At 42.9% G+C, this 251,593-nt stretch overlaps 3 protein-coding genes and 2 long non-coding RNA genes across 7 annotated transcripts; 1 reads left to right on the plus strand and 4 right to left on the minus strand.

Annotated features, from left to right (window-relative positions):
- The first annotated feature begins 61,375 nt into the window (after positions 1-61,375).
- Positions 61,376-63,137, plus strand: LOC125438236. Its single transcript, XR_007245316.1, has 3 exons — positions 61,376-61,540; positions 61,650-61,708; positions 62,521-63,137. It is a non-coding gene; the product is annotated as an uncharacterized LOC125438236 (long non-coding RNA).
- A 56,165-nt stretch (positions 63,138-119,302) lies between these two features.
- On the minus strand, positions 119,303-124,217 carry VENTX (VENT homeobox). Its single transcript, XM_048506648.1, has 3 exons — positions 123,910-124,217; positions 122,808-123,043; positions 119,303-120,195 (listed from the first exon to the last, which is right to left on the minus strand). Exons 1-3 carry the CDS (start codon positions 124,172-124,174, stop codon positions 119,872-119,874), a joined length of 825 nt encoding a protein of 274 aa, XP_048362605.1. The 5' UTR covers positions 124,175-124,217; the 3' UTR covers positions 119,303-119,871.
- Positions 124,218-141,216: 16,999 nt separating this feature from the next.
- On the minus strand, positions 141,217-144,311 carry LOC125438165. The gene is made up of 2 exons (XR_007245301.1): positions 143,804-144,311; positions 141,217-141,784 (listed from the first exon to the last, which is right to left on the minus strand). It is a non-coding gene; the product is annotated as an uncharacterized LOC125438165 (long non-coding RNA).
- A 764-nt stretch (positions 144,312-145,075) lies between these two features.
- Positions 145,076-185,392, minus strand: LOC125437401 (kinase non-catalytic C-lobe domain-containing protein 1-like). 3 transcript variants are annotated; one of them, XM_048504869.1, is made up of 19 exons: positions 185,236-185,392; positions 181,316-182,217; positions 180,647-180,791; positions 177,716-177,801; positions 175,179-175,528; positions 170,574-170,664; positions 170,375-170,472; positions 168,129-168,337; positions 165,966-166,079; positions 165,410-165,554; positions 165,002-165,175; positions 161,183-161,395; positions 160,428-160,510; positions 158,069-158,219; positions 147,785-147,907; positions 147,588-147,647; positions 146,276-146,433; positions 145,791-146,114; positions 145,076-145,266 (listed from the first exon to the last, which is right to left on the minus strand). In XM_048504869.1, the coding sequence occupies exons 1-18, from the start codon at positions 185,301-185,303 to the stop codon at positions 145,883-145,885; spliced, it is 3,402 nt and encodes a 1,133-aa protein (XP_048360826.1). In that variant the 5' UTR covers positions 185,304-185,392; the 3' UTR covers positions 145,076-145,266; positions 145,791-145,882. The 3 variants fall into 3 exon arrangements, with proteins under 3 accessions (XP_048360826.1, XP_048360827.1, XP_048360828.1); XM_048504870.1 differs by lacking the exon at positions 147,785-147,907; XM_048504871.1 differs by lacking the exons at positions 145,076-145,266; positions 145,791-146,114; positions 146,276-146,433; positions 147,588-147,647; positions 147,785-147,907 and adding an exon at positions 151,494-151,530.
- A 7,309-nt stretch (positions 185,393-192,701) lies between these two features.
- LOC125437402 (kinase non-catalytic C-lobe domain-containing protein 1-like) lies at positions 192,702-231,307 on the minus strand. Its single transcript, XM_048504872.1, has 5 exons — positions 230,969-231,307; positions 227,121-227,319; positions 221,027-221,085; positions 198,076-198,222; positions 192,702-193,657 (listed from the first exon to the last, which is right to left on the minus strand). The coding sequence occupies exons 1-5, from the start codon at positions 231,047-231,049 to the stop codon at positions 193,550-193,552; spliced, it is 594 nt and encodes a 197-aa protein (XP_048360829.1). The 5' UTR covers positions 231,050-231,307; the 3' UTR covers positions 192,702-193,549.
- Positions 231,308-251,593: the final 20,286 nt, after the last annotated feature.

The raw sequence follows: 251,593 nt of genomic DNA on the forward strand, positions 1-251,593 counted from the left end.
TCAGACACAACTGAAGGGGAAACTTTACCTTTAATCATTATATCTCTTCATCTTCATTTGCCAGTTCTCAGTGTTGCCTTCAGTGATCAAAACCTACCTAAGACACCAGCTTTACCATTGTTGAATATTCTATGAACTTGTTCATTCATTTCAAGAGATTTGAGTCTTAAGATGCTGTAAAATTGAGCGATAAGAAATGTGAGCAAGTTTCACAATTATTATGACTGATTTTAATTTTATGGAGAAAATTTTTCAACATGCAATAGAAATACAGATTCATAATTACCATTGACCAAAGAGCCACATTACTACTATATACCCAGTGTGCCATCCAACCACACAAACACACACAGAGAGACATATAATTAGATGTAGCAATGCTAAATATATGTATAGCTTTGACCTTGTTAAAATTAGCAGTTTACGTATGAGCTTAGGGATTGTCTCTTTCCATCACTGTTACCCAGTAGTCAGTCTTTGTGTATTTATTTTATTTTATTTATTTATTATTTAAATTTATAGACCGCCCAATCCCCAAGGGGCTCTGGAATTTGTCAAAGAGCCACAGAAAGATTTGGAGAAATTCCTACAGCTTCATCATGTGAATGATATTTTTCTTCCAGATTGTTTCTGGGCTCAATTCAAGATGCTGCCATTGACCTTTAATGCCTTATATGGCTTGATGGCAGCATACGTTAAGGACAGCCTTCTCTCATTCAAACCTACCCAACCACCCCATTCAGAGACTTTGCTGGGGTTGCCCCCGCCATCTGAAGCTAGACAGGTCACAACCCAAGAAATTCGGTCATAGCTTCAAAACTCTAGAACTTCTTCCCTATGGAGATTAATTGATTTCCCTCTATTACATCTTTTGCCAGCAGGCAAAGATTTTTTTTTTGATTCATCTGGCATGCCCTCAATAGTGGTTACTGGCTCTCTTGCTAGTTTGTTTTAATTAAACTTCTTTAAATAATTTTAACTTGAATGTGTTTTTTTTAAAACTTCTTTCTTGGGTTGTGACCTGTCTAGCTTGTGGACTCTGATTAGGTGAAAAGGTGGCATAAAATGTTTTCAATAAATAAATAAATACATTTTCCTTAAAGCCTGGAGTCCAGCCTGGAGTCCATGGCCCTTTCCCCACTTACCGTTTGCGGCGCACTACTCTCAGCATGAGTGATTTCTGCCGCGGGGTTAGCGCGAGCCATCAGAAGGTGCCGTTTCTCCAGCACCAGAAATGACGCTGGACTCCGCGCTGAGGGGACGTGAGAGCGGCAGAGTCGGGGAGGCTGCGTTGTTGCCGCCTGGACTCGTGGGGAGCACCGCTGGACCCCGCGCTATTTGGGGAGAGTAGCGCGCAGCAAACGGTAAGTGGGGAAAGCGCCAACGTTTGGGAAGAAGGTGCTGTTTGAAAAAAAGCAAAGTTGCCTCAGGTAATAATAAAAGAGATAAGGATCCAAAGCTAGTGTGCCAGGTGATCATACACATTTGCAGGTAGGGCTTCAAGGGTATTAATGGGGAAATCAGCAAATTTGTTATAAATTTAGAGGGAGGTCAGCAAAGGTAGATGAGTTTCAACATGTTTGCTTGTTTATTTATTTATTTATTTATTTGTGCACTTTTCTCCCACCCATCACACAGATGTTTGAATCACTAACATTCCCAGTGATTAGGGCTAATGTGTTTGTGGTGTCACAAAGAGATGTAAATAGTGACACTCCACCCACTATTTGCTTTAACAGGAAAAATTAATTCAAGGAAACAAGTCCTGCACACATGATATCACGTATAAAATCAACCCACAGAGGGAGAGCTGATGCAAGCATGTTGGCTTCATTCCCAGTTTACATACGATCACTGCTTTATAAGCACAGGGTCATACTCATAGGAAGGGTACAGCATAAGCCCCTCCCATGGTCAAGATTCCTTTTCCCATGTTCTGATTCTGGCAATCCAACCATGAATAAGGGGGAAATTGAACTGTGCTTCTGACATCTTAAAAGATCATGATTTTTTGTGTGACTAGAGCAGAACATGTATTTTCTCACTTGGGGGTATGAAAACCCATACCTTGAAGGATCGGGGTTTCTGATCATACATTCTGAAGCTGGAAAATATATGCTTTTCCATTTCTACACAATATAGGGATCACACTATCAAGATGTGTGCGTGATGCAATTTGTCATGCATGGTCAGATTGCCACAGATTGCCAAATTGTAACATCTGAAAATGGGTGATAAATGTTAGAAAAAGCAGCATTCCTAGTCACAAGGACAGAGTCTATATGAGCACCCTTTCTGCATGTGTAAATTTTGTGGAGTTCAATGTAGGGATTAAGAGCAGTGGTGGGATTCAGCAGGTTTGCACCTCTTTGGCAGACCCGGTTGTTAAAATGGTGCTTGTAAACAACCAGTTGCTAAATTATTTGAATCCCACCACTGATTAAGAGCTTCTGCTTGCCTCCTCCCAACAATCCTGTGAAGTTATTTAGGCTCCAAGAATGCCCAAGGTACTCAAGGGAGTTTTATAGCTGCACACAGATTTCAAATCTGAGTCTTTTCTCCCTCTTTCTCTGCCCCCACCCCTCCACTCTACGTGTTACAACTGGCCAATGAGAAATATTACTTTGATACTTTTCATTAATTTATCATTCTGGGATGCTAGCTTAGCCATTGGTCTTCAGATCAGGGATAAAAGTTCATTCAATCTTTGTGGAGGACTTTATATTAAGCTTAGAACAATTTAATCAGTACAATCTACAGAAAAGAAATTTATCAACCATTCAGTGGAGGTCTAATCCCAAGTATATGTGTGTTTTTATCTTTTTTGAGAAAGAATTAATCAAAAATGTAGATTTCAGTCACACAGATTTTGTTTTCATTACGTTTGTTACAAATTTTATGTTAATAAAACCTTTTTAAAACTTTTAATTAGTCAAAAGAAGTAAGTATGTGTGCATTTTTAAAGGCTCGCCGAGGCATTTCTTTTCTTGAATACTGAAATTTAGAGGATATAAACTTCCCCTCAAATGCTATCCATCAGCCTCTCCCTGTACAGAGGGATTCATTCATTCATACAATTTCATTTCATTTTTTATTAAAATCTTAATAAATCTTCTCTTGCCAACCTCTCTAACTGAAGCTCATTAACATATCAGAAGATAATTTATAAGCCATGTCACATATATTGTTCCTCTTATATCAATTTGCCATTCTTCTGCTCTTGTTCCTTTTTTAGAATATTAGGAATTATTTCAAATATGTATTAATGATCTTCTTTGAGTAAAAATTTTAACCATTGCAATTCTATCCTTAGAATAAACTTTGGAGGAGCAGTCCTGTTTCTTCCTGAAGACAGACAAAATGGCTTGGCTAGAGCAGAAGGGGTCTTTTGCCAGCCCTTGAACCACTGAAGTGGTACCAGCAAGTGACCTAGACCTAGCTGGTCAATCAGCTATCTTAGGACTGTGAAGGGTTCTCAGCCATGACAGAATTAAGTAGGGCCATTCAGAGAATCATCCCAAGCCAAGACTCCCTTATACATTCATTCAAATCTTAGGGTTTAGGAAGATGGAACTCATTTCTTTTAAACATTTCTGGGCCACGTTTTGTCCTGACCTGGATGGCCCAATCTAGTCCAATGTTTTCAGATTTCAGAAGCTAAACTAGATCAGCCCAGAGAAGTCCAAAGTCATTATGGAGGGGCAAGCAGTGATAAACCACCTCTGAACGTCTCTTGCTTTGAAAACCCTATGAAGTTGTATTGTTCAGCTGCGACTTAATGACACTTTCCACCACCATGCCACCTTTCCATGCAAATAGGTTCCCAGGTTTAGGATTGCCCTGTTAGCATCACTCTCAAGCGCCTGTTGTATAGAGTTGCTGTAGCATGCAGACACTAGGGAGCCTTCAACATAACCATACACACGTTGAGTAGACTCCTTATGGTTCTATGTGAAAACCATTTAAATTGTGCGCCCACTACATTTGAACTGTCCAGTTTTGTGCTACAATGATTTCTCTTAGGCCCCTTCTGCACAAGTAGAATAATGCATTTTCAATCCACTTTCAGAGCACTTTGAAGTTGGATTTAACTGTGCGGAATAGCAATTGTGAAAGTGGATTGTGACAATTGTGAAAGTGGATTGAATGTGCATTATTCTGCATGTGCAGAAAGGACATTACATGCTTTTCCTGGTGTGTTACATAATACATACGAAGTGTTAATGCTATTTACTGAGGTAGATTTATCACATTTGCAATTTGGGTCAATGTGCACAATACATTCTACTTCTTTGAATATTGGGGAGAGGCCAGAAGCTACACAGAGCACTGAGTGGCCATCTCTGGACCACTGAAAACTTTATCCAGCAATTCCTCAACATTTATTCCTTATTTAAGCAGACACTGTCCATAATAATAGCTTCACAATTGTAAAGACTGGAAACTTACTTTTAAAAAATAAAATTAAAACTAAAATTATAAGGAAGCTGAACTTCAGCAGCTAGAACTACATCCTGTGTTAGCTTTCCCTCCAGTTCAGTATGCATTCAGACAGTCCTGAACCTTGGCTAGTTCAATACAGGGACTATAAGCAATCGAAATACAGTGAGACATCAGCTTTGGTAAGATCGTGTATATATATATATATATATGATGAACTGAAGATTGAAGAAATACTCAAAAGATTGAAGAAAGATTGAAGAGTATACTCAAAAAGTCAGTCTTTTCTTCAATCTTCAGTTCATCATAGAGTTATGGCAGAGTGACTTCCTCAGCTTCTTTGCCACTCTGCTAGGTTCCCTCTTTGACACTCTAGTTTTGCATTGAGGCACGGAGTCAAAAAGGGAAAACTAATCATCTCTTCTTAAGTGCTCAACAATCACCTCAGTCAAACTCCAGTTTTCCTCTTACACTCAAACAGACTAGACTTGTGTACCTTAGCTGTTCTTATGTTAATGCCACTGTATTTGTCCCCCATTTTCTTTCCCCTTTTCTGGATGCTTTCACTGTTTTCTCTATCTGTCTTCAGCAGCTGTTAGAAGCTCTTTGGAATCATATATGCTTGACAAAATTGCTCATAAAGACAGCAATGTGAGTGACAGCAGCTTCGCTGTGGGCTCCTGGCCACACAAGTGAGACGGCACACTCCCGTCATTCTATATGCCATTTCAACAAAAGCCAGTCTGCTCTAGCATTAACTCAGATACTCACCGAGTGCTCAGCTTTCCTCCAAGTTTTTTGCAAGTCTGCCTCTGTGAACATTTCAAATGACAAAGCAGCCAGGCCTTGCTCTCTGTTATAAAAGCGGTGCATCAAAAGAAAACAAGGTCTACAGGTGCAAAAGGATGACATTCGTCATAGAAAACACTTGCCCCTTTCGCAGATGTACTGTGAATCTCTACAGATGAGAACAGCAAGCAGGGGGTGAATCAACATCTCACTGTAGCCTTTACTGGAGCAGTTACGCCAATGATAAATAAGTCAACAGAATGACTGAATCTACTCAGCAGACAACAGCTAAGAGTGAACAGGAGAAAATAAATGGGCTTTTAAAAATATTTATTAAATGTTATTATTCCACATCATTATTATTCCACATCCCTCAGGGATGGGGCGGTATACAAATCTAAACAATAAAAATAAATAAATAAATAAATAAATAAATAAATAAATAAATAAATAAATAAATAAATAAATTTTCTGTTGCACTGTGGTATGGCACAGATGGCTGCCAATCAGTGGTGGGATTCAGCAGGTTCACACCACTTCGGCAGAACCGGTTGTTAAAATGGTGCTTGTAAACAAATAGTTAAATTATTTGAATCCCACCACTGCTGCCAATCATCAATGGATATTCAAAAAATGTTATATACATGCATGTGTGAAGTCTGGTAAGTTGATATTTGTTTTACTTGCTTAAAGTAAATCTCTTAAATTTTTTTATATCACTATCCATATCACTATTGTGATGGTTCAGTATTATTATTCTTTTTTTAAGCTGGCTGTTGATGCCCTGGAAATGCCCACAAGGAGTGGCAGGGGAGAGGGATACCGGAAGGAGAAGAAGTCTCAAAGCCAGGGGAAACATCAAGGTTTTTCTGCTCTCAGAAACCATGGGGCTTCTGGGATCTGCAGCGCTGTCAGTCTGAGCGCATCTGAAATCAAAACTCTTGCCCAGAGGAAACATACCTTCATTGCAGGACAGAGCACCAGAGTATAATGGGCTGAAGTCTGACTTTTAAAATCAGAAGGGGAACATACAACTTCCCGTACCTTGTCACCCCTGGAACTGTCTCAGAATCCAGATTACCTTTGGGGTAGGGATAAAAGAATTTGAGTAACAAACCACAGAAAGGTAGCCAAGGCCGGTTTTGCATGGCAAAATTGCTCCTCTGTTGGCACGGGGAATACCCCATTGCAATCGGGGGTTCTGCACAGCTCCTGGCACTGCAGCATTTTTTCCCAGGGGTGTATCTGCCATGGGGACATGGGGAGTCAAATGTTCGCAGGCGCCCCTCCCATTTGGTCACGTGGAGGGGGCGCAAAAATTTCAGGTTCATTTATGTGTTTTTTGTATTTTTAAAATGTTTTTCCGTTATTGGCCTGCAGGGGGCACAGTTTTTAGCCTAGTAGCACCAAAAATTCAGGGAATTTTTGGGAAACTCTGCTGACGATACCACCCAGGTTTGGTGAGGTTTGGTTCAGGGGTCCAAAGTTATGGACTCACAAAAGGGGAGTTAATGGGAGTTAATAGGAGATGAGGGCTATACCTTTGAGGGTCCATAGAAATGAGGGACAACCTTGGACAGAAAAGTGGCATGCCCACCCCACCAAACAAGAAAATCCCTGCCCTCCCCCCCATGCATTGAGTTTGCAGGGGGTGGGAAACGGCAATTCCCTCGCACCCGTGAGGATTTTGCAGGGCGGAAGCCTACGATTCTCTTGCACCAGCAAGGATTTTAGACTGGGGGGGGGGCGCAAGGGCACTGATTCTCAGCGCCTTATATGGCTTGGTGTCAGCATATGGCTGCCTGGATTAAAAATTTTTAAAAGTACTGAAAGCGAGTGGGGGGAATGAGATGAGATTCAGCCAATACGAACACAGGAAACAGAGGCTGCCCACGCATGTGTGGAAGAGACTGCGGAAGAGCTTGCAGTGCTTATGGGAAAGCCCTGGGCTCATGGGGAACCAGATGGGGCTTCCCACACTGGCCCTGACTCGAGTGAAGGAAAGAGCCGGGCAGCTGTGCGGTGCTACAAGCAGGGTGAGAAGCCCCACAGCAGGTATGCTCCCTGGATATGCCATGGGGCATTTCGAAAGTGAAAAAACAGCCCAAAAGAGAAGGAGACTTCAGTTTGCCTCCTTGTGTGCCTCTTATGAAATTGAAATTTACCAGCCCCATTCACCTCCATTATGTGACTAGGGCAAACACAGGATTAAACAAACATTGCAGCCACCATCATCTACTGATAAATTATCCAGGAATTCAAATTCATTCAAGCTATACAATATCATCCCCCTCTTAAGTTAAATAGTGGTATTTAGGACACAGTGAACCTAGAATGACTGCATAAGTTCTTCAACTGTGTTTTGAAAAAAAAGAGACTTCTCTGAAGTAGAACGTGTAGGTTTGGTCACCAGTCCCATGCAGAGATCTCAAAGAACTGTTCCTCTGCTTTCTTTGATGCCAGACATCAAAATAGACTTCACCCAGGTATTAGACTTTGCTTTCAAGATTTAAGTGAAACCAAGAGTCTTTTTAAACAGGAATTTAGTCCTGATTGAGTCATAAATTAAGAGGTGGCCAGGCAAGTGGGAAGTTACATTTTCTGGCCTAGATATGTATCCCTCTAGTCCCATATGTGCTATGATTATTCAGTGGTGTTATAAAACATGGCACATTTTCAGGAATGTTATGTTCATCAGTATCCCTTCACAAGCTCCTGGCTGGCATTAAAACAGATTTTGGCATTCACTCTGGCCCAGCTTTAGAACCATATCACACAGATATAACAGCAGTTACTTCCTTGTAGGAAACTGGTTGTACTTCTTGTCATGGCAAGGAACATCTGCATGTCTCAGTAACCTTGTATACACAATGGCAGGAAGTAGTCACAAAGGGAAAGCTCTCACAAAGGGAAAGCTCTTACCCTCTCCCCCACACACACATCATATAAAAATGCATTTTTATTAATCAGACATGAAAAATAACATGCAGGTTCAGGCAACATTCTGTTTTATGTAGGAATTTTGTCTTGTGTTAAATGACCTTAGGACTTGCTTGGAGCAGTATGTAATGTCAAAAGTAATCTACATTGTTTGTGCTTAATATTTTTTTCCAAATCCCTTCAATTTCAATTTATAAATGGAAAAGCTGACAAAAACAACTGAATAATAACATGCATTTGATAGTTTTCCTTTTTCACAAAGAGAATTCTACTGCCATCAACAATCTATTTCAATCAAGAGAGCCAGCATGGTGTAGTGGTTAAGGGTGGTGGGCTCTCATCTGGAGAACTGGCTTTGATTCCCCACCCTCCCCATGAGCAGTGGACTCATATCTGGTGAACTGGTGAACACACTAATCCTGTTGGGTGACCTGGGGCTAGTCCTAGTTCTCTCAGAACTCTCTCAGCCCCACCTACCTCACAAGGTGTCTGTTGTGGGTAAAGAATGGGAAGGAATTTGTAAGCCCCTTTGAGACTCCTTATAGGAGAGAAATGTGAGGTATAAATCCAAACACTTATTTTTCATCTCTAACATTCACCACAAGCAGTGAATTGTCTAAGTGGACATATTCTGTATACTATAATTTTAACAATAGCAAGTGTGGAGCTGATGCACTGAAATTTCTATAGTGGCACTGGAGCAGGAGGATGCGAGTTCAAATTTCTGCTTACCTGTGAATTTATCAGAATTATTAACATATAAAAGACAGGAATTAATTCTCAGCTAAACCTGGCAGCTTCAGTTGTCATGCTGTAGCTGTGAACATGAAATTATGACTATTCCCAAAGCACTTGTAATTTTCAGTGGAAGACATGTCATGGTGCATTGTAAATAATTAGTGATATAATATGGGAATAACTCTGTACTCATTCTACATTGGTGTCCACTTAGGTCCATAAAGCACTATCAGATTAGCAACTATATCAGACTATCCCCTTTGGACCATTCAGAGTGGTTAGGTTGATAGGGGCAGATTCCGCACGGGCCAAAAACAGCAGTGTGAAAAACAGCAGTATAAAATGGTTTAAAATGGTGTAAAAGGGTTTACACTGTTTTCACACCGTTTTCACACCACTGTTTTTGGCCCATGCGGAATCTGCCAGGGTCTGTACTGGAGCAAACACGATGACCAACCATCATATGGTACTTCAATCTTATAGAACCAAGGAAGATCTTAACATTGTACTGTATTCTCTCTGGAGTACATCTCAGTGCATAGCTTTCTCTGCCATTGTATACCAGAGGCACGCAAAAAACCTGAAGCTCATTTTTTCTCTTTTTCAGGAGAATCCTATCTTTGTTCACATCATTTTCTCACACAAAGAAAAAAACTTGCCGTGTATTCTTCTATCATCTCTTCTGAGTTAAAATTCCCATTAAGCTGTCTTGGGTAAAGTTTTGAGACTGACAGCAGAGTTCTGCCGAGAGCTGTTGAAGAAGCCCCTTAAGACTAGGAAGTGGCAAGCTTCCTGAAATAGTCATGTCCAATATGCTTTCCATCCAAGTCAAGGCTTTGCAAATCCCCTTCAGCTGTGTTTGGTAGCACCAGGATGACATCAAGTGGTCAGTCAAACCAATTACTCTACTTCATAACAACCTGGGTTTTTTTTTGCCTAAAAACTTTTTCTCCAAGAAGATTACAAAAAATAACTCATTGACATGAAGCTTTTTCTCAGTTTCCTTTCACATACAAGAATTAAAACATTAAAAGGAAATTCATTCAACTCAAGAACCTCAACTGCTTCCATTTGCTGTAAGGGTATCCAGCAGGCATAAGAAGTCATCCTAAAGCTGCATTATTATGCCCTTCTGAGTTTGCTAAAATTCACCATAAGTTGTTTCAGGTTCATTAGTTGCCTGATCAAGGAAATGTACATGAACCAATGGCAGTGAAGGAGGAGGAGGATTTTTACTTTTCTCAACAGTAAGAAATCTCAAAGCAGCTAACAAACTCATTTTCTTCCTCTTTCCATAAGACTCCTTGTAAGATAGGTGGGGCTGACAGAGTTTGAAGATGACTGCGACTAGTTCAAGATCACCCAACAGGCTTCATGTGGAGGAATGGGGAATGAAGCCCAGTTCTCCAGATTAGAGTCCATCTGCTCTTAATTACTATACCATCCAGTAGAGAAAACAGCATCTCCCCAGAGTTGTTTCAGGTTGAGAAAACAGCAAAAGATGAAAGACTGGAGTCTTCACGTGCTGCAGCCTAGATCCAGATGGGGCTTGTATAGACCTGGGAAGCATTCTGCACAAGTCACCAAAAATGTTTGCAAAATGTTTTCAGTACCCCTTGTTTGTCTGTCCTCACTCTCTCAAAACACTTCCTGACCACCATTTGGTGATTCTTCCATTTTAAAAAAATCTTCATTAATTTAACGCTTCAGTGCTTCATTCTGAGATTATCTGTATATCAGGTATTTGATGCTTCGTAGATTTTATTTCCCCAAACTTAAAAAAAACCAGAACTGATTAAATAAATAGGAGAGAGAGAGAAAGAGAGATTAAAGCGAGCTCAAAAAATGGCACTAAGGGGAAGTTTGGGAACTACAGAGGGGCATGAGAAATGAGATACGCACAGCAAGTCAAAACATTTTGAAACCATTTCAGCAAAATAATCACTATTCTCAAGGAGGCATTTAAAACATTTTGAGGCTGGTAATGAAATGTTTTGGGGTGAAAACTATTTAGAACTCCTAGAAAGAAACATTTTATTCCCTCCCTCAAAATGTTTTAAAGTGTCTGTGTGGAAATAACCTAACTGATGTCAGAAATCCTTTTGGATCAGGAATCCTTCCTGTATTTTCAGTGGGTTAAGATGCACTCTGTTTTCTGCTTTGCTATTCCTCCTGTCTCAAATCCATCAGGCTCCAGCCCTGAAGCTTTTTCATTTTTTCTAGTGAACACAGGGCCCCACACAAGGCCCCACTTCTACTGAGCTGTCAGGCGGGCAGGATGCTGCCGCTCTGGCACTGATCTGCCCTCTCCACAGAGCTTTCCCACAGTACAGGAGTGGGGGAAGCAAAAAACCCACCTCACCTCCAAATCCCCCATAGATCAGATTAAAGACATGCCATGAAAATCATGGCGTATCTCTGATGGGAGTTCCGTTGCATACAGTGGTTGGGCAGACTCTGGAGGTCAACTAAGGTCAGCCCTGCCCCACCAGAATGCCCCTGGAATGCCTTCACCACACTGAAACAGTTGACCATGTCATGGGAGCATTGGCACAGATCTGGGTGCTGCAGCCAAGCATCCCAGGTCTCAGCCCGGTGCCAGCGGGTTTGCCTCAGAGAGGTCAGATCCACCAGCATAAACCTGCCTCTAAACTTTCCCTCTGGATTGGGCTGCCCATCTTCTGGGCAACACCTCTTCCAGACTCTTCCACTAGAATCTCAAGGTCTAATGAATCCTCATCATGAAGGACGGCCAGATATCTTCATAATGAAGAACTGCTAGTCCAGGTACCATTTCATACTTCTAATCATCACTACCATACCAATGGAAAAGGGCAATTTGACTCTTTTTCTGCTCCTTTTAGTTGTGTCAGTGCTACAACTAGGCAGTACCATTGCTGAAGTCCTCATCATCTGCTGGAGAGGGAGACAGTGCTTGAACCTGTTCTGACCCAGTCTTGATGATCTTTTGCAAGGAAAGGCTCCCATTTTGTTACAAATATGTAGGATCAAATGGCTCACATCAGTGCAGCTCTAGAGCTCCAAAGCCAATGCATGAAAACAATTCAACAATAATTTGTTTTATTTGTACAATTCAACAAATGATAACCATTTGTTAGTTTCCAGAAATATCTAACAGGCCACTGTGAGAAATATAAAGGATACTGAAATAGATCAATTTTGGTGGTTTGTTTTGACCCAGCAAACCATAATTCCCAATCGAAATTCATAGGAACTAGTGATAAATGTCAGAAAGTGATACAGGAATGATTTAGCATTTTTGATATTATGACCCAAGTCTTGGTATATGTTGCCTTCTGTCAGTAACCCAAGAAGATAGGGAAGATACTTACCGGAAGCACTGTAAATTTACTCACAAACACAGAAAACTTTGACACAGAAGGCTTGCTCTTTACACATTTATAAACCATTCATGGTAAATTTCATTGTGTATTGATAAACAGAAGAAATGTAGATGAAATCTGATCATTTACTGAGAATGCTCCATTATTAAATTCACCAACTTTATAGTGAAACACGTGCATAACAAATGCAGGAATGGTACACAATGAACCATGAAATAAGCTTTCTGATCATTTATTTCGTGCTACCACATTACACGTTTATACAATTACTGATTCAATACCTCTTTACAATACCTCTTTAAATTACTGATTCACTATCATTTGTATGATAGATAATGTAACACTGGCATATGCTATCCTGTTTTTATGGCAATCTTGCTTATTATTTCACTTCCTCGTATTTCACAAGCTTGTATCCTGCAGCCATGCTTTGCTAATATTTAGCATTTAAAGGCAACACATCCATTCCATTGAAATAATTAAGACCTACTTGCAAGTGTTTCTGGGAGTATAACACAGGTGGCATGCACTACATTTTACCTGAAAGTTATGCAGCCCAATTCAGGAGTGGGGGGAGAAGGGCAAATCAGCTTTTGGAGCTGGCTCAGGGCTTTGCTGGCATGTTTGTCAATCCTGCTGGCATAAGTGGCACTTATGCGGGTGGGAGGTCAAACAGGGAGTGCAGTGGCGCTCTGCAGCAGACAACCTGGAATCAAGCTCCAGTCCCACAGCTATGTCAGCCTAAACCTGACTGCCAGTTGGGGGTGGGCTAGGGATGTTCCCAGGGCAGAGCCAATCCTAGTCAGCCCAGGAATGCCCCAGCATAGGAGTCAGACCTATGCCACTCAAAAGGATGGAGTAAGTCTGTTTAGCCCTTTTTCTGGCAGCCAGGGACTTTCTTCTTTTTGCTGCCTCACCACACCACATGGATCCGCTCTGGAGGCGGGGTGGCAGCATGGCAGCGGCGCATCCCTGGCAGCAGCAGTTCTCTGGATTGGGCTGTACATTAACTTGGTGAAAGTTAACCAGCCCAGAAATGTTTCATGAAGTCTACTCATAAGCTCTTCCCTAGTAGCTGATTCTATCCTGGGCAATTGTCAGACAACATCTTCTGTAGATAAGCAGTAGACAAAAACAAAACAAAACAAAACCTGTCTATGTCTGTCAAGCATTTCACCCAGAAATCTTGTCATTTTTTTTCAGATCAGTTTTAGGAAAGCATGTTTACGTCTTCTGCAAGACTCACAAACAGCATGTACATGATAATTCCAAGAGATATTTTGAAAAGCCTTTTGGGCTTAAGCCTGACATTCTTCTCAAAATGTTGAGGAAATGACTTAGCCTTCAAAGACTGATAATCAGCCCAGTTCCTTGAGGGATCTTTCTAACAAGACAGTCACCTTGGTTTATTTGAGCTCTGAGGTTTCTCAAATGACTTTGATTCGAAATGACAACTCCTACTCAAGCAATGGATCTAGCATAAATCAACTTCTGTGCAATAGGCATAAAATTATACTTTGTTTGAAACTGCATGGTCTCCAAAATGCATGTACTCTAAAAGCATGATCCAGCCACTTCTAAGTTCCTTTGAACTGAATTAGGAATGGAAACATTCTAGCATACTTCAGAATCAGACAGTAATGATGGTTCAGTACTACCACCAAGTTTTAAGCAGTGTCAAACCCATTCCACCAAAAGTTTGATGAAGCTTACAATTAGCTTGCTCCAACATCAGCCATTGCCTCCTATTAGATTTCCTAGTAATGTGTGGAAAGGAGTGTGAGAAGGGTAAGAACTGGTGGCACAGAAGGTCAGCAATGATGGCGTTTTGGCAGGAGGTCTTCAGATAAGATTGATGCTTCCAAGCTTTTGCAAAGGTCTCCTGAAGACTGGGCTGATTGTGGCAGCATAGCTTTCCAGGTTATATATCATCATAGATTAGGGTATATCCTGGCTGCTTCACTGCTCATACAAAGCCACCCAAAGGTTTCCTCCTGCTCTCTTTCTCCTCTGCCCTCCATGCTGCTCTCTCTTCCCACACATCTCTTCTCACAGCTCATCTTTTTCACAGAAGCCCATGGCTTATCCTCTACCCATGCCAGCTCTAAGACAGCATTTTCTTGAATTCAACCCACACTATTTTGTTTTCCTATCCCCCCCCCCTTTTCTTTGATGTCATCTACTGTCAAAATTTATATTGAAAGCTCCCTGGAGTAGAAACTTGTCTTGCTGTTTATGATACTCAGTAATACACCATGTACATTGCTGCCACAAAATACATAAATAACAGTACAGCAGACTATAAGAAACGTTTTTGACTGTGTATGTAATTAAGGCCACTAGTTCATGTGGTAAAATTTCTCAGTAACGTTTCTGCTCAAGTCCACCAATGTCTACTGTTCCCCTTCCCAAAGTGACCATTTATAATTCTTCAACAGGGAGTTTCTCAGATAGATAACTTTTCCTTCTTTTTCCTGCCCCTGTGTGTGATTTTGTCACAGCTGACTTAGGGTAAACCCGTGGTGTTTTCAAGGCAAGAGAACCTGAGAGGTGATTTGCCATCACTGGCCTCTCAGTGTTCTCAGAGAATTGTAACTGGCCCAAGGTCACCCAGCAGACTTCATGGGGAGGAGTGGGAAATTGAACCCAGTTTTTCAATTTGGAGTCTGCTATTCTTAACCTCTTCACCATGCTGGCTCCCTTTTCCTGCCTACTTAAGGGAATTTTTTTGTAAAATTGTACATTTTTGTAAAAGTATGGAGAGCGGTCAAAGAAAAAGACAATATGAACCTCATGGTGAGCCAAAGGTCGATTCCCCAAGGTCAATTAATCTCATGATACTCATGCGAAATATCAAGGTTTCAGCAAGAACTCCCCACTGCTGAACTGCCAAACACAGATTCATTCCGGTTCTAGCCGTCCCTCTTCCATTATCACGTGTTTTTAAAGAACTTGCATGGAAGTGCACCTTTAAAAAAAAACTTGCACCAAAGCCGGATTGGTGGGGAAGATCAGGGGACAGAATCTAGGTTTATTTTCCTGCCATAGGGAGTGACGTGGAGCCTTCCAGCCCATCAGAACGCAGTGGGCTGTGCGCGATGCCCACGTAGCCCTTTTTATTTGTTTTGCGCTGGTGGTGGCTACGTTGAAATGTGGCTCCATGCAACGTGATTTCTGTGCCAACTGTAAACTAAAATTAGACTTTCGTGCCAGCGCAGCTGTGTGCATAAAGAGTGCCGAAAATGTCGAAGTCGGGCAGTGAAAAATGGCTACCGTTCTATCTATGCATGTGCATGGTGACATAGCCGAATAAAAAAATTTTTTAAAAAAATTCCCGCCCTAATAGCACAACAGCCAATCAGGACGAGGAAGAACAGAGCCACTGAGCAGATTGCGCATTTGATCGGGCGATTGTGGGGAGTGTTGCATTGCTTGAAACTGCAATAGACATCGAGGTCTTCACAAGATACACACTGCAGTAGGGAGAGAGAAACCACGATGAAAAGGTGCTGTTTCTTTTGAAACTTGGTTGTATCCACCTTTAATTTCTCAGTGGGGAAATCACCAAGATCTGTTGGTGGCAGAGGTAAGACTAAGAATGAATTGTTCTCAGTTCTCAAGGTTCTCTTTCCCAAGAACCTAATTCATAGCAGTCTGTAAAGTCTTTCTAATCCAGAAACAATTGAAGGAAGAAAAATAATCTTACCCAATGCCATTTAGCTTATTTTTGTGATTGTTTGTAGGTTTTATGTATTGTATTGAAACCAACTTAAAGGCTAATTATTCTTTGGTCTTGCTTTTGTTGCATATATTTGCATTTCCCCTTTTTTGTATCATATAATCCACCTTAAATGTTGTATTTGCCCTTTCTATTGGTGTAATTATCCTAAATAAATTTACTCAGGGTGGGGATTATGGAGACAGGCAATCTTCTTGCAGTTACAAGTAGATGGATGCCATGAGATACATTATAATATAAGCAAATGTGTGTGGGGCGGGGGAGTAGCAGGAAATTTAGAGAAATTAAAATATTGGGAGACATAATCACAGAATAAAATGAAATCACTTAATTTTATCCAAGCATCTCATTCAGTGCAAAGGGAGAGCAGTTAATTGCCATTATCACACAATGCAGTCACTGAGCAAATTTCATCACAGCTTACATTACTGATGAATTCATCTTCACACAGGTCTTGTTTAATTACAAATGAATTAGTAACTAAGAAAAAAAATTCTTTCAATGTCAGGATTTATGTCATGCTAAGTTCACATGCATTCCAAAATGAAAGTTAATTGGTCGAAAGTGAGAAAATAATGAAATTTTGTCTGACTGGAACTCTTAATTTCTGAGTGAAAAGATTTGTCTTGTAGCTGCACTATCATGATTAAAATATGTGAAAGTATAATTCAGAGGCCAGAAGCATTCATTGGGACTTCCCTGTTCTCTTCTAGAAAGGCCAACAGCCTTCATACATACGGGTACTCTGTTGTCAAACAAAAAAAGATAAAAAACCTGCTTACATGGAAGAAGAAGAAGAAGAAGAAGAAGAAGAGGAGGAGGAGGAGGAGGAGGAGGAGGAGGAGTTTGGAATTATATCTCCCCTTTCTCTCCTATAGGAGACTCAAATGGGCTTACAATCTCCTTGCCCTTCCCCCCTCACAACAAACACCCTGTGAGGTGGGTGGGGCTGAGAGAGTTCCAAAAAGCTGTGACTAGCCCAAGGTCACCCAGCTGGCGTGTGTGGGAGTGCACAGGCTAATCTGAATTCCCCAGATAAGCCTCCACAACTCAAGCGGCAGAGCTGGGAATCAAACCCGGTTCCTCCAGATCAGAGTGCACCTGCTCTTAACCTCCTACGCCATGCTGCTCCCCTGTAGGTATGTTAGAACTACAGAATTGTGGCCAATATGGAACTTGAGAGATCTATGTAAAGTTGCAATAATGCTGTGAATTATCACCAGACACTCTTTTAGAAGCTAGAATTCAAATTAAAATCCAAACCTACAATTTTTTGCTAGCAAATGAGAGGACAGGAGGACCTATCCTAGGCCAGTGGTGTAAGTAACTAGGAGTTTGATCTGTGAACCATAAGTAAGAATATTTTAATGTATTGTTGAAGGCTTTCAAGGCTGGATTCAGCTGGTTGTTTTGGGTTTTCCGGGCGGTGTGGCCATGGTCTGGTAGATCTTGTTACACACTGGACACAGTATGTAACAGACTTCCCTCTGTGATACACCTCTGAAGATGCCAGCCACAGATGCAGGCGAAACGTTAGGAACAAGATTATCGTGACTAATCAGCTCCACACAAACACAGGATGACTATAGACAGTAATTCAATCAAAGGGAACAAAGGCCAGGGTACTTCTATTCAGATGCCCTCACCTATTTATCTTGCTATCTTCATTGTTACTCACATGCTAATGGGTGGATCCCACTCAACACATGTAAATTTAACTTGCTAAGTGCTCCCTTTACCTGTTACAGACAATAGTTTTTCCCCCACCCTGGATACTCCAACAGGTGTATATACTCCACTTGCTTTCCTAATATCAGATCCTCTGAAGATGCCAGCCACAGATGCAGGCGAAACATCAGGCAAGAATGCTGCCAGAACACGGCCATACAGCTTGGAAACCACACAGCACCCCATCACTGGGATAATCTATGGAGAATTACTTTCAACATACTAAACCACTGTTAAATGTTACTATGACTGGATAAAGGACAATCTTGTAGACATAACACAGAGCAGGTAGAGCCAGTGCTATCAATATGCCACATAAAAAAAGAGTCTTCTGCTGCAGCTACAAAGCTGGGCAGGAAAAACAATACTGGATGAGAGTCAAGGCAAAAATGACCAGACATAGGTAAGGAACAATGATTGTCCATAAACTTTTGGGCTCATTCCAACTTCTTGTCTCTTTGCTAGGGAATAAGATTTATTAAGGTGAGAGAACACATTGCCCTTTGATTGGGCATATTAAGAAAAGCATTTTTCTTCCTCCCTCTCTCCCGCCATGCCAATGTAATTTATAGAGCAGCAGGGCCAAAAATGACCTTGAATCCAATCTATGCTTAATCCTTTAATTAGGTTCTTCAGGTGTTCCTTTTCATAAGGCACAACTGTTTTTCCATCTCTGCTTCGTCTCTCCCCCTCTTTTTAAAGTCAAACAAAAATTGGAGTTGCTGAGCATACACTTCAACTTGTGTGCTTCCCTTTTTAATAAGGAGCTAATCAAGTTGCCGAACAAAAATCTGTGAAATGTTACTTCTTCCTGTTTTGGCTCAACAGGGCGGGTGCTAGGTGCTTCTCTTTTGATGGAATAAATGCTGGGGAGGGGGTGTGAACTAAGGAGGGAGGAAGATATCTTGTCAGCTTACAGCCATCTTGTCTAAATTTGGCAGAATGCCTCTCATTCCCTCTTCCCTTGACTATAAAACTGCAGTCTCTAAGATTTGCTCTGCTGCACTTTCATTTTTCTTAAGGTCATTTTATTGGCATCAAAGCAATTTCATTGGCAGAATCAAACTCCCCACCACCAGCGCCAATAAAATTCCAGGTTTGACTCAAGAGACATACGTCAGAAGTGCAACATGAAGCTCTAAAGATTGAATTAGTTTTCCAGCGGTACTTGCAGAACTTCAGATAGTGGGCCATTAGTCTGAGGTGTATTTAAGGCAATAATTGGAATGAACACAACCACTGAATGCGCCTTGACTAAGCCAAATTAATGCAAGTCTATGGGGATGATTTTTTTAAAAAAATTATTCAAGCAATTCCAGTAAAAGGGTTCCTCAGCTGGCAGGCGAACTGAGAGAGCAAATACATAGTTGCTCTTCTTCCTGTTTCCTTTCTAGAACATGTCATCAGGCAGCATCAATGCAACAAACCCTGCTGTGATTGTTTGAACATCATTTTAAATAGGGTCCGTAAGCAGGCAAATATTTGAAGCATGGTAAACTCTGTTAACAGTAGGCTATAGATATTTCACACATCTGTGGATTTTGATGTTCACCATAGAATTCCACATCCTCCTGAGGATGTTTTTTAATAGGAATAAAAAGGACTGGTAAGCTATTCATCCTGATTGTCAAAGAAGTACACTTGGGGGAAAAAATCCGCTTGCCTCTAGAACATACGGCCATAGGCCTAAATTTGAAAACATAAGAAAAAGAAGAGTTTGGATTTATATTCCCCCCTTTCTCTTCTGTAAGGAGACTCAAAGGGGATTGCAATCTCCTTCCTCCCCACAACAAACACCCTGTGAGGTGGGTGGGGTTGAGAGAGCTCTGAAGAACTGTGACTAACCCAAGGTCATCCAGCTGGCATGTGTTGGAGTGCACAAGCTAATCTGGTTCACCAGATAAGCCTCCACAGCTCAAGTGGCATAGCGGGGAATCAAACCCGGTTCTCCAGATTAGAGTCCACCTGCTCTTAACCACTACACCATGATGGCTCTCAAGAAGGCCAGTGTCAAATTGGGAAGAGAGGGCTGATCAGGAGGACTTGAATCTCAGTGAGAAAAGGTGATGTGAAATGATATAAACAAAAATTCTTTTCACGCAAATCACTTAAAACATTTATAAAACATTTTCAATCCCCCTTTTTACCAAAATGTTTGTTCACACCCACACACACCCCTCGAAATGATTCATGACTGCCTTGAGGGTTCCCCCCCCTTTTTGACTGATTTGTTGAACTGATTCTTCAGTTCTTGTTTCTTGCTGCAATTCTCTATAGCTCATATAATCAGTGCTTAGAAGATTTTACCTCCCCCTCCAATAAAAAACACACAGAAATTATTAAAATAAGCCAGCAAGGGGACTGTAGTGAGCTCAGCATCGTGATTAAATGACACTGAGGAGGAAATTCAGGAACGACACAGACTTGGAAGACATTGTAAATATTCACACAGCAAGTGAAAATGTTTTAAAAACATTTCAGGCTGAAGAACCTTTTAAAAGGGGATTCATTTAAAATGTGGTTAGGCTGGAAATAGAATGTTTTGGAACATGAGCGGTGGAAAGCAATGCAGAACTCCATGGAGGAAATGTTTTATATCCTGCCTCAAAACATTTTAAAAGGTTTGTGCAAAAAGGGCCAAAATGAGGAATTGAGGCATCAATGGCTTTCAGAGCTCTTTGTCTTCTCCGGTGGTTAGGAGAAACTGAATACATTATGGTAAGCCCATAAAACCTTTCAAAACTGCACTCATTTATGTCATGCACCTATACTCCAAATCTGTTGTTATTCCCAATGGTTTTTTTTTTTAAAAAATAGAGACCAATAAAAGAATTCGCTTACCTCCCCACCCACTCAAGTAGCAATAGTAGCAACTTGAGGGTGAGGGCAATTTAGATGAAGGCAATGTGGTGCAAGGGAACTTGAACCCAGCCTATTCTCTAACATCTATTCCCAAGAATAGGGAACTGTAGAGGAAGAATGTTCAGTCATGGAAACTCCTTCCTGTAGTTTGCAGTGTATTGTTTATAATATGTTGAGAGCTGCCCTGAGCCAATGAGGGAAAGGCTGGCATACAAGTTAAATAAAAATAAATAAATAAATTAGAAGTGTAAGGAGGGATCATGGGCTGGCTCTGTTTGGCATGCAGAAGGTCCCGAGTTCAATCCCTGGCATCTCCAGTTAAAAGGATTGCAGGTTGCAGGTGATGTGAAAGACCTCTGCCCAAACCCTGGAGAACTGGCACCAGTCTGAGTAGACAAGGGTTTGATTCATGTGCTTATGTGTACAACAAAAGAACAGGTTTCCCTCCTCAGTGATTGCTAAGCCAATAATTTAAACCACCATGGGATGAGAATAGAACTGATTTAAAAAGTAGCCTTGAAGCTTCCAAGTTAAGTTAGGCTCAAGAAGATGAAGAACTTAAAATTTTGAAGTGAAGAGATCATTAACGGCAGTAAATTGAAATGTGACCCTGAGTCATTAACTTGCTGGTTATATTTGCTTAGCTTTTGGCCCACTGATAAGCAGCAGGGTGGTGCAGCTGAGACCTGGTGCTGACCTCTTTCTTTGCCTTTCCAAATGTTACTAGTTCAGCCAGACCATTTTTTCCCCAAAAAATTCTGAGATTTCCTCCTGAGGGCTTAAGAAGGTGACGTTATGTTCCTCTTATATTATTTACTTTAAGATCAGTGACTGCAACACAGTTGTTTAAAATCATATATGTGCTCCCTGTTTTATATCCTGCTGATTAACATGGTATGTCCACATTATCTGTGCTGTGCTGATTAACTGTGCTGATTAACATGGTATGTCCACATTATCACTGTCCTCCATGGGTCCACAAGATAGTGGAGCAGGATGCTCTGTCTGTGTGGTTTGCACCTGCAAGTGGATGACTCACTACCTCAGGGTCTCCCACCTTGGAGAATCTGTAGGCACTTTTGGACTATGATAAGAAGTGGTGAGCACTATCATAACATAGCTGCCAAGGTGGGGCAGGGAGACAGTCAACCACGACATGTCTGCCATGAGAGCACAAAATGTTGAAAGGCTCTAACAGAGTGATCCTAGGGAGAGTTACTCCAGTCTATGCCCTGGAATAACTCCCCTTAGGACTGCACTGTAAAGTATCCCCCTATAACAAAGGCAGCTGTTTCTAAATGGGGGCTTCTTGCTGACACAAAAATGGACACTTCATGGACTTCTCTGAAGCTCCAGTGAGAATTGACTCTTTGCTTTGGGGAAGAGATGCTTTTAGGAAGAAAGAAATGAGTGCCGGAAATCACACTAGTGGACAGATGGCATCCATAAATACCAAATTATATCCCTGTTCCACATGAAGAGAGCCACTGTAAGGTCAATTGAAAGCAGTCTCCATAATGGTGATCTCACTGTGTGTATGCTGGCCCTTAGATATGCTAGGGTTAAAACTGGCTAATTTGTGCAATTTTTAATATCCATTGTCACAACCATTAGGAAGTATGTTAAGGTGCATCATTTTCTGTTAGGATATTCATGTGAATCACAATGGAAGGATTACCTAGCAGCTATTTATCATGATGAGTATTAGCAGATGGAGGAGGAACACACTGCCTCCGAGTGTGGGGGAGCCTCCTTCTTTGGAGGTTTTTAAACCGAGGCTGGATGGCCATCTGTTGGAAGTGTTGGATTGTGTATTCCACACAGCAGGGGTTGGACATGATGGCCCTTGTGGTCTCTTCCACCACTATGATTCTTTGATAAATGGGATGATAAGAAAAATAAGACAGTCTGCCCATTGAGGATACAGTGTTCACATGCATTATGCAAGGGTGAGATAAAGAAATTACAATCCTAGTACGAAAAGATTCTTGTTGAAAATTCAATATACCTATGCAACTGATCAATGAGATATCAAGACTGTGTTTATATATATTTACAAATTATTATTTTTTATACTCCGCCTTTCCTTTGTAACTCAAGGTGGCTTATCATTCCAAGATCCAAAACATAAATAACACACAATAAAACTCAATTTACCCCCACTACCCTTATCGCCGAGAAAAAGATTGCAGCTTAAACCATAAAAAGCCCACTCTAATGAAATGGCTGCTTTTTATGACTGATGCAGATAGCAGACATATCAAGTAAATTGCAGCTGTGGTTCTTTTGCAATCTCATCTGTTGGCCCTAGGCCCCTTCCACACATGCAGAATAATGCACTTGCAATCCACTTTCACAATTGTTTGCAAGTGGATTTTGATATTTCGCACAGTAAAATCCAGCTGCAAAGTGCATTGAAAGTGCATTATTCTGCATGTCCGGAAGGTGCCCTAGTTCTTACTGAACAATAAACTCCTTACAAATCTAGCAAAACAGGCACTGGCAAATCTACCAAAGCTTGGGCCGCAATAACAAAGCAGTCCTGAACACACTCTTCTACACCCACTGGCTACAATTAACAGAAAGGTTTGCTTACAGTTGGACCTCAGATATGTTAGTCATCAGAAAGCCACAACATTATTTGCTTTTTTTTACTAGCAGTGAATGCTATGCTGCCTTACAGAGTAACACATTTATGGTGCAATTCAAATAAAGCTACACCTGTCAGCTGAAATCAATGGACTTAGAAGGGTACAACTCTGTTTAGGACTGCCCTGCTTTGCGAGATTTATTGAGAGGATCAGGAATACCTATTGCTACAAAAGGATTGCTGTATATCCAAAACATTCTATAGACATTCATATACATCTTTACACAACAGCCTGCCACTGCAATCCTGAGCAGAGTTATTCCAATCTAAGATTTCAACTCTGTTTAGAATTGCACTGTATGGCATTCAATTAAGTGAATAGGCGATTTCACTTGCCGGTTTTTCAGAATTGTAACTAAGTGCATTTTATCAGTCATTCTTCAAGTCAAGGCTAAACACTACCAGTGTAGGAGGAATCCATGCCCTGAGAATGTAGGGCAAACGCAGCCCCAAAATCCTTGTCTCAGACTTCTTAGATAACAGTACAAAGACAGTAAACTATTCTGCCTTTGGGTGCAGGCTCCAGATTCCATTTTACCAAGCTAACACTGCCATCTAGCGTTACTAATAATGTACAAGAAATATTTACAGGTTTGTAAATAATGTGAATCAATATGTTTGTGAAAAGTAATAGGAAAAGACTGTTCCTGTTAAAAGATCTTACAATTAATTGCATGCTTTGCTTTCAGTAACATTAATCTAACATTTGCAACAGATACAGTAGACCACATTTTGAGGGAGGGACACCTTAACTTCTTAATGTAATGTGTGCTAGACATTTTTGAGATGTGGGGGCATTCCAGCATGATACCCCATATTTAGTCTGCAGTGGTACAGTCCAAAGAGCATTGTGTAGCATAATGTTTCCAAAAGAGTAGATCATCAAAGAGCCAATTCTTTTGTTATTGGAACAGAGTAGTTTCTGCCTCCCCTAAGGCTCCATTCCCTACTGTTCTGCTGATATAAGTATGTGGAATCCCAGAAGCACAAGAATTATATTACAAGAACCACAGTAGTAAGGCTATGCGAATAAATGTGAAAATGTGTTTTCATGTTAATCTTTTACAATTCATTGAAATCCCACTTCAAACCTGAGGAACTTGTTCATCCACTGGGCATATTCAACCAGGCCAGTTGTGGGGATGGGAAGAAACAAGAAATGTTGAGTGAGGGGGGCATAAATGGGGGAGAGTAAGCTTCCCTTTTTGTCCTAGATAGTCTTGGAATGGCTAACAGCTCTGCTCCCTCAGCTAACTGTCTCAGATGCAGGAGACGTACATGCCCGCATATACTCCCACAATTACTAATAATTGGAAATAATGTAAATCATAGTGTTACAGGGAAGCCTTGATCACAGTCCTGCCACCTTCTGAAGAAGTTGCTCGAGTCTTCTCTGTAGCTGGCCAGATCAATTGTACTTCATGCAGCAACCTGATGCCTATTTTGTTGTTGTTCTTTTACAGAATTATCAGCTTTTGTTGCAGGCAAGCTTGAGAAACTTTGGACTCAAATGTGAGACAGAACTTCTAAAGTACGTTCAAAATGCCCCGTGAAATGTTCATACTTTTCATTTACCAAATGTAGAACTCAATCACAGTTTAAACTGTATTGAAGTCAGCATTTACATAGTGTAACTCAAGGCAGGAGAGCAAGCTTTAAGGACTTCAAAGTACATGGGTAATTAGAGCAGCCTCTTCCCTCCATAATGAAAAGAGAGGGAACATGTAAAACCTTTGTAAAGCTGGAAAATGTTCTGCGGTACTACCAGGCATAATGAATAATGTTCTTGTGTCAAACTGTCTTGATAATTTTTTTGTGAAGCATAAGTGTATTGATTGTCAGGAAATAATTTCATTTGTGACCTTACCCCCTGTGGTTATCACCTTTCAAGCCATCCACTTGGGCCTTATATTTGATTAATTTCCAGTGTCAACAGGAGAACTTTAGGAAAGTTTTCTGTTATCAGAGTTAATTAATAACAAAAGAGGACCCAAATGCCAAGTTCTGAAAACCACAATCTAATTAAATTCCTCATTACAGCAAATAATGAATCACTGCAGAAACCTATTATTTCAGGACTATTCTATTAGTTGTAAGCAATTGTTTCATAGAATATAACAATCACACCTTCATTCTAATTACCATTTTCATGCAGCTCAGCTCTAAGTCATTTGTACACCACATCCCAAAGCATAAAAACGTTACCATGGCTCAAGGTTTGTTTAGTTAAATGTGTTTATAGTTACAAATGGCAACTGTTGTGTGCAACTACGCATAAGTGTCTTGCTATTTAGTAAAAGCTGACAAACATGCAAAGTTTTGTGATACACATTTGGCCACAGTACTGGACTCTTTATAGTCCCTTGCTTGCAGAGGTACAAGCAGGGACTAATGCTGTATCTAAAGCACTGGCGTTCCTGCCTAGGGACAGGGGGTACCCTATGTCCCCGGGTGCCCCCCATTTGGTCACGTGGGGGGACGCCAACATTTCAGGGTCGTTTGTGTTTTTTTGAAATTTTAAGTGTTTTTTCACGTTCTGGCCTGCAGGGGGCGCATTTTTAAGGCTAGCGGCACCAAACTTTCAGGGTACCATCCAGAGACTGTCCTGATGATACCACCCAAATTTGGTGTTGTTTGGTTCAGGGGCAGCAAAGTTATGGACCCCCAAATGGAATGCCCCCATCCCCATTGTTTTCAATGGGAACTAACCTGAGATGGGGGCTGCCCATTTGAGGGACCATAACTTTGGTCCCCCTGAACATAACTTCACCAAACTTGGGTGGCATCATAAGAATAGTTAACAGATGATACCCTGAAAATTTGGTGTCACTAGCTTTAAAAATACACCCCTTCCAGGCACCCCAAGAAATTTGCCCAAGATTCTTCATTTTGCAGTGACTTTGCTCCATTGTAGCCAGTGGGGAATTTCTGAGTGTGTAGGCAGGCTGCACATTTTTGAAGATAGAGGCACCAGACTTTCAAGGTGGCTCCAGGAGGGCCTCCTGGTAATAGCATCAAGGTTTGGAGCCCTTTGCTTCTGGGGGTTCAATTTTATGGGCCCCCAAAAGACTTATTTTGTTTCCCCACTCCTGCACATGAAAGCCTGTGGGCTGAGTTCTCTCAGAACTCTCTCAACTCCCCCACCCACTCCAGAAGCAAAGCTCACCAAGCTTGGATGCTATTACTCAAGGCCTCTTGGAGCCACCTTGAAAGTCTGGTGCCTCTATCTTCGAAAATGTGCAGCCAGCGCTTACACACTCAGACATTCCCCAGAATCTGCCAGGCTCTTCAGCAAGTTCTGTGGTGGGAAAAATTACTTTTCCCACCATAGACTTCAATGGGGCTTTCTGTTATGCCCAGATGGCTCTGTGGTAGAGGTTTCAACAGGAGGCGCTGTGGTAGGGATCTTGCTCTGGGTGGGGGCATTTCCTGTAGCTGCTGGTGTGAGTCTCCTGAAAGGAACCAGCCAAATTTGCTAAAATATGTGTGGAAGAGGAAAATGCTGTGGGCACAGAGTTAAAGGTGAATCTGATGCCCACAGCATTCAGCCAGCACAGGCAAACTTTAGAAAAGTTGGCTGGTTCCTTTCAGGAGACTCACACCAGCAGCCCTGAAGGAAATAAGTGTACTAAGGTGTATTGAGGTGTACTGGGGCAGGTGTATTAAGGTGTATTACGGTGTATTACGGTGTATTAAGGCAGGGGTATTAAGGTGTATTAAGGTGTACTAAGGCAGGTGTATTAAGGTGTATTAAGGTGTACTAAGGCAGGTATATTAAGGTGTATTAAGGTGTACTAAGGCAGGTGAAGGAATTTTAAGGTGTACTAAGGCAGGTGTATTAAGGTGTACTAAGGTGTACTAGGGCAGGTGTATTAAGGTGTATTAAGATGTACAAAGGTATACTAAGACAGGTGTATTAAAGTGTATTAAGGCAGGTGTATTAAGGTATATTAAAGCAGGTGTATTAAGGTGTACACCAGGTGTATTAAGGTGCATTTAAGGTGCATTTAAGGTGTATTAAGGCAGGTGTATTAAGGTGTATTAAGGCAGGTGTATTAAGGTGTATTAAGGCGTATTAAGGCAGGTGTATTAAGGTGTATTAAGGTGTATTAAGGCCGGTGTATTAAGGTGTATTAAGGCAGGTGTATTAAGGTGTATTAAGGCAGGTGTATTAAGGTCTATAAAAGTGTATTAAGGTAGGTGTATTAAGGTGTATTAAGGTGCACTAAGGCAGGTGTATCAAGGTGTATTAAGGTGTATTAAGGCAGGTGTATTAAGGTGTATTAAGGCAGGTGTATTACGGTGTATTAAGGCAGGTGTATTAAGGTGTATTCAGGTGTATTCAAGCAGGTATATTAAGGTATATTAAGGTGTACTAAGTCAGGTGTATTAAGGTGTATTAAGGTGTATTAAGGTGCACTAAGCCAGGTGGATTAAGGTGTATTAAGGCAGGTGTATTAAGGTGTATTTAGGCAGGTGTATTAAGGTGTATTAAGGCAGGTGTATTAAGGTGTACTAAGGTAGGTGTATTCAGGTGTATTCAGGTGTATTAAGGCAGGTGTATTAAGGTATATTAAGGTGTACTAAGTCAGGTGTATTAAGGTGTATTAAGGTGTATTAAGGCAGGTGTATTAAGGTGTATTAAGGTGTATTGAGACAGGTGTATTAAGTCATGTGTATTAAGGTGTATAAAGGTGTATTAAGGAGGGTGTATTAAGGTGTATTAAGGTGTATTAAGGCAGGTGTATTAAGGCAGGTGTATTAAGGTGTATTAAGGTGTACTAGGTCAGGTGTATCAAGGTGTAATAAGGTGTATTAAGGCAGGTGTATTAAGATGTACTAAGGTGACCTAAGTCAGGTGTATTAAGGTGTATTAAGGTGCACTAAGGCAGGTGTATTAAGGTGTATTAAGGCAGGTGTATCAAGGTGTATTAATGTGTACTAAGTCAGGTGTATCAAGGTGTAATAAGGTGTATTAAGGCAGGTGTATTAAGGTGTATTAAGGCAGGTGTATTAAGCTGTATTAAGGTGTACTAAGTCAGGTGTATTAAGGTGTACTAAGGTGTATTAAGAGGCACTAAGGCAGGTGTATTAAGGTGTATTAAGGCAGGTGTATTAAGGTGTATTAAGGCAGGTGTATTAAAGTGTATTAAGGTGTACTAAGTCAGGTGTATTAAGGTGTATTAAGGTGTATTAAGGTGTATTAAGGCAGGTGTATTAAGGTGTATTAAGGTGTATTAAGGTGTATTAAGGCAGGTGTATTAAGGTGTATTAAGGCAGGTGTATTAAGGTGTATTAAGGCAGGTGTATTAAGGCAGGTGTATTAAAGTGTATTAAGGTGTACTAAGGTGCACTAAGGCAGGTGGATTAAGGTGTATTAAGGTGTATTAAGGCAGGTGTATTAAGGTGTATTAAGGTGTATTAAGGCAGGTGTATTAAGGTGTATTAAGGCAGGTGTATTAAGGTGTATTAAGGCAGGTGTATTAAGGTGTATTAAGGTGTATTAAAGAAGGTGTATTAAGGTGTATTAAGGTGTATTAAGGGAGGTGTATTAAGGTGTATTAAGGTGTATTAAGGCAGGTGTATTAAGGTGTATTAAGGTGTATTAAGGTGTATTAAGGTGTATTAAGGTGTATTAAGGCAGGTGTATTAAGGTGTATTAAGGTGTATTAAGGCAGGTGTATTAAGGTGTATTAAGGCAGGTGTATTAAGGTGTATTAAGGTAGGTGTATTAAGGTGTATTAAGGTGTATTAAGGTGTATTAAGGTAGGTGTATTAAGGTGTATTAAGGCAGGTGTATTAAGGTGTATTAAGGTGTATTAAGGCAGGTGTATTAAGGTGTATTAAGGTGTATTAAGGTGTATTAAGGCAGGTGTATTAAGGTGTATTAAGGTGTATTAAGGAAGGTGTATTAAGGTGTATTAAGGTGTATTAAGGCAGGTGTATTAAGGCAGGTGTATTAAGGTGTATTAAGGTGTATTAAGGCAGGTGTATTAAGGTGTATTAAGGTGTATTAAGGCAGGTGTATTAAGGTGTATTAAGGTGAACTAAGGCAGGTGTATTAAGGTGTATTAAGGTGTATTAAGGCAGGTGTATTAAGGTGTATTAAGGCAGGTGTATTAAGGTGTATTAAGGTGTACTAAGGAAGGTGTATTAAGGTGTATTAAGGTGTATTAAGGCAGGTGTATTAAGGTGTATTAAGGTGTATTAAGGCAGGTGTATTAAGGTGTATTAAGGTGTATTAAGGCAGGTGTATTAAGGTGTATTAAGGAAGGTGTATTAAGGTGTATTAAGGTGTATTAAGGCAGGTGTATTAAGGTGTATTAAGGCAGGTGTATTAAGGTGTATTAAGGTGTACTAAGGCAGGTGTATTAAGGTGTATTAAGGTGTATTAAGGTGTACTAAGGCAGGTGTATTAAGGTGTATTAAGGTGTATTAAGGAAGGTGTATTAAGGCAGGTGTATTAAGGTGTATTAAGGCAGGTGTATTAAGGTGTATTAAGGCAGGTGTATTAAGGCAGGTGTATTAAGGTGTATTAAGGTGCACTAAGGCAGGTGTATTAAGGTGTATTAAGGTGTATTAAGGCAGGTGTATTAAGGTGTATTAAGGTGTATTAAGGTGTATTAAGGTGTATTAAGGCAGGTGTATTAAGGTGTATTAAGGCAGGTGTATTAAGGTGTATTAAGGTGTATTAAGGCAGGTGTATTAAGGTGTATTAAGGTGTATTAAGGCAGGTGTATTAAGGTGTATTAAGGTGTATTAAGGCAGGTGTATTAAGGTGTATTAAGGCAGGTGTATTAAGGTGTATTAAGGCAGGTGTATTAAGGTGTATTAAGGCAGGTGTATTAAGGTGTATTAAGGTGTATTAAGGTAGGTGTATTAAGGTGTATTAAGGCAGGTGTATTAAGGTGTATTAAGGTGTATTAAGGCAGGTGTATTAAGGTGTATTAAGGCAGGTGTATTAAGGTGTATTAAGGTGTATTAAGGCAGGTGTATTAAGGTGTATTAAGGCAGGTGTATTAAGGTGTATTAAGGTGAACTAAGGCAGGTGTATTAAGGTGTATTAAGGTGTATTAAGGAAGGTGTATTAAGGTGTATTAAGGTGTATTAAGGTGTATTAAGGCAGGTGTATTAAGGTGTATTAAGGTGTATTAAGGCAGGTGTATTAAGGTGTATTAAGGTGTATTAAGGCAGGTGTATTAAGGCAGGTGTATTAAGGAAGGTGTATTAAGGTGTATTAAGGTGTATTAAGGTGTATTAAGGCAGGTGTATTAAGGTGTATTAAGGTGTATTAAGGCAGGTGTATTAAGGTGTATTAAGGTGTACTAAGGCAGGTGTATTAAGGCAGGTGTATTAAGGTGTATTAAGGTGTATTAAGGTGTATTAAGGTGTACTAAGGCAGGTGTATTAAGGTGTATTAAGGTGTATTAAGGCAGGTGTATTAAGGTGTATTAAGGTGTATTAAGGCAGGTGTATTAAGGTGTATTAAGGTGTATTAAGGCAGGTGTATTAAGGTGTATTAAGGTGTATTAAGGAAGGTGTATTAAGGTGTATTAAGGCAGGTGTATTAAGGTGTATTAAGGCAGGTGTATTAAGGTGTATTAAGGTGTATTAAGGCAGGTGTATTAAGGTGTATTAAGGTGTATTAAGGTGTATTAAGGTGTATTAAGGCAGGTGTATTAAGGTGTATTAAGGTGTATTAAGGTGTATTAAGGCAGGTGTATTAAGGCAGGTGTATTAAGGTGTATTAAGGCAGGTGTATTAAGTTGTATTAAGTGATATTAAAGAAGTTGTATTAAGGTGTATTAGGGTGTATTAACATGTATTAAGGCAGGTGTATTAAGGTGTATTAAGGTGTATTAAGGCAGGTGTATTAAGGTGTATTAAGGTGTATTATGGAAGGTGTATTAAGGTGTATTAAGGTGTATTAAGGCAGGTGTATTAAGGTGTATTAAGGTGTACTAAGGCAGGTGTATTAAGGTGTATTAAGGTGTATTAAGGTGTATTAAGGTGTATTAAGGCAGGTGTATTAAGGTGTATTAAGGTGTATTAAGGTGTATTAAGGCAGGTGTATTAAGGTGTATTAAGGTGTATTAAGGTGTATTAAGGTGTATTAAGGCAGGTGTATTAAGGTGTATTAAGGTGTATTAAGGCAGGTGTATTAAGGTGTATTAAGGCAGGTGTATTAAGGTGTATTAAGGTGTATTAAGGTGTATTAAGGTGTATTAAGGCAGGTGTATTAAGGTGTATTAAGGTGTATTAAGGCAGGTGTATTAAGGTGTATTAAGGTGTATTAAGGCAGGTGTATTAAGGTGTATTAAGGCAGGTGTATTAAGGTGTATTAAGGCAGGTGTATTAAGGTGTATTAAGGTGTATTAAGGCAGGTGTATTAAGGTGTATTAAGGTGTATTAAGGTGTATTAAGGCAGGTGTATTAAGGTGTATTAAGGTGTATTAAGGCAGGTGTATTAAGGTGTATTAAGGTGTATTAAGGTGTATTAAGGCAGGTGTATTAAGGTGTATTAAGGCAGGTGTATTAAGGTGTATTAAGGTGCACTAAGGCAGGTGTATTAAGGTGTATTAAGGCAGGTGTATTAAGGTGTATTAAGGTGTATTAAGGTGCTCAAAAATAGGTGTATTAAGGTGTATTAAGGTGCCTTAAGGGATGTGAATTAAGGTGTATTAACGTATACTAAGGCAGGTGTATTAAGGTGTAATAAGGTGTATTAAGGTGTATTAAGGTAGGCGTATTAAGGTGTATTAAGGTGTATTAAGGAAGGTGTATTAAGGTGTATTAAGGTGTATTAAGGCAGGTGTATTAAGGTGTATTAAGGCAGGTGTATTAAGGTGTATTAAGGCAGGTGTATTAAGGTGTATTAAGGTGTATTAAGGTGTATTAAGGTGTATTAAGGTGTACTAAGGCAGGTGTATTAAGGCAGGTGTATTAAGGTGTATTAAGGTGTATTAAGGAAGGTGTATTAAGGTGTATTAAGGTGTATTAAGGCAGGTGTATTAAGGTGTATTAAGGAAGGTGTATTAAGGTGTATTAAGGTGTATTAAGGCAGGTGTATTAAGGTGTATTAAGGTGTATTAAGGTGTATTAAGGCAGGTGTATTAAGGTGTATTAAGGTGTATTAAGGTGTACTAAGGCAGGTGTATTAAGGTGTATTAACGCAGGTGTATTAACGCAGGTGTATTAACGCAGGTGTATTAAGGTGTATTAAGGCAGGTGTATTAAGGTGTACTAAGGTGTATTAAGGCAGGTGTATTAAGGTGTATTAAGGCAGGTGTATTAAGGTGTATTAAGGCAGGTGTATTAAGGTGTATTAAGGCAGGTGTATTAAGGTGTATTAAGGCAGGTGTATTAAGGTGTATTAAGGCAGGTGTATTAAGGTGTATTAAGGCAGGTGTATTAAGGTGTATTAAGGCAGGTGTATTAAGGTGTATTAAGGTGTACTAAGGCAGGTGTATTAAGGTGTATTAAGGTGTATTAAGGCAGGTGTATTAAGGCAGGTGTATTAAGGTGTATTAAGGTGTATTAAGGTGTATTAAGGTGTATTAAGGTGTATTAAGGCAGGTGTATTAAGGTGTATTAAGGTGTACTAAGGAAGGTGTATTAAGGTGTATTAAGGCAGGTGTATTAAGGTGTATTAAGGCAGGTGTATTAAGGTGTATTAAGGTGTATTAAGGTGTATTAAGGTGTATTAAGGCAGGTGTATTAAGGTGTATTAAGGTGTATTAAGGTGTATTAAGGTGTACTAAGGCAGGTGTATTAAGGTGTATTAAGGTGTATTAAGGTGTATTAAGGCAGGTGTATTAAGGTGTATTAAGGTGTATTAAGGCAGGTGTATTAAGGTGTATTAAGGCAGGTGTATTAAGGTGTATTAAGGACGGTGTATTAAGGTGTATTAAGGTGCTCAAAGGTAGGTGTATTAAGGTGTATTAAGGTGTATTAAGGGAGGTGTATTAAGGTGTATTAAGGCAGGTGTATTAAGGTGTATTAAGGTGTATTAAGGTGTATTAAGGCAGGTGTATTAAGGTGTATTAAGGAAGGTGTATTAAGGTGTATTAAGGTACACTAAGGTGTATTAAGGTGCACTAAGGCAGGTGTATTAAGGTGTATTAAGGCAGGTGTATTAAGGTGTATTAAGGTGTATTAAGGCAGGTGTATTAAGGTGTATTAAGGTGTATTAAGGCAGGTGTATTAAGGTGTATTAAGGTGTATTAAGGCAGGTGTATTAAGGTGTATTAAGGTGTATTAAGGAAGGTGTATTAAGGTGTATTAGGGTGTATTAAGATGTATTAAGGCGTATTAAGGCAGGTGTATTGTGTATTAAGGTGTATTAAGGCAGGTGAATTAAGTAGTATTAAGGTGTATTACGGCAGGTGTATTAAGGTGTATTAAGGTGTATTAAGGCAGGTGTATTAAGGTGTATTAAGGTGCACTAAGGCAGGTGTATTAAGGTGTATTAAGGCAGGTGTATTAAGGTGTATTAAGGTGTACTAAGTCAGGTGTATTAAGGTGTATTAAGGCAGGTGTATTAAGGTGTATTAAGGTGTATTAAGGCAGGTGTATTAAGGTGTACTAAGGCAGGTGTATTAAGGTGTATTAAGGCAGGTGTATTAAGGTGTATTAAGGAAGGTGTATTAAGGTGTATTAAGGTGTATTAAGGCAGGTGTATTAAGGTGTATTAAGGTGTATTAAGGCAGGTGTATTAAGGTGTATTAAGGTGTATTAAGGCAGGTGTATTAAGGTGTATTAAGGTGTATTAAGGTGTATTAAGGCAGGTGTATTAAGGTGTATTAAGGTGTATTAAGGCAGGTGTATTAAGGTGTATTAAGGTGTACTAAGGCAGGTGTATTAAGGTGTATTAAGGTGCACTAAGGCAGGTGTATTAAGGTGTATTAAGGCAGGTGTATTAAGGTGTATTAAGGTGTATTAAGGCAGGTGTATTAAGGTGTATTAAGGTGTATTAAGGCAGGTGTATTAAGGTGTATTAAGGTGTATTAAGGCAGGTGTATTAAGGTGTATTAAGGTGTACTAAGGCAGGTGTATTAAGGTGTATTAAGGTGTATTAAGGTGTATTAAGGCAGGTGTATTAAGGTGTATTAAGGAAGGTGTATTAAGGTGTATTAAGGCAGGTGTATTAAGGTGTATTAAGGTGTACTAAGGCAGGTGTATTAAGGTGTATTAAGGTGTATTAAGGTGTATTAAGGCAGGTGTATTAAGGTGTATTAAGGTGTATTAAGGTGTATTAAGGTGTATTAAGGTGTATTAAAGCAGGTGTATTAAGGTGTATTAAGGCAGGTGTATTAAGGCAGGTGTATTAAGGTGTATTAAGGTGTATTAAGGTGTACTAAGGCAGGTGTATTAAGGTGTATTAAGGTGTATTAAGGTGTATTAAGGTGTATTAAGGTGTATTAAGGCAGGTGTATTAAGGTGTATTAAGGCAGGTGTATTAAGGTGTATTAAGGTGTATTAAAGCAGGTGTATTAAGGTGTACTAAGGCAGGTGTATTAAGGTGTATTAAGGTGTATTAAGGCAGGTGTATTAAGGTGTATTAAGGTGTACTAAGGCAGGTGTATTAAGGTGTATTAAGGAAGGTGTATTAAGGCAGGTGTATTAAGGTGTACTAAGGCAGGTGTATTAATGTGTATTAAGGTGCACTAAAGCAGGTGTACTAAGGTGTACTAAGGTGTACTAGGGCAGGTGTATTAAGGTGTATTTAGATGTAATAAGGCTGGTGCATTAAGGTGTATTAAGGTGTACTAAGGCAGGTGTATTAAGGTCTATTAAGGTGTACTAAGGCAGGTGTATTAAGGTGTACTAAGGAAGGTGTGTTAAGGTGTATTAAGGTGTACTAAGGCAGGTGTATTAAGGTGTATTAAGGTGTACTAAGGCAGGTGTATTAAGGTGTATTAAGGTGTACTAAGGCAGGTGTATTAAGGTGTATTAAGGCAGGTGTATTAAGGTGTATTAAGGTGTACTAAGGCAGGTGTATTAAGGTGTATTAAGGTGTATTAAGGCAGGTGTATTAAGGTGTATTAAGGTGTATTAAGGCAGGTGTATTAAGGTGTATTAAGGTGTATTAAGGTGTATTAAGGTGTATTAAGGCAGGTGTATTAAGGTGTATTAAGGTGTACTAAGGCAGGTGTATTAAGGTGTATTAAGGTGTATTAAGGCAGGTGTATTAAGGTGTATTAAGGTGTATTAAGGCAGGTGTATTAAGGTGTATTAAGGCAGGTGTATTAAGGCAGGTGTATTAAGGTGTATTAAGGTGTATTAAGGCAGGTGTATTAAGGTGTATTAAGGTGTATTAAGGCAGGTGTATTAAGGTGTATTAAGGTGTATTAAGGCAGGTGTATTAAGGTGTATTAAGGTGTACTAAGGTGTATTAAGGTGTATTAAGGTGTACTAAGGCAGGTGTATTAAGGTGTATTAAGGTGTATTAAAGCAGGTGTATTAAGGTGTATTAAGGTGTACTAAGGCAGGTGTATTAAGGTGTATTAAGGTGTATTAAGGCAGGTGTATTAAGGTGTATTAAGGTGTATTAAGGAAGGTGTATTAAGGTGTATTAAGGCAGGTGTATTAAGGAAGGTGTATTAAGGTGTATTAAGGTGTATTAAGGGAGGTGTATTAAGGTGTCTTAGGGTGTATTAACATGTATTAAGGCAGGTGTATTAAGGTGTATTAAGGTGTATTAAAGCGGGTGTATTAAGGTGTATTAAGGCAGGTGTATTAAGGTGTATTAAGGTGTATTAAGGTGTATTAAGGCAGGTGTATTAAGGTGTATTAAGGTGTACTAAGGAAGGTGTATTAAGGTGTATTAAGGTGTATTAAGGCAGGTGTATTAAGGTGTATTAAGGTGTACTAAGGCAGGTGTATTAAGGTGTATTAAGGTGTATTAAGGCAGGTGTATTAAGGTGTATTAAGGTGTATTAAGGCAGGTGTATTAAGGTGTATTAAGGTGTACTAAGGCAGGTGTATTAAGGTGTATTAAGGCAGGTGTATTAAGGTGTATTAAGGTGTATTATGGAAGGTGTATTAAGGTGTATTAAGGTGTATTATAGGAGGTGTATTAAGGTGTATTAAGGTGTTTTATAGGAGGTGTATTAAGGTGTATTAAGGAAGGTGTATTAAGGTGTATTAAGGTGTACTAAGGCAGGTGTACAAAGGTGCACATAGGTGTACTAAGGCAGGTGTATTAAGGTGTATTAAGGTGTACTAAGGCAGGTGTATTAAGGTGTATTAAGGCAGGTGTATTAAGGTGTATTAAGGTGTATTAAGGTAGGTGTATTAAGGTGTATTAAGGGAGGTGTATTAAGGTGTATTAAGGCAGGTGTATTAAGGCAGGTGTATTAAGGTGTATTAAGGTGTATTAAGGGAGGTGTATTAAGGTGTATTAAGGTGTATTAAGGTGTATTAAGGTGTATTAAGGTGTATTAAAGGAGGTGTATTAAGGTGTATTAAGGCAGGTGTATTAAGGTGTATTAAGGTGTATTAAAGGCAGGTGTATTAAGGTGTATTAAGCTGTATTAAGGCAGATGTATTAAGGTGTATTAAGGTGCACTTAGGCAGGTGTATTAAGGTGTACTAAGGTGTACTAAGGGAGGTGTATTAAGGTGTATTAAGGTGTACTAAGGCAGGTGTATTAAAATGTATTAAGGTGTATTAAGGCAGGTGTATTAAGCTGTACTAAGGTGTACTAAGTCAGTTGTATTAAGGTGTATTAAGGTGTACTAAGGCAGGTGTATTAAGGTGTATTAAGGTGTATTAAGGTGTGTACTAAGGTGTATTAAGGCAGGTGTATTAAGGTGTATTAAGGTGTACTAAGGCAGGTGTATTAAGGTGTATTAAGGTGTACTAAGGCAGGTGTATTAAGGTGTATTAAGGTGTACTAAGGCAGGTGTATTAAGGTGTATTAAGGTGTATTAAGGCAGGTGTATTAAGGTGTATTAAGGTGTATTAAGGCAGGTGTATTAAGGTGTATTAAGGTGTATTATGGAAGGTGTATTAAGGTGTATTAAGGCAGGTGTATTAAGGTGTATTAAGGTGTATTAAGGTGTACTAAGGCAGGTGTATTAAGGTGTATTAAGGTGTACTAAGGCAGGTGTATTAAGGTGTATTAAGGTGTATTAAGGCAGGTGTACTAAGGTGTACTAAGGTGCACTAAGGCAGGTGTATTAAGGTGTATTAAGGTGTACTAAGGCAGGTGTATTAAGGTGTACTAAGGTGTACTAAGGCAGGTGTATTAAGGTGTATTAAGGTGTATTAAGGCAGGTGTATTAAGGTGTATTAAGGTGTACTAAGGCAGGTGTATTAAGGTGTATTAAGGTGTATTAAGGCAGGTGTATTAAGGTGTACTAAGGTGTACTAAGGCAGGTGTATTAAGGTGTTTTAAGGTGTAATAAGGCAGGTGTGGTAAGGTGTACTAAGGTGTACTAAGGCAGGTGTATTAAGGTGTATTAAGGTGTATTAAGGGAGGTGTATTAAGGTGTATTAAGGTGTACTAAGGGAGGTGTATTAAGGTGTATTAAGGTGTACTAAGGCAGGTGTATTAAGGTGTATTAAGGCAGGTGTATTAAGGTGTATTAAGGTGTATTAAGGTGTATTAAGGCAGGTGTATTAAGGTGTATTAAGGCAGGTGTATTAAGGTGTATTAAGGTGTATTAAGGTGTATTAAGGCAGGTGTATTAAGGCAGGTGTATTAAGGCAGGTGTATTAAGGTGTATTAAGGCAGGTGTATTAAGGTGTATTAAGGTGTATTAAGGCAGGTGTATTAAGGTGTATTAAGGTGTATTAAGGAAGGTGTATTAAGGTGTATTAAGGTGTACTAAGGCAGGTGTATTAAGGTGTATTAAGGAAGGTGTATTAAGGTGTATTAAGGTGTATTAAGGTGTACTAAGGCAGGTGTATTAAGGTGTATTAAGGTGTATTAAGGCAGGTGTATTAAGGTGTATTAAGGTGTACTAAGGCAGGTGTATTAAGGTGTATTAAGGCAGGTGTATTAAGGTGTATTAAGGTGTACTAAGGCAGGTGTATTAAGGTGTACTAAGGTGTATTAAGGTGTATTAAGGTGTACTAAGGTGTATTAAGGCAGGTGTATTAAGGTGTATTAAGGTGTACTAAGGTGTATTAAGGTGTATTAAGGTGTATTAAGGCAGGTGTATTAAGGTGTATTCTTTGCTAAGGAGATGGGTGCCACCCTTTTGAGGGTCCCTAACTTTTGACCCCCTGAACCAAACTGCATCAAACCTGGGGGGTGCTATCATGACAGTCTCCAGATGATACCCTGAAAATCTGGTGCTGATACGTCCAAAAATGCCCTCCCTGCAAGAACATCCCGAAATTTGCCCAAGAATCTTTGTTCTGCATTGAGTTTTTTGCTTTGCTGTCAATGGGGGTTGCCGGCTGGGGGGGCCACATTTCTGAAGGTACAGTCTCAAAACTTTCAGGGTCTCATCAGGAGAACTCCCTAGTGATACCTGCCAGGTTTGGTGCAGTTTGATTCAGGGGGGCCAAAGTTATGGACCCTCAAAACTGTAGCCCCCATCTCCTATTAGCTCCCATTGGAAACAATGGGGGATAGGGGCACCCACTTTGGGAGTCCATAACTTTGGACTCCCTGAACCAAACCTCACCAAACTTGGGGGGTAGCATAAGGACAGTCTCCTGATGATTCGCTGAAATTTTGGTGCCTGAAAAATGCGCCCTCTGCAGGCCGGAATGTGAAAAAACACTTTAATATTTTTTAAAAATGACCCTGAAATGTTGGCGCCCCTCACGTCACCAAATGGGGGGCGCCCGGGGACATAGGTGCCACTAGCTTTAAAAATGCGCTCCCTGCAGGCCAAAAAACCCACCAAAAATACCCCCCCAAACCCAAATACCTTGCCTTCGCATTTGTTCATATTTGGGCAGGACATAATCGGACAATTTTTGTCCGAATGTGCCCAAATTTGCCCAGATTCCAGCCAAATCTGCTATTTGTTTCATCTGAATCTCCAACCCTCAAAAGTGATGCTGTTTCAGGGTGGGGGAGAATCCACCCCCAAACAGCATCACTTTCAATTTTGTTTTAACTGGGGACCCCAGATTCTCCCTTTAAGGTAGATTTAAAAGAAAAATCTGAGCTCCCTAGTTTAAACACCATTGAAAGTGATGCTGTTTGGGGGTGGATTCCACTGGAGGTGTTTTGTGAGAGACGATGCTGACATTTGTTTGGTAAATGTTTTGCTGGGGGTGATTTGTGAGAGCTTTACATGCTTAATACCCACTTGCACTGGCTTGGAGTTGTTTCTCAGGCTAACAACCTACCTCATAGGGTTGTTGTTATTAGGAAATTAGGAAAAGAGTTGGTGGGGAGAGAGCCATGTATGTTTTGATGGGAGTGGGAGGTGTTTTGTGAGCGGGTACAAAAATCATTGTTTGGTCATGGTGGGGGAGGGTGGCCACCCATACGCCAGGTGGGGGGGGCACCAAACTCAGGTTTTGTCCCTGGGCGCCAGTTTACCTAGGTACGCCCCTGATCTAAAGGGCAATCAAGGGCAAGAATGAGCGATAGGTATTGGAGATGCGCCTTTCCAAAATTTCTCACAGTGCAAATGGGGATGCCAATCTTTAGGCGGAGCCTGGAGATCTTGGAGAGTGACAACTGGACCACAATGGACCACTGATCTGATCCAGCAGGGTATTTCTTATGTCCTGATGATCATAGTGTGGGCCCTGGTGAGGTTACATTGAGTAACACTACTCATGATAGGACTTCCACACACCACTCAGAATTGTACCATTCGGTGTCTGGCAATGTGGCCTTGAAAAAAGGGACTGTTCACTGTATATGAATAATGTAACATGAAAATGAACAGTGTTAGAAATGTAATGGCTGATACTGTACTCATCCAAGTAGCAGGAGTGATTCCACTGCCAGAGTGAAGGGAACCAAACATAGGCTCAGACCATTAACCTGTGTGTCAAAAAGATTAAGGAAGCTGATTAGGGTGTGCACCATTTTTTCTGGTGTTTTTCGGATGTGGGTTTATAGGACATGAAAATTTTCAGAAAAGTCAAAAAAACCAAACACCCTCCCTTCTCTAGAGGTTATTGCAATCCGTATGAAGACTATAACAACCTAGCAAAAATGCATTGCAGCAATTGGCCCAATAGGAAAGCCCTAGCCGGATCTCCTATTCATCCCTTCAAGATGCCTCTCCCTCCTGTGGCTATGCAAAGCAGCCACAGAGCAGGCAAATGTAATGGGAGATGGCTCCTTCCTGAGCAATCCATCAATAGGGGGGCACCTTTGCCAGCCCAGCAGAACCTACCAGGAGACCCAGCAGAGCACCAGCTAAAGTGTAGTTTAAAGGTGTGGTTAAAGTTTAAAGCCCAATTGCCAGCCTCGTGAATGAGTTTAGAATATTTTTTAGATTAAAAACAATCCCTGTGCCCTTACATAGGCCATGGAAAAGCCCCACAAAAAGGACAACTTTCAATATATTTTTTTGGCTTTATCCAGATAGCTGGTCTTTCAGTTCAGCATATCCAAATGCACACCCCTAAAGCTAATTGAGCAAGAAATTACACAGTACAGAACACAATACAGAGTGTGGGGGGAATCTTGATATCATTCAGTGAATTAATTGCTTATTAAATATATTAAGATGTCAGATATTGGAAAGGTCTTTTTTCTAGATGGACAGAGTGTATCAAAGGCAATGAGAATATAATTCTTCTCTACATGGCCCACAGGGACTACCTGCCCATATAAAGTGAACATCTCCAGGGCCTTCTATGTACGGAACATCATCTTGTTTCTATGTGAGATCAGAGGATTTTGCAATTGCACAAGCCAGCTGCTTTTAATACATTTGTATCTGGTCTTCTGCTGCTTAACTCACAAATTAGAAATGAATTTGAAAGTCACTGACTTTTTATAGGGCAAAAATGTCCATCTGTGTCATCTCCTGCTTTTCAACTAGTTCAATCAGATATTTCCATTGCCTTCAGACAACTGACCTATTTTTAGTACAGAATTTGAGTTACTTTTACAGAATTTTTTAGAAAGCAAAATTAAGTAGCTTCCGTTGAGCTGCCACCTGGTTTTGATTGTCTGAAATGCAATAGATTGCTCCCCTGAACTTATATACACACAAACACACTGTCCTTTGAAAAATAGTTCCTGGGATGGCTTACAACTCAACATTTTAAAAAACCCAATAAAATAATATAAACAAATCAGAAATAAAATAAAGCAGCCAAACGTTACCGTAGCCTACTAGCATCAACAAATAAAACACAGAAGCAGCAAAACTGAAGAAAACTTTCAGGAGAGCAGCACTAACATAAGAAAAATATGTTTGTGTGCTCATACATATAGAATACATAAATATGCAGTGCCAACAATTAAAAATCTGATGGAGGAGTACAACCAAACCATAACAGAGTGGAATTAAAAAAAATAAAACTATAAGGGGGATGAAAGAGAAAAAGAAAAAAATCAGCAATGAGCAAATGATTGGTTGCTACTGCCGATCAGATTTATTTTTCTGCTACTTTTTACAATTGATCAGTGATTATTGTGAATTGCATTTTTATTTTTTGCATTGCTTTCTTCAGTTTCTTTGCTTAAAGCTATTTTGAAGGTCCTATATAGATAGAAAAATGAAATAGGAAGAAGAAGAAGAAGAAGAAGAAGAAGAAGAAGAAGAAGAAGAAGAAGAAGAAGAAGAAGAAGAGTTGGATTGATAAGCTCCCTTTCTCTTTTACAGGAGACTCAAAGGGGTTTACAAACTCCTTTCCCTTCTCCCCTCACAACAAACACCCTGTGAGGTAGGTGGGGCTGAGAGAGCTCCAAAGAACTGTGACTAGCCCAAGGTCACCCAGCTGGCATGTGTTGGAGTGCACAGGCGAATCTGAATTCCCCAGATAAGCCTCCACAGCTCAGACGGCAGAGCAGGGAATCAAACCCGGTTCCTCCAGATCAGAGTACACCTGCTCTTAACCACTATGCCACCTAAGGAAGGGACATGGCGGGGAGGGGTGTCTTATCAGCTGTACAGCAACTCAGCGGTGTATTTCTCTCCTTCCTGCCTGCCTGTAGGTAGAAGGGCTGGGCATGGGTGGAACCACAAGTCAAAAAGTAAAAGTGGGGATGGGGATAATAAGAACCAGCCTAGTGAAGCTCACTCAGGGCCTATCTTTTTTTGTCTGTTGATTATTTAAATCATATTGTCTAATTTGGTCTCGAACTTTGCACATGCCACTTTGGGTCTCTTGGGGAAAAAAGTGATATAGATAAGTACTGCACTCATAGGCACTGAGGAGAACCCACAACTCATGTTGCGATAGTGTTATGTCTGACACAGAGTGTGGACCCAGACCCAATCTGTGCGCTCAAAAAAGTATAAGGAGGCTGTGATCACAGAGCTTTTACACACTGTGATTGCAACTGTGATTTGAACAGAACTTTTCAAATGGATCAAAAAACAAAGGCTAAGCATTTTCTATGAAGGGAGGGCCAGAAGGCCAGAGTATGGGCTCTGTTCTCATCTGTATCTTTCTAGCTATGTTTTAAGTCTCAGATTTCATCCCCCCACCCCTTTGTGTTACTTAGAAAGTAACAGGCGATGGGTCTCATAATCTTTTCTGATGTGTGTGTCAGCTTAATCACCAAGGTTAAGCATTTTAACAAGCCAGCATTCATGGCAAGGTCTTGTACACTATCTGAAGTGAATGTCACATTTCCAACCTGGGGAACAGTTCCTGCTGTAGAAAACTGTCAAAAGTGTTTCATAAAAATCTAAGACGTTCAGTGATGGGTACTGTTTGCTCATTCAAGTCAGGAGACCAAAGGGAGGCTCTGGTCCACCTAGCCCACATTAAGAATTTATATGCATAAATAGACGGTTGGTTGAATAATTCTAAATTGCATTTTTTTATGTCAGGGGGGAAAAAATCTTTATTCTCATCCCGCCATCCTTTTTGCTTTGACATAAAAAAAAGAAGTGAAATCACCCTTTAAAAAAAGAAGTGAAATCAACTATAGAAGCTGCTTGTTATCTAGCCCAGTCAATTTCACCATCTGTCCATCTCTGCCCCCCCCCCCCCCCGCTCCACATGGGCGGGCAGGCAGTAGATTAGGATGTTTTCCATCCTAAAACATAATTCCTTAGGGGATGGAATGAGTCAACAACTTCCCATCAATCAACATGCAGGACTCACTTCCAGCCATGACAGTGAGTCCTGCATGGAGATTGGTGGGAAGTGCATACCCCACCCCACCCCCACCGAAAAAAACCCAGGACAAGCAGGGCAATGGCAGCCAGCCACTCTCTTCACCTCAGCACCAGCACCAGCCCTCCAAACCTCACCCCATCCCAAAACCCAAACCGGGCCTGGAGGGGCATCAGTGAAAAGCCAACCTCTCTGCTGGGCCTGGCAAAAGCCTCCCCAAACTCTCTGCCCACTCTCTCACACCCCCAATATGAACTTAGCTTTACAGGTGGGCAAAGTGAATGGTGAATTGGGGGGATAGGCTGGAAGATGTGGGGGGGCGGCGCTGAAAAAGGTGGGCAAGCAGGAAAAGTGGCAAGCCTGCCACCAGCCTGCGCATTCCCTTTACCCTCCCTGCTAAGCCTGGCAGAGGGGGTAAAGAACCCAATCCTCTATGTGGGGCTCAGTGCAGGGCTTGGGAAATAAGGAGAGAAGGAAAACAGCCTGATCCTCCATGTGGGGCTCACCTAACTGAGGGTCTTTCCCCACTCTCGTTGACAGGGGCGAATCTGGGCAAACTGGAGCCCGGGGACAAAATCTGAGTTTGGTGCCCCCCCACCCCCACCCCAGGTATGGACGACCACCCTCCCCCACAATGACCAAACAATGATTTTTTGCACCAGCTCACAAAACACCTCCCACCACCAGCAAAACATACATGGCTTTCTCCCCACCAACTCTCTTTCCTAATTGTGTCCTCCCACACCCCAACCCTATGAGGTGGTTGTTACCCCTGAGAAACAGCTCCCAAGCCAGTGCAAGAGTGGGAATTAACTTTTTTAAGCATGTAAAATCTCTACAAGTCACCCCCCCCCATCTGGAAGGTTTTACCAAGCCAAACATCAGCATCATCTCCCACAAATCCCTCACCTCCTACCCCCCAAGCAAAACAGGTGGCCATGGCTCTCTCCCCCACCACTTTCCTTCCATTGTGTCCCTGCCACACCAACCCTGTGGGAGGTAGGCTGCTAGCCTGAGAAACAGCTCCAAGAAGCCAGTGCAAGGGGAATTAACTTTTAAGCATGTAAAATCTCTCACAAGTCACCCCCCCCATCTGAAGGTTTACTTCAAATGGCAAACGTCAGCATCTCATCTCTCACAAATCACCTCCCTACCCCCAGCAAAACAGGCACTTGGAAACTCTCTCCACCACCACTTTCCCCTAATTGTGTCCCTCACACCAACCCCTGTGAGGTAGGCTGCTAGCCTGGCAGAAACAGCTCCAAACCAGTTGCAAGAGGGGAATTAACTTTTTAAGCATGTAAAATCTCTCACAAGTCACCCCCCCCCCCCATCCTGAAGGGTTACTACCAACGCAAGCGTCAGCATCATCTCTCAGATTCTGCTGCTGCTTCTGGGCTCCCCTGTTCCAGCTTCTGCCTTTTCCTGTGCCTGCCGGGGCCCGGCTGCTGGGGAGAAGGCTTCTGAGAAATGCCACACACACTTGAATTTACAGGCGAATAAGGCATGCTGGGTTAGAGGGAAGGGAGGCGGAGCTCCCCAGTCCTGCTCCTGGGAGCCCAGTGGGACTTCTCCCCCACCCCCTGGACACTCCAGGCCACCGTACAGAGTGGGCGGGGCTACGACAGGCACTGGGAGCAGTCGGCTGCTTCAGTGCCTGCTTTCTAGGGCTTGCTCAATCCCTTGCTCTGTAGGAGGATGTTTTGGCGCCCCCATGTGACCTCAATCGATGCGCCCGGGGACAAGGGGTACCCCATGTCCCTAGGCAGGAACGCCAGTGCTCGTTGATCCCCCCTATGCCGTGCGCTGCTTTCAGTGCGCGGCATCCGTGGCGCGCGACCGGGCGTTCCCACAAACCCCCGCTCTGCGCAGGGTCATCAAAAGGCGGCCTTAAGAAGAGCGCCAGGGATGCTGTGCGCTGAGGGGGCGCGGCAGTGGCAGCATCGGGGCAGCTGCGCTGTCGCTGCCCCTGACGTGGGGAGTGCCGGGGGACCCCGCGCTACTCTCCTCAAGTAGCGCGGGGCTTAAGGTAAGTGGAGAAAGGCCCTGAGTCCTGCATAGAGGATTGTGACCCCTTCCCTCTTTCCTTCACCATGCAGGGCTCTGGAGACAAGGAGGGAAGGGAGAAAGCCTGATCCTGCCTCGCTGCTGGCCCACCACCAACAGCTAGAGTCCACTGTTTTGCTTTGCACAACGCTATTCAATAACCTGTCTCATCCCCAGATCAACACCTTTTCCTGCATCAACTGTGCCATGCCTCAGAAGACAACTCAGCGTCTTTCATTCTGCTCTCAGATTCAGGTTCAGCATCTTAAGTGTACTTTGCAAAACATGTGCACACTTGCAGGGCAGGTGCAAGAAGGGGGAGAGATAAAAGTGAGGCACAGAATACAAAACAAACTTGACCAAGCACATAAGCAAGTCTGAGATACACCTGTCCTTAAGCACTCCTTCTCCTCCCATATTTGAGCCTGGATAGATACACATTTGTAATGATACGTCAAGGCATTTTCTCCCATTGGAAATTAGGCTGCTGCATCGGTCAGTCCTTTCTTCCTGTTCTTGCATAGCACAATAAGCAGTTGATCTAAACATGGGACTCTGGCCTGATGGATTACAAGGAAATCCATGTGCAGAGGGGCAGAATGGCAGCATGGCGGTGGAAAGTGCTATCAAGTCAGAGCTGACTTTATGGCAATCCCTGGTAGGGTGTTTGAGGCAAGAAATATTTGGAGGTCATTTGCCTTTGCCTGCCTCCACGTGGGCTGAGAGAGTTCTGAGAGAACTGTGACCGGCCCACGGTCACCTAACAGGCTTCATGTGGAGAAATGGGGAATCTAACCTGGTTCTCCAGATAAAAGCTCACCGCTATTAACCACTACACCACACTGACTCTCCTGTATGGCAGCATCCTGGTTTTAATCAAGATCTGCTGCGCGTTTTCTGGAGTGTTTTTGGATTGGAAGGAAGGTAGTATTAGCAGAAAGCAGAAGGAATCTTTTTCAGGATGCCCATAAGAGGCTTCTATTATCCCTGCTTGTCAAGCTTGATGTTTGCAATGCTGGTCATGAAATCCGATATTAACACAGCAGTGTAGAGCAAAGTCACACCTTTCTAAGTCCATTGATTTTCATGGACTTAGGAGCATGTGACTCTCCTTTGCCCTGTACTGTGACTGAATTCTCAAGGAAACTTGGCTCCACAGTCCAAGCTGGGCCATTACTTTTTTGTCATGTCTCTCCTCAAAATGTTGCTGCTGCTGCAGTTCCAGAAGCTGCTGAGAAAACGATACAGCTAGCCTGCAAACGCTGATAGTGCCAGGCACAACAATCGTATATTGACAAGCTGAGAAAAATACACACAGGCCTGCTGTTGGTTTATCTGTTCAGACTCTGCTACACTCTGGAAGTGTTAGAAAGGGGAGAGATTTATTTACAGTGGGGAAAAGTTCCCAGCAGCACAGATGATACTGGATCAAAACCAAAACCTTTCTTGCTGCTGCTGAGTTTGGGGCCAATCCAGAAACAATAAAGCAATATGTGATATAAGCCAATTTCAGTACTGACCTTGAACGATTGATGTGACACCTTTGGATGTGTCCTTGAACCAAAAGGATGATATTCTCACACTGGGTCTGTGCAAAACGTGGTCACTAGAATCACAGGGGAAAGACCAGATCTTTACCTCATGTCAGCATCAGTGTCCCTTGAGTTAGCTATTTTTGTTCTATACCTTAGTATTCATTTTGTACAGTTCTCTTGAGGATGTGGGTTTTTAATGTTAGCTCTTACACCCAGCCTAGGGAACATCCAAGTGGTTGAAAACTATTCCAAAGTATTATTCAGAAAGACAGGATTGGCAAGATGAAGTAGAAACTGTCATATGGGCATAGGCATAGCCATGGAGTAATGGATACAATTGTTTTCCGAGTCCACCTCCTGCTAAAAAGCAATTTAATGCTCATCACCTAATGATATCCTGGTTTCATTATCTGGTTGATCCTCTCCTTCACAAGCTTGTATGTTTTGATAATTATTTTAAATTCTTTTGTTGCTTGCAGGTTGCCTTAAAGCAGTGGTTCTCAACCTTCCTAATGCTGTGACCCTTTAATACAGTTCCTCATGTTGTGGTGACCCCCAACCCTAAAATGTATCCATTTTATAGATGAAGAACACTGATGCACGGAGTCTTAGGCGACCCTTGTGAAAGGGTCATTCGACCCCCAAAGGGGTCCCAACCCACAGGTTGAGAACCACTGCCTTAAAGGTTTCTTCTATGATCCCACCTTCTTCCATTTTACAACCAATTCACAGAGTGATCTGGGGTTGCCAACTCCAGATTGGGAAATACCTGGAGAATTTGAGGGCAGAGCCTGAAGAGAGCAGGGTTTGGGGAGGGCAGGACTTTCATGGGATATAATGCCATGGAATCCACCTTCCAAAGTAGCCATTTTCTTCAGGTGAACTGATCTCTGGTGATCAGTTGTAATAGCAGGAGATCTCACTCAGTATATTAAGTTTCGTCTCACGACAACCTTATAAGAGGTAGCAAAAATCATTTTAATAACAGATTTCAAGCCAGAGCACATAACTCTCTCATGTAAATCTGTGGTGCTCAAACTGCTGGCTGAAATGTGTCCCAGGAACAGCATTTCAGGAGGCAATTTGGGCTGAGGAGAAGGGGAGAAGTAAGAATGTCATCCTTTCTGGGTCAATATCTTTCCACTCATGGAAATGCTGCATTGGATCCAAGCCCAGCCTTATTCCCTTTTTTGTCCTGACACAAAAATAAAATGGCCATTTTAGCATGGCCCTGAAATCAATAGAAAATTAATCTTTTCTGAAACATAAATTTACCATGGAATGAATTTTCTCACTATAAACATTTGTATAAATTGGGTCATTTTCATTGGCACGGTATATATCATGTTTTTATAGCTCCATTCACTGCATATTGCTTCAACAACTATTTGTTGCTTCTGTCTTTCCACTTCAAGCATCCCAAGCACTTTGTGTACATTTTATTTATTAATTTAACACATTTCTTTGCCGCCTTTCCAAAATAAAGGTGCTTGAGGTGGCTTGTGACACAAACAAAATCATATAAAATCATAGCATGATAAATTAAAACATAGCCAGCTGCATAAATTTAGTAATTCAACTAAATGTCTGGGCAAACATAAATATCCTGACCTGGCACCTAAAAATCAAAATTCTAGGCAGCAGATGATCCTCCAAATGAAGATCAATCCATAGATATGTATTGTTGAAAGCTTCCATGGCTGGAATCACTAGGATGTTGTGGGTTTTCCAGGTTGTATGGTCATGTTTGAGTAGCATTTTCTCCTGACGTTTTGCCTGCATCTGTGGCTGGCGTCTTCAGAGGATCTGAAGATGCCAGCCACAGGCAAATGGAGAAAAATACTATTAGAACACAACCATTACATTTCGAGAAGCCATAACATCTAAATCTATGGATAGGGGCCACCACTAAAAAAGTCTGGTTCTTGATTTCTACCTTCCTCTCTTCCCATGGACACAAAGAGTAGGGCTGAAGGTGAATGTCTTAACTGGTCATGTGCCTACACAAGAAGACAGTCCTTCAAAATATCCCAGCACTTAATCATTTAGGACTTTAAAGATAAGAATCAGCTGTTTCACTTCCCCTCAAAAACAAACAGCCATGATCCCTATATCCATCTTCTCACAATAAAGTCCCCACAACAATCTGAGGTTTCTAAACAATCTTTAGATCCAGCATCATGGACAGTACACTACAGCAATCTAATCTTACTTGGAGATTATCAGAGCATGGATTACTGTGGCCACTTCTTATTTCTTAAGCAACAGGTGCTATCAGCAAACCAGCCAAAAGTGGTGAAAGGCACAATGCACTACCAAGGAAACTTGAGCTTTAAATCATAAGCTCAAGTTGAATAGTAGCCCCAAGCTATAAACCTGTACCTTTGGTGGTGTAGAGTGCTGTCATGATGACCCTGCAGGGTTTTCAAGACAGGAGACAATGATGTTTTGCCATCATGGTCTGATTCTGGATAGCAATGCTGGACTTGCTTGGTGGTTCATCATCCAAGCAGGGCTGACCCTGCTGAGTTTCTGAAATCCGACAAGAACAGGCTAGGGCACTAAATTCATAGCACCTGGACTTGTAGGGGTGGTACAACCCCCTTCAGAAAAGGCAGCCTTCCTTGTTCTATGGCTGGTTTTTCTGGACTGAATTTCAGCTTACAAACTTCACCCATACCATCATCTACCTTATGTGCCAGTTTAGAACTTCTACAGGCCTCCACCCCTACCTGATTTAGCTGTTAACAAGTTGCATGTCATCAGCATATTGCTGGCACCTTCCTCTAGACACCCAGACAATCTTTTCCAGTAGTTCCTTGTAGATATTAAACAGAATAGGGAGGGGATGGTTGCCATCTGCACAATGGAGAGCCAAGTTAAAGCACTGTGACTCAGTGTTAGAGCACTGGCTTTGCTTCAGAAGGACCTAGGTTCAATCCCTGGTGTCTCCAATTAGAGAGATCAGATGGCAGTGGGTAATATGAAAGACCTCCTCCTGAGACTCTGAAGAGCTACTGCAAATCAGAACGGACAGTACTGATCTAAATGAACCAATGGGTTGACTCAATATAAGACAGCTTCATGTATTCATGTAAAATTTGGAAAAAGGGCTTTGTAGCATATATTTATATTATGAACAAAGGTAAATTAAAATTAATTTTGGTTGGAGGATTTCATAACTCCCCCATGAGATCACTGGAGATATTCCAGCTTGTCACAGAGCCAAGATTGGGACCCAATGGCCTATGGCGAGATCACTTGAACGAGGGCCTTCCTGGTTCAAAACTCATTCTCTTATAAGCTCTGCTCCATTTGCCATGCACTCTTCCACGCTGAAATTCTACCCACCTTTAGAACCTGCTTGTTGGGCAATTAGTTCGGAAAAAAAACACTGCAAGGGAAACAAGTGACCTCCATCAGTTAAGGAGCCCTTGGCTTTGCTGTATCCATAACATAATTCTTCAGCTGTGTCACAGTGTTTCACTCAGTCTCCACTTCCCAAGGTTAGTTTTCCTGTTACTCCTACATAGACAGGGAGAAGATAATTCTGTCTCCTGTTGTTTTTCTTTCAGCCTGTTTAATATTTGTGGCCTGCGCTGATGCTCTGTGAACTTTTCCCCAAGGTCCCTGGTTTAGATTTCTGTGCAAAAACTGCAGTTGCTCTTAAGAATTTCACTTAAAGCAAAGCCCATAATAAGGGGTGGGGGAGTGGGGGGTGAGAGAGAGTATATTAATCTTTGGTTTCCTGTAAGTTTGGGAGGCAAAAACATTTATTATTTTATTTGCACTGTTACTAGATGCATACTTCCAGAAGAACAGATTTTTTTTTAATAAGGCAAAACTTATTGGCTTTCTTTACTATCATTAATTCTTATTGTTGTTGGCATCATAGGCAAGGGGGTTTCATTGTACTGTTTTTACTTAATAGATTCCTTTGAGCAGGTGTTGGGAGAAGTGTCATATACATGCTTCAAACAAATAAATTAAAACACAGTACAAACATATACTTTTACAGCTCATAATCAAATCTCCCATGATTTGACAAGGAAGTGAATAAATTAAGGTTCATAAGGAAGGGTTTTTTTTAATGATCCTGTATTTAGATAAGGGTTTAAGAAGATCCCCACTGGATTAGTCCAAGGGCCCATCTTGTCTTGCCAGCAGGCAGCCATATTCTACCAGGAAGCACACAAAGGGACATGAAGGCAACAGTCCTCCCCAACTGTTTATTCCCAACATTAGGTTTTCACAGATTAGAATGCCTCTGACCTTGGAAGTTCCATTTAGACATCCAAATGATTAGCTGCTGATTTCTCAGTTCTAATCTCTTCTCATGATAATAAACAAATTGATGGAAGGGGGGGGGGGGTTGGCCAAAAAAATCAGTTAACAAATTACAGATGCAATAGTTAACTGCATTTTTAAATTCCAGCATAGCACCTAATTAGTTTATGACTTTCAGATTGCTAAAGCCAACCGGCCTTGGAACAGCATCCCAGTTAAAACAACCACAGAAAAGAGAATGCAAGAATGAATACGCAGTTATGCTTCAACTATTATTCCTCAAAGTGAAAAATGGGCCCATCTTCCTCACTGCTCTGAATGGTTCCAACATTTGTGCTGCTGTTAACAATAACTGTAGATAAGGACATGGGGACTGTTTTCAGAGAAAGGCAAAATTCAAGAAGTGATCACTATTTACTGCAGGAGACCTTAAGAACAGAGGGGGTTGTTTATGTCGGCTGCACAAGGGATGGTAAAAAGCACATCCTTCAAGGGATATTTGCTTACGGATTGCCCTGTTGCTGCTCAGATGCTCCTGGGATAGAGTTGGATGTTCAGCCAGAAAGCAGTCCCAGGTGGGTTGGAGTGCCAGGAAAGGTGGGACTACTGGGGCACATATAAGCTTCGTTTGCACTCAGAGCCTCTGTGTGATGGGGCAAAGAGCTGGAATGTTCTCCTATACCAGCTATTTGGGCCTGACTACACATTACACTGTTTGTGAGCCAAATGCCTCAGAGGGTTCTGAGCTGAAACTTAACTCCAAAATTTAGGGGAAGTCAAGGTTTAATGGGAAGAGGAGACTTAAGGCCCTTGCTTTCACATCCTGCACGTGAGCTCCCAAAGGCACCTGGTGGGCCACTGCGAGTAGCAGAGTGCTGGACTAGATGGACTCTGGTCTGATCCAGCAGGCTAGTTCTTATGTTCTTATGTTCTTAAGCCCAACCTGAAATGGCCCTGTGGAGCTTCCATTTGTGGGAAAACTTTCATGTACCGATGGGCTACATGTCAGTTTCCAGGTTTGTTTCCCCACTCCTCTACATGAAGCCTTCTGGGTGATTGGGGGCTGGTCACAATTCCCTCAGACCCACTTACCTTACAAGATGTCTGTTGTGGGGAGAGGAAGGGAAGGAGTTTGCTTTGAGACTCCTTATAGTTGAATAAAACAGGTTATAAATCCAAGCTGCTACTCCTCTTCTTCTTTCCCGTTCCCAAGGAAACAAATAACAGTTCCCTAGCTAGAGCTATTTCAGAGGAAGGCTTAAGTTCCATTGGGCCCCTATGTTTCTGGGAAATTCAGCACAAAACATTTAATGCATGTCTAGATCAACAGGACCCAGGGCAGAGACATACAACAGTATAATGCTAGTTAAACTCTCTGACTTTTGCAATTTCCAGGCCAAGATTAGCCAGGAGTGCTTTCTAGAGCCCATCAACATCAAATTACAAGAGGGAATATGAGAGAAGTTCAAAAAGACCAGCAAGCAGAAACTGTGGCCCCTTCCACACATGCAAAATAATGCGTTTTCAAACCACTTTCACAACTGTTTGCAAGTGGATTTTGCTATTCCACATAGCTTCAAAGAGCACTGAAAGCAGTTTGAAAGTGCATTATTCTGCATGTGCGGAATAAGCCTGTATGTGAATGGGATACAAGAACAGAAATCCAGTGGAAAGGTAGCAAACCACAAAGGGTGGGTGGTAGCCCTGAGGCTAGGTTTGAAAAAAGTTCTGCAGATATCAATCTCATTGGTGCCATAGAGAGAAGGACCTCTGGGCCCAAATACATTTCAAATCAAGACCTGAGATTCTGGCATTACCTGAGGGACCCAGTGCTACCATATGGGTCTTTAAAATCGTCTTCAGAGCCTTTTGAGTAATCAAGAGCCAGCTATTCGATAAATACTCCTCCCCCCCCCCCAAAAAAAGCCTGTTCACAGCCCATATAACACCTTTTATTAGAACCAGCCAAATGACACAAAACGGTGTGTGTGCTTTTGAGTTTTCTGGAACTTTTGCAGGTTAAATATTACCAAAAGAAAAGAAAATGTTTTTAAAAGTGTTTTGGGAAAGGAAAACTTTCCCAGGAGATGTAGTAGTAGTGTCTAGTCAAGCCTGCATTGTGCATTAGATGTAGAGCATCTTCCAAAGTGGCCGGTTACAAACTACAACCAGAGAATGGCCCTTATAGCATGGTTTCCCCATAGATGTTTCCCCTACAGCTTCATTATTGAATTTTAGTCTCCAAGTCACTAGTATTTTATTTCTCTAAGCTTTCAAAGAATGGAGTCTTTTGTTGCTGCCTAATGTGTTATTGACTGTTTTATTTATGATGGTTCGATTACTGGATTGTAACTGTGGTCTTTTCATTTAAAACAGTTTAAATAAACCATTCCAGTGCTGAGAACTTTTGCAGAAGGCTTAGAAATGAAAAAGAGCTCAGAAAAAAAAATAGTGGGATGATGTGGGTGGAAGGAAAGAATGGCCTGTCTAAGGGCAGCTATCGCAGGGAATGTTAAATTATGGCTCAGCCTAGCATCAAGGTCTTTAAAATGGTGCAGAATGCAGATGGGGCAAAAGATGTATTTATACTAGGGCAAGGGCTATGTGGTGTACTGTACAGTAACAGAACACTTCTGCGAGAGAGACCAGATGTAAAGTTCCTGTATCTTTCACTGTGATCTAAAATAGTGATTTTCTAACTTTTAAGGGCCAGGATCCTCCTTTAATCCCAAGGAGGCAGCATGGAACCCACTGAGCTCCAAGCACATGACAGGAAGTCATGTGACAGTGCAGTCCTGTGATCAGAGGATGAAACAGCAGAATTATGACATCATTCACGGTGGAGATTCTGTACTGTGTTTTCACAGCATTAAAGGAGTGGTCTTGGAATACACAAGCCCTCTACACATTCCCACAACATGAACAGAGAGGGCATTCTGGCCTCACACTCTGCCTGTATCCAGTAACCAGCTCATGAGCACAGGCCTATGTGCAGTTCCTCCATGTCTAGTTGCAGTGCTCACAAGCCAGCAGCTTCATGGTGTTGGGGGGGCATGGGCACCATTCTTGTCCTTCTGTGTGTATTGAGCAAAGGAATTACATAATCATGATCAGAACTCACTAGCTGGGAGTGAATGGCCAGGCCTGCCTAGCCCATGGTAATTAAGATAAAGGTGAATTTGCACAGAGCATTGGAGAACCAATCAGTAGGCACCCAAGTGGCCTTCTGGGATGGTCCAGCATGGCCACCCCTGCCCCAACCAGTTGGTTCTCCAATGCTCTGTGCAGATTCATCTTTGTTGAGTGGCCCCTGGAAGCTGCCCAGGCTTTAAAGGTATCTTACTGACTTCTGAATATCCTTATTGTTTTGCTGATCCTTTCCATGCACAGAGGCAGGAGGAAGAATTGTACCCCTTGTTCTATGCACTTTCCTGCTCGTAACAACAACAACAACAAAAGGGCAGCTCTCTGGTGCCTTCTGAGCCAGTGGCAGGACTTTGTAATTCACCTACAGGTCCTGAACAAATGGTCGAACACCACTGGCTGAGAAGATGAAGGTTCAGGGGGTGTAGCTTTCAGCAGTCCTGCAGAACTGTGCTAAAGGAATCCTGTTCTTTTTTTACCTCTGATGAGAGCCTTGGTTTAGGATCAGTTCCAGTGGGTAATCTTGCTATTAGAAGCTCCCTGTCATTATGGAGAAATGTAAAAAGGGTTCTCAAAGGAGAGGTTGCCTTTAATTTTCCCATTGTGGACTTTTTCCTGTTTTTCTAGCACAGATGGACTTCTCAGCTTGACCCTGAGAAATCCAAACAGGGAGGGCATGGGCTGAATTTTGCATTTTTCTAGCAGTTACATATTAATTCAGATTTACAATATCTTGCCTGTCTTTGTAGACAATCTGCATATTTTGAGCCTCACCAACAATTTTTTTCACCCAGTTTATGTATTCAGCTACATAGAATGCTTCCAGTGAGCTAACTGGAAGCCACGGTGGGAAAATAGTGCTTTGCATTTCATGCTTATCAGAACAGCTGCAAACTGGTAAACTCCTTACGCTTCACATTGTACACAGAAACGATAAGAGAGGTCTTATTAAAACACACAAAGACAGATTTTTTTAACACTAGGCTTCCGCTCATTTTGAATAACCCTATTCCCACCCCCCCACCCCAAAGATCTCATCTCATTCACAGCCTCAATTTCTGTATGCTCTGGAAGGTTTAAACAATATACCTGAGATAAGGCCTTTGTGTTCTGCGTTAATAAACCTGGATCAGACATACCCCGGCCTGATGATTCTCTAATATGAAGTAGAAAAAAGTCCCTCTCCCTGTAATGTATCACTAAAACCCTCTGCTGATCTTTAATTTGCTTGATTGCAATGGCAGTGATATTAGAGAATTACCCAAGCCTAAAATGCCACTATTTGAGAGGAAAGCAGGTTCACATCTTTAATAGCTATGTCACAGGCAGAAAGCAACAGGTAACCCTCCCCATTTGTTTGAAATGTACTTTTTAATTGCACAGTGGTGTCTGCATGCTGGGAAACGTGCCAACTGTTGATTTCTACGCTTGATACAGCTACCAAAACCATTAAAAGATGGAAAGTGAAATATATTTGTAGGTGCTGGATATGTATTATATATGTTGGATTTAATCTGCATATATTGGATCCTGACTGAATTCTCCATCAGCATAATGACAGTTTCCTGCCTCCTCCCTCCCATTGGTCTTGATGCAGGGCCGCTCCTAGGTAATAGGAGACTGTAGGAAATTACTTGAGGGGGTATCTGCAATGAGAAATGGGCATCAGGAAAAATTGTCAATTTAATTTGGATCCAACTCTGTGAGAGGATCTAATGTGCTGGTAAAGCAACAGCCAGCATGTGACCCATCTCACTGCCTCCAATGATCTTCTTGCTTTATTTTGGCACCTAAGGCCTTAGTTGCACCCACAGAAATATATTCTATTTTTTCCCCAAGACTCCAATTCAACTTCCAAGAAGACACCAATGGCATCAAAAAATTACAATTCAAAACACTGAATAATTTTAAAAACCATAATATTTCATTTGCAAATTTAACTCATAGAATCATAGATTTGGGAGAGATGACAAGGACCATCAAGCCCAATCCCCTCCCATGCAGAGGGAGTAAGAAGCAAAGCACTCCTGACAGATGGCCATCCAGCTTCTGTTTAAAAACTTCCAATGAAGAAGACTCCACCACACTCCAAGGCAGTGTATTCCACTGACAAACAGCCCTTACTGTCAGGAATTTCTTTGTAATGTTTAAGTGGAATCTCTTTTCCTGTACCTTGAGTCCATTACTCCTTGTCCTGGTCTCTGGATCAGCAGAAAACAAGCTTGCTCCATCTTCAACATGACATCTCTTCAAATATGTAAAAATGGCTATCATGTCACCCCTTAACCTTCTCTTCTCTAGACTAAACATACCCAGCTCCCTAAGTCTCTCCTCGTACGGCATGGATTCCAGATTTTTTACCATTTTGGCCACCCTCCTCTGGACCTGTTCCAGCTTATCAATATCCTTCTTGAACTGTAGTGCCCTGAACTGGACACAGTATTCCAAGTGAGGTCTGACCAATGCAGAATAGAGAGGCATCATTGCATCTCTTGACCTAGACACTATACTGCTATTGATGCAGCCCAGAATTGAATTGGCTTTCTTGGATGCTGCATCACATTGCTGACTCATGTTCAGTTTGTGGCCTACTAAGACTCCCAGAACCCTTTGACATTTACTGTTGTCAAACCAAGTGTCACCCATCCTATATCTGTGCTTTTCATTTTTTTCCTACCTAAGAGTAGCATCTTACATTAATCTCTGTTGAAATTCCTTTTGTTAGTTTTGGCCCAACTCTCTAGTCAGGTCATTTTGAATTCTGACCTTGGGGTATGAGTTAGCCCTCCTAATTTGGTATCAGCTGCAAAATTTGACTAGCATGCCCTCTATTCCATCATCCAAGTCAGTGATAAACATTTTGAATAGCACTTGGCTCAAGACACAACCCTGTGGCACCCCACTAGTTGCTTCTCTCCAGGATGAAAATGAGCCATTGGGGAGCACCCTTTGAGTTAGGTCAGTCAACCATTTACGAACACATCTAACAGTAGCATTGTCTAGCCCACATTTTACCAGCTTGCTTGAAGGATGTCAGGAAGTTCTATTGTGTAGCTTCAAATTCACAGAATGTTCCCTGGTCCTTCTACTTCAATGAGTCACATTCCTCCAACTGCCTACCTCCTGTGTTTGAGAGCTGCCATCCTCCTCAGAGAGATCTCTGGTGTGTTCCCCACCCAGTACTGTCTGCTCCACTCTGTTCAGGAAATCCTCATTCTTCTCAACAGACTGAAGAGTAGATACTTGTGCCTCCAGCTGCTGAACCTTCTCTTCCAAAAGAGTAACCAACTTGCACTTGCTGCAGGTATAGCTACCACATACTCTGGCCAAAAAAGAAACATACCACAGCTTTTGCAGGTGACAGCAGCAACTCCCTGACCGTCCATATTTAGCAGTCTTAAATAGTACAGAAACAGATCTATGGGCCTCCCTTTCAAAAAGTCACCTACTACACCCCCACACACACACACACACAAATGAGTGTTAGCCTTGCCTGTATAGCTAAACCCTGTTCACTGAGATTAAGGGACTGAGGCCTCTGCCCCCAATCATGTAACTCACCTTCTACTCTCTCCCAGAAGATTGTTCTTAGTGTTAAAAACTGTGTGCACCAATAAGCTAAAAACGATAAAAATCACAATAAAATATCATAAATAAGTTTTAACAATTGAAACAAAGCAATAAAAATCACATAAAAATTAAATCCAACCCTCACTCCCACACCCCAACCAGCAGCTGTAGATGGGGTTTCTAGGGAGGCTAGCCAACTGCTTGGGCAAAGAGAAAGGTCTTTGTCATGTGCCTGAACCCATAAAGGGTTAGGTGCATGGCGAATCTCTGAGGGAAGATGTATTGCCTGGGGGCAATAACAGAGAAAGCCCTCCCATGTGCCCCTGCCCCCCAGCACATATGGGACTACCAGATTCCATGCATATTTACTTTGGCCCTTGCTAGCTTCAGACTGCTGAAACCAGAGGCCCAGATTTCTGTCCCAAAGGCCAGACCTGATAGCACCACTGTATCACCTGCTTCCCCCAGTCACAACTTCTTTTCACATGAAAGGTTGTCTTCTTGTTTTACCTACTGGGGCTTAGAGAAGGTTGATCTCTCTTGGGCAATTGTACAGTTGCTCTTCAGAGAAATAAAAGATCTCAGATCCATCCTCATCATTGATCTCTCTCTCATCAGCTGGTTTGTCTTTCTGTTCCCCCGCACCTAATTGTTACTTGCTTGCTTCACACACACACATACACGCACACCTGCAAAGCTTTCCAGCATTGCCTTCTTAGGTGTGGGCATTGACCTTCAAGGCCTTACACAGCCTGGGACCCTCGTACCTTTGGGACTGCATTACCCCATATGTCCCTACTCGGCCTCTGCGCTCGGCAGAGGCCAATTTGCTAGTGGTTCCTGGCCCCTCAATGATGCGGCTGGCCTCCACTCAGGCCAGGGCCTTCTCAGCCTTGGCCCCTGCCTGGTGGAACACTCTCCCTCCAGCTGTCCGGGCCCGGCGGGATCTTGGTGAATTTCGCAGGGCCTGTAAGACTGAGTTGTTCCACCGGGCTTTTGGAGTGTCCAGCCGCTGATTGAAGTGCCCCTTCTATTCCAAGTCGGAGGAATTTTCCTTTGCCATCTAGGGGACCCACTTCTCTGCTCTGTTTCCCCCCTCTCTGGGAGGGTTTTAATTGGGGTTTATTGCTGACGCCATCTTTGTTAATTACCGCTGTGTTTTAATTTAATTTAATTTAAATGGGGTTTTGTTTGTATATGCTGTGTGAGGAAATTATGTTGTGCACCGCCCAGAGCCCTCCGGGGGTAAGGCGGTATACAAAACCCATAAACAAACAAACAAACTGCACCTCCAATCAGAGCTGGTCACGTGGGGGGTGGTGGAAAATCACCCCCACACCCCTCCCCTTGGCTCCACCAGGCTGCTCCTTCAGTGGGCCTTCAGCTGGCCAAGGGACAGCCTGCAGCAGACTCCTGCCAGCTAACTTACATGGGCTGTGAAGGGGAGCGCAGAGGGCACAGGGGTGGGGGAGCATGGGGACGGTGGGGGTGCCTGGAACAAGTATTGCCCCGGGTGCCATTCCCCCCCCCCCCCAATGTCTCTGTCTCTGATGCCTAGGAAAGAACAGCATTACAAACAAACATTGTGTCAAAGTACTTACAAAGAATCATATCAAATTCTGTCCAAGTCAGTGATCACTGTAGACACCACTTTGGAAAGACAGACCCATCAGCCCAATTTTCTTTATAGCCAAGATATATGTGTAAGACTGATGACTGGAAAACATCCTTGTCAAGCTCTCCAACTTTCCCAGGTTCCTCTTAGCCTCTTGAACACTTACTTACCAGCCAGGCACCAGACTAATAGCTGTGACTTGATGAAAATCACACATACATAAATAACAAAAGCGATTAAGAACCAGATGGTCCCATTGCCAGGCAACCACAGCAGCATTATCATGCTTCAAACATTGGCTTCTGTCAACTCAACAGCAGCTGCCCCATGACAGCCAGTGTTGTGCCATGGTGAGAGTTTCAGACTAGGATTTAGGAGACCCAGGTTCAAATCCGCACTGTAATATGGAAGGTTACTAGATGGCGTTGGGATAGACACGCTCTCAGTCTAGCCAACTTCACAAAGTTGCTGTGAAAGTAATATGGGAGATAATGATGTAAGCTTCCTTGCACCCCCATTGTGGAGAAAGGCAGAGTATAAATGCAGTAAATGAATATAGCTGATGATGGGAGGCAGGTAAAAGGTAGGTTGGTGAGTGGGGAAAAGAGAAGCAAGCAAGCAAAGGGTAGGCAATATTGGGGCTGTCAGGAAGAGGAAAGGAAGAAATAGTGCAGGGAGGGAATATAGGAGAAAGTAAAGTGCTCTCTACTAGTCCTTGAGGGTACTTCAATGTCGAAGTGGGCTTTGGCTGTGTGGCCAGCACCACACCACTGGTCCAGAGTTTTCCTGGCTGCCAGGAGGAGAAAAGGAAGAAAAGCTGAAGATTTGGACAGAGGTGGAGGTGCAAATAGAAGTAAATTGCGTGTTGGATAAGAAGGAGGGAAGGAAAGCAGGAAATGGTGAGTGGCTATGAGGGCTTTCAGGAAAGGGAGAGGAAATAGTGGAGAAGGGGGAAATGAGATCTCTCCTGCCAGCCCCTGTAGGTCCCTCGCTTGTTACTCATAAAGTCTGTCCCTCATATTAATGCTGAAAGCACTGCTACAGTAGCAACTTGAAAAGTTGACAACCCTATTTGCACAACTATTTTCACCACCACCACCATCACTACCCTCAGTCTAATGCTACTACACAAACACTGAATAAAACAATATTTGGAATCTGACTAAATTAATCATGGGATTTAAGCAGGAAGCCTTAGTAACATATTAGGTACATTTGTGGAGCGGGGGCGGGGGGGAGGCATACTAAATAAAAATGTAGTGAAACATGCCTTGCCAGACAAACAGTGTAAAATTTGTTTTGCCAGCACTAAAGAATAAATATGAAGGATGATCATTCTCAGCCTTGGCCCATAGTAAGGGATCTGACTCGTGTGGACATAAGCCGGGAGGAGCCTTGGGGGAGACCTTGACAGCAACTTCCACAACGAAAGGCTCCAATAGACATTTAAACAGGAGAAAAACGAAAAGCAGTTCCCCCTCCCAACTCACTGTTCTGTCTTCGGCTTACATTTTCCAAACTGCTGACGTAGGTGAAAGCAAAACAGGGTGATAACTGTGCATCTCGGGCCACCCCCCTTTCTCATTACTCCTATCAGATCCTTGGTCATCTGCTCTCTTTCATGTAACTCCCCCCTTCTTCCCATCTTACCAAAGTGATACTTTCCAAGTTCCCAACACTTTTGCTTTTGTGAGACCCAAAATCTGCAGGTGCAGCCGAGGCCTTGGCAAGGAGCAGGCTGATTATCAAGTTCAGAAAACAGCTACACTGTCTTGTTAATTCTTCTTCAAGGTCTTGAGCACAGCATAAATTCCAATGGAAAGGAACTTGGAGCTTTAAGGATCACAGGCAGCGAATCAGGTAAGACTTACTTTGTGTTCGGAACTGAGGGCCTTCCTGGGAGATATCACTGTTTGAGTATGAGATGGGGGCTCCCATATGCTGCTGATGCTCTGCTTTTTGTTAAAAGAGTCCCTGGCTTCTGGATTGAACCACTCTCCATGTTTCCAATTACAACTCACCAGTAAGGTAAATGATCAAAAGTGGATTTTTAATAAAAGATTCTTTTCTCTTGTAAGTTGATCTAGCTGTCATGTACTTAAAGTTTGTCAGCATGTTCAGAAAGCTGTTGTTCTGCTTACTAATGCTTCTAATTCTAGATGATTTAGATGTTGCTGGAAAATGCTAAAGTTTCCTTCAGTGAGCAGCTTCAGGTAAAATGCAGCTTCAGGTAAAAACGTAAAATGTGTGTTTTTGCAGTTTTTCCCTCTTCTAGGATGCCCGGCACTCTGTTGCAAAGTGTGGGATTTCTGCTGATTCTGCTCGTTGTTCCTTTTTCCTATGCATATACTTCTTTGAGAATTTGATCTAAAGAGGCATACGGCATGGGAAAATGGGGCGATTGAGGTGTTCCACCCACCGCCGCCTTCTTCTGCAGCAAAGCTATGAATGGAAAACTGTTTCTTCCCAGCCCTGTATGAGAAGCCTGAAGAATACTTAACTCATTTGGCAATAGCCCATAGATGCAGTCTCTTAAACATGGATAAACTGCTTCAGTTATAAATAGAGCTCGCTCAGAATTGCTGTCCTTTCAATAAAGGGAAACTGTTTTAAGAACTGCACAGCAGGCAGTATTCAACAGGTAGTGCTCTTGCTACACAGTTTCTCTGCGGAGATACTAGACTAGAGGGTGAGGGGAAAAGGCTTTGATACTAGAAGTGCTTTTTAATTCTTACCTCATATTAACCACCTGTGAATGCCACTGACCTAATATAAAGCAGAGATGTTTGGGAAACATGAAATTGCTGAATATTAACATTTCCTCTTTGTTTCATTCACAGGTTCTTTGTTTAAAAAATGAGAATCTCAAAAAGAAAAAAAATCCTTTCCATTCATTGCTTTTGCATTTACCTGATTGTATGTTCTGAAAGGAAGGATGGCTTTTAAGGCCACTAATGCAGCATAATTATGCTAAAAGCAGTAGACTATAATTATAATGTGATCTCTGAAGAAAGGGACTAGTGGTGGAGGGGTGGGGATGGCTGAGGCTAATAAAGGGAACTTGCTAAAGCATTTAAGCTACAATCCAACAATATTACATTCCTGTAAACCTATTGAATCAATGAGCTTAAACCTATCTCTGTGTTGAACTTTGGCTTTGAGCTGTATGTTTCATCAGCAAGCAACAGTCCAATCCTATGCGTGTTTATTTAAAGAGAGCACTAAGGTCAGTAGGATTTACTCCTAATTAAGCATGCATAAGACTCCTAGTCAATCTAGCCTTTTTTGCATTTTGTATCATGATTTCTTGAATGGAAGCTTCGGTTGAAACAATTTCAAAAGCTGCCAGCTCAAATGCTGTGATGTGAAAACTAAACCTTGTTATTTGTTCTGTCGGCTCCAAGACCTTCATTTTATTTGTAATCATATTTTCCTCTTGATTTTAAGAATAATAAAAGAAAATTGCATAGACTTCTGTATCTTAATTCATTTTAAGAACTGAGGAGTAAAACAGGGGAGCGGTACATGAGATGCTTGCTTGAAACAACACTTTTATTTAACTTGATTAAAAATGACTGCAGGGTGTTTAGTGGAATAAGTTGGTTTCTTAGCGCTCCCATGTCATTTTAATTTACATCAAATTCCAGGGGCACTAAAAAGCATACACACACCCAATGTTCCAGAGAGAATAAAGTTCCAAATCCATCAGCTAAAAGAAACCATTCCCTATCACGCGTACGGTTTTACAATGATGTAATTATATACTGAAACACAGTGGTGCTTGGGGCTAACTGTACCCTATTCAACACAATTATATTTTAACAGCTTCTTAAAATTCAGGGTTTCTCTGTATTGATATATGAGCCTTACATCAATAGAAATTAATGCATTCCATTGAAATAAGTAGTGCTTAAGTGTGCTGCTCTTACTGGGGATCTTATAGGACAGTTATGGGCACACAAATCAGTTATGGGCACTAAAAACCAAGGCTAATCAATGGAGCTTGTGTGTGTAAACCCTTAAACAGCTGGTATGTTGTGTGTGTGTGTTTGTGGTCAGAGATAGTGTGCCTTTAATATCTGTACAACTAGTAAAGCTTTTTTCCCCTAAGAAAATGGAAATGCACTAATAAAGAGAAAGTTGACCCGTTGGACTGCCTCTAGAGCAAATACTAGAGACTCAGTATCTCTGTATGCAAAATGAAAACACTTAATGGTATAAGAAAGGGGAAGCAGTGTGTTTTTATATACACATTTTATGTAAAATGCACACAATTTTTCTCCAGGGGCTGGACTGGGGTCACTGAACATAGATGATAAAGGCCAAGTCTTGGTGGGTTTAAACAGCATCCATATTTCCTTTTAAAAAATCAGTGTTATCATTTTAAAGGGAAGGAATTAAGTAATTATCTAATATTTATAATACCACAAAGACTGAGTTACCAGAGAAATATATATTCCTTACATAGATGACCTGGTTAATTTCATTAAGTGGCTACTTCTTGGGTAGAGTCACAGATTCCAAACATTTGATTGATTCACATGTATCTGCTGAAGCATACATAGGTTGAAATAAGATGAAATGGGTACAGATCCTCTAACAGCTTAGAGAGCAAATGGAATTCTATCTATTACCCAGTCTATAATTTGGCATCTTAGTAATGATTTGTGTATTTTAATAATGCAGGTAGGATCATGGGCCAAGTTTATCAGTACTCATTGCTGTGATGTATAAAGGGTAACCAAGACTCTAACTCAGCAGATAATACACTGCTTTCCTTCATCTAGTCCAGAACTGAAATAACAAAACAGTTCCTGCTTAGCAGGCCTTAGAAAAAGAGGGGTGTCATACTTTTCAGGAATATTCTGAAATAACGTGAGGAATAATTTATTAACCAATTATTAATAAATTATTCCCCAAGTTATCATGTTGGAGAGTGTTATTATTGTATCCAAAATGCAATAAAAATATACTGCAAGTAATAAAATATACCAGTGACCTCCTGTCAAAGGCCCCCAAATATTGGACTCATCAGTGGATTAATGAAAAACCATTGTGGCTAGGCCAGAAGCCCTGGCTGTCAATAAAGTCCTTGCAGAAAGTTTAAAAGAAGCCTCCCCTTCCTCTTAGGGGTTGAATCCAATTAAAGACACAGTTCCCTGATGGGGTGCATTGAGCTAAAGTAGACTGCAATGCTAGGAACATTCAAGTGGCAGTAAGCCTCACTGAATATTTTATTAGTCAGGTTGGGTGCTGCCAGGAATGTATTGCGAGAACTCTTTGGGAGGTACACATGAAGCTGCCTTATATTGCATCAGACTCCTGATCCTCTACTGTCTACTTAGAGTGGAAGCTCTCCACAATCTCGTTCACATCACCTACTGCTTCGTTTTTTAAAAAACTGGAGATGCTATAGATTGAACCTTGGAACTTCTACATGCAGAGGAGATGCTCCCCCACTGAACCACAGCCTTTTCCTGACAACTGCAAAGATAAGTATGCTTTCAAAGCAAAAAGATGGGGCTAGTACGGTTAACTGAGAGGGGGGAAAACATAATGATTATTCCATCCCTTTATTACAGTTATTACAGTTTGTCAAAGGACAGAGGCACAAGTACTTGTTTAAAAGGAACATGTTCTTCCATTCAGAGTATGGAAACTAGAGGTGAGGGCAGGACAAGGTGTTTATGTGTCTTTAAGAGATACATAGAAAAGAGGATTTTGGCACTAAAGATTCATCTACCAGAACCCCACTTTAGCTAGCCCAGATACAGGACCCTGGGCTCTCTCACATTTGTTCATCTCTGTAAACAGCACTATAGAGCACATACAGAGAGCCTTCTGTTTCAACAAATATAGCTTTCTCCTACACCCTCTCTCTCACACACTTCAAGAGCTTAGCCGGGTGATGAGGACTAAGTGTAACTTTCAGGCAGACATTAGCTTTTTTTACTGTTCATTTTAAAAACACATGATCATTACAACTACATGGTTGGTGTAACAGTTCAGGGCCTGAGGATCAGCTTTGGCAGAGCTATGCAGGGATGGGTCTGATCAAACCAAGGTAGAGTTGCCAAAAACCTGGGAGAAAGTGTCTTGTCCCTTTAACTGCGGCTTCATGTGTGGAAATGGGAGGGTGAAGCTTCTAAACACACAGAGGTAAATAACATCCCATTAAGCCTCTATTAAAAACACAGGACATTTCTTCTCCAGGATCTTGGCAACCCTACATTCTATAAGAAGAGACAACCTAGTTATCAATGAAATAATACATTTTAATGTGGACCATGTGTATACTTTTTACTGTTCTCTTTTATATCACAACAATAGCTCCCAGGGTGGAAATTGACACTGAGAGCCAGCATGTGTAGCTGTTAGAGTTTTGAAGGTGGATCTCAGAGATCTGTTTCCAAGGCCCTAATCCTACATGAACTTTGCTGGGCCTCTCAGATTGTCTCAATTTAACCTGCCTCTAACGGGGTAGTTGTGCTGGTGAAATCTTTGGAAGAAGGTCAAGATAAAATGTACTAAACAAATGCACAGGATTTTATGTATATTTACTTGGCACAAAACCTCATTGAACTAACGATTTACTTTTGCATAAGCATGCACAGAGTTGGGCTTCAAGATGAAACGGGGCATTCCAATAATCTGAAATCTCACATCAGTATTCTATCCTTTGTTCAGTCATACTGACTGTTGTACAACGGAAGGCTTCCTCAAATGATAGTGAAGAGCCGGGGAAAGAGATTGTAAGCTGAGGTGGAAGTGTAAACTCGTAACTCATTCTCTCTCCCCGGAAGTACATTATTATGGTGGCAGGCTTAACCCGATGCCACTGGAAATAAGTTCTATGGGAAATCCATAGTACAATCAGTTCTAAGTAATCTGGTTTAGGATTGCACTTGCAGCCAATTAAGATGCAAGTGACTGCACCTTTTCTTTTCTTTCTTCATTTTAAGAGCTCTGGAGAAGGCAGAGTCTGAAAAGGTGTGCCCCTCACTCACTCAAGTTACCACCATCTATGCATTTTTGCTCATAGGCATTGTGCAGCAGTTCAGATATGCAGCCAGGGTTCTCCATTTATCCTGTTAGATTGGATGCCTTCTGTACATGCAAAGAGGGCTGTGCATAACCCTGTTTCTTCCACAGAATTGGAACAAGGAAGCCCTTGCATGCAGCCACTGCATGTGTGAACCATATGATACAAACATAAGAGCCTTACTGGATCAGATGAGGGGTCCATCTAGTTCAGTATCCTGTCCAAGCAGAGGGCAACCAGTTGCCCTCAAGAAACAACAAACAGAGCATAGAGGCCAAGGCCTTCCTCTGATTCTGCCTGTAACAATGGTATTCAGAGGTTTATTCCTGGGCACAGGGGATTCCTTCAGTTAGTGCAAATAGTAGCCATTGATGGATCTAGCTAGCCTCCATGAGTCTGTCTAATCAACCCCCTTCCAAACCATCCAACCATCACTGGCAGCAATTGCTCAATGTTTACTCATTAAGTAAAGAAGATAGATTGGACTTTGTAGCGAAGCAGCAATGAAACAGTGCTTCTTTTTAGATGCCCACAGTGGTGTAGTAGTTAGCTTGTTGAAGCAAGATCCAAGAGATCCAGGTTGAAATTTCCACTCTTCCATGGAAGCTTGCTGAGTGGTCTTGGGTCAGTCACAGATTAACTTACCCCACAGGGTTGTTATGAGGTTAAAATGGAGGACAGGGAAACAATTTTAAGCCACTTCAGGCCCTTAGTGTGCAGAATGGCAATCCAGTTCCAGGTAATCTTTCTTGAAATACAATCTGCAGACCCAAGCATTTGCTTGTAAGCCACTCTAGTCTCACTCCAGCCAACAGGCCTCTTGGGCCATGACCCTGTACATCCTGCATACTCAAATAGTTTGTGGCTATAAGTTATATATGGCTAATTATGCAAAGTTTTCTCCCCCAAAAATGTTTTTATAGCATTCTGAAGATATTATATTTGGCCTGTATGGAATCTAACACAGAGTTTGGGGAGAAGAGAATATTAAGCAGGGATGTATTTCCCTACAAATCTGCCATTTTCTCCACAGGAACTGATTTCTGATAGTCTAGAGAACAGTTCTAATTCCAGGAGAACTCCAGGCCCTGCCAGGAAGATGGAAACCTTAGCAGTGATTAAGAAGCTGAGCTTTGTTCCTTGAGGTCATTGGTTTAAATCTCATCTCTCTCACAAGCTCACTATGTGCTCTGGAATAAGCCACTAAACTGGCCTAGGATTTGGCAGAGCCAAATTGAAATTCCCATTTTTCCTTGGAAGGTTGCTAAGTGACTTTGGGCCATTTACCCACTCAGCCTAACCTATTTTACGGGGTTGTAGTTAGGGTTTATTGGTTCCCCTGGCCACTGGAGGGGGTGTGGGCAGCATTGCCCGCACCAGGTTGGGAAACTTCTGGAGATTTGGTGTTGGAGCCTGAGGAGGACAGAGATTTCAGTGGAGTACAGTGCCATATAGACCACCCTCCATAGCACCTATTTTGTCCCAGGAATTTGATCCCTGTAGACCAGAGATGAGCTGAAATTCCAGGAGATCCCTAGTTGGCCTCCCTAGTTGCTGTGGGGATAAAATGGAGGTGAGAGAAAGGCAGCGTACGAATGAGCACAGAGATAAATGTTCACCCATCTGTTCTGCAATCCTGCTTCTCTTTTCTCATTCTGCTCTTAGTATATGTACTGTGAAAGCCAGCACATTGCAGGGCATGGTCTTAGAAGGGTATAACTTCGCTTAAAATTGTGCTGCCAGTGTGGAATAGTGTTGGATTAGAAACTGGAAGACCCAGTTAAAGCCCCCACCTCAGGCATGAAGCTCAATAGCAGTGTAATCCTGAGGTGGAGTGGGGGGACTGCTTAGGAGAGGCTGTGTCCAGTGTCAGGAGAAATGCCACTTGCACAAGGACACGTGCTGGTGCTGGGGAGCCACGTGATAGCACAGTGCCTGGCTGCTAGTACCTCCATGACAGGAGCACTCCTCCAGCACAGGAGCCCACCAGTGGAGCCGGTTTTAGTTGGCTCCTTGAGCACTTTTAGCCCAGGAACACCTCCATTTGCCTGTGTGAACTTACACCGGCAAAATTGGCAGTGCAGCTCATTGAGATGCATTTGCCATTTTCATGGAGGAAAGAGCACCATCACTTTTGGCTTCCTGGCCATGGCACAGCTAGCCACTTAGGAGGTGCCATGGCTGTGCTGTTCCTGGCTGTAGTGCAACAACTCCCCTCCACTTCGAATTGCATTGCCTGACACTTTCTGACAGTTACAGTCTTGAACCCAACCTACCTCATAGGGTTCTTCTGAGGACAAATGACTGGGGAAAGACTCAACATGCTAACTAAACTCTTTGAAAGGGGGGAGGTACAAATGTGGTAAAAATGGTTTAAGATTTCTGGGTATTCTTGTTTCGGAATTTGAACAATGCCAGTTTCATCCCAATCTAAGACTGAAGGCCTTAAGCCTATCAGTGGGCCTCCCCACCTTACTGCCCTGCTCAAGGTCTTGGGATAATCACCATGGCAACTCTCCTTTTCATTTTCAGTACTAGAGACATAGCAAGAAGAACATAATCTCTTTGTATAAAGGAATGTTACTTACAACAAAGTTAGATCCTTCTTTTTTTCCTCCCCTGCTACATTACACAATAGCTCCCTCCCACCACATTCGAAGTGGCACTGAAATAAAGATTTCACAGTTAATGAATGCATTTTCAAATGTTCAATAGGAGTGTTCATTTTATAACATCATATCACTATTATGTAGTTTGGCTTATTATTTGTATTCATTACTTTTTTGGTGGGGGTATCAAGTCACTAATGACTTATGACAAGCAAGTAGGGTTTTGAAAGCAAGAGGCAAACAGAGGTGATTTGCCATTGCCTGGCTCTGAACACAAACACCCTGAATTTCTTTGGTGATCTCCCATTCAAATACTAACCAGAGTCAACCCTATTTAGCTGCTGAGATTTGATAAAAATGTGCAGAGTGCCTTTAATTTGCCACAAATGATGCAATCCTATGCATGTTTAGTTAGGAGTATGTTCTGCTGTATTTAATGAGATTCCCTTTGAAGTAAGTGTGTGCAGGATTGAGGCCTGAAGAAAGTTTGGGCTGCTTTAGGCAAAGAAATTTATGGGAGGAGGGGAGAGGCTCCAGATTTTCCCTATTCAACAATCAAAAGTATTACTTTCGATAAGTCTTTCGCTTTAATATCTCAGAACTGGGGCAGGGGGAGCTATTTTTCCCCTCACACTAAGAGAGAAAATGTTCCTCCATCTGAAGGAGTCTCTGGTCAATTTTTTCTTCCCCTTCCTGGGAAAGAATAAAATTCACATTCTTGAGTAATGATTCTTATAAATCTATTGTTCAAAAAGGTACTCAGAGAGATATATGAGTAACTGACCAATGAACGAATAACTTAGTGTATCAGATAGATAGATAGATAGATAGATAGATAGATAGATAGATAGATAGATAGATAGATAGATAGATAGATAGATAGATAGATAGATAGATAGGTAGGTAGGTAGGTAGGTAGGTAGGTAGGTAGGTAGGTAGGTAGGTAGGTATTAGAACTATGGTTACCTGGCAACAACTGGCATCCCTGAGAGGAAAGCCCCCACCCCCATGTGCGGGCATCACACTTACATGCTTACTTCATTTCTGGTAAAAACCAAAAGTCACATGACGGACTTTCTATCATTTTGCATAAACTCTATGGTTTCTATCATATCATTTCCAGGTTTTACTGGGAGTTTTGCAAAATGCTACATCATCCATGTCATTTCTGATTTCCACATGAAGTGACTTAAATGCATGCAAAAACCATAGAGTATCAAAAGAATGCTAGAGCATCCAGTGCACAATGGCAGCACTTTTGGTTAGGTGTCTAGAGAAAAATGCCATGATGTGCCAGGACACTGCCACATTTCCCTTACATTTCCCCACCACCACTCATTGGAATGAGAGTGGGTAATAGAAGTGGGTGGGACTCTCCCACTCTCAACAGGGAAATGGCAGTCCTACTGGGAAGGGACTTGCTTGCCTGCAGTGCTGAGTTAAACAAGGTGAGAGCTGACTTAGCTGCCAGCCTGCTACTCCCTGTGAGGACAATGCAGAGGTAGGCAAGAGGGGTCTGTGGACAGCCTGAGTGGGTAGGAACTGCCCCATTAGCCCTAATGGACCAACCTCCCACATATTATGTGTAAATTGTGCAATAGTCCATGTGTGCATTCATCATTACTTTCCATAGTACGCTCTGTATGCAGGGCATATGCACTTCCCTACTAGAAAATGCAAAATCCATATAAGAAAATGGACATGCGTGGAATACCTCAATTTTTCAGACCTGCCTAAGAAATATTCTGCAAATCGGCTTTTTATGTAACATCAGAAATAGATTTAATGAAAAGGTTGAAGATGAGAACGTACTGGGAGGTGGGGAGGAGAAACTGAGAAAGTAGGTGATGAGTTCCAAACGTTTCAGCCCTTTCCAGTTAATGAAAAGAAAATGCCAACCCTTCTGTATCAGTAGTGCAGTGTGCACCCTAACATGTATTTCAGTTGACCTGCAGAGGGCAGTGCAGGCTGAGTTCTGTGCAAATTATGGCTCACACAAAAGCTACGTTTTCAAATTATAACAAGTATCCTTGTTTGTTAACAAAATAGAAGAAAATAGGGAAAAACAGAGTATTTTAAAAGAAAAATAAGGCAACAACAAATCATTAATAACAATGATATTTATGTATTGCTTTGAGAAATGAACAAACTTTTCAACAGCCCTATCGAATCAACTTATATTGAGCACACTCAAGGGTTACCATTTCCTGGGCAATAATTCTTACATTTATTTATTTGTTTGCTTCTTGTATACCCGCTGTCTTTCTGCCCAGCAGAGACTCAAAGTGGCTTACATCATTCTACTATCCTCCATTTTCTCCTCACAAGAATCCTGTGAAATTGGTTAGTCTAATTTGGCAATGGTCACCCAGCAAACCTCCATGGCAAAGTTGGGCTTCACACTGGGGCCCCCACATCCTTGTCTAGCACTCTGACTATCTCCCCATAACATCAACTAGCAAAGGGAATTTCTAGCTCCTCATTAGACCATTTCTGTTCAACTGAGGACTTTCCTAAAGGAAGGAAGGATGTCATTGGAAGACCATTTTACATTCAGGGAAAGCTAGGTTTGCTATTTCCAAAAAGGATTTTTTTATAACAACCTACAGATGTTATATTTATGCAGTGCAGAATCCACCTTAGAGCCATTCTTGACATGAAATCTATCTGGGACAACTGTTCTCCCTATATTACTTTATCATCTCATACTGGGGTACCCAATGTGGTACCTGTGGGTTCCACCGCACTTGCCAGCACTTTTCATGGCACCCACTAAGTATTGTAAAGAGTGGGTGGGGCCAGGTGAGGCTTTATTTATTTATTTTATTCAATTTGTATGCTGCCCTTTCCCTCATGGGCTCAAGGTGGCTTCGATCATACAGTAAATACAATAAAAGCATGAACTAAAAACCAGATTAAAACAGAAGATGTCATACAGAACAAACAACATTAGATGCACTAATTTTCTATGCTAAATAATACAGAGTACAGAACAGGAAGGAAAGAGGGGTGGGAAAGGAGAGAGGCCTTTGAGGTGTATAAGGTTTCTGAATGGCCAATTGAGATTTGTTTGTTCAGATTTTTTAAAATATTCCTTTGGCGGCAGCTGCCACCACAGCACAAGGATCTTCACTGTGTGACTGCAAGTAGGCTGGGGAAACCATTTTATAGCTAGCTTCACCTCCTGCAGCAACCATTTTATGGCAACTATGTTGTGGTTGGGCCCACTACAGTATGTCAGAATGCCACAGATGTCCACAGGCTCGAAAAGGTTGGGAACTCCTGATTTCTAGTATAATAGTTCTCCATTTCCTATTTATTATTACAATGATCTTTTGGTGTAGGTGAGTTTCACGAGAGAGTGAAAATTTGAAGCTGGGTCTCCCATGCACTAATCAGAGACTAATCACTACACCTAACTGGTTCTCAGATGTGGTTACACTCTTCCTTTTGGTTCTGGGATCCATCTCTACCCTTGGATGCTGGACAGCCCAGTGCAGCCGTGTCTCCTCCTATCAGGTTCCGTGGCGGCACGGGTAAGGAGGAAACCATGAAATCTTCCTGCCTCCAGGAAACCCCATAAGGGAAAGGAACTTGAACCACAGAAAATGTGGCACAAGCCCAGGGCCAGCTGCATAGTCGTCCACGGGCTGAAAGCCCAGTGGACCCCATCTTCAGTCAGCTCCACCCCTGGGCCAGCCCTTGGAATGCCCCCGTCCTCATCAGCATGCAATTCTGTGCCAGATGGACACCACAACCACCCACACTTAGGTTCCCTTTGTGCTGCTGGGGTGGGAGCCCCTGTCGGTGCCAGCCCACACCATATCCAGTGTGGGATTCTCCCCACCCCCACCACACACACACCCTGGATTGGGATCTAAGTGGCAACAACAGCCAGGACTGGGAGAAAAAGGAGGATCAAAGAACTGGAGGGCATTCAAAGCAGGATGCCCCCAATTCATATGGCATTCCCAGCATCACAAAGAGGGGGAGAGCTGCAGCTGTTTTGGGTAGCATCCTCCTGGCAAGCCAAACATGTGTCACTGGCCTTTACCAAGAAGTGAATTCCACTGAAATCCATGGCTTTTATCCACAAGTAAATGGGGTTTTTTTTTATCAAGATATATAGATTGATGAATTGGTAAAATAATCAGGTGATATCATTATTAGTAACTGAAGATGAATTCTGTGGTTTTTTACATGGCGTATCCTCTACTGACAAAAACAAATAGAAATAATTGAGAAGCCAGCAGTGTTGGCCAAACCCTTTTAGGATCTCTTAGTTATGTATATATAACTAAGCCCCTATATATAGGTGCTTTCGTAGCTGACAAGTTCACCAAATAACCACTATTGTAGCTGACAAGTTCATGGAATAATCACGCTGATCTGCCCCAATCATATGTGTTTCTTTCAAAATCACTTAGTCAAGTACAACAAAAATCATTAAAGACTAATTCAATTAAGAAATACTAATTAAAATGACTATCAGAGTCCACAAACAATGTATGACAATAAAGCTTTCGGTCTACTCCTTCAATCAATGAATGTCCAGACTTTTCTGTTATGTGGAAAGGCACTCTCTTGAGAACTGAAAGAAAAAGAGATAGCTGACACAATCAAGCACTTTTCTGTAAGATATGCAAGATGTAAAGACTGCAAGGATAAAAGTCTATTTTGTATTCAAAGTCGGCAATCAATAGTATTCTCAATAACAATCACAAACTGGGGATGATCAAAGCTGGAAATGATAAAGCGCTTAACTTATTCCTTAATGATTCTAATTCTTTTTCTAAATGCTCCTTTTTTTTTTTGCCCTGCTGCATGTTTATGTTGGCTGAGAGATCACCAGGGGTAATCATGTTATTCTTTCTTTAGCAGTAAAAAAGAGCAAGAATCCAGTAGCCGTGGGTCCATCTATCACAGCATCCTGTTTCCAAAAGCAGCTGAATATCTGCCCCTGGGAAGCTCATCAGGAAAATATTCCCCATTCAAAGCTATACTGCCTCAGAACATGCAGGGTTCATTTAGCAGTCGGAGTTAATAGGAAAAGCATCCCTGTGTTTGTGACAGCATTAAGGTTGAGATTTCCTTCTTAGCCCCACAAGATTTCCAGATCCCTTTGCCATCAATATTAAAGAATTATTTTTTAAAAAAAAATGTTGATTTTTTAAAATATATGTATACATTACTGCCAGGTGTTGGCAATCTTAAGTGGAAACAGGAGGAACATAAGAACATAAGAACATAAGAAAGAGCCTGCTGGATCAGACCAGAGTCTATCTAGTCCAGCACTCTGCTACTTGCAGTGGCCCACCAGGTGCCTTTGGGAGCTCACATGCAGGATGTGAAAGCAATGGCCTTCTGTGGCTGTTGCTCCCGAGCACCTGGTCTGCTAAGTCATTTGCAATCTCAGATCAAAGAGGATCAAGATTGGTAGCCATAGATTGACTTCTCCATAAATCTGTCCAAGCCCTTTTTAAAGCTATCTAGGTTAGTGGCCATCACCACCTCCTGTGGCAGCATATTCCAAACACCAATCACACGTTGCATGAAGAAGTGTTTCCTTTTATTAGTCCTTATTCTCCTCCCCCCCCCCCCCACATCATTTTCAATATATGTCTCCTGGTTCTAGTATTGTGAGAAAGAGAGAAAAATTTCTCTCTATCAACATTTTCTACCCCATGCATAATTTAATAGACTTTAATCATATCCCCCCCTCAGATGTCTCCTCTCCAAACTAAAGAGTCCCAAAAGCTGCAGCCTCTCCTCTTAAGGAGAGCACATGTGATACAAGAGTAAGAGTGCAAGACTATGATCTGGGAGCCCCAGGTATGCTTGCTGAGTGACCCACCTCACAGGGTTGTTGTTATGAAGATAAAATGGAAGGGATGAAAACTGTGTTCTTTGGAATACCACTAGGGTATTCCCAAAATCATGTCTGTGACCATGAGAGTCAGAAAACAAAATCCACTTTTAAAAAAGTTTGTGTGATTTAGTAAAATTCGAGCTAAACCTCCTAAAGCTATTTTTGCTTGTATGCATGTTTTGTTTATTGGAATTTATGCACAATATATGGACATCTCAGGGCAGCTTACAACATTAAAAACAAGAATGAAAACATCACCATATAAAACAATAATAAAAATCATGGGACTACCCACCCACATACCCTCCCCCGGCCATTCCAACTGGACAGCCTTTGGAAGGGGCATCATCAAGAGGAACCAAGGTCTAAGTGAATAGGAAGATCTTTGCCAGATGCCAAAGCCCATAAAGGAATGGCGCCTGGCGTATTTCCAGGTGGATGCTGTTCCATAGTTTTAATGTATTATTTTTTTATTTTTAAAAAAACCCTCCATTTCATGCTAGTAAAATAAGGAGGCGGCCCGCGACTTACCGCGGCCACCATTTGCCGCCAGGGGAGGGGGCGGTGGCATCATGCACCCCTGCCTCTTCTGGCTGGGAGGGGGCGGGCCCGTCGCTCAGTGATGAGGCCAGCAGGGCCTCGTCTGTTGATTGGCTGGGGGTGACGTCAGGTCGCAGAGCCCTGACGTCAGCCGCCCAGACAGCCCCTTCCCCATTTAAAGAGGGGCCGCACGTGGTCCGTCAAGGGCCACGTGTGGCCCCTCTTTCGCCCCGCCGCCGAGAGCGCCCCCCCCCCTCAGCAAACGGGGGATTTTTCAGAATGTGGCCCTCTGCCCGTCTGGAATTCCCCCTTTCATTGCTGCCCTCCTTTTAACTCAAGGGTGAGTTCATTTTCCTCAAACAGCGGGTTTTGAGGAAAGCTGCTTTGGGTCAGCCTGCCTGGCTTCCCAGCTATCAGATCAGACCCCCATGCTGCGCCACGCTCTTCTGTCTTCCTGCCAATAAACGCTATGGCTATGGCCAATTTTATTACCACAAATAAAGTGTCTGTGTTTATTTCAATAAGTTGTGTGTTTGTTGCAATGACGTTCATCCCTCCCTCTGGAGGCAAAACAGAACACCTAAACATTAACTTTTATTCCAGCACATACAATGATGAGTCAGAGCTCACTTCATCAGATTATGCTGGAACGATTGTTGTTAGGTTTGAAAGGTGCCACTCGGCTTCTGTTTCAATCTGTTGCAACACACCCTCTCTAGAATTCCTTCACACTGCAATAAATCTCATGAACGGCAAGCTGAAGATGACTAAACCAGCAGCCAGACAGATCAAGCCCAACAGCTTCTTCAGATCTGGTGGGGCTTTGGAGTCCCCATCAGCTGGCAACTGTGCAAGCTGCAAATAAGGGATAGATCCTCTTGATAAACCAAGTCTTAAACCAAATCTACATTGCAATATTGTAAGGACTGGAACAACAAGACTGCATTTTCTTGTTTTCTCTTTGGGTGTCTTTTTAAAACTGTGATTAGACTAATTGTGTTTGGATGCTGTGAATTGCAACAGAGTAACAATTACTTCTGTAATTGTGATTTTCAGATTATAAAGCCATAAATAGTACTGCCTATTGTTGACAAGTTATCTCATCAGGGTAGTTCTGATTACTAAATGTTCATTTTCCCACTGCCCCAACACGGAGTACACTTTTTTGAAAAAGAAGGTTGCTTCTCTGCTCACTGTCTTGGTTTCAACTTCAAGTAAAATATTTGAACTGACTCAGACGGAATGGGAACTTGTTTTTGCAATGTGACAGTGATTCAAAATGAAATTTCCCTTTTAAGAAAACATGTCAAATGGAAGATAAGAAACAATCCCATGAAATCTGCTGATTTAAGTCTATTAGCGACAGAATTCATCTTCAGTTGCTAATAACCTGATTCCTTATTTTACCAGTTCATCAATCTATATATCTTGATACAACCCCCCTCCCCCCATTTACTCATGGATAAAAGCCATGGATTTCAGTGGAATTCACTTCTTGGTAAAGGCCAGTGACACATGTTTGGCTTGCCAGGAGGATGCTACCCAAAACAGCTGCAGCTCTCCCCCTCTTTGTGATGCTGGGAATGCCATATGAATTGGGGGCATCCTGCTTTGAATGCCCTCCAGTTCTTTGATCCTCCTTTTTCTCCCAGTCCTTTGCCAAAGGCACAGGAGTCTTTTCTGACACCGGCTAGACCCTGTACATTTTTGCAATCTCCGTTGGGAAGAAACAGTTTCAGGATGTGAGCCATCCCTTACAACTGTGATAGAAACAGAAAAGACTAACCAATTATTGCCCCCATTTACAATTACAATGCAAAATTCAAGGATCATGCTCCTGAAGACATGTCCCCCAGTCTGCAGAAAATGCAGATGAGGATTCGGAGTAAAAGTGGGAGGGTCACTGTATGGGGGTGGGGGCTCCAATCCAGCCTGATATTTTTTGTTGTAATATTTGTTTTACATTTGGACCTGCAGAAATCTGCAGATGGCAATGTTTCCCTTCATGCCACGAAAACCTTCCACTTGCTGTACAGCAAGATGTCCTTAAAAGCACAGCTGCAAGGGACTAGCTGAAAAGTTGGCAACCCAAGGAAATGGACTGATCCAGGCTGCCATTTGTTCCATGTGGCCTGAAGCAAATTGCTAAGGGTAAAGCCTAAATGTTTACTGTTTATTGTCAGACAGTGCTAACAAGATGACACTCTATTTGCATAAAACAGACTTCACTTGGGACAGGGCATAAGTCACAGTCTGACCACATTCAGCAGGTTTAAATTCCACTGATTTTAGTGGAAGAAAATATAAGCACAAATTCAAGACCTTCAGATTGGACAGTGGACCTGTCAAATTACTGCCTCTCCTGCAGAAAGCACAGGAGATCTGGGGCAGAAAGGATATATCAACTCTAATCAGAACAACACATACAATGACAGTGTGCATTGTTAATTATGTTTAAGTTTTTTCCCTGACAATACTGTGGAATAATTTGACCAGCAAGATGTTGATGATAAGACCCTAAATATTGGGAGGGGGTCATGGGGATCTGCTACAGCAGAAACAAAAAGGAACCTTGAAGCACCGTAACATTTTATTTTTTCCTCCATAAAACATACAAACATAAAGAGACCCAACCCATTACATATCATATGTTGACTTCCAGCTATCTCAACTTTGATTAAAAGTTAACTCTAGATTCATGCGTATAATTAAAACATTAGTTTAAGTTATTTCTCAAATGCATTCTAGTGTTTACAATCTACTGTTTTCTTTAGATTTCAAGCCCTGCCACTACTTCTCCATTTGAATAGATTTTCAAAAGATATTCCGTAAAAGGTTTCCAGTTTTCTAAAACATTGTCCAAACTGTTGTCTCTAAGTAGCTTTGCCATTTATGAATATTCTGTAACTTTCAGAATCCAGTCCTCTTTTGTTGATATCATCTCTCAATTTTTGTGCATATAAAGTCCTTGCTGCAGTTGTCATGTACATATAGTTCTATATTACTTAGGAAAGTCCTCTCCCATGAGTCCCAACAAAAAGACCTCAGTTTTTTTTAATTTTTTTATCTGGAGCGCCTTAACTCTTTACAGATTTACAGTGCAATCCTAAACAAAGTGGTGTGTGTGTGTGCTGTCAAGTCACATCATATGGCGACTTCATAGCGTTTTCAAGGCAAGTTTGGAGGTAGTTTGCCTCTGTGTAGTCTGAGATAGTTCTGAGATCTGTATTCACACACCCCTAAATCCACAGGCTTAGAACGGTATAACTCTTGGGACTGCACTGTTAGCGTGGCATAACATTTGGTGGACTGAACTGATATCCACTCTTGTAAAGGAATCTTAGGTCAACAGATATACACACTACATAGACAGGTGATGCATACCTACAGTATATATCTGGTGGCTCATTTTATGCCCAGGAAAAGCTATGCCACAATTTGAAGTGTCTTTTTGACGATGAAGATCCAAGGGCTCAGCACCACAGATTTCTCCCCACAAAAGTATTTTACAAGAAGGAAAGAAACCTGGTAGGATCACAGTTGTCTTAACACAAGGGCATGCTGGGAAGTTGCCTGGGTTTCCCACAAGCATAGGGGCCCCATAGTAAACTGTGGTGACTTGCTGTCAATAAACAAATGAATACTATACCAAACTATAAATATTTGTCATTGGAAAATGCATATTGAGCATGTGCTTTATTAAAGATAAGGATCGATATTATTTTTATGATAATAAGTGGGCATTGGCATTTGCCTCTGAATTAGTATCATGGTCAGAGGCATTTGCCTCTGAATTAGTATCTGCAACCACACATGGTGTATACTTATGTATCTCATCCACTGCTTTGCCTGGGGGCCTATAAAGCTGTTAAGAGGCCCTGGATAGACTACAGTAGGTTGCACCCCATCCCTCTCAGTCCTCATTAGAATACAGCCTGGCTAGGGGGTGGTTGTGTTTTCAGGACTCCTGGGTTGGGAGAGATCCTTCAGATGCCCTTCAGTTCAAAAGTGACACTCTTAAACCATACTTGCAGTCTACTACAACTTATGTCAGAACACAGCAGAACTTGTCTCCCACAGGATCAGGGACCGTCCAGCTGAAGTCCAAAGCTTAAGGCTTACATCTCTCCTAGAGCTGACGATCATACCCCTCTGGTTGGCTCTGGGCTGCCTAAAAACCCCTTCAGACCTGGAGCCCGTGGCAGGGTCAGCTGCTTCTGTCGAGGAAGTCCCACGCTCCCCCTGCCCAAGAAAGGGGTGCTCTGCTGTCTCTGAGTCATCCTTTTCCCAAGCTTTGCCCGGCATTGGGACAGCGTCGCGCGTACCTTTGATCAGCTTTGTGAAAGCCTCGACGGCTCCTTGCTTTGAAATGCACCAGAACTTGGAGGAGGTGTTGCAACCGCGGGATGGGGGGCGCTAGAAAGCGGCGCGTCCCGTCAACACTTCAAAGACCGATGAAGTCAGATCGGTTAATCGGGCTTTGCACTCGCCTGATCCCTGTGGCTGCGAGTCCGATAAACGGGAAGCTGGCCGTGGACGGGCACGGAGTCGCCAGTTTGGAGACTGACGCGTTTTCAGTGCTGGGCCTCATCCCGGACAAGCTCATCTGCGCCCCCGCCCCCGCAATAATATAAAATTGCGCCCCCTAGATTCATTGTAAGTCTATGAAAAGGGTAAAATGCATAAACAGGAGTAATAATATCACAACTTTTATTTTAGTTGGAAGATACTTTTCCTGCACCTCTTAAGCTTTGTGTATCCCAGACAACTGGTTCTGGCAGACGTGCTCTGTCACTGCTGCAGACTACTTCAGCGGTGGGGTTTCTCTTTGGAGCGCGATATGTTCGCGGCCACTGAGCGTGTGCAGAGCGCATTGCATGACTTCAGAGCGGCGCACGTGCCTACCATCCGAGGGAGTCCCGCAAGCTGCCCCGTTTCGGGTGCAACTTGCAAGCCAACGGATCCGACGGGGCTGTCTCGGAAGTCTGCCTTTCTCCCTCGTTTCCTCTTCTGCAGTTCCGTAACCCCTACTAAGTAACCGATTCAAATCTCCGAGACAAAAGCGCTCCTCTTGATAGGGTTTATGATCACCGCGGCGCCACCCCAGCGCTCGGCGACCTTGAGAAGCGCTCAGGTGCGCGCTCAGACAAGGCCCGGAAGCTGGACTCACCTGAAAGGCCGATTAGCTCTGATGGGGGCGTCGCTTGGTTGGCAGGCCTTCTTTAATGCGCCTTATCGAAATCCCGTGGCCAGTATAGTTGCATTCCCAGGCTGGGGGAGCACAAGGTACTAAGAAAGCCCCTTAAACGCGCACTTAAGACCTGCAGTGTAGGTGAGGGTCTTCTTGAGAGCAGGTGAAAGAAATGGCCCGGCTTTTCTCGGGAGAGTGGTTGGCTGGCAGCAGCCGCGGGGCTGTAGGTGGGCCAGCCGATCACTGCAACCCGGCCCCGCTCCGGCAGCGAGACTCATCCCACGAGGAAAGGCAGATCCGTAGCAGCTCGAGGATGGGGAGCCCGGAGGCGCCAGGTGAGTTGTTCGAAGGACACTTCGTCTTCAAACGTTGGGTGACAGAGGGGAAGGTGGCGTACCTGGGTCGGTGCTGAGGCTTTAAATTTCCAGAAGCTGGCAAGCCAGCAAGCCGACTGAGGGTAGATAGACTTGTGAGGAGCTATCCTCGGGATTTGGAGGATAAAACAGGTAACTTTTACTGTACGTGTTCAGGGGACCGACAAGGGAAAGCTGTTTGAACTACAGGTTTACAACCGGCAGTTTCAGAAGTTACATCCAAAAAATATCCCTCTCTCTCTCTCTCTCCCCCCCCCCTCCTCTTCCTTCGCCTGTCTCTGCCTGGGGACCTAGTCTGCGACCCAGCTTAGTTTCCGAGATCGAGCTAGCCTGTGCCGTGCACTCAAACTTTGCTTTGAAACAAACAGAAAAACCTAACTTCCTTCGTACCTCATCTAAGTCTTTGTGTCCTTGGAGTTATAAGGAAAGTTATAACTTTGAGTCCTTGGAATTACAAAGAAATATTAATACCTTAGTCAGCAGAACACTCCTGCCAAACCAACGCAATAAAGTGAAAGAGTTTGGCCCAAACAAACACTTTACGGAAATATTTATTCCGCAGCAAAAGACGGGGGCTTGACCAGTGAGACCCAGCTGGTTGGGTGACCTTGTGCCAGTCGCTCTCTCTCGGCCTAACTGGGTTGTTGTGAGAATACAATGGAGGGGAAAGAGGAAACTTCTTTTAGTCCCCGGGAGGTGAAAGTCATATTAATGAGGGAAATATATTGGGAAGGCAGCGTTCTCAGCGATCCAACGCTCCAAGGTGCAGCATTCTTGCTGGGGAGTTTCTCCACAAACCAAATAAGGCCCACAGAGGTTCTCATCTCTGCGTCGCCCAGGCTTTGGGTTCTGAGCTGATGAGCTTGACTTTTTCAGGGGTCTCTGCCGCAGAGCAATCGAGCAGGAGCAGCTCCGAATTTAGTGTCCAGGAGCAAGAGGGCTGGGAGGCCCGCAGCCACGGCTCCGACACCAGCGCGCCCCACTCGGTCCGCGGCCGCACCAAGTTCTCGCCTCGGCAGCTGCAAGAGCTCGAGAAGAGTTTCCAGGGACAGCAATACTTGGGCGCCAGCGAAAAGCGGCGGCTGTCCAAGGTGCTGAAACTGTCCCCGCTGCAGGTAAGAAGGGAGCCAACTCATTGGTCTGCCTGGGATGGGGAAAAGATGTCGAGTAAACACGCAGTTTCACAGCGTTTGCAAAGCTAGGCATACCTTCCTGATCCTCATTCTCACCCTACTTTTGGAAGTACCCTTTGCCCTAGAAGCAAAGTGGCTGTTAAACATCACTGATATATGAGGCTCCATTAATGAATTACGGATGATTTGGAGTTAAAGATACAGGGGCCCTGTCAGAAAAAAAGGCAGCAACACTATCATACAGGATAGGTGGATGGATTTGTTCCATGCAGGTGTTCAGAGGAGGTGTTTCCTATTGGCTTGCTGTCTTGAGCCTCTTAATTTCCAATACAACGGTAATCACATCTTAAGAGCTAATACATTCAAAGCAATTGATAGAAGGGGGTTTGGGGACCCCAATCCAGAGGAAGTTTATCTCCCCCTGCTATGATCCACCTGTAAATCTTCCCCAAAGTAAAATACAAAAAGAGGCAGATTTGGGGCGGAGGGCAGGGGTTGGTCGAGGCCGTTATGGAAAGAAGCACTGGAAAACTCATTCAATCTGCTTCAATGAAATTGTCCTCTGCAAGATGCTAAGCTCAGGCTGAACACATTTGACTGGCTCTGTGAGATGCAAAAATCACTGGAAAAATACTCTATATTCACAGCTAAAATAACTTGGCTGCAGAAGTGTTCTGGAGGATGGGTGGTCTGCCTCCTGTTAAAAACAAAAGCCATTTAATGCAAAAGTGTGCAAACATTCAAGTTCTTCAGAGCTCTTCCTCTTAATGTGGAAGGGTGGGAACAAGAAAGATCTTCCAGGCCATGATACTATGGCGCCGTATTCAATACGCCATGTAAAGTGTGTTGTTGGTTTTAAGAGGTCAGACTATTGCCTGAATATTTCTTTTTTCATTTGAGACTTCCTATCCTCTTTTTCATACAAATTCTTGCCTGATAAAGCATTTCACCGAACTCTTAACATTTAAGTGGCCTTAGCAACATTCATAATGGCTTTTGTTTCCAATACTTTTTTGCTCATTTATTCTGGCTTCCGGTGACATTTTCCTGACCCCACTGCCTCATCTCAAGGGCCCCAAAGTTAGTCTCAGTGGCCCAAATATTCCTCAGCTAGCCTTCTTTCCCCTCCCCTCCTCTCCACCTTGGAAAAAGCACAAACTGTGGCTGTGTTCCTCACTAGGCACCCTACGTTTATCTCATGTCCAGAAGCTTCTTGCAAGCCTGTGCAGTAAAGAAATGCATCTTTAATACATACAGATAAAAACATGGTTCCAGAACCGTCGGATGAAGTTCAAACGCCAAGCTCAAGAGGCCAGGGTTCGAGCAGTCTTTTCAGGATTATATCATCGTTATCCAGGAATGTGTGCACCCAGCAGTCTACCTGGTTTGGAGTATAATGCTGCTTGCCCTCCCAGTGGCATAATCCCCCTGCACCCAACTTTTCCATACCCAGCCTGGTTGACACATTCATACTCGTCTCTGCCAGCCTTTGTTCCCAATACACCCTTCCAGTTCTCTGCAGCTGCTCCTTACCAGCCAACAAATCAAGGTCCTTTCTTAACCCCAGCTTATGAAAGACTGAGATTCCATTCACATCTTCTATCCTCTTAAAGACATCTGGAAATGAATGCAGCCTGATGTGCCTGATTGACTTATTGGCCTACTTCTAATGATTTCAGACTGTTCCATTAAATGCTTTCTTTGTGTCTTAAGAGCCAATTTAGAACTATCAGGAAGGGTTTGGGTAGCCTTTCGAATCTGAATCTTAACTGTTAAGACAGTACAGTTGGTAGCACCACCCTTAATTGCAGCTTGGATAGAACAGTATGAATGTAAAGGAATGTGGCCTAGCCTTATAGGATATTGCACTAAACCGCTTCTATTTTTAACCCCAACAAAGAACTTGTTTCTTCTTCTGATTAAATTGATCCATTTTTCTAATGGGGAAAATGCTGCAGCTGATCCCATTATATGGCAGGCATCCACAATTTCAGTTTGGTGCCTAAAAGGTCTTATCTTACATCAAACAAAACTGTCTTGTATATAAATCTGATGTTACTATGGAGTCTTTCTCTTCTTCACTCAATGTATCATAAAACAGCTGAAACCAATAATGTTTGTAATAGAAACCGTATTGCTTTGTTTTAATTTTTATTTGATATTTTCACAGCTGTATAATATATTTATAATTAAATAAGTATTTTAACCAACAAATCTGTAATCCCTGAATAACTGATTTCCAAGTTAGCTCAGTCTGTCAGACACTGCACCCATTTTTCCAGTGTTCTGCAAAAGCAATTCTGGTCACTGTAATTATGCTCAATATTATACTATGCAGAATTCTAGGAAACACAGTCACAGAACTGTAACAAAGTTTCAGCAGAAAAGGAATTTGTAAGGCATAATTCAAAGCACATACTACACATTTCCTCTTAGAGCCAGTATGGTATAGTGGTTAAGGTGTCCGACTAAGATCTGGGAAACAGATTTGAAACTCCAATTGTCCCAATTAAAATTACTGGGTGACCTTTGGACCACACTCTCAGGCCTGTCCCTGGCTAGTACTTGGATGGGAGACCTCAAAGAAAAACCAATGGCAGGCAATGGCAACCATCTCCAAAAGTCTCTTGCCTTGAAAACTCTATGGGAACAAGTCAGCTGTGACTTGATTGCCCAAAAAAGGCCTATATGTTGTTGCTGACTGTCTTAAAATAATGGATATATCTATTTTACGATAAAATAATTATTTAACTTAACAACAACTTGCCTGATAAAAATGTAAAATATATATTTCTCAAGAGCTGTAGTAGAGGTTTGCCAGTAACAGGTAATGTATATGCCCCAGATCATCATTAAAGCTCTCTCTTGTTTTAGAGTTATGAGAAAAATTGATTCACTTTACTTCAGGTGAACTCATCATAGGTAAAGATTTCAATAGGATGAAGTGCAATGCCCTAGATCATGAATCTCCAAACTGGTACCGATCAGCATCATGGCATCTGCTAACACTTTTCCTAGTGCCCGCCAAGTGTTTTTAGAAAGTCGGTGGGCCCAAGGGTTTTTGTCCAGCAGGCTCTGATTGGCAGTAATAACCTCCATCACAGCACAAGGATAGTTACAACATGACAAAACACAAGATATGCTTCTGCTAAACAGAATTTCAGTCTGAGATGTCCATGACATCATTCCCCAACATTCTGCCATTGGTTTTACCTACAGTGGCAACCATTTTGAACCCACCGGCCTGAGTAAGAATTTCACAAGAACCCAAGAAAGCTCCACCTGAAGTTGGATCCTATTGCTCTAAAAAAATCTTTCAACTTAGGTTATAAAATATTGACATCAGCATTAACACCTAGAGAGTCAGCGTGGTATAGTGGTTAGCAGCAGGCAGATTCTAACCTGGAGAACCGGGTTTGATTCCCCACTCCTTCACCTAAGTGGCAGAGGCTTATCTGGTGAACCAGATGTGTTTCCAGACTCCTACTGGGTGACCTTGGGCTAGTCACAGTTCTTTGGAATTCTTTCAGCCGTACCTATCTCACAAGGTGTCTGTTGTGGGAAGAGGAAAGGAAAGGAGCTTGTAAGCCACCTTGAGCCTCCTTACAGGTAAGAAAGGGAGGGTGTAAATCCAAACTCTTCTCCTCCTTCTTAAGATCATTAGTAATGACATTCCCTCTGAATATGCAAAACATGAAATGATTAAAACAGCCACTTTATTTACTAGATTGTCCAGAAGCTTCTGGCTTTGGGGATAATTTTTAAAAATGAGCATAGATTACTTTCATTAATGCATTACTCAAATTAATTATCAGTGGGGTTATATCTTCATTAGTCCAAAAAAGTAGGGGTGTAAAACTAATTTAATATTGCTTTAGAATCACTGGCTTGATTAGGAAAGGATCCACAAAATACCAGGGGCATAAATATTGGTATAAGCACGATTATAAGATAAACTTATTAGTGGATGATACTGGCCTGCTTTTTTCTGAAGTTGGAAAAAAGCAGAGTCTTGTTAGAAACAACAATGAAAGCCTGCGGGTACCATCATGCCCGCCAACACTTTCCCTGCTGCCTGCCAGGTTCAAGTGGGGCATTTGCCCAGTAAGGCTTCTGACTGGCTGTGCCAATTTCTAAAAATGCTGCTTTGGCACCATCTGTCACCACAGTCCAATAATCTTCATGGTGTGACTGAAGGGAAGCTGTGGCTGCCTCTGCCTCCTGTGGTAGGCCTTTTGTGACTTGTGCTCACCATGCTGTATCTGAATTCCAAAAGTACCCACAGGCTCAAAAAGGCTGGAGACCCCTGGCGTAAATTAAAGTCACAGGGTTTTAGCTTAACTTAGATAAAATGGAGGTGCAGTTGTCCCTTCTACATTGCTGGGGTTAGGGCAGGGATGGAGTGAGGGGGAAGTGTGCCCTGTGTGTGCACGCCCCCTGCACCCCTCCAAGCCCCCGTCTACCCCAGGAATGCCTCTGCAGGGGTGCATGGCCAGTGCATCAAACCCCCCTCAGCGCTACACCTCTGGGTTAGGGTGCGGTGCCCCCCATGATCTGGAGAACTGCAAAGGCAGCTGCCTCTGGATGGAAGCCAGGAGTGGGGCTGCAGGTTTTCCTGGTGGCCTGCGTGTGGCAGTGGTTATTCAGCTGCTCTGAGTCTGCTCCAGAAGCTGCAGCTCCTTGATAGCAGCAGACATGAGGGGCTTTTCATCGGCAGTCCCCCTTATAGTACTGGAGCCACTTTGGGGGGTGCTTGTGTTGGGTGGTGGGGTTTGGAACCAACCAGCAATAAGCTGAGAAAGTCACAATGTGGAACGGATAGCTGTAATGTTCTTCAACATTTCCCTGCAGGATCGCTGATGCCAACACTGAATCATCAAAATGAAGCAGAGTAGTAAAGCGGTCACTTACCGGAGTTATGTAAGGAATATACAAATCATTATAGCTGGAACTACACTGAAATCTTCCAACTTAAATAATTTAAGCACATCTTAGGCTTTAATTTAAGGGAAGGAGACATTCTCTTCTTTATAATGCAAACCTATCACTGTTAGTTACAAGGCAGTGAAAACAAAGAGGAGCCTTGGGGCAGCTTAAGGATGAACAGACTTTCATCTGTCAGTGGCAGCAGCAGTTCTGCTTCTAGGAGTGAATTTCATCAACCTAGGAAAGCTGAGGTGATCGTGACTTGTCCTTGCATTTGGCTAAACAATGAACATGATTAGCATTTGCGCCATAACATGGAAATAACTTGCAGCTCCTTGAAGAATTCAAATATGAATTGTCACGTTTACAGGATACCATAGCTGCAGTTGCAATTTCTAATTCTGATTTGGAACTGCAGATTGCTGGAGCTTCCTTTTTGTTACCTAATAAGTAGATGATCTAAGGGAATTGGTAATGCTTTGCTTACAGAATTGGATAACAATCTATAATCAGCTGGGTGCCATATTATATCTCTTTCCCTATTCACAAGATTTTTTGGCTCAATTAATTTTATTGACTGCTGCTTTTATTGTTCAGAGTTTAATTTATATTGGCTTGGATGCTGTTTATAATCAGGAACTTCTTTGAAGATGCCTCTCCACCCTCAGTCTTTGTGTGCCTGAGCTGCTAGTAGGATAGGGGGAGAGAGAAAAAGGAGACAAGGAATCTGAACAGGTATTTTAATATAGTCAGCTTTATATTTTATTGTAATGTTATATTTCTACATTATGATATAAGCTGCCAAGGTCTGGAACATGAAGAGTTCAATAAACACTACGAACAATGTTTGCCTGAATTATATTTCCCAATTGCCCACTTTCATCAGTTTGCTCGAAAAACTGAAAGCATTCATTTCTTGAGCATGTGCAATAACCGTGAGAGGGCCAGCATGGTGTAATGGTTAAGAGCGGCAGACTCTGATCTGAAGAACTGGATTTGATTCCCCACTTCTTCACATGAAGTCTGCAGGGTAGCTGCACACGAGTCAGTTTTCTCAGAACTTGGCCCACATAGAGGCAGGTAATGGCAAACCATCTGCAAAGGTCTCTTGCCTTGAAAACCCCAGGGGTCGCCATAAGTCAGCTGTGACTTGATGGCACTTTCCACCATACAACAGGCAAAATGGAAGGGAAATATGTTTTTAATGGAATACTGTATAAAAAGAATAATCTAACCTCAATGTTTCATAACTCACCAACATCAATGCAAATGAACAGCAGAATGTGTTTCCCTTATCTAGAAAACTGGTTTGATACACTCTCCTTAATAAATAAAAACACAGGGAGCTCTATTCTGAAATTCAGAATCAACGCATTACTTGCATATCAAGCACTATTTTATATCACAAAGGATATTTTGACCACATGAGATGTTTACAGCAGCTGCAATTAACCTTGAAAGCAAGAGTCACTCCATGCTTTTGTTTACCCCATGTTGGAGACTCAAATAACTGTGAGGTCCTAAATGTTTGGCCAAACTTGAACAAAATTAGTTTGATCAGTGCCCCCCCTCCCCTGGCATCTCAGGATCCAAGAACTAGGATCCAAGAACTCCTGAACTAGGGCCCCTTCCGCACACACAAAATAATGCATTTTCAAACCACTTTCACAACTGTTTGCAAGTGGATTTTGCTATTCCGCACAGCTTCAAAGAGCACTGAAAGCAGTTTGAAAGTGCATTATTTTGCATGTGTGGAGTGAGCCTAGGGTTCCAAATTACCTACTTTTTCTGTGTGGGATAGTCTTGAAGCAACACAGATTCTTAATTGAGTGCTTTAGATAAAGCACTGGCGTAATGCCCATTGGGTAAGGTGGGCAGCTGCCCAGGGCATCACCTTGTGGGGGGCATCAAAATGCTGGGTTCGTTTTTGGGTATTTTAGTGGTTTTCCATTTTTGGCCTGTAGGGGGGCGCAGTGTTTAGGCTAGCTCCGCTAGCAGCACCAAAATTTCAGCGTATCATCAGGAGACTGTCCTTATGCTACCAACCAAGTTTGGTGAGGTTTGGTTCAGGGAGTCCAAAGTTATGGACTCCCAAAGGGGTGCCCCTATCCCCCATTGTTTCCAATGGGAGCTAATAGGAGATGGGGGCTACAGTTTTGAGGGTCCATAACTTTGGCCCCCCTGAACTAAACTGCACCAAACTTGGGGGGGATTATCAGGGCAGTCTCCTGATGAGACCCTGAAAGTTTTGAGACTGTGCCTTCAAAAATGTGCCCCCCCAGCCTGCAACCCCCATTGACAGCAATGCAGAAAACTCAATGCAGAACAAAGATTCTTGGGCAAATTTCGGGATGTTCTTGCAGGGAGGGCATTCTTGGACATATCAGCACCAGAATTTCAGGGTATCATCTGGAGACTGTCATGATGGCACCCCCAAGGTTTGGTGCAGTTTGATTCAGGGGGTCCAAAGTTATGGACCCTCAAAAGGGTAGTCCCCATCTCCTTAGCAAAGAATGTGGGATGGGGCACCCCCTTTGAGGGTCCATAACTTTGGACCCCCTAAACCAAACTGCACCAAACTTTGGGGGTACCATAAGGAAAGTTTCCAGATGATAACCTGAAATTTTGGTGCCAATACATCCAAAAATTCACCCCCTGCAGGAACATCCCAGAAATTTGCCCAAGAATCTTTGTTTTGCATTGAGTTTTCTGTATTGCTGTCCATGGGGGTTGCAGGCTGGGGGGAGGGACATTTCTGAAGGCACAGTCTCAAAACTTTCAGAGTCTCATCAGGAGACTGCCCTGATGATACCCCCCAGGTTTGGTGCCGTTTGGTTCAGGGGGGCCAAAATTATGGACCCTCAAAACTGTAGCCCCCATCTCCTATTAGCTCCCATTGGAAACAATGGGGAATGGGGCACCCCCTTTAGGAGTCCATAACTTTGGACTCCTTGAACCAAACCTCACCAAACCTGGAGAGTAGCATAAGGACAGTCTCCTGATGATATTCTGAAATTTTGGTGCTGATATGTCTAAAAACTTCACCCCCTGTAGGCACCAATGTCCTGGTGCAAAAAAATTTGGTCGTGGTGGAGGGGGGGTGCATCCAACTCAGGTTTTGCCCAGGGCTACAGTTTGCCCAGGGCTGCCTCATTATGCCCCTGGGAGAACGCCTCCTAAAGAACCAGGTTTGCAGCTTAAGAGTACTTTCATATCCAGTCTGGGCTTTAATGTCAAGGAGGTTATTGGTGCTTCCAAAGTGCATTTCACTTAACATTAGCTATCCCTATGCCAGTAAGATTGGTTACTGCAATACCTTGATGTCTGAGCTACTCTTGAAAGCCTCTCCAACTACAAGTGACACAAACAACACAGTATTACCCCCCCCCCAAAAAAAAATCTCAAAAGACCAAAATGTGAACCTGCCTTATACCGAGTAAGACCATTGATATAAAACACACTCTCTCCAGGAGTTTAAGTTGAAGGCCTCCACATCATCTGCTACCTGGCCTTTTTCACCAGCGTTTGAACGTGGAACCGTCTGCCTGCAAAAGAGATATTCCATCACTATACCACAATTAGAACCCTGGCTTTGAGTATGATGCAGAGCACGATTTAAACTACTAGCTTTGACCTTTAAGACATTCAGTGACTTTGGAACAGAATACCTAAAGGACTATCTCCTCATGAAACAGTCTGACTGTGAGATCTTCTTGAAAGCCCTTTTCCATTCAACTCTTCAAATGAAGATTAGGCAGAGTCTTCTGTAGCAGCACTGTATCTCAAACATTCGTCCTGAGACAATTCTTCTACCACCTCTGCCTGGCATAAATTTGCATTTTTAAATTTTATTTTTCAAAACTAAGGATTAATCAACAAAGGAAGATTTTGAAAAGAGCCATAAATTTGTTTTGTAACATTTTTTAAATGGCAAACTGCTTCAGACAGTTATTTGGAAGAGTAGAATACTGCTAATGATGGGACACTTTGGCCTGGGATCCCAATCAACTCTTGTCAATTGACCAGTCATATATTTTCCTCCTCGTCGTTATATCACCTATTACTGCTAAGAACTTAAGACTCAAGAGTCCTCCTTTAGCACAGGCATGCTTCAACTTCTTTTCTCCAGTGACATTCTGCCATGTCCCCCTTAGCAGCAGATCATGGAGTGGGACTGAAGAGGAAGGCAGGCTCAAAAAGAAGCATGAAATGTCTCAAGGGTTGGGTTACTAGCGAGAAGAGCTGTTTGTAGTGCAACACAAATGCCGGCACATTGCCCTACTTTATATAGCTCTATCCTTTGCCAGTATTTCTTTAGGATGTTTCGTGGCCTCCTCAGATGTTGTACAAAATCTGGAGCCAGTTCCCCTGGCATTCCCCTTAGCATAAAATAATTGCTGAGCATCAAAAACCAGCCAAGTTTGGCACTGACTATCACTCTAGACAGGCGCAGTGAGGCCCATACCTGAGTTTCCAAGCTCCTGCTAGGTCAGTGGTTCCCAAAATTCTTCAGTCCAATGCCTTAATTCCAAACACTCATCTTCTGTGCCCCCTACCCTACTCTGCAGAAAGGATTCAAGATAGCTGTTCAAATTTTATTACTATCTTCCTTCCTGGGTCATGGATAGTTAACAACTAATTGTACATTTGTTAAAAATCCAATTAAAACTTGTGAGTTTAATTTACTCACAAGATCGATAAAGTTGATCTAGTAATAGCCGCTTCTCAAAGTCATAGGCCCCTTTTAAGCAGTCTTTATAATGGATTTTAGCAGCCAGTTACTACTAACAGATTTTTTTGGTTAATTCAGACAGCAATTTTGGCTTCCTGCTAGTAACTGGTTTTTTTTAACCTTATATATGAAACCATTGGTGGCCTGTTCACAGGAAGGTACTGAGCCAGTTCCTTTGAAAACTGTTCATTCCTTTTTCAGAACTTCTCTGTGCTTCTGAGTTGCTGTAGTGTGGAGTTTAAAATATTCAAGGCATTTCCAAATGTGCTGCTCCATCCCCCACCCACCCACCCCTGTGGCTCTGACGACTGATTGGTTCCTCACTAGGGCGTTTCAGGTACCTGGCTAGTGCTTGCTGAAGTGAGATCATAACTCTGGCTCTTTTACCTGCAGTATGACTGATGTCATAATTTCATAATTCAATAGGTCCGAGGTCTAGAAAGGCTGAGGACTACTCTAGCCCAAAGCTTAAAGTGTGTTGAAGTAAGATTAGCATCTGTCTTATCTACTGGATACATAAGCCTGAAAAAAGTAGCATATTTAAAAGTTTTATTACTTTTTAAAAGCAATGACATTACTGTCCACATGAACAGACTCTAGAATAAAACAGTCTTTGAACAGAGCCCTGCAGTTTCTTACACAGCAGAAGAAGGATATGGCATGTAGTTAACTTCATACTGTGCAACTGGATGCACTGAAAGCTGGGTTGGATAGGGGTATGGTAGACAAGGAGCACAGAGTGGGCAGGGAGGATTTAGTGAAGACTGGTACAATGGGCAGGGGGAGCTGCATTGCAAACCAAGGTCTAGTGTAAAAGGTTGTGCCATTTGTTGAGGATACACGGAGAAGTCCTGGGAAACGTTGGGTGGAAATCCAGGATTGTATGACGAAAAGGGAACTGAATGCTGGAAACTTTGCCTGAGCTCTTTGAGCTCCCTCTTAAACTTCTTCCTGCGGTTCTGGAACCAGATTTTGACCTGACAAAAGAAGTAAAGCAATCAGATACCAGAGAAGAAATGTGAATATGCTCAGAAAAAACAGTTTTGTATAGTGGTTAGGGTGACTGACCACATTGCAAAAGACTAGGGTAGAACTCTGAGCCAGCCACACAGCCTTGTCCTCACCTTCTTCACAGCCTTGTTGTGAAGATACAGTGATGAAAGAATGGTCACATATACCTCCCTGAGGACACTGGATGAAGGATGGGATGAAAAGCCTTATAAATGTTTCCAGGGCAGAAGGAGAAGAGAAGAAACCCCATGTACACCGAGGCTGGTTCTGCATGGGCCCAAAACAGTGGTATGAAAACGGTGTGAAAATGGTGTAAATGGGTTTAAAACAGTGTAAAAGGATTTATACCGTTTTCACACCACTGTTTTGGGCCCATGCGGAATCAGCCCAAGGAAAAGTTAGGCTACATTTAGATTTTTTTTTTTTACCAGCATGGTGTAGTACTTGGACTAAATTCTGGCAGACGCAAGCTTAAATCCATATTCTACCTTGGACACTTACGGGACAATGCTAGGCCAGTCACGCAGTCAGTTTAACCTACCTTACATGGTGAGAAAAACAGGAGAAGGGAATAATGTTGTGAGCCACTTTTGGTCCCTGTTGGTGAGAAACAAGGGGTACAAAAGAAACAAATGTTGTGTACATTCTTTCTATGGGAGAGGATTAGTTCAAGTGTTTTATTCACATGAACAACCCAGCAAGAACTGATCTGTGCAAACTGCAGGCCATACTATAAATTGTAAAATTCCCAGCATGTATTTAACACAGCTCTGCTGATGGTAGCAAAAAATCAACCAAAACACAGAACATAAGCAAGATTCCTCAATCCTTCATACATAACTCTGTCATGCACAAACTCTCCAAGTTAGCAAAGAGTGGTTCTTATTTATGTTCTTTTGACATTCTATAGCACGGAGACCCAGCAGTGGTGTATTGGCTGAGATCTAGATTCAGATCCCAAATGGACGTGGCAGGGCTTATGACTGCATTTTGAGCTCAACTGTGGAAAAGCAGGATTCAAATCTAATTATGTCAAACTCAGATCCATAAATCTGTGGAAGAGCATTCCCTGATGAACAACCAGCACCATATCTGGCTATGTATAAACTCCAAAAGGTGGTGTTTTAACATTGTATTAAAAGGTAAAGTGATAAAGAAATGGCTTTGAAACCTCAAGACAGCCCCTTAAGCTACACATGACCATGAGAGGATATTCTGAAAGCAATGGTGTTGTACTACCTGCCAAACTCTCAGGAACAGTTATCTTATTATGCAATTCTACTATTTCCTTGGAAGCAAGTCCCACTGTTTATGGAGGGACTTGCTTCTGGGTTACCTTGCACCCAAAGTGCACTAGTTATGCTGCGATTCTGTAAGGATGCACTGTAGTGACCCAAAACAATAAACTAATGTGTTGCTTGCTGCTGGACAAAATTCACTCTTATTTAGTATTAAAACATTTATATCCTCCCTTTCCCTGTGATTCAAGGCAGCTTAGAATAACAGGTAAAAATATTTTCAGTTGAAACAAAAAATAGAAATAGCCAATGTCAGATCTCAACACAACCCCAAACAAAATGTGCCTCCTGTTTAAGACCCCTCAAGACCCCTGGCAAACAGACAGGCCTAATAGCACCTGCTGAAGATCTCCAAGAAGGGTCCTCCATTCCAGTCCACAGAGCTGGCACCATGATGCAAAAGGTCCAGGCTCTGGTTGACGCCAGACAAGTCTACCCTAAGTGATTAAATAGCCAACAAATGGCTGCCTGGTGACCATAGCTAACACAGTGACCTATCTGAAGAACCATCTCCTTCCCTACAGGGTCCAAGGTCATGAAGTGCTTTAAAGGTCATATTCAGCACTTTGAACTGAACTCAGAAGCAAATTGGCAGCCAAAGATGCTGTTGCAAAGTGGGCAGCATATGGTCCCAGCTGCTAACCCCTGACAGTAGTCTAGCTGCTGCATTTTGGACCAGCTGGAGTTTCTGGGTTGTCTTCAAGGTGAAGGAAAAGAGATTCCACCTAAACATCAGGAAAAACTTCCTGACAGTAAGGGCTGTTCAACAATGAAATGCACTACCTCAGAGTGTGGTGGAGTCCCCTTCTTTGGAGGTTTTTAAAGAGAGGCTGGATGGCCATCTGACAGGAGTGCTTTGATTGAGTGTTCCTGCATTGCAGAGGGTTGATTTGATGACCCTTGGCATCTTTTCACGGTGTTTTCAAAATTTAGCCCAAAATTTAGAAAGGATGTCAGATTGTTTCAGAATTCTTAATGCTTGTAAAATATGATAGATTTTTCAAGCTGTTTCAGAGAATATATTCAAGTCAGCAACCTGAGGTTCATGTGGTAACTATGGCGCCTTGTTAACTACATGGAAAGAATTCCTTACTCATTTTCGCCTTCAGACTTTTTCAACTCTTAAAGTTACCTCAGTGTTTGAAGGAATGAGCAATCTCTCTCATACACCGTGTAATTTCCCCTTTCTGCCAGAAGAATTGGTCTCTCTAACACAATCTGTTTCCCTGTCAGTTCTCTCAGTTCTTCCCACTTTGTCCAGAAGACCGATTAGCTCCCTTCCAAGAACCTGGGCTCAAAAATCTTCTCTAGTCCTAGAAGTACATTCCCTGCCTAGCTAAAGTTGGGGATTCTCTCTCTCCCAATAGCCTCTTCCTGCCAAAACTGCAGGTCTCTCCCAGACACCGAAACACACCTGCTCTCTCTGGATCTCAGAGCTTAACTTCTCCCAAGTCCTGTCTGAAGCTCTGTTTCTAAAATTCTGCCCCCTCCCAGCCTGTCATTCATGCTCTCAGGCTCTGTGAGAGTTTAAGGCTTTATATTCTGGCATTTCTGTCTCTGCCTGCTGCTAGATCTGTCACAAGGGGAAATGTGGGTAGGTGGGAAGGAAGCTCTAATAAGCCACTGAGGGGTACAGAGAGTGTGGTGAGCCTCTGCCCCCCTATTTCCATAGGTTTCTTGCATACTTTAAAGAGCATGGGTGAAAGAATAGAACCCTGTGCCACTGCATAAGATAAATTCCATCCAGCTGATTGTGCACCTAAAATAGATACTTACTGTATTTGGTTAGACAGGAAAGAATGAAAGGCTATTCCCTTAATATCAACTCCATGTTCAAGATGAAGCTAAGAATGGAGCAATCAACTATGTCAAAGGCTACAGAGAGGCCTGACAATATCAGCAGGGAAGACTGTCCCTGTCTAGTTCTAAATGAAGACTGTCCACCAGGGCATGACCAGGATCAGCGTGTGTCTTTCATGCCAGATGACAGCTATTTAAACTACAACTTTACTGTATTATCTATTTTTACAGTAGAATTATCTCTACTTTTGCGAAATAGAGAGCCTAAGATTTTACTAACAGATTACCCAACAAGTTTTTGAAGACTGTATTAGAGAAATCAGGCATGGTAGATACACTTAGTCTTGCAGCTGGTTCTGCTTGCTAAATGGATGTAAATAAACCATGTATTTAAGACAATTGCCAGTCCTCCATCTGGATAACACAGTACTCCGCTTGAAGCCCTTTTTCCAAAAATCCTGACTAGGCAGTTCACAGAAGCAATTTTAACTGCAGGCCGTAAAGAGAGTGAGTGTGTGTGTTTTTGCTGCAAAGTTTCTTTGGGCACATCTGCACATGCAGTTCTATGATTTCAATTACAGCTACTTCAGTCTTACTCAACACTGCTCTTTAAGATTACTCAGAAATGAAGAATTTGTGGTCTGCAGTTAATCACTGAACTATGCCATCCCAACTAGCCCCAGAAACAACCAGCACCCCAGTCCCTTAATGTTCTATTGATGTAGAGATGTTTAGATTTCACTTTTCTCTCCAATAATGACCCAAGGTATTTCTCAATGTCATTTTCACCCTTCATCATTTTATCTTCACAAAAGCCACTCTCCATGATGAAGTTTAGGCTGAGATACAGTGTAAGGGAGTGACCCATGGAGCTTCCATGAATTTGAACTTGGGTCTCCCAGAGCCATGCCAACATTCTAGCACCCTACACTGCATTGCACCTAAGCTTACTGAGTTGGTTCCTGGTCAACATGTTTAGCAATGTATTCCATGGGCTGCACAACTCCTTCCCTCTGAGGCAAATTTCACTAAGTGTACTGGGACTCACTCTGTAGCAGCGATGCTTAAGATTAAAAAGAAACTGAAGCCATGATTGGAAATTGTTCTACAACAAAGGTTGTAAGTAGGTTGTAAGGAGCTGCAGACCTCTCAACTTTGTGCCTAGAGGCATCATGGTACCTATTAATACCTTTTATGGCACCAGATAGGCTGGGTGGGACCAGATAGGCTTTTGCCCAGCAGGTTTCTGACTGGCCACTGGAGATCTAATTGGCTATGCAGATTGTCACATTTCACAGATTTGCACACATAGCAGCAGTTGCCACCAAAGAATGGCAATGTGCAACTGAAACAACCATTTTGTATCTGGCTCCACCTCCTGCAGCGGCCATTTTAGGGTCACAATGATAATTCCAAAGGTTATCTACAGTTTTCTGTATAGCACCTGGACCACTGAGGTAAGGAGATCACCCCTTAACAAACATATCCATGACTAACAAAACCTAAATATTGGAACCAGATGCACTTCCACCAATTTAATGCTCTGTTATGAAGCAGCAGATTTGGGGGCAGGGGTCCACCTCTCCTACTTACAACCACAATCATTACTGTAACCTCCTCTAGAACCTCCCTCTCAACTCCAAGAGGTGAGGACCTCAAAGGTCCACTGAGCATTCCAAACATGCCTGGCTGTATTCAGAGATGTCTGGGAAATGAGGAGGAAGGAGAACAGTTGCTCTACCCCTTTGATGTCCACACCCAAAAGCAGAGCCTCCAGTTGGCACCTCCTTCCAAGAGGTGGAGCAACACCACTAAAGTGTTCAGAAAAGGCCACCTGAAATCTTCAAAGCCAGTTCTCTTGAACCAATGGCTCAACTGCCAACGCTGATACTTGAGAAAAGCAACTTGAAGGATATTAGAGCAAGAAATGGGACCTACACACAAAGCTAGCCAGCTTCAGCGTTAAGGAGGCAGGCATTCAACTTCTCACACTCACCTGTGTAATAGACAGGTCCAACAAAATAGCCAGCTGACGAACTTCTGTAACAGTCACATAGTATTGCTTTTGGAAGATATTCTCCAACGTCTTCTGTTGCTCCGAGCTGAAAGAAGCGCCTGCTTTCTTTTTCGGTTGCTGCCGAGGGCCAGTTTTTACTGGCGGAGGAGGAAAAGAATCTCCAGAAGGGGCGCTCGTGCTTTCCTGCTCACGCCATTCATTCACACCGGTCCAGTTGCTTTCAGTAGCTGCACACACCCAAACGGAAAGGCACAGTGGTAACTCCTACTACTACTACCAACCCACACTGGCAGGCTCGGTTTACTGACAAGCCCAGACAGAAGAAGCCAATGGAATATCCTACAGCTCATACACCGGCCTACTCTTATACACCCAGCTTTAAACTACCACCCTCCCTTTCGAATTACCATCACACTTACCACACACTGGGCGTGGGGGTGGGAGAGGGTGGAAAGAAAGAGAAAACTGTAACATTCTAAAACATTGTGAACTCCCAACTACAAACCAGGCATAGTCAAATTAACTTACTTGAATAGGCATATTAGCAAGAAGGGCTTTCACCCCTTTCAGGCGAAATTTCAGCCGACACGGTCATTCCCCCGCCCTCCACCCCCTCTTTTCTGTGAAGATATCCCTTGAATAATTTAAGTTGACGGGCGGATGTAGTTAAGGCAAGGAGCTTCTGGTTAGTTGTTCACCTGTTCGAATACTTCGTGCTGTTAGGTTTAATACACCTGTCTTCGACACTGCGGTGGTCCTGCCGTGCAACTCGACACCCTCCCCTCCAGGGGTTGCATCCCCAGCGCAGATTTACCTAATGGCTGCAGACGTTCGACGGGGCCTTCCCTGGTCCCAGAACTTGCCTCGCCTCCTTTCCCACTCCCACTTGCAGGGGCGCCACTCTCCTCTGCTGGGGGGGCCTCATTGGGAGTCGGCGGCTGGGGCTCCGGCGAGACAGGGCTCCCGTCCAGCCAAGTGGAAGAGCCAGGAGAAGGAAGCGTGCAACAGACAGGCGACGTCGCCGACGCCGCCTCCCTCTCCTCTTGCAGGGCGCCTTCCAGCCATTCGAGGAAATTGAAAGCCGGGAACATCTCCGACCGGATCTTTGTCCTGCTCTCATGCGGGTTATTTATAGAAGGAGCAGTCTCCCTATGAAATGCATCACAGGTGTTTCCCCTCATGTTAAGGGCTCGCCTTCACAGGAGAGCTGGCGTGGTGTAGTGGTTAAGAGCAGGTGGATTCTAATCTGGAGAACCAGGTGATTCCCCACTCCTCCACCTGAGTGATAGGGGCTTATCTGGTAAACCAGGTGTGTTTCCACACTCCTACATCCCTGCTGGGTGACCTTGGGCTAGTCACAGCTCTTCAGAACTCTCTCAGCCCCACCACCTACCTCACAAGGTGTCTGTTGTGGGGAGAGGAAGGGAAAGGAGCTTGTAAGCCACCTTGAGTCTCCATAGGGGAGAGAAAGGTGGGGTATAAAGCCAAACTCGTCGTCTTCTTCTAGAACAGGGGTAGGGAACCTGCGGCTCTCCAGATGTTCAGGAACTACAATTCCCATCAGCCCCTACCAGCATGGCCAATTGGCCATGCTGACAGAGGCTGATGGGAATTGTAGTTCCTGAACATCTGGAGAGCCGCAGGTTCCCTACCCCTGTTCTAGAAAAATAACTTGCATGATCAACTTGTGACCTGAGCGCAAAAGCTGACATCAAAGACCTCCATGGTAGTAATTCTGCATTCTCTGCCACCCCCGGGTTGTGTGCGGGGAGGCAATGGGTCAGCTATCCTGCAAGTCTTTCAAGAAGGATGGGGAGTCACTCCTCACCTGTGATTATGACCTTGGAGGAGCCTTTTTTTTTTACTAGGAGGGCCCTGAATTCCTTCGGGTGTAGTTGGACAAGTGGATCTCGATGTTGCGGAGGGGCGGTGGTGGTAGGTAATGGTCTTAGGTCAGGAATAGCAATGACCTGCTGACTTATATAAGCAGTGCACCATGCAGCAAGGGGGGGGGAGTGGAATTCACATCTACACTTGAATTTGGGAAGCTCGCTTACCATGAAGCATGAATAACTGTGTTGCTGTACATTTTTCTCAACAAACCAATATTCGACAATCATTCACAGCAATAAATCAGATAACAATGTAGTATTTTTTTTAAAAAAATTCCTCTGCAATACCTTTCCAGCTCTTGGTAACTAGGTTAGGATGATGACCAGCATCTATGTAGATATAAAAAGGCGGCTTTGGTAAAGAGAGAAATATTATTTGCAGGAGTACTATTCTGGCCAATCTCAAAAAAGCTTCCATAGTGGAAATAAATATTGAGCATTGGCAAAGCCATCCTTTTCTTCAGTTTGATGAGTTTATTCCTGAGGAGATACTGGGGCTTCTTTTATGCATCCAGTGGATGAGGCACTTCCCAAACAATGCTGTGCTGATCTGCAACTCCACAAGGTGCCACAAAAGATTATTGTTGTTGTTTTCCCATGATGAAGAACTCTTACGTTTGTGGACAACAATAGATGGAATGTTGTCAAACTTTTGATCTCCCTTTTACAAGATTTGTTTTTACAGTGGTTGGAAGGAATGACCATAAATCCCTACTTTTATGAGAGTGGTATGTAATTATTGAGCAATAAAATTAGGAAGCAATCCTATGCATGCCTACACTGGAGTAAGCCCCACTGGAGCAGTCTCCCTATTCAAGTAAACATGCATAAGGGCTTCAAGTAAACATGCATAAGATTGCACTGTAATCTGTTATACAACCAGGCTGGTTGAAAAATGGTAATCTTGCCTTGCTCCCAGGTCCTCAGGGTGTTCTCTTGGAAGTTTTTGTGTTTCTAAACTCACAACAAATCTGCAAGGTAGTTGGATCTGGATCAGTGGCATGGAATGAGCTTTACAGCTAAGCAGGGGAAACAAATCTGAAGTTTAAGGCCAACACTTCCTCCGAGACATATTTATGGGGGGGAAGTAAGGATTTCGGTGTTCTTAAAACTAATTTGCATACCATTTACTTTTGTCCTGTTTTGTATGCCAATAAAGGCTTGTTGTTGTTGTTGTTAGTTTGCATACCAGAAGGTGTAGAAGTACAGCTTGTATAGAAATAATGGTGGGGACATAAATCCTCTGTGGGTCATGAACAGATGAAACATTAAGCAAAATAAGCAGGTGCTTAGGGCTTCAAGTAAAGAGGGCCCCATAGAGGTTTTTTTCTCCTTATCTCTGCTAAGAATTGAAGCAGATTTGTTATGTCTGATAAATTCTGAGGATATGATCAAAGACTTTGCCATTAAAAATGCAGGGGAAAACTTTTTGTAGTATAAATAAAATTATGAGTAAGCAACAGTAGACATTATTTTGCATCTTTGATTCACGTAAGTTAAAATGCGATGTATCTTCAAGGCACAAAAGCAAAGGAAGAATAGACATGTTTCATAAAATTAATGATGTTGATTCATTAGAATATGTATATATTGCAGTTTACTATTGTTTTCATTTTCAGTTACAAATACAGTATAGGGGGGGGGGGGACCATAATCTTTTCAGTGTTTAGGGCCTCTAAAGATCTTAATCCCCAGCCGTGATCATGAAAATGGAAATGTCCAAGGAGTAACCAAGTTCCAAATGTGAAGTATGGTGTGTAGGGAATAAATACATTTTGCTAGGTCCAAAGGCAGAATCCTGGAAGCAAGCTAGAGTTGCCAGCTCTAGGTTGGGAAGTACCTGAAGATTTGAGGGTGGGGCCTGAGGAGAGGAAGGTCTTCAGTTAGGTATAATACCATAGAGTCCATTTTTCCAAAGAACCGGTTTTCTGCAGGTGAACTGATGCCTGTCATCTGGACATAGCGTTGCCAACCCTCAGGTGGCTGTTAGAGATCTCCTGCTATGACAACTGAATTCCATGTGACAAGGATCAGTTCAGCTGGAGAAAATGGCCACTTTGGAAGGTGGATTCTAAGGCATTATACCCTAGTGAAGTCCCGTCCTTACCTAAACCCCACCCTCACAAAATTCCCCCCCCCCAATATCTCCAGGTAATTTCCCAATCTGAAGTTGGCAACCCCACCTGGATATCAGTTCTAAAAGCAGGCAATCTCCAGCCACCCCCTGGCAAATGGCAACCCTACTGCAAGCACATCTGTTTCCCCACTTTCTCGATTGGGGTCCCGCTTATATTAAATTGAATAATATGGGACCTCTTAATTAATGTGAGAACTAGTGAGAGCTCCTTCTGATATATTTTAAATTTAAAGAATATATATTGTTGTTTTTGTTAGCGAGTAGACCAATCGCACAGCGGAGTGCTGGTTACCAAGAGTAGGAGAAGCAGCCTTAGGACTTAGCTGCAACACCAGGAGAAACACCACAAGAAGCAGTTACTCTTCAGTGAAGTGCTCAGGTAATGATAACAGCAGTACAATTTGTCTGAGACTTGGGCAGCCCAAACCATATTAAAGGTGTGTTTTCCCCCTGACTCCCACCCTAGCGGAGGGAGAGGTGGCATGCAAGGGAGGGGAGGGAGTAAGGGGTGGCATGCAAGGGAGGGGAGGCAAGGGGACCAGGCATCTGGACCTGGCCCATCCATCCTAGCAGGGGGAGGGGTGGCATTTAAGGGAGGGGAGGGAGGCATGCAAGGGAGGGGAGGGGACCCAGCATCTGTATATAGATTACCCACCCTAGCAGAGGGAGAGGGAGGGGAGGGGAGGGGAGGGGATGCAAGGGAGTGTAGTTTATATACAGTGAAGTGTAGTTTATATACAGTGCAGCTAATCACAAGAAGATATATACAAGGTCATGGAACAAACTGACAGCATGCTCAGAAGAGAGAGAACAGTTGCAGCTGTTCACACATATATACAGAAGCTGACCAATCAGCTTAAAGGTCACACACAAATTAGTAGCAACTGGCCAGAACCGATTTGACCCAGCTTACTGCATCAAGTAGCTGTCAGTGAACTGTCAGTTAGATCAGACAGATCTAGCAAGACACACAATATATTTACAGAGACACTTTGATACTCTGACACCCCTTCCATATTGTGGGTAATACAGTTAAACAAAAAGTAGTAAACCGTTCACATACAAATCAAGCACTATTTTACTGATTTATCGAAGGCTTTCATGGCTGGATTCAACTGGTTGTTGTAGGTTTTCTGGGCTGTGTGGTTGTGGTCTGGTAGATCTGCCAGACCACGGCCACATAGCCTGGAAAATCCACAACAACCAGTATTTTATTGATTGTTGTAAACTGCCATGGGCCTTAAAGGGAAAAGTGGTGAATAATAAAATAATAATTAGCCTGCTGTAGTCCATTTATCTAATCATTTCAGAAATAGAAATAGCTATGTATTGTTACAAAGGGTGTGCAAATGAATTCAAAGTCAGACAAGACTAATAGTGTTTTTAAATGAACAAATCTGTTGATCTCTCTCTCTCCCCTCCTTCCTTCTCTGCTGAGTCATTTCCTGTAGCTGTTCCCTCACTATCTTCCCCTGTGTCTGTGATTTTTCCCTTTCATCTACTTTCCTGACTCATACAATTCAGCATATAGATACTTGCATGGAGTAACCGGGGTGGAACAGATATTTGCTTTACACATTATTTTCAACTATGTTAAATTGACTATAGCCCTTGCGGCATTCTGGATAGTTTAAACAGAATACCAAGGGATCAATTTGCACTTACAGTACAAGAGGTTCACCTCCCAGCATATAATCTCAGTTTATTCACTGCAGTAATTCTGCTTTAGAGTCAGTGGTTAGGCGCAAGTCAGACTTTTTATCATAGCCTACAAAGTCTAATCTACTTGCAGGAATTCTGTTGAAAGGACTCATGTGATCATTATCTGCATCCTGAAACCAGTTCTTATTTGAGTCAGATGGGATTGCTTTTCTCTTTGGTTTCAAGATAGAAAATCTTTATTTTTTTTTATCCATGGAACTTGATCCATTCAGCACTTGTAACAAACTGTTACAATATGTTCTCCCTTTGTGAATTAGCATTTGTAGGTCCGGGACAGACTCTATTTGCAGCACTGCCCTGAAGAGGTGGCACAATTGGTTACAACTGTCCTGCAGTCAGAATCACCTTTAAACCATTCCCATCTACATTCTATTTACAGAGAATGGCTTCTCCTTTGTGATGCAAGGGTGTGAAGACAGTAGTAATCACTGGAGTTATAAAACAAAGTAGACTTGTAATCACTACACCATCATCAGTGGGGTGCGAAGGGCCTTCATTTGTCTGAAGCGAAAGCAAGTGAATAAAATAAAGGATAGTGCAAGGCTATATTTAGTGTAAGATGTTAAGCATGGGAGTAGTATTCAAATTTCTCCCATCAAAGGATTTGCAATGAATCAACAGCAGAGAGAAAATGATGTTGCAAAGTCAAAATCATTGTTGATTGTGTCTTTACAGTAGGCCCCTGATACTTAGTGATTTGGGAGTCTGTGTGGGTTTTTTAGTACCACACTTTAACACAGAACATACCCCATATTTCATACCCTGTGGCTTAGAGGGGTTTGTGGCTGTGTCAGATGCTTCCAACTGTGCAATATCAACAGCTAGAGGCTGGATAAGCTATGAGTCAGGGATGGAACTAAGGGGCTTATCATCTTCTACCCACCTCTTCTCTGTATCCTACATAGGAATTTAATACTGCAGTACATTAGGATGTTATGGCAAAACAAATATGGAATACTTCCAAATGTAGCATTCCTCTTGCAAATGGCATTGTCTGATTGTTTTCTGGCTTTTCAACTCCAAGTTAGCAGAGAGATGAGATTGTCAGAACTGACTAGCAGAAATTTTGGATGAACCAAACAATATTCTTAGGTACTATTGGCTGGAATGGTGCCCAGCTTCATCACTCCACCCTCCAGCCAGGTTATCCACCAAGCTATCGATCTGCCTGAAGCCATGGGAAAGAAGGAGAAAAGCAGTCAATGGCTGATTAAAAATACATTTCAAAAGGGCTCAAATCAACAGTCTGATGAATGGAGCCTGGGGGAAACCCAGGAATCTTCTATCACCTGAAAGACTGATGTTTTATTTCAACATAAGCTTTCATGGACTGAAACACATTTCTTAACATTCAGTGAATCAGAAGAAGTGGGCTGCAATCCATAAAAGCTTGTGCTAGAAAATGCTTTTATGTGGGTTTATACTACTTTGAACTGATCTCTGGAGAAGGGCATATACATTTTATAAATTAATACAAGGACTCCTGTCTATAAATTAAAAGGAGACTATAAATTAACAAGAGACTCCTGTATTATAAATTAATACAAGGACTCCGGTATATATAAATAAATAAACAAACAAACAAATACATAAATAAATAAATACGTTTGCTATAGCAGACCAATCCCTTTGGAATTACCAAGGCACCAAAATAACTGCTGATCCATTTTCCGCTGTACCTCCTAGCAGTGAGCAATACAAGCTTCAGCATGTCAGGATGCTGTCACGATAGCTACATGAAATCTCTGTGTACAAAGCTAATATACCCTCTGAAAAAGGCATTATGGATTCACAAGCAAATCATAATGGTAGGGACTTATGTTGGCTTTTGTTGGCAACAGAATGCTGCATCAAGTAGCTCTTTAAGCTTTTTTCAGCAAAGTAACTTAAGCTTCATACACTACTTATGGCACAGAAGAATAGTGTCAACTCGAAGTTACATGAACACATGAAACTGCTATATACCAAGTCAGATCTAGGGTTTATCAAAGAGGCTACCCAGCTTCACAGGACCTGTAAGACAGAGATGTTCCACCGGGTTTTTGGTTGAGGCCACCCATTGGGCAGCCTCCCCAATTTCCAGCTGGCACATCTATTGTGTGACCCTTCCATCACTTCCCCCCCAACCAAAATTTTACAGTAAAAGTAAACTGGGGTTGAGAAGTAGTGCAGATTATTCGGTTTGGTGTCCTGGGACTCTTATTGAACTAGGCATCTTGAGGTACATATGTAATTTTTAAAATGAAGTTATTTGTTATTGGAATTTTAATGTTTTATGTTTTAATTATTGGAAGCCACCATGTGCCCAGCTCCAGTCAAGATGGGTGGGGGTAGAAATATTATAAATAAATACTGTATATTTTCTGTGGCAGTGGCTCTCCCAGGTCTTGGGAGGAGGTTTTCCACATCACCCACTATCAGATGATTTTGCCTGGAGATGTGTCAGGGATTGAAACTGCAGTCTTTTGTATGCAAAGCAGATAGTACACCCCTGAGGCACAACTGCCCTCCCTCTACTCATTTACTTGTTGAATCACGTTTGCTTATTAACTCACAGAAAAGAAGGATTGGATTTTGTTTATGTATACATGTATTTATTTATTTATTTAATTTGATGGACCGCCCACCACCAGAGGGCTCTGGGCAGTGTTTTGAACACTACTCTCAGAAATTACTGGTAAAGCAGAATAGGCAAACATTTGACAGGTAAATCTAGCCTATGATTGCTTTGCTATACGTGGAAAGAGGAAGCATATCTCTCTCTGTCTCTCTTCCCTCCCTACCCGCAAGGCCGAGGATAACAGGAGGGGGCTATTTTACCTTCCAATCAGCTGCAAACAGTGGCTGTAAAACAGAAGGCTTGGCGCCAGGAGTCTGACATGATCCCCACCCATTGATGGGGGGGGGGGTTGCTGATCAAAGTGGGGCAACTCCCACCTCATCCCTTCTAGACTATCATTGTCCTTCAGCTTTACTTGGGAGACAATAACTCCCCCTTCCTTCCCAAATCTTCATTTAAGATCACACATCATTATCTGCTCAAAGGAGCAGCTTCCCTTTTAAGTACCAAACACAAGCAAATTGATGACTGTTTGTAACACTCCCTGCCCTCTTTGGAAATGCTAACAAGTTTATTTAGCCAGGCCTTTGATGTCCTGATCCTGGCTATTAGATAGTCAATTAGGCATCAATGAGATTAACTGGATAAGAAAAGACTTTTGTTTGAAGCACCCATGAGCACTAACCTGTCCAGCGCCTGGCTTTGTTCCAGGTAAAGGCAGGGAGGGTTCACTTTCTGGCATACTAAAGAAATTGAGCAACTCACACAAAAGAAGGAGATGATGAGCCCTTGAGCCCCTTCCCCTGTGCCTTTCGAATGCACTCACTTCTTTATAAGTCAGGGTTCTTTTTTTAAAAAAGCCAGCCTGATGCTATTTAGAAAATTCAATCACTGCTGGGCCATTGGTTTCAAATAATTCAAAACTGGATTTATCAGAGCAAATCTCATTCCTTGCTTGTAAAGGCTGAGGATCAAAAGGCTCAGATGGAGCACATCCAACTGAGCAAGGGGGGAGGGAGCAGTAAAGGAGATGTGTCAAATCTCACATTATCAACTGCTGTCCTTTTTGACGCACAGAGGGGAAAAAAGACCAGTTGAAGAATCATACGGAGAAGCAGGATTTTTAGCACACTTCTCTCTGTGATACACTTCTGAAGATGCCAGCCACCGATGCAGGCGAAACGTTAGGAACAAGATCTACCAGACTATGGCCACACAGGCTGGAAGGCCCACAACAATCAGTTGAGTCTGGCCATGAAAGCCTTCAACAATACAATAGACATGTGTATTGCCAACTATTTTGCAGTAGCTGGATGCATGGGGTGGCTTTGGGGCTCTGAACTCATTTTGAGGAAAGGGACAGATCTCAGCCATCCTTCCTTCTCGGGAGGTCATCTCTGCACAGTCTGTTGTTAATTTACAATGAGTGTAAAAAAAGGACCTGTCTTTTTATGTATGTGTGGGTGTATGTTAAGTGCTGTCAAATCACTTTCCAACTTATGGTGACCCTATGAATTAGTGTCTTCCAGGACATTCTGTCCTTAACAGCTTTACTCAGGTTTTGCAAACTGAGGTCCATGGCTCCCTTTATAGAGTCAATTCATCTCACGTCAGGTCTTCTTCTTTTCCTGCTGCCTTCAACCTTTCTTAGCATTATTGTCTTTTCCAGTGACGATTGTCTTCTCATTATATGACCAAAGTGCAACAGCCTTAGTTTTGTCATTCTGGGTTCTAGGTACAGGCTGGATGTAACACACTTCTCTTTGTCATACACCTCTGCAGGTGCCAACCACAGAGGCGGGCGAAATGTTAGGAACGAGATCTACCAGACCACGGCCACACAACCTGGAAAGCCCACAACAACAAGTTGAGACTGGCCGTGAAAGCCTTCAACAATAAATTTGATCTTGGTTTGTCAGTGACACAGCCTTACACTTAAGAATCTTTTATAGCTCCTTCATGGCTGCCCTTCTGAATCTCAATCGCCTTCTGATTTCTTGGTTGCAGTCTTCCTTTTGGTTGATGAAATAGAAAGCCAAGAAATAGAAAGTCTTCAGCAATTTCAAATTCCTCATTCTCCAGCAACTACTTTTATCGTCTTGATGTTTGGCTGTAGTACTGCTTGGCACTTCCTCCTTTAACTTCCAGCAGTAGCCATTCACTATTTTCTACCAGCAGTGTAGCATCATTGGCATATCTCAAACTGTTAATGTTCATCTCCCAACATCTAAACCTAATCCTGCTTTCCTTATGATAAGTTCTTCATATGGATTGAAAAGATGAAGAGAGAAAATGCATCCTTGTAGTGGAAACACCCAAATAATGTTTGATGGGAATCACTGTAGGATAGCCCAGTCCTCTGCATTATCTACGGCAAACGATAATCCCCCTCTTGAAAGGCTTCTGTGCTTTTAACAAGCAGCAATCCAAAAGCAAAGGTTTTGCTGGGCTGCCCATCACAGTGAGAGAGAGAATGTCATCAGCTAAGCATTTGCTTGCACAGTCACTCTACAAATCCTAGTTATTGTCCATCCTTAACAGATGTCTGTCCAGCCTTTCCTTTATATGTCTATAAAGGAGAAATTCCACAAAAATTCTGCCTTTAGGCCAACAACAGAAGAGACATTTGAAGGAGATTGATGGGGGGGAGGGGTACTAAAAGTGATCCCTTGGTCAAGCAAAATTAATTGCTTTCAGTCATACAATTGCCAGCAGCCTAGAGACAAAATGTTCTGGCCCTTTAATGAAGGCAAAATGTGTGGAAATGAACAGCTGAAGCTTTTCATGGCATGGAGGAAAATAATTTCACTTGGTTCAGAACAGTCCATTAAGCCTGTTTTACAGGGACAGGACTCCCCCCCCCTTCTCCCCAATACTTGGAAGTCCTAGCTAGGGCAACAGATTGTTGGGATTTGACCTGAGTTTCAATCACAACATCCAGATCTTTTTAAATAGCATAATCAAGTGAAATTCAGCAAGTGAAACTTCCTTTATCCTTGCATCAACATGCTGGGGAAAAGGATCAACCACCATATCAAAGGCATAAGGGCTTTTTAAAAGAAGCTATTTTGTTTGGAGAATGAAAGGAATTCTTGGGGTTTTTTTCCCAACAAAGTGTTCTTCTTCCCATCTGAACCCCTTGTCTTTATTATGCCAAATAAGTGTTTCGTCTTTAACTTATGGCTCTAGTAAAACAGTACTTTTCCAACCTAGTCTTTCAGCTTTTCCTTTAAATGTCATATTTTGGGTGGGAATGTTGAAAACAGCTGGAAGAAACAGCTGGTTTTGGCCTTTCAGGTGCTTCCAATTACAAAAGGCCTGTGTATGGAAAACATTCTCTGAAACCAAAAGGTTTGGCTCTCCCCTTCCTCACTTCCCTCTCCTCCAGAGGAGGGTCTCCCAGTTAATTGACAGTTAATTGTGCATCAAAGAGAGAGATAATAGGCAGCAATTAGACCTAACGCCAGCAGAGTAAGACCACCTTCTGTTTAACATACTGCATGGAATTGCTTTCGCTGGCTGGCTGGCTGGCAGCTCCCTTACCTGGCCCCATGCTGTTGCAGACAGCAGGAGGTAGAATGGGCTCACCAGAACCCTGCTGGATTCCCTGGCCAAACTGTGTGACAGCCACTCAGGAAAAGACAGCCCAGATTACTTTGCTAATTCAATCACATTTCCCAGAGTTTGTTAGTCAAATTACAATTGGGTGGGGATTTTTAACTTAACCAAGGTCAAGATAGTGGACTTCTGCAATCCAAAGCTGGGGAGCCAGGCTGCTGGTTATGCAAGGATGAGGAGGGAAATGCATTCTGCCCATGCGCAGAGGCTCTTGTGATTTTGTAATTCTGATCATGATTAGGCTGTATGAGACATATACTTGGAGATGATCTGTCTTGGAAAGGTATGCAAGCTCAACCACATGATTCTCACTCCCTCTCTTAAAGACAAAATCAAGCTATTTAAAATTCATCTGGCATTGCTAAAGAACTCTCCACTTAGGATCCCGGAGTTCCTCTAAATATACTCTTACCAAAAAAGTATAACCTGAGTGCTGCACCCACAAGTTACAATCCTAAACACATTCTCTCTCAAGCAGAAGAGAGGCCTCCTCAGATGGCACAAGGTCACTGCTGCCAGCTATTAAGGGAGCCTGGTTTTCTGTCTGTCGTCTGCATGGTGTATCTGTAGAAGAAGAAAGATATTTGGGACTCCTGCAGTCCCATCCTGCTCTAGTCAAGCATGCACAACTAATTACAAGCAACAAATTGGGGATCCTAGAGAGGGGACACTCATTAACATGACCCATCAGTTCAATTGGGCCTGGCTAAATATTGCAATTTGGAAGGATGTCCCAGATGCAATTCAGATGAGAACTTTCCTATCTCATTCTGTGACATGGTAAAATGCCCTTGATGTTAATGTAGTAGCAAGTAAAAGGACCAGGCTGTTCATTTTGATGCCGCCCAGGAAAATAGCCAAAATATTTTCCTGAGTCAAGTTACCTGACTACACTGGCTCCAGGTCAAGAATCAGAGACCAGTGTAGCCCAGAAGCTCCTATGACCCACAAATGTGATTTTATTGATGTTGCCAAATAGGTTTTGTCCCCTGATCTGCTCTGTTAAATATGTATGATGCTTCTTGTACTAGGTCTAGTATGCCCTGCTTAAGTTTAGCTTTGGTTAAGTTAAGTAAAATGTCATTTTAGGTAAACTGTATTGGAAAAATGTAATGGCTTACAATGGTGAATATTAGAGGCACAAGGAAGTTGGCTCTGGAATTCAGTTCGAGCCAACACCCAGCCGACTTCCCAGCTGAAAGGAAGACCCTCTTTGGTTTTGCAAATCAAGTCTGATGACAGCGCCCAGAGGTCCCAGCCGTTGGAGATCGTGTCGGGATCGTCATTGGACTGTTTAAACTCTCTTTTGTTACTGGACTGAGGCGTGGGAGCCTCAGGTCATAACTCAAGGAAACAGCCATCTGATAAAGCAGATAACTGGGTGTGGTAGCAAGCCCACCCAGATTCTCTGAATGGACCTTCTCCGCTCTCCTTTCAGCACCATTGCGAAGTCTCGCGGGAAGACACTTGACAGCGGGATTTCGTGATCTCATTTACAAAAGTTGAAATTATATCTGTCTTTTGTATTGATGTTCCTTTATTGGTGTTCGGTAGGGGACCTGCCCCCTACCTGCCCCCTTTACCTGCTCCTTTGCCCCCTTTGATGTTGGTGGAATGAGCTCCCAACTGAGATTAGGGCCCTGCAGGACATTGGTGAGTTTCACAGGCCCTGTAAGCCCGAGCTCTTCCACCAGGCTTTTATATCTTGCCAGCCAGCCTGATTAGAACATCATAACCCCCCATGGGTGTCTTTTATGGGGTTTGAACACCATCGGCTTATTTATTGCTTTACTGTTGTAAGTTTTAATTGGTATTGTCGAAGGCTTTCACGGCCGGAATCACTTGGGTGTTGTGTGGTTTCCGATCCTCTGAAGATGCCAGCCACAGATGCAGGCGAAACGTCAGGAGAGAATGCTGCTAGAACACGGCCATACAGCCCGGAAACCACACAGCACCCAAATTTTAATTGGTATGACTGTTTGTATACATTGTTTTATTATATTGTTTTTATCTGGTTATATTGATGTTCGCCGCCCTAAGCCCTGTTGGGAAGGGTGGGATATAAATTTTTAAAAATAAAGAATCATGGATAGTATGAATAAGATAAAGATTAAAAAATATGTGGAACTGGAAAGAAAGGTAATACTTAAATGGTATAGAACCCCAATACAGCTAGCCTATATGATTAAGGGATTGAGCCCAAGATGTTGGCATTGTGATGAACAGGGAGCATACTACATCCATATGTGGATAGAATGTAAAGAGGTAAAAAAGTTTTGGGAATTTTTTTTGAAGTATATAGAACACTTAGTAAAAGTGAAAATTGATATAAATAATGATCTATTAATGGTAGGAATAATAGAAGATAAAAGGGTAAATAGAACTCTGGGACTAATGTATAGAATTATGATGCAGTGATAGCATTGGGCTGGAAAGATGATAAGAAATTGACAATCCCAAAATGGTTGGAATATGTATGGGAACAAATACAGTTAGAAATTTTTGAGATGATGGCAAAATATATGCTATGGCAAGAGAAATTAAGAGATATTATGAAGTTATGGACAATGTTTGAGACCTGGATGAGAGAAGCCGGATTTAATGAAGAAATCTGGAAGAAGAGAATGGAACTTCTGCTGCTTGCTTGAACAACAGGGAAAAAGAAGGGGGGAGAGGGAGGGAAAAAGGGGGAAAATGTGTAGTTAGAAAAATGTATTGTATGTAATGGTTATATCAACATTCTATACAATAAAAAAGTTTTAAAAAATAAATTTTAAAAAATAAAATAAATATTGACATTCATCTCTAGTTTAGTATCACGGTCACCTCTGGAACCACACATGCATGTATGTGTGCATATCTAATGTATTGCATAACATAAAAACTGATACATTAACATCACTTCAACTTACTTGACAATTAACAGCAGTGATATTGGTTCAGATGTTGATTAACCTTTGCAGTACAGCATGTTTTTTTTAATGTTTAAACACTGATTTTGTTGGAAGTACCAATAAATATATGTCTAATTTTGTCGACCATTGACATTTTTATTCTTGCAAGTGGTTGTATAGGTAGGGGCCCCGGTGTGCTGCTTTGCCCAGGGTGCTTATAATACTGCTAAGACAGCCCTGGATTTTATGTTGCCTCCTACCCATGAGCACTTTCTGCACAGGGCATGCATCATGCCTCTTATTTCATTCCGACCACTCTAATGTTTTTGACATTTTCACACTGCAGCCTGAAGGCCGTGGGTGCTGTTGTCCCCTATTTGGAGCTCAACTTATTATCTCCTGTTTGCAGTGCAGTTTGGATTTTGCCATAGAAGACTGCAATGGCTGAATGTTATTTTTAGTGCAAAGTATCAGCAGAATAATTTGTCAAACTAGGATCCTGTTTTTGCTGGATTGGTCTGGAAATGTTCACACTTAGGCAGGAATATAATCTATGTAGTGGAGCCAGTCTTTCAACAGGCAGGTTTATCAACACAGTTGACAGGAAATCTCATCAAATAATAGTTGCCAGAGGGATTGCCCTGAGTGATTGTTAATACCTTTTTAACATAGCACTAGAGGCTGGCGTCAGGGTTTAGGATGTGACTTCTCCTTGGCCAACAGGTTTTCTCCAGTCTGCCATGATCAAAGTCTCTAAGGATTAGCCCAATCAACGACACAACTGAGACATTGAATATGGCTTTGCATTCTGTGCTTCACATAGGTTGTCACTTGGATTTATTCACATCTGCCAGAAAGTTCCACAGAAAAATCAATGAGGTTTACAACTAATATGTTCCCCTCCTTTCTGCTCCCTTCTACTAGCAGGTGAAAAAGGAGAAAAGGCAAAAGCAGAGAAAGAAAGAAAATACATCTAGAATAATACACAGATGGCTGTGAAGTTGAAATTATTGTCATGTTACGACTGGAATCCAATACTGGGGAATGAACCCTACTGAATAGAATTAACTTCTGAATAAACATGTATAAGATCTGGCAGCGCATCAGATTTATCCAGGCCATCACTTCTGTCAGAAATATTTTCTGTCACTGGAGGCCCAACAGAAAGGTTCTTCAATCCACCAAGGTCCATTTTCAGTTTAAATTCTGTGCAGTCAGAAAGGACTCTTTTTTTTTAAACAGCACAGATTATACTGAGTAATATCTTTCAAGAAACAGGACAGGACTGTGCTTTTCAGAAGGGCTTTTGGGCCTGAGTTTTTCTTTGTGTCTAGAACTAAGACTGCGATTATTGTTTATTGTACTTTTAATTTCTAGCCACCTTAACAGCCCAGTCTAGCCAGATCTCATCAGGGCTCAGAAGCTAAGGAGGGTTAGTACTTGAATGGGAGACTATCAAGGGAGACTATGCATAGCAAGGCAACGTCAAACCACCTCCGCTCATCTCTTGCTTTGAAAATCCAATGAGGTGAAATTTCATGGGGTTGCCAAGAGTCAGCTGTGGCTTGATGGTACACTTTACTTTATACTTAGATCTGGTTACTATGTGCATGGTGCTCTGACTGTGCTCATTTTCAGTAGCATATGTACATAAACAGTTTAATGCATGCAGAGTTATTATTTGCAAGTGTGCTGATTTTTAGTGGCCTTAAACAAAGGTGAGTCAGGGTCTAAATCTTACTATAAATATATTATAAATCTTGATATGAATTAGATTGACTGAAGCCACCATGGAAAACCCTCCCACTAAACTCTTTTAAAGCCTTAAGTGGTGTTAGTTGAGCACAATAGACACTATCTCAGTTGTAGATACTAAGAAAAATAAACACACATATGCATGATTGTTAGTTCACTAACTCCTATTGGTTTATTTCACTAACTCCTACTGGTTCCATGGTTTTAAGGTACCATCCCATTAAGCCCAGGAAAGAGTTCTGACATAAAAGCTTTGTTGGCACTTAGGTCCCTTCTGCACATGCAGAATAATCCACTTTCAGTCCACTTTCACAATTGTTTGCAAGTGGATTTTGCTATTCCACACAGTAAAATCCAGCTGCAAAGCGCACTGAAAGTGGATTGAAAGTGCATTATTCTGCATGTGCAGAAAGAGTTGCCCATGATTCACAACCTGAAGCCTTGAGGCTGCAATCTTAAGCAGAGTTACCCCTCCCCCTTCTAAGACCACTGACTTTGATTGACTTAGGAGAGGACAATTCTATTTAAGATTATGCCATAACTGAGCCAAGCCTGTGCCTCCAGGATGCAGTGAACTATATATATGTTTTTGTTTTGTCTCCCCTCCCCCCTCAACCATTTGCTTGATGTGAGTTGCTAGCAGGAAGGAGGAATTGGTGGAAACTGCCAAGTTGGTCTGGGTACAGCCCACTATAAGCTAGTCATACTATGTTATCAGCAAGGAGAAACTAAGATTTATTGCCATACAATGTGCAAAAAAATCTAAAATAGAGTAGCTCTGCACATGTATAGATTCATATTCCTGCCATGTGCCAGAATAAGTAAATGATTTTCCTTCCCAGGTTTTTTAAAGAGAAATTGCTTGAGCTCTCTATTTTACAGTTCTTTGAGGGATATTCCAGAGGTTTCCTGAACAACAGCACAAGCAGTATGATAAGCCCCAGATCTAGAAACATTCACATTTTCAGACTTTTGATCCTACTTCATTCTCTGCAAAATGGGTTGCCTTTATATCTGATACCATCTCTTTTGGCCAGGATCCCCTGGAGACATCTTAATCCTTCAGTATAATGGCAAGATAAGCTTTATAACCTCACAAACTCCTCTCTTTTTTCTCTTTCTCTCAGTGACCAATTCCCATCAAGCCAGGTAGGACAAGAAACAGCATAGGCTGTGTTTATTGTACGTATACATAGTGAAGCAAACATCAGGAGGACACCAACTTGTGCTGTGTATGTGTCACAGAAGTATGGGAAAAGAGCAGATGCTGGGAAAAGTCACATTCCATAGTCCTCTCCTTAATCTAAGTTTAGTAGGGAGGAGGGTGAAGTAAAAGAGGTCAAAGGCTACAGAACAACTGCCCTTCCAGCTGTGATTCCCCAGGACATATTCAATTCAATTCAATTCATTAGACTTAATAGGCTGCTCCTCCCCTTCCAGACTTAGGGCAGTTAAACATCATACTAGTAAAATACATATAAATAACAGAGCTTTAAAAGACTATAAACATTCCAATCAGTCATCTCCTGATCCAAGAAGCAGTTTGTCAGTTCTATGTGTGTCCACTGACATAATAACACACTGTAAGCAGAAAATTGCGGGGGGCGGGGGCGGGGGCGGGGGCGGGGGGGGAGGCAAAGGAAATGGGAAAAGGAAACAAGAGAGGAGAAGAAAAGGAAGAAAAAGGTAGAGAAAATAAGAGGGAGGGGAGGAGAGGGGAGGCCAAATGGTAGTATGGCTGCCTCACCTTTTACCTGAGTCTTGTTCCTCACTAGGGTTTTACTCTTTTTACCCCCTGTTTGTTATGATCTTTATATCCTACATTTCCTCCAAGAAGTTCAGGGAGGCACCTTGGGCATCCTGATGAACATCATGGCAGCCAGCCTAAGCATGTCTGCTCTAAAGTAAGCCTCATTTTATTCAGTGGAGCTTACTCTCAGGAAAGTGTTCTTAGGATTGCAGCGTAACTGGCTCTACTCCCAAGGGCCTGACTGTTTCAAAGGGTGAGCCTGGAGGCCTCCTCACAATTAAAGCTGTCATTTCAAATGTTCTTATCTGGAGCCAATTGACCGGGTAGACCTGCCCATGCAGTTAAAGACAAGGCCTCCCCCTTAACGGGTTCCCAGCAGCTATTTTTAGAACAAAAGGTGAAACCTGGAGCCCTTCCATTCCTTATCATTCTGAGAAGGCGGCCTTGTTTGTCTATCAAAACAAACAAGGCTTTGACATCTTAAAGATTAACACAATACCATTTTGGTGGGCTAGAGCCCACTTTGTATATACCTGTAATCCACAAAAATATTATGCTTTAATAAACTTGCTAGTCCTCAAGATGTCAGTAGGGTTGCACAGGCAGCTAGTTCAGTCTTGTCAGATCTCAGAAGCTAAGCAGAGTCAGCTCTGGTTAGTATTTCGACAGGAGACCATCAAGGAATATCAGGGTCATTACACAAAAGTGGACAATGGCAGCCCACCTCTAAAGATCCCTTGCCTTAAAAACTTTTAAGGGGTTGCCATAAGTGGGCTGTGACTCAAGGACAAAAAAATGGAGAAAGAACCTGGAGGGAAAAAAATGTTGTGCCCTCTGAGGCTTGATATGTGAAATGGAGGGGCAGATGAGGCTTTTTATGGTATGGAGGTTAATAAAATGGCCTGGTAAATAAAATCCCACTAAGCCTCATTAAAGGGACAGGATGCATCCTCTCCAGGCCACTGGCTCCTTTATGTTCCCAAAGACTCATTTTGTGTGTGTCTGGAATGTCTGAGCTACTCCTGTGTTTTCTTGAGTGGGTAGGCAGCTGTTGCTATTATCCCTTCTTGTCCCAGGCTAAAGCAGCTGCTGAGATTTATTACAGATGTGACTGGTATTTCAGAACTCTCAGTGTCTTCTGATTGGATATGCACTAGTCTTTTTCTCCATTACAAATCAACAGAGTTCAAGACAATGGTGGCATTGGCTGACCTTTTTGGAAATCTCTAGATTACAAAAAGGAATGACACCAGTCCCCATTTCTCTGAGTTTGTTAAAAAAAACAGTGGCACGCAGAAGGTGAACAAAACAGGTTTTTGGACAAAGGCTGGACTTGTAATGGCCTCAGTAAAAACATAGTCAATTGTTGAATTTAGTTATATGAAGTTACTTCAGTGGGAAAATCTTTCAAAGGCTTGAGACTTGGTCCCTTGCTTTTCCATCCAAAGCAGAGGGCCATGACAGCTCTATGGGACAGGGTCCTACATAAAGCCAGACAACGTTTGTTCAATCCACTGTGCCAGAAAAAGCACCCAGTTACTATTTGGGATTGTCACCTTAAGCACAAAAACTGTGTGCCTTTAACAGCAGCCTGATATCCAGAAATTCAGCAGGGGCAGCTTTTCCCACCACTTATTGCCATACCAAGAAACCATCACAGTTTTTATTTCTAGATGTGTGTTGATGACTGGAGACTGGTGCTAGGGTAAAAGGTGTCCCCTCTGCACCTTTTGAACTATGCAGAGGTTGCATTTTTAAGGTTTACCCTCTTCATGTTTTAAGCGGGGCCCCTGCTCAATAAGAGAACATCTGATCTAGGTGCAGAAGGTCTGGGGTCCGATTGCTGGCATACACAGTCAAAAGGATGAGGTAGCATCCTCTGCCAGAACACCTCTAGCTGAGCCCATAGAGAGCTGCTGCTAGTCAAAACTGACAATATGGACTTTGATGGAGCAATGGTCTGATGCCAAAGGAGGGAGCCTCATGTGGTTCAAGGGTAGCTATAAAAATACAAGATACAAATGCCCAAACTGATACTTGCATGTGCATGCATCACACTGATCCACTAGAGAGCTGAGATGGATTTTGTGACAAACTAGGTTTGCCACTGCATGATGAAATAGCCTTCATTGTGGCCAGTACCTATATGCAATATTTGCCAGAGGTCCCTAGCAAGGCTCCTGGAAGGAAAGCAGGATATAAATGTAAACAAAAAAAATATTGCTCGATCTGATAAATGCCTAACAGAAAGGTCACTTGGAAAAGCATGAATCACTCAAGCAAATATATACAGATTAGCATCGTTTTATTTTGTGCATACTGCAAAAATGTAACAAAATGGGAACACATTCATAGTCTTTTCTCTCTGAATGTCTTTGGAAAATGTCTCAAAGATGCAAAGAGATATTTTTCTTTAAAGTGCTAACATCCAGTGTCTGACATGAATTCGATTGTGGGTTGGCAAAACACAGTAGCTAACAGCACCAGAAAGGTTCTGGCTCCAATCTACCTTCCAGTATAAGCTCATTTGGTGACCTGAAACAAGCGAATATCTTTCACTTGTATAGCTTTCCCATCTGCAATATGGGAATGCTAATATGGACCTGCCCTGATCTGAATGGCTAGCCTGATTCCATCAGATCTCAGAAGCTAAGCAGAGTCAACCCTGGTTAGTTCTTGGACAGGAGACCATCAAGGAATGCCAGGGTAGTTGTATGGAGGAAGGCAGTGGCAAACCACCTGTTAAGTCTTGAACTGCCTATTAGTCTTGCCTTGAAAACCCATAGAGTTACTATAGATTGTCTGTGGCTTGATGGCACTTTACACACACAGGACAGTTTTTTCAAAGAAATAAAGAGTGTCCAACTTGTCTAGAGTTCTATTATTCCATTACTTTTAGAACAGAAGGCACATGTGTCCTAAATCAAGAATAAGCTATTGCAAAATCCTTCATAGATACGGTCTGGTGACCAATTTTGGATAAATTATTCTTTTACAAAATTGCATGGATTCCTAGAAGATAAGAGGAACAAATTGGAACTAGTTTGTGTTCTCCAGGGCCAATCCCACACTTACAGTACAACTAAAGACCCAAGAAGGTCTTGCCAAATGAATTAGCTTTATCTGAACACTGCATAGCTATATGGATATTACCTTGCCTCTCACCTATGTGCAAGTGTCGCTGTGCAAAATATCTCCCTAGCATATAGGGCTTAAAATTTCAGCAGACATCCATTCGGCAATTACAGCTCTGGATAACAAAGGGCCAGCCTTAGTGCAAATTCTTCTGTGAGTCATCACAGTGCCTTCAGGTTGACTGATCTAGAGAGTCGTGAAGAACGTTCTAGGATCTGGGTATCCCACAAAGTAGGGCACAGACATTGACCAGAGGGCACCTGACTGTCCCCCAGTGGTGCTTGTGGGATCCAGGGTAGAAGATGGCACTGGAGAGAAAGGGAGACCAGAAGGAAAAGCGTCTCTTCTGGTAAAAGTCTGCTGGTGAGGTGAGTAAACATAAGACAGAGGCCCACTGTGAGGTCCAAAATGGAGGGAGCTGTAGTAGGGTGCTGCATGGAAAGGGTCTGGTCTCATCTCCTGTAGCTGCCGTTTTAGCTTCATTCGCCGATTCTGGAACCAGGTTTTGATCTGTGGAAGGGACAGATGAAAGATGGATAAAACAAAATCCTTAATCAGTCAATGGAATGTTCTGCTGATTTTCAACCAAGCCACAACTTTTGCTATGGTATAATTTAGGAGTTTCCCAAAAAACCTTAGCATACTGACTTCTCATTTCATCATAAGAAATGATCAGAGGCCACACTTTCCACAACTGTAAAAAAATAATAATAATGAACATCCAACCAGAAAATGGAATAGATACTATCTGTGCTGCAAACTATTGAAAAAGTAGGGCTGTCTAAAGAAGAGAGGATCGATTACATTCCATTTTTCCATGTTTCAAGCAATTTGATTATTATTTCCTTGAAGCACTGGATCTGTACTGTTAAATATGACTATACAGTTAAATATTACCAACAGGTCTACATGATAAATTTAATAACTGAAGGTATGCTTTCTTCTGCTTAAATGGTGGTTTTCCTATTACTACTGCTGATATAGATATTATGAGCTATAAAAGTAATCCTCTTAAAATTTTAAGTCTTGCAATTTAATCTTGATTTTTTTAAAAAAAAAAACCTGTCTTTAAACCTGGCTGAGAATTTTCTCTCTTGCTATTTTTTCTCTCTTCCCCTTACAATTGTGTCTCTGAATAGAGAAATTACTATATTTTCATGAGTCTTCAAGGATTTTCATTTATCTTCATTAATAGTCTGCCTTTCTCACTGGGGCTCAAGGCTAATTACAAGTGTGATAGAATTATTCAGCCAATCAGTAAACTGATTACCAAACATGATAACATTTGAATGATAACGATATTTGAATCTGACAACAAAGATTCTTGGTGAAACAAAAGGTATGTTGTGAGTCAGCAAAACATGATAACATTTGAATGTAATGACAAAGATATAGCAAAAATACGCCCAACCCCATAATGCTGAGATTGAAGAATTGGAAGAAAAACACATTATCCCTAACAGAGGTCACCTTCCCAGATGATGTATTGCAGTGATGGCGAACCTTTTCAAGACCGAGTGCCCAAATTGCAACCCAAGATCCACTTATTCGTCGCAAAGTGCCAACACGGCAATTTAACCTGAATACTGAGGTTTTAGTTTAGAAAAAAACGGTTGGCTCTGAGGCGTGCGTTACTCGGGAGTAAGCTTGGTGGTAGTCTGTGGCTTTGCTTTGAAGCAACCCTGCAACTCTTCCAATGGGTGAATCACGGCCCTAGGGGGGTTTACTCAGAAACAAGCCCCATTGCCAGCAACCGAGCTTACTCCCAGGTAAAGGATCGCGCTTTAGTTCTTTGCATGAAAATCAGTGGGGTTTAACAGCGCTTAACAGGGTTACCTACACTGCTTCCCCAAACCAGGGTTAGGTCTGAGGTTTACGCCACAATCGAGCTCCAACGGCCCAGCAGTAGCAGGCCAGCTCTAAGATGTGTGTGGCCAGGGCGGGGGGGGGTGACTTTGCACGTGCCCACAGAGAGGGCTCTGAGTGACACCTCTGGCACCCGTGCCATAGGTTCGCCACCACTGATGTATTGCATGACAGCTCACTGTTCTACCACCATGCCAGAATGCACTCCTAAATGTATTTCACAGGTATATGCATCAGACTCCCAGCATATACCTTAGCTCTACTGTAATGCTGGGAGCTAGTGTAGTGGTTACACAGCATTAAAGTAGGACTAAGGAGAACTGGCTCAAATATTCCTTCAGTCATGAAGCTTATTGGGTGACCTGGGCAAGGCATTACTATTTAGCCTAACTAACTTCAACCAACTTGTTCTGAAGATAAGAGAAAGGGGAGACCCGCAACAACCACCCTGAATACAACAGAAGAAATAAACAGTTGAAAATATAGTAGATATTTTCATGAAATCCTCTCTTTTGCCCTATTTGCAGAAATCATACTAAATTGTACTTTGGTTACATTGTGAGAAGACAAGAGCCACTGAAAAAGACAATCATGTTAGTAGAAACAGAGAAGGTAGCAGGAAAAGAGGAAGACTCAACATGAGGCAAATTGATCCTGTCAAAGTGTAAAGGAAGCCACAGCCTTCAGTTAGCAAAACTGGAGCAAGGCTGTTGATGGGACATTTTGGAGAATATTGATTCATAGGGTTGCTATGAGTAGAAAGTGAATTGTTTAATCTTAACACAGAGAGATAGAGAATGATAAAGAGAATCATTTACTGATCTATTTACACTGATTTACAAGCAAAACTAGGAGCCACGTGGTGTAGTGGTTAAGTGCTTGCACTGCCACTCACATGGTCAGGAGTTCGAGCCCCCTTGAGTCAGATATTCTGGCAGCTGGCTCATGGTCAACTCAGCCATCCATCCATTCCTTCGTAGGTAAATGAGTACCTAGCTTGTAGTTAGGGGGTAAAGAATAGCCGGGGAAAGCAATGGCAAACTACCCCACAAAAACGGCTTGCCTATGAAACCACTGCTTGCAGTGGTACCCCAGGGTCGGAAACTTTACCTTTACAGGCAAAACAAGGAGTTCAGTACATTGTATTTGGATCATTCTGTCTATCGTGTTGGGGTCTAGGGAACCGGTGCTTCGCTCCAAAAACCCATCCATTCCCCTTCCTGTCCAGGAGAATATCCAGCTTTTAGTCAATTTACCTGCACTTCCGTCAGCTGCATCTTACTGGCCAGTTTGCGCCGCTCTGCGGCCCCCAAGTACTTGTGGCGCTTAAAGAAGCTCTCCAGGGTGCTGATCTGCTCCAGGCTGAAAGCGGTGCGCAGGCGGCGGCTGCTGGGGTTTCTCTCCCCGGCGTCTTCTGGCCCCTGGCCCTCGACGACGCTGCCCTCGCCGTCGGAGCTGCACTCCGCAGAGCTCCACTCCCGTTTGGGACCGGCTAGAGAAACAAAAGGGAGATCAATGAAGGGCACAGTTGTCCCCAACAGCAGAGGGACGCCCTCTCTTCCTCGCTCCAGAGCTTATTACACACAGAGAGAAACGTTTAGCCCGAAACGTTTAGCCCGGCACACTTCGTGGGGTCCAAACGAGCCCAACGCAACCATACAGCCCGACCCTATTCCTGTCTGTTCAGAAGTAAGCCCCCAAGGAGAATCCCGTTGCACAGCAAAGAGAGAATTCCAACCTAGCCTTTCACAGTCATAGGACAGGATGGGCTTTTGGCCAGTTGTTAATGAAGTCGCACGCCCTATGCATGCTTTGGGACCAAGCCCTAGGCAGGGTTGGACTACACATTCCAGGCAGCATCTAGATTGCCAACAGATAGCAAGGCGAATAGATTACCAATAGATAGCAAGGCATAAAAAGTAACTCGTGTGTGCAGAAAAAGAAATGAAAGTGCCCTCCTTTTTCTATGCATTGCCATTGAGCGTCTCTTGCCGCCATCCGTTTCTTTGTAGCTTTCTGTTTCCCATTATGGCCTTCGTTTTTCATTCGGCGTTCAGGACTCAGGACTTCCAGCCATGCCAGAAATTGATTAGGTTTCTAGAACTAGTCAATAAATAACTACTACTACTACTACCACCACCACCACCGCCACCGAAGAGCTGACCCTACTCCCCCTTTGAAAGTCCCTACTGTTCACAAGCCCTATCCTTTATTGTCCTCGTTAGACCCTTACTTTCAAGACACCGGACTTCAAAACCTGACTCTCATAGCACGAGTTTGTTTTAAAAAAGAGCCCAGTCCAAACCGCAAGAATTAAACGGATTCTGGAAAGACTCGAGGAAAGTGAACTATCAGTACCTGGTGAGGAGGAACACTCCAAGTTCTTCTGGAGCGAAAGCTGTTCCGAAGGCGCCCCTCGGTCTCTGGAAGGGACTTGGTTCCCACTCTGGATTAGGGGGGTCACCGCGGGCTGGGAGTTAGACCCGGGCTTGCCCTGCTGGGTTTGGAAGTCCTTGGGGAAGGCGGAAGAGCAGCCTTGCTGGGCTTCTGACCCACTCCGGGCCTGTTGGGTGGCTTGGCTGCTCTGAGACAGCCACTCCACGGAGAAGGGAGCCTTGGTCATGGCGGGTTGCTCTTCCCCAGATCTCGCTGGACGCAAAGACAAGCTGAGCCTCGGCCTCTGGAGGCGCCCGCGGAAGGCAGAGTCTCTTTTAAGGAAAGTCCCCAGCGAACCACCGCGGGTGTAAACAAACTTCAAAGGCCAGATAAGTACCGTCTAATTGTCATCAGGCCTTCCCGACAAAAGAGGCTGTTCACACGTTTTCCAAAGCCCTGCTAGGGACTGGCTCCACAATGTCTGCCGACAGATCAGTTAGCTCTGTTGTAAGCGATTTACAGTACTTGTTACATCCTCATCCTCCTCCCCCCCGCCCCCTCCCCCTCCCCGCCCATGTAGATGTCGCTTATTGCTCCGACTTTATGGAAGAGGCTTCAAAAGGCAACTGGGATTTAAATGTCCCGGCCCTGAAGAGATTTGACAATGGCCATTTTGTTCCAATACATTTCAAGGTATTGGGGTGGTGGGGGTGGTGGGGGTGGTGGTGGGGGGGGGGGGTGTCTGATACCTGTTCATCTTGTTTCTTTTGCAGACAAGGGAGCAGCCGTTTGTACAGTTCAGGTCCATGGGTGCATTCCCTTCCAGAGCTGCCAAGGCCATAAACTAGTTTGTGGGAACAACAAAACATGATGTTCCCTGGGAAAACCGGAAACCATTTTTCAGCTCTTGCTGATATGCTAGATGGAATGTTTGGTTTTTTTTAAAAAAAAAAACGTCATTCACCCGAAACCCAGACTTTGCTAATGCCACAAAAAGTACACCCACCATACTAGTAGGAAGGAAATCGTGCTGCTGTTTTAGATTTTGGAGACTGAGAACTTAATTATTTTTCCTCTTCGCTAACCAAACCATTTCCCAGCTGGTGATGGCAATAATAGCCACTGAGCTGACAGCAGGGTTCTCTGTAGCGTGTGTGTGTGTGTGTGTGTGTGTGTGTGTGTGTGTGTGTGTGTGTGTGTGTGTGTGTGGCTCTTGCAAAACTTTTCAGCATTATTTCCCTTCTAGGATCAACTGATTTTTTCTTTTGATTTTAAGATGTTCTGCCCAAGACTTTGAACACCTTAACTGACTGTGCTGTAGATGAGAATCAAATTTCTATAACAAGGCAGGGTGTCCCTGCCCCCTTCACCTATCCAGCTGAGGAGGTCGGCTGTGACTCAAGAAAGCTCCTATGGAAATAAATGTTATTAATCTTTGAGATGCCATATGAATTTTGCTTTATTTGGAGGGAGGGGGCTGAGTAACAGGAAAATCTCACGTTTGTGACTCTGAGCAGAAAGTAGTATTCATTCAAGCCTCCCTGAGGCTTGAATACTGAGGTTGAATACTGATTATTGTTCATCAAGAGGTTACCCACCATCAGATATTGATGGGGTGTGGTGGTGGTGGGGGGAGATCACCCAGTAAACTGGTTGTCTGGACAGATTACCCAGCCACTCTTGAGTATGTTCTCTCCATTTGGTCATCTGTATTACCCTAAAAGAGGATTTTAATTGCACTGTGAAGCACAGTTAGGCATACTTTCCATTGGTTTCAGTGGATTTAAGTACACCTAATGTGTTAGATTGGGGTTTTCAGGTTCAGATATGTAGCAAAATGGTCATCTGTGTCCACTCTTCCTAACTGTCTAGGCAAACAGATCTTACCAAAGCTTGCACTTTTAACAGAACAATCAGGGACTAATATACCGGTAATAAAAGTCAGCATTTACACTGCAGTTAGCATAAGCACAAGCATCTGATTGTCATTGTGCACGCACAACGAAATTTACAGCAGCATTCCTCGATGCACACAATTTCAGACTCATACATCATCCTCACTTTCCCCTTCCTCCACCCATCCCTACACAGCCCCAAACACATCAACACGAAGCTGCGGAGTTTAGCATAGCCACAGTTAACATTTCAGTATTGCAGTAGACTTTGCGACAATCATTGAGGGCATTGTGTCTGATGGTGGGTTGACTATTGTAGCCTACATTTTTGCTTTACTAGAAGTTCCATTTCCATAATGCATTTTAAATTTGCACAGTAGCATAATTTGTTTCTTTAGAACATTTGCATAGTACCTCTCCAGAAAGCACTGTTGAGGCAGCTCATGAATGAGGACATGATCATCACAAAGGCATTAACAACTGACTATATTAAAAACTCTGAATAGTTAAGAGCTAATGGGGTGTAGTGGTTAAAGTGTTTAGATCTGGGAAATCCAGGTTTGAATCCCCACTCTGCCATGGAAGCTTGCTGGCTGGCTTCGAACCAGTCACATACTCTCAGCCTAACTTACCTACCAGGTACATAGGTAAGGGGGGGGGGGTTCCACGGGTTCAAACCCTTCCCATTACATGTCCAGCTTGCTTGAAACAATGCATGGAATGGAATAGCTGGATAGTTGCTCAATCACTGAGCCCACCCCATAAAAAACCTATACCTACAGCACTGCTACCTACCTCACAGGGTTGTTGTGAGGTTAAAATAGACGACAGCAGAATGATATAAGCTGCTTTGCGTCTACTTTGGGAAGAAAGGCAGGATTTGAAATGCATAAACAAAATTACTGTATAACTAATCTGTGCTGAGTAATCCTAAGTATGCATTATTGCTTAAGGTCACAATAAGTGTCTTCCAGGATCAAAGCAAGGTCCATCCAGTGCAGCATTCTTTGCAGGAATCCTAGCAACTGATAGGCATGGGATAGGGGAGAGATTGAGGAAGAGCCTGAAAGCTGGCAGCAGCCAAATAACGTCTTGCTGAGTTTGTTCTCTCTGCAGAAAGGTATGTATAAATGTGGGATGTGCCAAGAGGCATGAGCCAAAAGTATTTTTGTCTGAGTACCAGGCCTAGAGCTGGCCAGGAAATCAACCAGCGGAGACAGGAGCCCTGCTTGATCACTGGGAACATCTCCTCCCTTTCTTGTTTATTCTTCCCTGTGTTCTGTTAGCCATGATGGCCCAGAGACTATACCCTGTTCAGGATAAAGATGACAGGAGATTTGTGAATTAATCCACTATTTCCTGGACCACCTTTATTCTAGAATGCTCTGCTTGGGTCTTAGTGCCTACCCAGTTCTATCCCCAAGGACTGGAGTCTGTGAAGTTAGAAAGGTACGACTCTGTTTAGAGTTGAGGCTAGATGTTCCCACACTGGCCCATTAACTAAACATCCCCTCATGAGTATCCCAACAGAGAAGGAAAGTGACAAACATGCTGCTTGTATTTAAGCAATACATAAAATAACATATTCCAAATGAATTCAGTTTGCACATCCCTAACAATCAAATGACTTAACCTGGATGGTCCAGGTTAGCCTAGTCTCAACAGATCTTGGAAGCTAAGCAGGGTCAAGCCATGAATACTGACACTAAGGAAGTCCAGGGTCGCTGCACATGGGGAGGCAATGGCAAATTGCCTCTCTTGTCTTGAAAACTCTATGGGGCCACCATAAGTTAGTTGCGAGTTGATGATACTTTCTACCACCATCAATCAAATGGGGTTACATTTCTGTGAATTTGGCAATTTGCATAGGAAGGAAAACCTCTGGATCTCACTGGTCCTGCCACACAGTGCTACAAAAGTGAAATAAGCAGTTCAGGTTGAAAATTTATTTTCTGTTCAAGTAGGAAAAGTTTAAATTTCCTGATGTGATTTGAATACGTCCACCATATTCATTGTGGTCGCTATGATGTTGGTTGGTAGAGTGGAAAACATGGGCAATTCTACTGAATGGTTGATTTACACTGAAATCCTAAGCAGAGTTTCACCATTCTGCACTCACTGTCTTCCGTGTCTCTACCTTCAGTGTCTCTGCCTGGGGCTGCATTGGCAGCAAGGTAGGAGTAATGATCACACATGACTTTGGGGTTTCTTATGAAACTGAGGTGGTATGGGACTCGAGCAAAACAAAATGCCAGAGGAATAACTGATTTTCAAAAATGCTTCTGCTCAAAAGTATTTCTTGCTTTTAGTTGATGATTAGTTGGAAACCCTATTACCAAATCAGTGGAGTGTCCTGGTTTATGAGGAAGACCAGATTGGACACTTCTTTTCTAAGAAGGCGCAATTCCTTCAGTGTTGCCCCTTCACTTTTCCCTACCACTGAAAGCATTTATGAGGGATTATGCATAGATGGGTGTAGCAGACCCATTGGAATTCCTGCATTCAATGAGCATGTTGCTAACATAATTAGACCAGCCCCTGTTTTTTTTGAAGGCTTGTAATGATTCCATTTGCCCCCAGATAAAAGGGTCCCTTGTCCTAATTTGTATTTTCTTTTGTGGACCTGAGTCTAACACTTTTCCTTTCCTGCAATAAAGGAAGACTAGACAGTGCTTCTTAGGGATCTGCCTGATTTCCATAGCTCTGATAGAGCTGGAATTTTCACCCCCAGGTTAGAGCAATAAGAGAAACTGGTTAGATATATTTGGCCTAAAGGAGATGAGTTTTGCTCAGGTCTGACAACTATCACCTGGGAGAATTGCAGGTTTTCCCTCAGGCAGGACTAACTGGTGATAACTCATTTGAGTCATCTAGAGCTATCAACAGTTTTCCGCAGTAACCATATCCCCCTCCCCCCCACGTCTTGCAATCAACGTGCAGGAGAAGATTGGTCCCTGCCCCCAAAGAGCTTGCAACTGACAATTTAGCATAACGTTAATAGCAAAAGAAAGAGGTATGTTATGATCCATAGAGCCAGACTGGAAAATGAGTAGTTTCCCTCACCAATAAGTGCACCAGTGTGCCATTTATACTGCTCTTACTTTAAGAAGAGCTTATGCATACTTCTGCAAAGGAACAGAGAAGGAACAAAAAGGGAAGCAAGTGAGAGATGAGCAACAGGGCAAAGAGAGTCACAAAAATGTGCTCTGGCCAATGTCACTGATGAATGTGTGCTGGAGAATACGATGCCACCTAATGGAGGAAGTGCAACATTGCAAGTGGATTTGCTGGTTTTTAGTGTTCAGCCCAGACTGAGAGAGGTCAGGCATGTATGTATAAAACCAGTCACCAAACTAATAGTAGTATTTTTGCTTGATAGTGAGGGTGCAGACAGAGGGAATGCTTGAGTGTCAACACTAGCTTAATGGAATTGGGAGAAGGAAAAATCGCGCCCCAGGAGGCGCCGTTGCAAGGGGGGAGGGACGATTGGAGGCTTCTGTCTCCCGCCGGCCGAACGAGGCGGTCACGTGGCCGGGTGCCGGCACGTGACGAGGGCCTCGAGCAGCCTTAAAAAGGCTGCGTCGGCGGGGGCTGGGCCTCTTTCAAGGCCGGATCAATTGAAGGGAGACTGCTGTAGAGCTTCCTTTTTGCGGCCTTGAGGAGAGGAGTATCGGCCTTGCCGAGACTCCTGGGAGCGTCATTGCTGGTTTGTCTTAGGGCAGTTTACCCCCACCCCTCTCCACTCTCACCCGGACGGAATGCCATCAGGCGGCCAGAGCCGGGTTAGCGTTATGCTGCTGCCGCCTTTGGCGGGCGGTTGCTGTCGGCCGCCGGCCGGGTTTGTTCCCCGGGGCCCGGCAGGGCGCTGATTACCCGCCCTCCCTCCGCTTTTGCAAAAAACACCGTCAGCGGCTGGCTGAACCAGCAGACTCCTCGGCCCGGTCGCTTGCTCACTAGGGAAAGCATAAAGGAGGGATTTCCGGCCGCGTCTGGCTGTTTCAGCAGACTTCGGCCGGCTGTTTAGCGGGCGTTTTTTCTTCAAGTATACGCGGTGGCGGTCGGGTGGCAACGAGGCGTTCCCTTCAGGGCGGACATCGCCCATTCGGCTGGCTGCCCTCTGCCACGTCCATTAGGTGCGGTGGGCGATCGGCGGGCCATTCGCTTGCTCCTGGAGTGGCCAGGGTGGGGCGATCAGAGGCAAGTGGACTTGGCCGAACATAAGGGAGGCCTGGTTGTTGGGCTTGATTAGTGGGCCTTGCAGGGCGGCCTAATTCGCTGCAAGAGAAGTGAAAGGCGGCCATTTTGTCCTGCAATTTTTCGCTTGCATTCCTCTCTGCCCCCGGGCGGCGGCCATTTTTAAGTAGCTTCACAAAACGGCTGCCATTTAGAAGCAGCGGCCATTTTAGCAAAGGAGTGGGGGGTGACTTGGAAGCTGGCACAAAATACCATCTGAGGAGCAGAGCAGGTGGTGATTTTAGAGACCACGTTAACTCCGCAATAACTCTGTAGTTGTGTATATACTCTGCAGGAACACTGCGTTTGTATAGATAAATAACTAAGTAATAGAGAATACAGTTAGTGGAGCGATGGCATCAAAGCCAAAAAATACAAAAAAGAAAGCAGGGAAGGGTGGTCAGACAGTGCCTCCCAGGGTTCCGGTTCAGGAACAGGTGGGGCCCACTCCTGCCCTCCTTCAGGAGTCCGAGACAGAGGTGGCACACCCTCTTGCTCCAACAGGTGCAATTGCCTCCTCCTCCAGCACTGGGGTGCCTGGAACACCTGCAGCACCCGCGGTAATTAGGCCAGAGCCCGTCAGGTTGGGCCAAGGATCTAGCATTGAAGTGCTCAGGCAGCCGGGGCTGGGAACTTCAGGACCGCCTCGCTCTCCCTCTATTCGGGGTGGAGTGAATAGTCCCTCAGTGCTCATGCCTCCTCATGGACAGGGTGGAATGCCCATATCCGGGAACTCGGGTTTTGTGCCATATACTTATCCATATTCTCCATATATGGGCATGAGTGTTAACCCCGCTATGGGATGGCCAGGCCAATTCAACCCCACCCCCAGTTTTGGGCAGTGGCCAGGAGGTTTCATAGGGAATCAGCCGCCTTGCTTTTGGCCTCCTCAAGTTCAAAGTGCTTGTGGTAGTCAGCTTAGGGGGACACAGGTCCAGCAGAACTTGGGTTCCCCTGGCAGCACTTTTGGGGGGACTCAGCTACATCAGGGCTTGGGTTACCAAGCAGCATCAGGGGCCTGGCCTCCTTCGGCAACTGCCGTACCAACGGTTCCGGGACCAGAGTTGGCAACGGGGAGTAGTACTCTGCCCCAGCCAACGGGCGGTGTTGAAGCTGCAGCAGGCTCTTCAGGCCAGACTGCTGGGGCCAGAGCCAGAACCAGACGGAGGGGGAAAAAAGGCCTCTCACCATACTAGATCTTCTCGTCGGTCCCCTAGCTCATCCTCGTCTGGTGAGTCCACAGATGAGGATTCCGCCCAAGCAGCAGGAGACTACTGGGAAAGAGGGGAAAAGGTGCCAGCTCTTCCCCTCTGGATTACCCAAAGGAGAAAAGGGGAGCTTGCAGCAGAGGACAGTTCCGGGAATTTGGGGGCCTCAGCTTTCTGCTCGGCATGGGACCCTGGGGACCCCCCAGGCTCCCATTTGCCGAGAAAGTTGAGAGAACGTGCCCTAGACGGGTACTATGTGGATATCTTCACGGTTTTGCGGCCGGAAGAGGATCCAGAGGAGACGGGTTCCCGTTCGGCCAAGAGACGAAGAGAACGCCCAGAAAGAGCAGAGCTGCCTTCGCCGCTAACTGGCTGAAGGGGTTCGCGGAATATATGGCTCTGATAGGAGCTGCTTACCCATTAAGGGCTTGGCATCTGTCCGCTCACTGGGCCAATGTTTTGAGGGCACGATCCCTATCAGGGGATGCGGCTGCTATCAAATACGATGAGGCATTCCGTAAGAGTGCCTCACATCGTCCGGGCCGCAGGTGGGATCTAATACACGATCAGACGTGGATGACAAATGTAATCAAAACTGCATCATCTGGTGCTTCTGCGTCAACCGGGGCTGATGGACCGAGAAAGAAAGGGGTTGGTCAGCGGGATCCCCCCTGCCTAGCTTGCTGGGCATTTAACCAAGGCTCCTGCAAGAAGGATAAATGCAGGTTCGAGCACAACTGCTCCCGGTGTTTTGGGGCCCACACCAGGGTACAATGCCCGCAAACTGGCTCGGCCTCCCCTTTCGACGCGTGGCCGGAACCCTGGCTCCAGCAACTTTAAGAAGGACGGTGGCGGCCAGGGAGGATCCTTCCCCGCCCAGAAGGCCTGAAGTCCCGGAGGTTCTGCAGAGTCTCGCCCCTTCCCCGGTGCGTGTGCAACCTTTATGCCACTGGCTGGACAGGTATCCGCGTCAAGAAGACGCATTGTATTTAAAGGAGGGATTTCAATTTGGTTTTCACATCCCATTTTTGGGGAGCAGGGTGGCAACTTCAGCTCCCAACTTAAAATCGGCCAGGGAATTGCCAGCAGTAGTGGCTGCCAAAATTTTAAAAGAATGCCAGGCAGGTAGAATTGTAGGCCCCTTCGCAGAGCCTCCATTACCTAACCTTAGGGTTTCTCCCATTGGGGTGGTACCCAAGAAGGCCCCCGGGGAGTATAGGATGATACAACATTTGTCCTACCCTGCAGGGGGGTCGGTGAATGACTTCATCGACCCGGGCATCTGTTCTGTCCGATATGCCACTTTGGATGAGGCAGTGAGCATCATCCAGGAGGTGGGAACAGCCTCGTTGTTAGCCAAATGTGACATACAATCAGCTTTTTGGCTGCTGCCCATACACCCCAGGGATTTTGAACTTTTGGGCTTTCAATTTGGTGGACATTGGTATGTCGACAAATGCATGCCTATGGGATGCTCCATAGCTTGCGCTGCATTTGAAAAATTTAGTACCTTTTTGGAATGGGTGATCAAGGATCGCATGCCATCAGCAAAAGTCACTCTCACTACCTTGATGATTTTTTATTTGTAGGTGCAGCTGGCACTGACGAGTGTGCGGCGATGTTGGCAGCTTTTCAGGACTTGGCATCGGAGCTGGGGTCCCTAAGTGCTGACAAGACTGGAAGGCCCGATGTCTTGCTTAACCTATTTAGGATTCAGTTAGACACAATAGCAGGAACATCTTCCCTGCCCCTGACAAGCTGACAACATTACGCGACACTGATTGGTAGAAATTCTGCAAAAGAAGTGCAGGTTGAAGGAAATTCAGTCCCTGTTTGGGCACCTTAATTTTGCTTGCAGGGTGGTTTCCCCTGGAAGGGCCTTTTGTTCCCGCCTTGCCAGGGCCATGGCGGGCTACACGGTTCCCCATCATCACATCAGGGTTACTTCCTGGTCTTCTTCGCCGTCTCCAGGGGGGGCTCTGCTACGCTTTCTGGAACAATATAACGGAGTTTCCCTTTGGCAAAGTTCCTTGGGAGCTGCAGGATAGTTTTCAAGGTTCACACCGGATGCAGCTGGTTCCATAGGTTTCCTTTGGTATTTATTTCAGGGGCCAGTGGTGTGCAGGGGAGTGGCCAGCGACTTGGTCTCAGACCGGAATTTTACGGGACATGACTTTTCTGGAGCTGTTCCCCCTGGTGGCTGCGGTGCACATCTGGAAGGATGTGTTTCGAGACCATGCAGTCAAATTCTGGTGTGACAACCAAGCTGTAGTTAGGGTGGTGAATCGGCAGTCCAGCCGGTCAGAGCGAGTGATGAGGCTGGTAAGGGAATTTGTGGTGGTATGCCTGACTAATAACATTTCATTTAAAGCTGTTTTCCTGCCAGGTGTATCTAACAATATAGCTGACGCTTTATCTCGTCATCAGGTCAGCCGCTTTCGCTCCCTAGCTCCCGAAGCCAGCCAGTTTCCGGAGAGGTGTCCCGATCATCTGTGGCATCTTGGAGGCAGTCAATAGCCGAAGGTGTCTTGCAGTCACTGGCTCCAGCTACCCGTCAAGGCTGCATGAAGGCCCTGATGCCTTTGCTTTCACAGGCTTCCATCGCCGGTTCCTGTTCGACAAGGGTTTGCTAAGGATCTGGTGCTCCGGTATCTGGTTGATTTGAGGGACCCTCGAATGGCTGCCAGGACTATTAGGGTCCATTTGGCGGCCATTTCCTTTTTCAGCCAGGCCCTGGGGATCACTGACCACTCCCGCTTCTTTGAAGCTAGAAGAGCAGTGGCCGGGTGGCAGTGCGCTTCCCCCAGACCGCAAGACAGTAGGCGTCCCATCACCAAGGAGCTCCTGGGAGCTTTACTTAGTGCCACGGACTCTGCCTATGAGTCTACACTGTTTCAAGCCTTGTTTACTTTGGCTTTCTATGGGGCCTTTCGGTGTAGTGAGCTAGTGGCCCCATCCACCACATCATTGGCTCCTAAGGCTTTGCAAAGGGCCGATGTGTCTATAACCGATGGGAACTTACTTATATGGTTGGCCGGGTCCAAAATGGACCAGCGGCGTCGAGGAACGAGAGTGACATTGACCCCCTCCCCACCAGGGGCACCCTGTCCGGTGGCTCGCGATGGTCGTGATTTAGAAGTCCATCCTGAAGGGCAGGGTCCCCTGTTTATCCACAACAATGGAACATCAGTGTCCAGATTTCAATTTATGGCTGTATTGCAGCTGTGCTTGCAATTTCTAGGACTCCCTGCAGAGCAGTTTGGTTCCCACTCCTTTCGGATTGGGGCAGCTACCACGGCCTCTCAAGAAGGACACTCTGCAACGGAAATTCAGGCTTTAGGCCGCTGGAGATCTTTAGCCTATCGGGTTTATGTCCGCCTCACCTTCGTCATTGTAACTCTGTTCTTTTATAGTTCTGGTGGTCTGCCGCTACCTAGTTTGGATGGTTGGCCACGAGTATTGTTTACTGGGCTGGCTTACCGGCTAGAAGTCGGGCTGGGGACAACACCTTGGACTGGACACCTCCCTGGACATTCACTGGCTGGCAAGGCGAGGCATGCTGTGGTCTTCTCTGCTCTTGGAGTTGCGGAACTCGGTCCTGCAGTTTGGGTTCCCAGACGCAATCGTTCTTCAGCTGGGGGAAAATGACATTCCAGCTTTCAAGGGAGTAGCATTGCAGAACGCCATGAGGGAGGACTTAAAGTTGCTTCGTGGCAAGATGCCAAAGACCAAGCTGCTCTGGTTGTGCTTGCTAGAGCGGAGGACTTGGAGGAACGCCGTGGCTCTGGCCAGAGTTAACAAAGTTAGGTCCAAGGTTTGTCGGTCCGCAGCCCAGCTGGTACTGAGCATGGGGGGGGGGATGTTATTCCCCATGTTGATTTGTCTCATGCTCTGCCAGCATTGTTTTTAAATTTGACGGAGTCCACTTATCGGATTGGGGCCAGGACATCTGGTTGCATGATGTCCGCCATGCTCTGCAGCAGGGCTTTAGCTCCGCATCGAGCTGGCTGAAATCCGTTCTGCTCTGTTGCAGTGACTTTGCTGCACGCACTGAGCTGTGTGACTCTGGGCTGCTGAAGCTGGGGCGGAGCTGTTGGTTGGACAGCCTCGGGTATGTGGTAGGGCATAGAGCACATCCTATTTGGGGAAGGCAGAAGGTGGCATGCCGGACCTTCCCACCTGGGGGGCCTCCATATGGGGGCCGTGGTGGCGATAGAGCTCTCGAAAAGCCAAGCCTGGCGGCTGCGCTGAGAGCTCGCTGCCCGGCAGGGAGGGGTGTCACAAATTGGGTTTTCGTCCATGTGGCACCTAGTAACTTCCTGTTCTGTTCCCTCGGGGGATGTACCGGACAGGGGTTCTGTCCGAAGGGCCTAAGGGGTCAGCTTGGGCTGCCCTATAACCAGGTTCAGCGGTTTGCTACCTGGGGGTCAGGATGTGCTCTGGTATGCTCGCCCAGCTTCAAGGTTTCTGGTTTGTGTGTTAAATAAATTTTGGGCTGCGGCCGATTCTATTCCAACAAGTTGTGTTAGTGTTCTTTTGACGGAATGAGTCTCCACACATCCCCATGCAAATCGCGCCCCAGGCTTCAGCCTGGAGGCGCCGGCTGCGCGGGAGGGACGACGGTGGAGGCTTCTGCCCCCCCGCCGCTGAACAGGCGGGTCACGTGGCTGGTGCCGCACGGACGTATTCCCCAGCAGCCTTAAAAGGCCGCGCTCGGGCGTGTGGGCCTCTTTCAAGGCCGGATCAATTGAAGGCCCTCCCTTCCCGTCCCAATTTTGAAGGGTTTTTTGAGGGGTTGTTTATTGTATGTTTGTCGCAGTTCACTGGACGGTAGGGCATAAGAGCACATCCTATTTGGGGAAGGCAGAAGCTTGCATGCCGGACCTTCCCACCTCGGGGGCTTCCATATGAGGTCCGTGGTGGCGATAGAGCTCTCGAAAAGCCAAGCCTGGGGGCTGCGATGAGAGCTCGCTGCCCGGCAGGGAGGGGTGTCACAAATTGGGTTTTCATCCATGTGGCACCTAGTAACTTCCTGTTCCGTTCCCTCGGGGGATGTACCGGACAGGGGTTCTGTCCGAAGGGCCTAAGGGGTCAGCTTGGGCTGCCCTATAACCAGGTTCAGCGGTTTGCTACCTGGGGGTCAGGATGTGCTCTGGTATGCTCGCCCAGCTTCAAGGTTTCTGGTTTATGTGTTAAATAAATTTTGGGCTGCGGCCGATTCTATTCCAACAAGTTGTGTTAGTGTTCTTTTGACGGAATGAGTCTCCACACATCCCCATGCAAACTCTTCTAACACTAAAAGGGAGAGCAATACAATGTTGCACTGAGAAAACCTTGGGAGTATAGGAAAAGGTGTTTGTTTTTGTGAATAGCTGCACCTCAATAGAAAATCTAGTCACTGTCACATGGAATCTCTGGAGCATGCTGGAAAAGGTAGCCCAGCAATAAGGAGCAAACAGGTTTGAGGTGGGGAAAGGGAAGGCTGCACTTTTGCTAGGAATGCAGCACCTTCCACAAACAAAGCATTTGAAATGTTCATGTTTCTCATCACCAGCACATAGTGAAAGACTTTGTACTCTCATTCCCCCAGTGATGGTCAGGATATGATGGACACAATTTTCTGTAATCTGAGATAGAATAGATAAGTAGAAGAGTGGCACTTTCTATGGCCTGCAGAAGACAAAGCGAATACTAGTATAGCAGGCATTTATTATCAATGATTACAGCTCTTATACCTAACAGATTTTCACCACCTCAGATTGGGACATTTGAAAATATTATATACATTTTAGCAACATGAATACCTAGCATAAGATGTGAGCCAAAATTCAGGACCATTTCAGGTATACTGAAGGCCCACTGATTTAAATTGATTTTTAGGGTACAGATCTCGGCTCCAGATCCTGGCCTTTTCCTTCAACATAGACATAAGATAATGGAACCCCCCCCCCCCACTAGATACACCCAGTTCACCATCTACTTCAGCACCCTGTGGCCAGCCACATGGTCATAGAGGGCATGCTGTTCCCCCAGTAGCTGGTATTTGGAGATGCACTGTTTATATACACAAAGACCACTGAGCTATCATTATTAATATACACTTTCAGACCTATTTTCCGTAATGTTATCCAATACCTTTCAAACACCATTGAAACTAATAACCAGCCTTATTTCCAGTGGCTGTGAGTTCCACGTACAATTTAAGAATGGTTAATTATGCAGATTTCTTTCTGTGTTCCGAATCTACTGCACACATCTATTGGAGGTCTCAGCATTTCTCATAATGTATTGTCGAAGGCTTTCATGGCTGGAATCACTGGAGTGTTGCGGGATTTCTGGGCTGTATGGCTGTGTTCCAGTAGCATTTTCTCCAGATGTTTCACCTGCTGAAGATGACAGCCACAGATGCAGGCAAAACATCAGGAAAAAATGCTACTGGAACACAGCCATACAGCCCAGAAACCCCACAACACTCCAATTCTCATAATATTTTGAGAAACTTTTCTCTACTCCATAACTTAGAACTCAGCGGCTTCCAATTCAGAAGCCAATTCAGAGCTAGCTCATCCATTAGGAAAACCTGATTGCCTAAAACTCAGAGGATGGGAGTGGGGGCATCAGGGGAACCAAAGGTGCTTGCCAGTAGCAGCCCTGTTTGCCCAGCCTACCTTTTCCTGCTCCACTCTCACAAGGAGGAGCAGGAGGAACACAGGCAACTTCCTGCTCCATCGCTGCTGGGCTCTGTGCCCGCTCAGCTTGCAAGATGTTGCACCTTGAACCTGTATATGCCAGGCTGTGGCAGCTTGCCTGGCTTGCCTTCCCTTGACCCACCCCCACTTTTGGAGCGCCATGCATTGATGGCCAATTGTGTATGAGTGTTAAGTGCCATGATTCATCATCGACAAACAGAATTTCATTCAGCGAGCTTTCATGGCAGAATGGAGATCTGAAACTCAGTCTCTCATGCCCTTGTCCAACTAGCATGTGCACGTGTGCATCAGAGATGCAACACCATGGATGAAGCATTCATAATAGCTCCCATCACCTCAGAAAACCTTGCTTTTCAGCATAGCCATTTCAGCTGCTCAGGAGGAGCCCAGGGTATTTTATAGATGGTGTATAGTAAGTTCTTTCCCATCCTCTTGCCATATGCTGCACAGCACAACCTTGGCTCGTGAAATGAGCCAGAGTTTCCCCAGGATATCATTTACCAAGATTGAGTTGTAATTCCATTATGTTATAATACCAACGGTGTGTGTGTAACAAAACATGGTATATCGGAACTCAACACAGGATATCTATCAATTTTCATTTTGAACAGACGCGTTTTCAAAGATTCAAGAACTTGCAACTAATGGCTTCAGGCTAATAAGGAGCTGTTCTAAACCACATCATAGCCATAAGCAACAGAGCCCATATGAGACGATACTGGGTTGGACAAACTAGACTATAAATAGAAGATACTGAGATCTTGTAATGTAGGGAGGGATATCATCTTCTCTAGCAATTGACTTTATCCTCTCTTGTTACAAAGACACGTTCAGAAGACTCACTGCCCAAATCTGAAAAAAAGGATTTGTGTCCTGAGAATTCAATAACATTGCATTTCTAAAACCATGTGTGTGATAACATTATGGGGTGTGCTTTAGCGCAGAGTTTAGAAGGCCACACAGCTCACGCTGAAGCACATCTCTCATACTTTTTCTTTGTTTGCATCTTCCTAGATAAGATTGTGCTCTTGCCTATTATTTTGAAGTGACAGCCACAACCATAGTCCATTGCTTCATACTCAATTGAAGCCCAGACTTCCATCCCCTGTAGTCACACATTAAAATTGTGGTGGACAATTCATCCACTGAAAAATTTGATCCCATCCCTAGCAATAGCTCAATTCACATTTTTGTTAAAATATTGTGATTCCTAACACCTCTCCTTTCTCTAACACCTCTCCTTTCTCTAGCAATAAACAAAAACTAGATAGGTGACTTTTGAGGGTGTAACTAATCTCCATATATCAGGCCATGAAGGAATTTCCCTCCAAGACAGAGTAATAAGGGATGACTACATAGATTAGCTTTGGCCAGGGGCTACCTTGGAATTCACTTAGAGTGAAACTCTTCCCACACCCACCTGACAAGACTGGCTGACTCCCTCCCGTCTTATCCCATCTGAACAGATCACAGGTCACTTGAGGCCACTATACTCTATGGAACCAACCTTCTATATTAGATTTACCCTTTAGCTGAGGCACACTGTGGCCCAGAATGTGGCAAGGGTTGCTTGACTTGTGGCTTTGAGTTGCTTCAGAGAGGCCCCTTCTGCACACGCAAAATAATGCGTTTTCAAACCACTTTCACAACTGTTTGCAAGTGGATTTTGCCATTCTGCACAGCTTCAAAGAGCACTGAAAGCAGTTTGAAAGTGAATTATTCTGTATGTGCGGAATGAGCCAGAGTTGGCCCTCCAAGACAGTGTTGTGTAGTTGCCTATGTATCAGATTAGGAACCGGGAGACCCAGATTCGAATGTCTATTCTGCCATGAATTCTCACTGGGTGACTTTGGGGCAGCCACATGTTCTCAGCCTAGCCTACCTATTATTGTGTGGATAAAGGGGAAAGACAGAAGAATGATGCTGTAAGGTGCTTTGGGTTCTCCCTTGTGGGGAAAAGCAGAGTACAAACAAAATTAAATTAAAGGCTTTTTGGCCCCTGTGGCCTGTACAATTCTAAGTTGTAGATTTCAATACACTGACCCAAAAAGGCAAGCATAGCACCACTGTCACTGTAGCCATTGATTAACTAACTTTTAAAATGTTACTTTAATACATTTTCATAACTAACTTTGTTGGGATGACGTATTACCCTACCATGTCAAGAACAAGAATTGTATCACTGGATGAATCAATACATAGTTGCCTGCTGAACTACAGGCTGTGGTTTTGAAAATGTGCCTGAGCAACACATTGGGAAAGGGCTTCTTGGGTGGGGTAGACTTCCCCCACTTTCTTGAAACACTGAACAACATGTGCTTCAGTGTACTAGAGGGGTTCACAGCCAATCTGTTTTGTACTAATACAAACCGATGGCTTGAAAAAGCCCTCAAGAATATATTTGCTCTATTTTAAAAGTTCCAGTGTTTTAAAAGCAGAATTTAAGCCAGCTGATTTTTTCTGTCTTCCTGATTTAGTCTAATAATGGGACATCTGGCTACATTATTTTGCATGCTGCTATATATCTTTGCTATTGCTTCAGAACTGCTGAGGTTCTCCAGTGCCACCTTTTGGAAGAATGTGTGACTCTATTCCCCACAGTCCTCTTTTATTTCTCTACTCCTCACCACCCACAGCAAGCCAATAATGTTTTAGACTCCCATCAGCCTTACAGTCTCAGTGTTTTTTGTTTTCCTATGGTCTAGTGTCACCTTTTCTTCCATTGCAGATACTTAACTTTCATCCATTTATGCCATACTATGCATTAATTAGTCAGATATCTTAGTGGAAAGACTGCTTTTCTCACTGAATTAAGTACTGGCAAATAAATTAGTTCTTCTTTAAAAAGTGGGGCTTACAGGCTTGGATCCAGCAATACACAAATAGAAACATAAACAGACTTAATGGAGATTTTGTATAAGACCTAGAACTCCCCCCCCCCCATATATTGTAGTGCCAAGAAATTAGTTCTACAACATCTTTGCTAGCAGAAACACAAGCAAGAATACAGTAAGAATGGCTTTGCACGAGCAGCTAATGTGCTCTTTTGTACATGGGTGTCTGCTTGTGCAAGAGCCCTACCTAGCACAAATGGAAATTTTGCACTGGATCCAACCCCATAGTATTTAGACATGCAGCCCCGGAGCCCCCATCTCATTTTAAACGTCAAAACTCAATAACCTGCCTAAAGTAACCAATTCAGCTCACAGCAATGTGAAACATAAAAAAGAGTGAATCCGTGGGTGCAAGCAAGCTGCCAAGAGCAGCGTTTAATAGTTACCAAAGGGATGAATGTTACAACAGTCATAACAGTTATGCCATTTGAGAGCCAGTGGGGTAACCAGTGTATATGGAATATTTGCACATGAACAATATTGCACAAGGCCTGGCACAGTATTTTTTTTACCATGGATTCTCCCACGGTAGAATCTAGGTCAAGCAATTCTCTTTCTCTCTCTACCTCATTCATCATTCCTGTATATTGTAACAACAATAGAAATCAAACATAAATCCTCTTTTGGTTTGCAAAAATGATGATACATTCTGTTACATTTTATCCTCCAAAAACTTAATCTGGCGAAGACGGTATTCTTTGCTCTTTCCAACAACCCCATGATATAGGTTAGTGTGATTACGGTTGGACCAAGGTAATTCAATAAGCTTTGTGACTGAGCAGGGATGCTCCGGTCCATTAAGGCTTCTTTCTCTCTGTGTGTGTAATCTCTTTGGGGATAAGTGAGCAGCAGAGTAAAATGGTATTGCATTCATGGTCAGAAGAACCCGACATCCAGTGGCAGCAGCTGAAGTTTTACTGGGGACAATAAACGAAAGCAAAGATTACCAGCGATACAGTGCTTCAGTCTAAACATTTTATTGTTTATCAGCATTGTAAAGCTATGGTTCAGTGACAGAGCACATGATTTGCATGCAGAAGGTGCCAGGTTTAATCTCTGTATTTCCCAAGAAAGGAATATCTGATAACAGGTGTTGTGGACACCTGCCTAAGATCCCAGAGAGCCAATGCCAGTCAGGGTAGTCAGTTGAACCAATAGGCTGAAAAACAAGGTCATCCTTCTGAATGAACATTTGAGGAGCAAAGGGTTTGGGAATGGAGAGTTTCCAGAAGGCATGGATTAATTGTAATTTGCAGGTTGGGAAGCCTGAGTTCCAGAAGGAAACCATGCTTCACGCTTTTGATGCGGTTCAGCCAACTTGGTTAAGATCCTTGGGTTTATACTGGACCCAGCATTACTCCTGGAGAAGAAAAGTAATGCAGCAGCAAAGAATGCTTTCTTTCAGTTTAGTTTAGCCAGAAAGCCAGCCTCTAACCTTGATTTGGCTAATCTGGACACCTGAATCCATGCCAAGGTAACACTGAACTCTATATACATTTCCTATCGTAGGAAAATCCAGTTAGTGCAGAATGCTACAGCTTATTGTTATAAGGAACCTAGCAGTTCATACACATATTACACCCATTCTGCAATTACTTTATTGGACTACTAGGCTCAATTTATGGTACTGGCCATCACATACAAAGGGTTTCATGGCCTTGGATCTTCATATTAATTTGCAGGACTAGTTGTCTTCCTGTGCACCACCAAGACAACTTTATTCACCAAAACAGGGTCTCCTATAAGTGCATGATCATGGGCATGATCAACAGTTGCCAGAATATGGGCATGCTCTGAAATCACCCTTACTCTATAGAATGACTTGCCTGAGAAAGTCAAGTAGACTTCCATACAATGCTTTGCACAAAGCAGAACTTTAAAATAAAAGAACAGGACTATACAAGAGTGATCCAGGAAGACATTTCAAGACAGAGATCTAGACTGTGACTGTGCTACTAATATATTTAGATTTTTGAAATCCTAGTCCAATTACATCAATCAGTCAGTCAGTCAGTCTGGATAGTAGGAGAAAGACAAAGAGCAACCTAACAGTTTCTTCAAGTATCCTTTGAAAGTGTAGAAATCTGGGAACAGGAAGGTGATGAGCAAAGCTAGTCCATCAGCTGCAGAGTCCCTGTTTGATAACTAAGCAGAGGTTCTAGTAGTTTGTGGAGATCAGATGTAGTGTACAGCATAACCGCATGAACTGTGAACTGAGGAGTTCCACATTCAAATTTAACCTGTCATAAACTCAATTAGGTTAAGTATTCTTATCATTAACAATTCTTAGTCATATATTATCTCTGAAATAACTGAGTGGTGAAAGCATTCATGTTATGGTGCCTATGATATCACAAGCTCTAGGCTGTACCACCGCAGTAGATGCTTCCTTTCTTTTCATCTGGATTACTGCAGGCATTGGAGAACTGCTAACCCCTTACTAACATATAGGGATTGCTGGCACTCAGCACCAGGTTCTAGGTAAAGAAAAACAAAACAAAAATTATGCCAGTACAACTGGCCCCAATTTTTAATCATAGTAACATTGTGTAATGTTATGTGAGAGTGGACTGCAGCTACATCCATGCCTGGACAGTGGAACTGGCATTATACAGCAGGGCTGATGGAGAGAAATATGCACTGTAAGGTTTTTTAGGTGTTTGAAAATGGAGAAAGGGAGCCGACACATATCTTTCTTTTCTTCTCTTGGACCATTAACCTTGGTCACTGATGAAGTGAACAGATTCTGTGCAACTGCTAGAGTCCTGTATAGTTCTGTATAAATTTAATGGATTAGGTTTCATTATTTTAATATAATTTATGTAATGACTTTTAATGTAACATTTCTGGTAACTTATTTACTTTTGTGATGATCTTTGACCATGATAAATAATTCAATTCAATTCTTGATATTAGCAACATGGCGTTTCCAATACCTGCTTATACTGTCTGTAGGAACCACTGTGTTCGCAGGTTCTGTTGGAGGATTTAAGAAATACATCGTGTTTGCTGAAACATACTGCTGAAAGAAAACAACTATGAAAGAAATGCAGACTAATGTTATAGTTAAAACTGAGAATACTTCAGACCCCTTGCTGTGAAATGGGTACTGTGTCCACAAAAACAATATGCTTTTCAAACAGATGTGCTGATGTGTATGGTGAGTACTTATCCAATTAGACAGCCAAAGGTGGTGTTGGTACATGCACATAAGTTAAGTTACTTTAATCCCTTATGGAGTTTCCATAAAATGGGTGGCTGAAACTGACTTTTTCTTTTGCATATGAAATTATGAATACTTCTGCAGTTGCCACCTCTGCCACATCCTGAAGAGATCCATGCAGTGGTGGGATCCAAAAATTTTAGTAACAGGTCCCCATGGTGGGGGGATTCAAACTGTGGCGTAGCGCCAATGGGGCTGGGTGGGGCATGACCTGGGCTTGGCCTGGCATTCCGGGGGCGGGGCATTCCTGGGCGGGGCTGTGGCAAGGATGCAGCCGCTGCGCCGGTCCTTGGGCAGGAAACGAATGCACGCAGGCGCAGGCTGCCACGCACACCGGTGCACCTCCTGCTAGACTGCTTCAAGTTCTGCGTGCTACTGCTGAGAGGAGGGGCGTAACTAAGGCAAAAATCACGTGGCAAAAACACCAATTAGTAAACCCCTCTCGGCACACACAAATAATTAGTAACCTACTCTCGGGAACCTGTGAGAACCTGCTGGATCCCACTTCTGGATCCATGGATGGAGTAATGGTGATACAGATTGCACATGCAAGTAACAAGAGCATGCCATTGTTGCCTAGGCAATATATTATAATTGATTTGCCTCTATCCATGATACAGTTTCCAAGCAGCAGTGCGGGAATGCACATCCAGGAAAAGAAATAGGCCAGTCAATTACAAGTCTTAATAAAAATGGTCTTTTAAAAAAAGCATTTGCAGATGTTGCTCATAATTGGTGATTCAATTATTATTCGAGCCATGGGGAATTTGCTCATCATTATTTAGTAATATCTTTCTGCTTCACTGGCAGAAACAGTGCCAAATGCACTATAAAAAGCGGTACATATATATAGAATCAAAAAGGGAAATCTCAACCAAAAAAACTATATATCTTTTGACAAGCGACCACTGTTATTGATTTAAAAGTACAGTTCCTCTTCTCCCATTATCTCTCTTCTCCAAGACAAAACAAGCATGCAGAAAAATGTGTAGGGTTACATTTATTTATATCTTTGATAAAGTCATCAAAGGGCAACTTGTTAGTATATAAAGCACTAAAACAACACATTAAAAACTTGCCCCTTTTGCTTAAAGCTTTAGGTTTTGTTTGTTTTTTTTTTTAAAAAACAGAGCTTATAAATCTGTCAATGTCATTTTCAAAATGGTGACAATTCTTGTCATGCCCCCACAGAGCCTTTGTTTATTTCCCCTTTAGTTTCCCCACAGTTAGTATGGGTTTAGCTATGTTTTGTACAGTATTCAGTGGGAGGGAACCGAATTTAGTTCTGTCCCTTTAAGAAGCCCTAGGGCTGGTGTTCTACGGCAGTTATTACCCAGCAACCTGTCTGATTTGGCAGTTAGGGGCCAACGGAAGCTGGGTGACAGCAGCAGTTAGGTGCCAACGGAAGCTGGGTGACAGCAACAAGTTAGACAGTCAAAGATGTTATAGATTCACAGTATTTAAGTTAAACAGTTATAGATGTTATAGTCTCACAGTATTTACAATAAATTCCAGATTTCAGAAAGTTTCTGCAACAAAGTAACCTTTATTTAGTTAGACCCGGGAGGAGTCAGGGTCTGTCAACATTGTTACAATTAAAGCTTTAAGTATTGAACTGTTAACTGAGTCAGTGAGTCTTACATTCTGCTTTGGCCGGGCGCAGGCACCTAAATAACCACCTGGGGAGCAGAACAATTCTTACAGAAAACTTCAAATGTGCCAATCTAATAACTGACCCTAGAACTGGAGCTACATTAATAAAAAAGGATAAGAAAAAAATTAACATATGCAACTACTGAAACATTGCCTTCATTCTATATAACATGTCCTGAATTTTTTGGGACTGTTTTTCAGGTGACATTTGGTAAAAGTTGGCATGGTTGTCAGCTGCTAAGACAGAAATGTCAGCATCATTAAAAAAAGCTATTCTTTGTCTTAGGCACGTCTGCAGTTGGAGATCTGGAGGGAAAGTGTAGGGATTCTCTTGAAATGCATGGATCTGGCTCACGACTTTTGCAATGTTTCTTTGAAGAGAAAAGAGATAAAAGAGGTGAATTAGCTTTGGAGCTGACACACAAAAGAACAAAACTATTCAAGTTACAAGCAATCCTGAATATTAGACAGGTTTATATAACATGCATTTACACTTATAAATGTTGCTTAAAATCAAAACAGCTCTTCTTACCTAAGTTTACTCCACTTGTAAGAACCATTTCTCATGGTAAATCCTCCAGTTTCAAGTTGCTGGACGTGCATGGCCAGAACATGGGCAGATGGGATTGTTGGTGATGTCTTAAATCTTTCTCCCTCCATTAAACATAGGCTGTCACTTTTTAAAAATACCTGGGACAGTTAGGATAGACACACATGCACAATCATTAGAATGTGGAACAAAAGATCTGTCTGATGCTGGAAAATTCTTTGCTTTGAAATCTGATAAAGAACAAACTTAGTAAATACTGCTGTTTGTAAGAGAAAGAATATATTTAGCAAGGGGGAAAATGACTATGAGTCATCTGGTGACATAATCCATACTAGTATACAGTAAAGAACTTAGGTGGAAATCTAGAACACACAACTATTTTAATATGGCACAGGTGCAAAGCCATCAAGAGTTGCCACTTTTAGCTGTGGTGCTTTATCTGGGTACTTACCCTTCCCTTCAAGAATGGAGACTCCCATAATCTTCTTCCAAAATGTGTTTGAAACATATGGAACTATGATTGATACAACTTTTGGCACATCCAAAAAAATTAAGTGAGCTGCTACCATTACCCGCAGTTCCTTTGGAAAACCAACATAGGGCATAGAAGTTGTGGCCTTCCTCTGGGCACAGGTATTCAGAGTTTACTGCCTCTGAATGTGGAAGTTTTCTTTAGTCACTATGGCTAGTAGCCACTGATTGATCTCTCCTCCATGAATGTGTCTAACCCCCTTTTAAAGTTGCCTATGCAGTGGTGTAGGACCCACGGGATGGGGGGAGGCACGATGCTCCAGGCAGAGCCATGGAGGAGGCATGGCTGAGCCATGGAGGGGGCATGGCGGGGATGTTCCAGGGCGGGGCAGGCAATGCTGCAGCAGGGGCGCAAGGGGCGCACGTGCCCCAGGGGCAGTTTCCCCTCACTCTGCCCCATACCTATGTCTGTGGTCTATATCCTCTCACTTACTTTGGTTTAGGAAGCTTCCCCCAGAATTTTTGGGGATGTAGGTTTAGGAAGCTGCATCTAATTTAAGCCCCCCTCACTGCTTTCCTTTCCTTTGAAGAAGAACATCATGCAAAACAAGAATTCTGTCACGGTATCCGCAGCCTCCTTGAGGCTTTGTGAACAGGGAGAATGGCAGCATTCAAGGGGCAGAGGTTCCTTGCTGCTCTTGACTTTATCATCCTCTAGTGCCAACCCTGACAGTAGGTATGCCACTATCATTTTGTTAAATCCACTGGATTATCAGTCAAAAAAGGTATCAAACTGGAATTTGCATTAGAGTTTTTACTATACCTCAACTGCCTTGAGTTCTTCCATTATTTCTGATACTTTAGATGGTAAACATTTCCAAGCCTTAAAAAGAAGTAAAATAAGTCACATTATTACACTCTGAAGATTAGTATTTGAGCTAAAATACATCATTTTGCCTATTCAAAATATTACAGCTATATTCCTAATGTGAACAGCAAAATAAGGAACGAGTTACTCACTGGCAATTGCCTCACAATGAGATTTTCCAGGCCTCTTAGAATTTGAATTGCCGTAGCAAAATTTCTTTGCTCATAGCAACATTTTGCAATGAACAGGAATTTTGATAGCAAGCTCACCTGCACCTGGGAAACAAATTATAATAAATATTTTACTAAGATATCATTGCTCAGTGCCAGCATGTGTAAAGCATGTCCTTTTACCAAATTCAATGCCAATATGTTCCTAGTAAATTTTTATTTTGTGGTTGAGGATTCTGATATAAGAGTACCCGGGAACAACCTGGTCATTTCAATGAACTGCAACATATTATCGAACAGTGACCAAATTTAGAAATAGATTTTTAAAGTGTTAGACTAGATCTGCCACTACAGTGAACAGACTTTCTTTTATGTGCCAAGACAGGAATAATATTTTTATGGCACTGTTATCCTGTGAAACCCTCCATCGTCATCAAGCTTGGTGCTCAACTGCAACAAAAATTGCAGCTTTCTGAATGCCTGTTTGCTAGTTGCCAATTAACAATTATGAGCATTTCTTGTAAACAGGGAAGCTATTAAAGGAACAACTAACTATCTTCCTGATTTGCAAACTGAGCTGCAGAACAATTGGAGCCATAACACGATCAGACTTGTTCTCTTATTGAAGTTTATGATGTTATAAAAATTCTATGACAGAGAATTTTCTCTGCCTGAAAGTCTCTGAAGGAATACATGGGGTAGAAAGGCAGGGCATGCCAAACCTGAGTCTCTGGGAAGATCATCTAATGAACTGTTAAAGCAGTCCAGCCACAGAACTCAGAGGCGTAGCTCCAAGGGGAAGAGGGTGGGCAACGCACCGGGTGTGCGCCCCTGTGGGGGTGCTGCGAGGGCATTCCAGGGCGGGACATGGGCATTTTGGGGTGGGACGAAGCAGAGGATGCACCAGTGCACTGGGTGCTTCTCCCCTTGCTACGCCTCTGACAGAACTCCTAAGCTGACAATCTGTTTAGTAATGGGCAGGGGTCTGCAACCTGCAGTTCTGGAGCCACATGCGGCTCTTTCAGCCTTATACTGCGGCTCCGCGTGGCCTGGAGGTCGGAGGGTAGTGTGGACATGTCCCTCCAGCCCTCCAGAGCAGTGCTGGAGGGAAAGGTGAGTGGAGGGGCTGAACTGGAGGCGGCTCCATGTGGAACTGCCTCTCTGGCTCAGAAGGTTCTTCAGAGCTGTGGAAAACGGGTCCAAATGGCTCTTTGAGTGGTAAAGGTTGCCGACCCCTGGTAATGGGCAACCTGAAACATTTGTGGTTCTTCAATGGGCAAACTGAAGACTGCTTACACTGCAGCAGTGGCAACGCAACCGAGATGTACCTACTCTATTGGATCAGGCAACCAATACTTTCATTCAATTTCAAAGACATGCAAAAACAATCCACCTGCAAATACCTGACCTATTCATTTTTATGATTAGCCTTACTATCTTAGACATGAAAGGGAAAAAATGTCCTTAACAAAGACTGATAAAACAAAAGATGAGTGAGAATAACTATATGATATCAGCAAGAGAGAAATGGTTACTCTCAGAAGAAATTAGCGGCATTCTGGAAGTTAAGAGGCTGCTAGGACACACGCATATGTGTGTCAAAAACGGGGTTCTGTGGAGGGCAACTTGGCAATACAAACTTTTCTCTGTCTGATTTAAAATATGCTGATCATTTATATTTGGATGGGATCACCTGCATCAGCACAGGCACATTCTTAGCAAGTACAGCAAAAATGCCATGAATTAGTAATATATGTAAATTATGATAGTTATGTTACTTGATTGGCTCAAAAATGTCATAGGACCTCTTTTTTTTTCAGAAAAGAAGCTGAACAGAAAGCCTTACTACAATTCTAGAGTAACATTAGCAGGAAGAAATGTTAGGTCTATCATATTTTTATCTTGCCATTTCTCCAAGGCTGCACAGAGTACTTTTTCTCTTCTGTTTTATCCTCATAACAACTCTAAGGGGGTTAGGTTTGGTTATGTGCAGGTGACTGCGTCACCGATTATTCAGTGAACTTCACAGAAGAGAAGAGAGTCAGATAAACCTTGCAGATATGAGAGGAAGTGTGGTGTAAAAACCTCATCCTAAAGGTACATCTCCTATAGAAACAATGCAAAATGAAATAAAAATAGTGTGCTTTTAGTTTGAAAATGGTTACATCCCTTTTAAGCTGTTCAATGATTTCTTTTTATTCTCCGGCTGGTGATTTTTCTAATGTTGGGTTTTAATTTATAGCTTTTAATATTATGTTTTATTATGTTATTTTGTAAGCTGCCTTAGGCAGCTTCTTCAGGAGAAGTGGCATAAGAATCCCCTAAATACAGTGGTAGGATTCAAATAATTTAACAACCAGTTCCAGTGGTGGGATTCAAATAATTTAACAACTGGTTGTTAACAAGCACAATTTTAACAACCGGTTCTGCTGAAGTGGTGCGATCCTGCTGAATCCCACCACTAAATAAGACTATATCATCTGCATTTAATGCTAGTGTCACGCCAAACCTGAGTCTCTGGGAAGATCATCTAATGAACTGTTAAAGCAGTCCAGCCACAAAACTCAGAGGTGTAGCTCCAAGGGGAAGGGGGTGGGCAACGCACCGGGTGTGTGCCCCTGTGGGGGTGTTTTGAAATACATTTCTTCTGAACATCTCTTTGGGCACCTTTACTATATCTAACATTTTGGGGAGTTTTATTTAACATAGTTACATTATGAGAATAACAGACAAACAAACTGCAAGAGTCATGTGGGTGTCAGCATCAGTTAACAATCAGCTAACGCTCTTGCCTTACAACTCTGCCAGACATGTAAAAGTATATTATCCAAACTATGCGGAGTTACTCCAGTCTAAACTCATTGAAAAGAATGGCCTTTGACTGGAGTAACTCTCTTTAGGACTGCACTGTTAATCTCACCTTTGAGCAGATACAAAATTACCTCAGCCCATTGAAAAAAATATTGCCATTTCAAATTCTCTCAAACAAGCTATGAAGAATTGATGTTATAATCTGTCAATTGTTTTTTTCTACATCAAGAAAGATATGAGCAGATGGGCTTTGAGAAATTCCAGGAAAATGAAAACTTTATATACATATAGGTTACAGCCAGAAATAAAGCCCGTTAGATCTGAACATATGTAGAGTAGAGCCAATAATAATTATAGCTCAAGAGAGTTATAGGTTGATATGAGCCCACCTCAGTGCGGTCTTTGCCTTTTTGATATAATCATTTTCCTGGTAGTCCAGGCTTATGGAAAGTTCTTAATGCTATACATGCAATTTATAGCACAACTGAGTGGAAAAAATAAATTAGCTGAACATTTCTTGTAATATTCCAGGGTCAAACTGTCAAGCCTAGGAGCCTTGTTAATTTTATAGTATTTAATTGCTGCAAGAACTTTCTGGGGTTCTATGGTTCTTGCCAAACTCAGTTTACCTTCTTTTATTAATGTGGCTATTCCAGTGGGATAATGTGGGATATTCCAGTGGGATAATGAATACTATGAACAGAAAGATGGGGTAGCCCTGGGTAGCCCTCTTAGCCCTGTAATAGCGAATTTTTATATGGAACATTTTGAGGAACAAGCCCTGGAAACAGCACCAAAAAAGCCTACCATATGGTTCCGTTATGTGGATGACACATTCACCATTTGGAGCCACGGAGAAGAAGAACTAAATAAGTTCCTGGACCATATCAACAAGATCCACCCAAACATCCAATTTACTATGGAAAAAGAAAATGAAGGAAAACTGCCATTTTTAGATGTTTTAGTCATCCGCAAACCAAACCAGCAATTGGGCCACACAGTATACAGAAAACCTACGCACATGGATAGATATCTACACAAAAACTCCAATCATCATCCAGGGCAAAAAAGGAGCACCATAAAAACTTTGGTAGATCGCGCAAACAGAATCTGTGAACCCCACCTCCTTCAAGATGAATTGAATCACCTAAACAGGGCTCTACAGGCTAATGGTTACTCTAATACAGACATCAGAAGGGCTGCAAGACCAAGAACAAGCCACATGAACAAAGATAAAGAGCCATCTAGAGGGAAAGTGTTCTTACCATACATCAAGGGAACCACTGACCGCATAGGAAAACTGATGAAGAAGCATAACCTACAAACAATCTACAGACCCACTAAGAAAATTCAACAGATGCTACATTCAGCAAAGGATAAGAGGGATCCTCTAGCTACTGCAGGAGTCTACCGCACACCATGCAGCTGTGGACAAGTCTACATAGGAACCACCAAACGCAGCGCACAGACACGTATCAAAGAACACGAAAGGCACTGCACAGCACCCAATACTTCCCTCTGTGATACACCTCTGAAGATGCCAGCCACAGATGCACGCAAAACGTTAGGAACAAGATCCACCAGACCACAGCCACACAGCCCGGAAAACTCACCACAACCAGTTGAATCCGGCCGTTAAAGCCTTCGACAATACAAGTTAATTTCTCCTTTATTAGATAATTTCCACTACATGGGCTTCTCCCCACCAACTTTCCTAATTTTGTGCTCACACCAACCCTATGAGGTAGGTTAGCCTGAGAAACAGCTCCAAGTGGGTATTAAACATGTAAATCTCTCACAAATCACCTCCAGCAATTTTCTGCACCAGATCATTTGAAATATTTTCTAAATTACCTGAAAATAGACTGTCACTTTCTCTTGAGGGATCCATACTACCTTTCCCCACACCTATACCATGCAGAATCTACCATGTTGCCATTTTCTCCTGGTGAACTGATCTCTGTGCTTGAAAATCAGTTGTAATTCCAGGAGATCTCCAGCTACCACCTGGAGGTTGGCACAATATATGACTTGTACTCCTCAGTTATCTATGAACTTACTTTAAGAGACACAGTATTGTACAGTGTGCTGTTTGATTAATGCAGTTTTAAAGTGCTAAATCTCTTCCCCACTCCACCCCCCTCCCCTTGGCTCCATCCCATTCCCAGCCCTTTTGCCAGTTTTCAAGACCACCCCCCTCCCTCATAAGGCAGAAACCTCTACAAAACTGCAAGTAGAAGGTCATATTTTCTTTTAAAACCTACCTCTACAATTTTCAGGCTTTAAGGCATGAAGCCACGATCGCCCCCATTACCTCAGCCATTTTTGTTAAGGGCGGAAGCTATTTAGGGTTTTACTTGGCTATTACTGTAGCCATTTTTGTTAAGGCCAAAAGCTATCGGCTGCAGAAAAAAGACTTAAGTTAGGGATCATCTGCCGATTCCAATCATGCTGTGAAACAAAGGTAAGTATGTGGGGGTGGGGTGGATGCCATGGGGTGGGGTGTGTGCCATGGGAGCTGGGGGTAGTGGGGGCACTGGGTGGCAATTTTGCATCCCCCACTTGACGAGATTTGTTGCACCCAGGGACAGAGATTACCCCCTTGTCCCTAGTGGAGTTAATCATTAACAACCGGTTCTCCGAACTGAGAAAATTGTAACAAACAGTTCCACCGAACCGTCCCGAACCATCTGCATCCCACCTCTGCCTAAATAAATAATAAACAGTGCAAATAAGGAGGCCATATTGACTTGCTGGGATCACATCTTGATAACTTATTGACTTATGTCCATAAACATTCAGTTAAGATGAATAACTAAATCCAGGGACTATGTGTATATGTCTCAGAAATAACGGCACTAGAATCAACTAGGCTGTAATTGCGACGGGGGGCAGGGCACATGGTGAGCTCTGGAGCAGTGAGCATGTGTGACCTGGGCCGGCTGGGCAGCCGAGCCACACCCCGCCTGATCATGCGATGCACACAAGTTTAAGGGGTGGAGCACACTCCCTATATATTAGGCAGTGCGTGGTTGCTCCGGCCTTCTTCGATGCCTGGAGCAAAATGACCCACCCACCCTTCCTATTTTTTAAGAAGGGAAGGGTTTGCTGCTCTATTTGTCACAGCCTTGGCGGTTTGGGCAGAGGAGCACATCCTGATGGGGAGGCCGAGCTTGTGCGTCAGACCTCCCTGCGATTAGGGGCCTCCATAAGAAGCTTGGGGTGGGGTGAACTCATGGCGCATACCGCGGAGGCCTCTGCAATTTGAGCCCAACACCCCAGCAGTTAGGGGGCCACAAAGGGCGGGCGCTCCGGTGGCCCAGTACCTCTCTGTCCTCCCCAATAGGGACTGGGGTTGTTGCTAGGGTCAGCCAGGGGTGCTGACTGGCTGCTAAACGGATGACTCCTCTTGCTTGCCCAGCTTCTGCCTTAATAATAAAAAGGGATGCGGCTCATTTTCATTCCAAGATGTGTCCTGTGGTTATTCACCAGATGAAACCTCTGCACATCAGGGTGCAATACTAATTCCAAATAATTTGTTGCCTTGGCTCCTCCACATCTCGCTCACATCTCGAGTGCTAAATTGTTGTAAACGATGCCAATGGACATAGAGTTGCCAAGTCCTTCCTGGCTACTGGTGGAGGCTGAGGGAATAAGGCTGCTTGATTCAGGTTGGGAAAGTCCTGGAAATTTGGGGATGGAGACTGATGAGGACAGGGACATCAGTGGGGTGCAATGCCATAAAGACCATGCTCCAAAGCATCTATTTTCCTCCAGGGAACTGATATTTGTAATCTGGAAATAAGCTGTAAGAGGATCCCCAGGTCCCACCTGGTTTGTAATCAAACTATGAAAACCTCTACTTTCCTTGATGTTAAATTAGTAAAATTAAGTTGTACATGTGTGGTGCTGCCCTTTATCAAGGCCATGTTGCCAGAGTTCAGCTGTGACCTTTCTTGCAGCAGAGGCCTCAGAGTGGAAAGGGGAGGAAGACGCATCACCTGATTCTTCCTCTTTTCATCCTCCACTCTCATGCATGACTGAGTGGGAATACTCCATTCGTCCATGGCCTGATGCAATTCCCTCTGAAATAGGCCACTCTTCCAATCCCCTCCCCTCCATCCTTTTGCATGACTGGGAAATGTCTCACCTGCAGCTACCTCATGAGCTGCTCCCTCACTGAGGACAGGCTTGAGAACATGACAGGCTCCATCTGACTACTCAACCCAGAGTCTGCAGCCCTGTTGGTTCAGCTGCCAGCTGTGCACAGCTTGCCTGAGCCAATGAGAGTTGTGCCTGCAAGACCGGGATGGGTCCCATTGCCAGGCAGTGTGATAATAGAGACAAAAGGTGCAGAACACAGTCATGCTACGCTGCAGTCTCCCAATGAACCAGAAATGGATTGCAACATACAAGCAGTTCATACAGTCTCAATCTGTTAATCTGCTCCTAGATAGTATTTCGATCATGGCTAGAAAGCCATGCCAACTTTATACTTTGCCAACACTTGCGAAACATGCAATCACAATAAGGAATACCTAATGAAAGATAGAATCATGCTTTGAAGGAATCAAGAAATTTAAGAGATGGAATCATGCAACCGTGAAATGGTGGTTATCTTGGATCCAGCAGACTTGACCAAATGAGTATGAAATAACATTTTATAAACCTTAGCATTCATTGGATATGGCTCTTTGCATCTTAGATGTGGAAAAGCTCTTTGCTGGCAAAAACATACATGTACAGGAAGATTAAATATGAATTCTAATATCTAGTTCAAAAGGTTGCAAGAGTACACTTGCAGATTTGGCTTATAGACAAAAATGTATGTTTTGCCTGGCTTAAAATCCCCTTATGCAAACATCTATATGAATATGATCTCCCTGAAACAGAAGATAAATTAGTTCTATCATCAGCCCTGTTGCAAGGCAAACTTTTATGTATCCCTCGGTCCCAATGTTTCCGTTTCTGCCAACTGCATGCGGTTGAAACAGTTGAACACGTAGACTTCTCTGTTCATTTTAAAAGGATATTTATTCCTTAGACATTACTCCAATTTTATCATAAATTTTACATCCATTCTTCTTGCAGATTGCCTTAATGAAACTACCTTAAAGGTGGCCAAATATTGTGTTTTGGCACAGTAAACACTTCAATTTTATATTAAGCACTTTATATTATTGAAATTAGTAGGCACTAGAGATGATGTATTTTTATGGCTTTCAGATGTTTTATTTGAGTTCTGCTTGTGTCCTTCCAGTGGTGCTAGCTGATCTTTGATCATAGTAAACAAACTGAATTGAAGATAAATTAACGAAGGATCAAAATGACAGGTTTGAAATAACTGTTTAGAATTTGGTTGCCAAATTCCAGGTATGGCCTGGGGATCTTCTGGAATTATAACTGATCTCCAGGCTGCAGTGATCAGTTCTCCTGGAAAAAAATAGCTGCTTGGAAGGTGGAGTTTATGAAATTAGACACCCTGCCAAGGTCCTTCCCTATACTGTAGAAGCAGGACTGAAGATATGAGAAGCGGTTTGCCTAAAATCACCAAGGAAGAAGTGGTGACTTTCTGGAACACAGCTATTTTTCTTTCACATTATGCCCCTCAGTTGGCGTTGTTGTCTTTAAGTATCTACTATGATCTGGCATGTCCCTTTGCAAGCTGTAGTGGCTGAAGTCTAATCAGAAGAAAGGCATGAAATTAAAGCCAGCTGCTAAGAAGCTAAAGCCACAAAGCACAACTTTTGCTATGCACAGAAACAGTAACCCTGCAAGGGAATTCAAACATTGGATAAAAATGGGGAAAAAAGCATACATACTGAAACAATTATATATTAAAACAAATACTGTTAAACAAATTAAATTTAACAGAACCTTCTGGAACTTAATGAAGAGGAGTATTTTGTTTGCAACAATCCTTCGGCATTTAATGTCTCCTGAACAGCTTGGAAGGCCTGCTTTCCCCTCGAGAGCTAATTTGTTTTTAATGCTCAACAGCCTCAAGATTTTCTCCCCAAATTAAATGATTGTGGTTTAAGCTTCCTGCGATAGCTACTGGGGTGGAGAACTTAACTGGCAGCCACTCAAACATTCTAGCTGCTCAAAATACATCAACTAAAAGATGTTTGGGGATGATGGTGTGAGGTTTTGAAAGATAATGCCACCTGGTGACGTACCTTCTCTTTGTAAACTTCATGGCAGCATGAACATCAGAAGTAACATCCCAAACAGACATCAAATATTGTTACAAATCCGTTCAGTTCTTTAAAGGGGTGACAAAATTGAATGTGGTGCTCTATAGGAAAAGTCAACTATCTTACAGTCTAGACTTTAGAAATCAGACCTTTGTTGAGAAACAAACTTGCTTTAGGTATTTCAGTATAAGATAATTGCTTTGTTCTTCCTCCCCTGATTAGCAGATACACTGTAAAACTTCACAGTATACAGCTTTTTATATTAAAAAAAACCCCAGTTATTGATACTACATAGCCAATTATGCAGGGGGCCCCCGTGACGTGCTGGCAACTGAACCCTAGTATGGCAAATTTCCTCGTACCAACATATAAGGAGGTTGCTGAGCACAGGGAGCAGAAGTGACACATGGCAAACTTCCTTGTACCAAAATAAAAGGAATTGCTATGCACCTACTGCTCTTGCTCTTGGCATTCTCCGCGGAAAGCAAGAGTACTTCAGGTTCATGTCTGATACTGCAGCGAGGCAGAGAGGAGGTAAGCTCCCCATCCATAATTGGCCTATGAAAGATAAATACTTCGGACAAAACCATATTTCTAATCTAGATTATAGAATTTATTTGAATTGTCTGATTTAACAGCTTCAGATTAGAATTTACTCAATGAATATTCTTTCAGTCATCTTAGCACGTAGGGAAGATGTGAAACAGGGAATTTGTCATTATTTTATAAGTGACATGATGATTGAATTAAAAATGAGTAAACATTTTCTTCCTGTTAGTAGCAGAAAAAATACCTGTTTTACTCTGCAGCAATGACATTAATTTTTTTATACACAAATTACATTGCACAGTTTAAGGACTTTTTGTATGAATACTCAGTTAACAGTCATCCATGCTAAAACACAGGTTGTAGGTTTAGATCTAATTCCCCATACCATAAAGGGCAGGTTAATCCTCTGAACAAGAAAAAAAGTTAATTTATTTTGGGGATCCTCCCCATGCTCTGGAAGCTGGACAAATCAAATGTAAATTGCTAAATTTAAACCAGAATGAGTTGCTTCAGAGGACGCTCCAATTCTCAAAGCTCTAGAGAGACATGCAGATAATAATATCTTGGAGATGTTACAGAATAAAAACTACATCTCAAAGACTTACATGGGTTGAGATTTGGGCTTTGCAAGATGCAGTGGTTAAGAAATTGATAAGAAAAAATAAATATTAAAAACAATGAGCCACAACAGAAAAAAAAGACTGCAAACCTTAGAACTGTAACAGGTCACAATTTCAGCAGCAACCCACGTACTGACATTATCTGCATACTTTAAAAGCTTCAAAAGGAAATCGTCCTGGGCACAGTTTTTCACGAAAAGGTTATAGGCCTGAGTGGGTGACATCTCAGACGGCACAGATCTGTAGAAGACAAGCATCTACAAAATTTAAATGTTAGTTTATAAACATGCAAACAGAGATGCACCTTATTGAAAGGAAATCACAGGATTTTCTAATCAATGACTGACGGAAAATGACACCAGACATGTTTAACTTCCAAAGAGAGTCTCTGTTGGTACCCCTGGAAAGAGGATGCCTAGAGCTACTGATTTCAGGAAGGCAAAAAGCCCATGCATTTTTTGCAAAATCATGCAGATCCTGCAATCAGAGTTATCATCTTGAGTCTCAATGAGAAAGGTGGAGTATAGAATAATGAAATCTTTATGAAAGTCAAAAGGGACTGCTAGACGAAGGTGAATATGGAGAAGAACAGCATTCTCCAGTGCCTTCCATAGCCCATTAATTGGATACAACTCAACATGGCCCCAACGAGATAGACAGCTTGAGAACAGGTAACTCAAAAAGAAGGAGGTGCTAGCATATTAAACCAAATCCATCAGCACTGTCATATAAATAAATGAGCACCAGAGGTTTGAGAGTGTCATCAAGCTTTTGACCTTCCAAACATTTGATAAATGCCCTCGCTTATCTCATTAACAACCAAATGTTTAGACAGGCAAGCATGTGACCATCCAAGAGTTTGGGAGGCCAAGATAAAAACTAAGCATTTCAAAATCAGCTCCTGCCTCTCTACATCCTGACATTTCTTCCCTCTAACATATTCAATTTTTTCTTCAGCTCTTCCTTTCTCTCTTCTTTGCCAACATGTCACAGCCAACTTATGGCAACTGTAGGGTTTTCACAGTAAGAGACGTTCAGAGGTGGGTTGCCATTGTGTGCCTTTGTGTAACAACCTGGCAGTCCTTGGCAGTCTCCCATCTAAATACTAACCTGGGCTGACCCTGCTTAGCTCACAAGATCTGGCAAGATTGAACTAGTTCCTTTCTCTACCTGCATCTAAAATGGCAGGAAAATTACTTAGATATTGTTCCATTTCTTCTTCATCTTTCCTTCTGACACACATCATATGATTCATTTCTTCATCTACTGTACATTGGGATAAATATACCAAATTTCTGCTCCTTATTTACATCTGAATGGGTGATTTTTGAAATTTACCATGATTTTCCCCATAAGCTCAACCATTTATTTTATTTTATGATGTTTATACCCCACTGATTCCCAGCCAAGGTCAGGCTCAAGGTGGCTTACAATAGAATTAAAACTTTTTACATTTTTAATTTAATTTAATTTTAAAAAATTAAAACCATGCCTCTTTCCTCTCCATTGTATACTACTAAATGAAGGCAAAACTTTACATTCCCTCTGTTCCTGCCAGTCTTGGTAGGTTGTCATAGCAGCTAAATAAAATGGCATTCTATCTGATTGTGTGGCAAAATATGTATTTATTTATTCAAGCTACAACTGGCTTAGGAGGTTATGATTAACAGGGCAATCTTATCTAAAGTCAATTCAGTTTAAGCCTATTGATTTCAATGTTATCTAACATTGCACTGTAAATGAACTACCTTTTATTCTACTCAGACATTGTCAATTAACTCACAAAGGGCAATTAGACAGTGGTTTTGCTGATACTCATAAATCTGTGACACACCAGGCTTTTGGTTTGTGCTGAACACCCTAAATAAAAAATGTGGAAAATGAACAAAAATAACGAGAGAGGACATGAAGGGCCTTTTTATGGGAACATTCTTCCCGTGCAGACGACGTCATGTTTCCGGCATGAACTGGTGGAAATACAAGAGGGCTACACATGGTAAAAATCCTGAATTGTGAATGTTACACTGTGAATGTTGTGTACAAATCCATCCACTTAAGGACTGCAACACTTAAGAAGTTTCTAAAACTCACCACTTGACCCAAATAAAAAGGATAAGTTGAAGGATCAGAACTTTTCATTCCCAACAATACTAATGTAAACCTCTGAATAATACCTGTTCAACGAAATATTCTGTATTACAGAGCAGTGGCACTACAGCTGTCAACATTATTTTAAAATATTTTAAAGAACAATATTTTGGGCACACTCAAATTCAAATATATGCATTTATTTTTAGGTCAGTTGCTAAATTTCCTTCAATGTCAATGTTTTCTTCAATTTTCTTCAAAGCTCTATTTTTTTCTACACATTTTATATTTTGTTCATTGCATAGCAAAAATTTGTATTGTCTCAGGATATCACTAGGCTAGTCAAAGCAGCTGACTTACTTTTGTTGAGGTATATTGTTGTCTTTGACTCCAAGCAGTCTTGAATTTAGAAAATGCACTGGATGGCACTTATGGAACATTTCCTAAAACAGACAAAAAATGGCATACACCAATAGTGTTGAACCTTCTAGAGCAGGGGTGGGAAATTATTTTTTCCATGGGGCCGCATAAGAAACAGAAAATATTGTGGAGGGCCAGGCCAAAAGGCAGGGGGGCGAGGCGCTTTTGAAAGCCCCGCAGAAGCCGGCAGCCAAGGCAACCGGCTTCTGCGGGGCTTTCAAAGGCACCTCGCTCCCCAGCATGGCCGGGGGGCCATTCAGGGTCATCCGGCGGGCCGGATGTGGCCCGCAGGCCGTATAATGCCCAGGTCTGTTCTAAAATTTGCTATGCCTTTAGATAATCATGCATATCATCTGCTCAGAGGGAAGTCTCATCATGTTCAATGGTTCTTACTCCCAGGTAAGTGTGCATAGGATTGCACCCTTCCTCTGCTCTTTTAAACCTCTTTTAGCCCAGCAACCTGCACATTCCCGCCACATTAACACATTTACATCCCATTGTATGATACAAGTTTTGAAGAAGGACACTGAAGTTCAATGAAAAAGTTATGTGGGAAAAGGCACATACTTAGATAGACTGGATGATGGCTTTAGTGCATGGCAACAGCTAGATTGCATTGTGCAAAGAACGTGGCAATACAAAGGATACATGATTTTATATCAATTGTTTTCCATTAATAAAGAACCCATTTTTACCTGTTCTAAAAGAGTTAGCTGGCAGCAAAGTTGTTGTGCTGAGTATTCTTTTAAGAAATGCAAGTCCCTGTCAGTTCTAGTATAGAAACCTGAGAATTTTTCAGATACATTTCCATAGCATGGCTTTGGCAAACTTGAAAAAATGTTATGTTGGCTGGTCCCCTGATAAGGTACAACACTCTTGTTTCCTGGTGAGAGTTTCCAGTCAAAGGTCTGTAGAAGAAAATAAAAGTCATTTGCAACTTTATTCAATGAAAACTGAATTCCATCTTACATGAGCTAAGCTGACATGGACTTAATCTAGTAGGTTCAATTTACTCACAGTGCTGTAAAATACTCTAATATATGCAATAATATTAAAATATATAACATTGAATGAAGACATATCAGTTATTCTGTTACAAGCATCAACTGAGAGCTACTTTCTGGGTTTTCCAGGGTGGAGTTCTTCTACAAGACTCATTGCATGATCCTTTCTTTTAACTAGTCATGCTGAGCATTGAATTTTTGGCATACAAAATAAATGCTCTATCACTAATACCTGGCTCCTTTCTTATGTTTGGGCAGCCCAATCCAGATGCAGAGGGAGCCAAAAAATGACTAATGTTATGTGTTTTCATGGTATAAGACAGAAGGTTGTTCTGAGGGCATTCCTGGACTGAAAGTCCAATGGAGCTTGACTACTATCAGCTTCATCCTCGGGAATGCCCCTATCCTGTCCCCAGCCATGCCAGCTGTGGGGACAGAAGCCTCTTCTGGGTTGGACACGAAGGGATGGAATGTTGCAACGACTTACTTCTTATCAATTGGCACCATTGTGATCATTGGAGGGAAGTGTGTCCCCTACATTCCAACCAGTCTCCTGCCTGCCTTTCCCCCAACTCAGGAGCAAGCCAGGCCTGCTAACACCCTCCCCATTGCCCCACAACCCTCCCCCCACCCCAAACAAAAAGCAAAGCTTATCTGGCAAGGACAAGGAGCAGTGGTTTTGGGAAAGTCCAACTTGGGCTGGGGAGAAGGCTAGTGTGGGGGCACACTCCTGGGGAAAAAGGGGGAGTCCCTGCCCTCCCTCCCTCCTGTCTAGAGCTCATTTTATTTCATTTTAAAATGGGCTTTACTGCTAGAATATATATAATCCCATTAACAATATCTAAAGCACAATTAACAGCAGAATAAATGAACTGAATAACAAGTAGACCAATGTAATAGTTAACAATGAAACTGACCATTAACAATTAGCAGATTACTAACAGCAGCTAGCATCACAACAGAATCAACTACACGATAATATAATTATCCAGCAAAATCAATTGAGCTGCCAAATTTTACAAAACCCTCAAAATACTGAGGTTAATAAAATCTTAAGAGCCAAAGCACTAAAAGGGTTTTTTTGGCTTCAGCTACAAACTCAGTAAAAAATCTGCTGTCACCAGGATAAAAAGATTTTTTTAAAATGAGAATATTGCACTCTCAAACTAGGCAACATCTCACACTAATCAACTAATAAGCATTCTCAGTGGGTACCCTCTTCATAAAACAAAAGGTGCTTGAATGTATAAATTCATCCATGTGGCACAAGCAAGTAGTCTGAATAAATGCAAATGCCAAACTTCATGGCTATGCCCAATTGCACCCTCCTTTTGCTGGTAACCCTATTCAGCAGCACTTCCAGCGAAACCTCCTGATTTTAACTGCCTGCTCATTGGGATAGTCTGTAGTGCTCACAGTTGGTTTCCCGGCACCAGATACACACATTCAGCTAACCTGGTAAAGGATCCAGCACTTCTGAGAGAGAGGAAACCTCAGATCATTATTTCCATACCCTCTCATACAACCAGAATAGAAAGGCAAACCCATGATATCACAAGAGCAAGAGAAAGAGCTGATAGATTCCTTATCTTTTTGAGTAATTGACACAGCCACCTCAGGAACAGTAGTTGTATATCACAGTTTGGAAGTATTCCCCAGATTTGTTTCTCTATGAAATAACTAATATCTCAGATATGTTTGAGATGCTAAAAGCATCATTGTCAACATTGTCTTTCCCACACTGTAATGTATTTACCCTCTTAGGGAACTCACACTAGTATTGTTGCCAGTTTACCTTGAACGTCTTGGGAGTTTCTCTCATTTCATGTTGTAGACTATGGCCCCATTAGTCATCCCCTCCAGCAATGCCAATTTCATTCCTTTGCCCAGTGGCTTCCTTCATTTCTATCCGCTCTTACACTTAATCAGAAAAACCACTTTCAAACACAGTCAGCATTGGCAGGTTTTTCATCTTCTTTCGTTACTGTAGACTTCATTATGATTTCAGCAAAATTTAAGATAATCTATCTGCGAGTAGACCTCTAAGTGTTTTTCCTTGCAAAAGGCCAACAATGTTTATTAGAAAATCAATAGAAAAAATGTAGTTTTATTACTAGTATGTTGAATAGATCTTAAGATGCCAAATGCAATGCAGACTAGAAATGTTCTCTTTGTATAACTGGAAGTCATTGCTTTTCAAAGCAAAGTCTCTGTAGCGTTTGGGATATTTGTTATTACTCTGCCCTTATGTAATTGTTCTATTTTCTGTATCATTTCATCATATGTAATACAGGAGCAATCTATTAATGTGAAGTCCAATAAGCACTGGAAAAATGTGTGAAAGTGTGGACTGGATGGAGTTATGTTTATGGTGAGTAAGACCCTATGAATTCATTTCACTAGTAGGATAACCTTCTTCCAGTGAAAGGAACATGTCTTTTTAAATTGATGGGATGGTCTGGAAGAGGGCTTCAATAGTGGTAGAACAAATTCATGTGATCCAATCTACTGGGTCAATTTTTTTTTTAAAAAAAATCACATAACATTTAACTATAAGCATCCCCTTGGCACAGCTGGTTCTGAGCTTTGGGTTGGGTTGCCATCAATATGCAGATGGCACCCAGCTTCTTCTGCTGATGGAGGGCCAGCCGTCCGCCACCCTGGATGTTCTGGCTCCGTGTCTGGAGGCTGTGGTGAGATGGTTGCTCCAGAACAGGCCAAAATTAAATCCAGCGAAGACAGAGGTTCTGTGGCTGGGATGTGGCATGCTGGAGAAGGGATTCCAGCTGCCAAGTTTGGACAGTGAGGCTTTAACACCTGCCTCTTCCACCAAAAATCTGTCTATGGAGGCCCAGGTTGCACACAACTGGGCTTTTCTTATCTTTACCAGGCCAGACAGCTGGTCCCCTATTTTTTCCCCTATTTGTCCCACTGACACCTTGCCACAGTGATCTATGTGATGGTCACCTCCAGGATGGATTACTGTAACTCACTCTAGAAGCTAAAATGACTAAACTGAGGCCATCATGCTTTGCTCACATTGTGAGAAGACAACAGTCACTGGAATAGACAATAATGCTAGGAAAGGTTGAAGGCAGAAGGAAAAGAGAAAGACCCAACACAAGATGGATTGAGTCTGTAAAGGAAGTCATCGCCCACAGTTTGCAAGACCTAAGAAAGGCTGTTAATGATAGGACATTCTGGAGGACATTGATTCATAGGGTTGCCATGAGTTGGAACTGACTTGATGGCAGTCAATACACACACACACAAACACTAAATTAATGAGGTTGGCTGAAAAGCTGTCAAGATCACTGAAAAGTTATTCAAAGTGTATTGTTGAGTCCTACAGCATGAATCCTCTGCATGAAGGTTCAAATATATATGTTCATGTCTAAAGCTCATGGTAGACTTGGCAAAGCACTGTCCCAAGATATAAAAATGCTACCCATTGACATAAGGCAGGAGAATACGCGGCTGGACAGAAATCATGGTTATGGAGCCACATACTTTTGGTGACCCATCTTTTGAGATCTTTTTGCACAAAGAAGGTAAAGTTTTTATATCATCCTCTTCTTCCCATTCTTCCAATCTGCAGCATTGAGAAACATTATTTTGTTTTCGGTTAGTAATATCTTGAAGCCATGACAGCAACCATTTTCCATAGCCATTGAATGGAACCACCTGTAAAGAGAACATGATTTTATTATTCTATGGACTAATGCTTCAGGATGTAAATGGACTAATTCCTCCAGAATAACATTTGCTCTATCAAAGTCAGTTAGAAAACAAAATGAATGCAACTGTATGACATATGGGTACTCCCCCCCCCTCATTTCTATTCAGCTGTTGTTGCACATGCACACCATAACTTATTTTTAAATGTCACTTGAGATTTCTATCAAAATGGTGAGCTACCTTTGAAATGATAAAGGTTTTTAGTGTATCCATCAAGTCAGGGTTTATTGCAAAGTCTACACCATAACAATTTTCAATCCAAGTTTGCAAGATAGAGAAACTGCGGTGGTATATTTTGCTGAGAAGTGAAGATTCCATGTTTGAACTAAAAGAGAATAGAGAACTGGTGAGTAAACTGACATTTACTTTTACCACCTCATATAATTATGCTGAAATATTTGAAAGGAGTATCTGTCATAAACTTATCACTTGCAAAACACAAACAATAAACATGCATTCCTTTGTTAAAACTTAATGGGGAAGAAAAGCTACTGAAGTCAGAAAGTACTTTGTTAGTTGAAAGGGAATGATCAGCAATGGCAAAAACGTTCTTATTTTCTTAAAGATTCAATTGTTTGTGATAAGCCACTTTATAAATTCTACCTATGCTGAACTTAATGAGCATTTTTAGTTAAAAATAGTCAAACACAAATGCAGGGGACAGAGGAATAGCACCAGTTCTGTTGCTGTTTCTACTAGTCAATGTATCAGCATTGAATATCAGTTTGACACCTACCTGGGTAAAGTTAGCCTGATTCTATCAAGAAGAAATTGCAGGAATTCCTCTTGTGTGCAGAAATAACGGAACGTGAAGAGGAATTGCTGGACGTAGCCTTCTAAAAATGTGTTTCTGTAGAGTATAACAAAAAACCTGAATTTTTTTGCAAGTTCGAATATTTTTTCTTGGACTCAAGCGGTGAACAAACAAAAAGCAAAAGACAAAAAAAAAACCTAGAAGGCAAAGGAATTGATCCAGCTGTATAATCTTATTTGCTGTGTTTTGTACCTTTCTTGAAAAAGAAATAAGTGCATTCTCTATAAATGTATACATTTCTCCTATAAATGTAGATAAAAGTTGCCAAATGTTTGGGATTGAACAAGACAGTCCACTATTTCAACTGACTGTCGAAATGAGGTGGGACTGGAAAAAATCAGCCTTTTAAGTGTCTGATATTCTTTCAGTCACCTTCCCAGATAATCAGTGAAAATACTGGATTGTCTGAGTCCACTGGTAATTTTATCAAGGCCCAAACAACAAATGCACTGTTTGAGCTTGGAGGATGTGGCACCAAGGGCACCAGTGGCTGCTGCTTTGGGCTGGGTGCTCCTCCCCATGCAAACAGTGTTCTTCATGTTGTGTGTTGGGAGGAGGCAGCACTGAGCCTCAGTGTGTCTGGTATTTGAAAAAAATGAGAACCCTTAATGTAGGAGAAAATAAACAACAAAATGTCTAGTGTCTGGAGTACTCAGAAGAGATGTTCTCCAAGTGACCATTTCCAACAAATGTGGCTCTTCTATCCATCTTCGACTATGAACAAGTTCAGTAGATTCCAGACAATTTCCTCATGCTCCAACTGTCAAGAAAAGAAGCATGTTGACCTCCATGCCAAAACTGAGAGAAAAGAAGGTTTGATGAAAGTGCGCAAGGCAGTATGCTAGTGCGAAATTCTTGTTCCCTTTGTCTTATATGTAGTAGGAAAGAAGAGTAGTTTAATTTACCTAGCACAACTACGCTCTCCTTTCTAGAGATGTGAAGGTCCATAAAAAACCCCAGGAAAACACACCCTTTTCCTGTTTTCTTCCTGAGGCCTTCCCGCTACCAGAAGTTCTCCAATGGAAAATTTTGAAATTTGGTGGCATGCTGAAAAAACCTCCTACAACATATTTTCTCTTTTAGAGTGAATAAAATGCTTTTAAATACAAGGTAGTTGTGCTCTTTAATCCAAGATGTATTTCTGCATGTAAAAGGAGACCTAACCTTCATGAGGAAGCATACAGGGCTTTCACTGCTTCTCAACAGTTGCCTGCCTTCTGTTGTCCTTTTGACTGGTTGTGGTTGGATTTTCATTTCTCCCTCTAACTACTGTGACACATTTACCCACAGATGGGGTAAAATGTAGCTTATTGCCCTACCATGCTGGAGGGAGAAAAAAAATATCAGAATGAGGTAGGGAAAACTGCACCAAAGTCTAAGAAGAAAGTTCTGAAAGTTCTTTTGAGAACTGAGCTCTCTCTAACCAGATAGCAAAAAGTAAGATACGTGTTCAAAGATTGCATAGGGTGCGCCAGCTTGCACTTGTCTCTCAAGTATTGGATACATTTGCAATTTTGCTTGTACAAAATTAAGGTGTTCAAGCTTCAATTCTGTAAATATGTCAAATGTTGCAATTTTACAGACTAAGCTACAAATGATGCATTTCACGTCATCAAAGCAGCAAAACTAGCTTAGGTTTGATAGGACAGCAAGTATTGCACATATTTCACCCCCCACCCCCCACCCCCCCAAAAAAATTATATTTTTCTGGGGGAGCAGGGACACAAAAAGAAATGTTTGTTTTCTTTCCATGGCTTCAACATTTCCGGAAATTTTACATTTTTACTCCTCTCCTGTTCTAGCAGAGACTGCCCCTGACCAGTGTACATCACCAATATTAATTTAGGTGTATGTTAGGAATGGAGGATGTGTTACTGATATGGGATTCCCTCCTCCTGGCTGAGAATTTCCTCATGTAACTGTTTGTGGGGAAATTCCCCTACTTATAATATTTGAAATGGCATGAGTTTTTCCAGACAACACAGAATCCATCAAATATTCTTGAAATTGGGATGACTATCTCCAAGACAGTTCAGTAAAATACATTATCTCTTGTGGAAGAAGGCACTGTAGAACAGGCTGTACCTGCAGTAAAGATATGCAGTTAGTCCAAGTGGTGTTCCAGCTTGCAGATTCCTTGGTTGAGTTTGATGGTCATTGAACTGGCTTTTGTTAACATTATAGAAAAGCAGTAAGTCATCTAAGGAACTGATGCCCAGTGTTTCACTTTTTGCCATGTTAATAACTGTACAAAGGTCACCAGGTTCAAATCCCCATTTCTCTATATACATAATCTGCAACAAAAAGAGTCACAACAATCAAACACGCTATTGCCACAAAAACTGAGGTATCTAAAATAGGCATGTATATTCTTAACACGCTATAGAGCAGGGGTCCAATTTTTGAGCCTGCAGTTCCCTTGAGAATTCTGACAAAAGTTAGTAGGAGCACCCACAAAATAGCTGCCATAGGGGGTGGAATCAGCCACAAAATAGCTGCCACAGCTTCCTTTCAGTCATAAAGTGAAGATCCTTGTGCTGTGGTAGCGGCAATATTTTTAAAAATTGTACTGTCAATCAAATCCCCAATGGCATTCTGAAACCTTGCTGGGCATTCTGAAACCATTCTGAAACCCCATCTAGCCCCACCCACTTTCTAAAAACATTTCGTAGGTGCCAGGAAAGGTATTGGTGTATGCCATAAAACACATCAGCACCACATCGGAGACTGTTGCTATAGAGGTTTATTCAATAATTAAATTCAAGTCTCCTCTCAAACAGAACTTAATGTACACACTGAAACTCTTCCTGTGTTCACTAGTGAGGTGTATATTTCAGCTCTGAAAAAATGCCTGAATACCCCTAACCCTAACCCTTCGCCGCTCTCCCCGAGCTCCCTGAAGCCCAGCTTCTGCCCTCCCAAGAGCTGAGGAGAGAAGGAGCCAAGCCGGTTTCCAGAGATATACCTTTAAAAGCTTGGAGGCTGGGGGCAGGGCTCAGGGCATGGCTCTGCCCCCATGAGCCCCACCCCCGGGCTCCCTGCAGCTTGGCTTCTGCCCTCCCCAGAGCCTGGGTAGAGCATGAGCTAAGCCAGTCTCCAGGAACATGCTTTTAAAAGCACTGAGGCTGGGGGTGGGGCTCAGAGGTGTGGCCCCATGAGCCCTGCTCCAGGAATGTGAATGGCCCCCCAGCCTCCATGCTTTTAAAAGTACGTCCCTGGAGGACAGCTCAGCTCCTGCTCTCCCCAGGTTCTGTGGAGGTCAGAAACTGGGCTGCAGGGAGCCCAGGGGAGGTGGGGGCACCTGGAGAAGGAGGTGTCATTTCCCCCATAAGTCTCTGGGTGTGGCAGCAACCGGTGGGCCTGCAGCTTGCAACCAGCTGCTGCCCTCCACCCCGCTCAACCAGTCCAGAACCAGCTGTTAAATTTTTTGAATCCCACCACTGGCTATATCTATAAAAACAAAGTCCAGTTACAAACATTCCACCTCTCCAGCCATTAAGAAAAAAGATAACTACAGCATCCAACTAACAAGTTCTGCATCCTGTTAACAGATGTTCTGAAAGGCCCGTGTGACCAAGGTACAGAACCCAGGATGAGGCTAAATGAAGAAAGAAACAGCCCTGATTCTGAATGAAAGAAATTATTACGAGAAATTATTACTTGGACAGATTTATGGAGAAGTCGATCTATGGCTACCAATCTTGATCCTCCTTGATCTCAGATTGCAAATGCCTTAGCAGACCAGGTGCTCAGGAGCAGCAGCAGCAGAAGGCCATTGCTTTCACATCCTGCATGTGAGCTCCCAAAGGCACCTGGTGGGCCACTACGAGTAGCAGAGTGCTGGACTAGATGGACTCTGGTCTGATCCAGCAGGCTAGTTCTTATGTTCTTATGCTCTTACGAGTAAAAAGGTGGTTTAGTCCCTTGGAATAAATGGTTATCACTTTGCTAAAATAATAGACTGTCATTCACCCTTACAAAGGATGTCCATCCCATACTGACAGAAACCATGAAGGGTGCTCAATGTGTCTGTTCACAGAGTCGACAGAAAGACACATTACATCATACAGAGATACCCTGCAACATGCACTCTCTAGGTACACCCCATTTGTGATAGTATCTGCCCATTCCTAACATTCCTTACACTACAGTACAGCCAGGAAACAGTTTGGGCCATGTAAACAACCAGCAGCTTGATTCTGAGTAGCTTCCACCAACTTGGCTCTTCTAACCTTATACTGCCTTACAGAGATCCATCTTCCACATGCATTGATGATGAAACAGCAGATAATAAATTCCACTAATTAAGACAAAATAATTTTTAAAATTACCTGTAAATACTTCTTCACAAGTTCAAAAAAATGTATCTTTGTTTTCATTTCTTCTAGCTGTATCCTCAGTTTGGGCAACATAGTTTTCGCATCACAACCTCAAGATTCAAAAAAGTACATTAAGAATGATTTGTCTGTATCACCACAGATGCACAATTGCTGCTAAGACAGCTCTTAGTTTACCAATTTGTAAGTATACCTTTACTTCTCTCTTTTTGCAACAACCTCTGGTAGAATTTTACACTCTTCCTATAATTTCTCATTTCAATCCTTGTCAGCTGTTCAAGCTCCTGGAAAAGCAGAAGAGTGAAAACAATCGTATAATGATACGGAATCACAGGTAGTATAATGTTAGATAATTTTTGATGATCCTCCTTTCCCCCTTTTTGGAGTAATTCCCCCCATCCTTCTGCACCACAACTCATATTATTTTTAAGAGCTTCTCTGTTACCAGAAAGAGTGGATTTAACCTATAAAGATCATGTAGCGACTGGAAATGTATCAGTATGCCAACTACTGCCTAGCCTTAGTATCTCATTTCAAACAGTGGCTCTGTTTTGGTCACAGAGCTTCCATGTTGAACATGTGTTTATAAGTCAGTGAGGGAGAAAGGAAGAGTTTAGGAATTTTCAAGGACCTTGAAATCCTTCTCTTCTCCTTCACTGGCACAAAGAAGAAGAAGAGTTGGATTTATATCCCCCCCTTTCTCTCCTGTAAGGAGATTCAAAGGGGCTAACAAACTCCTTTCCCTTCCCCCCTCAACAACACCCTGTGAAGTAGGTGGGCTGAGAGAGCTCAGAAGAACTGTGACTAGCCCAAGATCACCCAGCTGGCGTGTGTTGGAGTGCACAGGCTAATCTGAATTCCCCAGATAAGCCTCCACAGCTCAAGCAGCAGAGTGGGGAATCAAACCCGGTTCCTCCAGATTAGAGTACACCTCTGTCATTTCAAAGTGCATGTGGCAAGCTTCGTATGCTTCATGTAGATCCTTCTCTTCCTGTTTGAAATCATTTGAATTAGACAATGAAATGAAAATAAGTTCAATTTTATTTTGGAAGTATGATGACTGCATTAGGTCATTATCTCCTTGGCACCATTCAATGAACCAGAGTTCCTAGGACTGAGTTAGTTCCCAACCAGCACATTTTCTGGCAAATGCTCTGAAGTAATCTAAAAGCTAGATGGCAGCAGCTCAATGAACTCTGGTTTGTTAAGAGGGGGGGGGCTGTTTCTACACCCTTCTCCTGAGGTGAAGCCTCGCCCCATTCCTGGAAATCAAAGAGGAATCACTAGCTCATCTTCTGGCTGTAGGAACCCAATCTGAGATATGCTGCTTTAAGGCAATGTATAAAAGGTAGAACTGAATGTTCTATTTCTAATAGCCAAGTGTTCAGAACAACAAGCACTTAAGCCAAATAAGTTAAAACTCTTGGAGAAAGGGCAGGGTAACAACGTAATAGATAATGCTCCAAATCCCTTAAATGCTTGATGAAGAAATGTACTGTTGTTGCAATAACAAAAAGGTAATTAAGTTTTTTGGGGGGAGGGGCAATAATGTCAATATTGATTTTTAATCATGAAAATGACTTTAATAAAGACATCAAATCACCATGGACAAAATCTACAAAATATTTTGAAATACACACATTTGGGGATCAAACAGTCGAGCCAAAGAAGTCCCACCGATGTGGTTTCCTGCCTGCACTTATATTAAGCTTGAAGAAACTGCAGGGCTCAGAACCAATTTTTGGTTGTATAATTCAGTTCTTCAACAAATATTGTTCATAATTCTTTAGCATATATTAACATATGTTAACAAAAATGCACAATATATTCCTCTGCACAGTACATTACTATTTACCATCTTCATGCTACTGGCAAATATCCAGGATAAATGATTTTTCAAAAATTACAGAGGGCCATTTACAGTGGCATCCCAAGCAGAGTTGTCACATTGACTTAAAAGGTGAAAGTGTGGCAGAGGTGTAAAAGCTTTATTGTCTTCTAGCATTCATTCTGCACACTTCTAGCATTCATTCTGCCCCCTGTTGTAATAGTTTATAATGTGGCACAGTTTAATGACTGGTCGAGTGCAAAGGATGTTGCTTTGAGAAGAAGTAAGAGAAGGGGGGCTAGAAAATCACTTTGATCTTTCCAGGTGTGTCCAATAAGAAGTGAAGTTGGAAACATCTCGGAGAAAAAGCTTTTCATAGCACAAGGTTTTGACTGAACAGCTGCTGGTTTGATGCTACTGTAATTTTATCATGTTCTCACTGTATACTTGGATTAAATTGTTACAGCTGCAATGAGGACAAGCAAAATCCAAGTCTGATTTCATATGTCTGTCACTTGGGACTCACTCCAATCATCCCAGCTGCTCAGTTTGATCCTGGCCTCAGTGAGTCTCGGGTGGAGCTTTAAACTGTGGGCTTGAAGCCTGCATTTTAAAGCTGGACCTAGGGAAGTTGAGGGAAGCAGCAAATGGCAGCCATGTTGAGGGCAGCCATGCCGGTTCTCAAGCTCCACATGGAGTTTGGGGGCAGGGTGAGCCCTCATGGCCAGCATTCAACTGCACCCTTGCCCTGAATTTCACAGGGAGTTCAAGGATGGGGCACGGTTGGGAGGGGCAGCAGGCCAGCAATGTGCCCCCACATGATCCCAGGGAGAGGTGCCTGGGGCTCTAGCCCCACTGCACCTCCCTTGCTTTGCCACTATCTGTCACTGGCAAAAGCCATGACGGCAAATGAAAAATTCAATCATGTGGAAATACCCTTCTCTCTAAGTACGTGTGTGTTTCTTTATCATAAACTAGTGGGGCCCAGCCATGCGTTGCTGTGACTTATTGTGGTGAAATGGGAAAGGAACAGAAGCAGCAAATCAATTGCAGAGGCCAGCAGTACATGCTCATGCAAACACGCAGCCTGATACTGTGCGATGTCATTGATGTGCGTGCCCGCATTCCTTGGGGGGGTGAAATGGAAATGCACCCCCTCCCACACATCTAGGCTGGCTGGTCATGATACTTTACCTGGGAGTAAGTTTGGTTGGTGGCAATGGGTGTCGCTTCTGAGGAAACCCTCTGAGGGGCACGACGCAGCCATTCAAAGTATGTCATGGTTGCTGTACTGAGCTTACTCCTGAGTAATGCGTGTCTGGTTTTCTTAACTTTAACCGCAGTATTCAGGGAATCTAGGGTGCCTGGCCCCTCCCTCCCATCCCTTGCATGTCGCCCCTCACTCTCTTTCCTCCCTCACTTCTCTTCCCTTGCATGCCACCCCTCCCCCTCCTTCCCTTCCCTTCCCCTCCGCTAGGGTGGGTGGGTCATATCAAGATGCTGGGCCCTCTGCCTCCCCTCCCTTGCATGCCACCCCTCACTCTCTCCCCTCTCTCACTTCCCTTCCTTTGCATGCCTCCCCCTCCATCCCTTTCCTCTCCCTCCCTCTCTTCCCTTGCATGCCTCCCCCTCCGTCCCTTTCCTCTCCCTCCCTCTCTTCCCTTGCATGCCACCCCTCCCGCTCCCTCCCTTCCCTCTTTCTCATGTATATGTGTGTGTATGTGATTCACTTCCACTTGAGTTACTGCCTATGTACTGTTTTCACTGCTCATATCTGGCCATCTTAGTGAGCATTCTAAGCAGCACGAACATTCTAAGGGTGACAGTTACACATAGGCAGCTGCATGTCCTTCACATGGAGCGCCAGGAAAAAGGCATTTTACCTGGGCCAGGTGTGAGATTTCAGGTATGTAAACATCTAAAAACACTCTCACCTGGCTGACTATAGTGGCTGGGAATTTTCAGAGGAATTGGCCCAGCAGTTACTGAGTTATACTACCACTAACAAAAACACTGTTAGCTTTTTATATATAGATAGATATTCCTATCTTTGTCTTTCCACACAAGTCAGAACAAATGATTGCTTTCCCAATTGTCCTTTTGCAATGCCAGTAGCTTCTGACTGTACTTTGAACCAGATGGGTTAATCAAGAAAGAATCAAGAAAGGGGGGGGGGGGCATTTTTCAAGTCCAGCAGAACCAATGGCAATAAACAAAAGACACACAGAAGAAATCAAGCAATGGAGTCACCTTTTTGAGCCCAGCAAAACCAATTTCAACCCAGAGAATCCCAGAAGAAAAAAAACTGGAGGGGAGAGACACCATTTGAAAGTCCAGCAGAAGCAATGGGAATCCAAAGAAGCCCATCAGAATAATTTTAAGCAATGCGGGGGAGGGGGCACTTTTGCACATCCAACAACACTAAAGGCAATACACTAAAGACAAGCAGAACTACAAGCCTATAATACCTGGTAAAACATAGGGAGGGCAGGAAGGGATGAATCAGTGCCCAGCTCTTGTGGTCCTTATATGCTTAGGGTAATGCCAATTAACATTTTGCAATTAGGAAAGAATTCTCCTCCAGGCCAAACTGGCCAGGAATCCTGGAGGTTTTTTGTCTTCCTCTGGGTGTGGGTCAGAGGGTTAAAAGGACATGGGTCAGAGGGTAAAAAGGGGGAAGGCAGTTGTGAATTTTTTGGATTGTGCAGGAGGTTGGACTAGATGACCCCTGACATACCTTCCAGCTATATGTTTCTATCACTTTCCAAATTTAAGTTCTCAGAAACTGAGAGGAGGTGGTTTCTGTTCCAGTAAAGGATTTTTTTCTCAGGGAGAAAAATCCCATCTCTAGTTGGGAGGCTGGAAGAGCAGGTGTGTTGGAAGCATTAAAATAGGGGTTTTTTGCTGCATATTATATACTATATTTCAAGTGCAAATGCATTTTTCAGACATGAAAACCAAGATATGTACCATTCTTTTGGCCTGTGTCTTTTCAGCTCCACTTGCTTTTTGCTTTCCAAGTTTTCTCATGTAGTTGTGAACTTCCAGGCTAAAACACTCCGAACCATAAAATGCACTGCTCCAACCAAGATGACAATCAGGCAGTTCAGATAGGCAAGGAAAGTTTGTCCAATTATTTTTCTTTGCCTTTACTGGAATCTCTTCTGGCAGTTGGCTTTCTTCTGGAAAACTCGGAGTGAGGTTACATTTACTGGTTGGCAAACATTCTTCTTCTTTTTCTGTTCCTACTACTTGTGATGTGACTTCATAGTCTGTGTTATCTTGTGAAAGGTCTTCTACCTTCACGCTGGAAAATACAGCTACAAAAATGGCACTGATATTAAAAAATTACTTAAGGAGAAAAAGAGAAAGAAATAAAAGACAGATAAATCTTCCTCAGGTTCCTTTTTAATGTAGTGCAATGCACATTAAAAAGCCCTTTATGACATAAGGCACATATTACTTTCCGCTATACAAGTCCATCTGATTTTACTTAGCAGCAGAGTCTTCAATATGCTTATTTGAAATATTTACATCCTGCCTTATCTCCTTAAAGTCAAGGGTGAATAATAAAGCTCATCACCTGAGTACTGCCAGTCCTAAGGGCAGATACTACACAGAGAAGGATGTCTGAAAAGGCAGCTGGTAGACATAAGTAATTTTGTGGGAGATATGGTTAGATGAACATAAGGGTCCTAAACTGTGAATGGCTTTAAAGGTAATAACCAACACTTTGAATTGGGTCCAGAAGCAAACAGGTAACCAGTGTGGTTGACAAGGCACTTCAGTTCTGAACAGCTGGCCCCAGACATCTGGCATCTTGATGATGCATTTGGAACTGATAGAAGCTTCCGAGATGTCTTCAAGGGCAGCTATAGTAATCTTGAGACAATCTTGAGTAATCTTGATACATAGGTCTGCTCTTGAAGTCAATTCAGCTGGTGCCACATGCTTGGTTACTGTCAGGAGCTAGGCGAAATATACATTTTACACACATTCTGAAGTCATTCTATTTCTGTCAGCTACTGGGTTCGCTTCAATGTGCTGGTTATCAGCTACAAAGCTCTTCATCATCTTAGATCCACCTCCTGCAAGACCTCCTGCTATGTCATACTGTGAACACTTTCCTAATTTGAACAAAGCCATCTGAAAGCACCACCATGCAAACTGACAGCTGGATGTACACATATATGATCTGCTGTGGCTCCTATGTTATGGGATCACTTCTATCATTCTGCAGATGGTGTAAAACAGAATTGCTCAGGGGTTTTTTTAAATAAAGGAAACAGGGCTGTATTATAATGCAATGGTTCAGAGGATGTTTCTCTATAAAAGGAACAGGACTATAGTTTATTCCAATATTTATGATATGTTTTTTATCTTGTTCTTGCTGCCATTTCTGTTTTTGTAAATCCATTTTCTGCATTGTTTATGATACATCATGTCTGATACCTTGTCCTTTTTTGCATTGTTTTCTAAGTTCTGTAATCCTATTCCTATTGCATTATTTATTGGAGGTCTTATGCTCTTTGATTACATTGTTTTATCTTGTTTGCCTCTCCGCCCCAAGTCCCAGAGAAAAACACAGGTTATAGAGAAAATAAATAAGAATGACAGAAATAATATAAAAAATAAGCTACAAAGCAAATATTTTCAGCCAAAGACCTAAACTCTGTGGGGAGTTCAACTTGATAGAAGTCTAGGAAGAAGAAGCAACTTGATAATAGAGAAGTTGTCATTAGCAGGAGGAGTTGTCTTCTTGCTTCCAAGAGAGAACATGTGGAGACATGTGATACTGTTATGTTAATATGAGGAGAGGCTGTTGCCTTAATCTGACTATTGTCTCCAGATGGATGGTGATTACCTTCTAATGGGATAAGAGCCAGTTTTCTATGTATTTTCTCTGAAGCAGACCTTCTGATCACCTCTTTGTGCTCTCTGCCTCTCTATATTTCCATAACAACACTTGAGAGGTAGGACTGCTGACTCAAATAACTTCAGAATGGCCGTTTCTGCATGGCGGCAGAAGCAGCTGTCCATCGGCATAATTAATGCCGGTGGAGGCGTGAGACCATTCGCACCATCTCGTGCAGGCGGCGCCAAAGCTGCTGCTCACTGCAGAGGCAGCTCTGCATGGAGCCGCCTTCAGTCTGTGCCTTTTGTTTACCTTGCCTTCACTCCGAGGCTCCAGAGGGAGGAAGGGACACGCCCACGCTGCCCTCTGACTCACGGGGGTTGGAGGGCAGCGTGGGCATGTCCCCCTCCCTCCGGAGCCTCAGAGGGAAGACAAGATAAACTGAAAGCTGCACCCTCATGCTGGTGCACTTCACATGGCGCTGGCAGGAAGACACTGCTTCCAAAAAAACATGCTCATGGAGCATGTTTTGAAAGCAGCGTTTTTGTGCCATGGGGGGGGGGGTGAGCACGGCAGCAGCAGCAGCTGTGCGAATAGCGCCCCAGAGACAGCTGCTAACATACTCAGGTCACATCAAGATGCCTTTTCTTACCATTAGCTTCATCACTGGCACTCATAAGGGTCCCAGGTTTGTTTGGGCTCTGATCTTTTTTGTCACAGTGCTCATCTTCATTCAACCTAGAAACAATCAGGAAACAGAAAACAATAGGTTATTTATACATGAAAGCTGTGTTAGGGAGAAAAGCTACCCACTCCCAATTACAACATAACATCATAAAGTTCATAGTATATTTGAGTTGAACAGCCCATAGGTCATAAATCCATTTTTAAAAACTTTTACAACAAACTTTTACATCTACTACACAGTTTTGATTTAGACCCTTTACAAACAACCTTAATTTAGCAACATCAAGAAAAGAGGCAAATTTAACTATGCATTTTGTTCAAAACTTTTTCCTCTCTGCTTCATATTTAGGACAATCAAAAATACATGTACCAGTGACTCAAACAAGCTCATTTGACAGTCATGGAATCTTTGATTTGAAGATGTTCGTAAACAGTAACATCATAAAAAGCATTGTCTTCAGCTGTGTGTGACTGTATTCAGAGTTTTTATAGGAGTTCAATGGCAGCTGCTTCTAATGCATTGAGTCATACACAGTGGCTAGCAAAGACCCAGCTGAAATACTGAAGAGGCAGGGTAACTCAGCCACTTGTCATGTTCTCTCCAGGCTCCTGTGTTGAAAATGACACTTTTTAAAAAAAGCGTTTGTGTCTTTCTTCATCCAGACTTTGAAATATTTATTTCTTATCTTCCTCCTGACTCTGTTTTGGAAGCAGGGAGTAAATCAAGGAACTTGTCGTTCTATGTTACTCTTCCTTTTATGCCCCAATGAATGTTCCAAGTCAATCACTGATACTTCTGCTTGGATCTGTTTCCTGCACATGAGCCTCCATTCTTGTCCCTCACGAAAAAAGAATCCAAGATTTAAGCTGAAACTATCCAGTGAAAGATAAAGAAGTTCCTACGGGGCACTGATGAGGAATGCTGAAACCAAGTGCTAGGCAATTCACGACAGCATGCAAAAAACCACTGTATCATATATAGGACTATTCCAAACATCTACATGGCCAGTACACTAGATAACAGCAGCCAGCTAGTCCTATAAATGCTGCCCACTTCTTCCTACAACTCCCTTACCAACAATAACCTGATACTGTTTCCAGGCAGTTCAAAGGATGCTTCTTCACAGGTTCAAGTTGTCATGTGGATAGGCAGAGACAAAGCTCAAATGACAAAAACAAACAAAAATAAACTTGAATACAACAAAACCTGAGAAGGAAAGATCACCCTATATGTTTTGCTCCGATGTGTCCTCTCAGTTCCCAAACTCTATTCCTTAGACAATTTCCACTGATCCTCAGTGAAAAGACTGGCAATTGCCCTGAAGGTTTGCAACCCCCACTGTTCCTTTGCACTGCTCAGCAACAGGGAAGGGTTAGGAATATCAGTTCACAAAGGACTACGGCCTCTATGAACTGCTCTATATCTCTTAAAACAGGCTCCAGAATCATCTGCCACATACAAGATTATACGTCAGACAAGTGTTCCTGAAGCTAGAAAAGTGTTGCTGAAACTAGAAAGTTTGAAAGCTAGTCTTGAAATATGCACAAAAAGGTAAACCAGTTCCTCATGTTATAACTTTTATCGTTCCTTTTGTAGATATTGACTTGCTACATAAGTTGCTAGAGCTGTGCCCAACTTTTATCTCCCATCTCTATAAGTTTCAGTCACACTTATAAAGTTACTCCAAATGCAGTAGCTAATAAAATGTTCATATTTTACTTTTCAAAACTGATTACCTAAAAGTTATTTCTTTTAGAGAAAAACACATATTCTGAGATATATTGCAACAGGGAATAAACACCAGAATTTCTTTTGCTCCTTTACAGCCTCTCATCTCCCGATTTAGTCTTGAGCAACATTAAGTCGAACTAGTGGTGCTCATGATGCAAACTGCAATTAAATGCCAACCATATGTTCTGAAATAAGACAAATAATTTTATTCTGAAGTTAACGAAGTTTTGAAGTTAATATATTTGTATCTAACTAGCCTCCAGAGAGTGAAAGGCGTATTGTGAACAGTCCCCCCCACCCAAATTTTAATTGCATGGCAGCTTGCCATCACAACCCCAGAGTGTTTAGAGCCGCTCACAGTCTTTTCTTGTTAATGTGGCCCATATAGATCAGGGATGCTGTAAAATCCAAAGGTTACACAGTAGGATCCAATTTACAGTAAACTATGATTTGCATTCAAACTTGCTGTCATTTAACTGCTCATGTACATGTGAGTCAAGACGCTCACTGGAGCACCTTAATCTTCTGTTTGAATTTGTATATAATTCTTTCTGCCCCATGGTACAAAGTGATAAGCTGCAGTACTGCAGTCAAAGTTCTGCTCACAACCTGAACTTGATCCTGATGGAAGTTGGTTTCAAGTGGCCAGCTCAAAGTTAACTCAGCCTTCCATCCTTCTGCGGTCAGTCAAATGAGTACCCAGCTTGCTAAGGGTAAAGGCAATGGGGAAGGCAATGGCAAACCACCCTGTAAACACAGTCTGCCTAGTAAACATCATAATGTGACGTCACCCCATGAGTCAGTAATGACCTGGGACTTGTGTACAAAAGGTGGAAATTTTATTTATGTTATTTATAGTCTGCCTTTCTCACTGGGACTCAGGACAAATTGAGTTTACCACACAAGCTACCCTGAGCTTTTACGATTAAGGAATGGATGAAAGTGTGGTAATAATATAGATGGACACTCGAAATATTTGGAAGCATGATTTTTTTTACTGGGTCCTAATTTTTTAAATCACCCTTGTAGCAAATAAAAGCCTCTGGAGAGTGGTAGCACAATCATACTTCCTTCTATTTATAACTGATAAAGAGCAGCTATTATTTGGAATCAAAAGTAAAATTAAACGAAGTTCAAGTAGGAGAAAAGAGAAGAATCACGTACCTTTCATGCAGAGCAGTTCTTCCATGTGCTGCATTGTACAGACTTGCTAGCAGTTTTTCTCCCCAGTGAAGGTCACCAAATTTCTCAGAGACTGCATTACAGAATGTATTATATCTAAGATCTTTTAAGGTGAATATATATTTACCTTGTTTGAGAAAGAAAACTGTGAATTAAGACTTATCCCACAAAACACATGCATTCATACATACACAAAACACCCCCCCCCCTGTTGTTGATTATCAGTCTCTTCATCTCACAGCCCAATGTGGTGTGCCTGTACCAGTTTGGAATGTTTTTATCTGGCTCAGATGCCCTTAGTCATGGATACCCCCAGTCAGTCAGCATCACACAATTTCATCTACTTCATGGAGGTTATTATGAAGAAAAAGTTATTCTGAGCTCCTTATAGGGCAGGTAGGAGGCAAAAGTAATTTAATAAATGAAATAAGAATTGCATCAAGCTGAGAATGAGAACAGAGTTGCAGTAACAGAAAAAGGCACATATGCAACTTTACCTTCTGGGTATTTTTTGGAGACTTACAAGAGTGTTGGTCTGTCAGCCACATAAAAATCACCATTATTCCACCACCTTAATCCACAAAATCTTTTGCTATCATCCCGCCCCCGTTTATTGTATTTGTAGCCCAATATCAAAATATTAATGCATACCCATAGCCAGAGCTTCATCTGTATTCTCCCAATAACTCCCAAGTTTAAACTCCTCTTGGATAAAATGTACCACTTCCTTCATGAAAATTTCACTTATCTCGTTGTTCTGGTGAAAAGTATCTAGGTTGAGTGAATAAGTAGGGTTTTGGTCTGCAGATGAAAGCAATGTGTGATCTAGAAAAGAAGCACGACTCTCTGCATCATTACTGAATTCCTTACAAAATGTCAGAAATGGGCTTCTTTCAGAACACTTTGTTTGAGTTTCATTTGTAGCTTGGGTTGTTTGTAGCTTGTATCTAGTAATTCTGCTTTTCATTTCCGCACATTCACTTTGCACATTATTGATCCTGCAGTTTCTCACATTATTCAGAGATGCATTTGCCTGTTTGCTTTTGTCAACACTGTAGCTGCCTATAGTGTCTGAGAGGAGAACGTGTAAACTAGGACAACAACTGTATGCTGTTTTTGAATGGAGGGGTTTATTTGGTATCTGTTCTGAAATAGCAATTTGCACTGGTACAAGAGTTAGTACTCTTGTCTCTGGGTCCCGCTTTAGAAGAAAATTATTTACGAAAGCAGTAGTAGATGGCATGGTACAGTTTGAAGTGCTTGAGGAATATCTTTGTGAAGTATACTTCTCCTCAGAGTCACATGGAAAGTCAGAGAATAATGGCAATTTATCCAAGAATGCATCCATTTTGCCTGGATACTGGTCTTCTTGGGCAGTCTGAAATGACATGTTTGATTTTTCTTCATCATGCTCTGGAACATCAGTTACTAAATTAGAGTTTTCATCTATCTGTTCTTCAATGTCATCCTTTAAAATTATCGTGCTTTTGCTTTCAGGGGGTATTTCTCCCTGATTTGTTTCACATGGCATAAATATGGATGGAATGGCATCTCTGAAAAGTAAGCGAAATATTTTATGAAGATGAGACATTTTAATAAATGCATCAATACAACAAACCCATTCAAATGGTTTATTTTACATTGTGTCACTTCTGTCTAAAGGAATGATATACATTCATGGAGAATACATTCATCAATTACTTCTAGCTACAACGGCTTTGGCCTACATGTCCTACCTGCAGACCTTCCAGGGTAAGGCAACAGGTTGACTGGAGGGAAAAGCTGAACTAGATGGACTTTTAGTTTGATCCAGCATGGTTACTATTATGCTACCTTTCTTTTTTCCTGGGTTTAAATTTTTCTGGGTTTTATCTTATGGATCTTTTTATTCTATTTGCCTCCTCATACTTTCTTCTTTGCCTTTATTTACTCTGATCCTCACCTATGGGAACAATCCTCTTCTATGTTCCTTCAAGCTACTATTTTGTTTTTAATTGATGTGACTGCTAAAGAAAGATTGTGACAGCACTGTAGATAGTTCACTGAAAAAATATCATTTCAGTATGCTGCAGCCTCACCACAGGAACAACCAGTGTTAGCATTTATTAGGAAATGAATTGAGAACATAACAGCAAGACATTATGGAAGTGTTTAGTATGCTCAGATTTTGAACACTGTGAACAGAGTTCTAGTTCTCTCATTCCAAACAAGATATCACAGCCCCTGGAAAGGCCCAAAAGATGGCAGTTACATTGATCAAGAAGTGGAGTGTCTTTCCCACAAACAAAAGCTAAAAGACAAAGGGCTTTTTAGTTTAGAAAAAAAGTCAAGAATAGAAGTGACAGACGTTTCTACAATTATGAATAGCATGGTGAAACTGTTCTTTTACAATATAATAATTTTGATTCATCCAATGAAATTAATTTAAATTTAGAACAGTACTTCTGTATATAAAACCTGCTCTAGATTAGATTACTATATGGGACTGCTCTTGAAGACAGTTCAGAAACTACAATCAGCACATAATATTGCAGCAATAATGCTGATCCGAGTGGGTCATCAGGACTATATCCTTACAGTCTTGTTCCACCTATGCTGGTTCTCAGTTTGCTTCCAGGCCCAACTTAAGGTGCTGGTACTTACCTATGAAGTCCTATAGAGCTTGGGATCAGAATACCTATCTATTTTTATATGATGCTAGAAAGGCTGTTTTGGGGGACCCTGCTCTAGGTACCCCCTATATCTAAGGTAGGATGGGTAGCAATACTGGAAAGGTCATGGCATCAAACTGTGAACTTTTCTCCTCAGTAAGATTGATATGCTGGTTTTTTTTGCCACTGTCTTCTGCCTACAGGTGAAGACAAATCTGTTTCATTTCACTTACTGATCCTCTTACAGTCCTAAGTTAGGGCTAATCCTTCGACTCAATTCTTCAGCATGATCTCCTTAAGTTTTGTTGTTTCAGCCTATTTTGGCTACATTATTAATTGTATATTCACAGGTATAACACTATGTATTAGATTCTTTAACTTGATGTATGTATTAAAAGGGATCACTTCTTTCATATGTCGTATGAAAAGTAGTTGATACCTTTTTTCATTTGTAACAGTTTAATATACAGTATTGTGGTACTTCTAGCCATTGGTGGCGCAGAATTTTTCTGGTGCTTTCAATACTGGTGCACCTGGTGCTCCCTGTTTATAATGAGGTCTATATGAAGGCAAACAGTTGGACTGCAAAGACCCCTGGGATTGTTACCAGACCAACATTTCCCTCAATGCCCTGTTCTATTCCCAAACTATCACCTCAACACTATTTATATTTTAGGACTGTGCAAATATTCTGTGTGCCTGCATTTCATCATTTGTGTGCCTGTATATTATTTTATTTTTCCTCAATAAAAGTGTTAAACTTCACTTCTCTGTCTCTTGCAGATTTCTTGTGGAAACCCACCTCCATAAACTCTAGTGGCAAAGATCTGTGGTTACCCCCTCTTTTAAAGCAAAATGTCTCCCCCTAATTCCCCACTCTAAAAGGGACAGATCCTACCATTTCAGGTAACAGTATAACCAGACAATGCAGTTTCTGTATTCTTATGACCCTTTTCAAATACTCACTTTTGGAAGCATAACCACACATAATGGGAGTGTGTGTCTCTGGATACCTTTCATCACCATTGTGTTTGACTGGATCAACATGAATATTTTCCACATGCAGTTTAGGTATGTGCAAACAAACCCATTCCCTCAAAAATCTGGGAAACCATAATGCACACCAAATGTGTATGTGCATGGAAAGTGTATTTGTCACTCCAGTCACACAAAATGTTAAAAAGGAGAATCATGTGAAGCATACACTCTCAGTACACACAGATGGCTCTTCCAAATAGAACATATTAAGAAATCTAAGTTATTGGGGGTGGGGGGTGGGAAGGCAATTTACTTTGCCTTTGCTAACTTGGAACTTGTATAGAATGTTGAATTTAGGAAGTATTTTTAAACAGAACTAGGAACAAGCAGGCATAGCAAGCAGCAGTCTGGGTTGTTTACCAGCATGCAGGTCCTAAAGCAGGGGTCTCCAACCTTTTTGAGCCAGCAGACACATTTGGAATTCTGACATGGCATGGTGGGTACAGCAACAAATGGCTACCTTAAAATGATTGCCACAGGAGGAGCCAGACACAAAATGATTGACACAGTTTAATGTCAGCAATACAGTGTAGATTTTTGGATTGTGGTGGCAGCTGCTGCCAAAGCAACATTTAAAAAAAAATCTGCACAGTCAATCAAATCTCCAATAGTCAATCAGAAAACTTGATAGTCAATCAAAAACCCTACCTGGCTCCAACCACTTCCAAAAAATACTAGGTGGGCATCAGAAAAGGTGTTAATGCCCATGGCACCCACTGGCTTTACATTGCAAACCCCTGCCCGATAGGTATTCAAAGGGGCTTCACTAGTGGCAAACAAGGAACCATGTTAAGAAGATAATAACTCAAAGCTTCCTTTTATTAAATGCAGCATATAAAACATTAGTGGATTACAGTTCAAGCATCACAAGGGTATACTTACTTTTCCATGCCTGTGTTCTGTTGAAGAACAATAGGCTTAAAGTGTGTTGCTGAAGAAGTGAAAGCCATTGGCAAAACAGTGCTAATGTTGTTTAAAGAAGTAAGGCAAGGGAGTGGTCCTTTCACAGCTATCAACTTATTTTCATTGTGAATTGGTAAAAATCCTTAACAGCCAAACAGGAGGCAGATAAAGAAAAAAACCAAAAGACAGAAGTATTTATTTAACTTAAGGAGGGACGGGGGGGGGGGGGGGGATGCACAAACATAAATCCAGCAGGATTATACAAGTTACCTGGCAACTGACAGATATTTGACTCTCTAGAAATCACCAGAAACTCTATGGTAAAGCCATAGAGTTTCTGGAGATGACAAAACTTTCAGGTTTCCCCAAGAACTGACATTGCACAATTGGCCCAACAATGGTTTTTGTTGGTTTACTTATATTCCTTTACCTTTTTTCCCTTCCCCCACTGTTCCAAGGCCACAGTGGGAGACCTGGTGTAACAGACTTGCCCCATCCTGAAGGGCTGGTGTGTGTGAAAGGCCTAATGAAAGAGACCTTAGTAACAGCCAGAGTTAAGGCCACAGGCTCCACTATATTAAAGACCCCATTTGATTGGTCGAGAAAGGCACAGTTGCCTACGGCCAGGGTTAGGGGGAGCCAAAGTGCGAGCAGTATATATAGACCAGGGGTAGGGAACCTGTGGCTCTCCAGATGTTCAGGAACTACAATTCCCATCAGCCTCTGTCAGCATGGCCAATTGGCCATGCTGGTAGGGGCTGATGGGAATTGTAGTTCCTGAACATCTGGAGAGCCGCAGGTTCCCTACCCCTGCACTAGAATAAGAAAAGAGAAACTAACTCCAAAGATGTCCATCTGCTATACACCTGGAAGCTATTAGACAGCCTACCTATTATTTCACAAACCATTGCACCAACTTTAAGGCAAGGATTTACGAAAGAGCACTAGTGACTATTTTTCTTCTTTTGATCCAAGCCCATATTGTTCCCCTATTTTCCTCAAAATGTTCTGAAATGTTTGACAAATCTCTATGGAAACAAAGCATTTAATATAACTGTATTTCTTATTCTTTTTCAATAGCGTACACATGGATACTTCCCACTAGACATAACTGAGAAAAACTGCAAAATACAGGTGACTGCAAAAGTCCCTGTTTAGTTACTTGATCCCCAAATTTGTTTTAAATTAAAAAAATAGTTAAGACCTGAAAACATTGAAAGAAATAGAATATATGTTACACAGTGTAACAGACTTCCCTCTGTGATACACTTCTGAAGATGCCAGCCACAGATGCAGGCGAAATGTCAGGAACAAGATCCACCAGACCACGGCCACACAGCCCGGAAAGCCAGAACCAACTAACAATAAATATTCAGGCATCTTTTTACTCATTGGCTATGTACAGTCCAAACCAGAGCTTTAGTTTTCAGACAAGGATATAATAATTGCAGGTGTTCCTGAATGCATACTTGCTTTTTGCTTTTCTAAAAACAGTAAGCATATTTTTATAGGGAGTGTAATCATTAGTTAAATTTTGCTGTTTTCAGAGTGGTCAGCTGCAGTACTGCAGTCCAAGCTATGCCCATGACTTGAGTTCAATCGCGGAGGAAGTCGGCTTCAGGAAACTGGCTCAAGGTTGACTCAGCCTCCATACTTCTGAGGTTGCTAAAATGAGTACCCAGTTTGCTGGGGGTAAAGTGTATATGATTGGCAAAGGCAAAAGCAAGCCACCCTGTAACCATAGTCTGCCTAGTAAGCACTGTGATGTGATTTCACCTCATGAGTCAGTAATGAACAGGTACTTGCACAGAGGAATACCTTTGGCTTTACATATGTGAGATTAAAGGAACTGAGAAGAAGAAGAAGAAGAAGAAGAAGAAGAAGAAGAAGAAGAAGAAGAAGAAGAAGAAGAAGAAGAAGAAGAAGAAGAAGAAGAAGAAGAAGAAGAAGAGAAGAGTTTGGATTTATATTCCCCCTTTCTCTCCTGCAGGAGACTCAAAGGGGCTTACAATCTCCTTGCCCTTCCCCCCTCACAACAAACACCCTGTGAGGTAGGTGGGGCTGAGAGAGCTCTGAGAAGCTGTGACTAGCCCAAGGTCACCCAGCTGGCATGTGTGGGAGTGTACAAGCTAATCTGAATCCCCCAGATAAGCCTCCGCAGCTCAGGTGGCAGAGCTGGGAATCAAACCTGGTTCCTCCAGATTAGATACACGAGCTCTTAACCTCCTACGCCACAATCAAGCTTGAATCATAGGCAAGAGACAATCAAGGAGAGGAGGGTCTTGCTCAGTGAGAGTTTGCCTGCATGCCCAAGGTTTCACAGGTCCCTAGCATCTAAGAATAATAATAAGTCCCCACTGCCTGATACTGCAGAGCTCACATGTTCGAAACAAGCAGTGTTATGCTATACTCATAGGGACCAATGGTCTGATGCAATAAAAGGCATCTCCTGATACACCTATATTGACATGCCATGTTTCAATGACGATATGAAATAGAATTAAAAACCCAAACTCCCCCCCCCTTTAAATGACCATGAAGCTCTCAAAGGACGTCCAAAACCCATAACTGTTGTTATTTCTGTCATTGCCCATCAACTTTAAAGAGCCACTCCTGAGGAATGTCTGAGATGTTCCAAAAGCCTCTTGCAAGAGACACTTGAAAGTCAGGACAGCATTCACTGGCTTTGAAATCAGTATTGTGAAAACTACCACGGATGGAGAGATTTCAAATAGATGTTTAAACAGGTCTGACACTTGAACAATCTATCAGGTAAACCAATTTATATTAAGCATTTGCTCTAGAAAAGAAGGAGCTGAGCATGAGAATAGAGAAATCCTGTAGTACAAATTACAGAATTCTCCTATTCAGGAATTTGTAGTCCAATTTACACATCCCTGGAAAAATCCAAATGGGACTAAAACACTAAAAATCCAAATGGGACTAAAACACTCATATTAGTGAAAAATGTATTTTCTGTGCACTGAATATATTTGTTAAAACCAATGTTCCCCAGACTATAAGGACACCCAGTTCTTAATAGTTATTTTTGGAAAATGCGAAACACTGTTCAAATAGTCTCCTACAAAATCTGATTTCCTAACAAGCATCATTCAGGGACCAAGATGGCTGTTACCATCTGAAAATGGTTCCTCCCCCCCCCCCCACACATTATAAATTCATTATCTGACTTGGTTTTTCATTTCATTTCAGTCACAATATAAAGATCTAAGTGGCTAGCACAAAGCGATGGATCGAGGACTGTCGTTTCCCCATGACAAAAGCTATAGCAATTGCATGGAAATAAATTAGGCACCAAAACTAGAATGAAGGTATGTTACTGAAAAGGGAACCTTGTTCTCATAGACAAAGGTCCGTTCTGCACAGCTTAAGTAAGATGTCTTGGACATACTAAAAAGGCATCCTGGGAAGGCATTCCGCACAGCTTTCTTCCCAAGATATCCTTAGTTCAAGGCACCTTTTTTGGAGAAAGCTTCAAAATGCACTATTTCCCCCTAAGTTGCCTGCAAGATTTCTCCTGCTTGGCTGTGCGGAATGTAAAGCTCAGGAAGTGTCTTATTTTTCCTAACTGACCATTTTGCTCTCTGGTCAGATTCACCTCAGCTTGCATCTGACATTTTGGGTGCAGTTGAAGGGATTCTTCTTGCTGCCATTTGCTGAAGTTTACTCCAGGATGATCCTGGGTACCTCTTCAATCCAAAGAAGTACATTTTTGCAGTCAGTTGGTCCTGCCAACTCTGGCAATATATAGTTTTCCTATTTTTTTAAATTTTTGATGAGCTATCTTTGTATTTATGCAGACACAAATAAGAGAATCTTAGTTGCTCAGAAGACTCCCATTGAAAAGTATTGAGACCACAGGTTGATTCTGCACAGTAAAAACGCCCCATGCTATATCTGAGAGCACAGCTACTGTGGCACTCTTTACCCTGCTGTTGACTTTGCACTGCTCCCTGGTTCTCCTCCACTAGCATGGCGAGGTCTTTGGCAATATCTTCTACAAATCTACTGTTACCCAGCTTAACAGTGTACAAACTTATTTTTATAGAGCAATGGGAAATTGCTCAGCTTGGCAATGCTAGAGGCAGGCTGGCAGGGGATCTTTTTAGCCTATGTATACCAGAAACGGCTTGAAATGTATCTGCAGAGAATTCACAAAAAGACAAAATTGCAGTTTAAATATTTTTATATAAGTTTTTGGTTGCAAACAATCACACAGTGAGATGTTAAGGCATACACACAGTTCCTAAGTATATAGATAAAGAGGAAAAGATAGGTGGGATGATAGAATGGGATTTGGGGAGACAGGGGACTTATACATTACCAAAGATCTGCAGAGAAGTTCCAGAAGAAGGCAAGGATCTCTATGCCAACATAGGGACCCAAGTGAAGGACGATATATCATGTCTCACACCAACTTGACCAAGGGAGGTTCAGGTTAGAAATGAGCAATGAACTTAAGGTGAGCAGGACTTTTATAGGGTGGATCGCTAGTTTGGCGGGAAAAGAGACCCTTTGCATTAGGTTTCGTTTCTTGCCTCTATGCTGGTTGCAGGGCTGAGCTAACTAGCAGCTCTATCTATTGTTCTACTCCCTGGGAAATTGGGCAAATTGGTCCTAGATTATATCAGTGAAACCTTGAATGGTTTATGCAGAGATACTTCTCTGCCTTAAGTATTCAAATTTGGTTGAGGCTTGAGTGATTTAGGAAGGGATCTTGTTGTTAGGGAGATCATATCTGAAAGGTGGGGGAAATGCAAGAAAGAAGCAATTGTTTAGGAAATGTTTTCTCAAAGGCATAGTGGCTTCCAAAAGCAGCTTAGCGAGGTGTGGTGTTCAGGAGATTTGCAGATTCCATTATGTTAAAGGAGTATTCTGGCAGGGTAGGATAATCAAAGATTCATGTCCTTGTTATGAGACGTCCAGATAGTATTGCCTGGAGTAACTCATAGATCTCTGCAAACAGATTGTTTTGCGTTAGGCTTGCTTTCAGCTTGAACACTCTGCTATCCACCTACACAAACATGGAAACTGGCATTTTGCAGCACACAGTGTGAGAAATAATATGAAAATCCAGTAATTCATTAGGCAGGGTATACAGGGCAGGGTTACACTACCCCCCCCCCACTCCCTCCACTCACTTTCACCAATTTAGTTGAATTGGCACTGCGAATCAGCGCACTCACCCTGATCTAAAATCCTTGCATGTGAATTGCCGCCATCCCATTTGCAGCGCCTTCACATGCCACTTCTCTGCAAGGTTTCTCCCTCTGTGTTTTTAATTCCACTGCCGGGGGGGGGGGGGGGTTGTGTGTCAGTGTCCGTCCATTGGATGGGTGGGCCACAGTGGCGAGGAAGGAAAAAATGGCCTTGTTCTGCTGCTGAGGAGGTTTCTTGGCAGAAAAGCCACCAGAGCAACAGAGGGGCATTCCAAAAAGTCCCCAACCTTTGCAGTTCTGGAAAGTCCCATAGCAAAGCCACTGCTGCATGGCAGTGCAGGGCAACAGCATGCTAGACACGCTGCAGTAACAGGTGCTATGGGGAACGTCTGGGTGCTATGGGGAACTCCAGAACCCCCAGGTGGAAAACAGCCTCTTTCCCCTCTGACACCTTTGCTATCTGAAAAGCACATTGGAAGCTGCCTCTTTTTAATACGTCCCCCAGACATCTTATTTTGGGGGGTACAGAGTGAAAAGTCACCTCTTTTTAAGATGTCCCACACACATCTTTTTTGTGCTGTGCAAAACGGACCAAAGGGTTTATTTGTGAACTATAAAGAAAATACATTTTAAAAGTTTAAAAGTACAGGTTTGGATCCAGCAGGAGAATGGTTTTTGCAATGCATATGTGAAGCAAAGTGCAGAGGATTAAGGAAGCTGGAATATGGCATTAATGCAGACAAGTATGGGAGAGAGCAACTAGTGCCAGGTAAGCCCTATCTTCGGGTACCAAGAGAGCATCCAAAATAACAGCCTGGACTTGAGTGTTCTCATTGTACTCTAAACAAATGCAGCCTTCAACCGTTCTCTGCACTACCATGAAAGGTATAATGCCTCAGGCACGGCACAGACAAAACCATCCACAACTCTGAAGAGAGTGCAGAAGCCTCCGTTCTCATGGGAATCTGTAGCTGCCCTGAAGCCCCCTTAAAGGTTTAGATCCATTTGATCAAGGTGACAGAAATAGCATACAACTTATTCCAAAGGGACATACAAACCTCTTAATTAGTGGCATTTATATGTCATTAAAAAGGAGGTTTTAGTTCTAAAACAAGTTTGAAATGTTAATAGCATCAAATTAACCAGAAAACAGATGTCTTAAAGCCTGTGCAGTTTGTATCTTCAAAGGTCTTGACATATCTGGATAAATGGGAATGGATTACAATGAACCTTCAACTAAAGTGGTTGTGATTAAGTTTGTCCCATTATTGCTTTGCCTTTACAGATGTTCTTCCTCAATATATTGATATGGCATACATGGGCAACTGAAACGATTATATGTAACTGTGAGAAAACCCATGAAGAAACACAGGTTTAATAAGCTTAATATCCTTCAGTAGAGATCAACCAATTAATTCCGATCATTCAAGGTACAAGAAATATCCATTGCCGGGACCACAGCACACTTTCCCTGATTTTATTCTACCAGTTCCCTCAGGTGCTGCTAGACCTGTAGAGAAGTTTTAATATATGCCTATATTTCTCTTACCATGACTCCAGCATCCAGGAGGTGATTTAAAGCAAGGAAATAACATTGTAGGGGAAAGGATTCAAAATCCCCTCTTTGCCCTATACTGATAAAACTGTTTGAGCCCTCTACACGGATGACAGAGAAGATAGGAACAGTATATTTATAGCCTGCACGTTACTTAAAAACTGGATTACATCAGTAAGAAGCTTTAAAATTCTTCCACACGACTGCTCTTGTCATAAACCAAGGCATTCACATGCAGTCATTCACTATCGTTCGGGCACTTCCCTCATAAATCTGTTGAGACATTTGCATTAGGAAGGTGCATAATAAAGCACTTTGTACAATGTGCCACACAATATGACATCATCTTAGTTATAGGTACAAACAAGCCAGTCCAGGACAAGTTCCTGGAAAACTAATGGTAAATAACTGACTTCAGCTCTGCCTGCAACCTATTATTCTGTTGTAGTGATTTCATCCTACATTACTAGTTCAGCCACACATTATAGGTCACCATGCACCTTGCTCAACATCAACACTTGCTACTCAAACCTTTGGAAATGAAGAAAAATCAACTAATTCTTGATACTCAAGGTAGCATGCTCTTTTGGTTCAAGTTGAGGCTACACAACACATGGAAAATAACTCATATTCCCTAAGACATAGTTAAGTTCTTTAAATGCCATAAAAAATAAGTACAATTTTTCAGTTAAATGGCTGTTTACCTGCTCATTATTTTTCATTTCTGTCTCCCTGCCTCCATCTTGTTCACCTTCAATACAGCAATCTTTCATCTCAGTGCAATTATGTTCTGGATAATTTAAGGTGCTTGATCCGCATTTGTTCACACTGGTCACCGTTAATGCTGTGGTTGTTCTGTTAACATGTAATGGACTGGGTTCACTTGCCCCTGGAGAAGTTCCGGTAGAGTATTCCCATGCTAGCATTTGGGGGGATACACTTGACTTATCTGGTCTATTCAGCACGCTGCTGTTGTCTGAACTTTCAAAAATAGCCGGGCTGTATGTAAAAAGGTCTGTGTTTTTGTCAATACAGACTGACATGTACAATTGATGAAAAGAAGAGTCCTCTACATTAATATTCGTCTCCTCAAAATAGTCTGCTTTTAATCCAAGTTGATTATTGGTACCACACAGACTTAATTTTCCCTCTAAAGCAGTATGTTCATTATTAGTGATTACAGAGAACAAGTTGGGTTTTAATGGATGTGCCCTCATTAGTGGCCCACTGCGTGTTACAGAAGGGAAGACAATCCTTGAGTCTGTTTCAGATTCCAATGTTAGCTCTGGAAATGTTTGTATTTTCCTCATGCTGTTCTTTGTGTGTACACCTCTCTTCAAGTCACTTCGTTGTGGTTTTGTGTCCAGAGCATTCATACACTTGTTATTGTGTTTTATGTTGTTGCTCCCCTCATTGCATTTTGTAAGTTGAGTTGAAACACGTTGACAGTAAAATCTTTCATTTTCTGAGCTGATGTGAATTTCTCCGGTATCATATTTTCTATCATTCACAGAATACATCACAGAAAAGTTTCCACCACCAACAGCTTTCAGGTCTATCACTTGTGGAGAAGAATTTTTTTGCTTGCAGTTATTTTTAGTAGAGCACTGTTCGTAGGGTGAAATACACTCATCAACGTTTCCTTTCTGTAAGTTATCACAACTATCTGGATGGAGAAAAAAATGTTCTCATAAAAAAAGTTGTTAATTCATTGTATCATTGTTCTTATTATATACAACACTGACATTACATGAGTGTTCTATGATGCCTTGACATTGCATTAGAAAAAGCTGGTTTTTATATCACACTTTTCTTTCCTGTAAGGAGTCACAAAGTGGCTTACAATCTCCTTGCTTTCCCCTCCCCGCAACCAGCACCTTGTGAGGTCACTGGGGCTAAGAGTTCAAAGAGAACTATGATTAGCTCAAGGTCACCCAACAGGCTTCTTGTGAAGGAGTGGGGAAAATAAACTCACCAAATAAGAGCCTGCCATTCATGTGGAAGAGTGGGGAATCACACCTGATTCCCCAAAGAAGAGTCCACTGCTTTTAACCACTACATCACGTTGGCTCTCTTACCATTTATAAAAGAGACTACTGCCCAATATGATGTGGTAAGGATAAAACAATGGGTGACTTTTAATGGTAGGGATGCATTCAATATTCCAGCCTCCCCTTTGGAAGATTCCGTATTTGACGATGAATAAGTATGTGCCAGGTAGCATCTGGGTACGTAGCTACTGCCAGGACAGTAGCTTGACCTAAACTTGAGCTCACAAAACTAATACAGTGCAACAGTTTCTAGCACTGCACCTATGCAGTAGCTGTGATCCATTCTCAATACTTGTTAACTCAGCAGTGAATGGCACCCTAATACAAATCTCTAAAAATGGAAACTATTAAAAAAATTAATTTGAAAAGCTAAATGAAAAAATAGATTTTTGGTACAATTTTTACTTAATATAGTGGAAAAAAGGAACTAGATATTTGCCCCACCAGACTAGAATACCAGTTCTGGATTTCCAGGATATCTAAAGAATGCAAGTTGTACCTTGAAAGGTGTCACAAGATTCAATTGAAAGCACTCTTCTTCCAATAGCAGAGAGGCATTGGCAAGCATCACTGGAGGAAGAATATTTCAGTTTTTCTTTACACAGTGATATGATAGTCTATAATGACAATTGTAAAGTAAAGCATTTAGCAATTAACTCACTGTCATAGATAGCATGATTCCAATGACAGAAGAGATCACTGGGAAACGTCCAATGTTTTGCATCAGTAAAGCAAGCAATTAAGGAACTTTAAGATGCCATAACCTCTTCCAACCCTTACATTTCTAGAGTATTGGGAGCCAGTCTGAAATGCAGCATCTTACAATACTTAATAAATGTTCGTAATAGGGGGAACATCCAATCTCTTAGCAACCAATATAGCCTTATTACAACATAGTAATTTCTAAGTAACTAAAAATATTAAACCAAGTGTTTGCAGATTTGTGCTACTAAAATTTATTATTTGATCTTGATTCTGTAATCTTTTATTACAAGCAGTCACACAGTGTTTGACCCAATGAGACAAGTCAGTTGTTGCATTTTCAATTGACAACCATCCCAATGGCAGTCGCAGGTACCCCCAACATAGAGAACAAGGCCTAAAATACTTTTATTTTGTTCCACTGCACTGAATCAGTGCCGTAGCACCAAAGGGGTGGGAGGGAGGGAGTGACGCCCCAGGTGGAGCCACAGCGGAGGCGTGGCCAGGCCATGGAGGGGCCATGGTGGAGGCATTACGGGGCATTCTGGGGGTGTCCTGGGGCGGGCAGTGCTGTGGCAGGGACGCAGGGCGCACCCTGGACGCAGTTTCCCCTCTGCACTGAATAGAGCTATTCCCCTAAACCCCTGTCTATGTTGTATCCAACCGTCTACAATTGCAATATGGCATTCTGGATCACAGATCATAACAGCCCCTCCAAAAAGTTTGGTAGTCTCCTCCAAGAAATGAAAATCTCAGATGCCTTCAGTACATTTGGAACAATCCATCTCTGTATATATATTTTGTGAAAGATGTTTCGATGATCTACTACACTAGTATTCAACAGGTGAGTCAAAAACATATCATAGCTTGACCTAAGGTGGATGACAGAAGTGGAAAATGCCATAAGTTGCAGCTAACTTACGGTAACCCTTTAGAGTTTTCAAGGCAAGAACAAAAAGGTGGTTTGCCAGCGCCTGCCTCTGTGTAGCAACCCTGGACTTCCTTGGTGGTCTCCCCTCCAAGGACGAACAAGGGAAGCCTTGCTTAGATTCCAAGCTTTGACAAGATTGTGTTAGGTTAGGCCGTCAAGGTCAGGACAGCAGTAGTAACTCTACATTAAAAAATTATATAGTATAATGAAATACAGGAAAAGAACATCAGGCTAGCATTGAGCCTTCAAATCAAAGACAATTTTGTAAAGCATTAGCCTTGTTCATGTTGACCAATGTAAACGGAACCCCACGTCAAAGAAAGCAGAAAAATCGCAAAATGTTACTTTTCATCATGTTAATTTTGTCCCACAGTTTAAGAATTAGTGGCATAATCTATACAACATATCTACTCATTTGTCAGGGGCCAGAGCAGTCCCAGCCCCAGATGACCTCCTGGCTCGGAAGCCAGTTGAGCCAGGCAACCCCCAGCAGCCGCCCGCCAGCCCCCCACTCACCGGGCTATGTTGCCAGCCCGACTGAGGTGCAGGGACGGGGTCCAGCGGCCATGAGTGGGAGGAAAGGCACTGCCACCACAGTGGCAGACCTAGGCCACGACAAACTAGCGAAAAGGGGCAGAGACCCTAGGAGCCCCCACTGCAATGTCCACTCCAATTTTAGAAATGTCCCAGCCCCAGTCAGCAGGGCGGGGCAAGGGCTAAGAAGGAAGGGGCGTGGCCCGGAAGCAGCACCAAAGCCAATTGGGTCCTGGGGCTGGGGAGGGATAAGAGGGAGGAGGGGAGGTGGGGTGGGGTGGGGTGGTGAGAGGAGAGAGGAGGTGGAAATGAAGGGGATGGAAGGAGACGAAGGAAAGAAGGCACAGAGGAGGGAAGCAAAGAAACAAAGCAGTAGAGGGAGTGTGGAGAAGGAAGTGAGCCAGAGTCAGTGTAGGGGCCTTTGAGGAAGGGACAGGGTAGGCCAAGCACTCCGCGGAAGAGGGGCAGATGAGGGACCCAGCAGTAAGGAGAGTCAGGGGCCTTACCACCCTATGGTTGCATCACTTAGCCGACTTAGGACAAATCCCAGCAACCAGGGGTGAGGACGGGCCTGACACCACCCGGGAAGCGATAGGAGGGATGGACCTGGGACCCGTGCCAGTGACTGGGGAGATAGGGTGCCACATCGTTTAAACATTTTTACTCAGGCATAAATTAGAAAACATTGGTAATATTCCAAGAATGCAATGCAAGATTGCCAGAAGAAATTGCCAGAAAAAAGGACCATATTTGATCAAATAAAGGAGTTGCCAATAGGCAAGATTTCTCATTTTTTATTCTTATTAGTTCTGAGAATGAACTGAATCCAAACCTGTTTAATGATCTTTAAAAGATTGGACAATGCTCATAATATGAATGAAACTGAGTATTCCCTTTAGGTTATTAAGGAAGGGAGAGTTTTGAACAAGCTGGGCTTGCCTTAAGGGCAACAGGTAAAGGAACAAGGACACCACACATCAGCCTGTCTCTGTGCTGTCCATCATACTCTAACATGTTCTTTTAGATCTGAAGCAAACCTCCAACCAACTGGAAATTCTACTGAATTAAAAAAAAACAGTTTGCTTTGAATAATATGAAAGCAACAAAGGGAAAGGTGTTGTTCCAAAACATTCAGACTATGTTAGTGCAGCTTCTAATATGGTAGCTAGGGTTGCGAACTGATGGCTGGAATCTAATGGGAGATGAGTGGGTGGCTGATATCATCATCATCAACCTTTTATTGGCATGAGTTTAAAATACAACAGAGAGGTTGAGGAAGGGTGGCTGATGTCATAAGCAACATGACATGACTTCCTGGGAAAACCAGAAGTGACAGCACATTAATCAAAGAATTGCAGGAAGCTCTCCAGTAAAGCCATAGAGTTTCTGGCACACCCTAGGACGGCAAAATATTGCTTTCAGGTTTTTCCTGGAAGTGATGACATGTTGTCATGCTGGTGGCCATTAAAAAAAATTCTCCTGCATCTCAAAGGAGTGCCAGCAGGGAGTGTGGGTTGGTAGCAGGAGGTCTTCCACTACAACAGGCATCAGGGCAACTCTGTTGGTAGCACGTCAATTGTTCTAGTGCCTACCACAGTGAACATATGTATCCATGGGATCAGATCTAGAATACACATGCAGGCTTCATTGTATCAGCTATGGTAGCTAAAAAAATTAGCGCAAGGGTAAACCTTCAAAAAGGACCACTATTCTATTTGCTTTATCACATCTGACACCATGCAGCTAACTCTAAAAGAGTAAAGAACACAAGACTGAAGATTTGATTTTTTTCTGTCCTATGCTGTAACAGCAAAATAAGTCAACGTGAAATGATAGTATTCTATTAGTTCCCAAGACCATTTTTACCTCAATATCTGGCCTCTCATGAGGATTTTCCTCTTGCATTTGTTCAAGCAGAATTTGTAGATCTTCACTAAATTCTGAAGGTCCTTCAACCTCCATTGTATATTCAACCACCATTTTTAGTGTCACTCCCAAAGAAAACATATGTGCCTGCAAGCAACGGACAAGATATTCAACAAACTACCATTCTATAACTTAAATCAGATTAACTCTATTAAAATCTATGAGTCAAAAGCAGTGCAAGTAATTTGTGAATCATGGCAGAAATGTCTTCATCCCTCATTATCCATCGTAACTCAATATTGACTAAATGGGGATTGATTTTCTAATTTAAAATGTATTTTTGGGTTGGAAATGGATGTTCATTTAGGAGGTAATCACAGAAGGGATCAACAGACAGAAGACAAGCGAGACAGATGATGAAAAGTTGCTCCCTTATCTTGTGGATAGGGAAAAGTGTGTAAATTGTGAAATATCTAAATCAGTTCTAAACATTGAATGTTAAAACATTTCTGCTGATTTAAGGTAAAACCAGCAAAAGTATTTTGGTAGCTTTCCACTAGGGGGAGCTTTCACCAAGTACATTAAAATCGTTCTCAGAGTTTTAGCATTGGTAAAGTATTTGTCAAATACACACGTAAATATGTCGCTTTTAGAATATATTACTGTTAAAAATCTTTCAGTGAACGAAAAGATCAAGAAGACAGACAAAAAAAATGTTCCAACGCACCAGTGAATATCATGCAAGACAAAATTTTCTATACTAGAAACACTTCAGAATAGTAAATATGCATACAATTCATCCTGTGAGACATGTATGTATTTGATCACATTATATACATGAAACAGAGACCTAATTTGTGTGATTCATCATCAAAGGCATACGTGATGACATCAAGTTCTAGATATAGTTAGGACAAATCTTAAATAAAAGGAGATATACTCTGTATGCAAAAACTCCAGACATTTAAATGGGTCTGGTAATGACCCTCGAAGGCTACAGTCAATTGCAGCCACATTTATGCTATAGATGAATCAACAGTACAGTTCAGCAAAAAGGCATCTTATAACATTCATATCTAAAGATCCACATACAGTTTTCAGGATTCCTCTTAACAAAACATTCATGCATTTCTACATATGTAGAGGGGGGGACACATTCAAATTGCCCTTAAAATTAAAAACTGGTCCACAGCTACCAGTGCATGACCTCTAAACAACATGCTATTTATCTGCTTGGACAAAAGCAAGTGGTGTCCATGGAAACGTGTTGCATAGCTCACAACAAATCAGTACATCCCCATCAGAGAACCCTGCACATTTACAAGGATGACATATAAACATCCTTTGATGCCATCAGAGATGTTAGAGCTCCATTGACCACTCTGCTCAGCTAACAGTGGTGTATTCCATAAGGCATGGCTCACCCTGATGCAAGATGCTCCTCTGCTTGTAGGAGCCAACACTCATTGCTGAGCAGAGTGGAAGAATAAAACCTGTCACACACATGAAGCTGCCTTACACTGAATCGGCCCATTGGTCCATCAACGTCAGTACTGTCTACTCCGGTAAGCAGCAGTTCTCCATGGTTTCAGGCAGACCCTGATTCTCTCAGAAACCATCCAGCTACCAATTACTTATTAACATAAAAATAGAGACACGTGGAAAGCCAGAAACTGAAGCTGGAAACCAAAAACAGTTGTTGGAAACCAACATCTGCACGGCCACTTCCATGACCAAAGACTTATCTATGGAGTTCAAAAAATAACCTTCACAAAGAGTCTAACATGACTGGCAACTAGAATGCCCAACTGTTTTATGCAAAGTGAATTTAGCAAGGCAGAAACTTGTGGTCACATATGATATACTTTCCCTGAGTCCATTATTCAGAATGCTGTATTCGGGGGGGGGGGGGGGGGGTTCTGTCCTGATTCACTTTTCATTAATTAAATTAAATTAAATTTCATTAATTTCTTTCCCACAGTTACTCTTTTATTAAACAGAGGTTACTGTTTCACAATGTTTTCCCACCTGGGAAAATTCTCTGTATTTGCCATCCTACTTCACCAAATTCTTCTGGCCATTTATTTATTTATTTATTTATTTATTTATTTATTTATTTATTTATTTATTTATTTATTTATTTATTTTTCAGATTTTTAGACCGCCCCATCCCCTAGGGGCTCTGGGCGGTTAATACCAACACAAGCAAATCTCACCGTGGTACAGCTAAAAACAGCTAAAACCTTTGGGGTAAAGCAGCAGTAAAATGAGGAAACTAACTATAATAGTTAAATTAATCTTCATAGAATGGCCTCCATGAAGTCTCAATTTCAAACCCTCTTGCCGGAGGGAAGGGCAGCAATCCCAAGATGATAAGGCCCAGATGTATGGCCATGGGAGGCACCATCAACGGCTAGGTACCTCCAAAGCCCGCTGAACAGCCCTCATTCCTTTACAAGGCCCTGCAGAAATTCCATAAGGTCCTCAAGAGGTCTCGACATCTGAGGACTGGTGGAAGAGCCGCTCATTCACCAGGCTGGGGCCAGGGTTGTGGAAGGCCCTGGCCCATCGCGGGAGGCTACAGCCAGATTATCATCAAAGGGCCAGGGGACCATCAGGTAGATTGGCCTCTGCTGAGCCTAAGAGGCCCGTGGTTGGAACGACGTAGGTGGGATGCGGTCCCTAAGATACTTAAGGTCCCAGGTCAGCTGTGAAGGCCTTTAAAGCGTCGAGTACCAACACCCTTTGAAGATGATTCGAACTCTACTGGAAGCCAATTGCAGCTGGCGTAGCATTGCAGGCTGGATGTGATCCCAGATGGCAATACCTCTGCGAAAGCAAACGCCAAGAGCCGCATTTTGGACCAGTTTTTTAACTCTCCTCAGATCAAAGCGCTAAGGGAAGGTCTCCAAGGAGAGCCGAGTTAAGCAATAGTCTAATCTGGAGATGACCGCTGCATGGATCACTGTGGCCAGGTCGGTCTGGGAGAGAAAGGGGCCAACCGCCGGCCTGACGGAGGTGGAAAAAGCAACTCCCGGTTATATGGCGCCACCTGGGTCTCCAGTTGATAGAGACCTAATCCAGGTGGACCCCCCCAAGTTCTGCGTCTGACGGAGGGGTCGGTGTCAATGTGACCTCTCCCACACCGGGCGGCTGAAACATCCCTCTCCCCTGGCAATGACCCAGCCAGAGGATCTCCGCCTTCGATGGATTCAGTTCTTTAACCGTTTCTGTCGTGCGAACTTCAACCAGCAACCGGGCTTCCAAACAATGCTGTAGAGCCGCGAGGGGCGTGTGGCTGTTCCCCCCTCCATCAACAGAATGAGCTGGAGTGTCATCTGCATACTGATGACAGGACAGCCCAAAACTCTCGCATCAGCTGAGCAAAGGGCGGGTCGCATGTAGATGTTAAATAACAGCCCAGGGGATAAAGTAATGCCCCCCTGGGTACACACGCAAGAATGAAGCTGGCACTTCCTGGAGTAGCCTCAGCCCCTTGCACGACTCAACTTGCTGAGTCCATGCCTTCGAGAAACGAGGGAACCCAATCCATTGAAGGATAATGCCCCGCGACTCCAGAGAGGCAGCGCCAGGCGGGTGGGCCAAAAGGTCGTGGTTAGAGCATCACATCAAACGCCAAGTGTAAAGGTCTAATATCATTACCAGCAGGCCACTGATCCGCCTTTGGTCAAGCTGCATAATGGAGCTGCATCTCTGTGACGGCGACGAGGAACAGTTCTCCGGCCCCATGCCTTCCAGCACGGAAGCCGGACTGGGCAACAAGGGGCCGTGTCGATGCGCCGAACCAGGAAACCTTGAAGTTGCGTCTAACACCACTCTCTCCTCACCTTCCCCAGAAACCAAAGATTCGAGACGGGAAGGCTAATGGTCGGGCCAGATCTCCAGGATCTAATGATGGTCTTTTTAAGAGTGGGTGGACCACTGCCTCCTTCAGCCCAATAAATTTTTGAATCCAATCATTTGTCAGGACTGTTGTTTCAAAAATCTTTTTATGTTGAATAATTTCAGCTGCTTCAAAGGTTCACTAAGACCTAAACACACATCTTTTTTTGTATTTTGCCTCATCTTACAGCCACTGGTGGGCGTTCTCAGCTATTAGTAGCAGGCACAAACCTCGTAGATATTTTTGAATCCCATAATGGTGGTGCAGACGCATGGCAAATTTGCAAAAAGCAACACAGTTATGAGGGATCAGGAGCCAAAGTGGGATAAATAGCCATATTGATACCGTAGTCCACACAAATCATGACTGTCACTCAAAAAACAAGGAAGCGGAAATCAAAGAAAATCAGTAGGAGGATTATGGGATGAGATGTGCATTGCACCAGATATTCCACATTACAGTAAAAAAATATCTAAAAATAAACTAAGGCAGAATGACTTTCCAGGAAGAATGCTTTTGGGCTGTCACTACAAGCCAATATTTAAGACTCTACAAAACAATTGCTACAAAATCCTGGAAGGGATAGAATGGAATGTGGTTGCAATGCATAGTGGTTAACGGGGTATGTTTGATGTATTGGTTTCAAGTTTACTACCAATGAAAAACATGGTATGGAAGGTCTATATAAAAAAAGATGAATATAAGTTAGACTTTCAAGATTATGGTGTTTCAAACTTCGACGATCTTCAGATGTTATGGACTATTACGTTCCCTTCACGTCCCCGCCGTTAAGCCGATGTGGTATGGCAGGGGATAATGAGAACTGTAGTCCATAACATCTGGAGGGCCGCGAGTTTGACACCTATGCAAGCATATCTAAATCAATCAGAAAGTCTTGAGAACTCAGTAGTTTCATTGGAGAAAATCTTTAAGAAAACACATAATAAGATAAACATTAAATTTTAGTAGAAAATATCTTAGGCCCAGAAGTGCCATTCTTGGGGTGTTATTTAATGGTTAAGACTACTTGCATCTTTGTATGTAGAACCAGTTCCTCAAAGAGAACTCTTGTAAAACATTAAAATCCTACACCTCGATGATACAAAACCGTTTAAAACCAGCCAATAAAAGATAGGGACATAAGCATGAAAGCTATAAGCATAAGCATTTTATTGTCATTGTGCACCTAATCAAATCTTAGAAATTCCTTACAGCAGCATTCCTCTGATGCACACAATTTCCAGACTCATACATCATCATCCCTCCACCCATCCCGCCATCACAGTTCCAAATACATCAATATGAAGCAGCGGAGTTTAGCATAGCCACAGCTCCTAGAGTAGAAGCTGTCTCTAAGCCTCTTTGTCCTAGTCTCTGAGGGGCCCTGTACCGTCTGGCCAGATGCAGTAGCAGTTTAAAAGAGAGTGTGGCTGGATGAGATCGGGTCCCTCAGAATATTATTTTGGGCTTTATTCAGGGCTTCGGCATTATAGATTTCTTTTCCAAGGAGGGGGGGAGAGCAGCCGATAATCCCTTTGTGCAGTAGTGGCAGGATCAAACCCTTTGGAAGCTTTCCTCTTCCTATTCGGCCACTGTGCAACTGGGAGAACCATACACACAGATGCAGTGGTGAGGTTAGGACACTCTCTATAGCACAGCGGTAAAAGGACACCAGGAGTTTTCCATCCAGTTGCTGCTTCCTTAAAAGTCTCATGAGCCTGGTACAGGAAATGTTAATTATGGGTGCCAATAGTAAATAGATCCTCCACAAGCCCTAGTATACAAACAGGTCCTGAGAAGATTGTCACTGGAAGGGATCTGTACGTGCAAGAACATTTGGAATACTGCCAAAGAACCTATCAGCAGCCAGCACAGTCCTTACAGTATAATATGGTATAATATGAATTTTCCCCACCAATCCCTGCTAATAACCAGGCTGCCTTGTTTTGAAGTAGCTGATGCTTTTTAGGGCTATCCAGCAGATCAAACAAGATGAGAGGAACAATTTTTTCCTACCCCTAATGGGAAAAGAAGAAAGTAGCCCAAAAACAGTCATAACCAAGGCATGCTACAGTTCCACCTGGGTGTGATATCAGTGCTCTGAAATATTCCATGGAATAACTGAAGAACTACATACCACATTTCTACAGGTCGAGAAGCTAGGAGACAGTTCTAAAACACATTAAAGACACAGGAAACCAACCAGGATAAACCCTCTAACAGTAAACGTCACATAACATCTCATTTGAACTGCCAGGGTGTTATTTTCCACTTTGCATTTTCCACTGTTAAAGGGAGGGGCAGAAGCTGCAGCACTACTGCTATCTTGCAGCAAATCTATTCTTCGCAGCTTTGGCTTGTTGGCTCTGTCTGCTATTTAGTATAACAACTGAATCTCAGGCACATCTCAGTGTGAATTGGCAACACATGAATAGGTGCAGTTGACACACATTTTGATTGCTTGAGATAAGCCTTAGCCCTGCAGATATCAGAGCAAAAATAAAACAGCCAGGAGCTTTGAATGATCAAGACATGTACCCAAATTTGAACCCCAAAGCCTCGTACCTTTGCTTCCCCTTTACAAAATCACATAACTGATGGGTGATAAAAATCTCTGCACAAATGAGTGACAAAATGAATGAGGGGAACTCAACATAAACAGCTAAACATTTCATGCTTTTTGAAATGATGAGTGTGGTTATGCAACTTACGACTGTCCTGCAAATATCTAGTCTAGGGGAATAAAAAATAAGTAGGCAAATACTTGCTGCAGAAAAAAGTTCATGCAAACAAAGTCTCCAAATAATTTTAATTTGCATAAATAAAGACATTTAAGGAAGGAAGTGATTGAGAAAATCCACCAGAATGTCAACAGTTTTTACTCAACCACAAACTTGAAAGTGACTAGTCCACACCATGGCTACATTCTCTGGATACTACGGTACAACAACTACACAGTGATCACATAAAGGGCATTTCACAATGGAAGCCCACTGACAACCAGACATACCTACATGCTCCCAGCTACAAGCCTTACAGTATCACACAACTCAACGCCTACAGCCAAGCACAATTGGACAATCACATTTGCTCCAGTTTTTTGCCCAGGAGGATTTATGTTAGACATCCTTAAGATTATAATACCCAGTCACCAAAATGAACAAACAGATTTAAAAAGTCATACTGGCACTCGGTAACAGCCTACTAGAAAACAGATCCAAAGGCGCAAACAGAACACCATTGGTTGTTTTCACCTATTGCTCCCAGCTTGATGCAGTCCTATGCATCATGTGTGATCTAACAAACCTGGACACGAACTATGTGCTCATGTCCACTCAGGGAATTCTATCAGACATACTAGTTTGTATTTATTATCCATCGATCGATCTTAATATACTTAAAGTCACTTCTCCTTCTCAGATTGACACAGGGACAAGAGGTTTGTCCTCAGGCAAGAAAAAGAAACAAGTCTGTTTCTTCTCTTGCATAGGGGCTGACCTCTTTCGTCCTGTGTTGGATGCAGAAGGAAAGTGTTAATCAGTTTAGCAAAATCTAAAGAAACTGCATCATGACCAATTGCTGCTACTGTGACTATTTTATTTGATTACAACATAATTTTGCATATGATTTATTCTGTACTTCCTGCGTTTCATGGCCTATCTATTTATGACTCTATATATACACTTATGTAAGTATGTATGCATGCATGCATGCCAAGTGAGGAACCAACAAACGCATCAGATAAAGTGGATTCAACTCAATGAAAGGTTATGCTAAAAAAGTTAGCCTTTAAAGAACCACAAGACTTCTGTTTATTTAAGCTTCATGGGTGTACATAAATTTTGGAGATACCAGATGGTCACTGCTTCAGGCATAAACTACAAATGCAACATCAACAGGCTGCAGGGTCTGATTTTAGGAAGTGGGATTCAGCAAATACACTCACCATTTTAGCTCTACAAATAAATACCCTGGACTCAGCCTCTCTCTGCTATTTAAGTCAAATGAATTCTGCAATTAAAGTCTCGTGTCACAGGCTATCCCTGTCAGTTATGTGTCTATGATAAACAGCAACTTTCCCTATGGACACAGCAGGCATTGAAGTCTTGAGAAGGCAGCAATAAGCCGTGAATATTTGTGTCTCAATAAGTTTCAGCAAATGAATATCAGAACTGCGGTTTCCACTGTTTCAATACCCCCCCCCCCAAGTTTATCATAATCCATTTCATAAAAACACTCCAGAAAAATCCAAAGTTACAAAGGTGTTCCTGAACAGAAGACAGCGACTGATCCTGATTAACTGATCCCTATTTCAAATGTATTCGGAAAACCACAGGCTGGTCTTTTAAATGATTTAAATTTTAAAAAATGCATATGCACATATACATGCCAAGAGAATACCTTGAATATACATTGACAGATTTTAATCTCCCCAGTTTAGGTGAACTGAAGGATTTAAAGCATGTCAACTACAAAATTCTGGTAATCAGAACCAAAGCATTAAATTCCAAATAGTTATTGCTTTCCCACCTAATAACTCAATTTGAACCATCTGCACTGAGAAAGAGAGGCAGGTATTAAATTAGCTCCAGTATAGAATGTAGAATGCAATGTATCTGGTCAGTCTGTAAGCAAAAGTGTTTCAATCAGTATTCCAAAACTGAGCCCAGACTCCATCGTTGTGGAGCCTGCTCAAATATTCTGTAGTACCATTTATAGGGATCCCAGCTGTCTGGCTCCTGGTTCTATATGTGCACTGCACAGTCATTATCTCTTCACTTGGGGTGCTTTCCCACAAACATTTCTATAAGCACATTTGCCACAGACCTTCTTTCACAGTCCTCCAAGGGATCCTCTGCCAGCAATACTGTCCTAGATCTAACTGGTCCATTATGCAGTCATAATGCTGCTTGGACTCCCCCCCCCACACACACACACACACAAACACAACTGTCATGAGCTCAACAGCCTCCCTGGTTTACTGGGTCACACTGGGAAAAGAGAAACGTTGCTGGTTGTTTCCTCAGGCTAGGGGCAGCTGCATTCTCTAGGCTGCTCACCAATAGGGTCCTTTGATCTCGGACTGCTGGAAGGGGTCACGGCAACAAGGACTGGTGGGGAAACAAGAGGAAACCCAACTCATAGGCCTCCAGCATCAAGAGGAGTGGGGTCACGTCTCAGGCTGGCTCCTATCCAGGAATAACATGGTGTTGGGAAAAGTAATGAGGCTTAATTTGCACAGAATATTTACTGTTTATGGAGGGAAGGCCTTGTTTGCTCAAAATGTTCACTCCAGATCCAGCCCCTTTCCTCGGTCTCCTCAGCAAAAGATATAAACTGCCTTTCTCTGTACTGTTCTACTGTGGTGTTTTATAATGTTATGAAGTAAAGTTGTTCTTATTCTTCAAAAGAAACACTCCCCTTTCTAACACAAGGAAGCAGCCCAGCTGAACTGGGAGAAAGCTCAGACTGGCAACTAGGAGGGAAAAGTGGAGGTTGAGCAATTACAAGGGAGTGGTGGAAGGCACAGGGAAAGAGGTAGGGATTGGAAGGCACTAAGGCTAGAGAAGGAGCACTTGGTGGAGAGGTGTGGGTGTGTGGTGTAGGCTACATAAGGAACAGAATCCAACAGCCAGGGGCATGCTGCAGCTGGGTCACTGGCACCAGGGAAGAGGAGAGGAGGAGAAAGGAGAGAGAGAGAGAAAGTGAAAAAAAAGCAATACACCAAAGGAAGGGAGCCAACAGAGCAGGGGAGTCCAACTCTGGCCCTCCAGATGCCCATGAACTATGAATCCCATCAGCCCTGGCCAAGCTGACAGGGACTGATGGAAATCATGGTCCATGAACATCTGGAGAACCAGAGTCTTACATTGCTGCTATAGAAATCCATTCAAATGCTCTCCAACACACTCTGAGGCTGGTGAAGGCAGAAGTAGGAGTAAACACAGTGGAATGGGGGATGGCTCGGGGATGAAGAGCTTGAGACTTACATGTGTCAAAGGATATCCACTTGAAAGCTAATATATTTAAATTTACGTTCAAACAGGACAGCATATTCCACATCATTTATTCCTCAGTAGTTTGCTTCTGAAGCCATGCAAGAAGCATGACATGAGTCCTGGAGCTTGGAATGATTCATCGTAATTGTTGTTACTAAAAAATCAGCTTACGGCTGGGGAACAGCTCTCTTGAGAAAGCTGGTCATCTGCAGCTCACTTCCTTCTTCTTGTACCACCCATCCCAGGAAAACTCTGGATCCAATATATTTGAGGAAGGACAACAGGGGTGGAAGCAAAGTATGAAATCATGGGAACAGCAACAACAAAAGCAGCAGCTCTGCCTGCTCTTCCATACAGTGCTTATGATAGTTGGGCAGACCTCCTCCCTCCCCCTTCCCAAAATACAGTCACCAGCCCCTTCAACTGGGAATATTGTGCTACCCTGCCCTGGTATCTTTTGGCCAGAGTCATCCCTCCAGACTCCATCCTTGTTGATCATACTCAATATTTCTTTCCTAGGGTTCCCAGTTTGCTGAGTCCTGGTTCACTGTGTGTCCATTATTTCTTCACTTTGCATTGTCCATTATTTCTTCACTTGTATGAACTCGCCTCGATGCACTGGTTGCTGTAATAAATGCCCTGGTAAAGGGGATGTGTTGTTTATTTGGCTCTCGCCTCATATGCACTCATGTCTAGGCACAGCTGCAGACACTCACAGAAAAGATTGCTGTGTAGTTAGTTACCTGTGCCCTGGGTTACATGAAAACAAAAAGATAAATTAAGTTCAGGAACAGGAACTTGTTTCAGAATATTTGAGGGAATGTTGCTTTAATGGGATATCATTAAACTTGTCTGTAGTCCATTGCACAATAAACCAAGTCATAATGATGACATGAGTGTGAACCTATGAAACTGTCTTATACTGAATCAGACCATTGGTCAGTCAAAGTCAGTATTGTCTAGTCCAGGGGTCAGCAACTTTTACCACCCAAAGAGCCATTTGCACCCGTTTTCCATGGCCACGAAGATCTACTGAGCCGGAGAGGCGTGGCCCCTCCACTCACCTTTCCTGGAGGGACCATCGCCTACTCCTCCGCCACCTGGTGTGGCCACGTGTGGAGCCAGCAGTATAAGGCTGGAAAGAGCTCTCCTGATGTGGCTCTGGAGCCGTGGGTTGCAGACCATTGGTCTAGTCTAACTGGCAACACTGTTCAAGACATCAAGAAGAAAAAGAACAGGAGGAGGAGGTGTAGGAGGCAGTGGAGTTTGGATTTATATTTTGCTTTTCTCAACTGTAAGGAGTCTCAAAGTGGCTTACAAACTTCTTCCCTTCCTCTCCCCACAACAGACACCTTGTGAGGTAAGTGGGGTTGAGATAGTCTTGAGAGGTTGAATCCCAGGTTTTCCAGATTAGTTCAGGAATCTTCAGATTCCCATACTCCAAAGTTTCACCAGCATGGCCAATTGGCCATGCTGACAGAGGCTGATGGGAATTGTAGTTCCTGAACATCTGGAGAGCCGCAGGTTCCCTACCCCTGGACTAGTCCAAAGTCACCAGCAGGCTTCATGTGTAGAAGTGAGAAAACAAACCTGGTTCACCAGATTAGAGTCTGCCACTCCTGTGGAAGAGTGGGGGATCAAACCTGGTTTTCCAGGTTATAGTCCACTTGCTCTTAACCATTGCACCACACTGGTGCAAAGATATTCTGTACCATCTGCTACCTGGTCATCTAAACCTGGCCTTCTGCATGCAAAATTGATTCTCTATTGCTGAAACACACTCTCTCAGTGAATGTAATCACCCTTATTTTTACGTCCTATTGGGTCAAAAAGAGATCAAAGGAATCACATCTCTCTTAACAGAGCATTAAAGACGTGAAACTGAAGAACAAGCTTAAAGCTTCATATAGGCTCTTTGCGGAGAACACTTCATATACAGGAAACAAGGGAATGTGTATCTGTAATCTGAAATGGAGGGTTGAATGACAGCTTTGTAATATAGACAAATGGCCATTTGAGGCTGAGCTGACACTTGAAACACTTGTTAGCCCCTCCACAAGCCCATGTTGTGCCAGCGAGTAAGACGAATCTATTAAAGTATTCTCAAATGGGAATGTATTACAAATCTTATTTAAAATTCACTATCATCACTTTGCAGCATACTGCAATACAAGAAGATGGAATCCTACAGGGAAAATGAAAGGTTGTGCATCTGGTACTAAAGATGAAAGTTTGTTAAACAGCCAAACGGCTCACTAAAGTATTCAATATTAGTTTTTATACTAAGTCTATATTTTCCCTCTCACTGTGCTGAGCAAGATTATATTCTCTCCCACTATGGAAAAGGGCAGAATTTTCAAAAGCTCAAAGGAAAATAAATCAATCAGAAATAATGAAACATACAGTCTAACAAAGGCTTCTAAATTAAATTCATTCCTCAATCTTTAAATAAATTGTTGTTTCTAAAATACTCTGTGTATTAGCCCCAAGCATACTGCACAACTGTATTGTCGAAGGCTTTCACAACCAGAGTCTACTGGCTGTTGTGGGGTTTTTTGGGCGGTGTGGCCAGAGATGCCAGTCATAGATGCAGGTGAAATGTTAGGAGTAAAAACTACCAGACTGTGGCGATGCAACCCAGAAAATTCACAACAGCCAGATTGCATAACTGGTAAATATTTCTTGATTTTATTTAAATAGTACAATAGTATTCAGAAAACATAAGGGCTTTACCAGTAGGAATGTTAATTATCACTCAGGAAATTTCTGAATATTTGGCAACACTGGAGTTCAATGACTGGCCTGAAAGCTCAACAAAGTAAGGATTGTGATGCATAGTGTGAAATGGCTCTTCCTGGTCAAGTGATGTCACATCCTGGGGCGGCATTTCCACCAAGATTTATAGTCTAATGGAGTTTACTCCTAAGGAAATGTGTATAAAATCACATCCTTAAACTTCAAACCTAAACCTGTTTATTTTGATGAATTTAGAAGGCTGTAACTATGTTGAGGGTTTTTTCATTCGAGAATGAGATTTGTACAACTTTTTCCTTTACAGTCCACTCATGTGAACAACCCTTTCTGCACAAACCTTTTCAAATGTTTTGAGGCTGAAAATAAAACATTTCTTCGTGGAGTTCCACTTTGGCTATACCCCAAAACATGCCTCAAAACGTGTTAAATGAATCCCCTTTTCAAACGATTCTCTGGCTGAAACATTTTGAAAACATCTTCAGTTGCTGTGCAATCTGCGTTTCCTACGCTTCTCTGCTTCCCTGAACTTTTTCCTTGGCACCATTTCCTGAGCACTCAGTTCCTCCTCACCTGTTTATCTGCAGCATTTCTGTTTGTTCTTTTATGGGGTGGGGAGCAATTGAGTATATGAAAAGTACAGAATACAGTATGAGGCTGTGAAGCACTGAAGCATCGATTCAACACAGAACTCAGGGGGTTAAAAAGGAAAAATCACCTAATGGCTGCCAGGAATCTTTTCAAGGGGGTGAATGCGGACATATATCATTGTAAAGAGGGGACTGAAAACATTTTAGAAACATTTTAGAGATTTGTGCACATAGCACAGAAGACCTGAAATGCTGATAAATATTCCTAAATAGGTATTTCATTCTCAATAATGAACATAAACTAGAAGGCAGTTCGACAAGCGCCTCAATACATCTTTGGCTCTTGCTCCAGGTCTTTAAGATGAAACGGCAATCCAGTTGAAAGAAAAACATAATCTTAAGATTTTAATTTCCTGAAGTAATAATGGGTATAAAAGGAATATAGATTTTTTGGCAGGCTCACTACAGACCATAATGTGTAATCAATTTTTTTTAGACAAAAATCTCTGCTAGGTGTAGCTACGAAGTCTAAAATTGATAACATGTTTAACTTTGGGAGATTTCTCCAGGAAGTTCACAACAGAAATGGAAGGGTTACTTTAATATTTATTGGGATAATGTATATAAAGAAGCTGTGGCTGAATCTACAGTGGAGATTTTTTTAAATTGTTTTAATTGCCACTGCAAAATACAGCGGTATGTACTTCCACAGTGCAGCCTCCAAATGTGGAAGTTTTCTGTGCCCTTTCTTTTTCTGTCACTCTTCCCTTCTTCACATGCTCCACAGCGGGGATGGCCAAACTGCAACTCGGGAGCCACATGTGGCTCGAAGAAGAAGAAGAAGAAGAAGAAGAAGAAGAAGAAGAAGAAGAAGAAGAAGAAGAAGAAGAAGAAGAAGAAGAAGAAGAAGAAGAAGAAGAAGAGTTTGGATTTATATCCCCCCTTTCTCTCCTGCAGGAGACTCAAAGGGGTTTGCAATCTCCTTGCCCTTCCCCCCTCAACAAACACCCTGTGAGGTAGGTGGGGCTGAGAGAGCTCCGAGAAGCTGTGACTAGCTCAAGGTCACCCAGCTGGCATGGGTGGGAGTGTACAGGCTAATCTGAACTCCCCAGATAAGCCTCCACAGCTCAGGCGGCAGAGCTGGGAATCAAACCCAGTTCCTCCAGATTAGATACATGAGCTCTTAACCTCCTATGCCACTGCTGCTCCTTTGCTACGTAATATGTGGCTCTCAGCTGAGAAGGTTGGTCAGTGGAGCAGGTTTCCCCCACTTTCAGTCTTTCCACTGTTATGTGTGTTCTTGCCCCCTGCTGTGCTGCCACACTTTGCAGGAGTCGGCAGCAGAGGGGACACAGACTGCTCCCACAGTCTCCTGCCTGGCCAGCTTGGACCTCACTGGTAGGGCTGCATGAAAACTGCAGACACTGGTTGTCATGCCACACAGCTCCCCTGCTTCTTTGATTGGCACTGACTTCACCCAGTGGCTCCACTCAGAGTCTGCTGCACAGACTGTCAATCACTCAACCCTTGGAAAGCTCAAGGTGGTTGCTGCTGCAGGGAAGGGGATGCTCCCTTGTCAGGTCCACAGTAAAGTAGCGGGATCCACTCCCCAAAGAACTGGCCCTGTTCTGAGTTAGGCTGCCAGGCAGAGGTATTGAGTTACACTAGGAAGTTGAGTCTAGTGAGACAGTCCATCAAGCTATTTCAGCATCAGATGCCCGGTCTGAGGGTCAGAATACACATAGTCAACAGGTGAGAGAAAGCATTGTGCAGCCACATGCTTCACTGCATCCAGGCTGGTATGCTCTGTGAACCTGCTTAATATAGGATCTTCCAGCATGTCAGTCTTTATCCTGGGAAGGCTCTGCTTCAGTGGCGTAGCGCCAATGGGACGTGGGGCCGTGACATCCCGGGCAGCACCATGGCAGGGGTGTGGAGGGGCATGGAGGGGGTGGTGGTGCTGCGACAGGGGTGCAGGGCGCGCAAGAGCCCTGGGCACAGTTCCCCCTCACTCTGCCCCTGCTCTGCTTCCCCCTGCTGCAGAAGGTGCTTTCTTTGAGCTAGCAGGAATGCGCTTCTCCATTTAACTTGCAAAAGCTCCCTGCGTCGCTGCCTCTGTTTATGTATAGGCTCAGGTGAGCTAGGCGCATGGGTCTCTTCAGCCATTAAAGAACTGCTTCAGTTCTACTGGGCCTGCAAGGCTGAAATGTTTCCCTGTGTGGAGACGGGCCAGAATGTGTATTAAATTGTATTAATCAAGGAGGATTGATCCAAATGAACCAGAGATTGCAATGAATCAAAATGGAGCTTCTGTGTAAATGACCAGCAAAAGCTTGCATTTTAGCAACAGGTCAGAAACCAGGTTTCTCAGTGAATATGCAGGCCAGCAAGATAACATCTTTAGTATCTTGGCACTGAGGGCCTACGTGACAGAAGACAAGATGCATTTTATATGACCTTGTTTTCTTGGTTAGGTTTTTGGGTTAGAACTAGCTAAACCAATGTGATTAGTTAAATGGGAACAAGTGGTTTTTCTATATAGTTAAATGAGCACAGAGAAAGGATAATGAGTGATTCATATTTACATGTATTTGTATTTCACTATAATTCTATTGTCTTAGAATCATTGTATAAGTGTTAGAATTATGTTTTAACATTTCATGCTGGGGAATTGAAGAGAGGTTTTATGATCCAAAAGAATGTCCTGCATACCTTGAGGACATAGCTCTCTCTGAGAGCCAAACTTGGCCAAACGGGTTTTTCTTGAAGACAGTGAGCTAGTTTTTATGGCAGTCCTTTGTATATGCGTAGAGGCCATAAACTAACAGCATGTAGTGTTTGACGTAGAATAAAGGCTGTCTTTATTCGTGACCAGGAGACAGATTCTAACCAATTAGATTTTTAAGGTATATGGATCATAATACGTAGAGTAAGGGGATGGACTGTGTGACGTCTTTGCATCTACAAAAATTCAGGTCTTCCTCTACTGGCCGTGCCTCCTTCGAGAGCCACCCAGGAGAGGGCAATCTCCTGTAACATTCTAAACATTGTATTGGGGCGTGCCTCCTTAGGGAGAGGTCACCTTCTGTAACTTATCTGTATTCTGTGACGTTCTAAATTCCGTGTCTATCACTCGAGGGCACTGGGGAGTGTTCACATTCTGTAACTTGCTATATTCTGCTAAGTAAACTGTCTGTTTGTTTTTCTAATATCAGATGCCTTGCTTTTATTTCTAACTTAGTTTTTCTTAAAACTAATCTTGCTGTGTAGGACCAGAGAAGCGGCTCTGGCCCCACACCTGGGTCTACAGTTGAGGATAGCACTGGTGAATGGTATATATGGCTGACATCACTTGCCAGCCTGGATTGTGGAACTTCCCTCCGTTTGTGTGCCAACTGGTCCCTCCACCTAGCAGTTCTCCTGGGTTACCACTCAAGCTGTTACTAGTTGTTGTATCCCCCTATTTTCTGTGGGTAAAAATGATTTTCATCCATGGTGCTTATTGTGGTTTTAACAGTTTTAATTATGGTATCATTTTGTTGTGAGTCACTCTGAACCTTGTTTGACAGGGGGAAGGAAAGATAGCAATATCAGTAATAAATCAATAAAATAAAAATAAAGTAAAATCTAGCAATTATATTTTATATGATATGAATCTGAAGAGAAAAACTGTATATTGTGGTTGTCTACATATATTATGGGACAAAATCTTGTCAGAAATAAGTCATATGATGCCACAGAAGATCCTAAAAGATTCAAATTAGTTTTAGTAGATATACTGAAATATCAAATACCTTCAATTCATACAAACATCATTCTGGATCTCTTTATTGATGCAAAGATGATTACAACCTAATGTTGGGAAGGTACCAAGTATTTGAAAGGCTACAAAGTTTGGCAGATAGCCAGGTTATTTAAATTAACTGAATTAGTCCCTTTGAAGGATGGAAGTGTAAAAGAAAAACTTTCATTCTAATTCTTGAAAACCTTTTTAATAATGTACTGTCGAAGGCTTTCACGGCTGGAATCACTGGGGTGCTGTGTGGTTTCCGGGCTGTATGGCCGTGTTCTAGCAGCATTCTCTCCTGACGTTTCACCTGCATCTGTGGATGGCTTCTTCAGAGGATCTGATCAGATCCATACAGCCCGGAAACCACACAGCACCCCACTTTTTAATAATATTGGTGCTATGTATGTCAGGAACTTAATTGAACTGTTGGTTTGTATAACTGTGCAGTGTAAAAATGTCATGGTATACACTGTGTTTTGGAAACATACCTATTTTAAGTTGGAGTATTGACAAAAAAAATCCTACAAAGCAAAATTTACAGTTGCAAAGCTTGTTAGAACAATACCCACGAGTACTTAAGGAATTGCACTACCATCTAGCTGAGAAATAGAGGCAAGTTATTCAGGTAGACTTGAAGGCTGGTTTCTTGTCCAGAGCTACCTGGAAAGTGCCATGGTGACATTTAAAACCAAGAAAGCACATTTTGTGAACAGCAATAACACACATTTTAATTGGTAAGATTCCTGATATGATAATTAAAGTAATTAAATAAAGAGTCTTGTAATTTTAGGCTTTATCCTTCCTATCCTACCTGAACTGGGCTAAGAGGGATGAAGCTTAATTAAAGCACCTTAAAACACTGTACAGTTTTATTAGGCAAGAATCTTCCCTGTGCTGAGGTGTTATAAAAGAGGACCAGGAGCCAGGGTGATGGTGACAATATCTGACAGGTTTCAAAGCATCCCAGATTATGAGAAGGGGCTACAGCTCAGTGGCAAAGCCCTGTATGCAGAAAGTCCGAAGTTCAGTTCTCAGATCTCCAGCAAAAAGAACCAGGAAGTAAGCGATGTGAAAGATTTCTTTTTCCAAAATTCGCCTCACTTTGATTCCCTCCACTCTTTACTCTTTCCTTTGTTATTAGCAGCTGAAATCACTAGGCTCTGCTCAAATACAGCAAAAATCACAATTGGCCATATCTGCAGCCTTATAATCTGAATGCAGCAAGGTTGAAAAGAGAACAAAGGAGCCCTTTTGAAGCTCTCGCTTTTTGCTCATGCTCCCTTTCTGTGCCACTCAGGTCCATTCCATTCCTAGTCTCAGCATCTTTCCTTATTTTCTTACTTATTTTCCCAGTATAAATATCTTATGTCTGTATTCCTCAAACTTCCTTCTTGAGTTTTCATGTTGCACAGAAGCATCTAGCTTATTTTCGGTTATTTTTCTTTAGACTTCAGAGGATTCATCCATATTACCACTTGCATTATGCTCTTCTCCACCAAGTTCTCCACAATTATGGGCTATGCTGCTAAGCCTCCTTTGACATAGGAAGTTGCTGCCAGCATAGCAGCAGTTCCCATGCTGATAAACTGGCAAGCCATCATGGCTGACTAAGGGCACTTCCACACATGCAGTAGCCAATGTAACCTCTAAATCCACTTTCTTTGGTATGCGTTTTCCCACCTACCTCGGCTCCGCTTTGTCAAGCGCTGCTTTCCTGCATATCCTTCCAGGCATGCGCTCCAGCTTCTATCACGAATTTAGTTTGCAAAAGGCTTACTGCAAAGAGCGCCTGGAAAAGACGCTGGCGCAGAGGGGGGGCTTACATCAGCAGCATTAGCAGCTGCGCTGTCGCCGCCCCTTTCCTGGGGAGGCTAGACCCTGCGTGCTACTCTATGCATTGGAGCAAAAGGTAAGTGGGAAAATGCCCACACTTTACAGATGGATTTTACTGTGTGGAATAGCAAAATCCACTTGCAAACAATTGTGAAAGTGGATTGAAAGTGCATTATTCTGCATGTGCGGAAGTACCCTAAGGACACCAATAAAAAAGCCAGATTTTGTGGCTTTTATTTGCCCATGATATGACAGAGTTTTATAACTACGATCAACACTGCACGGGATATGTAGTTAATCAGTTTAAAGACAATTTTTTATTTCTTTCTTTAGATATATAAATGACAATCAGATTAAATGTCACTGAAAGAGCAGATGATCCCTGCTGAGTAAACAAAACAAAAAATAATCAAACTATATGCTCACATATTTCATTGAGCATCCACTGAAGTGAGATAGAATTAAGTTTTAATGTCAATGCAAAGTAAGATCCCTGACAAGAGAGCCCAGAGGGGGGTCGAAAAAGGCTTCTGTAGATGTCTGCACTGACTGTTTTGAAATGGTAGCGAAGGCTCGTGTTTAAGAGTCAAACAACATGAGGCCCTGTATATTTATATTAACGGTTCCACAAAGAGCATGATTCCTTTTCTCAGTTCTGGTGCTAACAACAGAAGACTGCAGAGTTTTCTTAAATAGCTCTCTGTTGAGGCATTCATAAATATAGCAATTGTGTAACATCAGGGTTTTTTTTAAAAAAAATCTCAAATATTTTGATTACGTGAGATATGTTACGGTCATAGTAATGATTATGCAAATACTTCCAATACACATCTTTTGCAAGGAAAAAAATAATGCTTTAAATGGTTCACAGAGTCAGACTCAGTCTGCTATGAATTTCTGTCATTTTCCTGCCAGCTGTCTCATTCACATTCATAAAAGCGGCGATTGTTTTAGTCCGTATAAACATCACACACTGCATTTCGGTTGCGTTGCCATTAAGCTCATTCTGTCCTTTGCTGCTTGAATGTCCTGGTTAATGAGGCTGGCACAGGCAGTAGTCCTAGATCAATGCATGTCCACGGCAGCCACGATGGCAGAATGATTGTTCACAATGGGGCGATCGGGAGCCGCTCTGCTGATCCTCTGCCACTGTGACACTGCCACACTGGCTGGGAGAGATTTCTTCCCAGCACAGTGGAGCCAGTGGTTGCTGCTGTGTCATTAACAACTCTAAAATTGAGTCCAGCTGCCAGGATAAAGGTGCCAGTTGCTCCACTGTGCAACCGAAGGAACACTTGCGCCAGATCCTTGATATGATAATAATGAACACATGCTTTAAGGATGAAGCTGCTGGGAGCAAATCTAATTAAAGGTCATTTCACAAGCTCATTGGGAAAAAAAGATATCTTCTATGCTTGGTGAGGCAAAGAGCACATGACGAGATTTCGTTGCGTCGCTTATCTGCCTGCAGGTATATACCAACCATTCTTTTCAAAGGAAAAGCCTACACAATTACACAAGTGTATAGCACCGACATCACATATTATGTCATGCGTCTGAAGGCAGAATACCATTTGTACTGTTCAGAGAGGATTTAATAAATGAGTAAATAACCCTAGATATATAAAACGCACTCCCACATGGGATCTTTCCACCATGAGGAAGCAACTTTAGGATCAGATGACACAAAGTAGAGATACAACAGAGGAGTGTAACAGACTTCCCTCTGTGATACACCTCTGAAGATGCCAGCCACAGATGCAGGCAAAACGTTGGGAACAAGATCCACCAGACCACGGCCACACAGCCTGGAAAACCCACCACAACCAACAATAGAGTAGTGTTTAACCTTTTTTAGTATTTTGATTCCGTTTCACACTGCCTCATCCCCAACCACTACACTGTGCCTGGGGTTCCAAATGCCAGCTTTGTCCTCAATAAGACCATAAAACCATGGACAAAGAAATAAGGATAATATTATTTCAGCTCGGAAACTACTTGCTTAGCAGACTATTTCTGCAATGAATTGTGGAGACAAAACTAATGCATACTCAATGATAAGTATACAGTAAAAAATTTCCCTGCAAGAGCAAGTCTTACCAATGTGAGCCAATAGAACAGTCAAAAGAGAACAATTTTGCCCAATTTCCCCTTCTCAGAGCAGCAAACAGACACTCAAGGTTATTGGGTGCTGTGTGGTTTCCGGGCTGTATGGCCGTGTTCTAGCAGCATTCTCTCCTGACGTTTTGCCTGCATCTGTGGCTGGCATCTTCAGAGGTTATTGTTCCGATTGCATTGGAGCATTCCCCGCGCCAACAGAGGAGCAATTTTGGTGTACAAAATCAGCCTCAGACACCTAAATCTTTTTGCATAGACTACTACCAAGACAAGTCAAAAAACAGTTAGCACAACATACACAAAACAATGCTATTTGCACAAGCTTCAAGTCACTTGTATAATATGCAATATCTGGCATAAATCTGGACAGACTATTTATCTATGCTTCCTTCCCCAAGTTTTTAAAGTATTTGTGAGCATCAGGCAAACTCCAACATTAATATGTTAATGTACCTTATTTGCATAGGTGGCAAAGAATTTTACATATAAAATTAGGCTGGTAAGACTGATGACCTTGGGGTAAAGCTGCCCATAAAAAAAGTTAGAGAGGTTTCATAGACAAATCTGTCATTTTAGACTTTCCCCATTTTTTTTAAAAAAAAAAACCTCTGTGAAAATCATCTTGCAAATGAATTGGACATGCATATCCTCATCTTTCACAAAATGAGCATAAGAAATTACATGTGCCAAACCTGGAACACAGCTGACGGACAGCACCATCCAAAGGGCCAGGCGCCGAGACACGGGGCGCAGCTGGACTGCCTTGCCATTCCCAAGGTTACTTTCCAACAGCAAGGGGTGGCAAAGAACACAAAAAAGCCTCTCTGCTGCCAGAAAGCTGCCACTGGACTTATGCATCAGAAAAGTGGCATAAATCCAAAGCCCCAGCCACTGGTATAATGGAAGCAATGGCCGGGTAGAAGCCAATTAGCATCAGCTCTTCCCCCGGCCATGCCCCTGGATCACTCCCACTATGCCGGCGGGGGTGCAGGGATATTGGCGCAGCTTTCAGCACCACATCCCACCACTGTGGGGGGCCAAGGCAGCTGCCCACCAAAGGATATGCCCCTCTGTCAGGGCAAGTGCCTCAGGAAGGAAAAATCCGCTGGTATGGCCGCATGTCACTCTCAACAGTGGATTCACATACACCACCCCCCACACACTTTGTAACTCACTTTTGCAGCCAATAAAACTGTATAAGAAATTAAATACAGACTGAGGTAATTGTCATGTGGCTTTGAAATCTTCAAAGCTAAAAAGAAATATGAAAAAGATAGATGGCCTGCTGATCTAAAATACTCAGTTCCTAAGCTTCATTATCACATTTGGAGGAAAGTTGGAAAAATAATGAAAGTTTTCAGTTTAGAGACTTTATGCAGGCCTATACAAAAATAGATGTTCATAATCTCATATTGCTAATTAGCCTATTTGGAGTAAATTTATAATAGAAGAAACAAAACATTCATACTCTGTCTAGGATTTTCAACAGAAATTAGCACAAGAAAACACTGCAAGAGGGCAATGATATGTCTGATCAGGGAGACTAATGAATTAGTGTAAACAATTAAGCTTGTAATTTAATTCAACAATGAAGAACATCTGTGAATCACTAGACTATAGAGATCCATTGGTTTGTTCATTAAACTAGAAGATTGAATTGCAGACTATCCCACCCTGAATTATTTTTATAGCCGATAGCAAGCAATTTATATATTTTGCTATGAAGTTCACAGTTAGTCACTGAACAAACAAGCCAATCCAACAGAAAAAAAATACTTAATAAAATGGACAGTAAGTAGCACAAACAAAACTATAATTCCTCATCCTTCCATGATAGGGGAATATACAGCAGAAAAATAAAAAAATACCTTTCAGTTTGTATTCAGATATTTAGCATTTTGATTGATTGATAGACAGATAGATACTTCACATGGTCTGAATTAATACAAAAAACTGCATTCCTTACCTCAAAAGTGTTACCAATTACATCAATCTCTGGCGATACAAAGGTTCCTTCTGGATCATCTTGAAACAGATAAAGAAGTGTTATTGTGATTTATATATCATACAATGGAATAAGTTCTATTTTAACAACAAATTAAAACCCTTAAGCTCTTTAAGCTTCTAATATCTTTGAGGAGAACCAGTGTATGTACAGTGGGCAGGGTGTCAGATTAGAACCACATTAATATCTCTTCTTATTTATGAAGTATGCTAGGTGAGCTTGCGTTAGGGGTGGCAACCAGCAAGAGATGATGAACCAGGGATTTCAGGAAAGGCTTCCCTGCAAAGTGATCTCATTTGCCTAAAACTCTGTGCTTTAAGAGTGACACCTGGCATAATGATACTACTTCCAGGTCACACCAGAAGTGACATCATTATGCTGGAGATGTCAATTGTACCCCTCCCACATACCACTATGCAAAAGATGGCAACCATAGCTTGGGTTGCTCACTCTCTCAACTCTTCCTAGCTGTGAAGATAAAATGAAAAGGAAAAGTATGTACACCACTCTAAGTTCCTTGGAGGTAAAAGTCATCCCCTGTGCAAGCACTGGGTCATTACTGACCTATAGGGTGACATCTCATCATGACTTTTATTAGTCAGACTATGTTAACAGGGTGGCTCACCATTACCTTCCTCAGCCACCTGCACTTTACCCCCAGGAGTGGGGTACTCATTTTAGCAACCAGTAGTAGAGTGGAAGGCTGAGCCAACATTGAGACAGCTACCTACTTCTGTTGGGGTCAAACTCAGGTGGTCAGCAGTTTGGTGTTATGAGCCATTCCCTAGGCACTGAGGACTCTGATGTAGAGCCTGAAGGCACTGTGTATTGAGAGCTGGCAGAGCCAGTTCCAAGCCCTTCACTGCAAGCCCAGGCAGAGCCTGATGCCATGCAGCTGGGAGAGCCTTCAGGAATATCAGAAGAGCTAAAGAACCAGCTGTTCAAAGGAGGCAAAGGCAGAGGCTACAGCTGCAGAATCAAAGAAGTGCTCCACTGCTGCAAGGTATGGCAGAAGGTTCTGCCAGATGAGGGTATCTGCATCTGAGGATAATTGAGCTCCTGTAGGATCCCAGTCTCATTAGCCAGGACTTTCTGTATAAACCCTGCCTTGGACTTGACTCTGCCTGGGTGCAATGATTGTACTTCCTGGTAAGATCCACATGCTTGGTCTTGCTCTGGCCTCTGTCTCTCAGCCTGCCTGCCTGATCTCCTGTCTGTGCCTTGACCTTGGACTGCCTTGACCACGCCTTTGCCTGCTACTTGCCCTGACCCTGGACTGCTTTGTCCATGCCTTTGGGTGGACTGCCCTGACTCCAGACCAGTTGGCTATGGCTCACAGGCTACCAGCTTTGACTCTGGCTTGTCCAACCACACTCTAGCTCCAGCCTGCCTGTAGCGCACTCGGATTGCAATACTACAGTTTACTGCCCTGTACCATGGGGCTCCTCTCACTGGAGGAAGGACAGAATAAAACAGTAATAGATATCTGAGGGTTAAAGAAATTACTGTATAAATCTGGAGCATAATCATCATATTTAGTGTCAATACATGCTGACAGTACATTCGGTAAAAGCTCACCAAAATGGTGTCTAGGGAATTATTGTTACCTCAACAAAAGGACATAAAGTTATCATCAGACAAATCCAGACACAGGCTACTTAATCTTTGTCATCCTCAGCCTTGTTCAATGATGAAAGCTATCAGTCTATTTCAAGGTTAAAGGAGGAAAGTGGCAAAAATACCTGCTCACAAATTCCTACCCAAATCTTCAGATTCTAAATCTGATTCTGCTTAGAAGACTCTCTTGCGCAGCCTACCATTCATTTATTTCCATAATGAGGAAGGAATATAAAAGGAAGAATACCAAGGCTGCCACCTGATTTCCACATGTACAATTCTAGAGATAAAATATGATCAAACCTGGTCCTATATGGATCACTGCTAATAAAAGTTTGATTGACTACTGATATCTGGCCTGGCAACCATATTCTCACAATACAAAGACTAAATTCTGAAAGGAAACTTGGGCCAATCAAGGTAGAAACCATTAATGGTATTAATCAAAATGCTGCTCTTAGCTTTAATGCCATAAATGGCTTGGGGTCAGGATACTTAAATAACCATCTTCTCCAGTACTACGCAGCCTATTGGTTAAGATCCTCTTCCCAAGCCTATGATTTCTGGGGCCCTGGGTGCAGAGTTTGGACAGGTAGCAACTAGAAAGAAGGCTTCTTCATGGTGGCACATCACCTTTGAGATTTACTGGGTGCCTATTTTACCGTCCTCTGGGAGCCAGGCCAAACCATTTTTCTTCAACTGTCTCCTATATGGTGTTTTATAGACTACATTGGCTATTTATGGGAATCATTTTAGACAGCTTAATGTTGTTTTAATAGTGAAAAATGGTGCTAAAATGTTCATCACCTGAATAGGCTTAGTTTGTATTCTGTGTTCTTAACCAGTGCAATCTGTCCTGAAAGCACTCCCCTCATTCTAAGTAATGATGCTATGATTCTCTGTTGGCTGGGATGAGGTCACTAACAAGTAAAAAGCTTGTATCATGGAAGGTAAAGAAATAATATTGAATCAGCACAACACAGGGCAAAAACAGTAAACATTTATAGTAACGAATATTCACAATAACTTGGAGTAAATATTCAGCAAATATTTTAGCCCCCACTGTCAGCTCCATTTCAATCATCAAAGTTGAAATGGACAAACATTATAATCAGCCATAGTGACATCAAAGCACTTGAATACTACTTTACCAACATATTAAATTGAATGAAATTTGACTTATGTTCAGAATCTAATGTCTGTGGTCTACTTTAAACCATCCATTAGACTGGGAGTTTGTTTTGTTTCTTTCATTTGTTTTGTTTTTTATTCCCAAAGGGTCTGTTTCTTTGTAAAGTTGTTTCATACGGTTCTGTTTCATTATCTGTTCCTATGCCGGTGCCCCCCCCCCCCCCCACCCCGGGGCTATTCACATGAATGGTCCTGCTGGCCCAACAGCTAGTGGCGCGCCTTCGGCATGGGCCGTGCCACTCCTGGAGCCCTTTTAACTCCTGCCTGCTCCTGTTCTGTGGATGCCAGGGGACACGCTCCCGTGGCCATACCGACACCTCTGGAGTCGGAGGCCAGGAGGCATGTGACATGCCTCCACAGAGCAACTGGAGCCAGCAGGAGGTAAAAGGGAGGCAGGAGCAGCACGGGGAAAACGCTGGCTTTCACACGATGCCATTAGCTCGGCACCAGATGGAAGCCAGTGTTTTCAAAAAGACTCGCCAATTGAAAAAACACAGTTGTGAGGGGGAAACGCTGCCACTGCTGTACTGCAACCTCCCTTGCAATCTTCTCCCTTGCAATGGCATTTTTACTGGCCCCACGCCGGTCTAAATGGCCCATGCAGAACGGGCCATGGTTGTTGTACTGATAAAAAGCAGGAAAGGAGAATAATTCTTTGATTCCCACTGTGTGGAAAGGTGGCGTATAAATGAAGCAAATAAGTAATACAGTGGAAGATGGGAGGCAGATAAAAGGTAGGCTGGTAAATGGCTGAGGAGAGAATGAGACAGAGAAAGGAGAGAATATGGGAGTTGCCAAGAGGAGGGAAAGAACAAATAGTACAAGAAAGGGGACAAAGAAAAAGTGAAGAGATCTTCACAGGCTTTTAAAAAGGAACAAAGGCCATCTCCCTTTAAATGTACAACCCCATTCCTACATAACGTTCAGCAAGCCAATTGAGAAACTAGAAAATATAGAGCCATCTGTAGTCTTTGAGGTAGCAAGACCTTGACTATGTGGTTAGTCAAGCTGATTTATAGCATAGATTACACCTACTACAGTGGTTTTGAGATGATGCTCAGGAGACAGTGAATCCATATTAAAGCCACTAAATCTTATTTGGTAAGCTACTGGTTGGAAGTTACAAATGTTTAATAAACTATAACTTTAAAAGATATGGATGTCACTAACCCGAATGTGATACATCTTGACAGCTCTGTTTGAAAAATGTACTGGTTCATGAGAAAAAAAAAAGTCACTTGGCCTGCGTATCTTATTTCCCACTATGGAACCGAACCAGCTGCTTTTAAAAAAACATTCCTTACACGAGGCAAATAGTTAATACTTGCAAAGCCAATATACTTGAGTTAGACAGAAAGAGAAGTATCTCACCCCCTTGCCCAGTAGTACAGTATGACTGTACCAACCCAGTATGACTGTACCAATCCATTAAAAGGTGAGAAGGGGTGGAATTGTTCTTGTCTATGCTTGACCTCAGCTCTGACACCACTGATCCTTCTTGGCCTCTCCCTTTCACATGCAGTTCTCCATGTCACTCCTGTTTTCTATCACACCCCATCCCTTTCATACTTGTAACTGAATCCAAGTGGCTGTTAATTTATTTTCTCTTGAGTCTCAGTTCCTGGACTGGTTAGCATTTGAGGCTGTACCAACACAGTAACATCATGGTCCTCTTCACCCAGGCTGGCAGTTGGGGAGATAAAATCACCAGCCAACTCCATGTTAGGCTTCTGTTTCTTCCCAGGTCAGCCACTAGGGTAGTGAATCTGCAGCTGGTGGATGGAGATCTCCCACTATTACAAGTGATCTCCAGTTCACCTGGAGAAATGGCCTCTTTGGAAGGTAGACTTCAAAGTGTTATATGATGCTGAGGTCCCTCCCTTCCCCAAACCCTGCCCTCTTGAGGCTTCAACCTCAACATCTCCAGGTTTTCCCCAGCCTGGAGCTGCCAACCCTATAAGCCACTTACCTGCTTCACTTTCTATTGCAACACAAATACTGTTCCTGTATTGTGGGGTCAAAATAAGTTGGCAGAACCTTCCCACGTTCTTATTTTCCCTCTTCCCCTAACTTTCCTTCCCTAGCTCATACCATACCATAAAAAGTAGATCAGGGAGTCTCAATGTGGTTCCATGGATACAGTAGCATCCACCACCACCTTTTCTGGTGCCTGCCCAGTGTTTTTGGAAGTGGGTGAGGCTTCTGCCCAGTTGGGCCTTTGATTGGCCATTGGATATCTGATTGTCTGCGCAGATTAGAGTGATGTTGTTTCTGAAACAGCTGCCACCATAATGTTGGTTTTATTCTCTCTTTCACTCCACCTTTCCAGGGGATTTTTTAAAAAATTACTCATCTTGTTTCCTGCACTTGGGCTTTCTCTCTGTGTGTGGGTCTCTTTCTGTGGCAGCCATTCTGTGGTAATGTCCCTGGTCATACCCACCATCCTATATCAGAACTCCAAAAATGCCCACAGGCTCAAAAAGGTTGGGGACCCTTGAGGCAGATCCAGGGCCGGACTGAGGGGGAACTGTGCCTGGGGCATGCGTGCATCCTGCGCCCCTGCCACACCACTGCCCTTCACCGCCCCGGGAATCCCCTGGCCACACCTTGGCCATGCCCCCACACCAACACACGCCCAGGGCAAGACGCCCCCCGTCCCCTGGGCACTATGCGTCTGGGCAGACCATAAATACCAGACATGCAACTATTAGATATCTATCAATGTCCTCAGATATCATTCAAATCTTTCTGAAAGCTTTCCATAGTTCTTATATCCGCTATTACAATAATCTTATTGCTGACTCAGACGGATCACTTCTGGAAGAAGATTCAAGATTTTTTTTAAAAAAAATCCAGCAGCTTTATATCAATTTATCGCATCCATTCATAGCTGTCAGAATCTCTTCATATTTAAGGCACATTCAGACAAGTGTATGACAGCTTTCACAGAGCCTGTCCTCTGGAAGGTGCTAGCTAGACCACAGAACTGAATCCAAAAACTTATTAAATTTGAGCTATAAGTCTTTGTTCAACATTGTAACAGCTAAATGAACACACACTGTTAGTAGATCAAACCTAATTTAGCTTTGCACAGGACAACATTCATCCTTGCATCGAGAAATTATGGTTTCCAATCTAATTAAAATCCATGTACAAGTCTGATGGAGAAAATATAATGTTTCACTTCGTCCTCTCAGCATGGGTATCTGCACATTCTGACAAATTACCTAGGAGCATAAATACTTACCACTGATCTGTTCCATGAAGCATACATTGCCATTGGTGTTAAAAGCCAAAGTGTCAGGAGTAATGCAAAGTGTTTGGAAGATTGCAGAGTGGGCAATGTTCTTCACAGACTGGCAACACTCCAGGCAAATTGCCCAGATATCTTGTTCGGTAAGACAGCCATCCTGCAGTGACAGAACATCAGCAAGAGACACATTCTCCTGCCAAAACATGAATTTATAAATTACTCCACATTCCATGACATTACTTGTAGCCAACTGTGTCAATTACAGTCCATAATACATAAATCCAAGTTATCTCCAGCAACTTAAAGATTTCCTAAGGACCAGACCAGACATGACAGTGCCACAGTTCTGATCCAAGGATGCTAGTGCCAATTTAAAGGAATTTTCAATTGTTGTCAGAGCTCAAATATGATCAGGCCCACAATCAGTGGTGTAGTGCCAATGGGGTCGGGGGGGGTGCAACACCCTGGACAGAGCAGTGAAGGGAGCGTGACCAGGCTGCTGAGGGGTGTGGTGGGGGCATGGCGTTCGGGGGGGCGTTCCGGTGCAGGGCGGGGGCAGACAGTGCTGCGGCAGGGGGCGCAGGGCACGCGCGTCCCCCAGGCGCAATTCCCCCTTGCTCCACCTTTGCCCACAATACAGCTGACTGAGGTATGCTTGTCCCCTCCTCTTCCATGTGCTGGAATGGTCACTCCCTACAGCTGTTTAGGCACTTTAAAGGTGTGGAGGAGAAAACAGAAGTGCCTCAGGCTGCCATGCTGTGGGTACAATCAGGATTATGCCCTCACAGCATTTTAAAATGGTCAGACCCATAGATGATGTCACATCTAGTTTGGACCACAGATAACTGACCTTAATGCCTTCACTTATGGTTGCCTTCACCCCATGTCCACCTTTATTAATTAGTCATTATGGTCTGTACTGTTCCTTTTCTTTTCAGTATGTTCTGACCTAGTCTCTAAACTCCAAATAGCACTTGCATCCAGAACAGTTGCTACAGGAAACTGTCAACAAAATAGCACAGAATTTCTACAGCACAGGCATCAACAGCAGAGGAAAGTGACATGACCCCACCTCTTTCTCCCTACCACTGCAGTATTGTTACTAACAGCAAATATAATTTGGAGATGGGGGAATCACCCAATTACTAATTGACCCCAGGAGAAACACACATTTAAATGTATATGATATATAATAAAAACGGGACACAGCCATACAAAACAATTCAGAGAATACTGACTAGTAGGACTCATAATCGACAAATATTAATGCCATGATAATATGACTAAAGTAACTCAGGTTTAACATTCAGTTTTAACCAGAATTCTCATCAATTGTTTCAATGCCTTTTGGTAGCCTGCTCCTAGAACACACTGACTTAGTGCAACTACATGTTTCAATAGAAGTTCTAAGTAACTGGCCACATTCAGAACACAGAAAAAGGTATAATTAAACTGAGATGAGGCACAAACACAGATTATTGCCATGGTCACATATTCTTGTTGTCCTTCTCACTGCCTTCATCTTTGTTCACACAAAACTCTCTAGGTTGGGCAAGCTCTGATTTGCCAGGCTATCTAAATGCTGGTGTCTCAGAAAAGTTGCATTTATGTCCACCTCACACAAGTCAGGATTCTAAGGTAAACTGTGAGGTGGTAGAAAGCTAAGCTGGTGGAACAAACTGCACCACATCAGACTTCAGGAGAAGAATTACATTGTTCAAAGTTGCCCATCGTTGAAAGTTTTTATGGCTAAATATGAAGAAGTGCATTTTTTTCAGCTCCGCTTCGCTTGGTAATGGAAAAGCCCATTCTGCTACCCAACAATTCTACTGCCTTATTCTGCTTTATAAGAACAAGCCAGCTGGATCAGACCAGAGTCTATCTAGTCCAGCTCTCTGCTACTCACAGTGGCCCACCAGGTGCCTTTGGGATCTCACAAGCAGGATGTGAAAGCAATGGCCTTCTGCGGCTGTTGCTCCTGAGCACCTGGTCTGCTAAGGCATTTGCAATCTCAGATCAAGGAGGATCAAGATTGGTAGCCATCAATCGACTTCTCCTCCATAAATCTGTCCAAGCCCTTTTTAAAGCTATCCAGGTTAGTGGCCATCACCACCTCCTGTGGCAGCATATTCCAAACACCAATCACACGTTGCGTGAAAAAATGTTTCCTTTTATTAGTCCTTATTCTTCCCCCCAGCATTTTCAATGAATGCCCCCTGGTTCTAGTACTGTGAGAAAGAGAGAAAAATTTCTTTCTGTCAACATTTTCTACCCCATGCATAATTTTATAACTTCAATCATATCCCCCCTCAGACGTCTCCTCTCCAAACTAAAGAGTCCTAAACGCTGCAGCCTCTCTTCATAAGGAAGGTGATCCAATCCCTCAATCATCCTCGTTGCCCTTCTCTGCACTTTTTCTATCTCTTTGATATCCTTTTTGAGATGTGGCGACCAGAACTGAAATTGCAAACTGGCCAAGAAAAAATGCTCTTAATAAAGGTCTAACAAATGTCAATAGACAGTTGAAGGACACAGTTCAGTAATATCGCTTGATACCGACTGCCAGCAAAATTTATATTAAAGGAACAGCCAAATACCCAATTTAAAAAGTTAACAATTCTGATTCTGGTGCATATATAGACATACCTCAAACTCAGTTATATTTCATTTAGAATCCTGGTATGTGGGGAGTGAACTGATTTCTGTTGCCAAGGCATCTGCACTGAGATATTCCAGCAAACCAAAACTTGACCTAACTATGGTGTTCAGAATCAAGCTGTGCAAGCCAGAGGAACACACAAGCAGAGCTGAAAGCAACACTGGCACACAATCTTAGTTTCAGATTGCATCCGGCTGTGATATCCTCCAATGCATCCAGAGTCTTAAGACCATGCCATCTGCAGGCATCCTCAGAATCAGCAGGCAACAACACTATTACACTTTGAATGGGTTGTTAGATAACCATTTGCTTCCTGGTATGTACCCTTCCAAATGCAGCCTAAAAACAAAGTTCTTGTGGGCAGGGGAGATCACAGATCCTCAGCTTGACAATTTCCTTCTGTTGTACTAGAAGATCTTACATGGGAGAAAATAGTGGCACTACAAGTGTCAGAATTGCACTTTCTTTTAAACCTATATGACTTACAGCCCCACCCAGAGTGGGGGGTGAATCCACTTGTAGTGGAGAGTGGGGGGTGAATCCACTTGTAGTGGTGGTGCTGAGTCACATATTAAAAGGAGTCACAAATAAAAATCAATAGGAAGACGGTATACCTAATTCTGGGACCGTCAGTCTCACTCAGAATGTAAGACTCTTTCCTGGAAGTAAGCCCCTTTGACTAAAATGAGACTTACATCCAAGTAGACCTCTTCGTAGGTATATTTAGCAACGCAGCGCCTTTCTACTGGCACTGTAATATGGCTGCATAGCATTAAACTTCTTCATGTCTTATTATGAAGACAACTCTTTTTAAACTTTTTAAAAAGCAACTCGGATATAAGCTTAGTGCGAATGAACTGAGCTCAACCACTGGCATTGACAGAGGGATTTGGTCAGCTGTGAGCAATTTTTCCTGCAGTTAATCCCCAATTGTTGTCAAGTTTGAAGAGAGCCGGTTTCTAGGCTGCATGCCATAACCCTGCTCGGCTGCGCGCAGAACTGTTTCCCCAGGGACGGGGTGGCGAGTCACTCAGGGCTTCCTAGATCAGCCCGGTTGAACTCCAGTCTGCGGGAGCAGCCAGAAAGAAGCGTGGGAACGACGCAACCAAGGTTAGCTAAGACAATGGGCAGGAATTGCCAAAATCTATGACTGGCGGGAAAAGCAAACTTTTGCCGCCCTCACCTCGTCCTCCAAGAGTGCAGGCAGAGGCTCAAAGTCGCAGCGCTCGTCCTCCTTCACCTGCTCCTCTGCAAAGCCGTCCATCGCTCCTGCTTAACCGGGCTCCTTTCCACCCGAAGAAAGAGACCAAGCTCTTCGCTGGAGCAGCCTAAATGCCCCGGGCCTGGGGGCTGCTTGCGCGGGGCATCGCGCCCCAGCAGTAGCGCCTGCCTACTGCGATCCCGGTGCTGCTTGGGTTACGCCTGGTCTAGCTTCTCCCCGGTTTCCAGTTCATTCTGTCCGCAGAGTCTGCGAGTGGGGCCTTTCCCTCTTTCCTCCCGCACCGTCCAACAAAAGCGTTTGCTTAAGGAAGCGGACTGTCCCATAGCAACGCCTCGGCTTCTATAACATAGAGCCACCCGCAAGCGGCTGCCAACTGACAAGCTCCGCCTCTTCCCTCTGACCCTGGCCCTAGCCGGGGCAGACATTTCCCATCTCAGCCTAGGACGACAATTTTCATGGATGGGGCCAGGGCGAGAAGGAGAATTTTGTTCCACACAGAGGGAAAGCGAGGAGCAGCTCCAGTGTGGTGCTTTCATTAAACTTGTTCGTGCTGTTCTACAAAAAGATTGTAGTTAGTTCCTTGGGACAATCCCAAAGCACCACTGATGAAATATCGGGGGGGGGGGGGGGGGGGGGGGTTCCCCAGAAATCTTTTTCTCAGGATATTTCTTAGAAAATAAAAGAGGATGCAGAGAAACTTCAATGCATGATTGTAACCTTCCAGACTGTAGAACTGGGTCTGTATCTTCATCATGTCCTAGAACGGAATCTGTCGGTCTGTCTGTCTGCCACACAAAGTATTTGGGGGGACTCAAAATCTTCTTCATTGGTTGGTGGCACTTTGGTTGGTATTCCCTGCGTGTTTTTTTTTTCTTCATAGCACAAAAATGAAAAGGAGTCTTGATGCACCTCTTAAGATGTGTGCAGTATAAGCTTTTGTTAGGATCAAGGCAAGAATCACTTGACTACCCTCCCCACCCTTTGAGTGGGCTTCAGTTTGCAGCATCCGTTGCTATCAGCGGTCACTTCCTTAGCAAATGCTCTTGTAGGGTGCAGCAGGGAAGAAAGGAGACACAAAGGTCAGAGCTGCAGGGAATCCTATATGCAGGGATGTAACGAGGCAAACTGTAGCCCTGGGCAAAACCTGAGTTGGATGCCCCCCACCCCCATGGTCGGCCACTCCACTCTCCCTGCAAGAACATCCTGAAATTTGCCCCAGAATCTTTGTTCTGCATTGAGTTTTCTGCATTGCAGTCAATGGGGGTTGCAGGCTGGAGGGGGGCACATTTCTGAAGGCACAGTCTCAAAACTTTCAGGGTCTCATCAGGAGACTGTCCCAGGTTCGGTGCAGTTTGGTTCAGGGGGGCCAAAGTTATGGACCCTCAAAACTGTAGTCCCCATCTCCTATTAGCTCCCATTGGAAACAATGGGGGATGGGGCACCCCCTTTGGGAGTCCATAATTTTGGACTCCCTGAACCAAACCTCACCAAACTTGGAGGGTAGCATAAGGACAGTCTCCTGATGATACGCTGAAATTTTGGTGTTGCTAGCCTAAAAGGCCAAAAAGGCTGCGCCCCCTGAAGGCCAAAAATGGAAAACCACTAAAATACCCAAAAACGAACCCAGCATTTTGATGCCCCCCCACAAGGTGATGCCCTGGGCAGCTGCCCACCTTGCCCAATGGGCATTACGCCAGTGCCTATATGGCCAGCATCTCTGAAACCTACCTTGGACCAGAGTGGCAGTGGCACATGTATGGGTCACCTCAGTGGTGGGATTCAAATAATTTAACAACTGGTTGTTTACAAGCACCATTTGAACAACCGGTTCTAGCGAAGTGGTGCGAACCTGCTGAATCCCACAACTGGGTCACCCACTTCATACCATCCTGCCCACACCAGGTGCAAGGGTAGACTCAGAGGCAGAGCTGCCACAGTCTATCTTGAGGCTGAGAGGCAGTAGCTTAGATATGGGAGGCAGTGACAGGTGCAATGATCATATTCCTCCCATGCTGATGCTTCTGTCTGCTGATTTAGTTCACCAAGCAGTCATTTGAGCGGTAAACTGTCTAGAATTTGCAGGAAGAGTAAGAGCTGGTTTTTATATCCCCCCCCACCCTTCTCTCCTGTAAGGAGACACAAAGGGGCTTACAAATTCCTTTCCTTTCCCCTCACAACAGGCACCCTGTTGAGGTAGGGCTGAGTTCGGAGAGAACTGTGACTAGCCCAAGGTCATCCAGCAGGCTTCATGTGAAGGGATGGGTAAAACCAACCCAGTTATCCAGATTAGAGTTTGTCACTCATGTAAAGGGGTGAAGAATCAAATGTGATTCTCCAGATTACAGTCCACCACTCTTAACCACTACTCTCTTCTAGCCTTATTCTGCAATAAATCTCTAGTCCTAAGTGCCATAAAATTCCTTTTTGCTTCCTGCACAAGACAAACATGGCTTGGATACCCAACTCAAAACAAATATATTTTGATACTATGTGTTATTTAAAAAGAACCTAAGCCTTGAATACTGGGAGAAGTTTCTTTATTAGATATTGATCATTGAATACATTCCATGATGATAACATTCACAACTTAAATGTGGTAGACTGAAGAATTAGGTTATAAGTGTTCAGGAATCCTAGGAGCCTTTTTACTGATTAATAACTACTGCGGAAATGTAAATGTGTGCTAAAATATACAGATTGATAGTGATATTAACTTTTTTAAAAGAACGACATTTAAAAGTATAATTAATTTGGCACATTATATTACTTTAAAGTCCTTGCCACTTACCTCATTGCAACAATAAAATATGGGTAACTGGAAACTTTCATAATAAATCTATATTTACTGTAAAAATTTCCCAATGAGAAATGGACTTAGATTAAAGGACAAGCTGGAAAACAAAGGTCCATTGCGCAGTAAACTGGAAAATTAGAGTTTTACTGATCACACAAAGAGAATGAATGCCTAGTCATAAAGGTATATTTGGTCGTTGGCTGTAAATAAAGTCTTCTTCTTCTTGTTCTAGTCATAAAGGTAACAGTAGTAATGTTTCTTAACACAGAGATTCACAAAACAAAGAAGAACATAAAGCAATAAAAACACAAATACTGTAAAACACAACACATTTTTAAAACATCACATCCATTCCAAAATAATAATCTTTCAGATAGGTAACCTAAAGTTGGGCCAAACAAGCCTTGCAAAAGTAGAGTTGCATAGTTGTGGCACGGCACCACAATAGAAAACAAGAAGAGCTTGGATTTATACAACCCTCTTTCTTTTCTGTAAGGAGTCTCAAAGAGGTTTACAAACTCCTTTCTCTTCCTCTCCCTACAACAGACACCTTGTGAGATAGGTGAGGCTGAGAGAGTTCTGAAGAACTGTGACTTGTCCAAGGTCACGCAGCTTGAATGTAGGAGTGGGGAAACAAGTCTGGTTCACCAGATAAAACTCCGCCACTCAGGTGGAGGAGTAGGGAATTGAATCTGGTTCTCCAGATTAGAGTCCACCTGCTGTTAAACACTACACTACACTGGCTTTTTTGTTCCATTATAAGAGGTGACAATACCAACATCACATAACGTACTTTAGAATTAGGGAAAATAGAGCCTTTTCTGGAATATATTTCCAATGTGACTACTAAGAGTCTTGTCCAAAGGGATTTGCTCTTGGGAGCAGTGTGCTTCCACACTGACAGTTTTGGCCTTACTGGGGCACTTACCCTGAAGGATTGCCAGGATGCAGCCTCCGCCACCACCCACCCTCCCTCCCTGGCACTGGAACACTGGCTGGACACCACACCAGCAGCCCGAGGCCCCTGCCAGCACCAACGTTGCAGAAGTGAGTCGAGGGCAAGGCCAGGGGAGGAATGGGCCTCTAATCATCGATGTTGTGGATGATTAAAAAAAGGATTGAAAATAAAATAACCACTATTATAATACTCCTGTATAGATCTATGGTGTGGCCTCGTTTGGAATACTGTGTGCAGTTCTTGCCACTCAGAGGTGGAATTCAGCCAGTTCGCACCGGTTCAGTAGAACCGGTAGCTAAATTAGAGCTTGGCTCGCCTTCTGTGGGGCTTAGAACGGCCCCTCTCTTCCCACCCTGGCAGCAGGAGCGAGGGGGCTGTTAGAGCCCCGGAGAAGCCTGCTGCCGATGCAGCAGCCTTCTGCAGGGCTTTGAGTGACCCCTCACTTCCTGCCCTTGCAGTGGAAGAGAGGGGGCTGTTAGACCCCGCAGAAGCCTGCTGCTGAGGCAGCAGCCTTCTGCAGGCCTTTGAATGGCCCCTCGCTTTCCACCTTGGTCATGGGAGCCATTGGAGCTCCAGAGAAGCCTGGAGCCAAAGCACCATGCTTCTGTGGGGCTTTGAAAAGCCATTCGCTTCCTGCTCTGGGGCCTTTCAGACCCCCGGAGAAGCCTCGCAGTGGAAAAAGGTAAAAGGCAGATCCAGATCTCCTGGCAGTGATAGAAACCTGGCCCCTCCCACAGCAGCCAGGTGTTTTCAAGACAAGTGAGAAGCAGAGGGGGTTTACCATTGTCTTGTTCTGCTGAGTCTTCTTGGTGGTTTCCCATCTAAGTTCTGATCTTGCTTAGTCCCTTTTCCGCACGGGGCCAAAAGCGGTGGCGGCAGCCAGTAAAACACCGTTTTGGCGGGGACCATTCACACAGCTGCCGCTGCCAAATCGCTGCAGTTGCGCTCGGTTCTTGCCCAAACGGTTAGGCGAATGGCACCAGATGGAAGCCGGCATTTCTCCCCCAGCCCTCCCAAATGCTGCTTACCTCCAGTCGCCTTCTGTCGCGTTGTGCAGGCCAGGAGACATGCCCCCCTGGCCTCATTCTCCAGGGTCATCACTCTGGCCAGAGGGCCCGTGTCCCCTGGCCTCCACAACGCGACAGAAGGCGACCGGAGGTAAGCAGTGTTTGGGAGCGTGTGAAGGCTGCGCCGTCGGTGCCGCTTCCAGCGGGACCATCCATACGAACAGTCCCGCAGGGGTGCACTGGCATAAACTATGCCGACGCACCCCCCCTCAGCGCCTTCTAAGATCTGATAAGATCAGGTTATACCATTCCGCATACAAAGATGCTTTTAAAAGCATGCACTTAAGCCACATAAGGTCAAAGTAGTACACAGGAGAACGGTGGTTTGATCTCCTCATTTTTTTTAAATTTAGGATTAAAACACAATCACACACGAGGAGTAAATTGGATCAAGAATGGGGAATGGAGTTAAATAATGAAATAGGAACTACCATCCATAGTGGAGGGGGAACCATATAAGTTTCTATTTCCTTATCACTGCCACAGTAGGTAACCACTTTTGGGGAAAGAATGTTAGGGAAATGGCTTAAACCACTTGACCATAGGTTTCCTAGGCCAAATTCAATCCTCTCTGTTGTGCTTTTTAATCAGAAAGAAAGCACTGGGAAATCCAATTACAGATCTTCCATGTAATGTACAGTTTGGTCCTCTGGGAGATTATATAGTTATGCAGAAGTCTGAGGAGTTTTGCATTCCAAAGAAAAGTGAAACATCTGAGAGGTACTAGTTTTGGAAGACTCAGGGGAACAGAGAATCATTTGAATTATTTTGAACAGACTTGTACTTTATGAATGTGTGTTGCAACTCTGAGCAGTTTCTCCAAAGAGATCAGATTGGCTCTAGAGACACAAAGTTGCAAAAAAAGATTTTCAGAAGACAGGAATTTATTTTAGTCAAATTGTACCAAGTACCTGAGATTACGTGCAGCAGGCTAAAAATAATAGAGGTATTATTAAAGAGTGGCCAGATGCCTGAAAGAGCAAGTGAGATACAAGCAAGCAGGAAAAGAACCAAAAAACAAGGTGATGAAAGGCACAAGCTGCCACTTTGGGACATACCTAAGACAGGTGGCAGCCACCCTCCCCCTAGCTTCCCCTCCTGAGACACACCAATGTGAGGCCAGCCGCTGCTGTTTCCCCCCCAAAAGTGCACCTGCAGTTCCCCACCAGCATCCCCACCACCTGCGAGGGGTACCCCCCATGGGAGGGGCAGCCACCAGGGCAGGCAGGGAAAGAGGTGTCCTGATTCCCTGGGCCCATAAGGGTGGGGCCATGTGGCCTGTGCCCCAGGATGGGGCAGGTATGGGTGCATGTGTGTGTGTGTGTGTGCGTGCGCAGTAGCTCAATAAAATGTGCAACCCAAACCTGACCCATTCTCCTGTGGTATCCCAGGTATCCCATGACCATTGGCTGTGTAAGGTGTGGGAGGTGACCACTGGCTGGCAGTCTATATGGGCAAGTGGGTCAGTGCAATGGGGGAATGTGGACCCCCCCAAAGACAAAATACGCTGGTGGATGAACAAACCAAAGTACATTTATTGGGGAATAGGGAACACTACACAGAACACATCACCCCCACCCAACCAACCAACACTCCAACAGTCCCCAACACAACACAACATCCCCAACTATACCCCTCAACAACACGTGTTCCCCAACAGGCCCCCTGCCCCAACCCCAACAACATGAAACCCCCATCTACCCCCAACAACAACCCAAACAACAACAAGATCCCCCCTTCCCATATCACATGTGTGTGCAAACAGTTCCCCCAAAAAATGTCAAGTCCTCCTTTTGTCCTTTGACTGGTTCAGGGCAACCCCACGGAGCTGCTAAGGGCCTCTGAACCAAGTACCACTAATGCCTTTGGGTCAGCTGGGCTGGCAGCCACAGTGCTGGCCTTCTACAATTCCAACAGGCCATTGGGAGGGGACTGGCGGTGCTTTCGGAGCTGGCTGGCTGGTGGGAGGTCCTGCCATCTGCTAAGCTGAGGAGAAAGGGGGCACCCTGGTATGCTGCGGCTCTATGCTCAACTGCTCGAAGCCTCCTCTCAATTTCCTCCACATATTGCACTGTGCACTGCAGGTGATGGTACAGGCGAGCTAGTGGAAGAGAGGAGCAGGGAGGTCACCCGGCTGTCAGGTGTATCTAGGCAAACTGGAGCCCGGGGACAAAACCTGAATTTGGTGTGCCCCCCCCCCCCGAGTATGGGTGGCCACCCTCCCCCACCACAACCAAACAATGATTTTTGCAACAGCTCACAAAACACCTCCCATCCCAGCAAAACATTTACCAAACAAATGTCAGCATCATCTCTCACAAAACACCTCCAGTGGAATCCACCCCTAAACAGCATCACTTTCAATGGTGTTTAAACTAGGGAGTCCAGATTCTTCTTTTAAACCAGCACCAAACTTTCAGGGTACCTTTAGGAGACTCTCCTGATGGTACCACCCAGGTTTGGTGAAGTTTGGCTCAGGGGGTCCAAAGTTATGGACCCTCAAAAGTGTAGCCCCCATCTCCTATTAGCTCCTATTGGAAACAATGGGGGATGGGGGCACCCCCTTTGGGAATCCATAACTTTGGACCCCTAAACCAAATGTGGCAATTGGCCCATTTAAACCAACTGCAGAGAACACGACGCAGGGGAGCTTGGCCTCCCTGTGGAGTTTAGGGGTCTCTGCAGGGCTGCCGTAACAACCCCAGAACCCTGCGTCTGCGCACTGGATCGGGCTATGATGAACCCCACCCCCACCCCCCACCACAGTCCTGGCGCCCTCATTCTCACACACACATACGGGATGCTACTGCAGTGGAACATACAGGTGCATGCACTGGCTTGCAACGCACCGCAGACCAGCCAGTCCATCTGGCCCAATGGGCACACATGGGTGGTCGACTGGTCCTCAGGAGACTGGGTGAGTGGCTTCCAGGACCCTGCTCCAGCAGTGGTGGGCCCCCCTGTGCCATCTTGGTGCCTTGCTGTGGAATATGAACCCTGCCAGGGCCTCTCTGCGCCTGGCCCTCCCAGTGGTGGGTGTCATCATTGGGGTTGTAGACTTGGCCGGGGGGGTCAGGCGTCACCTGCCTCCCATGCAGCCCCTTCCTGTGCCCCTTTGCCTGGCTCCAAATTGTCACCCACACTTGGGGACTGCAGCTCCGGAGCTGCATGGACATGGTCTCGCATAGGTTGTGTAAAACCACACATGCCGCCACGATTGAGGTGGCATTTTCTGGTCCACAGGCAGGTTAGGAGGCATCTCCACCTTGCCTTCAGGCACACAAAGGCACGCTCCACCACATTCCTGGCACGGGACAGGTGCGAGTTGAATTTGATCTGCTGCGTATTGGCAGATATGCGGAACAGTGTGACCAGCCTCTTGTGCCTTGGGAAGGTGCCATCTGCCAGTACCATGGGAGGTATGGTCATGCTGTCAATGGTCAGCATTGGGCTGTCAGGAAGGTAGATGCCCATGTCCATTGCTTGGCAGAAGCGCTACTCCTGAAAGACGAAGGCATAGTTGTTGCGGCCTGACTAGCCCGTTTCCGTGTTGATAAACATCTCCATATGGTAGCAGGTTGCCAACAGCAGCTTGGAGGAGACATTCTTGTAGTTGATGTGCTAGCCCTGGGCTGAAGCGGACCAGCCTGCCAAACAGGTAAACTTTCACAACCATGCAGAACTCCAGCACGCTTTCTGCCACAGTGGACGGACCGACTCCAAACTGCTGGGACACCTCCTGGTAACTGTTGGCGCTTGCCAGGTACCACAAGGCCACGCCCACCCACATCTCAACAGGAATGGAAGGCCGCATGTTGGTGTCTTGTTGTTCATGGTGTAGCCGCAGGGTGTGCGTGAGGTACATGACCGTGCCCTTTGTCATCCTGAAGTTGGCCATCCACTCCTTGTCAGTCCACACTGTCATCACGAGGACCGCCCACCAGGTCCTGCTCTAGGCACCGATCCAGTAGTGGGGTGTGTAGGGCACACATGTGAGGGCAAACCAGCGAATTATCATGCGCCTGCAGGGCCTCTGGACTGTGGACACAGAGCACCTGGTGACTCACAGCTCAGCAGGTGGCAGCTGCAGCTGGCCCAACAGCCGGCCCCACAGCTGGTCGATGTGGGCAAGAAAGCTGTTGTCCGCGACCTGCGACTCATCCTGCTCACGCATCCCTTTGAGCACTGCCTTCTCGAGCACCTCTCCTGGGTCCATGGCTCACCTCTGAGAACTGAGTCTGAGTCCCACGGTCTCTGTTGGCGCTGGCTGGACTAGCAGGGACGGGCCACAGCTGCACGGAGAGAAGCTGACAGGGAGATAGGGGGCGTGATGCCAATACATTGGGGCTGGGACCATGGCCAATCCTGGCACTGGCCAGCCGTGACATCAGACCAACGTCAAAATGTTGCTGCGTAGCCACAAATGGGAAACAACAGAACGCCACTTCCAAAGTGCTCCTGTGCAAAGCACTGTGATTTAATGGATACGCTACCTGTCGACAGAACGCCCAGCCATGCAAACGCTCCATTCCAGCAGTGCTGCCAAGAATATCGATGTCACAGTGGTGTTATTGGCTGTGTGGAAACAGCCTTAGTTCCATGGTTTATTCTCTCATGAGTAGGCTTTTAATTTAAATTGCTAGGGTTTCCCTTTCTTTTTGATTATAAGAATTAGGCAATTCTTCTTTATAGATTGCCTAATCATAAATGACTCTACTACATTTTAGGAGCACCACTACTGTAGATGAAAGAGTACACATTTGTTATACTATAATTAGACGCGTACTCTATTTTTAAGAGCTTTGTTTACTGCCAGCTTGCCTGGAGGTTTTCATTTTAATTTAGTTTGGGTGATACCACAAGAACCAGAGGGGTGCAATATAAATAATCATTTCTTGCGCATAGTCTGTCCATTCAATTTCACTTGTTTAACTTTTATTATGATGATTTCTCTTTAATAACAGTTCCATTAATGCTGTTCTTGTTTGTATGAACTGCTGTTCCTTTCTTGTTTTGTTTTGTTTCTATCATTTCTTATTCCCCCATAGCAATTGTATCATTATTTAAGCAGAGGAAAACTCGTTCTGGCAATGGCTGACTGCAACTCTGTGTGAGATCGCAGTAGGATAGCAGTCATGGAAAAAAAGCAAATAAAGTGTGGTTGCGCTTTTAACTTCCTGCTCTAAAGTAGATATAAATGGGCAAAGTACAAAGATGCTGCACTTTTAAATTGATCCCCATTACCTGTGGCATACAACCTTCTATACATTATCATGATATGAGAGATTATTTTATATTCTGAATTCCTAACAAGCATGCAAAGGCTTTTGAGACTGTAGATGTTATCTGTGTTCTAAAGAAATCCTCTTTGCAACTGATTTGTTTTTTTTACCAAGAAAGGGTTGCAGTGACTTGTCACAGATCATTTCATGTAAGTTGAAGGGAAAGAGGAGTAGGAAGAGAAGTCTGTATTTACAGACAATACAGGGATGGTTAGATTTAGGTTAGTGAAAAGCTCAGAGCAATCACTCTGCTTATCCCTGTGCTCAGCAGCACTGTTTTTTTGGTTTTTAATATATATCCTTTTTGGCAGAGAGGAATTGCATTGAAGTCAAGAGAAAGTTCTGCTTGAAATAGGACAGTCCAATTTGGACCTACCCATAGTATCCGTTTAATAGATGCAGGGTGTATTTTCTCTGTATGTGGAATGGTCAGAGATGTTCCCTTTGAGCAGAAAAGTTTTCTGGCTTGCTGCATTTTTAGAGGGGGAGTGCCAGTCCAAAGGAAGAGATTCTGTAAAAACTGTAACAGGTCTATGGAGAATTCTGCCACTCCCAGCAGGTCCAAACAATGTTTCTAGAATGTGGTCTTGAAACTGCAACCTGTCACTGTCACGATATTCCTTTGTAGCATGGACAGTTTGAGCATAAAACAAATCTGGAATGGGCAGGGAAGCTGCCCAAGCCAAAAGTCTCCTTTCTAAATAAGTGTTCAGAATACCAGAGTGATGTTCCATATTGAATATAGCAATGATCACCCATATGCATCTATTAATTTATCTACTGTCTTGCCCCCCCCCCCCCGGTATACCCCCTACCCACTTATCTGATTGCTGCAGAGAAATGTGGCTGGCCCAGCTGTGGCCTTTTCCTCCACCTTCCCACTTTTTTGAGTGTTGGGCTGCCGGGGGGAGGCGAGGGAAGGTGGCGGTGGCGGCAGCCTGGCCTGCATGCTGCTGGGCTGGTCACCTAGCCACTGAAGGGGCCAGACTTCTTTTACCGACTGGCTGCTGGAGGCCTGGTTGCGTGCCCGGGGGCCGGCTGCATGGCCCAGGGGGGCTTTCTCTGGCATTAGCTGGGAGATTTGGGTGGGCAGCGGCTGCCGGAAGTCCCCACGGGTGGGTTGAGTGGGCTGCACACCTCTGGGCTGGTGGCACAGCCTTCAAAGGAGGCCTGCTTGTGCCCGGCTGTTCTGGGGCTCAGAAAGCCCCCTCGCTCACCCTCCCCTGGAAGGGAGAGTGAAGGGGCTTTTAGATCCCTGGAGCAGTCTGTCAGCACTGTGCAAGGCACCAGACTGCTCCAGGGCTCGGACAGCCCCCTTGTTCATCCTCCCTTGGCGTGGTGGGATTCAGCCAGTTCGGCGAACTAAGCAAAAAATTAGCTACCGGTTCTGCCAAACTGGTGCAAACTGGCTGAATCTCACCACTGCCCATATGATATGGGAGTTCAGGAAAGGAACGGCTTAAATATAGATGACCAGAGGGGCAGAGAAACAAATGGATAAGCTACACTGTGTGCACAGGACTGATTTGCTTGGAAGAAAATCTTCGAGTTCAGAACACAAGTCACTGCACACAGCCAGCTTGTGATGGGAGGGCTGCCTAAAAGACCATTCATATGCCCATAATTTATCTTTGCCCCAATGCAGACCAATAGCCATAGAAATGTCCAAAACCAGGCCTGTGCAGAAAGCTCCCCCCCCCCCGGATATTTGTTTGATTTCTCTCACTTAGTATTGATAATTCCAAGAAAAATCAGGGCTTGTTGCCACCTCTTTCAACCCAGATTTTGTATGGCTTGTAAGGAAGCAGCAAGTTACTATTCTTGTGAAAAGTGAGCGTTTGTAATGGGAGGGGTTAAGAGAAGATGTTCTCTCTTGTCTGTAGCTCTTGAGATGTGGACACAGTAAAAGCTCACACATGAAAGCAGAAGCCACCAGCCCGAATCAGAGCAAGCCTGGCATGAGTAATGCTAATGGAAACTAGAAACCAAATCTCTTTATCAGCATCACTTATGCAAGAAAAGAGAATATCTGGTCTGCCCTCTGATTCTTCTTCTCCTGTTCCTTCTGTTTCATTATTCTGTGGTGGGTGTTGTTCTTTCTCAGCTTGAGCTCCTTTTTGATATCTTTCTCTCTCCCCCCCCCTCCCCCATCTCTTACTAACAGCTAAATTTTGTTGCTTTCAGTTGTTAAATACTGCTAAAATATGTTCTTCTCTTCTCACACTTTGGTTCATTTTCTTGTATCTCATGCAGCTTATTGTAATGCTCAGCTGGTCAGTGTTCCTTATTTTCCTTTTAACAGTACCCGTTGACTTCAATAGATGAAGAAGGATGTGTCTCTCCTTAGGATGGCATTGTAAGTATCCCATTTCTGTCTTGCATGCTACTGCCTGTTCTATGTTTTTCTGTATAAAATTTTTCATGTCTCTGCTTCCAATTATTTACACTGGTGACCTTTTTCTTTTTAATTACATTAAATTTTTGTTATTTATCAGCTATTGTGGGTTCTCCGGGCTGTGTGGCCATGGGATGGTAGTTTGGGCTCTTGACATTTCATACCCACATGTATGGTGAAAGCCTTTGGCAAGACAATTGTTATTTACATTTACATGTTTCTGTTTTCTAGAACTCCTGATCTTTGATTTGATCTATTTGTCTGCTCTGTTGTTAGATTTTGCCATTTCTCCATTGCTCATTACCGCACAGTTCCAAGGATTACTGCGGCCGTGGCAGCTAGCTGATAATGCAGACGGCCCCTTCCCCATGGACATTCTGCAGGGTTAAATTACACCATGCTCCACTCCACCAGGCACAGATAGCATAGCAAGCATGCCAGAGTCCATAGCAACTCCAGCATCACCCACCAATCACACAGGGACAGCCAATGACATTCCTGTGCTTAGCACACACAGGCACAGCCAATCATTGCCTGCCAAACTGACCGCTGCCCCTTGATGTCACTCCACCCCATGGGTAGCCAATGGACAGACTCAACAACTGTGCAACCCCAACTGAGATACATGGCCTGAGCGAAGCCTCCCAGCGAACAAGAAGAGAGCACCTGTGCAGCAGACAAGGCACCTTTCTCTTCCTTGGCAAGGGCCAGACTGGCAGGAAAAGTGTGTCCTCAATGCAACCATCCCTGCCCCGAGCCATAGGCCCACTTTCCCTGAAAAAGTTTTTAAAGTGGTGAAAAAAGGGCAGAGATCAGAACTGAACCCATAGCTGCCACTCGCAGAACTGAACACCCAAAATCACAGGGCCAAGACGATATGTTTAAAGGAGGCTTGCCATCAGATATTAGACACTCCACTCTGATCTGAAATTATCATCAGCCACATAGGGCCAGGCAGAGAGCATGTCACAGACAGACTTGACTTAGTGGAAAGGCACAGGGATAGCATACTCAGTGTTCCTAGTCCCATCCCCATGTGGATAAAAGGGAGAAGCAGACAAAAGCCTTTGAGGTGACATTTTGCTGCTGAAAACTGACAAATAGAGAACAGGATGGCACAGCTGTGTTGTGCCTGGCCTACTGAGTGTAAGGAGTATTGAATTACAGCCAGTACTAGGGACAGCCTGGAAAGAGGAAGAGAAAATGCTTACCAGAAGTTTCAGAGGAATAAGAAGTCCAATGCAGGTCAGAAGAAACAGCTGAGGGTCAAATGTAGGTCCGGTAAGGCAATCTGGTCTGGGGTCGTTGAGTCCAGACAGAGCAGTCCAAGAACAGGTGCAGGAGAAAGTCAAAGGCTTTCAACTAAGTTTCTCCTGCAACATCAGATTCCTTTGTCTTATCTTTTATGAATCTCTTCCTTTGCCTAGTCTGGCTCCTGGGAGAATATAGAGCATTCCCTAAAGTATATTTGAGCTTCTAGCCTTGTGCTGCATCTTTTAGCTTGCAGCTTTTGATGGTCATGAACGAGGAATTGCCTAACTGGTTCAGGTGAGCTGCGTGGGCTGTCAGCTCTGGCATCTACAGCTGGAGGTGATTCTGTCAACATTTCATCCTCCTGCCCTCGGCCTGTCTATGGGTCTGCATCACCTTCTTCCTGCAAGACTTCAGATTGCTCTTGGAGGTCAACTGGGGCTCTGACGTAGGTGGGTCATTCTGCCAGTTCATCTCCTCCCCCAAGAATTCCTCAATGGCTGAATGTGGGCCCATTTCACCACGGGTGATCTACCATTTTGTCAGTGCCACTATTCCACATCCCCTCTAAGCTGCATCCATGGAAGTATAGCATAGCTCTCACATCCACTCTGGGCCCTCTGCATCTGCTCCACCAACCTACATTGCTTATCAGATACCAGCAGTGCTGTAGGGGATTGTGGGGCCAGGGTTTGTTGCCCTCCCCCAGTATTGCCTGGAGTCAAAAGCTGTTTTCCACTGAGGGATCTGGAAGTAATACACACACCAGTGGAGAGGGAAAACAGTTTTACTGAAATCTCTCTGGCAATGATAAATCAATGATGACTCAAAGAATATACCCTTAAGCCTCTTCTGCTGGAAGTACCGAAATTACAGAGGGAGACTTGACTAGAGAGTCAGAGAGAAGTGCGGGGGGGGGGGGGGGGCAAGGCACTGGGTATCCTTTTTCTACCACTCTGACACTCCTCCTTTGATGTGTAGATTGTTACTCTCAGGGAAACTTCCTTCCTTCATACTTCTTCTCACTTCCTACTCGCTTGCACATACTCTTCTCCATCTTATAACCATGGGGGCAGAACACAAGTGACTACATTAGGAAACTATATTTACTAGAAATGGAGTTTGTATAATGCACTATGTATATTAGTTTGAATGGATAAAAGCTGTGTCGACATAGCTCTGCAACATTGCCATACCGGTGACAAGTTAGGGTGCAGCTTTGCTGCCTCATCTTGGAGGCACACCAGCATCTCTCAGAGATAACACCTTGTCTGCTCCCTGTGCACTTTCACCTCCATCTTCTAGGTTGAACCGTACACCTACTATTTTAGTTCTGTTCTGCATCTTTATGCTTTTTTTGCTTACTGCTTATTTATGTAATTCATTGCCAGCTGATATCCAGTTAAACTGAGCCTAGTTTTTGCACCCAAGTATGCAAATCTGTGCAAACTAAGTAATGACCGACTAAATGTGAAAAGTGCCTGAGGAATTAGGCTGCTTAAAACAAGAATTAGGCTGCTCAAAACAATTGTGTTACTGTGCCTGTGTCTGTTTATCTAGCCTATCACCAAGTTGCTAGGATTTAATTTCATCATCCCCTTTTTTCTTCCTCTAGTTTTCAGTTATTTCATTTTGAGATATACCATGGATTTTAAACTCATCTAGTTCAGGTTGCTATTCTTGTGTGTTCTGTTGTCAGGGCCTAACTTTGAGGGCGCTCAACAAGTGTTATGGCTCCTCCTTTCTCTCTTTTTCCTTCCTCTTCTGATCTTGCTGCTGCTGCTGCTGAATGGAATCCTCACTGCCCAGTAATTCACAAGCTAGTCTTGTAATAAATTATTCTCCTTAATGATCCAGCATCAAATGCCGTCTACCCTTGATAATTTAATCAGCTTTTAATACTGTGGCTGCTTGGCTACTGATCTTGGTTTATGCCTATAAGGAGCATGCCAGAGGAAAATCAAAGAATAAAGCTGTAAGGAGCTTCCGACCTTCAAAAGGACCCCTTCCACATGGAACAAGCAAGTAAGCCATGTGCCCACTTGTAAGTTGTCCAGTGCCTCCCCTTGTTGGCCAGTCTAGATGAGTCTACTGTAGCAAAAGAAAATGGAAGTCCAATGGCACCTTAAAGATTAACAATCCCCTACTAAAAAGGCAGTACCTACCTACCAATCAATCCAGTCTTTGTGTTTCTTCCTCCTAGAACAGGTGAGCAAAACCACAAATACAACCAAGTCGCATCCTTTTGTGTTAACCAACATTCCCTGTAAGCTGTGTGCTTGCAGGGTCACATGGCCACCATATTGGGGCCATGCAGGTCAGGGACTGCTCATCATGGGGACTCTCCCAGGTGGCTCAGTTCCAGGCAGCATTTTCAGACTGCTGAGCAGCTCCAGGATATGCTTAGAGGGAGTGTTGGTGCTGACATAGGCTCCCTCTTTTCAACAGAATTAGCATGTTTGACCATACAAAAGAAATTGTTTAGTGTTTTAACCCAGCTTTGCTTCTTACTAGCTTTTGCACCCAAGTATGCAAATCTGTGCAAAATAAGTAATGACTGACTAGATGTGAAAAGTGCCTATGGAATTAGGCTGCTTAAAACAAGAGCCAGAGTTTATGGCCCCTTTCGCACATGCAGAATAATGCACTTTCAATCCACTTTCAGTCCACTTGGCAGCTGGGTTTTACTGTGCAGAATAGCAAAATCCACTTTCAAACAATTGTGAAGGTGGATTGAAAGTGTATTATTCTGCATGTGCGGAAGGGGCCATTCACAGCTGAATGCAAAAAATGGATGGAAGTTATTCAAACCTAGCTGGTGCATACCTAGTGGTAATAGCTTGATAGCTCATGAGCTTTCTCACTTTACCCGCAACTATATTATGCCCAAAATTAGGTATGCCATCCTGCAGGTGGGGTCTGGGGATCCTCTGGAATGACGCTTCATCTCCAGACTACAGAGATTGCTGCTCCTGCAGAAAATAGCTGCTTTGGAGGGTGAACTCCACTGAGGTCCCTATCCATCCCAAGCTCCATCCCCAAATATCCAGGAGTTTCCCCAACCTGAATCTGGCAATCCTACCCCCCTCCCCATTCCCAGCAAGTGGCCAGGGGAACTGGGCAACCCTGTGTCCAATGCAGTGTCTGTCCCATGCCAGTAGGAGGCACACTTCCATACAGGGAGAAACATATTCTGAGCTCACTGAATCCTGTCATTCCACCTCAAGAGGCAAGTTGGAGATAGGAGGACCACTTATGATAAAGAGAGGAAAACACAGCAACAGAGGGGTTAAAAGCTGGAGCTTCTCCACCCTTCTGCCAAATTTGTCAGACAATTAACTTGTGATAATAGCATTTATAAAGGGCAGCAGAGAAATACTGTTGCCAAAATGTGAATGGGGTGGGAATGGTTCAGAATACAAATTTGCTCATATTCCAAAGTAAAAGCCATCTGTCTGGCTGAAAATCAGAAGTAGAAATAAACTCCCCAGCCTGTACCCCATATCTCTATTCATTTCCTGGGCCTCCAAATGCTAGCTGTATCATGAGATGCAGAGAGAGAGCTGACTGTGTTATCCTAAACACAATTGTCTGGGAGTAATTCCCACTGCATAGACAGGTAGGAACAAGAATAGACCTGTATGAGTATGTTGCAGTATAAAGCTACAGTTCTAAAGGCACTTTTCTAAAAGTAAGCTCTACTGACTAACATGAGGCTTACTTTTAAGTAGATTTGCATAGGATTGCTTCTCGAGTATCCTTTCTTCCGTTTGCCAGGTTTCTGGAACTGCAGCATATCAGATGCTAGGAACTTTGTGAGACAGTTTTTTAAGAGTCCCTGAGTTCACAGGAGTATTCCTGAATTGTACTGGGGGGAGGAGAAACTACTTTAAATTGAGGGAGGATTGCTCAGTTTACTGAGCTCCATTCCAAACTGAGCCCAAGCACACCCAAGTTTAGAATGTTCAAAGAATTTTACATAACTTATCCTGTAAATTCTTACAGTGGCTCTCTATAAGTCAATCCATTTCCATAGTGCAGATGGAAGGATTTTCTGAGAGAGAAAAGCCACATACTGGGCAGTTTTTGATGCAAGGTCACTTCAATTCTAAGTTGGGTAAACTTGCATAATTGATTAAAATGGGACTTACTTTTTAGTAGATCTGTTTAGGATCGCTCCCATAACTGTTATGTTACACCAGCTCCAACTTGTGTAATGGTTATAGCTAATCCTCAAACTACCAGAGATTTTAAATTACTTGAAAATTCGGGGGAGGGCAGCTAATAAATTTAAATTTAAAGGTACAAATACATACATACATACATACATACATACATACATACATACATACATACATACATACATACATACATACATACATACATACATAGCATTCTATAGGGGTTAAGAGCAGGTGCACTCTAATCTGGAGAACCAGGTTTGATTCCCCACGCCTCCACCTAAGTGGTGGACTCTTATCTAGTCAACTAGATGTGTTTCCCCACACCTACACATGAAGTTGCTGGGTGACCTTGGGCTAACCACAGTTCTTCAGACCTCTTTCTGCCCCACCTACCTCACAAAATGTCTGTTGTGGAGAGAGGAAGGAAAAGGGAATTTGTAAGCTGCCTTGAGTCTCCTTACAGGAGAGAAAGGCAGGGAATAAATCCAAACTCTTCTTCTTCTTAAAGTTTTTTTCCTCTTTAAAAACTTTTTTTCTAGGAGTATTCTCTACGTTCTATTTCATCTTGTGAAAAAGATAAGATGGATGAGTTGTTCTTTATTTGCAAATGGATTTCAGTAACCTCTAAGGTATTCTGCGGTTATTGTTTTAGACACATTATTTATCATGTTTCTATTTTAGAGAGGTAGTTTTGAATCAATCTATATGCTCAGTTGTTCCACAACAGTCTCATATTACATTTTTCTATCAGTACTCACATAATTATATCAATCATTGATACTCGAAAGCTGGAAAACAGAAACAATTTTTTTTCTGCCTGAGCATAGCAGCTCCGCTTTAGCAATTCTATTTTAATTAGACTCCAAGAAAGAAAAATAAAAGCAAATAAATTTTCTCAATGATTGAAGTTTATCAGTGCCAAAGTTTCCTTGGTATATTCCCAAGATATGACATGTTATCTATCAATAACATTGTTCACCTATGTGGAATATGAAATCAAGCATTTAATCCTTTCTATGAATCCCATCAAATTCTTTTTCTACTTTAATACAAAGAGCTAACAGCCAAATAAGGAGGTCAACCAGAAAGACTGAAAAATGTCAATCGTTTCCCACATTGCAAATCTGCAGCTGAATGGGTAGGGCCATGCTAGACATCAGCTTTCATTTGCTTCATCCCGTTATAGCTAGTCCTCTCATTGCCCATTGCGTCTTTGTGAGAGGGTGATAAATATGATTTTTAAATCTCTTTAGCATGTCCAAGGTTGAATTTCATTGAAAGGATACTACTCAGTGTGAACCTATAGCTTGATTATAAAATGGCAATGCCTTCTCTAACAGACCTATGCATTTATGGATATGTGATACCAGCACAGTGGGAGTTGTCAATCACACCCTGTGAGCAACAAATGTGCATTTATTGTACAGAAAGAGAGTCTTCATTGATACATGTTTATTGTTCATATTGTTCACAACTCCCAAAGCGTTGACACTGTGTACAAGCACTGTCTATAGAGCATGACCATAACTGAACATAGAATGCAGTTTGTGCTAAAATATATATTTAACTTAAGTGTCTTAACCATGCTTAACTGGATTATGGCCATTGGTTCCTTGCTCAAAATAGGAAACCTCACATCTGGGCCCCTTTGCAGTACTTGCTTGACCGACAGCATTGGCTGTAGGAGGTATAGGGGCATTACCGGTTGCAGTTTTGTTCCAGGCACTGGCGTAATGCCCATTGGGCAAGGTGGGCAGCTGCCCAGGGCATCACCTTGTGGGTGGGCATCAAAACGCTGGGTTCGTTTTTGGGTATTTTAGTGGTTTTCCATTTTTGGCCTGCAGGGGACGCAGTTTTTAGGCTAGCAACACCAAAATTTCAGCGTATCATCAGGAGACTGTCCTTATGCTACCCTCCAAGTTTGGTGAGGTTTGGTTCAGGGAGTCCAAAATTATGGACTCCCAAAGGGGGTGCCCCATCCCCCATTGTTTCCAATGGGAGCTAATAGGAGATGGGGACTACAGTTTTGAGGGTCCATAACTTTGGCCCCCCTGAACCAAACTGCACCAAACTTGGGGGGTATCATTAGGGCAGTCTCCTGATGAGACCCGGAAAGCTTTGAGACTGTGCCTTCAGAAATGTGCCCCCCACAGCCTGCAACCCCCATTGACAGCAATGCAGAAAACTCAATGCAGAACAAAGATTCTTGGGCAAATTTCTAGGATGTTCCTGCAGGGGGTGCATTTTTGGATTTATCGGCACCAAAATTTCAGGATATCATCTGGAGATGATGGCACCCCCCAAGTTTTGTGCAGTTTGGTTCAGGGGGGCCAAAGTTATGGACCCTCAAAACTGTACCCCCCATCTATTAGCTCCCATTGGAAACAATGGGGGATGGGGCACCCCCTTTGGGAGTCCATAACGTTGGACTCCTTGAACCAAACCTCACCAAACATGGGGAGTAGCATAAGGACAGTCTCCTGATGATATGCTGAAATTGTGGTGCTGATATGTCTAAAACTGCACCCCCTGCAGGCACCAATGTCCTGGTGCAAAAAAAATTTGGTTGTGGTGGAGTGACTGCCCATGGGGGGGGGGGGGCATCCAACTCAGGTTTTGCCCAGGGCTACAGTTTGCCCAGGGCTGCCTCGTTAC

This window comes from Sphaerodactylus townsendi, linkage group LG08 (genome assembly GCF_021028975.2).
Source record: "Sphaerodactylus townsendi isolate TG3544 linkage group LG08, MPM_Stown_v2.3, whole genome shotgun sequence".
Classification (NCBI taxonomy): Eukaryota; Metazoa; Chordata; class Lepidosauria; order Squamata; family Sphaerodactylidae; genus Sphaerodactylus; species Sphaerodactylus townsendi.

What these genes read in the sequence shown, in the direction of transcription:
- VENTX (XM_048506648.1), bottom strand. Translation starts at nt 124,174, where the DNA reads ATGACCAAGGCTCCCTTCTCCGTGGAGTGGCTGTCTCAGAGCAGCCAA. An exon ending in GGAGTGTTCCTCCTCACCAG is followed by an intron (nt 123,044 to 123,909) that starts GTACTGATAGTT and finishes TTGTTTCTCTAG; the next exon opens with CCGGTCCCAAACGGGAGTGG. An exon ending in TGCAGCTGACGGAAGTGCAG is followed by an intron (nt 120,196 to 122,807) that starts GTAAATTGACTA and finishes TCCCTTCCACAG; the next exon opens with ATCAAAACCTGGTTCCAGAA.
- LOC125437401 (XM_048504869.1), bottom strand. Translation starts at nt 185,303, where the DNA reads ATGGCTTTCACTTCTTCAGCAACACACTTTAAGCCTATTGTTCTTCAA. An exon ending in AGCTAACTCTTTTAGAACAG is followed by an intron (nt 160,511 to 161,182) that starts GTAAAAATGGGT and finishes TGTCTGTTTTAG; the next exon opens with GAAATGTTCCATAAGTGCCA. An exon ending in AAGAACTCAAGGCAGTTGAG is followed by an intron (nt 146,434 to 147,587) that starts GTATAGTAAAAA and finishes TAACTGTCCCAG; the next exon opens with GTATTTTTAAAAAGTGACAG.
- LOC125437402 (XM_048504872.1), bottom strand. Translation starts at nt 231,049, where the DNA reads ATGGACGGCTTTGCAGAGGAGCAGGTGAAGGAGGACGAGCGCTGCGAC. An exon ending in CTGCACTCTTGGAGGACGAG is followed by an intron (nt 227,320 to 230,968) that starts GTGAGGGCGGCA and finishes ATGTTTTGGCAG; the next exon opens with GAGAATGTGTCTCTTGCTGA. An exon ending in TAATTGGTAACACTTTTGAG is followed by an intron (nt 198,223 to 221,026) that starts GTAAGGAATGCA and finishes CGTTGCTTGCAG; the next exon opens with GCACATATGTTTTCTTTGGG.